Source organism: Strix uralensis, chromosome 5, assembly GCF_047716275.1.
Source record: "Strix uralensis isolate ZFMK-TIS-50842 chromosome 5, bStrUra1, whole genome shotgun sequence".
Taxonomy (NCBI): Eukaryota; Metazoa; Chordata; class Aves; order Strigiformes; family Strigidae; genus Strix; species Strix uralensis.
In genome coordinates, this window is record NC_133976.1 from 79,116,109 (window position 1) to 79,374,837 (window position 258,729).

General features: G+C 41.2%; 2 protein-coding genes across 4 annotated transcripts; one reads left to right on the forward strand and one right to left on the reverse strand.

Annotated features, from left to right (window-relative positions):
* The first annotated feature begins 124,412 nt into the window (after positions 1-124,412).
* STAB2 (stabilin 2) lies at positions 124,413-209,883 on the forward strand. The gene is made up of 69 exons (XM_074869483.1): positions 124,413-124,496; positions 128,865-128,998; positions 129,827-129,942; positions 133,864-133,949; positions 134,789-134,858; positions 137,245-137,340; positions 137,631-137,756; positions 139,755-139,951; positions 140,929-141,062; positions 145,966-146,099; positions 147,901-147,983; positions 148,631-148,780; positions 150,071-150,214; positions 151,001-151,063; positions 151,155-151,274; positions 151,927-151,980; positions 153,126-153,206; positions 154,153-154,305; positions 157,407-157,469; positions 158,256-158,339; positions 159,533-159,619; positions 160,145-160,256; positions 161,499-161,679; positions 162,678-162,771; positions 162,992-163,150; positions 163,544-163,639; positions 164,406-164,501; positions 165,495-165,542; positions 167,897-168,033; positions 168,389-168,503; positions 169,470-169,547; positions 169,726-169,818; positions 169,932-170,039; positions 172,768-172,899; positions 173,986-174,111; positions 175,457-175,513; positions 176,694-176,789; positions 177,301-177,496; positions 178,025-178,120; positions 179,145-179,190; positions 180,592-180,668; positions 182,188-182,313; positions 182,864-182,937; positions 184,737-184,808; positions 187,496-187,615; positions 188,080-188,127; positions 189,281-189,364; positions 189,465-189,611; positions 190,008-190,133; positions 190,477-190,536; positions 191,045-191,221; positions 191,304-191,393; positions 192,157-192,303; positions 193,519-193,575; positions 194,029-194,152; positions 195,173-195,322; positions 197,121-197,225; positions 197,590-197,697; positions 198,378-198,571; positions 199,621-199,762; positions 200,116-200,249; positions 201,407-201,572; positions 201,812-201,918; positions 202,546-202,665; positions 203,387-203,545; positions 205,720-205,827; positions 207,748-207,876; positions 208,948-209,067; positions 209,700-209,883. The coding sequence occupies exons 1-69, from the start codon at positions 124,413-124,415 to the stop codon at positions 209,748-209,750; spliced, it is 7,647 nt and encodes a 2,548-aa protein (XP_074725584.1). The 3' UTR covers positions 209,751-209,883.
* Positions 209,884-211,153: 1,270 nt separating this feature from the next.
* On the reverse strand, positions 211,154-234,446 carry NT5DC3 (5'-nucleotidase domain containing 3). 3 transcript variants are annotated; one of them, XM_074871869.1, is made up of 14 exons: positions 234,249-234,446; positions 230,635-230,819; positions 226,425-226,499; positions 225,868-225,923; positions 222,568-222,658; positions 220,742-220,879; positions 219,151-219,211; positions 218,813-218,915; positions 218,571-218,672; positions 217,491-217,572; positions 217,078-217,164; positions 215,747-215,887; positions 215,326-215,390; positions 211,154-214,235 (listed from the first exon to the last, which is right to left on the reverse strand). In XM_074871869.1, the coding sequence occupies exons 1-14, from the start codon at positions 234,424-234,426 to the stop codon at positions 213,974-213,976; spliced, it is 1,626 nt and encodes a 541-aa protein (XP_074727970.1). In that variant the 5' UTR covers positions 234,427-234,446; the 3' UTR covers positions 211,154-213,973. The 3 variants fall into 3 exon arrangements, with proteins under 3 accessions (XP_074727970.1, XP_074727972.1, XP_074727971.1); XM_074871871.1 differs by lacking the exon at positions 234,249-234,446 and adding an exon at positions 233,488-233,503; XM_074871870.1 differs by lacking the exon at positions 234,249-234,446 and adding an exon at positions 231,552-232,422.
* Positions 234,447-258,729: the final 24,283 nt, after the last annotated feature.

A 258,729-nucleotide genomic window follows, 5' to 3' on the forward strand; every position in this document is an offset into this window, starting at 1 on the left:
ATTGCATTATTTGAATAAGTATCTGATGTCTTGTTTTCTTTCAAGGAGGCAGGTGCAGGATGAAGCAGGAAGCCTGCCAAGAAAGATGATAAATTGCCACTCGGTGCTGGGGACCAGTGCTTAACATTAATGCAATGCTGCCAGGAATTAAAGCACTAGAGTAATAAGAAACTAGGAAGAAAATAACTTCTCAACCCCCATGAAACATACTGGCTCCATTTTCTTTATCCATTATAATTTCTAGTACATCTAAAATAAAACATTGTCATTGTCTCATTACAAGCAAAGTAAAATAGGTTTGGAAATCATCCTATGACTTACAAGCTATGGAACTATATAATAATGATACCAGTTGCTTTTCTGCTAGGGGAGTAATCTTGAAGCTAACAAGTTCAAATAAAATTATACAGAAAAAATAAATGCAAAGTATGGCCTAGATTTGTAAATCCTTACCCAGTTTTGCAAGTGTTACTCCCTGGGTGAAGTGGCTCATTCAGTAACTAGATGACAGTGTAGTTGGAAGTGACAGAGGGCCCAAAATGTCCCAAGTTTCCTTGTCCACTCTTTATCCCTTAACTGTAATGAATTTGGACTAATACGAGATAACTTTGAAAAGAATTCTGTGTGACTGATGTTAGTTTACTTGAGAAACAAAGATAAGCCTTGTAGAACGTTTGCAATTGGGTACCTACATGTGAGTTAAATACTGCACAAAATGCTGTTGGAGTGAGAAGTTTGGCATTCATATTGATTGAAAATAAAGAAAATGTTTCATGAAAAATGGGTTCTTAACACTTTGACATTAGGAATGAGATCATCCAGCCATCATATCAATATCAGTCTAAGGCCAAGTTTCACATGCACACACACACTTTCTACTTTTCTAAGCCAGCAAATAAAAACAAAACAAATACATATCTTATTTCTAATTTGTGCATACAATAGGCTGTGTGTGGAAAATGTAAATTTGCAAACTCTCCAGATCTTAAAAACTTTGACTTCTGAGGCAGCTAAGGCCAAGCTATAGCCAAAGGGACAGGCAGTGATGCTCTGCTGGCATTTTGCTTTCCAGGAACAAAACTCTGCCAGGAACAATGATGCTCCTTGCAGGCTGGAGCAGCCCATCTCTTTTGGTCTGTTCTTTCCTAGGTAGGCAGGTCATAGGTATTCTGGAAGATAACTGAAAGACTTGGCCTTGGAACAATCCCTGGTTTATTTGGTCTGAGAAGTGGTGCAGAACTGGGTCCATATGTATGACCAGAGATCCTCTTCTGATAGTGAAACAGGCTTCAACACACTGTAAACATGCTATGCTACATTGTCCCCCACCATTCGGGAACAAAACGAGTCATGCTCGTACAAAGTCAGTTCAAAAAGAATCTTTGTTCAAACCAGTTGTTTTAAAAATATTCTGCATTTTGCCAACTATGAAAAATATAGATCTTGGATTCATGTTCTCCCATGCATATAATTAATGTATAAATACAGATATCACTTTGGGCCATCCAACCTTGATCTTATTCAAATCAGTAGGTACTAGGGAAACCCACGTCAGTATTTTACTGGAACGGTCACACACAGCGGAATTAACTAGGGCTGTTTTCAATGGGCAAATTTCCTCTCTGCGGGTGTGACTATGTCATGATTAGTTCAGTTTCTCACACAGTGTACATAATAGGAAACCAAAGACAGCAAAAACTCTCAAAATATATGTCAAGCCAGTATGACACATTTTAGAGAAAGGAGAGAGTAAGGCTGTGGCAAATTCCTAGGAAAAATATGCCTGTGCCTGAAGTTAATGTAATGAACTGATGCCTGGGAACTGAATGTGATGGTACCATAAAGGTACTCATCACTACAGAGAGACACAAGTGCTAGTTAATAACCAAATTCCCTTCTCAGTTACACTCAAACATCTTCATGATGCCATTAGCATATACAAAACCAAGGAAAGCACTGGGCCTTGAGAACTGGAATTATGGGTTTGCTTTTCCTCATTTCTGAGAAAATAAGGAGTTCCCAGGCTCAGAATTTCCAATTTATGATCCTTACCATTAACATGTGATGATAGGTAGAATGAAAACAAACGTGTATTCCTAAATAGCATTAATGATTTTACATCCTCAACCTCAACCACTGAGGTGTTATCCTTGACCACAGGGACTATACAAGGGAATAACAAGGCAGCCTTTGGGACTGGCCTTGTAACACCTTCACTAAAAGGAAGACATCTAAGCTCAGTAAAAGCATCCTTGGCGTCTGTAGCTTGGTACAGCTGACACACATACCCTCACAGCCAAGAACTTGGGTTCTACTATCCTGCCTCTCTCCTCCCCCATTTCTGTAGCCTACCCACTGCATCCTTTCAGTCTCTATTCAGCTGTGTCTTCTATGTGTTTGGTAACCAGCATAACCTGTTTATGACATACTGGAACCAGTTTCAGCCCCAGAGCAACCTCACTGCTTGATCTGGGATTATCTCTCCATTTCTTTCCCCTCCTGATTTTTTTTTTTTTTTTTGGCTGAAGGAAAATCCTCAACAAGACTGACTGTCAGTTAGTTGGACTTAGCATATTTGCAGATATATATTATGTATATCTGCAAAATATATTATTTGCTGTCCAAGTGAAGATCAGAGTCACTCTGAACTAAAGCCCTGTTGATGTAAATGTCTTCCTACCATTTATGTTAGCCGGAGTAGTTCCAACAATATTTTGCCTCTTATATCCTGAAAGATCTTCAGAAACTTTGCTTTGTCCCCAAATCATTCTAATTATACTTTTCATGATGCATCTTTTCCTATTTCTGGTGCTCCAACAAAGAAAGCCTGATACCAGCCACTCATTCATTGTTGCATACATAACCAATGCTCAAAACTCAGTTCAAACTGGGAAAGCAATGCTATTAATTACACTGAAATTTTCTGGAAGGGTAAAAATGCATTTCAGTGATTTGCTGATTTCGCTGTGAATAGTTAAGAGAGTTTCTAAGAAATATTCCTTCCATCCTGGCTTCTTAAGAAAGAAGGAAGGAAAATATGCCACAGAATTAAATTCCAGCAAAACAAGGGTTAAAGAATGCATATAGTGTCCATATTCTCCAGTGCCTTTCTTCATTTATAGTCATATAGTCTATGCAAAGTAGGTGTATTGATCGTGCTTGGCTTCCACAACTGCTGTTGACTCAAAGGAGGTAACAGGGAAGAGACAGTGTCCAAGAATTGTTTACATTTCACAGGTAAGTTTTCGATATAAGGAGAAAGAAAAAGGGATCTTCAAATGACTTCATCTTTATTTTTCTAGGAAAATAATTGTAGTATTTCTTTTGCAACATAGTACCAAGATGCCTTTTGTGATCCTCTTCTCTACAGTCAACATCAGCAAATGTATTTCAGCTGAAATCATATTCCAGGATCAGGTGATCTGGCCTAGCATTCATTGAAATGAATGATACTATTAATATTAGTCTCAGTTAAATAGTAAGAATTTATATCCTTCAACTTACCTAGCAGTCACCCTACTAATGTTACTGGTCACACTCAAGGCTACAAACAGGAAGATTAAACTCTAGCCAAGCAATTGATTTCAATTCTCAGTCAAGCAAGACAATAAAGAAATCCTGAAACAGCAACCTATACATAAACTAAACTCAGTGGAACAAAGAGAAAGCAACAATTGCTTGTTTATTGGTTTTTCTATATCATGTTCAAGTCTGAGAAACCTGAAAAGAAAAACATACAGGAAAAGTGATGGTCAGCATCTATTTTACTTCTAACTTAAAATATGTTATGTTGATATTGCCCGTGGAAGCCAAATCAAAAAATTTTCTTGCAGAGATCCATACAATGATGGATTTTGTTTGATAATGTTGAAATATTATCAAATGTTTCACAGTGATATTTCATCCTTCCAATTTTTTTTTTACCTTGTATCATAACATAAATTATAAAATAATGATGAGCAAGAAAAGCTGAAGCAAAATAATTTGAACTTAAAAAGAAAAAAATCACTTGGAATTTTTGGTTAAAATAGTAATAAAATCAGTATCATTTTGGGGAACATACTGTTTTTCTAAAATCAACATTTTGTAAAAGTAAAATACAAGCAAACAGGAAATTTTCAATCATCTGAAATAAAGAGTGCAAATTCATTCAGAACCATTTTAGAAATCATTTAACTCCTACATAAAATATTTCAGTAGGATTCAAAGTAATTAGGATAACTTTGTTTGGCCTCTGTTCATCATTTCTGTCAGTTCATCCTTAAATTCTTACATGAGAAAAACCATCCATAAATGAAAAATCTTAATGATTGAACATCATTATGATGGAGAGATCAGAAGCAATTCATTCTTAGAATTTTCTTTACTGCATAGGCAATATAAGTAAATGCATAGATGAACTTTTTTATACTATGGAACAGAACATTGTAGTTATTTATTGTCACTATTAATTTACACATTTGATTTGATTAAATGTTTCAAATACAACAAATAAAACATTGCAGAGTACAAGATCTGAGACTAGCCTTACCTAGAAAAAGGAATTCACTTTTGACTAACTTGTTTGGATGCAAGGCTAGAAGGACATCTTAACAGTTTTACCATATATCAGCAGTATCAAATCAGTACTGAACTGAGATGATTGATAAGAGAATTTTATGTTGACCTACATAATAATGAAGATGACTATTATGGGTCAATCCTATTATTTTAATCTAGTCACATAGAAGTGTACTTTATTGGCAAAAAGCTCTACTAAATATAGTGGGTTTGGTTTTATAACTTTTTATGCCTTTTAATGGTAATTACATTATCACAATTAATTCTACAGCATGCTAACATCCTTTGAAACACAGTAGAAACTTGAATAAGTAAATCTGGACTTAGATAATTTTAAGTTTTTGTTAGTTGATTTTAAGCCTTGGTGAAGAATGCACTCATAAAGTGCTAGAGTGTCTGATAATATATCATGGTGGTTATGAGTTTCTGCAGGAAAATAAACCTAAGAGGTATGAATCTGTTTTATGAGATGAGTCATTGTGTGCTGGGACAAAGAGAAGCCTGTGTATTAATGAAACTCTCCAAATTTATTAAAGGCTTCTTGTGACCCACTAAATTTGGATGTTCAAGCTGCCATCTCACTCGTTGGATCTAAGAGTGAAAAAATATATGAAACATCCACATTAGGTTAAAGTTTGTGTTCAAACAAAAATACATTCAGGTGATGGTATTCAAAGTTTCATAAAGCAAAGAAATGTCAAAGGTTTTGACCAGAAAGAAGCTGTCAGTGATAGCACTAATGTTGTTACCTCTTGCTTAACTCAGTGCTCTAGAGCTGATCTGACAAATTACTCCTATCCATGGAAATGAATAGAATAGAATAGAATAGAATAGAATAGAATAGAATAGAATAGAATAGAATAGAATAGAATAGAATAGAATAGAATAGAATAGAATAGAATAGAATAGAATATTTTCAGTTGGAAGGGACCTACAACGATCATCTAGTCCAACTGCCTGACTCAGTAACAGTCCCGTTCCTGCCCTATGGGCCTGAAATGGTTCCTGAATACCAACCAGGGAAAAAAGTGGGATTTTTCATGTTCTGTCACTCTGAGAAAGCCTGCATCAATCTGGTATTATTCTGCCAGACAGGTGAAATGATTCTTGTGGGAGAGGATATGGCCAGCACGGCTTTCTTGCTAATGGTGGGATCCAAATTTTACCAAATTGGTGGAAAGATTGCCATTTGATTTTAAATGACTTTTCATCAGTGGGTTCCTTACAGATTATTCCACACTAAACACTTCTAGGGTAATGGGAAATGCTATCACGTGGCACGCACACCTTTTAGTGAGCACTTGGGGGTCAGATTGATCACCTGAGAGCAGGCACAGTCCTTGTCAATGGCAGGAACACACAGCTTGGCCTCAACCAGCCTTGGGGTGAGTGTCTCGTTCATACTGCGTTCGCTCACAGGATTAACATGGGAATTAGCACAGTCAGCTCCCTTATGAGCAGCATTATGTTCTCCAATTTGCATAGTCTCCCCATGCTCACAACATGATACCAATTCTGACAGTAGGAGCCTATGTGTTCGGAGCAGAAGGTACAGCGGTCTATCTCCAGTGACAACCATGACGTCTATATGGCAAGAGCAAGCAGAATACTTGACAACCATGAAGTCTGTATAGCCTGTGAATTGTTACAGTGGGCATATTTTGAGACATCAGCATCCTGTGAGAACTCTGCATATTTTCCTACTAGACCTGATCAAAAGAGCAACCACCTTCATTTTGTTGACAAGAACCCTATAGAAATTTCTGATACCGATCAAGTAATAAATAACCATCTCACTGATGACCATAACAAGGACTCTGCCATGCTTACACTGGACTCCTGTGAAAAAGGCGTGGGTTCCCCTTCAACCTATTCAGCTATGCAACGTTCTCAAACAGTGAAAGGGAAACCATAAAACTGAATGTGATGCACATCATCCCAAGAAATTCATGCCTTGTGAGTCCCTTGGCAAAATTCTCCCAGCTTCAGAAATACTCTTCTTTGCAAAAGAGTCTGAAGCAATTTAACATCAGATCCATTTGGTTCTTCCCTGAATGATGTCAGATCTCTTAAGATGAGAACTTTCCATGACACATTCCAATTAGAGATGGTGTCAGTAAATAGGCCTCTTGTTGAGACCATCCAGCAATCTTTGTAGAACCTGTTCTCAGCTCCTTACAACACATAACTACAAAAATCTGTCTGGAAATTTCCAGTGTTGCAAATATATTTTCTACTCTTATAAGGAGTTTCAACAAGTTATCAGTCAATATATGAATAAATCTACAACTAGAGACTAGTGGTAATAGGTGAGCATAGAACATGGAAGGCAAAAATACTGTGTTTTCAGCTCAGAAATACAGCTTCTAAAATGGAGAGATTTTGTATCTTGTTTGCATGACTGACTTGAAAAAGCAAGAGTTACAGTATAAACAGGAATTCCTTGAAAAAAAGTAACTGAAGAGACAGAAAATTTTGATTATTCCAGAGAAGTACTTTTACAATCAGGTATAACAATTATTAGGACCCTTCTATGGCAGCAGACAGCATTTCAGACAGTGCTTTAGCCATGTATTTCAGATCCATTGATCTCACATGCTTAAGTACTGCTGTAGAACACTTTGCAGCACTGAGGCATCTACTACTAAAGAAACAAATATAGCCATTCCCTGTTTGGGGTATCATAAGCACCAGTCAAAAGCTTCCCATAAATATTATTATTTTAGAAGAAGTAATTAGTGGTTTTGTTACTAAATATCATAATAACAGATACACTGTTTTAATTGCCCTGTAGGCTGAAACAATAGAGTAAGGTACTCTAAAACATTTCTCACAGCAGAGCAGATGAATGTGAAAAACAAAAGTTGATGGGTTCTTGCCCTTTTTGGAAATCAGGCCACCAAGTCACCCAACTATGGTTTACAGAGATTTAGCTGCTAGTCCCTGATATTCAAAAATCTTGGTACAAATATTTTAAACACGTATGCCATGAGCTATTAAATCAAGGTCTCAGGTGTTCTGGACAGATTTGTAAAGCAAAGTTTTCCAAGCCACCTCTCCTTGTTACACTAAATTATGTTATCCATTCCTTTATTTGATTGGCAGCCTTTAAATCTGTCTTCCCCATTCAGTTTATGCCATGTGAAGCAACTGCAAAAGATCTTGTTTTCAATTTTTCAGGGTCAGTTTGTCTTTCAGTACTATGGATGTCATTCATGACACAATGAATGAGAGTCATACCCAGGCCACCGAAAGAAGGGATGTTAACTCTGAAAATAAAAAGAAAACATCAGAAATGTCTGTTTAAGCCTGAAATGGGCAGGCAGGCAGAAGCAGGGACTGATACAGAAAGATAGTATCAGGCACAAATCCCAACATTTTCTCTGCATGACCAGTTTAACAGTACTGCTATTTACAATACAATAATTCGTAGCAGGACTAAAAACCTGCGGAGTTGACACTGCAAAAACATTGACCACAAAAGTAGAACATGCTCTGCACGCTCCAAATAAGTGAAGCTAACTGACTGAGAGGTACTCCCTGTGGTAACTTTAAGAGTATTAAGAAAGAAATAAAACATCCTTACTAAGAGTAAGATAAAACATATTTTAAGTTTTAAAACTTTAGCTTGGAGTTCTTCTTTTCCCCTGAAACCAGTTTTGATTATGTGATGGGACAGTGGTTTGTTTTCACCTAGGCCTGATCTGTAGATGAGCAAAGCTAAATCTTTCCTGCTCTGAAGTAACAGCCCTGAAAACATCTTTTTTATACGAGCATAGTTCATTTCAGCCAGAGATGAGATTATAACATGATTTTATTTGAGTTCATGCTTTTGTGTGTCTTTTCCACCTCTTTCTCTATTACCATTATAATTTTCCGAGTTATAACTGTCAGTTATCATGATCAAAAGGTTGGAGAGAGAGATTTAAGTCATGGTCAGTCTGCCTTCCCATCTGGGTTAGCTACATATATGCAAAGAGCCATTAAAAAAGTGAGAGAGGGAGAGAGAAAAGGAGGATGGAAGGCTTCACCACACTAAATGAAAAGCAAACAATATGCATATCAGCATCCTAAGGAGATGTACCACTCTGCTGGGAAAAACCAAGACAAAAGAATTATCTGACACAACAGTTCAAAGCATATTGCACCTGTCAAAATGTCTGTCATCTTCTATAGAAATGCACCATTCTAAAAGAAAAAAGGGAAACTCTAGCAAAGTCACTCAGAAACAACAGACCACTTTGTCTCCTTCCTTCCAGCCAACTCCTCCATCTGAAAGCCATTTAACTCAATGCTAAAGATTGCCTGGAAGGACCAGACAATAGGAAGGTCTCTTTCATTGTCAAGGACAGTTACACTTTGAAGATGATGCTCAAAAGGGGTTAAAATGGGTCAACAAGCAATTGTTGGGTCTATCCAAGGAAATGTGAACAGAACATTGTTAAAGTCACACACAAAAAAATCTAAAAGAACACATCTTTAAGCTGGGAAGTATGGGGGTGAGGGGGAGGTGGCGGGGGTGCAACACAAAATACTGATGTAATCTCATAGTGAAATGGAGATAAAAACCTAGCAGTACAAGTGGACAAACAGATAATTTCAGTTTAGATATGGCAGTTCTTAGCAAGACGCATCCAAAGCACAGAAAAGACTAGAGACATACTGGTTGACTAACAAATGGAAATACAACAGCAACCCTGAGAGAAATAGATGTAATTTTCCCATTACTTTTTCATTTCTCTGCTTCTAACATTCACAGCATTCCCTGGAAATCACTGTGTGTTGCACAGCTAGATGGAATGGGTGCATCTTAAGTACTGAGATGGACTTACTCATTTGTCAATATCAACTGTTTTAAAGGAAAAACATGGAAAATTGCAAAAATATTTTTGCTTACATGCAGATTATCTAGATCAATACTTATACAGCCTACAGAAACCTCTTTGTGTGTGCGTGTTCTCTTCACACTTACGTGAAAGATAGACATTACAATTTTAAAAAAGCTTCTAGACTTAATTTACACAAATTTAATTTCTAAGGTAAAGATTCCGTGAAAAAAAAAAAAAAGATTTATCTAAAGCCATTTATTTATCTAAACCCAATTCTTATTTTTACTATTAGAAGTCTAATTTCTCTATTAATCAAATTTTGCTTGGTTTTGATTCTTAAATGCAGCATTGCATAAGAATCTAGGCACAAAGCCTGAAAAAGCCTCAGTTCAGCAGAACGAGTCATGAAGTGTATTCTTTTGCATCTGCATTTGCAGCAAAGGAATATTCCATTACAAGCAACTTCAGACGGGAAAAATGGCTGAAATTTTCACTCTGCTGAAGTCAGTGGCAAAACTTCCAGTAATGTCACTGGGGGCAAGAAGTCAGCTCTGTTTCCACACACTTGTACTTCTGAACTAGGTCAGTGATGGTCTTGCATATGTTGTTTATTAGATAACATGTCCCTTTTTGCTCTTTCAAACCTTCAGGCAAGACAACAATGAGAACAGAAAATCATCTTTGCAACTGTGTAACCAAACTGATTAGGTCTTCAAATTTTGGAAAATCCTTGAATCTGGGGCTGGGCTTTCTTACAACTTCCTATATCAGCTAAGATGCAGAACTGGCCTCTGATGTGGTGTAACTTTTTATCTCCCCAAAATCAACAGACCAACATTCAGCTGCTGAGAACGTGGTCTGGGGTATTCTCTTTTAGTTACCAATGGTGTTGGACACTAAATGCATGAAGGCCATTTGAAATTATTTGAGACTTGAGAAAGTTCAAATTCACATCTAATTTCAAAATCAAGATTCACAAAGAGAGCCCATTTCTACAGGAGTAAGAAATAATGAATGTAACACACACTACTTACAATTATCCTCCCTCCCATTAAAAAAACAACTTCAATCACATAAAACTTCTATAAAATTTCTTTTTTTCCCCTTGTATTTTCTCTAAATCAAAGGCAGCTATTCCTAAAACTCTAATCAAAGCTCAACATTTTCAAGAGTTTGCAAAGTCATTTTTCAGGTATAGTCTTTTTCAACCATCTTTTTGACAAACTATTTAATCTCAGCCAACACTGGAAACTTTTCTTGTAGCAAGCCTTTGTCAGTTTTTATAGATATGATAAAATCCTTATTTTAACTGCTCAGTTTCTTTACTTCACACTCGTACACTGGATTCCAACAAAAAAAAAAAACAATATTAAGTACTCAAAAAAATCTTGATGTCTCAGTGTTTATCTGACATCAAATATTTCTATGAATGTAAACTGAGTTGAAAGCCCTGTAGACTAATCCTTGCTACTTCATGTCCTTTGCCTCTGAATTCAGAACTAGTTTTTCCATGAGTTTTTCATGGCCTTATGTGAGTGATTACTTGGTACTTAAAAGTAATGGGAGTCACAGTATTATTATTAGTGCATTTTTCAGAATTAACTATTTTCGACAGTATTTGTGATTTTTAGGCTTGTTGTAAAAGCAGTTTCAAACTAGACCATTCAAAACAGTGGTAAAAATTATCATTACACAATTGCTGGCCTCCTGTGCACTTGAGACATATGTGACTGACCCAGCTTCACAAGCAATGCCTTGACAGTGATCAAAGTAAAAAATTCCCCCCACCAGCAGTGTGGGGCAGCTCACACTATGTCATTATTCTGGTTTTCCTCCTCCATTCTCCATTCCCTCTCATAATCTTCCTCCCTCCCCCACAACACTGCGTTCCCCACATTTTGCATTTCCTTCAGGCGACTTTTTCCCCTCCATGGCTCATGAGTCTCAGCAGAGAGGGTGTCCAGAGGATAAGGGAACCATTGTTCCCTTCTTGGGTTCTGATGTTGAGGATGAGAGCGGGCTGCCACAGCCAGAGGCAAAAGAGGAGGAAAGCTATGTTCAGCCTTGGAGATCATGAAATGGGGATGCTACACACACAGTTGTCTCATCAGGATATGTGAAACCTGAGCATGCTGAGGGCCAGTGGCATCTCAAGAGAACTGAGATGCCAAAGTCAACACAACTACAGTGCTCATGTGCAAATCTTGCTTTCAGGATGTAAGACTTAACCTAAATTCACGATCTGTATAAGATTCCAGCTATAAATGCAGACACAATCTTTCTTCTCTTTTTCTATTTACTATCATGGTCATGTACATTTTTTTCACGTAAAGAAAAACATCTGCCTACATCTATTTCTATGGTCAGGCATTGATAAATAATACCTGCTGAAATTTTGCAAACAGTTTTATCCTAGCATTGACACCTGGCAGAAAAATTTCAGCTTTAATATTAGCTTGGCTAAGTGACACACATGAAAAAACATTTTGCGATTATAAACGTGTATAGACATCACTAACAGCACCATAAATTGAACAAACTGAAAATGCAGTACCAAGTACAAAGACCTTTCATGACAAATGTATGTTTGATTTTGTTATTTTTTTTTCTAATTAGAGTATAATTAGGATTTTAATTTCCCTGTGATTGATAGCACTCTGTAGATAACATGAAAATGCTGGGTCAGATTTTCTGCTGGTGTGTCTCTGTGAAAGGCAGAGTTGACAAGCAGCAAATTTGTCCTTTTTTTTTAACTTCCCCCCAGTGATGTGCTTTTCATATATGTCTGTAAATTGTTAAGGCAGACAAATTTTCCAATGTGCTCAATTCTTCTGTATTTATGTATGAACATGTGCCCAGGAATAACCTTTAATCACAGCTCATTACTCTTCTTTTTAGAAAGACCCAGTTATCAAATCAGGGGAAGGAGACAATGACACGTGACTTAGAAAAGCCATTATACGACATGAATAACAACTGGCTGTGGATCAGAAGGAACAGTTAACACAAAACACAGGTGAAAGTTCTCTGAGACAAACTTAAAATTGTTTCAAGTAGTAAATAACTTCAAAACTCCAAAGTCTTTTCATTGATGATGAGAGAACAAAAGTGCTAAATCCACCTGATAATATATTTGCAATGAATCATTTAGCCAGCTAGTGCACATGTGCGTTTCAGATACACTTCTGAGGATAACAAGTGGAAAAAAAAATAATTAAAATGTCACCTTCAGATAGCCATTTCCAGTGGTTTCATATGATTTTGGAGGTTTTCCTCTCTAAAAAAGCCTGTTTCCTCTGATCTCAGGAATGTACACCTGGCTGACACAATGCAATTCACTTTTGCCATTCGTAGAAAAAATATAGCTTTGTCCTCTTCCGTGTGTCACTATCAAATTTATTAGTTAAATTAATATTTCACAATTTTTTAGCAAAAGGTGGAGTTCTAACAGCAAAAAGACTGTGTCTTGATTTTCAAATTTCCATCAAACATGGAACTGGTGGTGATTAGTAAAACAGTTCTTTTTTTTAATATTTAAACTGTGCTGTGAGGACCCCAGACAAGACAGAGCTCTTGTAACTTTTCATGAGTAAACTTTGCTCTTTGCAAGGATGCCTACAAGAAACAGAGGTCTGAGAAAGCTGGGTTTGGAGGGTCACACATTCTCACTCATTGTAGCCCCTACTGTAAAAGCTGTGGTTGAGACTGCTTTGAGGTGTTTACTTGAACATGAAACAGGTGAGTGGATGGCACCATTTCAAGGAGCAGAAGGAATCTCCTACTCCCATTTAAGGCTCCAAGAAGCTTGTAAACATTTGATATTTGACCTGAAGCTGGATTCCTTCTTGGAAAATCCTGGTGGTGATCAGGAGGAGGCTATAGGTGGAAAGTCTCTATGGCTAAAATATATCCTTTTGGGGAATCCCAGTTATTTCATTCAATCCTCTATCAAACCCTTTGATATGCTAGGGAATTTCCCCCACTATCTTCATGAGAAATCTGTTTCAGTTCATTAATGAGAACAAGAAATCCCATACAGTCTTCTACTTGTCTTTCCAAACAGTTCTCCTCAAGAGCAAGGTCCAAAAGGCAGCAAGGCCAGGTGCACACTGCAAAGCTTTGCCAGTCAAGCCACAGCGGCGGGAGTATGAAGAGCACACAACCAAGAGCTGATGTGTAACACCAGCCAAACTCCTGGCTGAGTTTCACACCGCTTCCGTCCGGGTGTCAGAGGGGAGCTCCGGCCGCCTGCCCAGCCAGGCCAGGACAAGTGAACTCCATTGCAGGAGTCCCAACAGGCTGTGCCTCCACGGGGCTCTGCTGGCAAGCAGTGCTAATAGCCATCACAGCAAGGCAAAGGCTCTCAAAACCAGAACCGGAGAGGTCACTGGTAAGATAGTGTAAGGAGGAAAGAAATCAGCTGTGAACAGATGACAGTCATGTTGCTGAATGCAAGATTCAAATGTATTCATTCTACAGGGGTGAAGGGAGAAGTGAGGTGAGGTGAGGTGAGGTGAGGTGAGGTGAGGTGAGGTGAGGTGAGGTGAGGTGAGGCAAGAAGAGGTGAATTCTTGATTTCTTCTGAGAAGTTCTGCAGTCTCCAGAAAAAGAGAAAATACATATTGCAGGAATAGGCACAACAAAAGAAACAGCAAATATCAATCACCAAGAGCTCCCATCTACAAAAATCCTTATCTTTACATTCCCTCTCACAGTCAATTTAATATTAACTTTTTCATCTTCTCATCATCAGCAGTTACATTTTTTAAAAATTTTTGTCCTCTGGGTTTTATGCACTAATGAAACATAGTCTGAAAGAAAAAATATCTCACCAGAACCAGAGAAGGTTCCCCACAGGAATCACATTTCATATAAAGGTAAACTACCATGAAAGATATGATCTTGCCCTTGGATCTATAATATCATGTTTTCATCTGAAAGGCAGTGAGCCTCAGTTCAAATCAAATTTGTATAGTTTCAAACTGTGCGCTCACAGAGACGTATCAGTAGTCACAGCTGGATTTTTGGCATATGACGTTCAGGGCACCCACAGCACTGTCACTAGCTCAGCAATGCTCACAGCTGCTGCTTAGCACGCCTGATGCTGCCACACTCGTCATGCTGGAAGTTAATCAGGTTGCTGAAGTCTGTTGCTCTTCCACTTGTTGCCAAAGCCTGACAGCAACGAACAGATATTTTCCCTGCCCTCTGTGTGTCCTCTCACTTTTCCAGCCCACCACATATCCTTCATGTTTCTTCCAGCAATATAACAATTCCATCAATCATTTTGGAAAGGAAAAAAAAAAAAAGCTCCTATATATTCTAACTATCTAGGATCTAGGATGTCCAAGAGATCACTTTATTGTTTGGATCATCTAAATCAAACTATACAGTGTAACGCACGTGGGCAGCTGCCCTGTATAATAAAATACTAGTTATGCATCAGACAATCCACACCATGAAGGTCTTTGAATCTTTCCTAGGATTCTTAGATTACTTTCTCAAAAGACCACACATATTTTATTAAAGACAGCCTCAGTACAGACCATATCAACCTTCCTTTTTTTTCCTCCAGCTGTTATTAAAAAAAAAGATGAAACCTTGTCAAAATTCTCATACTGTGGAAAAAAAAGATGGAGATTTTCTAAGAAAAAAATAATCATTCAAACTCTGACCTTCTTGGCTACCTCTTACAGCAATTAAATGTGAACTCAGAAAACAACAGCTGTTACCAATGTAACTAAGAAAGCAGGCAGCAGAGACTTAAGATACCTTGGGGATTAATGACTATGCATATAGACACACTCATGTTAGAGTCAAGCTAACAACCTCAGATACCAATGAAACACCAATTTCAGCATGAGCTACCTGCCCAAAACACTTACCGGGGCCTGTTTGGCATCAGTGACACTGCATTTCTAAAGCTAACTACATTAAAACAAGCTCATACACACCATTCTTTTAGCCCCCAGGTGAATTGTGGTTAAATGTCTTCCTGTCCTTGAGAGCGGACACCTCACAGCAGGCTGCAGCTCCTGCACGCTGTGCAGTGAAGGCAGAGACGCTGTGTCAGGTCAGTTTGACATCAGGAGACTGGGGATCACCTCTTTCCCCTTGCCCAAGGCACTGGCAAGAACAATGGCCAGAAAATGTCTCAGCCTTGCATGGCTACAGGTAGTCTGTTTGAGGAAAAAAGGACAACGCCATTAGATGATTATTACCATTATTCAATTTCTCAATAACTGGAGCACACCCTGGCACTAGCTTGGATGAGAGACCCATTGCCTTAGTACTATTCAAATGACAGAAATTAGTCTTCCCCAGAGCACTAGCCACCAGGATGCAGGAGGAGAGGGAAGACCTTCCAAAGCTTTTCCAAAGACCACTTTTCCATGGACCATGCAGGTCCATGCCAGCCTGCCCCTTGGCAGGACCCTTCCAGGGTCCTGCACCTGGGTTGGGACAACCCCCAGTATCAGTACAGGCTGGGGGATGAAGGGATTGAGAGCAGTCCTTCAGAGAAGGACTTAGGGGTATTGGTGGATGAAAATTTGGACATGAGCTGACAATGTGTACTCGCAGCAGAGAAGCCAACTGTATCCTGGGCTGCATCAAAAGAAGCATGGGAAAGTGATTCTGCCCCTCTACTCCACCCTGGTGAGACCCACCTGGAGTACTGCATCCAGCTCTGGAGCCCTCAGCACAGGAAAAACATGGAGCTGTTGGAGTGGGTCCAGAGGAGGGCCACAGAAATGATCAGCGGGGTGGAACACCTCTCCTGTGAAAAAAGGCTGAGACAGTTGAGGTTGTTCAGCCTGGAGAAAAGAAGGCTCCAGGGAGACCTTATTGTGGCATTTCAGTACTTAAAGAGGGCTTATAAGAAAGATGGGGACAGACTTTTTAGCTGGGCCTGTTGCGATAGAATAAGGGGTAATAGTTTTAAAATAAAAAAGGGTAGATTTACACTAGATATAAGGAAGAAATTTTTTACAGTGAGGGTGGTGGAACACTGCAACAGGTTGACCAGAGAGGTGGTAGATGCCCCATCCCTGGAAACATTCAAGGTCAGGTTGGGTGGAGCTCTGAGCAACATGATCTGGTTGAAGATGTCCCTGCTCTTTGCAGGGGGGTTGGACTAGATGGCCTTTAAAGGTCCCTTCCAACTCAAACTTTTTTATGCTTCTACAACACAGCCAGGCATCCCCATGCCCTGCCAACAATTTACCCACAGCAACGCAGCCTCTGCCTGGCACCTACTTTTGGTGACAGAGAAGCCACCACATGTCATAGCTTGGCAGCCTCTGCTACCATCCTCCGAAGCCTCTAAAACAGTTACTTCCCCAGGGGTGTCCTACCTAACAACAGAGACAGGTTCCTGAGAAGAAAAGTCCTTAAGAAAAAAAGAGGCAATGGCAAGATGAGCAGTAAGTTTCACCCTCAGAACACAGAAGTCTCCTGCATTTTAAAAACAGTGGTTTTGTCCTCTGATACAGTGATTAATAATTGGTGTGTTTTAAGAAGCTGATTGCTATTCCACTATTTTTGTGTTATTAGTTTGATAAGTATATCTGACTGTAGACATATATAAAAGTGTTGAGAACGGTGATGTTCATAGCCTTTTTTATTTGGTTCTAACCTTTCTTCATTTATAGCAAAATTATTTTTCCAATTTATTACAGTAGAACAATGGCAGCATTTGTATCATGGTTTGGGGGGCTTTGCAGCAGTGTTTCAGTGTTGTTCAGCCTAACATAAAATGAAAACTGGGAGGTATTAGAATTATTGTTTTAGAGAAACTCAAAATAATTGTAAGCAAAGCCTAATCTCACTCTAAAACTCATTTAGATCCACCTAAGTTTACAAGAAAAGTAGAATCTCTCTCAGAGAGATATTTAAAATTACATTACGTTTTCAAATATTAGGAAAAAGTTCAACATAATTTTTTTCTTATGTTGTAACATAAAAGAAAAACAAAACTATACTTAAAAACTATTATTGCACCTACAGATCTGTTTTATCCAGTATTCCTCTTCATAATTTAAATAGTAAAATGAAATTCTTAATACTCCTTTTTAAACTTTCATGCAGCTTTTAAGGTGGTTTTTTGTTCTTTTCTTTTCTGGCAGACACTTTGATAATACTGTTATTTAAATTCTGACAGCAAACCATTATTACTGGCTAAAACCTTCTCCAGAGAGATCTTTTATTTTGGTTTGAGGTTACAAGTTAAATTTGGAAGACAGCAGTTAAAAAGAAATCTACAAAAATTCTATTACTAAAGTTTCTGCTTAAATTGATTATTCCCTGTATAGGTAACATGCATCTCTGTTTTCAGAGGGCTTCTTCAGGTGTTTTTTCCACACTGCAAAATTCATCCTCTTTTCCTACATCAACAGATGAAGTGAAAATATTCCAGGATTTATCTGGAATAAATCTGGAATAAATATCCCCCCCTCACTCTGAGGGGATATCATGTGCCATCCTGTACGCGGTGCCATGTCAGCTGCTACCAGCAGCATCCCCTGCTCCCTGGAGAAGTTCTCACTCCTGCCTTCAACTGCTGCACCATTGCTAGAACTTGGGGGTCAAGAATGCTGCATCCATGTGCAAGGACATTTCTTTTTTTAAAAAAAAAACATCATAGAATCATAGAATCGTTTAGGTTGGGAAAGACCTTTAAGATCATGAAGTCCAGCCATTAACCTAGCACTGCTAAGTCCACCACTAAACCATGTCCCTAAGCACCACATCTACACATCTTTTAAATACCTCCAGAGACCCAACCACTCCCCTGGGCAGCCTATTCCAATGCCTGATAACCCTTTTAGTAAATAAATTTTTCCTAATATCCAATCTAAACCTTCCCTGGTATAACTTGAGGCCATTTCTTCTCATCTTGTCACTTGTTACCTCAGAAAAGAAATCAACACCCACCTCACTACAATCTCCTTTCAGGTAGTTGTAGAGAGCGATAAGAGCTCTCAGGCTCTCTCCTGAGCCTCCTCTTCTCCAGACTAAACAACCCCAGTTCTCTCAGCTGCTCCTCATAAGACTTGTGCTCTAGACCCTTCACCAGCTTCATTGCCCTTCTCTGGACACACTGCAGTACCCCAATGTCTTTCTTGTAGTGAGGAGCCCAAAAGCAAACACAGTATTCGAGGTGCGACCTCACCAGTAGAGGGGGACGACCACTTCCCTGTCCCTGCTGGCCACGCTATTTGTGACACAAGTCAGGATGCTATTGGCCTTCTTGGCCACCTGGGCACTCTGCTGGCTCATAGTCAGCCAGCTGTCGACCAACACCCCCAGGTTCTTTTCCACCAGGCAGCTTTCCAGCCACTCTTCCCCAAGCCTGTGGCATTGCATGGGGTTGTTGTGACCCAAGTACAGGACCCAGCCTTGTTGAACCTCATACTGTCGGCCTCAGCCCATCAATCCTGCCTGTCCAGATCCCACTGTATAGCCTTCTTTTCCTCAAGCAGATCAAACACTCTCACCCAACTTGGTGTTGTCTGCAAACTTACTGAGGGTGTACTTAATCCCCTTGTCCAGAGCATTGATAGATATTAAACAGAACTGACACCAATACTGAGCCTAGGGAACATCACTTGTGACCGGCCACCAACTGGATTTAACTCCATTCACCACCACTCTTTGGGTGCAGCCATCCAACCAGTTTTTTACCCAGTAAAGAGTACACTCATTCAAGCCATGAGTAGCCAGTTTCTCCAGGAGAATGCTGTGGGAAACATTATCAAAGTCTTTACTAAAGTCTAGGTAGACAACATCCACAGTCTTTCCCTCATCCACTAAGCAGGTCACCTTGTCAAGCAGGACTTGCCTTTCATAATCCCATGTTGACTGGGCCTGATTGTCTGGTTGCCCTGTACATGCTGTGTAATGGCACTCAAGATGATCTCCTCCATAACCTTCCCTGGCATCGATGTCAGACTGACAGACCTGTAGTTCCCCAGATCCTCCTTCCGGTCCTTCTTGTAGATGGGTGTCACTTTTGCCAACTTCCAATCAATTAGAACCTCCCCGGTTAGCCAGGACTGCTGATAAATGATTGGAAGTGGCTTGGTGAGCACTTCTGCCAGCTCCCTCAGTACCCTTGGGTGGATCCCATCCATTACCATAGACCTGTGTGTGTCTAAATTCTGCTCCCTGTTTCTGTCTTCCCACTCAGGGGGCTGGGTACCCCAACAACTGGTCTTACTATTAAAGACTGAGGCAAAGAAGGCATTAAGTACCTCAGCCTTTTCAATGTGGATGTGATTGCCCCCACATCCAATAAAGGATGGAGATTCTCCTTAGCCCTGCTTTTGTTGCTAATGTATTTATAGAAACATTTTTATTGTCTTTTACGGCAGTAGCCAGATTAAGTTCTAGTTGGGCTTTGGCCCTTCTAATTTTCTCTCTGCGCAACCTCACAACATCTTTGTAGTCCTCCTGAGTTGCCTGCACCTTCTTCCAAAGATCATAAGCTCTCCTTTTTTCCCCTGAGTTCCAGCCAAAACTCTCTGTTCAGCCAGGCCAGTCTTCTTTCCCACGAGCTCATCTTTTGGCACATGGGGATGGCCTGCTCCTGAGCCTCTATTTTCTTCTTGAAGAATGTTCAGACTTTCTGGACTCCTTTGCCCTTCAGGACTGCCTCCCAAGTGACTCGGTCAACCAGGCTCCTAAACAGGCCAAAGTCTGCCCTCTGGAAGTCCAAGGTAGCAGTTCTGCTGACATCAACTGTAAAAGAAAGTGAACACAGACATAAGGCCACTGAACTACCATCCGGAGTATTAGAAGCTTGATTTATGAAGCCCCAAATGGAGTTTCATTCTCCATTACAACTGCAGTGAGCTGAAATTTGTTTTAGACCTTCCCACATAACACCACAAGTAAGCAGTTCCTACTGTAGATCTTCTAATATTTATTTCTACTGTAGCCAGAAAACAAGCTAAAATGTCTCTTTTAGCACTAAGCTGAAATAAGGTGACTGAATAAAACCCCACAGTATAAACAGTTGTTTAATACAGATAGCATCCAACAGCTTTGGTGCCACAGAGAAAATGAATGCACAGAAATGTGGGTTTTGACATTTTTCCCCAGAGTCCAATTAAAATAAGCAAAGTAAAATGCACAGAAATAAAATATGTCTAGCAAATATGTTTCATCCTAGTTGATTTGCTACACACCATTGCACTGCAGAAATGGGAATATTATCCACAAATTAAACTACAGATTAAGGACAGCTCAAATTCATCATTAATAGGTACTATATAAGGTATAATGAATTGCAGTGAGTCTTCAATTAGAGTTTTTTCCAGATTAGGTAGTCATTAAGGTCTAGATTAATAGATATTACAGCCAGAGGGGACTACTGTGATCATCTTGACCATTGTTGTCATTGTTTTTCAGTGCATAAAGTGATTGTTAAAACCTTGCTTTAGACTTAATTTAATTATGAGTTATGCAACAAAACACAAAGGAGGTTCACTGAAATAGTATATAATTAAGTTCAGCGATTTGTTTTCCTTCCCTTCATTCCATCATTATTAAGATTCGATTCTCCTGTAGTTTGTGAAATTTAGTAGCATTTACAGCGCTGAAGTTCCAAGTGATATTGTTATTCAAGAAAAAGTAACATTTATGCAAAGAAATAGGAATGCCTGCCCAGAAAAGAAGGGTTCGCATCTCAAAATAAATTTTTTTAAAAAAAGGCAAAGCGGCACGCGATACACCAGATTCCTATTGTGAGGCACAAATTCTTCACAACACTGGGAGACATCGCAGAACAAAAATACTATTAGAACTGTTTCAAAAGGAACATTTTTGGCTAGGATAGAGACTTTTGACATTATTTATTAGGTTCAAAAATGCTTAACAAAGGCCTAACAATAGTCCTGTGGAAACCACTACATCTGAGGCACTTTCTGTTGTTATGTGCAGGCATTGATTTGAAGATGGCCAGCATTAGTAGAACAATTCCCTCACAGCAGTCAATGCAAGTGAGCATTCATACACACACAAGAAAAAGCCTGTGAACAAACCATATGGAAACAGGAAAAAAAGTAAACATTTATTAACCTCTTTGTGGGGAGATGGGTGGAAGAACAGGCCAGCGGCGAAGGAGACGGTCATGCCAAATTTCTGCAAAAGAAGGTGTTTGCCCCAAGCATTTTTTTCACGGAATATGAAGAAGCCTGGAGAATGTCTCCAGTGCCATGGTAACTGGGGCTGCTGGGGCTGCCAGCGCCGACGCCACCCTCCGCCACCCAAATGCAGCCTGTATGTGGTGCAGGTTGGCAGGTTTGGATGCTGCTTCTGCCCCTTTCCACACCCATGGCTGAGGGGACCTTGGCAGGCATGGAAAAAGCTAAGTAGATTTCTGGAAAAAAAACATCAGTGAAGATTTTGCTCAGAAACTGAGCTGGTATACAGACATACACACAAAAAGACCCAGAAACACTTATATATTATTCCCACTGCATGCATACAGAGATACATAAAACCTCTGTGACTGGTGCAGGCAGGTTTGTCAATGATGGAGGAGGATGAAGCAGTGCCAGCAGACCACCCAACACACAGGTTGACTATCTTCCTACCATAGCGGGGCTAGAAAGTCACCTCTATCCTCATCTGAGGATGGATATACTGAGACAGTAACCAAAACATCATTTGACTCATGAGGTCATCAGGAACCCAAACATGTTACCTTGTTGAACAACCAGAGTAACATCACATGATCAGACTGTTTAGGTTTATAGCTCAGTTCCTCTTCTTTTGCATTAACCTCTATATAAGCTTATTTATGATAGAAATTTCTATTTTCCAATGTAATCAGTATTTAAATTGGTCTTGGAGGAAAGGGAGAGGAGCTCCAACCTCTGGAAAATAAACTCTAAAGTTCGGTTTTTCATTTGCGTTTTAAAATGCGATGAATGGTTTAACTGATTTCTGAAATATGCTACAGAGTATCAGCTGATATAAAGAAATCTCAGGCAGGCTTGGTTTGGTGCTGCTGAAGTCGAGATTGAAAGTAAAACAAAGCGAATGAGCCCATACACAGAAGGAGGAGGTAAAATGGAGGCAACACCTAACCTGGCCCATCAGCCGCTCTCTCGCAGCTGAGCGTTGCCTGGTTATCCTGGACATTGCCCTGCCGCAGCCCCAGGCAGCACCTCACCTCTGCTCTCACCAACAAGTAGCAGCCTCCTGAAGATTTACTAGCGCACCTAAAGCAGCATCTTTAGCCACACCCACGTTGGCCCACAAGATCTGAGGAGGTTTGGGTCCTTTCTTGCCCTCAGCCTGTTGGGGAAGCCCCCTTGGACAGGGGGGACATGGAAATATCATGTTTGCAGTGCACTGGAACTTGTGGTAGCACAACCCATTTGTCCTCTCCTCTAAAATGGACTGAAACAGATGGAGATAAAAATTAAAACACTAAGCAACAACCACCAAGTTATTAACTCACCATCTCTCTTTCCCTTTTACATGAAAATCCTGCCTTTCCAGTCTTTGTAGAATAAAAACAAAGATTCTGAATTTCTGAATGCTAAGTGAAGAGGTGGTTCAGTTAATGATTACTGAGTGCTGGGAGATAGACATGATGTCTGCTTAGATCTATCAGCTCAGTGTCTTTAAAATTAGCCCTTAGCTCCACACAGCTACCCTTACTTTGTAATCAGGTTGCGTGCACAAACCCTGAAGATCCACATACCTTGGATTGCTTTTAATTTTACAGAATTCAATGCTTCTGGCCTGATCAAAATAGCTTTTTATTTGGCTTATTTCCATTCATTTCTGCAAATCGGAAGATTTCTAGCAGTGGATGCTCCTGTTTCCTGTGCAGCAGACCTTGACAAGCAAGGGCTGAACATTTTCCCACACAACCTCAAGCCTGGTTGGGAGGGACATGCTTTTATATAAACTGTTTGTTATATTAAATATGCGTACATGAGATTATTAGGGGGGTAGGCTAAAACAATATTTTAAAAAAAAAGAGAGCAATGAACATGCAATCCATATTAATTAGTATGTATTCTTAGAACTGCAAAAAAAGTTCCTGGGTGCTAACAATAGTTCCATATTTTATAGGCATATCTCATTGCATTGTATTCAAATACAATGAAGCATGTGCTTAAGGATGTCCATTCCTATAGTAAGCAAGCTCTGAATTGGGAAAGTGTTGCCTCTGAGGGCAGTTCACACACATGCTTTTAATCCTGACAGTTCGTTTAAAGTCAAGTCCAAGATCAGATGTGATTTAAAATACACGTTCTTTCTGAATGATAGCTTACTTTAGGAGACCACTATTAAAATGTTGTTTCAGTGATTTTAGTTATAAGAAGAGACACTATTTTATGGATCTTGCTGTACATGACATCTGGAGGTGAATTTTAAAGTTTTTATAATCATCATAAATTGTTTACTGTCTGTACAAATTAGTTCCAGTTACTAAACATGATGATAGCTTTAAAAGTAATTCAAAATTTCAAGTTGCTTACTTTCAGTAGATCAAAAGGCTTTGGCCACAAGGTGTACACCAAAAATTTTGAAACCAGTAAATATTTATTATAATAACAGTAATCTAAATGTAGAGATACCAGAATTTGGAAATCAGTAGGACTATAGATTCAAAGAATCTGAGTTTTGGAAAGAGATTGAAGTCTTCAGTTTATGTCCAATTCAAGAGGAATTCACAGCATAAGTAGTTCCCTAAAGCTTCTACAGATAAGACTGTAGTAGAAGCACTACAGAAAAAAAATAATAGTAATAACAGGTCTTACACTGAACTTCTTATCCACACATTTCTTTAGAGATATATATGCAACTGATTTGACGTTAAAATTATGCCATTAGTTGCTCTGTCACTCACTATGTTCATGTCAGGTTTAAAATATGTTCTGGATGAGGTGTCAAATTTATTCCTAGCAGTACTTAAATATAAAATGAACTAAACCAAAAAGAAAATGAAGCATCATAGCCCAAGAAAGGCACAAACAGAAACATGGAAACACACAGGAAGTTTGGAAGCACATTAAAGGTTAGGAGAAGGCCAGGAACTCTCTTAAGGCTGTTATTTGAGGATTGCTCTGGAAATGTATGTTCAAACCCTGCTTTTGCCAGCAAGCACCTGGGAAGTGGTCAGCAAAATAAATGTGACAGCCCTATTCTTGTCCCAAAATGATGCAGTATGTAAAGAGTGAAAATAACCATCTATGCTTGATTAATTAGGTTTGTAAGTATTGTTCAAGAACTAAACAATATTTCTAAAGATTTCAATAGTTCAAAGTTTGCCCTATGGCCGTCTGGCCAATACATCTTCCAGCACACACAGTTTACAAGCATTTTTCTTCCCAATATGTTGTCTTCGTTTGGTGCGACATTGTTTGAGCGCAGGTCTATTTGGGTCAGCGTGGTTTTCTTCCCATCACAGCAGTGGTGCTGAGGACGGCACTCGGACCATACATCTTCCATGTCATTTCAGTCAAAGGCACATGATGCTTCCCGGTGCCCAATCAGGAAGGGTCCAGCGCTGAAACAGGGGGGCATATTGGCAACCTCAGCTTTCTTAATGACAGCCATTGTTCCAGACAAACAAAAGCACGGTTCTGAATATTAGCATGCGGCCTTGTGTAAAGGTCATCTGTATGGCACATTCATCATCGCCCCAAAACAGGGGGGCAAAACGCTTTAAAAATTCTGTCAAAACCTGTTATTGTCAGGATACGTCTTAACGCTGGCAACTGATGCAAACAACGATGACTTTGAACAATCCTCCTCCTCCTTAGCGGCAATTCTGCAAGGGACTGAATGCACAATGGCAGTGGAGAAAGAGAATGCAAGATAATAGATATATTCTTCCTAACTGCTCGTAGGGGGGCTACTTTAATTAGGCTACTCAATTAAAAAATTAATCTAATAATCTGTAATAATTAGGCTGAACAGCAGTTCTTCCTATAAGGTAGAGCTTCCACAACAGCTCTTGTATTGGCTAACTGGTAATGGGTAGTCAGCAATGATGCTCTGGTTTTGAGGCTCAATGATACACTGTTCACTTGTAAAAGCATTTGAAAATCAAAATAAAAAGGCTATAGCGCAGCAGGCTAAAATCTTTGATGGATCCTTCAGCAGTCATGAAAATAATGCCGGTGAGGGTACACCAATTAAATGCCAGTTGTATTACTTATATCGGCAACTATTTCTCAGTATATGACATTCACAGTCTGGCCCTTAGATGGCATGGAAGGGACAAAACCGTTACAATCATTTTAGAGGTCTCTTTAGTAAAATTAATAGATCGCAGGAAAATTCCATTATCAGTGTTCATTCATTTAGTTAAATTAAATAGTTTGACTCCTTTGTTCACTGAACAAATACTGGCTTCCCAATCATTTTCTGCCCCAGAAAGCCAGAAAGATAATATTATTTATTGGTCACTTTGGCTCTAACAGCTGTTCAATGTACAGCAGAATTGTACATATACATATTTAAAATGAAAATCTGAATGTGACACATTTCTGTAAAATCTCCTCTTTTTTTCTTCTTTAAATTTGGGAAAACTGTTTACTTAACAGCTCAACAATTAAGTGGGAGGAGAACACTTTGCTTCCAGATCAGCTTTACAGCCTTATACCAGGCAGCCCAGGAGGGATTCCTGGGCAGGTACCAAGAACAGCACGGACGGGTTTCCACCAGCCTCAGACTCAGCAAAGGACAAGGCTGTGCCGCTCACAGCTCAATGGAGAGGCTGAGGATTGGATGGAAGCTGCTTGTCTCCTCACCACAGAGAAGATTCAGCTCAAGCTTGTGGCTTCCCAGGCACCAGAGGACACGTACTTTCAATCAAGGCTCCTTCCGAGCAGCTCCAATCTGCTCTAAGAAATACTTCGTACATGCTCTGGGGGAAGGGTGCTCCCAAAAAAGGCAAACTCTAGCCCTAAGCAAAACATGACAAACATGAGATTTAAATTCAGGGGGAGCCAAGCTAAATTAATCCTTGTGTTCAGAGATCAATAGTTTATTAAGGCTGTTATAGCTCTAGCCTAACAATACCATAACTTAGGCAGCATATTCAGGAAGAATATGAACTAAGAAAAGTGTTAAATACCTTCAGTTCAGAGTCTGAAACACAGCTTAATCAGAATTCAAAGTCTGTGGTTTAGTAAAAGCAATGCCAAACTCAAATACAAACCTATATACTATTGATAATCATGTTCCAAGATATTTGGTTAATTTATTTTTTCAGCTAGTGTTAGTGAATTTTGTAACAACATTCAGAGAGCGTGTTAAGCACAACATTTGAAAGACAATTTTTTTCGATACCTGTAATGTGGAGGAAAGGAATCCACTGCATTCCATGGGAAAGCAAAATTGAATGGCAACAGCCACAGCAGAACAAAACGGGAAATAATTTCCTGAGACATTCTCAAGAAACACATCCCTTAGCAGTACAAGCAGCATTGCTCGGTGGGACTCAGCTGCTGAATCTCAAGGTCCACTCCACAAAACACAAGGAGGTCTCTGACTTGAGCTCGGCAGAACAATTCTGCACCTGTTTAGCTACATGCTCTGGCTCTGCAGACAGTCCAGCTCAGTCCCACTGTGTCTTCAGCCCCTGACTCGAGTACAAAAAGCTGCAACTATATTCCCATAGCCTCCACCCCGTATTGTATAATGCCTGGGGCTGACTCAGGGATAACATCAGGTACAGGTAATGTACATTTACTGCATCTAGATCTTAAATCTAATTCATCCAGTATGTTTCCGATAAGTGTCTGAAAGTATTTCTCCTGTATGACTGCTCACTGAAATTCAATTTTGCATCTCAGCACTAAATAGTAGTACATCTGATCACCATTTAAAAAGAAACAAACCAAAATTGGTCAACCCAAACCCACTTACAGGTTCTAATGATGATGCCTGTTTTGCATGGATAATTTTGGGACTCTCTAGAAGTGTGAGTTCAAAGCAAAACAGGAAGCAAGGTTAGCAGATACTGTGGTTTGCTCTCCAGGTAGATCCTGCTCTCTACCTCACAAGCATTTCATGAGAGCACAGCTGAACCTGGCTCACACCCTGAGCCCCTCCAGCAAGAGGGCTGCCGCAGGGTATGCAGGCACAGCCAGCACATCCCTCCTGGAGTCTCGCCCCACAGCACTGGCGTAGCCCAGCCTTTGCACGGCCATGCTGTGCAGAAGTGCCTAACACCTATGTCAAAGTGCCTGGATGCACAGCTGAGCTCCCTGAGCCCAGAAATGCTTCCCAGGGCCTTTTCTTGTGGTTGCCTGCTCCTGAAAACTCTCTCTCAAGCCTAAAACCCTGGAGCAGATACATTGCTCCTGATCATTGCTGGTCTTATCCCCCTGGGTGCCTGCCAGGAGCACAGGACAGGTTTGTTCACTAATGTCTCTATCCACCATTGGCAACAGCTTGTCCTACACTCCAAGGCTGTGAGCAGACGTCAGTGGGCACCAGCACTACCCCGCTGCAGGGGCCCAGAAGAAGGGCTGGTGCGTGGGAAGCAACCCCACTGCCACACAACAGCAGCAGCTGGGCCAATATGTGTCACTGACACTGCCACAGGGAAGGGACCTGGGCTTCGGATCTCCCATTAACCCTCAAGCACTTCAGCACTGAAGACCAGCATTGTCTTACAAGCAGCAGCCCCTGAGAGCTCCCTGGGCTGGAGGTGCATCCTCACACCCAATGGACATCAGGTGGGGACGAGCTGACAGCAAGCAGGCAGTCCCTGCCACCCCTACCGAGGCTGCACAGACCTCCCACCTGCATTTCAGGCAGACACCTGCCTGACAGTCAAATCACACTCACACAACCGTGCTCAAGGATTTGGCTTTCGCTCAGGTCATACTAATGAAAACCCAGATGCAAACCCAAACATCCCACACAACAAATATTTTCATTATTATTAGAACGACAGGGTCAGCTTCTGCATTGACTGCAAAACTGTACTTGTTCAAAGACCGAGGGAGCAGCCAAACAGACAAATGTGCATGGAAATTACATTTAGGCATAAGGTACATTCCTATTTGAGCCACAGAACCAACTGCATATCCACATCTGGAATGTGCTTTGGCAGTGGGTCCTTGTTTGCTGAATTAGTCAGTGCCTGGGTTTGTGTAATGTTCTCAGGACAAAAATTAGATAGCTACAGAAAAGAGCCACCACACTGACACATCCCAGCTGTCAAGACACATATCTCCTTTTAATAATGTTTTCAATTTCTTCCCCTCCCAACAAATCCTGTCTTTTGGGGGAAAAAAAAAAAAAAAAAAAGGCCAATCAAAAACATGGACTTAGTAAAGTTTTCATTATTAGGATAGGGAGAAAATGTTTCCTCCCTCCAAAACCATTGTTTGTCTTTAAGCTTCTGCTTTTTTTTTCCACAATACAGTTCATGAGGATTTCCTTAGCAGATGACAGATGCCAGAATCAACTTTTGGGTTTTGGAAAACTGTCATCTGCACTAAGCAACCAGAGAAAATAAAATTCCTATCTTGCAGCTACAGCCATATCACACAGCTATATCAATAAGCTCAGAGTTATTGAGTCTAGTAGTGTCTATATGCTTGCTTGTGTTCATACATGTACGTTTACAGGACTGTTATAAATTTGCATGAGACCAAAGCTACATGGAAAAAAAATACGCTTCTTGGCTAAATTGTAATGGACTAAAATTGAGTCTTTTTATGTGCAGAATCTGCAGACCACAAATACTTGTATTCTCATTCTGCTGTGCAATAAGGGTACCACTATCACTTAAGCCACTAGTAAACTATCACCCCTTCATACATCTTTGGTTTTGTCATTGTTATCACTTTTGTCATTTTTGTCAATCCCAGTGTCTACCACATCATGTGTTTGGCAAGTTTACCAACACAATAAATAAAATCAACCTACTACACACACCTATTTAATTGTGTGAATATGTGTAGTCCCGCAGTATATACAAGTGTCTGATATCTTTTCTGACATCCCTCACTCTTATCGTAAAGCAGCCTGCTCACCAGCCACTTTGCTTGTGTTTTTGCCAACTTTCAGCAACATAGAAGCACATAGCCAAAAAGAGTCAGTGCAAGTTGGTCTCATATCCATAGATAATTCATTGTACAGTTTCTATAAAATGCAGAGAACATTATCATAAATGGAATAACATTACACACTCTCTGGCATATAGAAGAAAACCACAAGACATTTTTATCATTGATCTTTTTTAGGTACACTTAACAGGCAATACAAAAAAATGACACAGACATCAAATGGAATATGTGTAAAGGTGGCCAGATCAAATAACAAGCAAGGCATTTTGTGGCATTAGGATGAGCCCAGGTTTATGAGGCCACAGAAATATTGACAGCGCGGTAATGGGATTAACCTCACTTGTCTCAAAAAAAATACCCATATGTGCCAAGCCATTTGCAGCTAGTCTGAAGCAACCTGCTTTAACCTCCAATCACCAGGCACAACCCAAAAGTCTTCCAGGGCAAATGAGTCAGCAGCAGCACAACTATAGTTGATCTTTGCCTCAACAGGGACTTCCAGACACCCTGAGTTCCCCTCTGATCATTAAGTTCTGTGGTTAGTACTAGCTTTGTGATAAATTTTTTTTCTGAGAAGGGGTTTGTTCTCCACCCTAATCTGACTAAAATCAAATTCAGGTTGAATTGCTTCCTGGGAAATGGACACTAAAGTTTTGGCTGAGATTTCCCCAAAAAGGGGTTGTACAGTCCTTGTTTAATCTCCCAGTTAAACCATCTGTTTGAACTCAGCTGATTGAGGATGAAAACATATAGTGTAAATAAAATACAGGCAAATACAGAAAAAAATATCCCAACTTGCTTCCTCTTTGTTTCTTTTTTCAATGTTTATGGCCCTGAAACTGCTAATGTGTAACAGGAGAATGACAGTGGAGTATTTCCCAAACTATAGTGAGTTAACGGCCTGCTTCAGCTCAGTGGGATGGTAGCAAAGCCAAAACATCCAGTAAAAATTTGTGATGATTCAGTAAATAAGGCTGACAAAGCTGAAACAAAGCTAACTCAAGAAGTATATAAGATGTTCTTCCTGGAAAAAATCCATATACACTGATTGGGAATTTTTTATTACTCTCTATGTGAATGGACTTAGAAAAAATATACACAGCAAAGTTTTAAATATCCAACCTAACACTTAGAGGCACATATAATCACCACACATCCCTCACTTAATCTCCCATTTAAACCAATTTGGTTCATATAATCTACATAAGATGTGTATTAAACAAGGATGAGAGCAACACAGTTCAGCTGTTCTTAAAGTAAGAGGCATGTTAGCCTAGCAACAGAATAAACAGCAAATCCTGTCCAAATGGGTGAGTCCATCAGCTCAGCAAAGGACAGTGCTATGATTTAAGAGGACTGGATAAAGGAGCAAACTCTGGGCTTCAGATCTTAGACAGAAAAGGCTGCATTGCTCTGTACCCATAATTTATGGCAATTTATAGAGATTTTTTGCCAGGCAAGCTGTCACCTGTGCCCTAGATGAAGGTCATGGCAGAGCTTGTGTCTCAACACAAAAAGAAAGCTTTTCGTTATATCTGGGCTTCAAAGCACTTCCTTCGGAAAGCAGGAGCATTCCTCCCTTTAACACAGATAGAGAAACCACTGAGGGAAGGTAGGGTAAACACTGGCTGAGCAAAAGAGCCATCACAAACCAAAGAGATCACAAGAGCCCAGAAATGCAGGTTATGCAGGAGAGGGCGAAAGGGATGCGGTGTATCCCCACGTTGCACTTGCTTAGATCAATGCAGGGGAAAAAAAGCTGATGAGGAAGTTCATCAAGTGAAATGCACTGGTTTACTCCTTCTCCAGAAGAAATACTCAGTGCCAGCAGCATTATGGTCTAGTGAACTTCCGCTTCACAGAGGAGATAGAGCTGGTAAAATGTGTTCCTCTGATCACCTATGAGAAAGTACCATCCCTAATGAAAACTAGTGCTATTTACCCCTGGCCTGTTGTAAATAGTGACAGGAGAATCCAAGATAAACACACATTATTTTTTTTTCGCTCAATCTCTCCTGTGTACTTACATCAATGCAGCCTGCGAAGAGACTCCTCCTGACCACCACCACAAGAGCAGCAGATCCCACTTCCAAAACCAACAGGCCAGATTTTGATATGGAAGAATGGAAAATGGGGTTTGCATGAGGGCTGATGTGAGGACCCTGAAAGCCACGTGGTGTTCACCCAACAGCCTGCTCAGTGTCACCATGCTGTCTTGCAGCACACAGCTCCAGAAATGACAGTGTCGCTTGTGAACAGCCAAGAGTGTAATGCCACAATGATAAGCCACACGTGCCTATTTGCTTATAAAGAGAAATCTCAAAAACAGTGAATTGTAAAATATTGAAGTTTGCTATGTAAGAGGTTTTAATTTTTTTCCGCTTTTTTTCAAGGAAGTCCTGTATATGTTTAGATAAAATATGACAGTAAGAGATATTTACAGAATGTGAATCCCGAACCAAGATCTCAGATAGCACATTTCATGTAAGAAACTTTGTCTTTTGTTCCTTACAAGATGGACCCAAATCCCAAACAGTTGTGACTGATTCACCTGCAAACCTTCCCTCATGCAGGGCAACTTCACATGCAGTCCTGCTCTCACTTCACCTTTCCTTTCCCATCCTACGTCTGCTACAACCAGTCTGACCAGCACCCGTCTGGGCTGACTGTGCACCTTCAGAACGGATCTGGCAATACCTTTCCTCCCAAATCTTGTGAAAGGAGACATGAGAAAATTCTCAACTGTCACAATTAAAATTTAATTTGCAGATAGTTCAAACTCACCCCATTTAATTTTGAATGGCTCTGCAAGCCTCTGCATGGAAAGTTTCAGTGCCTTCCCCATTCAGGCACTGTCGGGACAATATGAAATCCAGAAAGCATACAAGTTGCAAAGGCAGCATGCTCAAATTAATCTTACCCTCCCTTACTAAGCTCCTCTGGAAAAAACACTAACTCATTTCAGGTTTGAGTATTCTGAATCTAAAACAGCTCTTATCTTAACTTGCCTATGTGAGATTTACAAATGAGAAAAGAACAAATAAAGAGTAATTTAAATTTTAATTTAAAACCCCTCCATTTTCTTATCCCTTATCAAACTGCCAGCATTTTTCCTACTAACAATGAGCTGAGTGTCATGGGCACAGCACAGCCCCCTACCACAAACCAAGTAATCTCTTTCATCTAAACCCCTGATCCCTTTAATAAACAAAATACGAAAAGGCAGTCAAAATTACGCTCTGGCTTTATGAAAGAAGCAGGGAAATCCTCAGAGCACAATCCCCTACTTGTTATTTTCACAGCCCACGTGACCCAAAGTCATTCTGAAGGATAAAAAGACAGAGGCTGCCACCAGATCTCTGCCATGATTTTTCCACAGTTCCCAGCCTTAGCCCATCTGTTATGCAGCGGCCACATGAATGGCATGTGTCAAGAGAGTCATCACTGTGCAAACTGCCCAAAGAAATCAACCAGCCAACTTCCTTTTGCTTCCATGGCTTCAGCAATTGTTGCTGAGCCGGCCACCATATGGTGAATAATTAGTTTTTCGACCCCACTCTAGAAAAATGTTCGCTCCATTGCCAGGCATTAGCAATATGTGTGTTAATGAACAGCAGATGATGAATGCCTATACATCAACAAAAGTTGAGATTTTCTGGCAGCAAGCTGCTCTCACCACAAGAATCCTGATGACTCTTAAGGCACTGAGTGATGGATGGTGGCAAGTCATGGCTGAAAAGTACAATTCAACAAAATTTCTCCATTTCTCAGACACTAAAGCAACTTTGCAATAAACCATCCTGCTCCTCTCATCTTGCCACCCCCTTTCTTCAAATGATGAATTCGACCCACGTAAAGGATTGGCAATGTAGAGCTCTCAAACAGACGTCTTCTGTTCTTGGGCAATTGAGGTGCATTGTGTAAATAGCTGGGACGCAGGTTCCTCCACACTTCTCTTTGTCTGAGTGCTCGATCCATATGAATTTATACTGAATACCTGCAGTGTGCAAACCCCTTGAAGAGTCAGTCCCAGACCTCTGAGCAAACACTCACTTCCAAGGACCAAGGCTGGTAAATATGTCTGATGGTTCCATCAAATGGAATTAAAAGCTCAGCTAAGACCTCTAAGCACATTTCACTCCCTGAAGTGATCTTTTTTTTTCTAGCTCTCTAATTAAAAAGAGATCTTACCTACATTTCTCTATAGGATGAAATATCCCCATATCGTATGGACATTCTGAACTGGTGATCACATTCAGGAAAGCTGATGATTCCAGCTATTGCCTGTCATTAATAAAGTCCCAAATGCACCCCAAAGCAACCATTCACAAACAGACCTGTAAGTAATTAACTACTGCTGTTGAGAACAACTACAACTCTGGCATATACATTTTGTGTAGTATAGAAATGAGCATTTTAATAGGCACCACAATTCTAAAATAGCAGGCAAAAGCTCCTCTTCAGAATATAGGATATAGAACAGGCAGCCAAGACACCTCAGTTTCCTTCACGTAGATTCAGTGGTGAAAGGCACAGAGCAAACCCAGGCATGCCGCCTGTTCCTCGTTCAGACTCTGTTGCTGTCACTGCCAAACCTCAGGCAAGTCGTTCAACCTTTCTGCATCACATGACCCAGCAGGATCATGGTACCAATGGTGCCCACCTCCCTCCCCAAAGCATCTTCTTGGCCATATGAATAACCCACGAGCAAGCAGAAGTCAATCAGATTGCAAAGGCTAGTTGTGCACAGGTCTGAGCTCACTTTCCAGATCTGACTAGCAGGCAGGTCTTAAAATCTGTATCTGCACTTGTTATTGTATCATGTGTTAAGCCTGTCCACTAGGCAGACAGTTTTTTCCCAGGGCTATCCTAAATTTTGGACACAGCTAACATGCATGGGCAGTGCCGGTGGCTTTGGTTTTTCTTACATTTTTATGAACAGATAGCGGTTGCAGATTTAGTTCCTTTTGGTGCAGTCCCAGGCACCGATTGTCCCATTCAACTTGTGTGAGAGTGTCAAATGGAGAAATTATCATCTGACAGCTGAATGCTCCACTAAATCTTGTTGATAACAGTTGTTAGCACAAGCAGGAGTTCATCCTGTTTAGTTTAAATAGTGGTAGTGCCTATAGAAAAGTGGATTTCATCTGCATAGATGAAGGCACCTGTTTCCTTTCTAGTATTATTTTTATTCTCTTTTCTTCACTACCTGCAGGAGTTTAAAGAATTACAAAGGTGATTTAACTGATGTCATAAGTTCCTTGATAGCACCTCACTATCGCAAACATTCACATGTTTGAGATATGGTCAGCTTCTTTCAGTGGACATTTTTGAGTGTTTTGGACCTTGTTTAGTGACCTGGACTTTCTGGAGACAGTATTTTAATTTTGATTAACAGGTAGCAATGACATAAAGAGAACACAGAGTAGAATTATGTCAACACAGCAAGAGGTGGAATGCCAGGACTCAGGTATGAAGCTCTGGTCCAGTTTCCAGGCCAAGATTGAGATCAGGGTTGGTAACTCTAACATGCAGTTTCATGACTCAGAAACTTGCAGGCAAAGCTGTTTAAGACATTCCTGTCTTGTGCTTATCTGTGCTGCTGACTTCAAACTGCTTGTACCACGCCCTCAGCTGTGCATGATCAAGGGCATGTTCTGTGTTTAAAAAAAAAAAAAAAAAAAACCAAACACCAAAAAAAACCCCTTCAAAAATAACAAAATACCTTGGATTTTCACCCCAATCAGTAACTAGCTGGGACACAAGTTGTGTTATGGAAATTAGCAGCATTCAAAATAAAGGTGAGTTGTGCCAATAGGCATGCCTAATAACATAGAAATCTTTCTAAAAATTTAACCACCTAAAGCATCCAGTCAGGAGACCAGCTACAGCAACTACAAAAGCATTAGGCAGTTATTCAATTCTTTACATTAGTAGCTTCTTTACATAAACAAAATACATTGACAATATACATCAACACCTGTCTTTCAGTATTCCAAGGTCTGAGAATTTTGTATTTTATTTAAATGAAATTCTGATTCTTTGTGATCAAATTGACACTATTTATACCCTGTAAAATTACTTACCAGGTAAATAAACATCCATTTTAAAATACAGGTTATTATTAAAAGAATCTTCAAGAAGTTTGTGATCCACCAGCTTTGATTGTGGCTGAGATAGTATTTCTAAGCAAATTCTTCCCTTCCTGAGCCAAAAGTATGCTTCTCAGAGTTACAAGATTTTAAATAACAAAAGAAAAGTTTTTACCTTTTTTAAATTGTTCAAGGAGAGACATCCGTCATCTTGTGGATGTCACATTCGCTGGCTGTGACTCGTCACAATGGGTATTTCCATGTCCCTAACAATCTGGCATGTTTATCTCTTTACTTCGTGACACGGCCAGTTTTCCACCACAAATAAAACAATAGACTACACTATCTGCCCAGTGTCATAGAAATCTTTCTAAAAATTTAACTACCTAAAGCATCCAGCCAGGAGACCAGCTACAGCAACTACATAAGCTAACAATATTTTACTGAACAATAAACCATGTTTTCCTGCATTACTCTCAAAGTTTCAATCCATTCCTGAAGAATGAATATCTATATAATTTTTTTAACACCCTGGAAAATCACAAAGCAGACCAGGTGCCTTCACCCCTCTGTGGTGAGAGGGCTCTCCACGGCTGACAAGGTACTGTGTGAAATTACAGGGGCCTCGAGAAGGCCACAGAAAAGCTCTTAAATAGAAACTGCAATGATTGGCACAGTTTATCTTAGAGAGGAGATAACAGCAGATATGATATAAGTGCATACAACAATAGACGGCCTAAAAATTAGGAGCTTTTGTGAATGCTAGCTCAATAACTACAGGAATAAGGGGACAGTCGGTTGCAAAGTGCCTCCAGTTGTTATGGTGCAAATATAGTGACATTTTTCTAAATACCCGCCTTGGAAAACACTTTAGATGCTACAAACAGCCTAAGATATTATCACCTTGCATGTCAACACTAATACAAAAGAGAAAAGTCAGCCAATTCAGTGACAAGCAGTGCCTTAAAATGGTGGTTTCAGTAATACCTGTGGAACTCCACTGTGCTTTAGAGGGTTTGTAGACATGAGGATATCAGGTAAAAATAACATGTTTACACAAATGGAACTGCGGCTCAAATTTTCTCCTGCAGGATTTTCTATTGATAAACCTTACAGGACGCACATATCTTGATTCTAAGAGGCCAAGAAATTATATGGCAGCAATATCTGGAAAAGATAAATCTTATTTGCTAACTAATTACATTCAAAATCAGTGTGACACCATGAACATGCTATCTTATTGTCACTGTTCAGGTAGAACTAGAATTTAAATAATGGGTGCCTGGGAAATCTATGAATGTGATGCTTGTGAAAACGAAAGAAGGAGGAAGAATTAAGTACTTTTATTATCTTTATAGAAAAAAAAATCTGACTTAAAAAGAATAACATATACCCAGAATTAAAAAAAAAATAAAACAACAGCTAGAGAGTATCTATAATGATGTAAAAGTTAAAAATATTCCCAGCATAATTATATGAACCACAAAAACACAAAATCATTGTGCAATCTAAAAAGTTTAACTGTTTCCAAAAATCAGAAAGATGGAATTAAGATATCTTTAAAACCTGCATTGAAAATCAGTGGAATATCTTTTTCAGCTAGTCTGTGAAAAAAAGTCCTTCCATTTCAAAATGAATGTCTTTAAAAGTCATTATGTAGTTGAATGATCTTAAAAGGCCACATAGAGGTAGCCAAGGAAAATTCCTGACATGTATTTTAATGGCACTGGTGCAGTGGCATTCATAGAAATATTCAAGATAAGCCACAAGAATGTATACCATTATTTTATTTTTGCTTTATTGATCTATGTTTAGGGCTATTCTAGTAGTTAAAGAGCGCATCTGTCTAAAAGATACAAATTTTCTGAAGTATGTGTCTTTAAAATACTGAAATGTTTGCCTAAATAAAGGCCTTTGAAGCAAAAGGGCTAATACCTTTGACCAGATGAATCCAAATTTTGCCAAAGAGGGCTATGCTGGCAACCTGCCAGGAGCTTTAAGGCTGAAGCTAATTTGCATGAAATGGAGGAAATTGCAGCTGCCCTCAGAATTAATATGGAGACACAGACAGACCCAATTGAGACAGAACATTGCACAACGGGATTTGTGAATACAAACATGTCACACTTCCTTATTTAAGATGAAAGTAGCTATAGGCAACAGAGTAAGTCTCCATGAAAGCTACTTAGATACCTTTACCCCCACCTTTCAGGTCCAATGACCTCATTTCAAATCCAGGTGGGGGCTGTCACTAGACCACAAATGGAAATGAAAGTTGATTCCAGAAGACAACCACTTTCAGAAAAAGTGCTTGAGCACAGGATTAAATCCCATTCAAATACTCGCCTGGAAAAGAATACAACTCAACATGTCCCTAAAAGCACTTAAAAATTCCTTAATCAGGGCCTCAAAAAACTCCTCCTAGTCATTCCTTGTTGTCACCATCAACATGTGATGATATAGCTTAGGACCACTTGAATCACTGAAACTGGACACAGTATGCTTGCACATCTGCTCTGAACAACTCTTGAAAAATTGCACTAGGTTATTATTAGTTTGATCATACTGACAGTATTTCATGCTCTTCATGTTATTTTCAAGATTTTTGCAAGCTAACCCCTGTGTTTGTTTAATTTCTCAACTTAATAACTTAAGTACTATTGTTATAACTTGCAATGGAGGAAAGACATGTTGCATGAAGTTTTCATCATACTCATCCTACGCAATGCTGTGTTGACTCTCAGAAATACAAAAGCCTGTTTACTGACTGTTGCTGGAAGATGCACACAGACAAGTACATCACGAGAAATGCACAGATAATCTCAAATGCTGTCACTGAAACAATCACTGTATTTCAGTATTGCACTGAAAACAATCACTGCTCCAGTAAGAGAATACATTTACAGTACGGTCAGTTGTTCACTTTTCGGTGTGTATTAAGAGGGTGTGGGGCTTCTCCTTTATTAAAGGAACACTCATCTTACCTGTGACTTAGATTAAGGCTCTTTCCATAAATATTAAATAGCCTTAATCCAGCCCTAACCAGATACCCAAATCTTGCTTTAACTTGCAAGAAGAATTGCTACTTTTCTGTAATTTCAGGACTCATCCAGTGATGAAGGAAAAGGCAGCCATGTAGGGTCACTGGGCAGAGGCAGGCACTCCTGCTTCTAAGCTAGATACATATCTAAAGCAGAGAGTGGGAATCACCTGAGAAGATACTTATCTTTCTCTCCTGTCTGTAAAAAGACTTTGGACAAATGGTTTAGATTAGTTGCCTAAACTCTAGATAGCTAAAGTCCAGGGAGAAAATGTAACACATTCATCTAGAGAAATTAATGAAACAAGACAGAGCAACTACTGATTTCTGCTATCCTGTTTTCTTGTGGGACTCCTCTAGGAATAGGCACATAACCATACTGGTGTCCTGCAGCTGTTGGATATATCTCTACAGATACGCAGCTTCTTGGTTTTTTTCTCCCCTTGCTGGACTGGTGTTTCTGGTGTGTCCTCTGCCAAGTGGAGTTGCGTGCCAGAGCTGCTGCAGTGTACACAGGGTATCTCCCTATGCTGACCCACCAAGTTCCCCGTGCTCTGGAGCAGTTCTCTCTCTGCTACAAAACACTGCACAAATCCTCCACAGCCCCTCCCTCTAAGCAGATTTTTCTCTATCCTTTCCTTTCTTACTTTTCCTGTCACTTTGGCCCTCTTCATTCTACCATGAGGGGCTCCTTACAGGAATTTTACTCAAGCCTTTCTTTCATAACCAGGGCACTTGGGATCTCTCCAGACCCACTACATGGTCAGTGGTCTACCTGTCATCCTATTCTTTCCTTCCTGCTTGTAGAATATATTTGTGCTTCACCCCAAATCTTACCCAATTAGCTGAAGACAGGGGACACAGCAGTTCTTCCAAAAACTTTTGCTGGCATGACCAAAATCACCACATATCAGACCTGTGGTTGAACGATGAGAACAGCCTTGTAAGGTATATCTACTCCTCCCATCTCAGCTCCTCCTCCTGGGCCCAGCTGGTATGCAGTCTTTAAACCACTGTTTTATCCATCCCATATACTAGAAATGATGTGTTATGCTCCCAAGATTTATGCAGAAGGCTAAAAGCAACTGACATTAAGCAAACAGTCCTAATAATAAAAAGTTGGGGGCTGGTTTCCTGTTTGAGCTTTCAATTTGCATTTGGACTACATATTCAAGTTTAGTTCTGCTAGCCAGTCACTTTCTAGCAGAAGTTTTCTAGAGGCTGATCCTTTTTAAAACCTGTATATATGAAAAGAAAGCCATGTTTCTCCCACAACCATACACTTCCAAATATATGCCAGAAATCTGTCCATAGTTCTTTTAACCAGAGTGAAAAGCATGTATTATGCTATCCTTTCATTTACAAGCAATCAGGATAGAGTAAACCTGGATTCTAATCATTATGTACAAAATCTGCAGACTGTCCAGCATACATACACTAAAAATGCACAAATAACCCCCAGGTTAACTGCCCTGGACCAGCAGACAAAAGCCCTGCAGTACACAAAAAACAAACCTAAAATTCAGAAGGTAATAGGTCTGAGACAGAGGAAATCATTTGGAAGTCTGTAAAGCCAGCTTAAACTGACTGTCTTTTCAATTTTGGGAGATGAGACTGACCTAAAGCTGGCTTATGTTGTTCCTTCTGTGCTTAAGCACATTAACATTTAACTTCAGACAACAAGAACAAAGAAAAACACTGCAAGAACACACTGGGCAATGATTTTACTATTGCCCCTTTCAGTTACATTGATGTGTCAAATTAGTATTTAAAAAATTGAAAAAAATTTATCACACCACTCCCCTGCCAGCCCTCCCAGAAAAGTCTTTGATATCTTAGAATAAAACCTTTATGTTTTCTTTATATGAACTAACTTGCTAACTGGTAAACACTCAGCAATTTTGAAACATGTCTCTAGTCAGATACTGAAATACAGATTTAGAACCTAACCCAAGGCAACCAGTTAAGAAAATAACTTTATTTTGACCGCAGTCTCAAAAAAAGCTCTAGTTCTCCAAAACATTAAACCTTGAGTTTATGAGGCTTCAGCCTGATGAGAGGGAGGATGTCCACTCCATTACTGGTGGGAAATGTGACAACAGTATCTAGAGAAACACTTCTAAATGCATCTGCACAGGATCACAGGACGTCAGGTGTCATTTATTCTATCCCCTGCTCCAAGGCAGGATCAGCTTTATCTGTCCTAGTCCTGACAAATTTCTATCAAAGGTGTTCTGAGAAATCATGAGCACTCAAAATATATATCCTTGCCATTAAAAAAAACAAACAAAAAGAAAAAAAGTCCAGACTAAATTCTGAGGCTGCAGTTTAAAAGTACTATGTCTTGCCCTATCAGTCACGGACAGGGAGAAAAAAATTAGTCCTTTTTTGTTTGCAAGAGCCTTTCATATTCTTGAAGACTCTTCCCTGATTTGCCAAGACTCTTACCATCCCTTCTGCTCCAAAATGGGTACTACATCTTTCCTCTGGTCTGCTACCCAAGTTGACAAAATAGTCCGCCAATCAGGGCTGAGTAGAATAGACAGGCTCTGCCCTGTGTCTGCCAGGGTATGCTACATTTCTAAAGTCATCGTCTTCACCACTGAAGATTGTAGCCGTTCACCTGGCTGAATAGCCATGTAGGCAGTTTTGTACCCAGTCTATTCTAGAGTAATGTAGACTGTAGTTCTCCAGTTGCTTAGGAGAATGTTAAGTCAGGTGCTCTCTAAAGCCTTAGTAAGTTCAAAACGTATGAATTCTAACACTTCTCATCTAGCAGTAGAAAGGAATATACTCATTTCATTTATCCTGCAAACACTTGGGAGAAGGAAGTGTTTTCTTTTGTCTTAGTGGATGAGAAATACCTTTGAACAAGGAAATATTACAGGAAAACAGACAGGTGTTTGCAGTACCTAGCAGTCATTGCTCCCACTTTGGACAACTGTAACTGTACAGCTGTTGCTCATGTTAAACATATTCAGAGATCATACATGATTCCCTTGAAACATATCACATTTGTCAGTAGCCTTACCATATTACCAGGGACATTGCTTCTTCTTTCACCACAGGACTTTGGTCAGCACCTAAGAGATGAAAGGAAGACGTAAGAAGCTTTACAGTGGTTGCATACATGACACCAGCCTGTACAGGAAAATGTTTCTACATTCATCATCAATGAATGGCACTTACCACAGAGTGAAGGATTTTATACCCCATATGTTTAAAATTCTGTTTACTGAGCAATTCTTCCCATGCCATTACCCTTTTTGCTTTCAGAATTTCTATGGAAAATTATGCTGCACAACCCTGGAATCACTTATCGCCAACAGATAATAGTCCCAAACAATATTTTAACACTTTTGGCTACAAAACACAATAACAGAAGAAGATGTTCAGCACAATAAAACCACAGAACAAAGTGCCACAATTTCTGCAACACATGGTAGAAAAATGAATATTATGTAGTATGAATCAATTGTACAACATGATTCACAGGAGAATTTCTAAAACTCAAAGAATAAAGCTGGCTGTAAAAAAGGGAATCCTAGGCAAATCAGACATACTGTGAAAGTAAAGGAGGAGCTCACTGCAGGACGTCCTGCTGCTTGAAATTGGCCTTATCAGTCTAAAAGACATTCATTTTCAAAGCGGCATATGAAAAGAAAAAGTCAGGTCACTGGTGGTGTAATGCTACAGTCAATCAAGTACCAGCCTCTGGCAGAGGGGAGGAAAGTTGGTCTGAGCAAAAGTAAATGGAGGCGCAGAGAGAAAAGGAGTCTGAAGAGCTGTATCCCATGAAGGTCAGGGGACGTTGGAAGACTGAAATCTGTGGGGCTGGACTCTGGAGCATTCTGTAAGTGGTGAGTGCAACATGACAGTCATCCAGCATTGTAGCAATGCGTGAGTAAATGGGATGCTGCAGTAGTGTGCCAGGACAGAGGCGTGAGTAGGAAGGTAGGAACGGAAAGAATTTAAGAAGCCTGAGAAAAAATGAGGAATATAATGAGAAAGATGTTCCCCTGGCCACGTGAGAAAATGTCCATCTCCATAAGAATACAGAAACACATTGTTTGAGAAAATTACTATGTTGGATTTATTTGTTATGGCACCTACATCCTTTATAACTGATCTTCATCCATAGAGTAGATAACTTAGTGTCCAGAAGGCCTAGGGTAGAGGATATCAGTTCATACACATGCTATGTTACTATAAGAGACCATGACACTGACATTTGTTAGATTCAGTGTAACCCAGGTGTCCTGAAAGGTGGAATGGCTGTGAGACTGAATTAACAGATAAAGTCCAGAATCTCAAATTACAGTGGATAAATAATAAACACAGGAACACTTATTGGGTCTCATTGTATGTATATAAAACCTGGGTATGCAAAATCATGAGCAGAATATTTAAAAGCTGTCAAGTTATTTTTGATTAGGACTCTTATTACTGTGTACCCAACCCTATGAGTGATAAACACAAACACATCAAAACAACTTCAAGTATATTATACTGATGAAAAAGAAGCGATTTTGCATCTTTGAAACTAACGCCATTAGGGTCATGCAGAGACCCTCATGTGTCCTGTTTGCAAAGTTTAAAGCTTCAATTTTAGCTCTGCTAAACCCTGATATTTCAGGTCTTTAACCTCCTATAACATAAAATGGATTACTACTCATCCTATATCCTGGACTGATGAAAAGAATTGGGGGCCTACAGCAGAGGAAGGGATCAGCCTCACATTTAGGAGGCAGAAAAAGATGCTGTTTGGAAAGCAGATGTTGGAAAAAGTACAGAGAGCTGGAATCAGCTGGGAACAGAGAGGGAGTTGAACAATCAGGTGCTGGATGCTGGCAGCTTATCACATGGCTTCACAAAAGCTAACATTAGCATATATCTTCATGTGTGAGTATATATTAGTGAAAAGTGTGAGTCTGTACCTCACGAGTCACGCCTGCATGTGAATGTTGTTAGAGTTTCTCTGAAGTTGGTCCCTGCACACCAGCCCCACTCTCCAGCCAGTGGCTGAAATGATACACAAAAGTGTTTGCCACACAAAAGCAGCTAACTGAGAGCATTCCACATGTGCTGCCTGCCACACTATTTGCAGAACTAAATAGAAACACAATAAAAGAAAAAAGTATGGGTTTTAAACTCAGTGTATTTCGGGCAGATAGGAACACTAGCACAGAGCTTAGTACACAGACAAATCTGCAGTGCATGATCCATAGGGAAAAACTCAAGAAGCATACCTTATAGAGGGAGAGGTTTATAGAATTCCCAGTGCCTATAGTACTCTTATAAATGCTCCGTCTTTTGTTCCTGCAGGGCTCCAAAGAATAATAAAAGAAAATACAAAGCAGAGGAGGCACCACTGAGTGAGTGCAACAGTGGTTTATTAATCCATGTGATTAATCCAGCATGCTGAGGAAGATTCTTTACAGAATCAAAACGTTCGTGTTTTTGATCCACATGGATTAAGGGAACACTGTGGCATTCGCTCAGTGGTGCCGCCTCTGCTTTGTGTTTTGGTTTTATTCTTTGGAGTCCAGCAGCAACAAAAGATGGAGCATTTATATGAGTACAGCAGCATGGGGACTTGGATAACCTCCCCTCCCTTCCTGAAGGATGCTGCGTGAATGTTTCTGAGGGCTACGTCTCTTGTTTGTGTCTACAGCCTGCCCTCCAGAAACCAAACCACTTCCAAAGAATAGAAGGCTGTTTCTGCCAAATCCTGAATGACAGTCGTGTTTCTGAGCGAGCTTTCTGTAAATCAGGCACATACCTGTGTAAAGTAACCAGACAATAATTGAAAAACACTGGCTACATTCAAAATTTATGTTGGAGGGGAGGAAAAAAACCACAACATAATTCAGCAGATTTCTTTTTGGCAAAGCAAAGGATTCAAGCATTGTACATGGGACCTGACAAAATACTTAAGTCTATGCTTAGGGTTAAAGCCAAACCCAAACTTAACTGATTTGCATTTAACTTTTTATGTGGTCAAATGCTTTGCTGTACAGAGCCTGAATTTCCCCTTGTTTGAACTGAGAGTGTGACTACAACAGCAAGTTTCCCTGTAACTAAACCATATTTAAAAGCCAGAGGACAACCTTTAAGCCTATCTGACAAAAAATTCAACATCTGACTTTCAGTGAAGCATCCCACTCACATTCAGAGGACCACTTATTTGTTAAACATCTAAGCAGAAGCATGCAAGAGTTTATAAACTCTATCCAGTACTGTGGCAGCTCATTTCCAATAGCAGTGTCTAAATTTTTCCTTGCCATCTACAAAAGTCATCAATAGTCTCTATCTCTATTTCTGAATTTTACTCACAGACTTCCTTATACCCTCTTCTTTCTCTTGTGATTTGCTTCTCTCCTACCACTTGGATTTAGCTTCTCCCTACTACCCTCTAATCTTGTTAGTTTTAATCAAGGTGAACTTTTTATTGGGAAATTAGCCAACTTTCCTCCTTCCTATGCTCAGAACAAGGGAAAGAAACACATGTTTTCAAAGACAAAGGCTAACTTGACCAGCCCAAACTGAGAGGAGCAATTCTGTTAATTCTCTAAATAATAATGCATAAATGCCAGGCACACATGACTACAAGAAATGCTGTGCCTTTGGGTGGTTTGTGGTGAAAGGGAGGAAGGCAACTTTGGCCAAGGAGTGACCAGGTCTCAGCTAGTGTAGAGGAGCAGCAACTGATCCAAAGCTCTGTAACTGTCCTACACTGTGGGTGTGCAGCATCTTCAGCCTCCTCTGTGCTTCTCAGCTGTAATAAGAGACTACCTGAACATGTCCCCAGTTGTCTCCCTGGCACTCGTTTTAGAAGTAGCATCACTGTTGCAGCTGAAACTGTTGAAAAGATTCTGCCTGAGGCTGACAGCAAATATGGAAAAATTAAACCTGAATAGTAAAAATTTGGCAATGTGTTCTTGTTGCCTTCAGTCACTGATAATAGCATGCAACTTTAAGAGTAGGATGTCCATACTTTATAGTAATGAATAAAGATTAAAAATTGCAGCAACAATATCTGACAATCAATACATCAATAAAATATTTTCCTTCTTTTTCTAGGAACTACAATTTATTCACACACTCACATAGGGTGAAGTTAATCCAAGTAAAAATTTGAAAAACACTCCAAATGCTCCAACATGTCTATTTTCCCAATATTCTTTTTGATGCCCATGAATCAACTATTCTTCATATCTGTTTATGTCAGTCCTCTATGTCAGACATTCAACTAGCAACCTATACACAGATGCGGTCTGAGAACATTTAAATACATTATGAATTAGTGCCAAACAATCTTGCAACCTAACACAAAGACATATTTTGATTTTGCCCCATATATTGCTGGAAATTACATGCCTAGGTCACACTTCCTCCATCACTTTCAAAATACATTTCAGAAAATTCTCACCTCTCTAAGTCTAGAAGACAAAAATCCAGAGAAATCCCCTCTCCTCTATTCTCAGCATATCTTTCCAAACACCTACTGCTAAGGGTTTGAAGCAGTTCCTAAATTTGAGCTTCTTATCAAGACTCCCTGTGATGAATCTCCACCCTCTCTTAGCAATAATTTGAGATAAATTGTAGCCCTTAGTCTATTGGGAGATATTTCCAAAGCACTTGGCATTTGGCCTCACACCAATTCTCCTTTGAAGCTGGAGACTATACAGAAAATGTCTTGCTCCCCACTGAGCAAACATTTGACCCTAGACTACTGGGAAGGAACAAACTGGACCTTCTGCTTTTCAGGGTAAGCTAAAAGGTTACATAGTCCCTCCTGCTGAGTCCTAACAACTCAAGGCAATATTCTTAAGTAGGTTCTGCATGCCGAGGTGTCGTCATGGCTCTTTCCAAGACACAGAATATGGTATTCATGGAAATCAGTATGACATGTTTCTGGTGCACTTCCAGTTCATCTTGAAAAAAGTGGAATTTTGTGTTGTATGGAAACAAGAAACCACATTGAAAGCTTTCTCACCTATAGACTGCAACACGTCAGGAGAGAAAGGCCAAAATTCCTATCTGCAAAAATTATCTTGAAAATGGATCAATAAATGCACAGTATTACCCAAAAGTGGAAAGGTGGACATAGAAAAATATAAAGTGCTGAGGATGACGTAGCTGTTGGGACAGTTGGCCTGGGGGAAATACAGCAGCCTCTCCACTCTTGAAAACTCTTTAAAAGGAAATTGGATTGCTCTGCTCCAATGCTACTGCCATCCACCAGGTAATCTGTTCTGGACTATGGGCAAGATTAAGCCAGATACTTGAAATAGTTCTTCTTAGCATGAAATAATGTACTGGTATGCTTAAGCAAATTAAAACAATCATTGTTGAAAAAGACAAGGGTAGCAAGAAAATAATTCAATAAGCAACACGTGATGCATTTATGCTGCTAATAATAAGCAAGAAAGAAGAATTCATTGCCATATGATTTTTTTATCCATTCACAATTGTTGAAATTTAAAATTTTAGCATAAAAAGGGCATGTAGTCTCATTCTACTGTAGGTCTATGTCACAAGATGATACTACCACATGCAATGCAAGAATAATTTTATTGTACAAGTGTAGTTATAGCAAATGACTCCTCTTCACTTTGAGTTCTATTAGACACTAAACACTGAATGTTTTTGAGTAGAATTTGCATTTGTGTACCCACATTACCAGCACACATATGAACTTCTCTTTGGTATTCTATTTTCTTCTTAAAAACAGACAAACAGCAAAGCACCACAATTATAACATAGCCTAAGTCTCGCTTGACTGAAAACACGAATTTACTACCTGGATGTTTGCACATATTCTTCTGAGAATGGGAACACCACACCCCCCCACATCCCCCCTCGGTTTCATTCCCCTGTTTAGGTGGAAGGCCCTGCAGCTTGGTGCTGAGCCCAGGACCACACAACAACCTCAAAGGTGCCGCAAGTCTGGGGCCAGACAGCGAAGGCTCCTCCTCTGTCAGAACTGTGTAAGTGAGACATGGGTGACATTCAACACATCTCTGAGCAAGTTGTATGAGACACCGTCCTGCTACCCCAGAGCAAGAGCACTGAAGCGGAGGTGTAGGAAGTATTTTCCAGCATAATCTGTCTTTTTTAATTCCAGGCATATGAAGATGAAGAGTTTGTAAAGAGAAGGAAGATATATATATATATATTGCTTTGATACAGTTTGAAACTTAGACAGGTTTTTTTCATTCATCTTCACTTCTCGGTTTCTCACATTCATTTTCAATCAGTGACTTCATTTTCATTTTTTAAGGTGGGCTTTTTAAGGCTAAGCAGCAGAAACTGGGCAAGATAGGGCCCAGAGACTCCCAGGAACTACACAAAGATGAACTAAACATCACAGCATGATGACTACTGGAGAATATGTTTTGGTTTATGCAGAACTAATGTTTGTCTGATGCACAGTAACAGTGCATTTAACTTGGCATGTCTGTCCTCCTGTGCCTGCCACAGCTCTCACCGAGTCCTTTCCCCACAGCTTCAGGACCCAGGTGAGCATTTGTGAGCCCAGCCAGTCCCCTGGGCACACCAGCCTGGCACTCCACCTCCCCTTGCATCACTCCATGCTGCTCAACCCACCAGCTGTCAAGAGAGCCATCAATGACTGAAATCAATTTCTTATCTATATTATACATGGCAGCTCTACAGTATTCACCCTGGGCACTTGCGAACCCCATGAAAAGCCAAGGGAAGAGGTTGAGGCAGCATCAGGGGGTGAGGCTCATGGGATGTTAGCAGGAAGAAGTAGCTCAGTGGGAGACATCCCCCCACCAGCCCCCAAAGCCAAGTCCTGGTCTTTAAGCCAGGCTCAGGACTTGGGGTAACACAGCTTCCAAGCTCCTGGGAGACTGAACATGGTCCTTTAGCATCCTTCTCCTCAGGCTCTCATTCTCTCTGTGCGTAACAAGTTCAAAAATATTTCCACACTTTAGTTGTACACTGACTCCCTCTTCCCTTCTGGATTCCCAAATCCTGCAATCCTGGTAAAGAAGACAAAACTGAGTGCAGTGAGAAACAACAAGGGGGCTGACTTAGGAACTCTTACTACACTCTGACACTCCATTTTTTCATGAAAGTATAAGCAGCACTCATAGTTTCTGACACATTTGAGAGCCTTCCACATGATCAAGAGTTTTACAAAGTAGACTGAACTGAAACCCATAAACAGAAGTTAGTGTGGCATCATAAACAGCATCTGCCTAATAAACTGTGGAAGAAGAGAGAGAAGAGCAAAGCTGAACAGTGAAATGAACAATAATTTCCATTCCCTAAGTACCTTTCTATTTCACCAAATTGGCCTGCAAACTTCATAGCTTCTCTGTAGCCATCTCTAGCATCTGTTTTCCTTGTTTATACTCCCCCACTATGGGTTAAACAATCACGCATGAAAGGCTCAGTGCAGGAAAAGGTAGCATGAGAATTTATCACAATGGATTAAACTCTCTTTTCATAAGGTAGAGTGAAAAGAGCAGGGGGGAAATAAATGCAAAACAGAGATCTGAGTCTTTCCAGTAAAATGTAATCTCAAAAAGTAAACCATTATTACTGGGAAACTGTTTCTGAGATTTCATAATTGTATTATTCATTGCAAATGTTTCCTTGAGGGCAAAAGTTTATTTCCCCAAGTAGTGCATAGACCTGTATTTCAGCACTTCTCCGTACCGCAGGTTTGATGCATCCTCCGCCAGCCCCTGCTGCAATTCTTGCCAGGAGAACCGCGCTCTCGCAAACTGTGATGAGGCAGCGGTCTGGGGGTCTCTGCTGGGGGCTGGGGACTCACCCTGCTAGTCAACAAGTATTGTTTTTACCATTGTTATTAAGCATATTTATTATGTCCCAACAAATACTTTTAAAAGAAGAGAATGACTGCAAGTACCTCTCAGATCTAACCATTCAGCTGATTTTGCTTTGATTTTTTTTTGCATAATAAATTAACAGACTGGGACTATAGGACATGGAGGGTTAAGTGTGACTCATTGTAGAGAACGTGCCCTTTTCAATAATATCCCTCTTTTGATTAACTAAAGGCAAGGCCTTATATATTATACACAATCCTCCTTTTAAACAAGGCAAACTCACACACCACAGAGATACTAGAACAGTAAATATTGATTTTCTTGGCTGATGGTACACCTCATGCCACACAGCCCACTCAAGCATCTGCTTGTTACCACAAGCTATTCCCTTTGTCAAGGAAGAAAGAAAAGTGGCGTTATGTGCTATCGGTTGTGGATTGCAAATATTTAAAAGAAATAAATTTCTCAGAATGAAAGGTACTTTCTTTTGATAAAAAAAAAAAACCTAACTATTTACTTTAGGCCTATACCCACTCCTAGCACCTGTACTTTTCAATTGTTGGCTTGCCAAGAACACTGCGGTTTTCTTCCTGGCTTTTCTCTTAAATAACTATTTATTATGCACAAAATATCTATTGAAGATGTACAGTATTTTACTAGAAAAGAAAGATAGCTTGAAACCGCTGCAGAAAACTCCAGCTATTGATATAAGATTTGTATGTATGCTGGTACATTAACAAGTGCTACATATATATATATGCTATGCAAAAAAAGCATGTACTAAACAAATTATTTATGTACTCTTCTGGTTTTGGTAGATTCAAAGTTACATTTTGCTGAAGTTACGTTTTACCACAACGGTAACTATGGAAGCAGATTTGCAATTATATCAGAGTGGAGTAAGAGATCAGGTAGCATAAAATAACCTTTCTGGTGTTCTATAGAGAATAAAAGTTATCACTGCAAATTAAAAGATTTTATTTAGTGGTGAAAAAGGGGCTTCCAACCCTCTAACCACATAAAAAGAACTAAATACAATTATTTCCCCAGCTACATAAAAAATGAAAAAGTTTTTACTGTGTCAAGTGTTCAGAAACAAGGAGCCAGTAAATACAAAGGGTTAGGAAAAAGACAAATCGGAATCTCAAATGTATGGAAAGACAGAAACAGGCATTCGCCAAATGCATCTTATAAAAAAGTCTTACATACAAAGAGAAAGGGTAGAGAACAATGTGTCATTGCTTGCCCTAGACTATGGTATAGGGCTTCCTAGGGGTCTCCTTTTCTGCTTTATTAATTGGATAAAAGAATCATAATTCAATTACTTAACGATTTATTACAAAATACTTTGCCCACACAAGATTTTTCAGCATGTAAACACCATACTATTAGACTATCTACTATTACAGGCCTAGCATTTCAGATTTCATTAGTAAATAAAGCCAGGTTTATTTGTAATAAAGTTAAGCCCTTCCAACCACTGACCATGGAAACCAGATTTTGAAATAATTCAGATTTGTGTTTCTGTTCTTTCTAATTAAGGGTAATATCGGGAAGGACAGACAGTGGGTAGCATTGTTCAAGCACCATGGATTTAAGCAAGAAAATCTGATTATCAGCTCATGTCAGAAGCCAAGCGATAATGCAGCTTAGCATTCGTTTGGGCTTTTTCTTTAGCCAAAAGATAATTACTGTTCGTTAAGTCTTACGTAAGTGTATCTAATATCTATGGTCCTAAAAATTATGAATAGTAAAAGCACACAACAGGCAAAGAAGAGTTATTGTATTTATTATTTACTTGGGCTGCTCCATCATGATAATTTCATTAGCCAGGAAAGTTAAACTTAATGTCAAACTATAATTTCTTAAAGGCCAAAAAGTTAAACATCAACTCTCATGCAACTCACACCAGAAGTTACATTTTTTTATGAAGACACAAAAGCCATATTAAAACGACATCAAGCCCATTGCTGCAGGATCTGGTCTTTGGGCTGAGTGTCTGCAGGGTGCCCAAAGCCCTCTGCTCCCACTGAAGTCAGCCTGGTTAACTTTTAAGTGTTGGAGCCCTCTGACAAAACAGTAATACTTCATCACAAAAGCTGGTGTTTTTCTGGGTATCACAATACTGACATGATGTGCCAAATGAGCTCTGCACCCTGATAACTTCTTATTGTACAACATAGCGGAGGTCATCTGAAGGAAGGGGCTGAACTTATACTCACTGTCTTCAGCAGGCTGGAAGGTACTGGGGGGAAGGAAAAGCCCCTTGGCCGGGAGTAGCAGGCAGCACAGCAGGCACAGGCAGTGCTCGCACTGCAGGCAGCAGGACACCCTAGGGAGGAAGCTGGAAGCCACGTCATCACTGCTGGGGTCCCACAACACACGTGTCTTTGACAGAAACCTCAGGAGATTAAGAAGCAGGGTGCATATTTAGCTGCCTAAATAAGGAGGCTCCCTAAACTCCCTATGATATAAACCAAAAGAGAGAGACAACTCTGGCAGAGGATTCAGAACAGGGACCTGATTTGGATGCTCGAAATTGCAGCAGCCTCTCCCCTAAAACGACCATCTGGTGAGCACCTCCTGGACATGTGCCCCAGGAACTTTCAGGGGTGATGTCTGTGCCCAAGCATCAGCAAGTGCCTACCTACCCCACTGAGAAATAACAGGCTGGCTACCAATGCTGAGGTCTGCAGGAATAGGCTCTTAAGTCTTCAAATTGCCATGAAAAATAGAAGGCAATTCAGCAAAATGTTAGCACAGATCTGCCAAGCCCCAAGCACCAGCCACCTGGTGAGACAGGGGGTAGGTCCTTTGGGCAAAGTCATTGCTGACCACCTGTATTTATCCCCAAACCCCTTCTTTAACTCAAATACAGCCTTTACAGGAGTGGACATTTACACAGCCATCTCTGCATGCAAATTCTGTATAGTGCTTTTGGGTAGCTGAAAGGCTTGTTTTAGGCACAATGTATGTTAGAGGGGAAAAGCAAGCCAACCACAGGTGCAGAGCTAAGAAGTTCCCCAATGAAAGCATTTGATACCCATATTAACAAGGAAAAGTCCTTAACAGCTAGGGAACATTTATAGAATGCAGATAGCCTACACATATATTTACTTCATTTTACTTCTGTCAGGGGCAGACCAGGGGGAGACCCTAACCCAAAGAATATTACAGCCTTACAGCCTCACCCTTAGGGGATTCACACTGAACTCATTGAAAGCTAAAGAGACTGACTGCTAAGCAGAATAACACATTGCTCAGGTTGTCTGTCATGCTAAAAGGTAGGCAAGGTGAGTCTGCAAGACAAACAGTAAGAGCTGACACAGGGTCTCTGAACTGGCTCTGCCCAGGGCCTGATTCAGTATATACAGTCACACCTGCTCAAAGTTGTGATATGGTTCACCATAAGCATTACCCTTGAAATAAAAAATAAATTTGCCTAGTAAAAGCAAAGCACAAGCAAGATGGAAGATTTCCATACCTGTCAAGCATGCTGAGAACTAATCTGAACAAGATGATCAATGAGAAATGAAAGAAAAAAGTCAGCAGGTGCAATAATTCTAGCCTCCCTGTTAATGACATGTAACAGCAATTAGCAGACAGGGTAAATAGAGAAAAATAAATACTAAGGTTGCCCATAAAGTAAGTAATTTTAAAAAGTCACCATTTTCTTAAATAACAGAATATCGTGCAAGGAAAACAAAATTATCAGGCAAAGAGAAACACAGGTGTAATCTCAAAACACCATCTTATGTTTATTTTTTATATGTGCATTTTATGGCTGACAGGGATCATTAGGATCATGTACAATTACTTTCACCATAAGGTAGGGCATAGATTTGACACCTTTAAAGCAAGTCATAATGTCAATAGCACAATTGCTAATGCAAAAATCCTTCTGCCTCTCAGAAGGGCAGTCATTGGGTTTGTGTTTCTTTCATGCAGAGATGGTTCTTCAGAAACAGAGCAAGTGAAGCACCACAAAACCAGATGAATATTAATTGGAGAGTGATAAAAAAGAGATATGAAATCACCAGAGTAGCAGCAGGACTGGGAGACATGGCTGAACATGCCTCTCTGGAGGCACCTACCTCTCCTCCATCAATAGGCAGGAAAGTCTCCCCTAGAAGAACTCTCAGCCTGCAGCATTAACACCATACTCACCCAGAATGTTGAAACTGATCTTTCACAATAAAGCAGAGCAAAAAACTAAGTATAGGTGTCCTGAATCACCTTGTAAGACTTCAGTCTGTCTGCCACAAAGACGAAACAGCCACATGTGCTACATTGCTGTTCAAAGGAAGCTCAGTGCTGGCACTGCTGCATTATGGAATTGTTTCAAACAGCCTACTCTGGCTACACAAGTGCCTGCGAGACCTCCATAGAAAAACTGCTGGTTCAGAAGGCAAAATAGTTAATTTTGGCTTATTTTGGACACTAGATAAAAATCTGCTGAGAGAAAATAAAAAAGCACATATTTTTAACCCAAATAAAGATTATTTTCAAAGGCTCTGTTAACCTATATTAATTAAAACTTTTCAGCAAAATAATAATAAATATGAGAAGACAGACTGCAATGGCCAGGGAGACTACTGCTACTGCTAAGGGTTAGCTCATAACCATGGCGGTTTTCAAGCACTTCTTCCCAGAAACATTACCTGGAGGTAAATGGGAGTTTTCTCATTCAAGGAGGTGGTTGGGCACAGTACTCTTTGGTCCTGAAGGTTCCAACTTCTGACACATAAAGCTCTGAAGAGGTGACTCTTTCCCTTGGTGTCCTCCAGCAGGGATACTGACTCCCTCAGAGGCAATGGACACAGATAAGCCTGGCGTGGGGCATGCAGGGCAGGCATCACCCTTGGGGCCACGCTGGCCCTTCTTGTGGCTCTGGTAGCCACCTCCTGTCAGTGGCACCCTCCAGTGTGTAGACTTCAAAAATCATACTTGGCTTTTCAGGACCAAGCTGTACTTTTCATTACCCTGATACCCAGAAACATTTTATGGGTCCGAAGCCCATCTAAGAATACCAATTTCTTCCTCATTACCTTCACTATCTTTATGAAATGTTGTACTACCATTAAAAACTTCACCCTTACTAATTAAAAAATACTTGCTCCAAAAATTGACTAAACATCTTTTTTCTTTCTCTTGCAAACACTCATGACTATATAGTGCCTCATTGTTTTCCCTCCTTGAATGAATGTCTTTAAAAAGCGCAAATAAAGAGAATTAAATGCTGTGTCAAACTACTGGTACCGCATGTTTAAACACCTGCTTCCCTTCATCAGTCCTTCATAACATTGTTAAACGATAATTATACATACTGATGAGTAACGAATCAAAATACTGTAATCTATCTTGAAAGGGTTTTGCTAATATTACACATAAGGCATTAATGGGATATTTAGACTGTTCTTGTGAGAGAAAACATACCTTTGTACACAGAGAAAGAAAAACACCAGGAGAACTTAATGCATTTTTCTCTCTACAGCTGGCATCATACAAAACACGGTTTACTAATCCTTTAGGATTTTATATACAAAAAGATATATTTGCGGCTATTTTTGTGTCTTGGTCTGAATCATATATTGCAGTTAGTTTCACAATTTTTGCTACAGTAACTGTGGCGTGCTAAGCGCTGCCTCCCCCGTGTCCTTGCCTCCTGGCACTGTCTTCCCACGCTTGGTCCTGCACCATGAGCTCCCCAAGGCAGCAACCACGGCCCAGCCCCAGCATGTCTCTGGAGAGGGATGGGGAGACCAGGACAATGCACTGCCCACAGGAGAGGGATGGTCCCACATTTCTGCCCATCCGTTTAGCTCATGGCCACAACTGCTCTGCCCCAGAACACAGGGATTCAGGGCAAACAACATAGCTGCTCCAGTAAAAGCTGAATGGCCCTTCCTCTTCTACTCACCATTTTATTTCCTAATAGCTTTTAAAAATAAAAAATAAAAAAATCACTGCAGATTAATTTCTTCATACTTTGTCTGAGCTTGACAAATTCTAGGGGAAAAAGGAGTCCCTTACAAAATGGCAAATGAAAATAGACAAATGTCTTACTGCTATTTGCCAATGTCCTTTAGTTTCAAGGATCTGGGGTTTGTCCTGTAGTTCTTAATAAAAATAACACAAAACCAAACTCCAGAAATCTGTGATAAAACCATGTGAACCGCTAGCAGGCTGGTACCTTGCAGGCTGGCTGTCTTTCAGATCACAGCCAAAATAACTCCCTCCAGAGAACAACCGTGAATGAGAGTGCCTCAGAGGACCTGCCTGGTAGGTGAATTAAGTTGCTTATACCTGGAGGGAAGATTACGCAGTTCTGCCACCGTGCCTCTTGTTCCCCACCGTTTATCCCCCTCACACCTTATAATATATAATAGCCTCACACAATCCTAAACTGCAATTTCCTATCATTTTATCTTTAGAGGTGTGATTTTCCCTTGAAGAGAAGCTTTCCACAGAGAGTAAACAAGCCATCCACGAGCTCCTCACTCCAGAGCCACTCCAGCAATGTGCTGTTGTGTCATTCAGCAGCGTCTTAATCAATACATCTTAACCTGACATAGCTACTTCACTGTTCAGAAAGTAACCTTGGCTCCTGGTTTTATGTTACATACACACAAATTTAAGATGCTGTACCTAGTGTGTCAATGCACTTATGCATAATTAATCATGTTGGCTTCAGCAATCAGACAGCGCTGATGGGATTTTCAAAATTTCCACTTAATTTCAAAGGAAGCAGCGTTAAGCCAACATTAAGCATTTTCTTTAAATGCCACCTTATCTGAGCTTGACTAAAACCCTAGGAAGCAATTTAAAAAGTTGAGCCCATAGGAATTTAAGCAGGCAACACAACAGGCCTAATCAAACTTGTCGTTTACAGAGGTGTAAATCTAGAGCCACTCCTCAGAAGTCAGCAAAATTACACCAGGTCCCAACTGAATCCTGGGTACTTCAACCTTGGAAAGCAAACTTCTAGACCACTGAACTATCTTAGGGTGTGGACAACCAGATTGTACTTTATATCCTTTCCAGTTGTGTGCAAAACAAAATGATACAAACAGAAGTAAATGTTGGTCTTTGCATACAAAAACCTTCCAAAATCCAGAGTCATGGAAACCTTTCTCTCTTAACTGGGTAATCAGATCTAAAGGCTAATTACAGTGTAAGCATTGATATGTTAAGTATTGATACTAAAGGATCAGCATTGCTCTTCTATTATTTTTGATTCTGCAATACCTACAGCAGTTTGATTTCCATTTTAAAAAAAAAACAATGTAATCGCTGGGCTAATTGATGTTAAAATGCTTCCCTATTGCAACACTGATAATCTTGTAAAATAATATCAAAATTATGTCTATTGCATTATTAAATAAATGATTTCTCACATAGCTTTTGTGAGTGAAAGATAACTTGCAAAATTGCTCAAGAAGCAAAATAACATAGATCTCCCACATATTTTCTTCCTCTAACATAACATATTCCAATCTGAAGTAATATCCTTTACTTAAGTGATAAATTATTCAAGGCAGAGACTAGAGATTTTTTGGTTCATGTATACTGGCCCTTTCTTGAGGCTCCTCCATGCCACTAATACTATCTCATAACAAAAGAGAGACATCATAGAAGAGAAACATGTCTTAGTTCTGTTCCTACTAAAATCAATATGGTTTATAACAGAGTTAGAAGATTTGCCAGAGTAATAATTACTGGAAAATATCCAATCATCCCAGTATAACATTGCTATAAATCTTGGTGAAATACCATGCAACTTTCCACATGCAAATGACTTAGAAAAGGAAAGTTTTGGTGTTGTTCACTTATTTACTTTATTTATTCAGCTGAATTCCCATATATCTCTTTCTATTTCACCAGCAGAAATTTCAGCATTCCCATGGAGTTTGCAGAGAAGCAGAGTAATATCAGCAAGAAATAGCACACAACAAATTCTCACCTCTGCTACCTGCAGTCATCAGGAAAACACAAGTTTAAAAAAAAAAAAAGGTGCTAACAGCCTCTATATTGTGCAGTTATGCAATACAGAGTGCAAATTACTTAAATGCTTTAGCCTCATGTAAATGTATAACACTAAGAACGATGTAGCAAAATATTGGTCTACCCTACACAGCTCTCCTGCCTCATAACAGTGGCTAGGAGTCTCAGAAATATGTTCCATTCTCTCACAAGTGCAAATGTACTAGTAAAATCTTTCCCATACACAACCCTACAGCAGCCATACAGTTACTTGATAAAGCTGTCCCGAAGCTGTTCAAGTTGGCCGTTAAATTTGCCTGCAACCCCCCGTCTCGCTGACAGACCATGTGCCTCCACTAGGGGGTATTACCAGTATATCTATATCGCCATAGGCACACGCGCACCGCCTGACTCCCCTCTTCCCTTTCCAGGGTCAGAACTTGCACCAAAACCCGCAGGTTTTGCCCATCGGGGACCAGCAACTTCCCTGCAGCTCTGCAGACAGTCGGAGTGATGTTCCCGTGCTGCTGCGTTATGGAGAAGTACACCAAGAGTCTGCAAGCTCCCATGTACCTTGAGCAGAGAGAAGTTACTGTGTACTGCTGTTAGAGAGCCAGGACTTGAATTATTGAGGGTAGCCCTGCAGACCTCTGTACACACCCACTGCTGACTCCAGTAGCAAAAATCATAGAATCTAGCATTCACTGAATCACAGAATGGGATGGGTTGAGTTGGAAGGGACCTTAAAGATCATTTAGTTCCAACCCCTCTGCCATGGGCAGGGACACCTTCCACTAGACCAGGTTGCTCAAAGCCCCGTCCAACCTGGCCTTGAACACTTCCAGGGAGGGGGCAGCCACAACTCCTCTGGGCAACCTGTGCCAGTGCGTCACCACCCTCACAGTAAATAATTTCTTCCCTACATCTAATCTAAATCTACTCTCTTTCAGTTGAAAACCATTACTCCTTGTCCTATCACTACACGTCTGTGTAAAAAGTCCCTCTGGCTTTCTGGTAGGCCTCCTTTAGTACTAGAAGGCTGCTATAAAGTCTCTCCAGAGCTTTCTCTTCTCTAGGCTGAACAACCCCAATTCAGTCTGTCTTCATAGAAGTTCTCCAGACCCCTGATCATCTTTGTGGCCTCCTCTGAACTTGCTCCAACAGGTCTATGTCTTCCTTATGTTGGGGATCCCAGAGCTGAACACAGTACTCCAGGTGGGGTCTCACCAGAGCAGAGGGGGAAAAATCACTTCCCTCAACCTACTGGTCATGCTTCTTTTGATGCAGCCCAGGATATGGCTGACTTTCCGGGCTGTGAGCGCACATTGTCAGCTCATATTCAGTTTTCCATTCACTAATACCCCCAAGTCCATCTCCACAGGGCTGCTCTCAATCCCTTCATCACCCAACCTGTATTTGTGCTTGGGATTGCCCCAGCCCTTGTGCAGGACTTTGCACTTGGCCTTACTGAACTTCACACCTTATTGAACATTGAACACTTCAATGCTGCAAGACTGTGTACTTTACTTTTGTGTGCCCTGACATCTGGAAGAGAAGAGAAGAGAAAAACGATGTGTTTTGCTTTAAGAGCCATTTATATCAGAAGAAAATGCAGTGTGAAGAAGCTGCCACAAACACTTGGATTATTTGTATTGCAGAGGAAAGAAACATATGCCGACAGAAAGACAAGTGGGGAATCTTCCATACGTTGGCCACATAAAAGCATGAGCCCACTAGAATAGTGATTTAGATTCATATAGGCAAATGTTGACTATGTTGACTAGATAATTCCTTAGGCTAAACTTGATCAGTCCACCTCCTTTCTTCTCCCTCTCAGACAAGATTGTCATCTTTGTGACTATGATTTTTATAACTGTACAGATTGAGGGTCAAGAAGAACTGAGATCTACCATGCGCAGCATTGCACAGAAAACAAGTGACAAGTTCCTGCCCCCAAAACATCACAGCTTAAATAGACTACACAGGCAGGGAGGAAGGTCTGTGGCCAAACTGAAGGAACACCAAAACCAAGAGGCCAGGAGCAACTACTGCCTCTGCACCATCAAAAATAATATTAAGATTAATGTTTGCAAAAGGTAGTAGAATAGCATCTTTTGTGATGTTTCATCAGCTGCTCCACCAGCTTTATTTTCTGGCAGTCTCTGACCCAAAAACCTCATGGCTGAAGAAATGCAGAATGTGACTACAGTTTGGAACTGTCATGAGAAAAGAGGAAGAAAATGGGGTAACTGTAGGTCTAATCCTGTCTTTTCCTTTTACAGTGTTGGGACCACTTTCTGTGGCTAACCTGAGTCTTTTGGGTTACACGCAGCTTAAAAAGTTTAGATGCTGTCATTGAGTGAGCTGCGTGTTACAGCTGAACAAAAGAAAGGAGAAAGAGATTGCGTCCCACTTCCCAGTTCACACAGACTTGAATAAATAAATGCCAGCCAATAAATTGGCTTTTATTATTAGCACTGTTATTAATTATATCATTATGTGTAGTCAGTGGATAATAATTATCAACCTTATCTCGGGACCATTACTAAATACTGCTTCTAAGTGTAACAACTTTAAACATCTCCAGCCAAAGCAAAGTTGCAATACTCATACTCAGGGTAAAATACTGCTCTCAAATTTAGAAACAAGCTGGATTCATCTCTATTAAAGCAAATACACCCACTTCATGAGTAAAAAAGGATTTTAAAGTAAAAGTAAACTGGGTGTACATCGCTCAAAATCACCTTAAATTTTCTTCATTTAGTAGGGTAAAAAGGACTTTAACTGCAATGAACACAAGGTCTGGCAGCTCTTCTGATACACAGTAATTCTCTGTTCAGACAGGAGAAGGTCTGTAGAAAGAGATGGGAAACACTTCTGCACAGGCGTAGCTGACTTGGACACAGAGGAAATACACAGAGATAACACATGTCCTGTGGTGGAGGTGGAGTTCAGCAGCAGACTACATACCAAAAATGGGATTCTTCAGACCCTTGCAGAATTTCACACATTTTCCATCTTTCACTGCAGACCCCACAGGAAGGCCATGCTGGGGGACATGTTCAGACACAGACGTTTTATTACTGTTTGTACAAGGCCAGATGCCCACTGACACTTTGTCACCACATCTGTCCCCGACACTGGCACAACAGCAGCAGTTGCAGCACAAGCAGGTACCCATTGCTGTTCTCAGAGTAGGTCACTGGTCTTCCTTCATACACAGCAACCTGTGTGCAGCATAAACCTGGTCTCAATACAAACAGCAATGGAAAATATTAAAGGGTGTATTTCTCTATTTAAAACACTGGTGAATTCAAGTGCGTGCCCCGGTTGACCAAATCAGAGAGCATGGAGTAATTGAGCACTATTTTCTAAAACTAATGCTCAAAGTGCTGTCAGTTCTCACACACTATTTTACAGGTGATGAGTCTATATGTACAGCATGTTGTCTCCCACAGGCAGACAGAGGCAGGCTAAATCCTTTCCATGCCAGAACAGCACAGGGAAAAAAACATGGACAGAGTGTGTGGCCTGAGTTTGAAGAGTGCAGTGGTCACCACTGAAGGCTTACTCCACTAACCATTCATCGTAAATAGGAAGGAAATTAGGACAATTAGAACAGTTAAAATGTAAATGACAGAAATAGCTGAAAACCTTTTTTTTTTTCCCCAGTTCCTACTTGTTTAAACAAAGCCCTAACAAGCTACAATCAGAGAGCTCTGCAATGGATCCATGGCAACGGAAAGCCCTGGCCTATGGCTACCATCTTCCCCAGCACACTGACATTAATTTACCAGATATACATGTACACATTGCAGGAAAAATCACCAGGCTCAAGCTTCATTCACTGAAAAAGAGGATCATTAGCAAATGAAAGAAAAAATATAACAGGTCAGCAATTTCCTTGATGAACTCATCTATTTATTTTTATTTGAAAGAGAAAGATGAAATTATTCTTGTAATTTTTGTGCTTTGTACCTCTAGTGAAGAGAAAATTGCACCTATAAAGCTGATTTTGATTCTTACACAGCAGATGAATAATAAAATCAATGCTTCAACATCTATGTATTCCTAAAATATTCTTCACAGTCATCTGAATAGCACAATAACTGCAAAAGGTGATAGTACTAGAAATAGTACTAAAGATTACACCAAGCGAGGTTTTATTTGTTGTTGTTTCATGTTGCTTTATAATCCTTGTGTGTGGAAAAGGGATTATTTAATCAGTCAGAAGATCAAGAGCTATCCAACAGCACAAGAACACTTGCTCCAAGCCTGTTCAGAACAGAAATTTCTAAAAACTACACAAGAAATTAAGTATACACAAAAAATAAGCAAAAACATCTCTCACAGTTATGATGAGAATTTTGGATATGCTGTACACTACTGATGTGGCTATAGCACTTATTAAAAAGAGCTAAAAATTAGTTAACTTTATGGGTGGAAAAGAGACGTCTAGGATGGTGTTTTCTGTTGGATGTTTGCTTGCTGTCAGCTTGTAGGTCTGGCTCATCTAGCAGAGATGAGCTGTGCTATTCCCTGTGCTACGTGTCCAGCTCTGTCCCTCAGTGCAGGACTTCCAGGTTCCCTGGTATCTCACCTTTACCTGCCCCCACCAGCTGCCATCAATGATACTGGTTTTCCAAGCATGTCTGATGACTACAGTCTGCAGGTTACACTTTTTGCTGCTGGGGGTCTTTCTCCTCCTTGCAGCAGAATGAGAGGGTCAAAAATATAAGCCATCCTTATTTGTGTGCAGGATGGTTGTCAGTGAAGAGCACCAAAGAGCCAGACAACCCTCTATGAACGGAGTGCTGGTGCTAATAGAGCAAAGCACACAAAGCGTTACTGAATGCAACACAGCAGTTGTGAAACTGTACGTACAACACAGCAGTAAACACCTCCAACCCAAGATACTCCGCTCACATGGGCTGTGTAATAAGGGACAGCCTGCAATGTATTTAAAAAGTAGTTTAGTTCATTTTTATTCTGTTTTCTGCAGACTGAGCACACTGCTTCTAGAAGAGATTTCAAAGGTATAACAGATCTAAGGAGACTCTCAGGTGGCACAACAGAAATTTTAGCTCACATTTTAGTCTTGCCTCATGTGCAGCATGTCAGGGTGATCTGTCATTATCAGATTTCCTTGGTTGGCTTCTCAGCTCTGTACATGTCACACCAGTAAACAGTTTCTGAAATCAAATACTCAACTGATAATTTACTAGAAATTAAATCATCGAGGGCTAGACACCATTTAAAACCAGACTGCCTGAATGGCCATTTCCACTCCCCAAGTCCAATGGAAAAATAAAGCATGAGATTTCTCCATCATATATTGGCTGACATTGCTGACTCGCTCAAAATAATCATAAATAAGTAAAATCAGATACCTGGAACTTAACTCACTATTATTCTCATAGTAGGTTAAAACTCAGTATTAATATGTCAATATTAATTGCTTACCTTTCCCTTTCCAGGCCAAACCCAGGAACCCACCATACATGTGTGTTCTAAAGCCACCCACAAAAGACTTGCCTGGAGGTACCGTAACGCTCTTCCATACTGTGTCTAGCAGCCATTTCAGCTGTCTTTGCCTAATGAGCAACCCCAGCACATGCCTACATTTTGACACTTTCATTAAAGCTCAGTCATGCAAAGTGCTGAGCAGACAGAGACGGGGCTGATGAAGTCTGGGATGTCAGTAGAAATGATTCAGAAAAATCCCACAGCACATATTCGACTTTCAACGTATGACTTATACCCTTGAGAATCATTCTGACCATAAGCACTGTTAATTACTCATGCTAGAGATCAAACAGTATACATAACACACACTTAGCTGTTATGCTGATATAGGACCCTAATCCTGATCATGGTTAGTACCAAGCTACCAACATTAACTGAGAGCAGATAATGTTCTCTGATGCAGCACTGACACTTAAATACTTTCATTAAGTAATAAATACAATTTATTGTCTTTCATTGTATAAATTCTCTCTTCTTATTTCACATTGTAATCTGTTTGACAGGAACATTATAAGGAGTCAATTACATTTTAAATGTATTGTGCTTCTTTTTTAAAAAAAAAAATTATCTGCAATGTCTAACAAACAGCAGTCTACACACTCACTTTGGGGACTCTTTTTCACACCATTTATAATTAGGGCAAATGTGTTTTTTCAAGGTTTAGCTACCAATAAGGAGTAATTTCTTTATAACTGTAAAGAACCATTGTGCTTGGGGTGTCCAGCAGGACCATGTTCATCACCATTATTGTTCAATATATTTGGTAAGTCCCTTAAAGGTCTAATAAGGCAAAACAGGAAGGCTGTTGATGGATATCAATGCAAACAATAGAAGATATTTTGTTTCCTGAGCCCTCAGAAGAGCTATAGCTCCAGCTCAATGCTCCTAGGATCTCCAGGCCTTCATGTTACCATGGCAGAAGCGATAGCAAACAAAGATGAGCCAACACTTTATGAAACAAAATATGAAATATAGCCTAGTTATTCTAGACATAAAACTTCAAATAGCCAAATCTTTTTGGCAGGCAGAGCCTTACAAAGCAAGGCAAGAGATATTATTCAATGTTACTTATCTCTAAATATCTGCGAAAAGACAATACACACGCATGCACATATACACATTTGCATTTGGATAATCTAGCACAGTCAGGATTACTGAACTCTTGTAAGTCAAAATACAATATTTTAAAACATTTCACTGCAGCCAACATCTAGGAATTGCTTTATCCATCAAAGTGAAGCCACAACTGGGATGGGAGATTCCAACCATGTTAATGAATTAACATAACATGCAACAGTTATAGAGAATAACAGTTAAAATGCAGTACCTCTGGTACAGAAAAAAGAATGTTGTTAGCTAGAAAGCAATTTGGTCAGGGCAGAGTCTCATATACACTGTGGGATAAGCTTAAGTGAAATGTGAACTGCAGAAAAAGTCAGGACCCAGTTTTACCTCTGATTCAAAGAAGGTCTTTCCCAAAGCACATTTTCTGAAGGTCTCAGGTCCTATTGGACATTCATTGCAGAACTGTATTTCCATGCCCAAAACTACCTTGAAGCAGATCACTTCCAAGAAAACCTCCACACAGCATCAGCAGGGGTTGCAGCCATACAGATATATTCTTCCAATGCTACTTTAGAAGTTCATAGGGGCAGATCATTCTCATGGGGTGAGACAGTATACAGCAGCTGGAGATCTGAGGTCTAAATAACGTAAAACCTGCTCATTCCCATTCATCTGTAACAGCTCATGGATATATAGATGTATGTGAAATAGTACTACCTTGTCAAAGTTTAGCTAGTATAAAACTTATCACTGCTTTCAGTTTGCCTGCTCACCTGTCTTGAACCTTAATGGCTTGCAAAATTAAGTGGAACCATTAGAGTTTGCACCACATACTCCCACAATGAGAAATATGCTACTCATTAGAATTACTATATGTCTCAGTATGTGCCAGCTACAGATATTAATCCTGCACAATCAAATCTCTTATGACTGTAGAAAGGCATCTAGGAATGATCTTTGTCACCTTGACTAGCCTGAAATGGTTTTAAGACCATGAGTAGTCCCCCTAAGTAGATTAATCACAAACTGAGGATAAACTATCGTTTACAGGTTGTCTTTGTCAAATATCTTCAGCATTCCACCTAAACAGAAAGCACCTGCGATATAGGAATGGCTGTGGGCTTTTGCAAAGGTTTAACCTCATCATGTTTCAGTTAGTCTAACACACAGGTATGATTTCTTTGTAGATTAAAGTATTGTAATCAACAAGGGAAAAAAAACATACTTGAAAGTAACAACTAGCTCAGATATTCATTACTAGCCATTAACCTGATTTTCTAATGAATACGACATTAGGCATTCATTAACAATCATTTGTGTTTATGTGGAACAGTGGCTGTATAATGAAGGTTGATAAATGAATAGAAATGAAACGAGGGAATTTTGGACACTTGTAAAGCAATTAACTTGTTTGGCATTAATTACATATTGAAAAGCTAAATCAAGTACATTTGGAAAGCCACTAGGACAGAGACACAGACCAAGGGTAGATATAAAGACTAGATATAAAAGAAAAGCTTTATTTCTTTTAAATAAAGAAATACAGCCAGAAGTATGGTATTAATGACAAACAAAGTCCATTTCTAGCAAAAAGAAATCGGATTGCAGCCTGCATGTTAATAAAGAAAAAAGTTAATGAAAAGTGAAACAATGAAGCCAATAAAATAACCCCTCACAGTTGACAATGAAGTGCAAACAGGTGGTGTACTAGAGGGTTAATGTTTTTGTTTCTTAAAGAAAGAGCCATACAAGTGCCCACACACTTGAACGTATGCTAATAAACGAAACCACCTAGCAAATCAGATGCTAGAAATGAGGGAATATGGAAGCTCATTTTACAGTTACCAGGACACATTCCCTCTAATGAGTTAGTAACCTGATCTTTCCAGGCAATTTTGTCTGCATCATTTCAGCTCCGTGCAGCCCCAGCCCTGAAAACAGATGCTTTCTGTACCCTTTGCCTGAAGAGAGACATATTAACTCTGAGGAAGGCGACGCAGCCTCAGCAAGCATCGTCCACATATCTCTCTTGCAAGATTAAGACATACAGTATCAAAGATCAGGGGCAAAGGGAGGAAAGAGAAGACTGAAGAGCAAATAATGGGAAAATTTTTGCTTAGCTGGGAATTGCTAAGGCAGGTCTCTCTTTAGCAAAGCAGAAGGGGTCTCCTCTGGCATACTGTATTCCTTTCCCCAATCTCTTCCCACACCCCGTCCCACTGCTCTCAGTGAAGCAACACCACTTCACCTCCCACGGCAACACCCAGGAACACCCACAAGTGCAGGAGCTGCTCCCCTGCTCCTGTCTGCCCTAAGAGGTCACAGGGAGCTCCTGTCCCAGTGAGAAAGGATTGCCAGCAGAGCAGGACCTCAGCTGTTAGAGAAGACATACCGTTTGACCCAGGAAACAAAGTGAGACACTGCAAATTGAGAGCCCCTTGTGCTATGGCAGCAGGTAGCAGCTGATGAGAGCTGCTCCTCCGTCAGGACATCAATCCTCCTGGCAGAGAGCTGGACCTTCTTTCCTGCCCAGGACATCAATCCTCCTGGCAGAGAGCTGGACCTTCTTTCCTGTCCACACCAGGGACCTAGGTGCTTCCAACTCCCAGCCCTGCTGCTGAGAAAAGGAAAGGTTTTCCCTCTACCTGTTGCTAGTACAGTAAAGCTAAGATTTTAAGTTTGCCTCCATCAGAGACTCATAGAGATGCTCACACATTCTGAATTAGACCAACGCACCTGTCAGTAATGTTTCCTGTTTCAAAGAGCTTCAAGCAAGCACCACATACAGAACCCAGCTCCATTTCCAAGAGTCATTAACAGGCTTTCTCTCCAGTCAAACATTCTGCTACTGATTCCCCTTACAAAATGCCAATATTCAAATTAAGAAAAAGCATACAGAAGATGACTTATATCAAGATATTTCTGCAATTAAAAGAGCTTTACACACTTCACCTGGCAGGTGCTCTCTAAATTCAATCAGTGTTCTGAATTTATATCCTATACCATACTTATTCTCTCCTGTGTTGCAAGCACATTTTCACAACAGAAGAACTGAAGAAATCTCGTCTTGCCTCAGGCTCACAGTCAAGCTTTGGTGGATACCTGTTCCATACTGCATGGTTCATTATCAAAGACATGGACTACCAGAGGTACACCACCAACTTCGCAGGGAGAATAAAATTTTATTTACCTTGGACCAAACTACACATTGCCCTCAATAAGTAGGAATAGTCTCATTTAAAGCGTGTTTTAAAGTTGCTCAGTGTGCTTTTCCTCCACTGCTGTGGTGCTTCAGTGCTAGCTGAGAACCCCGGTGAATCTTCAGAAAGACCCAGCACCACTATAGGAAACCACAAATCCTTAACTAACATATGCTAACTTTTCTCCTCGGAACAAAAGCAGCATCTCTGTTGTCCCCTCAGCAGAAAACACCAATCAAAGACGACTCTTTTCAGGAACAAATGTTAGCCAGGAACTTCAGTTGTGTTTAATTAAGTTCTTCCGAAAGAAACTGCATGCTGTGGCACTGAAAAGGTTATCAGAGGTCAGCTGCCTGCCATGACTTTGTGACCCCCAAAAGGCAAAATAAAAGATAGTGGTATCCCTGCTGGTAAGATTGGCTTCCGCATTTGTTTCCCCCCCTTTCTGCTTTAATTTAATAGCAATCAGCACAATATGGCTGCTTTTCTTCAAACAATAGGATGGGCAGAAGTTAGATTTACAGCACTGCAAGGGGGAAAGCAGGAGAGAGGGGAAGCACACTATGGCTCTTGATCTACAATAGGAACATCACTTTGATACCCATAAATAACTTGCAAACCTACTTAAGATTCATCGCTGTCAAGAGCTGACAGATGTGCATTTTTTTTAAATTTAGTATTACCTTATGGAGCCTGCCAAACACACCACTGTTAAGTCAAACAACTGACTCTAAAAATGGAAGATAATTCAGGCTACAGATCCATGTTGAATATATAATGTACTCTCAATATTTCTCCAAGCCACTATATAGAAGAGCTATCATCATAGATGTACAAATCCATACTTAAACCACCAACACAGCGAGCAAAACTACTGAGGAGGTTAAGACAACACTCTCAGGATCCTCCTCCAGGTTACTTTGGTCACAGTAAATGTGTGCTACAGTCCCTGAGATTACCCAAGTGCACAGAAGAGACAGAATTTGACCTGAAGTGCCCAAGGGAATAGCCTGTGTAATTCCAAAGATTTCAGAACATCTATTATTACACTGCCACCCTCATAATATGTTTAAAGCACTTCCATTAATATTAATGAGATTGCCTCCCAAATTTAGTTATCCTTTTAGTGATGATAAGGTAAAATGGAGTTGTCCAACCTTCAGATTTTGTTTAATCATTTTACAGTGCAAGAACTTTAGACACTAGGAGCCAGCATTTCTGTAATTGTCCAAGAAGATGCAAGTTGGACGGTGGGTTGGTTTTTTTTAAAACTATCTCCAATCTCTTCAGCTGCAGTCCCCCATGACTTTGAGTATTTGTCTGTCTCATTCCAGCCCAGCAAATTGCCTTGTGTTGAATGTTTCCATCATAGGAAACTGTTCAGCAGCTTCCTCCAGTATGGGATGGCATCCATGGCCTTGCTGATAGATCCCCCATCATACAAAATCCTGACCCTATCCAAGTCCATGGCAAAACTCTCACTGGCTTCAGTGGAGCCAGGACTGCTCCCAGCAATTTGCTCAAAATCAGTCTCAGCCTCTCTCCTTCTCCAAGCCCACTAATCTGCTTTCTAAAGCGTGAAAGACTCAGCTCTGCTTCTAAAGCCGGGACAGAGGTGGAGGGGCTTGGAGCAGGGCACTCTCAGCCCAGAGAGGGAGCCTGAGACCACAGTCACCACAAACACCATCCTAGCTGCTAAATCCTCTTTGTTCTTAGCAGTTGAGCCATTCACCAAAAGAAAGAGAGATGATTCTACCCCCTTTTAGGTCACATTCATTTTGGTTTGAGGAGAGGTCAGGAGACAGAAGGATAATTTGCTGTAATACTGCAAAATCTCCCACTGAAATCAGAACAATTCTAGGTACATTAGGAATACAGTGTATTCATACCATGAATATTGCCTTCATTTCTAACCTCATTAAATACAGAAAATACCTTTTATATTTTCTAGATGTCTGTAGTAGTGAATCTCAGGTCATTACCATGCTAAACAACACAGAGCAGAAAGTTAGATATGTTACGACAGGGCCCTGGGTTTTTTTCTCAGTAATCCCTTTAGTGGCAAAGTATTGGCACTTTTGTTTGCCAGGTGAATTACTCTCTAGAAAATGCAGTTGGTCTTCCAAGAAGGCATATCTCTGTACTATACTGATGTGCAAAATTATTACCAATGACTTTATCAATTCCAGAAGCAAGCCAACCTTTGCAGTTCAGAAGCATACATTTTAAAGTGAATCACAATTAGAAAACCAGTTCCAAGATTAAAGTTACCAGAGATGAAAAGACACAAACTACTGTTAGTATTCTGTAGCAGCAATCAATCCTGTTCTTCCCTCTGCTTGAATTTTCTCCTCTGTTGAAATACTGTATTCATGAGGCTTTAATCAATACATAAAGCAATTGCTTTCTAAAGTAAAGCAATCTTAGGTCAACTAAAGATAATGGAAATCATACAGGCAGTTATTCATGTCTAAATGCCAAGCTTCTGGTTTCACTTCCAGACAAATCCAAATGACAAGGAGTACAATATTTGTTTTCCCTAGTAACGCACTGGGATACCACAGCATATACTTTAACTGAGTATGGTCTCCTGTGCTTGTCCTCAGTTTGTTCCACATAATTCAGTAAAATACACAGGCAAGTGCCACATTTGGATTTGTTACCTAGGCAGAAAATAAACTTCGTCTGAAATCTCATAGCAAAACATGCAGTTCAAAATTTAAACTGGTGTGGCAAGCACCTCATTTATCAAACCTGCAAGAAGAAAAACAAAATACAAGTGATCAGAAGCATCTCAGTTAAAATGAAGTTGCATTGGGGATTTTCAACTTTAATTACTTTAATTTTCTATCTCTTAGTTTCATAAAACAACTGAATATTGGAGGGAGCACTGGTATCTAAAACACACCAACGTGACAACAGACTCCTGGCCCTGTTCAGAGAACAAGCTAAAACCATCATCAAGACAGCAATTATTTTACATTAACAGCACAAAATGCAAATGGGAGTACTTGTGGTTCTACCTGCAGTATCAGGTGTTTTTAATAAAAAACACATTTCGGAAAAAAAATTAAAAAAACAAGCACAGCTCATCTAAGTCAGAAAAAAATATTTAAGGGAAAGCCTTCAGGAGACTTTGAGCCAGTGAGTAAGATCTTCAAGCTCACACTCACCTCATTTAAAGTTGAGTTCTTTAATATGAATTGCTTCAAAATATTTTTCTGAAACAAGTGACCAAGCTGCCATATTGAGCAGCTGTTCAGTTTAAGATTTTTCTTGTCCCTCTGAAAATAACGCATCTTTCGTCTTCCCTGCAATAGGAAGTAATTTATACCTTGCATAGTAGATTACTTGGTCTTATTTCTTTAAGAAAGTGAAACAAGTGTTTTTGCTGGCACTTCAAAGGATTTCATAAATGTATCCTAACCTTCTGTGCTGCAGCTCAAGGCATAGCATTCAAAATCTTCAGGAAGAGGCATGGTAGAGTGGGAAAAATAAATAAATACGCACCTGAATATTATCCACACGGTGCCAATGGCAGCCAAGTGGTTTTCCTTAGGGATTTTCAGCAAGGGGATGAGCTCATCTTGTAAATTATAAACTAAAGGAGGAATGTACACTCTTGAGGCCTGACAAAAGCAAATAATTGTGATTACAGGCATAAAGGCTAGTTGCTTAAAGGATAAATAACAATAAGAAGAAACTAATATTTTGTGGAAGATCAAAATTGTCCAGTATATGAAAGTTCAAGATACCATTACTGTTTGTGGTTAATAAAGAAAGAGGAACACTTGGAAAATAGACTGTGTACTGACATTAGTCAGAGGTGCTGGCAGTAAATCATAATTTCTTACCACCGTCAGGCCTTTACACTATCTTTCCAAGAAGAGTAAAGCAACCAGATCTCTTTGCTGAGATTATCTAGGATGAACTCAGTCATCCTTGGAGCAGAATTCAAGAGAGTATGGGGGAAAAGGGAGGGTTACGTCTTGTTAATAAAGCAGCTTACATCACCTCAGGTCATTTTGCCAAGTGGCAAATTCAACTGTGTAAGGAAGAGATGAAATTACGGACCCAGCAGCTTTGGATTTGAACTTGCAAAGGATATGTGCACCCACCATGTCATTTTTCCACTAAGTTTCACCCAAATTACAAGCTCTTTTTTCAAACTCTGTTGCTTTTGAATGTTTGACCCTGAAAACCATGCCTCAGCAGAACTTCTCCCCATCTGCCAAGTGCAGGGTTAGAGAAAACTGACTACATTACTTACCACAGCATTTAAAATTCAAGTGCACTGGAGCAATATATTTCAGAATAAAAACTTTGGAAAGGTGCCTAAATAGTATAAAAATAAGTCAGAAGTGTCTCAGTAGGTCATGAAAAGAAGATTATAAGATTCCACAAAGTATTTATTTCTTACAATTACAATATAGTGATACTTCATGTTCAGTCCCTAATAAACAAATATGCAACTTTTTGCATATCAAAACTTGGAACATATATTGTGAAGTCCTGGGATGAGAGACCATTGTTACCTGCAGAAGAAGAAACAATAATGACTGATTTAAGTCAGCACATCTCTATCGACCTCAGCAAGGCTGTCCTTCTGTGAGAATCTGGTAGAAAACTTCTGTTTGAATATTAACACAAGTGAATCTTGGGAAAAGAGCAGCCCCTGGGCTGTTTCAACAATGCTGTACAATTTGCTAGCTGTGGTCTACACTGTGGGCTTCAAATCCCTCCTCCATCAAACAGGAGCTTGAACTGCACTGCCTCAGCTCCCTGCTTGAGAGAGAAAGCCTCTTCTCCCTGAAGGAAGAAAGGTGAATTTTGTATGCTTTTTACTTACTATATTCAAGATGTAATCACGTTTAATTATAATGTTAAATAATGTCAAGTTAAAGTATTCTCTAGTAAAACAAATCTTATAATTAGCATACATCCACCTTCTTTTACAGCATGTTCATATTACAATTTCGTTCAAATTATGGGTCTCTTCTGTCATATTTTGTCAAAACTTTTTAATCAGAAATAATTATAATTATGGAATTGCTATTGTTACATTAAATAAAAATTCACAAAGTCTGTTCAGAATGACTTCTGCAGAACAAAACAAAATACAAGCACCAACTGAGCAAGATGGCACGGAAACCACAAGTGTATACTTACAAAACTTGTGTACACTTGCAATGTTAATCACAGGCCATTGGAGGTGGGGTTTTCTGAAATGCTCTCCATTGCCCCAGTTCCCAGTAGGCCAGCACAGGGTGCTCTGTAAGACATGATCAGAGGTCATTAAAAGTTATGGAAAAACATTGCCATCACTGGCTGATCGTTTCTCCTGACCATAAGAGAAGCAAGAATTGAACAGATGAGTGCAGCAAGATCAAGCCATATACCTTCAACTTCACTTATTAGTTCCTAAAATAAATCCTTGTCTTTCTGTGTAGAAGTAACATGGTTGTTTCTTATGAACACTGTCAGTTATAGCCAGAAAGACTAGTTGGGATCAGTTCAATCCTTCCCACGGATGGTTAATGAGAAGAAAGATGCTTCTCTTCTCATTCCTTCTTACTAACACCTCCATCCCTGTTACCATGATGGTTTGGCATCTGTTTAACACAAGTTTTGCTATTGAGGATTCTGATCTTCTCAGCCTAGCCACAAACAACAGCAAAAATCTTGAATTTTCTTTCACTGAAATATTTTTATCTGTTTTTCTCTTTATTATTGATCAGTCTTTTGAACTAGCAGGTCCTCCCTCATAACCTCCAGCCACCTTCCTTGGCTTTCCTCAGAGTGACTGCAGGGTGTGGGACACCGGGAGCATGGCAAGAAGACTCTGTCCCAAAAAAAACAGTCAAGAACTGCACGCCCTGTGGAGACTCTGAAATGATGGTTGTGCCTTGCTCCCTCAGGTAGGATTACAGTCTGTCTATAAGAACAAGGAGCCTCACCGCAAAAACATGTGTTTCACCAAAACCTAGAGTCACAAGACTTAACAAGTGCCAGGTGAAATTTGTGCTAAAAAACAAGAGAGCCTAAAGCTCAAATAGGTTTTAAGCCTAAAGCTAAAATATACCTCATGGTGACAGCAATAACCAAGTATAAATCACATCCAAATTCTAACTCTGAAGCCAACTGAACAGGATTCAGCCTTGTATTACACAGATTACAACATGACTATCCTAACTGGTGGCACCCACTCTTCCAGGATTGTTCTCAATTTTATTTTTTTAGGAACTTCACAATTTCATCCTGATAAGTGAAAAAAAAAAATTGACATTTTTGATAGCATCAGCTGTTCATTCCCCCTTTTTGTTTTTCTTTTCCAAATAGTTTTATATAGCAGCCATTCCTGGGCAGTATTTGCGCAGCTTTTATTCACTGCCTGAAAGTGGAGAGGATGCTTTGGGCTTCTGGTTTTGCTCATAATTTCACATTGGCAAAGTGTGCTCAAATCCCTTTAAAACCTCTAAACCTATCTGCAAGCCAAAAAGGTACAGCTTCAGAAGGCAAAAGAAATAAATCTCTTTGAAATGCTAATGGTGTGGAACATTTTCTGCTATTTCAAGAAATAATCTAGCCTTTTGGAAAATTTGTAAAGAGTTTGCTCTAATGAAGATATTTTAATTTATGACATGCAATTATAGTTCAGTGAAAACAATATTGCACTGCCACAGCCTTGTTCCTTGTGCTGGGAAAATAGAAACGCCATTATGAGAGAGAAACTGCTGCTTTTAGGAACACACAATGTTTCACTAGCTTTGTCGAAGACGAACAAAGCACTGAGCTCTGTGTGGATATCTGAAAGGTACAGTTTTTACAGTGACACTTCAGTTACTTTTCTTTAAGCATTTTTGAAGAGAAAAAAAAAGAGTCTAGCATGAGTCTGCCGGAAGCCTTGAGGAACTGGAATAAAAATACATAAAGACAGTACAACGCTCGGTATTGTACCAGCCATCATGTGCGTGACTAAAAGCCTACCTAGGGCATCAGGCTAAGTCTGGTGACAGAGAAAAGACACTATGCCCAAATATTGCTCGTCAAACTGAATTATGGATCTGAGAACATGAAAAAAAGAAAAAAAAAAGTCTTCAAAATAAAAATAAAACAATGCTGCTAAAATAGGCCTGATTATGTGGGTCACTAAGTACTGTGTATTTCCCCTGTAGCATTTCATAGTCGTTACTGTTGCCAGGGGAGGCTTGATCCTCTCATTATGTATGTTTGTCTTTCACATCAGAGCTCCTCTCTTTCTTTCCATGCCCCAGCACTGTAACAGAAATAAAAATAAGGAATGAACCCCCATTATTACCCAAATACCTACAAAGCAGAGGGAGTGACCCCGGCAGGTCGGCGGGTCAGCCCCCTCACCATTGATGCACTTGCTCCAGCGGACCCCTGCCTTTTGTCGCGGGGTCAAAGCCAAGACCTCTGCTGAGTGTCCTCAGTGAAGAATTAACAAGTGTGACAATTTGCGGTCCCTCCCCCCCCGGCCCCCAGTCCTGCCTGTGTGAATGCTGTAAATAGAGACATCTGGATGGAGGCCTTTCACTGCAGTAATTGAAAATGAACATGGATCAAGTTCTGGCCTGTTGTATTCATAAATCTTCAGGCTTAATTACATTAAAGGGAAATCTAGGGCCCGGCTCTATGGAAACGGCAGATCCTATCGGGCTCTCAGATCATGAATCTTTACGATAAGTGTTTTTCCCCTCTTCGGGACAGTCGGATGAGAAATTTCGATTGTGTCTTTCCAGCATCAGAAACCCGGCAAAGATCTATAATTGTTCTTTGTGTTTTCCTTTTCCTTCGTACGTGACACATTTCCACCAGCGGGGAGCTGGGGGACTTGGACATGGGAGGCATCAGGCTGCCATCATACTGGACATTTAGGCAATTGATCCTGGAGGGCCACGCACACCCTCCATGTGGAAATTTAAGAGAGGGAAAATGTGTAGCTAGCTCAGTGTCACGGTTTTCACACGTACAGAGTCCTAGGTCCTTCTTCCCAGCAAAAGCTGGGGCACGATAAGCAAATAGAGTCTGCAATTCTGCTTGCTCATCTCCACATTTTCTGAAAAGAAAAGAGATTTTGAACTCAGTGGAAACTTCCTTCATGTCTGCCTTTTAAAACCTTAGCTGTTGTTGAAGGAACAAACTGATACTCTGAAAAATCAATAAACAAAGGGTTTTGCTAAACCCTACGCAGAAAAAGTGCTAGTGTAGACAGACTCCTTTAATTAAATTCTGCAGGAACTAATCTGATAGCATATAAGTTGACTCCTGTCTCCACAGCCACCAGACAATGCCAGTGAGCCACAATATGGCCAAGTAAAACTGAGCCCTCCTGTTCATTGAAAGACCATTGGAAGAACATGGTACAGCAAATAAGGAAATCTTGTATCTTGGTCTTTATACACATTCTGAATGGTGCCATGTGGTGATTTTTTATAATTTTATTTTTGAGCATTTTAAAGCTAAAGAAATATTAAAATCCACCAGTAAAAAATATCTTAACCAGCTCAGAAACAGCACAAAAGCTCAAGACTTTTTGCAAAAAAAAAAAAAGGAAAAAAAACCACAAAACCAGATTACTTCCTAATTGCAACTTTGCTTCCATGAAATTTCAGTCTGAATGAAATTCAATATTGTGACTACAAATTTTCAATTAATAATAGCAGGGTGAGTTCCACGCAGAAACCAAAATTCAGTCCTCAGTCCCCACAGCTACAGTTTCCCCTAACCACACAGGTTTCTCCACCCCACTTCTTGCAGACCAGGGAAGCTCTGCAGCAATAAGTGGCAGTAGCTATCAAGTAGGTCCTCCAAAATAACAGCCTGTCCTGCCTCTCAACTTAGGGGCATATTGCAAGAAATAAAAGGTCCTAAAAATTATCTCCTGAACTGGAAACCCACCCTCTTTAGCAAACCTTGATTTTGTTCCAGAACTTGTACAAATTGCTGTGGCAGAAAACTATCAATAATGTTTGCTCTGCAAGAGAAGAGTGGGGTTACTTTTAGCCTTCAAAGAACCAGTGCTCCAGTAACAAGTGCTGTCAGCATTTATCATCGTATTGACAGAAAGGTCTGGGTAATGACTTGAGGACTATTTATATGAAACCCAGAGCTAGTGGGACTGTAAGTTATGGAAAGAGGACAAGCTCACAAAGCAGTGGCTGTGTGCCTGAATGAGCAGGGACATGCTTCCTGTCAGCAGGGCTCAGGGGCTGTGATGAAGATCCAGAACTACAGGCTTGCACCTGAGTTCATATATACATTTCCCAACAGGGCAAAGGGGTGACAACACCGCCAAATAATTCATGTTGCAGTGAGGCCAGTCCCTCCTCTCTGCAAGGCTTTCTTATCTGACAGGTTTACTCACGTACCTTTTGTGTACCCTCCAGCCTTTCTGCTCTGGCATTCTAAATTTCGTCTGTATCTTAATTGTAGGTTTAATTGTTGAACCGTTTAGGTGCCATCCATTTTATAGAGGTCTTTCTGTCATATATTTGAAAGGAACTCCAGATCCTAGGCCCTCTTTCTGCTGCTTTTATTACCATGCAAGAGGGACTACTCTGACAGTAAAATTAGCAAAGGCAACAGAAGCGAGTCCTTGGGGGTTTAACCACCCACATTGTTAATAGCATTTGGGAGATGCCAAAGTTGTTTTCAAGTGAGATACATCTTTTCCAAATCTGAAACTTTCAAACCGTGCTGGTGATCAGGGCTAATTCCTACTACACAGGCTTATTCCTATTCTTACACCCCTCCTTCCTCTCCCTCACCAGTACCCGGGCTAGCATCCCCTCCTGTGCCCCCTTTCTCACTGAGTGGGTCAGAATTCAGCCCCTGCACCACACAGTGACTCCTCTGATATGGGCTGAGGCAAGCCTGGACGGTGCTACCAAAATATACTGTGGGATGTCCTGCTCCTCCAACTGTTTTGAAAGGAAAGGAAATCAGCAATTTTACATTCCTCTTCTTCCTGGCAAGGAGTATGCAAAAATAGTAAATTAGTAAAAATAATTCATTAATTAAATTAATGTTGTGGATTTAGTCCTGCTCATAACTAACCAGTGTCTGCCTGCAGTTTTCCAGAGCTAGTTGGCCTCTATCAGTGTATTCTATTGGCCTTAAATTATTAAACATACCATAGAAAGCAGCCGTTGTGCATGTGTACTGCAGCATGTTGTACTCTTCCTTGCTGCCTTCATTGATGCTGGCTGTGAGTTCATTAAAGAAGGTAAATTGATGTCTGCTTGGTTGTTTTTATTGTACTATGTGGCAATATACTTATATGAACCAGGAGACATCCTTTCTGCAGAATTTTATTGAAGTGGGGACTGGGTGCGTAACTCCCAGTGATATCTTTGACAGTACCACTTTGTCTTATCTGTTTCTGCAAACACAAAAACAACGCCTCTAAAATGTAAAATAGGATGGATTCTCCAGAAATAACCAGTGGCAATACTTTATAAAGTCCATTAAAAACAGTTAACTTTACAACAGGCAACCTGTAAAGAAAGTAGAATTATAACAGTAACATTTGATACAACTTTTGTTTACTTCCATTCTTTACCAATCCTAAATGTACAGCTGTTGATGAACCCCACCATGTATAATTCAGGTTATTATTCAGGATATGTATTATTCAGGATACTAAGGAAAAGCATCTGTTCAATCACATTGTACAGATCCAGCCAGCCAAAAGTCACCCTGGGGAAGTGAGGATAGGACCTCTCTAAGGAGCCCAATTTCCTTACACTCTCAGACATCCCATATATTTGCTTACATCCCAGTTGCCGCATATATCTAGTCTTTCCTTTTACCCCCATAGTAAACTACTTTGAAAGGGACAATTATTAGGGCTCTAAGGTCACAGCAGTAACTCCTTCACTCAAGCTTAAGCCAGTGCTTTGCCCAGAACAGTTTCTGTACAGCTTTTTCATGCAGGAACTGTGTCATTTGAGACACTAAAATATTTGGGATGAAAATGCCATCCCTTGTGCAGTGGGCCAGCACCAGGCCCTACTAGCAAAAGTCTTCACAGGGAACATGAAACTACGCCCTAATTTCAAGGAGAGCCTCTGTAAAGACCTCTGTGAATGCTGATGCATAAAGCCATATAGCATAAAATATAGGTACTGGGGCATTTTCCTTTCCCAAGGTAAGACGTCTACCTGAGCTAGTTATTCCAGAAATACCTGAAGTCATTTGTGTCCTGCATTGTCCCATTCCTGGGATGCCTGAACGTGCCCCGTGGGAAGGAGACATCAGGAAGAAGGTATTGCAATAGCTGCTGAGAGACAGGCAGGGGAGTCTCCATTTTGAACAAATTAAAAAGCTCCCAAACACCATAAAATTTACAGAGAGTTTCCAGTATTTTGCCAGCTGTATGAGTTGGGAAGTGATTACAGGCATCTTCATATTTGACACTGTTTCTTATTTATGTTACTTCTCCTTTTGATTCTACGACTCCACAGTCTGGCATACCAGGCATAAAAGTAAAGATTCCTTACAATGCAGTTGTGTTGTGCCTTTACTGTCGAACAAGTTGAATGTATCTGTTGCAAGCCCAGAAACCTTGGAAAACAAATCTTAGGGCAGCAACATATTTAATTTCTCCATGACTGCACCGCCTGAATTGTTATATATATGTAAATTATTTTTTAGTCTATAGGTATATATATAGTCCATGTACATTTGAAGTTTCAGTAAAACTTACTATGGCCAAAAACCAGAGCCCTCTTCTATCACATGGAGGCCTCACAGTGTCTCTGCATATGCTGAAAAGATCCAGTGACAGCTGGCGAGGTCGTTGTAAATGAGGGAAAAAGAGAGTCTTGTCTCCATTACCAAACAGCAGCAACTAATCACTGTCACATCATGATGTGGTTCTGGACTGTCCACAGGTTTATTGTGGCCATTAACCTATTCAAATATTCTACTTGAGGAGAAAAAAAAAAAGTCTGGGGCCCAGTCTGGATCCTTAGGTCTTCTCCAGTCATTTCAGCCACTACAAAGTTACTGTAAAACATCACAAATCAGATCACATCTCTACAAAAGAAATACAGCGAGGCAAATTAGGGCTCAAATATATATAGCGTATTACTGTCTACAGCACTCACACATGATCTTTTACCCTGCAAGCGATGCAAAGTAGCTTTTGCAGATTGCACTGAAAGCCAAGCCCTCTGGTATTTACTGCAAGCTCACACACCACTTTGCCCCACAGCAATGTGTTCATGCCACCGCGCTTTCAGGATGATAGCACTTTACGGCCACCTCGCTATAGTGCAAATAATTACACTGGAGCAGAGAAAGGATAAAACAGACTGCAGGAAGGAGGGACAGGAATTGCCTTTTTACTCCTGTTTTGGAGTTAATTCTCCTTGTCTGTATTTACATTATCTTAACAATAGGGAATTGATTCCCACACTGATTTTCTTATGGGCTGTCAACATTGTTGAGAATTATACATAAGCAATGAATAGTTTCTCTAGCCACCACAGATTATTTTAAGTGAGTCTCATGAATTCAAAAATGTGTTAACTTCAAGTCATCTGTTCTTTGGCTGGTATTTTTTTTGCCTCAAGGAAATGAACCGCATGAATGTGAGACAAAACAATATTATATTGGGCATATGCCTACACTGCATGAGACTGATGCTCTTCACACACTGCATGCAGCCACTACCATACCTAGAATAAAATCACATCTAGTAACCAAATAGACAGCAGGACATCCCATGAGTGAACATTACAGAAACCTTTATACTCAGGAAAGTTTCTAACACTGTGTAATCAACACTCTGTGGTGGTCAGACACAGTGGGAAGGCCCTGCATCTTTGCAGTTCATGGCAAAACCTGGTTTATCCTCAACAATAACTCAGGAAAGGAGGGAGGTTAAGACACAAGTTTCAGAAACTGTGGATTAAAATTGCCATGGGCAGGGAACTCTGTGTGACCTTTGGCAATGACATCAGGTTTGTCTGATAACATGGCTGTAGTCTGTGGGGATGACCCCCAAGCTAGTGCCAACCACTGAGCTCAGGTACTCTGAGGGGGGGCAGGAGGGGCAGCCTGGAAATCAACACATGGTAACCTCCTAAGGAGTTTTTCAGCCTCCCTAGCTCTCTGTACTGCCACAGCAACACCACTAGCAGCACCTAAACTACCTAATATATATCCAGGCGATATAAGTTCGCATGAACTTCACAGGGACTTTCATCTCTTGGAGAGGCACCAAGACCATCTACCCAAGGAACCTAACCTGAGTGCCTCAGTTTGCCCTCCCAGCATATCCACAGCTGAAGAAGCCATGCTCCTGACTCTAGACCTCAGACCTGTATCTGACCTGTCTAAAACTGGCTTTGTGATGCACCACCCACTGGAAAACAAGGGAAAAAAAATACTGCTTTAGGTGCTTGCCTAGTTTATAAACACTTTATAGCATAAAACCACTCAGCATCACTGTGTGGTTTTATGGTATCTAATTCTGTAAAGACGTGGTCTCAGATGAGCTTCCTAGGTGGTGCTCTAGCAATTGTTAAAATAATGATCTTTTGTAATAATCAAAGTAGTTATCTCATGGACAAATGCGGCCCCTTGTGCTCTTCTTAAATTGATGTCATAGAACAGTATTCAGCACAAAAGAAATTGCCAGGAAAATATCAATGAAAATCTGAGCAATACTCTTTTTCTTCTAAACTGAGCAAGTCAAAGAAATAGATGATAATAATTTATCAGTGTATGAACCCAAACTCTCATGTATGATATGCAGTGTATTGCGGACACTTAATGCATCTGCCACTCTATAGCTGCATTTTATTTAGCGCTCTGGAAGTACAAATGCTTCCCCACTAGTGGAACCACATAGTTTCCAAAAGCTGTCTTCCATTGAGAGGACAATTGTTTTCTATAGAGATGAGAAACAAATACCCATGACCCACGTCACCTTGCCCCAGCAGGCTTTTGCTGCGGCTTCCTCTGTGCAAATACAACAAAGTCTAGCAGCAGTCAATCCTGCCAGCCCACACTGAGCCACCACAGAGTGCGTGGCTATTTACCCTTCCTATTAATCTGTCAGTGTTCTAGTCAAACACGTAAAACAATATGGTGTGTGCATATCTTGACTGGTCATTGCTAAGTTACTGAGGAGCAACATGAATGAGTGGAAAACCATGCAACAAACTATAACACTAGATTTTTAAGGTATGGAATATTGGAGTTTTCAATTGTCAGCGCGAAGGAAGCAGCCATGGTGTTCGTAGCATGGTGACAATAATGCGAAAGCCAGAATCTATAGCCAGTCTGCCTCTTTCAGCGTACAATAAACGGGTCCTGTTTGTTTTACTCAGATGCATATTTAATCCCAACTCTTTTATAGGCTCCCTGCTCCGTGCAGTCAGGAAACAATTAGGAAACTTGGGATCCTGTCCCTCAGTTTACTTCACACAACCAGTCTGCTGCCACAGTGCAGAAACCAATGACTGCAGTTACCAGGGATGTGGCAGGGCTATATTTTCAAGCATTTGGAAGTTGAAACCCTGTTTACTTACAAACCCTGTTAGAGAAACCTGCTTGAATCCAAAAGCCATGTAGTGGATAAGTCCGTAGCATCCACTCCAGCACTCCTTACTCACATAAATTCAGCTCAGTGGTAGCAATTCTTGCCCAGGAGAGCACCTTTAAGAACAAGTCAGTACATGCTGTCAGGCTGCTGAGCCAAGCACACTGCTTGCCCTTCTCAAAGTAATAATCTTATTTGATGATGCTTCAAGGCTCTGTCAGAGCTGAAAATTCACACTGCCTGCTATCTCTTTAATCCGTTTCCTTGCCATGAACAAAAGGAAGAGGGTGCATATGAGAAAGCAGAAATAGAGGATATAGGTCAAAGGGTATATTCTGAGTGTCAGGAAGACTTTATCTCAAACAGAATAGTCTTTCCACAGTCAGCAAACTCCCCAGAGCCAATGAGAACTGCAAAAAAGCATGACTATAGAAATTATAAAACTAAATTACAAAGTACGAATAATAGTATTTAGCCATTTTCAAAAACCTTGACTCATTCTTTGCTTTATGGTCAAGAAAGTTCTACTTTGGCACTGCTGGAAGAGAAGATAAACTTTGCTTATGTGCACAAGCACGTATATAAATATACATGTCTGAAGCCAAACAATTCATAATGAACAAAGGGAAATTAGGAGTTCACTGCTGCAACCACTTCCATGCATAGCTTTATACTTCTAACTAGTCCCATCGACTTCAGTAATTCTATTTATACATGAAAGTATACAGATGGATAATCCTGAAAAGTTTTGGCCTCATGATCTCACACTTGATTGGTATTAACAGAACTACACAGGGCTGTAAAGCATTCCTGGATCATGTTGCAAACTAGTGATTTACAAAGTGATAAATTGCAATAATTAATGATGTTGTAATTGTCCTAGCCCATACCCATTTGAATATGAGGTTCATTGTCTGATCAACTTCAAGTTGACCAAAATAGGCCATAGTATACATCTCTTTGGACTTCTGAAAGATGAATGATCCAGGGATGTCCAAAAAAGTGTCTGGAACAGATCCAAAGGCAAAGAAAATATCTTAATCTGAGTCCATGCTCAAGTGACAACTAGCAAAGCATACAGAAAGCAGATCTACCCCACACAATCAAGCTATCAGTCTCAAGTACTTACAGGCAAAATATCACCCTTCTAGTAAATCACTGCTGGTCATGATGAACTTATTTAACCTCGTGATCACAAAGGACAGGTAAGCACATCAGCATTTCAAGAGGAATCAGAGAACCACAGTTTCACTGGTTACATAATTAAGGTGCTAAAATTCCTGACTGCACATGGCACTGCAGTTTCTTTAAACTTGCAAGTAAATATCATTTATTTACAACCCTGTTCTGGAAAACTCCACACAGACTGGGAACAGCAATAGCTCCCCTTCCCCATTCTGATGCTGAGTGCTGAGGTATAGGAGTGACAGTGTTATCACCAGTACACCCAGTCAGAATCAAGTTTTCACAAAATATCCCAAAGCTTGTCCCAAACAAAAAAAATTTGGTTATCCTTAACCTAAGATAACAGATTGCTGTTTAGCTCTGGGTACTTAATGCAGTTGCCAATTCTAAGATAAACATATCTAACTCATAACAGGAGAAGAGCACATGCACGAACATTTGATTTGAAACTCCTAGATGCAATACACGTACTGTGGTGATTAGACTTGCTGAAAGGGGTAAAAACTCAGAGAATCAGAGTAGCATGTCCCTGCACAACGATTTCACTGAAGTTTTAAGTGAGCCAAAGCCCAGCAAGGTCAACAGAAAGATTTGTTGTTCTTGGTTTCAACTCTATAGTTAAGGTCTATGGAGTTAAAAAACATTTATTCCAGTCATCTTAATACAAGAGAGAAGTACTTATAAAAGCAAGAGTTTTGCACTAGGAACCAATGTTTTGAATGACAGTGCTTTGAACTTAGGTTAAATAGGACAAGCCAGAAATCTACAAGGTTAAATTGCAGCAGTAGAGTTTTCGTACTAAATTCTTCTTGTGCAAGCATCTTCAGAGTGCTTAGATAAAACTGAAAAGCTTCAACCTATCTTAAAAAAAAAAAATAAAGAGCTCCCTTTTTAATAAAACATATTCAAATTGTTTGGGGAACAGAGAAGATTATTTCATTTATTAAGAACAAAGTAGATCATATTGTTCAGTTCCTCCTTTATCATAGCAGCTCCCAACTCATTCCAATTCACAGGGAAGTTGTACAGAGGAGCTGCAGATCTGCGGCTAGCGATCTTAAACTACCAAGCATCACTTTACTTTTGTAGATCCCTCAGAAATGCAACTCTATTTCAAGTGATCCGAAAGCCTGCTTGCTTTATTTATTTGTGTACCAGTTTAAAAAGTCATGCTTGAGTCTGGAGACTCCCAAATGAATCAAGACATGATGGTTCCAAGCACTGAATGTCATACAAGAAATGGGTGACCGCACTCTGATTTCCATGTGTTTGGTTAATGCCCTAGCCACAATATCAGATCATTTTCCAAGTGACACATGCAACAATCTTCTCTGGTTCAAATACATAATATTTCAATAAATCAACAAAGCTGTATGCGTAATTATACTGATAATTGAAAAGAGGTAGGAAGAGATAGGATGAAGTCTGGGAGTAACTGGGGCATCTCTTTTTTTTATTTTAAAACAAAGTTCTTAGCAGCAGAACTAATCAAGACAAGGAATGTTGCCTTTTTATGATTTACCAAAGTAAACTAGGTTTTGGTAAATTTAAGACTCCAGAGTAAAAAAGAACCAAACAAAACATACAGAGAGAAATGTGAAATCTTAAGGAATTGCATCTAAAAGGAAAAATTGGGAACAGAAAAGGGGAATGGCCCAAGGATCTAGAGCATCAAATTATATTAATTTTTTTCAAATGGCAGGGAAGTCTGCTTCATACAACATTTTAATTTTATGAAATAATGAGCAACTTTAGTTGTTCTGGGGGGAGAAGAAGTTTCTCCCTGGGCAAAGCTCTTCTGGATGTTAATGAGCACCTTTGTTACAGGTTTTGAAAGAAAATAGCTGCCTATTCTGAAATGAATGGGGGTGTTTACCCCAAGAAGTTTTTGGGACCTGACTCACAATACACTTAATAGAATGAGAAATCTTGGGGTGCAGAGATGTTTACTTCATCAACATGAAGTCAGTGAAGCCAAGGAGTATTTTTATAGGTTCTCTTTATTATTCCAACAATAAAGAGGAAGAGAAAAGTTTTTTTAACAGTCTAATCATATTTAACTTGTTTCTAGTACCTAGGCAAGGAAGTCTAGCCTGTAATACTGGGCCCCCTTGGACTGGGTGGTATAAGGATGCTCCTTGGACTTCAGCACAGGCCCTTGCTTCGCAGAGCGTGGGGATTTGGTGGCCTTTTTAGAGACACGCTTCAGAAGGAATAATAGAGTCTTAGCTCCTGCCACATCGTTGCAGAGCAGTACTGATACCCTGCCAGATTACTAGGCTGATCTTTCCATTTCTCTTTTCATCTAATTTCTCCATTTCCCAAGCTCAGCATCCTCTAAATGCTGGCATTTGTATTCAGTAATATTTCTGGGGCTTTTCTAAACTCCATAGTCTCAGATGAGTTAAAAAAACCACCATTGTGCACAACTGTGGCATGCAGTGTAACTCGAAAACAATGTCTCGCCCCTCTATTTATATATATTTTTTGTGTGTGTCCTTTACAGCTCCCTCTTTGCAAACCACAGGTGTTTGCAGGCATAATGCTCCTGATGCTGTAGAAAAGAGTTTATTGTGAGGAGCCTTTTCTTTGCCACTTGTCCTAAACCTGTTCGCAAAGTGCTACATGCGTTCTACCGATCACCATAAAAATCAAGGAACAAGAAGTCCTCTGTAAGCCTGCCCAGCAGCGCCACTATGACATTGGTTGCGACAGCTTTGTGACCCTGCATTGTTTTGCATTCATTCACAAGCCTTTTTCTTTGCTTTTTTTTTTCCTCCACTCCCTCAGAAAAAAAAAGGGAGGGGTGAAGCCTTTATAGGCATTTTTATCTACTGTAAAAAAAAAAAAAAAAAGTGTGTGTGTGCGCCAGGGCAATAGATTTAAAAAAAAAAAACCAAAAAACACCACAACGTGACAGCTACTTTAGAGAACACTGTGTGGAGTTACAGTAGTTAAAGTTTCAAAAACCACCTGCAAACAAGTGCAGATACCATAGCAAACTGCCCTTGGGATTTCTTTTTTCTTTTTCCTTACATGATCCTTCTTTTTCTTTTTTTTAAGTTCCCTCTTGCCATTCTAAGCCTGAAGTCGGTAATGAATTTATGTGACAGCTATGAAGCTAGTATTAAAATTGTGAATAGTGGCTAACAGTGCTCAAGCCCTTGGTGTTAGCATCTTCACACAGCAGTGAATACAGGGCTGAGGCTGGTGACTTGGGACGGGAGTGAGGGGGGCAGGCAGGCTGATGGCCCAGGTTTTCTCTCTTATTTATCTGTACATCAGCATCTGAGGGGGAGCCAGGGTGGACACATGATGGAAAGAGCAAAACGCAAACACCAGAGATCCTTCTTGGGCTTCTGCCAGTGCATGCTTAGACAGAAGGGGTGAGAAATGAGCGCAGGGAGAGATTTGGAACATTTTTGGCTGCTTGTCTGTTGGAGAAGGGAGTTCAGACAGGAGAGGAAGTGACATGGACAGGGACTGAAAGGCATCAGCTTTTGCTTTCATTTAAATGTGTTTGAGCAGACTGAAGGAGTTGTGGCCACAGGCAGATATAGGAGAGGACAGACAGGACAGCAAATGGAGAGGGGGTGTCTGAAGCTCTCCCCCCAGGGCAGGTGGGAGCAAATTTGTCATCTCCTCGATCTATTTTCTACACACATGCACACAAACAAGGTTAAGGGTTCAGGACGAAGAGGAAGGGAGAGGTGCACAATGAGGTGGCAAAGGGTGCCGTGCCTCAGTGGGTCGGGTGGGAGCTGCAGGCAGAAGGGTACTGGCAGTCTCGTCACCCTCATGCTGAATAGGAAAGAGGGCAGGAGGGAAAGGGGTGCAGGCGGGCAGGGTTAACGGGTCTTGGGGGTAAAGGGAGGTGGCTGCATCTAGAGGAGGGAAATTTTGGGCACCCTTTGATTTCCCCTGCTTGCAGAGGGCTTTTCAGCTGGGGAGGAAATAGAGCTGGATCTGGGTGGGCAGGGTGACGGCTAGGACCCCTCTTTCCCGAGAAGTGCTGCTAGGCTGTGATGAAGGGAGGGCAAGGGGGAGGGAGGATGTTATTAGCGGCAAAACCTCAAGACTGAAGTTGAAGCCGAAGAAGAGAAAAGGAGCAATATGATCAATATGGTTTCATTGTTGAGCCCCGCTTACCTCGGCGGGAGACCATCTGCTCCCTGTCAATGCATCACCTGCTTGTCTGGGCTGTTGGCTGGGCAACGCACGGGCGGGGGGATTAAGGGGGCAGGGGGGGGCGGGGGCCCAGCCAGGGGCTGTCCCCCCACCGCAGGAGCAGGGGGAGGCTCGCCCAAGCTAGGTGGGAAGCCAGGCGATGCTCCTTGGGCTTCAGCTATTTCCAGTGAAGGGCATAAAACAAATGCGGTGTTTCTAGCCAGCGGGGTGGTTGAAGGAAGGGCCTTCCTGCCCCTGGAAGTCGGCGTTTTGCTGCACGCGTTGAATTTAGGGATGCATGAATGAGCCTGCTACAATGGACACCCGGGGAAGAAAGGGCAGCAGAGGGGTCCCCGCAAAGCCAGGCGCATCACCGCCAGAGTCACCGAAGGAAAACAAGGCACAGTGCTCTCACATTCCCCCAGAAAGAAAATTCAGTGTGGAAGAAGACATTGAAATAATGATAATATTGCTAAGTCATTTTAATGCCACCACAAAATCAGTGCATTTCCATAAACCGAATGCAAGGGGAAAAAAAGCAGAAACTCTCAGATGTTGTATAGCAATGAATGCAAATAAGTTGCTGAGTCTGTGCATGTGATCCAAAATTATTTGCTTTTTGGATAATTTTGAATATGTTTGATATTAAATAACATCCACTTAATAAGCAGATAAATTACAGCTCCCCAGATCCCAGACTGGGCAGTACCAAAGCATTTAACCAATCCCACAGAAACTGTCAGGGGAGACAAAATGTTGCCTGTTTGAGCACCCTCAGTTTTGGCATGTGCACAAGGATGGGGCTAGCTCCTGCTCGTCCCTGCAGCCAGCTGCACCCCTGCACCAGCCACGGGAGCTCCCCCGCACCAGCTGTATGAGCACACTGTTCTGTGCAATATACAGTTTCTCTGATTTGGAGGGGGGAGGTTATATATCTGTACATAGAGTTTTATGTACATGTTTGCACATACACACTCCCAGAGACCTTGCATCTGCCTTATCTCACATCCCGTTACTGAAGCAGGGCCTGCTGTCCTCTGTGTTTTACAGCTGCAGTACAGCCAGGCCAAATGCTCTCAGACATCATGTTTGGGCATTTGGTTACAAACATCACCTGTGAAGCAGATTCTCCCAAGAGCAGGCTGAAGTTCTTCACCCTTTGGAGTCAATGAGGAGCTACACTTCTAAGTCAACAACACCAGGATCTTGGGACAATGTCACACCCTCCTGCCTAATAAACAAATGAACAAAACCCCTTGGCAAACCTTGCTGGTCTGTTGAGTTCCTCATTAGCAAATTTTTTGAACTTTTCTAACCCCAAACAGAAGTTCCAGGCAAGGGCAAGAGGTGTAAAAACAGGAGTGCATGAGAAGCCAAGATAAACTCACCCTTACAATTTTTCTCTTTACACATCACTCATCAGGGAGCAGATTCCTCAGATGGAAAGCTATCATCAACGTTCATTGCAAACAACTGTATTTGGGTGTTGTTGTACATTGCAAAGCTATAATTGAGCAGAACCAAGTAACTATTTCCAGTTTTAGAAATATCTCCTCTTTCACTAAGCAAGCACAGTCCGGTCGTGTACGCACAGAGAGGCTGCGATGACAGATGACATGGCCTCCAGCAAATCTCATGTTACCACTGTTCCAGTATCACAAGTCAAACAGGGTAGTGCTTAAATCATCCTTCTAAGGTGAAATAAGGGCTACTAACCTAATGCTTGTAAAGCTGTAAAGCTATGATATGTTTTATTAAATAATCTGTGTGAAAATGGCAATTTACTGTACCTACAAATGGAGCCTGTTAAAGTGCCACAGAATTTTTTTCCAAGCAGTTGAATCAAAACACCCAGTGCATACGACCCATCAGGATGAAGAAAGGTGCTTTCTTGTTAGTTTGTATCACTGTTGAAGCACTTTTTCACATGATGCTACATTTGCATCTCAAAAATGTTAATAGAGTTTTCTACTGACATGCTGAACACAAGCAGTACATGCTTTTAGGTGTCACAGCCAATAGTCCTCACTGCTTGCATGAATCAATAAGAAGAAACCAGACTATTAAAGATGGGTATTTTTTTTTCCCAGAATATTATTATTCCTTTACCTATCATACAGCTCAGAGCATTCCACACAGAAAGAATATGGAATATTTGAATTCTGGATTTATCTTGCATTTTAAAGAGCATATTTCTAAGCAAACAAAAGATTACTGCATCGATGATAAAGTAAATGTGGAAGAAACAGCAAGAATCACTTCCAGAAAAACTGAAATCAATAGGTGGATAACTAATACTGAGAAACAAAGCTAAAGCACATATCTCAAGACAATGTGTAAATTACAGCTTCTGCAATCTCTTTTACCAACTTGTTGAGGAAGTGTTTTCTATCTCCAGTAGCTTGTTTTCCTGTTTTTTCCAGAAATAATATTTCAATTAATTCATTGCCTGCAATTCAAGATGCAAAGCATCAGGACAAGAAAGCTAAAGAAACATCCTGGTTTATACAAAGGGCTTCTGTTATTTCTTCACTCCCTTATGCACAGATTCACAGAGGCATTTAGAAGACTCCATCCACTAGGACATGATATCAAGTATGCTTTTTCCAGTCTGAACCTTGGAAGTCTAAACATCAAGACCTACCTGCACAAGGGGAGCAAAGTGAACCTTTCTGTGCACTTGAGAAAATAAGCCATTCAGGTTGATGAGTATCTCTACAGGATATGTTGTTAGCTACAGTTCCTCACAGTTTTTTACTGCACAGGTTGTGTTGATGTCACGTCATACAAGACATCTAACTTAGCAAACTGTGGCACCTTGAGAAAAACTGGCATTTTATGGAATGAACATGACATGAATTAAATAACATAAACACCGATTCATAGGTTTATTTCTCAAACTGGAGTTGTTAGTGATGAGGTGTTTTGTCAAAGCAATGAAAGAGAGACTTCCTGAGGGAACTGTGCAATTTGGAAAGGTTTGGACCAATTATGAAAGGACTGGGTGCTGGAGACAGGACTGGGAATTTTCTTACACTCACCTTCCAGTCAGAGGCTGCGCACAAGTGCAGAGTTTCTTGCATGGATAAAGCTTGTGAAGAGCTATGTATTTTAACCAATAGGAGCACTCTATCCTATTTGAGAATTTCCATATATTGTAGATATTCTTTAGTCATTCAGCCACCTCTTGTCTAGGCTGTTATTTCCAGCTGGAAACAAAGGGGAACACTACCAACATCTAGCCAGCTAGTCCCTGCAAGACCCCCAGCAATTCACTGCAAAACTGTGTCATTATTCCTACCTAAGTAAACCTATCTAAGGAAAATAACATCATCCTGGGTGACCATGCTTCTATATTTATGTGAATTAACTATGAGGTTGAGAACTACAGATCCAGAGCAATGGATACAGAAAAGTATTCTTGGAAATCGTGTTCTCTGTAACAGCAGTGAAGATTAAAGTCCTGCTCAGGTCTGTATTGTACATTAAAATTTTCAAGTATGGGAATGAGGAGCACTACAGAATGGCTCTGTATACTCCAGTCTCCTGTGTGAAGCATGGAGAGACTGAATCTCAAAAGGACAACTAGGAGAGAGCACCTAAATCAAGCTCTGCTAGAGGGTGATGCAAAATAAGAGCGTATCTTTCCACATTACCTAGAACGGTAGCCCAAGGACAATAATCTCCAGTACTAACAGAATTTAAGTATACCCAAAGTATTTTAAAAAGCCCGTGACGATATTGCTGACCTGACATTTTGGCTCCCAGGCAGCCATATATAGCAGCAAATACAGTGAATAAGACCCATACTGATGCTGGCAACTGACTGGTGTTGAAAAAGAACTTTTAATGCATTAGACAAGGAACTCTGATACTACATTCAAATAGTTTTGATACAGTATGTCATGATCTTTAAGCCTCCCTGCTTAGTGTATGTATCTTGTACTTGGAAAGGCTTCTTTTCCTCTTAGCCAGTACTAAGCATGTTTCTGGCAGTAATAGTAATTTCCAGGCTCTCTGTACCAAACCGGAAATGCAGGCAGCTTTCTGCAAGTCATGCAAGTCTCTTGCTATGTCAAAACACACCTGAAACACCAGCACCACTTTTACCCTAGGAATGACCCATGCAAATGCAACTGAAGTTTTGTCTGCACCTTGAAGCAAGAATTAGACTTGCTCCATGACATAGTAGCTAGAAAATAACAACAGTGATATTTAAAATAAAAGTCTAGCAACACAGATATCAAAAAAGCATTCAGACTTGTGGTTTCAAAATAGCAAACCTGCTTCCTTGTGTGGCTGAGATGTTAATGACAACCAACAGGTACTGCAAGAATGGGAACAGAGAGGCTTACATTTAGCCAAGAGGTTGATTCTGGAGAAGAGGTTTTTTTGGAATGCAAAGCTACACCTCTGTCCCTTGTAAACCACACTATTTCTCCTAAGCTTTGAACACAAAAGCAAGTCTGGATCCAGCCAGAGTGGCCAGGCATATCCCAAGGAAGCCCCAGAGCTGCCTGGTAGGGGATGGGCGAGGCTGTCTGTGCAGGCTGAAATGGTATCTCCTTTATGATACTGTACCCAGAGCCTGCAGAGTTCTACTTTCCTTAAACATACTTAAAATTTGGCATGGACATTAGCTCCAAAATCCAGAGAACATTTTTTTGATTAAACCATTTAAAGTGAAATAATCCCTTTACATTTTTTTGTCTCAAAATTGAACAATTTTAATAAATGCAAAATTTTTGCTCTGGATAACTTGGTTTGTAGAACCTGACTATTTGCTTGGGAAACCATCTTGACAGAAAGTTCTCCATTGGTCTTATAATCACTAATTCACTGCTTCAACCACAAGTCATCACAGAATTCCCAAATCAAAGCTGGAAGGGATGTTTTGAGACCACCTGGTCCAACCTCCTGCTCGGGCAGGGTCCATGGAAGCAGGTTGCCCAGGATTGTGTCCAGATGGGTTTTGGGTATCCCTACAGACAGACTCCACAGCCTCTCTAGGCAGCCCCCACAACAGAAAAAAAAAAAAAAAAAAAAAAAAAAAAGTGTTTTCTTGTGTTCAGACGGAATTTCACTTGTTTCATTTTGTACCCGTTGCCTCTTGTCCTGTCACCATCAGCAGCAGGACATCCTGCTGATAGCACCACCTATCAAGCAGGAATTATCCCATATTTCCTCCCAGAAATGTATAGGCTTGCTCACATTTATCAGGAGTTTTACTGTTTATACTAAATTCATACTCAGGGCCCCATCTAACACCAAGTCTCCCTTAGGTATTATTGTCACAGAATCACAGAATCACCTAGGTTGGAAAGGACCTTGAAGATCATCTAGTCCAACTGTTAACCTAACACTGACAGTTCCCAACTACACCATATCCCTCAGCGCTATGTCGACTCTACTCTTAAACCCCTCCAGGGATGGGGACTCCACCACCTCCCTGGGCAGCCCATTCCAATGCTTAACAACCCGTTCTGTAAACAAATGCTTCCTAATATCTAGTCTAATAGTCAGGGAGTCTCTGAAAAGAAGGACAACTTCTGGTCCCAACCAGTTTGCATTACTTAAGCCAGTATACCTTAAAAAAGAACAAATACTGAAAGGATAAACAGAAACAGATGCAGGTAACATCAGTAAGATTTCTTAGTTGCACAGGACAACTGTATGCAGGCTGTCATGCATATGAATTATTTTAATGATCATTTGCTCTCGGCTAGCATTTCAGCAAAGAAGAGGTAGGGGGTAGACCTGGAAAAAGAAGCAGCAGCAGAAAAATTGTAGCTGAGGACAGACAAAACTTTTGTCACAACCAACATCACTGAATAAAATGAAGGGGACATAGGGGTTTTTTTAAACGGAGCCTAGACACAAGGAATAGGGATGCTGCAGAGGACAAAGTGAAAACAAGAAGCAAAATCAGGATCTTGAACTATGAGGAAAGTTGCAGAAATTACTCCAAGATGATGATTCTCTCCACACAATGCAAAAGACCTAGGTAAGTACAGTGGATGGGACAGGTGCTCAGGAATCTACAGAAGTTAAATTAATCTGCAGGTGAAGGCCTGGGTGAAAGTTTCCATAGTGTGGACTGGAAAGAGCAGCCTACCTTCCTGAGCCATAACAGGGGAGCTCCAGATGGATTTAGACATAATGCCAAGGTGAAGGATAAATGAAAACCAGTTAAAGCCTGATGAAAGGTTTTGGCAGGATGTTTTGTTAAACCACTCTAGTCATGGTGGGTAAGACTCTTCCTCATAAGAAGACATGTTTAGCTCTGGGTCTCAGCAGAGGCAATCTGGTTGCGATAAAACCACGCACAGGGTAGAAAGTTTCCCTTGAATTTTGGTTTCCTTTTCACTAGAGGAGAAGAAAGCCTCTCTTATTTTGGTCATGTTACATGGGTTGGGCAGTTACATGGGTTTAGAGGAATCTCTTCCAGTTGGGATCCACTGATCTATAAATATTACCATTTTTTACACTATCTTAATTTTTTTCTGACCCACATCATTCAAAAGCTATACTCTGTGCATGCAATGCAGGGTGGCAAATTTTACTGAGGTCTCTAGAGATAAACAGGGAGTAGTAACAGCACATCCTTCATACCTCTATTCATTGGAGCCTGGATGAGCAGAGACTTCAAAACTCCATTTTAGAATACATCAGAATAAAAAAATAACTTTATACTATGTTGTGGTGACTGGTCTCCAGATAGGATAAACTTTCCCCTATCCATCTTCAATACTTCCCAATCTTCTGCTACCTGAGATGTTATTTAGAGTTCCCAAGAAAACCCACTGAACAACATATTTCAGGGATGTATTTGGCCGTTTTACATTTTCACCTATTTTCCAACCAATATCCATGATGTTTAGGTTACACCCTTTGTTCTACTGCTGAATTGACCTAGCACTGTCCAGTGTGTTCACATGTAGGTGAAAGTCAAGCAATATTCAAAAGCCAAAATATGCCAGGACTATGCTGTCAGCAGTTCTGAAACTACAGAGATTTATTTTTTTTCTTTAATTCCAGGGATCACAGGTATAGTACTGTGAAACTCATGCTGTATGGAGTAGGTTATCCTTATTCTCAAATCTGTTTCCATCCCTTCCACTATTATCTCTTGGAAGTTTATTGTTCATAAGTTTTGTACAAATATCTATAAAATCAGTAGTAAATCCATGAAACAACAAAATTTCACTTTACCCAACCACCACAACACACAAACATTGTGATATATCCTCATCTGCACTCAGAGGATCCATCTGTAAGTAATAGATAAAGTATGTAATACCAAAGGGCTTCTTTTAACAGTTTAATTTCTAATAAATTAACCACTGGGAAGATATCAGCCTGTCCATTTAGAAGTCCATTTAGAAGCTACCTACAGTTCCCTGTGATAGATCTGTGCTGTGACCCAAGATTCACTCTAATTAATTTTAGGGAAAACCAGAAATTATTGTGTATGTGATGCTTTAAATTGTACTAGGACAGAGAAGCCCAGTATTTACTATCCTTTTTGCAAAACTACCTGCGGTTGGCAAGCAGAAAGCAGAGCTCCCTGGTGTCCCTGAATAACACAGATCTAATACCTTGGTGCACCCCCTGCTCAGACCGGAGCCATGAGCATGTAAAGACAGGATGACATGAAACTCTTTCAAATATAAAAATCTGTCAGCACAGGTAAATATAAATATTTGGACAGAGCTTAGTGATGAGGAAAAATGACTTTGAAAGATGTTGAGCTGGATAATTAGGTGGTAATGAATGCGGAGCTGCACTTGGTATTCCACTCCAGCACACTGGGGGCGAGTGTAGGCGGGATGCGGAGCTGGGTCTCTGCCGCCCCTGCCATGCATCACTGAGGCTGTATGCAGCGTGGCCTCAAGTTGATTATCACTGCTTTCCAAGAGGTTGTCAAAACATGTAAACTGCCAGCAGGAGACACACTTTTAATAAAACTGCCTAGTCTCTAGTGATATTTTTCAGTTATGAAAACAGCATCCTTTCATATAACATGTGCATGTGAGCAAGAGAGCATGTAAAACACTGCAGCAGCATTCACAGAGAACAGCATTTTCATTACAAGTAGGCAAATTGGATGTTTATGTACACTAATGTTATCCATGCTGTCTGTTACATGACAACGAGATGATTTATTTTGAACCCACAAATACACTGTATTTACAATGTGAGTAACCTGAAGCTTCAGACTGTCAATCAGACCCTCGATTTTTTGAATTCATCTCTTAGCTTATCATTTAGGTGAGAACAGACAAGACCAATTCAGTATTGCTTGTTCATGTGTGTGCGTCCATGCACATGTGCGTGTGTCCATGCATGTGTGTGTGCGTGAGAATGGATGAGGACTGCAACACTAAGGTTTTTAGAAACATCAAAACACCCTGAGCACTCGGTATGTCCCAGAACTCTGTCCATTCATTCGATACTGCCTCCTGTCTTTCTCTAAGAGAAGAGAGGTGGAGATGGAGCCCAGCTGGTCCACAATGCCTGCAAAAGTAATCTCTGGAGTTGTAGGGGCAGATTTGATACAAGCATGTCTTGTATGTCCTATGTCCCATTTCAAAACCAAACAAACCATTTTTAAAAATGCTCATTTCAGTAATGTCTCTGAGATTTAGGACTGTACATTTCTAAGCTGCTTTAAAAATCTTACCCACTGAGGGGAGGAGGGGAACAAGAACTAAAGAGATGCTATGCATGCATAGACATGAGAGGAGGATGAGGGCTGCCTCCTCCTAAGCAAGCATCAAGTACCACCTTCCCTCCATTTGCAGAGAAAGAATATAAATGCAGGTGAGCACGCATGTGAAATTACAATTAGAGGTCTAAATTTTGAGACAAATTCTGAAGGGCTGGATCAGGGCATGGCTGTGGAGGAAACAAGGAGCTCTTTTTCAAAGCATCTTGAATCACAGCTCTTGAATAAAGAGCTTGGCGCAGGGAGCGAGGGTTGTAATGACGTAGTACATACACTCATTTCATCGTGAGGGAAGAGCAAAACCGGGATAGCAAACACTGACTTTTACCAATAAACAGCTTTTTTTCCCTTTATGATACATTTTTTTAAAAGTGTCTTCTAGACAGCTAAATACATAGGTGTTATCTTGTTACTGCAGTCTATTAGCATAGTTGGGGGTTTTTTTATGTTCTTCTGCCTCCCACGGTCACAGACTCAATAACTGTGTCAATGCTTCATTAACTAACCTTTATTTTTTTCAGTTCTCTAATAAATGATCTTATTTGAAAACAGGCTTTCCATTGCATTGATCAGTACTAGTGAGAAAAATAACAGTAGCTTTTTCAAGAAAGACAAAATAAAAATGGAAAACATGACTCCACACAGCATATCTTCCATAAACAGAAATCAATTAATCAATTTGCATTCAATTGATTCAGAAATCAATTAATCAATTTTCATTCCCTCCTTGACCCCTGCAAATCGATGGGCCCTGACGTTATCCACCCGAGGGTGATAACAGAGCTGGCTGATGTTATTGCGAGGCCGCTCTCCATAATCTTTGAGAAGTCGTGGAGATTGAGGGACATCCCAGAAGACTGGAGGAAGGCTAATGTCACCCCCATCTACAAGAAGGGCTTAAAGGAGGATACAGGATATTACAGGCCCATCTGTTTTACTTCAATCCCTGGGAAAGTTATGGAACGAATCCTCCTGGGGGCTATCACAAGTCAGATGAAGCATGTGACTGGGAAAAGCCAGCCCATATTCACCAAGGGCAAATCATGCTTGACAAACCTGATCACCTTCTATGACAAAGTAACATGCTTGGTTGATGTGGGGTGAGCGGTCGACATTGTCTACATGGATTTCTCCAAGGCTTTCCATACAGTTCCCCACAGCCTCCTCCTACAGAAATGGTTGTGTTACGGTCTAGACAAGTGGTCTGTGTGGTGGGTGGGGAAGTGTCTGACGGGCCACACCCAGAGGGTGCTGGTAAGTAGCTCTTTTTCAAACTAGCAACCTGTCACAAGTGGGGTCCTCCAGGGATGGATATTGAGCCCAATGCTGTTTAATATCTGCAAAAGTGATCTGGGTGATTGGATCAAGTGTTCCCTGATGAAGTTTGCTGATGATACCAAACCGAGTTGGGAGGTGGACACTTCGGAAGGGAGAACCACCCTGCGGGAAGACCTGGATAGGCTGGAAGAGTGGACTAACAAGAACCTTATAAAGCTCAACAAGGACAAATATAAGGTCTGTACCTGGGAAAACGTACTCCAGGAGTGCAGCACAGGCTGGGATCTACCTGGCTGGGGAGCAGCTCTGTGGAAAGGGACCTGGGGGTCCTGGTGGACACAAGCTCGATATGAGTGAACAGGGTGCTGCTGCTGCGGCAAAGAAAGCCAATGGGATGCTGGGTTGCATCAACAAGTGCGTCACCAGCAGAGATAAAAAATTCCTTACCCCATCACCAGTAAAGATAAAGAAGTCCTTACTCCACTCTACCCAGCGCTTGTCAGGCCACACCTGGAATATCATATTCAGTTTTGGTCCCTGTTATACAAAAAAGATGTGGACAGGCTGGAGAGGGTCCAGAGAAGAACCCCTCCCTCAATATGATCAAGGGACTGGGAAGTCTGACACATGAGGAAAAGCTGAGAGAATTGGGTTTGTTCAGCCTTGAGAAGAGAAAGCTTAGGGGAGACCTTATCACCATGTTCCAGTATTTAAAGGGTAGCTACAAAGAACATGGAGACTCCCTTTTTACAAGAAGTTACATGGAAAAGATGAGGGGTAGTGGGTACAAGTTACTCCTGGGGAGATTCCGACTGGACATAAGAGGAAAATTTTTCACAATGGGAATAATTAGCCACTGGAATAATCTCCCCAGGGAAGTGGTGGATTCCCCAACATTGGACACTTTTAAGATTCAGCTGTGCTGACAGGTGTGACAAGCACTGGGCCATCTTGTCTAGACCGTGCTTTTGCCAAGAAAGGTTGGGCCAGATGATCCTTGAGGTCCCTTCCAACTTGATATTCTATGATTCTATGAATTTTCCACACCTTCTCTTTTGTTCTTACTACCAGAAATAAACTTTCCCAATCTCTGTTGCCAAAGAAGGCAAGGACTACTTTCTCTTTGCATCTCGGAATCAAAGATCAAAACAAAGCTGGCAATAGGTATGCCTACACTAGTATTTGTCTTTGTAAACAGTGGCTTTGTATTTAAAATCATAATTTTCTAAGCATTGTAGGTTTCTTTTCCTTTTTTTTCCTGCCCACGACAATGCCTTGAGCAACTTTCTGTCAGGGTACCCCATGATTAATAACACATCACAAGCAGACTAAGCTAAGTACTGTGCTTGATTCGTCTGCTGATGGAAAGGTTTGTAAACATGGCAGAGAAAAAAAAATCACATTATGTGGTTACAAGTAGTTAAAGAGCAGGAAAGTCAAACACAGAAGCACCCAGGAGCCAGGCAAGCACCCATGGCAACAGTTTCTTCTCTCTGCTCAGCCAGTTGACAGAAGGAAAAAAGGATTCAAGCTATTTTTCAGTGTTTTCCTTCATGGAGAAATATGAATGTTAATCAGGAGGCTGATAGACAAATCAATAGACAATGTCTATCAGAGCCCTAATTACCATACATAACCCAGTAATTCTCTCATCATAAGAGATGCTGCTTACCACATTGTTTTGGGAATCATGCAGCAAGGAGCCTCCACAGGTATTTTCAATCTTCTTTCAAACAGAAGGAGCTCTGATTTAACCTTTATCTGTTCTAATGGCTTTAGTTTTATCAGCCAGGGTCCTGCCTCTGGCAACACAATGGTTTTGCAGCAAGGTGCTTCTGCTCACCAGTGAGAGCAGTGTGGTACCCACTGGGAGAGCATCCACAGGAGCAGTGGCAGTTGGTATCCACACTGCCCTCACCTCCCCTGCCTGCAGAGTTCTGCTGCTCACAGGCTGACCCCATCTATTCCAACTTCTGTACCTTTCCACCCATATTGGACCTTGTCCTGCTTTTTGCTTCCTTTGACAACTGTGCAGGTTTTATCCTCTTCGGGCTCTGACACTGAGATGTCTCTTTCTGTCTCAGCCTGTTTGGGATTATTTCTGAACGGCTCGACAATGTGAGGCATGCAACTCCAGGCTGCAGTCAGGATCTGACCCTCAGGAAATTAGTTGCCTCCCACAAAGATGAGAGATTTAACCTCAGCTCACTCAAAAATGCTTCATCTTTCGTTTTGGTTTCTGTTATAGTTTTAGTGCAACACTCCTCAGTGCAAGTTCACACCTAGCTCACTCTGCCAGATTTAACTGAAACAACTAAAACAGGCCAGAATATGGAGCTAACTGCTGCTTATAGAAATAATAAGACTTTTTCTACAGTCCTGTTTTACAGTCACACACTGCTTGCAAATACAAAATGGTGTACCGTTTAAGGCTTCCCATATTTCTGGAGAATTTCACCACTGACAGAGCATTTAATTGCTGTTTTCTTAATCATTTTTATTCCTGGTACACTGCAGTGTTTGAGCAAGTCACTGTGCCTGCAGGAGTCCTGTTTTAGTCAGTCTGCCTCCTAACATTCAAGCACACAATCTTTGTAACACCTATTTTCCAACAAACTGCATCCTCAAAGGACTCCAAAATACCAGAACATTCATATGTTATCCTCTTACTGTAGCAGGCACTCTGAGCTAGAGGCCATCCTTCACTACATACAATTCTTAAACCAGAGAGGAGATCATCTCTAGGAAACTTCATTATCAACATCAAATTCAGGTTCAGTGGTTGACAGTGAGGTTGTCTCTACCCTGTAGTCAATGGTTGCAGGTCACCATGCAGTTTGCTGATGGCTTGCTACTTCAGGCATTAAAACCACCTGGGCTTCAGCAGCGCAAAATGCAATGCAAGCTCCAAAATCCACACAGAAATTGGATAAATTATTGTTTCTTCTCCCATGCTGAGACCACACTGCTACAGCTAGGTGCTTGCTATAGCTACACGGCAATAGTAACCACTGTGGTTAGCTGAGAGGTAGCTCAGTTGTGTGTCAGGAGGAGCATTCATACCGTTTCTCATCACATTAAACACATACATCCACACTAAACATCATATAAGCAAGGCTTCTAGTCCACCTATTTATTAAATCTCTAGTTCTAGTCTTTTAGAAAAAAAAATCTTAAAAGGGTTCTTTAAAAAGCTTTTTTAAATGCCCTGCTCACTTTTCAGTGGGATTCTGTTGCAAACCAGAGTGTCATTTTTCAATTAAAAGATGATGATAATACATATACTGCAGGAGATGGCTGAAGGTGATTCAGTTTTAGTGTTTCTTGACTCTTAGAGATCTTTTTCACAATGTTAATGTTCTCACCATAATTTGATGTAGCATTTTAGAAAAAGCTTACAGGAAATTAGGAACAGAAGTATAAATCCCAGAGGCAGAGGCACAATTATCTGGGGAGCCATATCTTTGAGACAGTATCATATACAATTTCTCCAATAAAATTTTATGGGCAAAATGCTGAATGTGAGATAGCACAAAGCAGAAAACTTCCTTTCCTCACTGTCTCACGTCAGTCTGAGAGCAGGATTCCACAAAGCTTTGTTGACAGGGAGCGCTTCACGAGTTGGAGGTCACAAAATCTAGCCCCAAGCCAATACATACAGTTCCTCTTCCCCATTTCCCTCCTTAGCTCTCTCCAGCCCTTCCACCTTCCCCAGTTGGTGTCCTGCCCTGTCTCTTCTCACCTCTCTGTGTCCCTGGGGCTGAGGACAGGTATCAGACTGGCCTGACCCAGCATCACAGCACCTTGGGAAAAGACCTTGCAGAAATGTCACTTAGCAGGAGATGTAGAGGCAGCAAGAAAGCAAAGGAGGCGACTTCTGATCTGGAAGTTCTCAGCCCCATTTTGGTCCCACTAAAGTTAGTCAGGGTTAAACCAGAGGACATCAGTGGCTACCACATCAGGCTCCATCATGTTCAATTAACAGAAATAATTCCATGATATGGAAAGCTATTTATCTACCCCTATTTGCCTTTTAAACAGGACTCTTCTCTGCCAGCTTCATGCCAGTTTTCACGTTCCAACACGTTAGTGACATGCTACCAATGCTGTATTTGATGTTCCCGGGGCTCTTCATGTTACCTAGAGTCACATAGATCTAAGTGTTCTCAGTTCCCTGTTGCTGGTACACCTAGTTTCATCAGCTCAGGTTATGAATACAAATGTCATATATATTACTCATGTTGCTTTCTAATTTTAAGCCACATTAGACTTTACAGTAAGGACCATATTCTACACTCTGCAGGCTCTACCCAGTCCCAGTGTCCATAGGATGGCACGCAAGTGAGTACGGAAATGAAGACACAAATTTTCCCTAACTACATTAAATCTCAAAAAATCAGCCAAGCTAAGGCAGCCTTATTTTACATACAGCTTACAAGAAATAAATTATTCCTTTTTCAAAATGTTGCTCTTCACAAGAATAAGCATAGTCAGGTGGACTTTAGTAGCAGTGCAATGTTCTGGTAAGTTAGGTACACATGAAAAGGCATATAACACTTTTTAAATCATTTTTCAGTGAATTGGGTCCAACTCATCAGAAGTGTAATCACAGGGTTTGCAGATGATAAGATTTGTAGTTCACTTACAAAATTCATTTTTTCATGTATGTTAATTACTGAAATATTGAGAATAGAAGTATGTCTAACAATGCTTTGTTAATGAGCTAGAACTCTGGTCTTTTTCTTTAATGTTTCAACCTCTAATTCTAAATCCTGCATGAAATGGGCATGTAGACGGTTCTATACACCTTTTTTTAAAAAAAAAAATTAAGGTATTTGAAATAACTTAGGTCTAGACAACTTCTCTGGATAAGAGTATGGAAAACTAAAATGTTTCTTCTAAACAATGGACTACCACACTTATATCTAATCCCACTCTTGTCTGCACTAACATAAATCAGGACAATAACTAAAGCCAATAGGATGACATGGGGTCAAACCAGTTTGAAATCTGAATGAAGACCACACACTTTTCATCCTTTAGAAACACTCGTACCGTTTTGCTGTTGCTTCTCCTAACTAAGTTTCACTTTCTGGTTTTCGCATACCAGCATTAGTCTAACACATATACATGGATTTAAATTGAAATGAAACAAAAATAAATTCAATTAAATGGTGCTCCCCAAGGGTAAGTCAGATAATTTATAAGTGCTCTGAACCCATTTCTTTTAATGATATGCAGGATTATTAAAATAATAGTTTTGAGATAAATTTCAAATTTAAAATTGCCGTTATAAAAAATCCAGATCTGGTTCATTTTTTCACTGCACGGCAAGCCTCGAAAGCTTTCTCAGCTTGACCAAGGCATCAGGGGAACAGCTCCTTCAGTCTCTGACAGCAAAACAAGATTGTCATTGACTTAACAGAAGGGACACCATCCAAAAGCTCACAGAATTCAGTGAATCAATGGTGACTGGACCTGGTGCAGGCAGAAGAGGAAAATATGATTCCAGTGATAGTTCACCATCCAGAAAAGCAACAGATTCGCAAGTCAGGGAAGGCAGCTCTCCATCCTGCACTCATTGATATTGAAAAATCACTGGATAATAATTTATTTTGGTGTCACAAGGCGATGCATTAGTACTATATAATTAAATGTATTTCATGTGTTTTAACATCTATTTTGCTGCAGTGGCATTTTCTTCCTTTTTTTTTTTTCTGTATACTTTTCCCTTTGATGTCTAAATTAGGTGAAAAATGCTAATGGAAAACATTCAGTTGTGGTACAATGTGTTTCCCTGTTTCATTCAAAGTGCCATGAAGAACTTCATTTAGATTTTTTCCTTGTTACATTTTCTGAGTTTTTTCTATTAGTTTTTTGCTTTCTTTCAAATTTTCTTCCCTTTTGTTTTAAATATTGGAGGCTCATATCTTACTCAGTTTGTGGCACACAGATTCCTTCTAAAGCCTCAGATGGGAGTTTATCATGCCCTTCAACTGCTCATAGTTCATTTTAAACAGTAGCTTTGTCCTCTTCAGTTTGAGATAAAAATCCTTAAAATCAAAGGCTACTAGTTAGAAGAGCCTACATTTGAAGTGCCTTGAAGTCTTTGGTTTTCCTTTCATTTCTGTGGGCCTCGGATCAGCCTGTACAGTCCTCTTTGTTCATTTATAACCACAAAGAGGAGATTCTCTTTTATTTATCAGAACTGTAGCCACTCGGATGAAAAAGACATTTTTTTATAAGTGATGTTACAGAGTTACAGTAATTTAATGATCTTATAAGCTAAAGGCTCATTACGTGTCTCCTTTTAGACTCCTGCCAACGATCTGAGCAGGACTAGCCTATGCACAGAGACCAGGCTGATCTAACTAAGCTGAACCCATGTCTGCAGAAGACCCAGACTTGTTGGAGCGTGTCACCAGAGTGAAGCCAAGCACGAGCCTGAGGTGGCTTGCCAAAGCCGGTGGGGTAAATCAGGAGCCAGGCTTGGCCCCACGCGCCTGTGCTGGAATCTGAGCTGTCACCGCCACATGGAGCCAGGATTGACTTATTAAGAGTTTGATGAGAGGCACTTGGTATTCTGGGAGGAAGGCGGCCTTTGCGTGTGCATTGGGAATGAAGGAGTTATGGCGTTTCTATGGGTCCTGCAAGCCTTTTATTTCATTCAGCTCTCTGCTGCTGCACAGCGTGAACTGACTGAGCCCCAGAAGAGGTTAACGAGCACAACAGCCATCATTTGTGAGGAGTGGGAAAGAGCCATGTGCTGCACCAGCTTCTTTTCAAGGCTCCTGATTTTTTTTTGTCTTCACACTGGCACAAGGGCAAGCACCCAGCATAGCTTGTCTTGAGGAGCTTGGCAGCACTCTCCTCTCCTGGCAAACCTGACGAAGCCAAATAAAGTAATCTGTGCATTGTCTATTCCTTCGCTTGGGTGACTTTTAAGATGGGAAAAAAAGAACTGGGGGGGATAAGACTTTTGGATTTGGGACCCTGTTACCATTCATACCCTAAGCATCTTGCTTTGGACAAACTAACTGAAACTGTCTATTGAAATCCCACCTATTAAGTAGAAATTATTTTTTGAGATAGTTCCCTCTCCCCCCATCCTCCTCCCTTCTTTTCTGAAGCCATCATTGCATAGATTTATTCTATTCAGCCCTCACATTAGCAGATGTGAATGAGGGAATCTGACTGAGCCTGTCAAGGCAAAGAAAGCCATGAAAGAAGAGAGAGAAGAAACATTACACAACTATAATGGCAGCCACAATGGAAATATGCTGGCGTGAAAACAATTAATGCAATCGGTGCTCTAAGTTCACGGCTTACCCTGAAACCAAGCAGCCCCTGGAAGCACGAAGCTTGTCGCAATGTAGGGACAAACCCTGAGCCACCGAGGAAAACGCAAGTAAAAAGGCTTTGCTGTGCATACAAAGCTGGTCCAGGAAGGGACTTTAGCAAGTCACTTCTTTGCCATAAGCTTCTGCAGCAGCTGCCACATACTGGAGCCTTGCTCAGAGACCGAAAGGTGGCCAAGGTAACATACCACAAGGCTTCGCCTCACTGATGTGCATGAACCCTTGTGACCACCCACTGGGTGTGAAGGCCGGTCTAAGCAGCCTTCCTCTCCTCTGCCCATCTGAGGATCCAAACTCTTCCTCTTCCCAATGGAACAAAAAGCTAAAATCCTGAAAAGGTTTGCAAATCAATAGCCCGGGGAAGAGAAGGGGGAAGGTCATCTGAAAGGTTTTCTTTTGATCATCTCAAGTGCTCCAAACCAGAATAATAAAAATTTTCATCTAGAAAATATTGAAATACACAGAATTTGTTCTTTTCTGAAAACAGGCTTTGTTGTAACTAAATACCATCTCACAAGAAAGAAGAAAGAACATTTTCTGGAGGTATCTAACTAGTTCTGTTACAAGTACACCCATCTACAACTGACTTCAGACGTCCCTCATAGCACTTAGTCACACAGAACTAGTAGTAGAGTACAACATTTGCACAGCAGAGGTGCCAGCTTCCCAAAGCTCATGCCACTAATGACCCATGGTAACAGAAGCAATAATTGGACAAAAAAAGTGAAGTATTACAGAGCATGTAACTCCTTACCAGCCTACATGGCAGCAGGTCTAAAACAGGATTAAAATTCATAACCTGATTTGGATATTTTTACCTTCTAGGATTAATATAAACAATACAAAGGAAGACAAGGGAGGGAAGTGGAACTTTTTCCCTCTGAGGTCTTATGATGTAGGAGGAGATACAAAGAGAGACCTTCTGCTGATGACATGGATCAGATGCGTGACCATCTAAATCACTAATCATCTCCTGGGCCTCAAGGGCAGAGATCAGGCATGCCTGGGAAGGAGTTGCTAAGGGTCCCTCTGAGCACTACCAAAGATTTCACCCACCCATCTCCTCCATTTCCAGGAGCACCCTGAGAGGGCAATGAATTTTACCCTTTGAGGCAACCTGATTTAGTATCTTCTTCACAGCCTCAACTTTAGGGGCTTTCTTCAACCTGCTGCACAGCTACAGCAGCACTTTGACACAACTGTCACTAGATCTCCCATCTGGTATGTACACATGTATAACTGTTCAAGAGGGCATCCAGTGAACTTAGCCAGTTTTTATTCCCTCTGCTCATGTCAGAATTTACCTTTAAAATACCTTAGCAATCTGAATTACAGACTGAATAGATTAAAAATATGTTTTAAAAAAATATTTATTTGGTTATTTACAAAGAAACTCTTTTTCTTTTCTAAAATTATATGTGCATATATTATGTGACAGGTTTCTAGCTGTCTCCCCACATTGTACCATTTCATTTGCATCTTGTTTCCTTTTAATGCAGCAATAAAAGAATGGTATACATACTGTGGTTCTATTTATAACCTACCTCCTTGTATAAATAGAAATGATCCCTCAAAATGCAAAGGAGATTCATCAGGGTCTTTTTCCTTTCTTTCTTTCTTTTTAAAATCACAATTTTCCTTTGTAGTTATAAATAAGGCTTCTTTTCTTCCCTTTTGTGAAAGTCTAGGGTAGCTATCAGTCACTGCTGTAGGTCACAAACCTGTTACACACTACAGCGATAAATCACTGTCAGGAAGCAGCTACTGTAGAGTTAAACAGGGCTCTGTCCCACATAAATGCAGCAACACATGCAAGTGGACCTGCAGTATCCCACTTCACCTGAAAATCCTACAACTCACAGTTATTTTCCAGAAGAGTCCCCAGCAAGTTTTTTCTCCTTTCCATTTTCCAAGGGAGATGCATGTTTCCCGTTGAGCTCTGTAGGAGCCCGGGTGCCCCAGGGCAGCCACTGTCAGAGCACTGAGTTTGGAGATCTTGGGGGACTTTGCTGCTTTGCTATTCCAGGTCTAGTCCAAGAAGCAGTCAATGAACCAGAGGGAAAGGGAGGGAGGAAGGGGGAGATGGTAGGTGACACAGAAAATCTGGCCCTAAAGAAGAAGGGCTGAACAATAGTTTTACTGTTACAGAAAATAAATGAGTTTAGAGTCAGTGCAAACATACGGCGCTATCAAAAAACTCAGCTTGTTAGGAGAAGGTTTGCTGAGTGCCAAAAAATAAACTGGGTATCGAGTGTCGTACATCAACTTTCAAATTAAAGTCTGAGCCTCAGACTTGGTACATAATGGAATTAGTTCACATCTCAAGTTTTAATTTCAAAATGACAAAACTGTATATACATCACCCGGTTATCTTATTGCTCCACTTCATATGTAGTCCCTAAGGCAGTACTTAAGCTATCCAAAGGAGTATATTTTCTCCACCTCTTTTTGTTCAAAAAAGAGTAGACAACATAAACAAGATGTTATAAGCCCTCTATGCTAATTAGATTATTATTAGAACGATCAACTTCTAACTATTTGACAAAAAAGCAGAGAAAATGAGGAGAGCAGCAGCAAGCAGCGGTGTTTGCCAGCTCCCTATTATGACAGGGTGTAAATAGAGGTTAGGCTCATGCCTCCGTCTGCGAGGAGGTCACATCAAACTGCTTTCACCCCACAGGCAAGGTGAAAACAAGACCACACAAACAAAGAGGAATTGAGCTTCAGCTGGCATGACTGGAACCAATGCCAGTCAAAGAGTTCATTGAACAGTTCAATCATTTATCTTGACAGGATATGATTCTTTTCAGGCTCCTTCTAGCACTTGGGCACAGCCAGCTCCTTAAAAACTGACACAGTATTTAATACCTCTAATGATCCAAATGAATATTTAGCCTAGAAAATTAACTTTTGATAACAGTGGCTGATATACCCTCTTATGGCATACTGTGTTTATCAAATGTTACGGTAATTTATCACTGGGGAAAACAGAATGTTAGCTTTTATGGACAGACTCCAGTGCTTCTTTTTAAATGAAAGTTCAGAGAGGGATTTACAGTGGTCCGTACCACACAGGTTGCCAGAGTATGAATTTGACATCTTTAATGCCAAAACACATACCTCTGTCACTCAAAAGGAAGCAATAGGGCTGCTGGACCTCCCATTCAGCAGAGTGTAAATCGTGCTTCGCACGTTCATCCTGCTTAGTCTGACTTCCAAACCTGTAATTATCAGAGAATTTTCACATTCTCAAGAATTATATTATTGATGTGTTTTAATATCTCTGGATAGGAAAACCAGAATTTTAATAAAAAAGATTTAGCCAAGGCTGAAATTAGACAGTAGCAGGTCCCAGTTTTCTTGTAGCTTTGGTCCAGCTGAGGGATTTCCAGGTTTCACAGAAGTCTTGCTGCAAGAGTGACCATACAGGGATAAAAACTTGTGAGTGTGCAATAAGATTTCTTCCCAGATCCATTCTGTGCTACATCACAGCACTGTGCAGCTTTCTGTGTTTTATCATTGATTATACGGGGAATGGATCCAACACTATTTATTTTTGTAGTCCCACCTACGACATCTCTAGGCCAACTGAACACAAAGCCAACAGCCTACTCTCCCTTTTTAACCAACTTTGGATAACCCTCCCCTTTTCTTACAACTATCTGGCTCTTTTTCTAGCTGCTCTTGAATGGATTTTGGAAATACCTCCTTAAGTCACAAATCACAGTTTTTCTCCCCTTGTTCTGAAAATATTTAAATTACATTCAGGGGCAATTTCCCTACTCTCTGCTGCCACAAAACCACTTTTCGGGCTGCAACAAATACAGTATTCAACCTACCTGATAAATTCAACTTTGACATCATCAACATATCTCTGATAACAACCCAAAATCAGATGATCTAAGTGAAATGTGTCATACTTCAAACATGCACCTAAACCCAAATCTGCAGAAGGGCTAAAGCCCCAAAGTGCAACTTGAGCAGAAGTTAAGAACCAGTCCTCACAATCCACACTAAACCCGTTGGCACAGCATATAAGTCCCCCTCATAACTACTAGCATAACTACAGCATCTACTTTTAAAACATACTTAAAATCCTCAATCAATGTGGAGAATCCATCTCGGCCCAGGAGGTTGCTATATGGATTTAACTGCCCCAACTATAAAAAAATACGCATTACTTTTCTCTTTTGAAATTCTCTAGCTATGCTTTCCTCCTACATTACTGCCTTTACTATAGAGGTACTATAGCTAGCATTTTTGCCATTAGTTACCTCTTCACTTTGTGTAATTAAAAAGAATTAGCCTCTTCAATCTCTTACAGAAAACCAGATTTTCCAAGACCTTCATTTTAATACTAACACATTGATATTAGGGCATTGTGGCAATTAATGTTTAGTATCTGTAAGAGTTAAACTTATGTTATTGTCTGTGTGTTCACGTCAGAATTCGTAATTGCCAGTGCTCATAATAGAAACAGGCAAAATATCTGAACTTATATTTTTGGACCAATGGCATCAATATGAAAGTTTTCATTCAAAATCTTAATTATGCTTTATATTCCTAAAAGAAAATAATATCATTAAAAATGTTCTGGTTTCCATAAATTTTACATGGGGTTTAGAGAAAGAAGTGCCTTCCACTGAGCAATTACAGAGATGCCCTTTTAGGAACACAGTTTTCCAGCACGATAACATGCCCTGTCCCAGGGCTGGTGACACATTTTTGCAGTGAAGAGACAATGGAAAAATAACCAAAGAGAGATCAAATCCCCCATTTCCTGAATGACTGCTCTAACAACTAGGCCGCTCAACAGAAGTCAAGTGGTACCAGCAATGCCCCTAGCACATGCAAATGAAAATACATATATGGCATCCAAGAACCATGTACATCCTGAATTTGTCGCAGACGCCATTGCCCGCCCTACTTTTCACTACAGTTGGGGAAGAGCTGTTTACTCTTTGATGGCAGGCAAGGACTACAATATCATTAGAACCACAAATTAATAACACAATGCATACACTAATACAGGCCTGGCAAGCTTTTATGATGGACAGAGAGATGTCTTCACCTCTCTGTCAGGCTACTCAAGCTAGTTAAGTGCAACAGGCTTATAAAAGGATGTTTCACCCCTCTTCAGGCTTTGTTCCGCTCCCACCAGGCTGGCAGTGTTTCCAGGCACCCGTAGACTGAGAGAGCAAAGGGCTCTTCAGACCATGGGACAAAAGGTGGGTACACACAGGAACAGAGGTGCCCAGGCTTGCATGGTGCTTCTGGGGCTCTCGCTATTTCTACTGCACAGAGAGACTGGGGCAAAAAGGCACCCAAATGCTTTGTGATCCCAGGCATCCACATCTTCAGCTGCACTCAGCTGAGTTTTTAATTGATATGGCCATACGTCCAAGCACTTCCTAAGCATTAACTCAGTAAAGAGAACAAAACCCAAACGCCTTCTGAAGTCATCAATAACCAGAATGAGAGAGATTTCTGAATACTTCTGTAAAGGACTCTGCATGACCACAAGTCTACGAGACAAAACATCTCAGTGCATCTATCACATGGAAAGCAATTACAGAAAAGCAATCTGTAGCACTTGCTGACAAATAATAATTTAGGAAATAGAGAATAAAATACACCCTACCTGGTATCATAAACTGTAGTTTCACCAAGGGATTTTCATGCTGTTATTAAGTTTGAGAGACAAGCTCAAGTGGTTTAAATAATAGAAAGAAGAAAATACAACTTCTACAACATTATGTCTCAAATCACACTTCTTGTATATAATATATAGGGCAGCCTCACTCCAAACACATTTGAGATTTTCTGTTTAATGTTCTGCAGATGATGTTTGTGCTCTGTGCAGGTATCTAATTTCCAACCAATCTAAGACATTACACCGGGGGCAGCATGAGGTTATAGCAACAAGCCAGTCAAAAAACAATTATTCAAAGACTGCTCAAAATAATACTGTAATTCTATCTATTGTGCAACCTTTGCTTTCAAAGGATAGAGCAATATGCTGATCACTGGACAGGCTTTTCATAAAAACCAACAAAATATAGTTTAGATATTCTTCCTCAATTTTAAGCAAAAATAATAAATATTTCACTTTATGATATCACTATCATATTTTTTTAGTTCTGCATGAGTGCCAAGTGACCAAACACTTTTAATTTCTCTGCCTCAAAGGGTAAAATAAGTGAGAGTATAAGTTTGCACCAACATCTTGTTTTTGGATAAAGAAATGATAGATGAAATACAAAGTTTTTATGGCAAGATGATGACACATCTAAGGCATCTTGGCCAAGAAACTGAGATAACAGATTTTCTTATGCAGCACGTGCAAGAATAGAAATAAATGATTAAAGATTTGTGAATCCTTCAAGACAGACAGTCTGCTCTTCCAAGGAGTGTAGATCCCCAACTCCATCAGAGCTATACCCATTTATATGACCCAGCCATTTAGACTCCAAAGTGTAATAACGCTTTACAAAAGCCTCTGAAAGAAAAGAAGTGGTTATGGAATAAAGTTCCTCAAGTGGATTATTAACTGACTGAAACATAGGAAATAAAGGAGAGGAATAGTTTGCCAATTTTTCACATTAGAGAGAAAATATTGACCAGGAAGTCAGACGCATGACTAGGCTGAAAGAGTAGGTGAAAATGGAGTTAATAATGAGGCAACAAAATATATCACATTACAAAAATATTTGGGGAGATCAATTGTAAGGCCAATTGAGTGAAGAGATGCAAAAGGATTTCACAGCAAGTCAGGAGAGACAAGCAGCAAATGAAATCCTGTATTAATACACACACACACAGAAAAAAATAACCATGACCCAAGGATGGTCTTCAAACCAGTATTTGCACTCTATAAAAAGATCTGGGAGCTTTGTGGCTCCCTGTCTGAAACATCAGCTCAATGTTCAAGAATAAGCAGAGAAGTATATACAATGCTAAGAATTTTAAAGAGAATTGAGAACAAAATAGAATACGGTTATATAGCAACAGAAATCTATGAGGCACAAATATCTTGAATGCTGTAGACAGCTTGGCCTATCCTGTTTCTAAAGCAACAGAGGTGAACTAGAAAAGGTTCTAGCTCAGAGAAGAGCACAACTCAGGTCAGAGGTCCAGAAAGACCCCCGTATGAGGAGAAACTGGATAAACTGTAACTCTTGTAACTGGGAAAGAAATAATAGGGGCAGAAGGTGGAGGGATATAGTACAATTCCACAGAGTCACAAAGAGCGTATTAGCTATTTCTCACACCCCAACACATAGGGACACACAACCACAGTGTATGACAGAATGTTTGAAATGAAAGAGATGGGGTTTTTCACACAGAAGTACTTTTAAAACATTGTTCTACACTTGACCTGTTTCTTATACTATTTTGCTAGACATCCCATACTGGACACTGTCAGGAAGAGGATGCCAGACTAAATGGGCCTTTGATTTTACATGGTGTGGTTATCCCTATGCTCTTGCATTTTCATATATGTTAAGGGTTAAATTCAGAAGAATGTCTTCACTCAGGAGTTTTGCCAAGAATACAAATTTGGGCATTTTGCCTGTTAAGCACTGTGACAGGAGTTAGTTAAATCCAACTTTGTAATGGACACAGTACTTAAAACCTCCACTGCTGTCCTCAGTGCTGCCATCCTTGACTGTCATCAGCACATTCTCTTTTCCCCTTAGTCTTTGGTCTTGAGGTATAACACCAACTGAAGAATTCACCCTCACTCTTCTACCATATCTCCTATTGTTACTTATCAACAAATCTGGAAACTTTGCTCGATAATAGCATTCAGGTTTTAACATGATAGATCCATCAATGGAAAAAGGCAGCTTTGCACTGATCCTGAATTAACAATAGTACTCCCAAGTGCAACCTATAGCTGCTCTACTATTCTATTTTTGTGGAAATTGTATTTAAAACAGCTCAAATTATGAGAACATATAAAGGCAAATCACATACATGGAACATGAAAATTTAAGGTTGATAACATACATTGCTTTGTGGTAATAATTTCCAGAAAGAGTCAGCTTTTACAACCAGACTCAGATGCTATTTACTCACCTAAATAATTATTAGGAGGTTTTCAAAGGAGCTCAGCACTCAGTGTGCTGAAATCTTTTGAAAACCTGGTTATAATAGTCACAATGGGAACTGAGCTCTTTTGAAAAACTAGTCACAGCTGAGAGTGCCAAGCCAGCAAGAGCTGGATCTCAGACAGAAAACTTGCATCATAACATCTCTTGAAATACTCAGTGGTGGTTGATGGGAACAGATGAGTATCTACTCTACCCTCTGACTGCAGCCTGCATCAGATGAACAACCAGTTGTGATTTTTCCATTATATTGATTTCCCAAAAGGAAACCTGGGTTCCAAAAACCCTTTTCTGAGGGAAGTTATTGATTTTGAGGCATCAGTTCGATATTCCCTCAGAACTTCATTTCCATGCTCTGCAGCTCCCAGCACCTCCAGGCAGCCTATGCTTCCCAATGTGTGGATCCACAGAAGCCAAACTAGCGAGTAAGAAGGAAATCTACATCTTAAAAATTGTGGTTTGGTAGAATTTTGCCTAATGGGGACTTGGAAAGGAGATATCTGCGGCCGTCCTGGGCCCAGGCCTCTGTAGTCCCATAAACTCTGCAGCTCTTCATTTCAGGTTTCTTATTCGTTGGAGTCCTTATGCCCCTAGGGTGTGTTTTAGTGCCTTGGACGGTTTCAGGTGCCTCATGGTATCCCACATGGCTGCCAGGTACTAGCTACTCCAGAAGGCCACAGCACTCACTAGTCCTGAACACCCAAAGGCATCCAAAGAGGCACTAGATGACTGTTTAGACACCTAAATTGCTCCAAGCCTTTCTGCTCCTCAGCAGAATTTGAGACAAGCTACTACATCTCTGAGGAGTCCGGTGTGCCAGGTAGATGCTTTAACCAGCAGGCAAGGTAGAAAAAGGTGAACATTCTCATTTTATCTGAAGTAAAATTTCTTCAACTCAGCCTGTGAATACTTACATTCTGAGTTGTAACAAAACAAACTTGTTCAAAATCAAAATACTTTCTACAAGAAGTAAGTTTGCTTCTTACAGATTCTAGCTATATGCTGCATAGGAAGTCTGTGAAACAGTTTTCTGCGTGGTTCCTCAACCACAAATTCTAAGAGATATGAAGACTTACCTACCTACAATTAGACAAGAAAATAAGAAGTAGCACTAGCAGAAAAGATTAAAAGTTTTTTAAGCTCTTATTTACAGAGAAATAACTTTTTTAAAGGCAATTCTTTCAAACATTCTCTTACTGTAGAATTAAAATAAAAGAAAATTTAATAATTTCCCGTTTACCTGCTCTACACACTTCTACTCATTTTATCTCTTTTTAGCCTTCTATCTACTCCACAGACATTTATCACTTCATATTTTTCTGATCATTGCCATTTTCATTCTCCAGATCCTTCCAAATCCTTCTATATTCTTCATGGGATGGGATGATCATAACTGGACACCACAGTCAGAAGAAGGCTGAAGAGAATTTCTGTCATTAAAATATTCAGGCCACATCTTTAATTATCTATTTGGTGTTCTCCTAGGAAGCAGAGGTCTTTCCCCCCAGAATATCAAACCAGAAGCTAACATTTAGTTCATCTTAGCATATTAAAGCTATTGAACAAGGTGAGGTTCATGAGGTTTTGCCACAGTGTTCTGCAATAATGTTTTTTCCGCAACTGATACCTGAAGTTTTTATGTAATTCCACATCTGCAGGTCAAAATTTAAAAACAAATTTTAAAAGTTGAAGTTTGAATTGCATTGTCCTACAGTGCTATTCCTTATCCGTAAATAACTATGCACAGTCGGTCAGCATTTGTCGTGTATGTACATTCACATGATACAACTCACTGGGGCTGCAGGGACTTTGGGATTCTGGCTGGTCTAATGTCACTGATGATGCACAAGAAGAGGATGCAAAAGAGGGTGTCAATGTGTAAGAGTCTGTCTTTACACTGCTCGAATCATAGAATCATTCAGGTTGGAAAATAGCCTTGGGATCATCGAGTCCAACCATCAACCCTACTCTACAAAGTTCTCCCCTACACCATATCCCCCAACATCTCATCTAAATGACCCTTAAACACACCCAGGGATGGTGACTCCACCCCCTCCCTGGGCAGCCTATTCCACTGTCTGACCACTCTTTCTCTGAAAATTTTTTCCCTAATGTCCAGTCTGAACCTCCCCTGTTGCAGTTTAAAGCCGTTCCCCCTTGTTCTGTCACTAATCACCTGTGAGAAGAGACCAGCACCAACCTCTCTACAATGTCCTTTCAGGTAGCTGTAGAGAGCGATGAGGTCTCCCCTCAGCCTTCTTTTCCTCAAACTGAACAGTCCCAGCTCCCTCAATCTCTCCTCACAGGATTTGTTCTCCAGGCCCTTCACCAGCTTCGTTGCCCTCCTCTGCACTCGCTCCAGCGCCTCAATATCCTTCTCGTATTGAGGTGCCCAAAACTGGACACAATACTCCAGGTGTGGCCTCACCAGTGCAGAGTACAGGGGGACTATCACCTCCCTACTTCTGCTGGTCACACTATTTCTAATACAAGCCAGGATGCCGTTGGCTTTCTTGGCCACCTGGGCACACTGCTGGTTCATGTTCAGTTGTTTGTCAATTAGAACCCCCAGATCCTTCATTTCCACACAGCTCTCCAGTCACACCTCCCCAAGCCTGTAGCGATGCATGGGGTTGTTGTGGCCCAAGTGCAGGACCTGACACTTGGCCTTGTTGAAGCTCATCCCGTTAACGTTGGCCCACCAATCCAACCTATCCAAGTCCCTCTGTAGTGCCTCCCTATCTTCATGCAGATCAACACTCCTGCTTAACTTGATGTCATCTGTGAAGTTACTGATAATATACTCTATGTCCTTATCAAGATCATCAATAAAAATGTTGAACAGAAATGGTCCCAACACCGAGCCCTGAGGAACACCACTTGTGACCGGCCGCCAGCTGGATTTAGCTCCATTGACCACCACTCTCTGGGACCAGCCAGACAGCCAGTGCTTGACCCAGCAGACCGTTCGCTCATCCAGCCCATGAGCAGCCAGTTTTTCTATGAGAATTCTATCGGGAACTGTGTTGAATGCTTTTTGAAAATCCAGGTAGATAATATCAACAGATTTTCCCTCATCCAATAGTCGGGTCATTTTGTTATAGAAGGAGATCAGGTTTGTCAGGCAGGACCTTCCTTTCATAAACCCGTGCTGACTAGGCCTGATCCCCTGGTTGTCCATTATATGACTTTTAATGGCACTTGATGCTCGATGAATGTTGCTCTATGCTAATTGATATTAAAATACATTCTGCAATCACAGAGGCAGATATGGTGCTGGGTGAGTCTTGGAAGACTGTCTGGCAGAGACATGAAAAGATACATCTGCAAAGACAAGTGATGTTAGTGGGGCTGAAGAGTTAAGATTGCTCCTGCTTAGAGTTTCACATCGTCAGAGCTTGTTTTTGTTGCTTATAACCTCAATTGAAAAAAAAAAGATTAAAGCTCTAGTTTACGGGTGGGTTAGGTTTTGGGTTTTTTTTTAAGATAGATGATTACATTTCCAAAAGCTTAAAAAAAATCAATTTTTAAGTCAAGCACTCAAAAACTAGATAGTTTCTGATTTATAACAATCCCCACACAACCTAGTTTTTCTCTCTTTGAGTGAATACTTCATATTACTGTCTCTAATTGCTGAACTGAATACTACTCTTGGGGAGGGCATTCAATTTTGGACTCCATACTTCTAAATATGTGACTTCTCCATCAAAACTTTCAAACCTGTAGCTTTTTTTTAATATATATTGGACATTCAAAATTCATCTACATTTGTGGATGAGGACTTTGTACAGTTCTTCACAAGTGTCTTCCTACTTCTGTGCAGAGCCTTGCTACACATATGTGAGCCCCTGGAGAGGTTTTTCTGCATATGCGTGCTCAGCCTAATCTCACTGCCAGTTACAATAACTTTACATTTTTATGCTTATTTAGACTTTCCAGTGTGTTTAACACAAAGTACAGTCTTTTTACCATATCTTTTGTATAATTGGAAAGAATCCTTGTATGTTTATTTCATCACAGTAAGAAAACAGATAACTTTCTAATGAGGTTTAGTCTTCAACATACAAGGTACGAAGTAGATTTTTTACATAGAACTTCAGTAGATGCTCCTGTGTATATGAAATTTTTTATTCATAGTGCATATACAACTCAGTGGCAGTCAGAGGAGAGGGGATAGTTCCCTGCATGCTCAGTTTTTGAGGTGCAGCGTATGTTCATGTAGGTGTCTGCATGTATCCTCTTCCCTCTACCTCATGTCCTATGTACTCTCTGCAACAAGATGAATGCTTCCAAACTCCTCCGTCATATAGAAACCACACACCACTTTAATATTGCGATAATTGCATTTCTTATATTTAGTTTTTATATTTATTTTATACATTTTAATATTTTTTTATATTTTATATAATTTTTAATATTTTTTTTTTTATTTATACCTACATGTTTTCAGACTATTTTAAGGAAATCGGTACACCTCAGTAAACTTGTTCACACTTTCACCCTCCGGCGTGTCTCCTCTGGGTTGCAGTGGGGTTAACCCACGCAGGGAGCCGCCTCCCGCACGGTTCTCGCAGGGGTCGTGGTGACCGAGAAGCCCCCTTCCAGGTGCTGCTGCCTGCGGGTTTAGGATGGGGGGTTGAGCCGTGGCTTGGGCTCTGCTGCCCTCCGGTGGTTCCGCGGAGAGGGTCCGGGGGTCGAAGGCAGGGCGGGGAGGGCTGCAAAACCTCCCCAAAACAGGGCAAGCCAGACCCCGGGGATGCCAGGTAGAAAGCCCACACTTGTCTCTGCCCTCCCCAATAGGCTGCAGCAGGTAAGATTTAAGGAAAAAAAAAAATGTATGCACTGAACTGAAGAAGGATGAAGGATGCTGGTGGAGAAACTGCATTCTTCAGCATTAACTTGCACTGGAGTTATCCTCACCCAGGGTGTCACTTTTGGAGACACTGACACACACCCATAGTGAAAAGCAAAGTACAGAAAGGAGAGAAAATGTAGCCAAGGCAGAAGGGAGAGCATCTTTAAACAGTGGAGCCAAAAACGGCAGCCTGAGCTTCCTTATCCCAAGTCCAGCTCTATTTCTTAGGGCAGTGGTTTGCAACCTTTGCTGGCCTGCAGCCAGCTAACACACGCCAGGCAGCACCACGCTTGGCTCTTCCCAGCAATATCAGATGTCCCTGTGGGCAACTTGTTGCCCTTGGGTCATAGTTTAGGGATTACTATGCTTCATACCCACACTGTGTTACCCCATCTAGCACAGCACACAACTGATCCCCTTTAGCCTGATGTAAATCACAGCAAGTTTATATATCACAAGGAGGAAGACAATGAAAGATAACATTGTGTTATTCTATTTGTGGAAATTATGCCAGCTTGTCTTCTGCATGATTTTCTTTCTCAAATGAATTTTGAGATGGCTTTTCCTAGACAAGATAATTGGCTGAAATCAATTCACTATAGCCATAAACACACACATTTGGATAATGTTATAAAGGCTGCATTAAAAAGGCAGAAAAAGAAAAGTGAGCAAAGGTTGATTGCTCCACATCATTATCTGCAATTCAGTTCTATTACTAGTAAATTATTAACTATATTAGGCTAACTTTGTTTAAGTCTGACTAGTCAAAACAAAAGCATTACTATGAAAGCATAGAAGCTCTACATAGGCCAAAATTACAGCAAACTCTCTGCATTGTCTAGAACAAGGAAGGAAGTCAGCAGGTAATAACACCACAGTAATAACACTGCTTCCCTGGCTCCACAAGCTCCCTTACCTTATGGTGCCTGGGGTTCCAAACGTCCCCAGTCCTACCATGGCCAACTGCTAAGATCTGAAACATGTGCCCTGCTTATCTACCAGGGGGGCAAAGAAATCAATGTAACATTTACAGCAGCAGAAATCCATGCTCTACATCCCTCTGTCCATCCCAAATCCTGGAATCTCAGGGGTTTCCTGGTATTTTGGCCTTACACACTGCAACCTTAGCAGAACTGCAGAAGTACAAGACAGACATACCAACAACTAGAGTCTCCTTCCTGCCTGCATGTTTATAAACTGCAAAATAGGTTTGCTTAAGCATTGCTGTCAACACCCATTTGAGCCACCTTCTCATCTTGTTCCCAATTATTTGTTCCTAATTTCTGATATCCTTCTACAGCATGTTAAAGCTGAAGCTTCTCACACGCTGACGTTACACAAACAGGCAGATGTTAATTCAAACTACAAGTTTATTTTGGTGTATTTATCCAGCAGCTCATAACTGTGATTCATTTGATTCCAAATCTGTGCAAGGAATATGTGCGGTATTTATACTCTGTTAAATATGAGATTTAATGGTTTTGAAGAGTGTTATGTCACCAGGAAGAGACACAGTGTTCAAAAAAGTCAAATTTTGTACCAGGGCAGTACCTTCTGCGTTTATCATGCCATTAGCTGGCAGCAACATGGGACCAGTATCTATGCATTGTCCATCAAGAGCTACAATGCGGGAGATGCAGAGGAGAGACAGGGACACAGTATTCCTTTATGCCACCTGCACCTTCCAGATCTGGGTTCCTAAATCCTACCCTTCACCCCCATGGCACTGCCACTCAGGAGCCCTGTAGCTTCACCCCCCTGTACATCTTGGCCTGAATGTCTCACAGCTGAACACGGGGAATGCTTCCCACAAATCAGGGACTTATTTATAAGTCCTATATCCTGCTGGATCTACAGGACATGGGGCCTTACCTATGGCTTGAGCATGACTTTCATTTTTTTAAGCAAAATATTATTGCATGAAATAGTAGCAGAGGTACTTGTGAGCAGCCCCTGATTTTGTGGTCGTTCCCTTTAGAACATGGTGCTGATGATAAGCTCAGCCTTACAGCTCCCCCACCTAACACCCCCTTAAAATTTGTAGTAAATAACATTGTCCAAGTTAGTGCCACGTACGCTACTCTCCTCATGTCTCCCTAGCAAAGCCCTCTTTGCCACGGCCTCAGCTAGAATGCCTTTTGTTTACAATTTCACCAGCTGAAAGACTCTTTTGAGAACAACAAAAAAAGAGGGGAAAGAAAGAAAGCTGAAGAGGCCACTATGAGGATCTAATCTATGGCTAAGACCACCCCTTGACTGGCAGTCTGCATTGCCATCAGCTGTATGCATCATGAACGCATTCGGGTTTAGATCAGCTGTCTGTGCCTTCTCCCTCATTAACATTGATAAAAGAGATGGCCTCTGCCGGGCGCACGGCATTCCTCAGCATACCAGCTGCAGCTCTATCTTAATGCATCCTATGGGCTTGGAGAATTAATTAGTTCTGATAGTCACCATGTTTCAAAATGATGGCTGTCATAACCCTGCGGATAAAATTACACACCCCTAGAATTTTCCACATTGCCCATTCAGACTCTCCATAGGCCACCGTTGGCTTCCTCAGATGTATGGCACTGGAAAGATTTAACTTGCCAAACCCTTTTTTTTAATCTCTTTGTTACATTCCAATTAAGTCTGTGTTAATCAAAGGCAGTATTTCCCAAATATCTCCCCCCTCCCCAAGCCTCCTCCTAGGCAACTTGATGGTTTGTGCCCCCCTTCCTCCCACCTACAATTAGCATTCAGACTTTTCTCTTGGCAGAGCCAAAGCCTCCCTCCCCCTAGGAAGCTTTCTTCTTCTGAGCACATTTTATCTTTTCCTACCCCTCTGCAAGGTGCTTTAGCCAGTTTCCAAACAAAGAGCAAAGTGACTTTCCTCAGACACACAGAGCCTCAAACTGTGTTCAAACACCCCCGGGACAGTTTTCCTGCTGTGACTGTCTCTAAAACAGGAGCTACATACAGTAAATACCAATAATTCATTTATTCTCTACTACCTACTTTCAAATTACTAAGTAAGAATATTAAGTTTAGCTCAAGACTGCCCTCACTCCTGACACTCTCTAAGACCTCAGTAACAAGGCTGTTCCCTTGGGAGAGGAGCTGAGCTGGAGGTAGGGTGGGACGTACCAGAAAAGCAGTACTAGCTTTTATTACACAGAGCTCATGATTGTTCAGGCTGCAAGGGCTGTTCTGCTTCAAAATGGTCATATTTCTTTTTTATTTCTTCCTCTAAAATGGTGCTTATGTCATGATTGTTGCTGAAATGGCTGAGCTTTGTATGAGTCTCTGAGAGCTCATCATATGCTGTTCAGCCATCTCTGAGAGCATTTCACGTTCAGAAAATTCAGGGGAACTATATACCATGCAAGTCATGTAGTCAATAATCAATTAAAAAATTTTTAAAATGCAAGAAATTATGTCAAAACTATGTAGAGGAAGGTGAGTGCTGCAACCATCATGTCTGTATCTCCACTGGTTTTTATTCTTTAAAATTGGCCTCATGCGCCAGATGTCTGGCTCTGAGAAAGAACAACTAGCTCACTGTAATGCTGAAATAAGTTGCAGCACAAAACATTGTTTTCAAAAACACCTACATAAATGAACCATCGCATTTTCAGTGGTTGGTTGACATTTTCAGCACAGAAATAGAAGGAGCAACTTGGAGAGAGGCAGTAGGTGGATGAAGAAAGTAGAAAGGCAACCAACTCACATTTACTGAAAGCAGGAGCACCCAGTCCAGGAATGCAATAGCAGAGCAGAGGAAGGCTGTGACACACACGACTGTATGCCACAGCACATGGTATTTGCATGGTATTTGCAGTATTACAGCACACACAGTGACTCATGGTAATCTTTTTCACCAGGCTGCTTGCAACCTGAAAGTTTTCAAGGGTACAAGGGTGACTAGCAGCTGAGACAAGGAGCATCCAAGTGGCCAGGCTATCCCCAGTAAGGCTTGGCTGGGCTCGTCCATGTCAAATTTATCCCAGCTTTCAGGTGTATCCATGCCCACAGCCACTGTCACCCCCACATTTCTTGCTCTCACTTCCTTAATCTGTATCAACATTATTTTGAAAAAGCCAAGGGGACCAACTTCACAGACACATTTGTATTTTGATATTTGTCACCTAAGGCTTTCAAAACTTTCACCTTCTTGTACGAACCAAAGATATCCAAGACCTCTCCACCACTCCAGCTGGACACAGAGAGAGGCACTGCACAAAGTTAAAATAAAATATTCTGCTAAAGCCAGGAAAAAAGTAAGAGTAAGAAATGCAAGAGCACGAAGGTCTCAGCTGAGCTGTATAAGCAGCAAGTTAACAAGAATGTGGTAGCTTGCCACCATGACCCTGGAGGAGGACAGCCCCAGAAATACACAGGCTGAACAGCCAGGACAGGACACAAACACATCAAGAGCAGGAGCTGGAGGATGGCAAGACAGAAGTCAACACAGGCACGGCAATGCGCAGGGGAGCACAGTGGCAGGTGAACCCCCCACTGGGGATCCCAGCGGTGCGCAGCCCCTTGGCACCCTGTGGCCTGGGCACCAGCAGGGAGGAAGGAAGGATGCAGGTCCCAGCCTGCAGAGACCACGAAGGAAGGACGCAGATCCCAGCCTGCAGAGACCACCACCATCACGTTTCTAAAGGCAAAGGGCGAAACCTGGCAGACAGGGCTTCCTGCCCATGCCAACAGCACGCCAGCTCCCCACACCAGCACGGACAACAACGTTGGAGACAGCGGCTGCCTGGTACCTCAGGCACTGGCCAGGCCACCACGGCAGCTTCCTCCTGAGCAAGGTGGCATGCCAGCTCCCTGCCTGGCTGGCGGGAATGCTGCCACACTGCCCAGGCTGCTTCAAGTGCCAGGTGCTGCCTTCCCACCCCCCGAGTCCCCAAGGAGCCCTGTCCTCTGTGCCAGGTAACATATTAGCCTGTATTTCTGCCCAGAGAGGGGCAGGAGCTGGCCAGGCAGAGTTATTGTTAGAGCCTGGCACAGTCTGTACTTAACCTCTGCAAACAGGGAAAATCCCCATCACTAACATGGGGAAAGGGTGGCCAGTCCCTCCGGAGCAGGGAAAGCAGTCATCACAGTGGTTAGCAGGGAGCCTGCGCTCTGACACGAAGGGAGAGGAAGGAAAGGGAAAAAGAGTTTACTTCACACAAATGCCTATATGGGAGGTAAGAGCAGATAACAAGAGAGCTGATGTGTGTTGTTTTTTATCTAGACCTACAGGACAGGAAAGGGACATGCTTGATTTACAGCTCCTTTCATCACTACGCTGTCTGAAGTGGCAACAGGCAAGAAACACAGCTGACCTCAAGCTGCAGCAGAAGCTGTCAGCTCCTGCCATCACACACACAGGGACCAGGAAGACATGTTTTGCCCAGGTAGTGCAGGCCCTACCCAGGCAGCCACCCTGCCCACCCTCCAACAAGTCACAGCAGCAGAAGAGGAGAACAGGATGCAGCCATGGGCTAACATCGTATGGGAGAGGAGAGGAGATCTGCCAGGATTCTGCTCTTTTGGAGAAAAACCTAAGCTATTCCTTCCGCCAGGCCAGATTGTTCATTGTATGCAAAACCAAAGTAACATGAAAGGCCTTGACCTCAGAAAAGAGAAACGGCACTTCTCAGGGCCATACATACCGTCAGTGTGTACACTGCAACGCCTGGCTGCTATCTTGTCTGGATAAACAAGAAATGATTTACTTTCCTCATCGTATAGCAGAAAGGAGCAGGAAACATCTTGCCCTGCCATGTCCTACCAGCAATTTTGCAGTATTCAGATAGTATAACAAAAGTAGATAAATTTTTGTGTTATATGTGTATCACCACTGAGTTCTTCAGGAAAACAATACCGAGTTCAAGATAACAGGTTACAACTGCATCAAATGTTACAATTGTGGTCTAAAGGTGAATGCAGCATCTAGCCATGATTACAAATAGAAATTTGGGAGAAAGCACTACATTTACAACCACTGTGAACTCTTCAAAAACTTAACCCAGCTTCAGAGCACAACTTTGTATTAAGGCACCCTTATGGAGTGCCTTCAAATGATTGAAAAATGATAATGTCAGGGGCACAAAGCAAAGCTGGCATACTGGAGGCAGCCAAATTTTTCATTGTTTAAGACATGAGAAAGGCTGTCCTTACAAGACTGACCAGAGCAGCAGCAAAGAGCAGCACCAGAAAATTGCTGAACAACTCAGAAGAAAGAGAAACAGTCTTGCTTTCGACAAACGAAAATGTCTGCCTACTCATCCCTCCTAATCATATGGAAGTAACATAGCTGAGTTAATTTTCCTCTGCTTAGTTCCAGGAAACCAGTCAAAATGATTTCACAAAAATAGCAAAAAGAAAAACAAAATCCCCCTTTTTATCTGGCTAACTAAAGCTGTAAAATGTTCTTTTGGCCTCCTGAGATAAAGTCAGTAGTATTTCTCCCAGGATCACATTCAGAGGACCCACCCTTACGTTATTAGGGCTGATAAGCCAACTTCCAGAGACCCTTTGCTTTGCCTTAGATCAGTTGAACAAATGTTAATGATAACAAGCACAGCAGTTACCTCAGTCTCCTATCCATGCCCATCTAAAAGAAGAAAACATCTTCTGTCATAACAGTCCAGTGTCCTTGGTTTTGTACTGTCAACAGCTTCAGAGAGAGGGATAAATGAACAGAGCCCCATCAGGATATCCTGTCATTCAGTTAGGAAGGGTTTATTCAGCTTTGCAGCAAAAACTTTCAGCAAATACCCTGCTTTTTCAAATTTTTCCTGCCTGCAGGCAAGCTCCTCATGCTGTATCCTTCACTCATTTTCCTTCAGAAAGACAAGAGTCCTGTTAAACTATTTCCCTAAGGATGCAGAAGAAATAGCACGTCTAACAAACAATCACTTTATGTCAGAATTTTAGTTCTCATGTCTGAAGGTCTCTGAAGGAAAAAAATCAAATTCTTCACAATGGAAAAAAATGCAGTTGTATTATTCTTTTTGGCTTTTCTGTCTGCAGTGAAACTGTGTTTGACATCACAAGTCCCAGATGAGGTAAGAAGCAGCTTTTTACTAAAGTAATGAATTATTATATGTCTGTATTACACTATAGGGGTGGGAGTTGTTTCACTGTTATAGAGAGAATTGTTACCAGATACTGTATCTTATAGAAGAAAAACCCACTTTAACAGTCACTGATGCATATGACATTGAATTGTAGACTAAGAGATCTGTAATTCAGTCCTCTGAAATAACAGAAATGCATCTGTTCATTCCACATGAGAATTTGGCTCAAAGGATATGTCATGAGTACACTGAAAAAGTCTCTAAAAAATGGCAAATGTGGCAAAACACTGTAGCTGACATTCATTAAAAACCACAAAAGAAAACCGTTAGAATTTCTGACAAGTCAGAAGATGAAAGCAGAATTTTTTTCACAGTGAAAACTATTCACTCTACTAAGCACCAGGAGGAAAAGCTATTTCAGATAGGTGGGAAAAAAAATTCTAAGGAATTGAGCTATTGGAAGTAATTATACAAAGTTATAAATTTATAAGTAAAAGATTTGTAGACTTTTGGGGAAGTGGTGGATTTGTCATATACAAATCCTGTGGATCTGTGGAATTTCACAAAATCTGTTTTCACCACCTTTGTAGAGAGGCAGAAAGTGTTGGGTTACAAATCTGAGCCAGGAGTTCAACAGGGAGACATTCACTCGTCTAAACTGTCTCACAACATGAGACTTTAAATTACTGCATTCTGGAGAAAAAACACTGGTAGAAGAGGAAACAAAAGGACGGGGAGAAATTGGGAGGGAGGGGGAGGGGGGAGGAAAGCCACTCAGGTTATTTTTTTGTTGTTGTTTGCTTGTTTGGATTTTTTACATGGAAAAATACTTTGCAAAGTACAAACAAGTACTGGGAAATGTGTTAAACTTATTCTGTCTCTAAAAAAAGAGCCACTAACAAATCAACTTTCTTCCATTTTCCCTGACAGCAAAAAGGGAAAATGAGGAAATGTGAGAAAGTGGAAATAACCCCACCATTCCAAAACAAATCCTGTTTTACAGCTGGTAGTAGGGAAAGGGTATACCTTATTTTTATTTAGATTTTGCCTTTTCAAAATCTCTTTGAATTTTCTTGTTTCAAAAATGAAATTTTGTGGGGTGCCTTTTCAATAACAACTTCTGCAATTAGATAATTTTGGCCCCTCCTACCAACAGCATTTTTACTTCTGAACCTGAATATCCTACAAGTCCAGCAGTTTATCCAGGCTCAGACTCTTAATGGCTTACACCAAGCACCTGCGAGGAGCAGGACTTTGGTAGCATACATAGTTAAAGACTCATAAAAATCAGCCAACACTCTAAGTTTATGATTCTTCAACACTAACAGTACTGATTTGACTCCCTGGAAATGCTCACTGGAGTTACGGTGCTCAGACTGCACGTTTGTGCTGTGCTGGTTCTTGCTCTGTTGCTATGAGTCGTGTCTCGTTAAGGATGGGCTGTTAAGGTGGCTGCACTGGTGCTAAGCACCAGGGTTTTGAAAGGCTTGAAGTGTTCAAGCCCCCTCATGTTGGTGCCTCATGAGGTGACTTTGGGTGGGAAGGAAGGTGCAGAGATGCTCTGGTTTGAGTTTGTGGGAGTCACCTTAGACCAGAAGCCCAAAGAGCCGTGTCAGTCCAGTGCCTCACCAGCACCGGGCTCTGTCAAGAGGAGAGGGAGGCTGCTCGGTCCTCCCAGCATGGCACTGCTCGACACTGCTGTGCCAAGTGTCTCATCAAGCTGCATCCACTTTATACCCACACCTGGAAAAAGGTTTCATTTTTATTTCAAAGATGCCTGAAATGCATCTCTGCAACAGTAAGAGATTTTGCTATCCATATACTTGAACGCTACCCAAATCAGATTTCAACAGTACATTTATAAAGACTAAAATTTGACAAGTAAATAGATGTTGAAATATACTTATAACTGGGTGATGACTATCAAATGGGGTCCCTCGGAGCTGATGAAACTTAATCTCCTTATCAGTGTCTGTGATACATCCACACAATCTTCACTACCGAAACGTGCTGCTATGACATTGAAGGAAGGATAACTAACAAGGGGAGAAACTGCTGGGGTGAGAACTTCATCCAGGACCACCAGGCTGTGGCACATGTAGAAACCCTGCCTAAGGTGCCAATGTACCTGCCCAGGCCAACCGTGACCTTCTGCAAAGAGGCTGCAGCATCTCACATGTGCTCAGAAGGTCTGGTACTACCTGGACAGCACAGGGTTGCATTTGCACATATGCTGTTTGGGAATCCCTGGAGAGAAATACTGGGGGATATCCATTGAGCAACACATGACAGCACTGCAATGGGCTCCCTTTGCATAGCAAATGACCTGAAGCTCCTGCTGTGATGCTGCTGCACAAAGGGTTAATGGTCGATTTGCCAAGGCAGGGTCAGAGAAGACCTTGCAGGGGGATCGCACAGGTCTCATTCATGCACACAGGAGCTGCCCAGACAGGCTGGGTCTGACACTGCCTGTCAGTGTGGGCTACTGGCAACCGGACAGGCTCTGGAGGAGAGCTGGGGGATGACTCAAGAATTGGCAAACGGGAATCATAGCAGGGAATTCAAGAAATTTTATTTATTTAGGTGCATAAAGAAAATGTACTTTGATCTCAGACTATAAGTGTTCATAGGAAGGAAGTAGTAAACACTGTAACAGAACAGATTCCTAACTGCCATGCAAGCTACAGAACAATGGCTGGAGACTGAAGCAAAACCATCACAAATTACAACAGAAGCAACATACCATGGTTTGTTTCTCCACAACTGACCATTTCCAAATCAAATTAATGCTTTGTAAAAGATCTTGTTCAAACTAAGTTTCATTCAAGAAACTCCATTATCCTGTATTATGCTCCTCTGTTATAATTGTCCTCCTGGCTTTATAATCTGGGAAACTACTTAAAAAGTCCACAGACAACTACTGACACATATAGATAATTTTAAATAGATGATGCTGCTACAACTGGCCCCTACACACATGCACACGTGCATGCATGCACATACAGAGGGGGCAGGTACAGTTTTTCAAGACAAACATTAAGCATTTCCTCACATTGGTCTGGTCATGATTCAGAGGTTGCCTTAATTGACTGCTTAATTGAAATCCCATTCAGAGAGTTAATTTCAATTCTATTGTGTCAGATAGGAAGTCTCTCATGGTCAATATTGCTTGAGTGAGTTAAGACCACCTAAATGGGTCCATACTTAGAGAACAGTGGATAAATGTTTATCTTGGAATAGAAAATGGAGCACTTCACAGTACTTCCTCTCCAAGAATGATGATTTCATTTATTACTTTTTGTTGTTTTTTAAAGATCATATTTTGCATTAGATCATTTCTCACTGTTTGTGAATTATGAACTTGCTTTTACAAATACTCACCAGGAAAAAAGGGTTCAGCAAAGACTTTCTGCTTTAAAATAGGTTGAGTGCTTTAGCAGTAGGAAACAGAGAGTTTTGGGTATATAGACGTTTTCAAATCTATGATTTCTACAACCACAACATACAACACCACCTCTGTGACAATACACTAAGCCTTTTCTCCTTTTGGCCACCTTCTCAAGTCATTTGTCAGATTTGTGTTCTTGAAACTGGGACCTCCACAGCAAGGGGCATTAGCCCTTGGCATTTGGGCTAGAGGACTATGCCATGTTTCCCAAGCTGGGCTGGTTCCTTCTGTGGCTCAGTCTAAGTAAAAAAAGAGGAGGCTGCTCTTCTCAGTGTGCTCTGGTGGAGTCAGGCCCATAACTTCTACCAGATTTGAATGCACAGCTAGACATCATTCATGTACTCCAATTTGAAAATACCAGCCACAGTCCTTTAGTTCAATACGGTGGCACTGATAGTATGAAACCCGCTTTTGAGAGGAAGAAAGGCTTGTGCTGTGCTCTATGTGCACAGAGCCATGAGCAACTTCCCCCACACCTTACGTTTAGTTTTGCCATTGAATGGAGAAGGCACTCGATGGCACTTGTCTTTCTCCATCCTGCTTTGGGTTTGCGAGGCAACTTCAGAACTAATGCTTCGTAGGCTGATGCTGTCTCGGTAACCCAGCTTTTATGTCTGCTGGACTTAGCATTTGTTGACAAAGTATTCTTAGGAGAAATATGACACTTAGAAAGGTCTATCCTGCAGAGGTTGGACATATTTTGTGCAGACTACTGCAAAGCCCTAATACGTGGCCTACTACCTAGTTTAGCTCCAGTCCAGGGAGCTCCTTCTGAACAGGACAGCGCTTGTGGCTGTGAGAACAAAACCGAGTTAAATTTGTCATTTTTCAGCAATGCCGCTGGGGGCAGAGTTAAATCAACTCAGAGAACTTTTTCCGTCTTTTTAATTAATCTTCTCCTATTACAGGTGAAGAAGCAATGTGATCAAAAGCTGCTCATTCGAATGAAAACTGAATGTGTACCTTGCTCTTTAAACCTTGAAACCCAGTGCCCTGCTGGTTACACCAAAATTACCAATGGCACTGGAATACCAGACTGCAGGTATCTCTTCTGTCAGAGCTTTTCTCTGTGAATATTGTTCTCCATGAATTAGAAAATGTTAATTCGTATTACAAATGCTCTAGCCTGTGCAATTTTCTTAAGAAACATTTACCATTGGCTGCACTCCAAGAACTCAAGCTTCACTCAGAGTACTTCAAGCCTAAAGTTAATCAGCAAATGGTCTAAGAGGAAAATAAACATTGCTATCAATAGCTTATCAGATTTTCTTTTGAGTGATATCATAAAATCACTTCCTTGTTTATTCTGCGTACTTTATATAAATTATATATAAATATTATATTATTATCATACAAACAATATTTATATATCATTCATATCATATATTATCATATAAATAACAGAATTTTCAAACTGCCAGATTGGGGAGGTGTGGGGGGTGAAGGGTAGGAAGAAATATCTCAAAACAAATTTGAAATCTTGCCTTTCAGATAGAAAAAAAAAAGAAAAGCAGTATTTTAGGGAAAATGTAAATATTTTAATCTTACTTAGCATTTAAAGAACCTTGGTATTAGATAATTTTTAAAATACTTCTTCAAATCAAAACTTAACGAAAACTGCTGTGGTTTAGGTTAAAGAAATGAAAAACAAAAAAAAAAAGATAGATATACCTTGCAAAAGAAACAGCTCCAAGGATCTTTTCAGACCTTGATGTGCAATGTATGTTTTAATGAAGAAAAAAGGCAGATCAATACAACTAAGCTTAAAGTGCTCGTCTGACACTGAAAGGAGAAGAGGAGGTTAAGAATTTCATTTTTCCCATAGGAGGCTTTTGAGTACTTTAAAGCAGCTTTAACTTCTTTTCCTCAGATATTATCTAGAAATTAAAACACACATACTGTCTTTTCCGGGATGTCGACATCACTGTATGAAGGAATTTGAACAACCTGAGTGCTGCCAGGGACACTGGGGCCCAGACTGCATGGGTAAGCTCTTTTTTTTTTATAGAATTTGAGTAGAAGTAAAACAGTGATTTTTCTTATTTTCAGAAACTATTGCCATGAGAAGTTTGCTCCTCAGAGCTTACTACTATAGGAGTAGAAATAAACAACAGTTTTCAGGCAAAACTTAGAAGATTTGGAGAAAAACACATATTCAAAGCTTCATTTAAAAAAAAATATCATAGAAAAAGCTCAGGGAACCCCCTTGGGTTTGAGATTTTCAAAAAAATAATTTCAGTCAATACCTGCAAAATGACTTTTCACTTGGGAGGATCTCCACAACAGATTTTAAAAATTAAAATTTTCAAACCGCAAGTTTAAGTTTCAGTTTAGGTCAAAAATACCCTCATATGAATCTGTCATATTTCCAAATCTCTTTAATTCTTTACTTTTTGATGCAAGGAGCATCTTTCCTTTCAGCTCAATTTGAAACAGTTTTTCTCTCCAAGTTTTTTGAACCTCCAATGAATGCTAAAGGCCTCTCCTACTGTTGCCCCTTCCGCAGGAAAAGCCTTTCAGCATCTCCACAAATGTATCAAATCTCAGGCGACGGAGGTGGGCATCAAGACCCGTAGAGGAAGTTTCCCTGCCCAGACAGAGCATTTCCTTCTTTAGTTAAGGGGATCAAGGTCTCGTTCAATGTCTGTGAAGCCCTTTTCTCCACAAAATAGATTAAAAAGTTATTTTAGCATGGTCCAGCTATGATTTAAATACTAGTCATTTATCTACTCAAGCAAAATAGTCAAATCCAACTTACAGCTACTTCTATAGAAAAGATAGGCAAATAGCATTCAGTCCTGTCTTCTTCTGAAGATAACCACTTGTGTGGTGATTTACTATTTTTCCACCAAATGCAGCCTAAGTGCCTGGTAGGAGGAAGACAACACTACATATGATTGTCATCCCAGACTTCAGGGTGCTCTGGGAGGCAACACAAGGGGCATGGGTGTTTCTAGAGAGGGGCAGAGCTCACTGCCCCCAAGCCTGCATGCACCACTGCGGGCAGGAGGCTGCAGAGGCAAGGAAGCCCTCTCTTCCTTTGGACAAACTTCCTGGCCCCAAAAAGCAAAGAATCAAGGTCTCAGCATTGTTTCTGCTGTCATTTGGAGGAAGAAAATATCCCTTTGCATTATCTCAATCTCTAAGAGCATACAGCATGCCTTGAAATATTCAGAGGAAAGCTGGTCTTTCCTGAGGCCAGAGAAAAATCCCTGACTGGGGGTTTTACTTCACATTTAACATCTGATGGCAATGACAAAATTAGGTCTTAAATAGCACTCTGACTTCCTTAAATGATAGCACACACTGAAACACACAGTGTGAATGAAAGATGTTTTGTTGCCTTCCCTCGACACAAAGTGCCCCAAGCCAACCAGCTGCACACTCATCCCTCTGTAAAAAAGGTGTCAAGGAAAAAGGGAAAAGTACTGAGGAGGAAAGGTCCAGGAGAAAAAAGCACAGTCTTTTAACACTGTCAGTATCATCTAGCCAGAGATACCACATGGGCTTCAGCAGGAGATACTCCCTACCCCAGCTCAGGTTCCCACTGTGGGCAAATATTTGCATGGCTCCAAAGAAAAGCCTGGGTACCAACCGAAAGGTGCATGGTATGAGCAACTGAGTAGAAAGCACTGTAAGAATAAAAAAAAAAAAAAAAATTAAAAAAGTGAGAAGGAAAAAGAAAAAGTCCAAGAGGAAAGATAATAAACCTAATGGTATCAAATTATATGGTCAAAAATATACCTTTACAAGTTCTACCCACTGCTTCAGCCCGCAGGGAGACAGGTGAAGAGAAGTAATCCAAGAAGTTGCATTGGAAAACACTTGAGAAATGTTGAATTAAACTCTATGAGGCAAAAAAGTGAATAGATTTAAGCTCTTTTGGCCTAGATACAAAGATTTGGCCTTCATACTCTGACAGCTGTAAAAGCTAATCAGAAGCATCTCTTTCTTATTACTTTTCGAAAAACATTCTCAACAAAAGCAAAGGTCTCACTTCCCAGCACTGGGCTGGCGGCAGGTGACTGTGCCAGCACTGCTCCAGTGCCCTGGAGCTGCCACCTGCAGCCCCGCCAGCTGGGGCAAGCACGTCATCTGCCTGACCAAACCCATACAACAATATGGCAATTCGCTAAACTTCTGATAAAGCTGTCCCTTGGTGGTGGTATCAAAACAAGAGACAAGAGGTAGTGAAGACAAGGGAAAATTTAATGAATACCAACTGCAAAAAACCTGTTTTGTCAGCAATTTTAGAGTATCCTTTCCTAGAAATTATACTATAAACTTTGAGTTTTCTCCATCTTTGTACATTCAATAAAAGCATCAGCACAGGTAAAATTGTTTCTATTCTGAGCAAACATTAAATAGTTTGCACCTGTGTCAGTCCTAAAGATGAGATTTGGCTATCACATTGTAGCCAGAAAACAAAATTCACTAAAAGTCACTTTAAAGATTAGAGTATATATATTTATTACTTTACCTCATTTCTGGTTATTTCATCTCAATTCTTAATAAATCTTTTTATTTCAGCACACATGAGATAAACTGCACTAAACTTTTCATCTTTAAATTTATTGGTTTTTCACAAGAAGCTTGCTCAGATCCAACAGACCTCACATTAAGGAATAAATTAAGAAATATTAATGGATTGGTATAAAGCCAAAGCCTTCACTAATATTAGGTGTACACATATACACATTCACTTATTTGCTCATCACTCTGTCCAAATCAAATTCATTTTCATGAAAACTTCCGCATCACTTAAACACTCTAAATCAGGATTAAGTTACTCAATGGGAGCATAAATCCAGTGCTGCCCATCTCCACCCACACAGAAAAAACTGAGACTCCTTATAAGCAATAAATCTACCCATAAGGTAAAGCAGAGAACTTGTGAGGGCAGTAGGAGTTTGATACATGTAGATCCCACCTGCATCAGGATTATGCAACCTAGTGGGAATTATGGAAAGGAAGGGATTATGGAAGGGAGTTAATAAATCATTTCCATGGAGAGACTGCACAACTATAAAAAATAAAGATATCCCTACAGGGGGAAAAAACCTGACAGAATATTCTGACTAAAAATTAATGTAATACGCATGTCTTACAGGCAGCCTTTCAGTAAAAATTTGAATATTGAAAAATTTCAGTCAAAAATTAAACTGCTTTGATTTGGAAATACAGTCATTGTTCCTTACCCTCTCCTGCTGGCTGGGATTTTTGGTCAGACTCTGTCTCACCTGATATACCACTGCCTGTAATCATGGTATTAACGCCAGAGGGTCTGAAGATCATAGCACATCTGTGGCACACAAGTTTTACTAGTAACCACAGCACATTGGACAGAAGTGGGTTATGTGATACTCAAACCTCCTTTCCAAGATCATTTGAATCAAATATCACAGTTTTATGGGAGGTAGCGGGGAAAAGGAAAAACTTTTCACATAAAGAAAATGCAGTTTATAGGGAAAAGAAAAAGGCTTATTTAAACTCAACTATAATTCTGACAGCAAATTTTCAATCAATCAGAGTTGTATTAACATACAGAAGAAGTGGTCGGGCAAACTCCACTAGTATCAAAAAAGGTAACAGTTTACAATGTCTGCGGATAGAGGTGGATCAGCAGGAACAAAATCACTACGGTACTTTAGAATAAGAAAACTATTTTTTGTGCAATCCTTTGATTACAGTCACTAGCTTAAAGTTCCCAGACTAGAGAGGGTGATGGTCTCTACTGAAGCTGAGATTCTAGTGAAGAGATTCAGGCAGCTGCAGAACAGCAGCCATTACTTGAGGTCCCTGTCTGGCCCAAAACCCTACAGCTTCCAAGGTTGTCACCCCTAATGTGCAAGGGGAGCATAAGGGTTAGAGCAACCCAACTGATGGTTTAAACGCTGTCATTTCTAGCATGTCCGGGAGGAGCTGCATCACCATGCAACAGGAGAGGACACTGCTCCCAGGGTATAACTGGGGATGGAGTGTGCACTTGTCAGGTACGTCCCTTCTTTTAAATAAAAAATATAACAACAGCACATAAGCTCTCCTAAGAAACAATGCATGTTACATTGTGTAAATACATTAAAGGCAAATATTTCAGAAACAGCAGAGGTTATCTGCTTGAAGTTCGGTTTTTGCTTGGATTGCACTAATCTTCACACTATTATTTCTACAGACTTGAGCATGTTCTGGTGAAATTATTAAAAAGTTCTTCCGTTTGCCTTCCTGAAACAGGTGGTTTGAGTTCCTCTATTTTTTTAGAGTGTGATTTTTTGGAGTGTGATTTATGACTTTTTGCCTGAATTAGAAAGTACTTCTACTTGGGACTACACTCTCAATATAATGTTCCTTTGTTGAGAGTGCAATGTGCAGTGCTTAATAACTTCAGCCAAAAAGATTTTTCAAAAAAAAAACCTCGAATCTTTTCTACCTCCCCCTCTACTGGTTACTCTTCCCATTACATCAAAAGCACATCTGGGGACGTGTAAAAAAGACAGAGTGAGAAGCAGTCGGAAAATACAGCCTAACAATTGTAAGAATGATTTCAGCATTAGGCCTGATTTCTGTTTTTTATTGTTAACTTGATATTCAGAACAACTGATTTGAAGTGTAAATCTAAAAATTATTTTTTAAAAAAGGCAGAAAGAGAGGAAAAAATAATTCAAAAGACAATGTTTTCTAGATTACAGTAGTCATTTCTGACTTGCTGATTGAACCTTTTGTGTTGTTTTCTTTTGGTAGCTAAAGATGCTGTTTACAGGCTGCTAAACATGTATCTATCTGTATAGAGATAGATGAGAAACTTAAGTTTTGATTTCCATTCTGTAATTCACAGAAAGGGTTTGGTGGGACAGCCTGTGAAAAATGTGCTGAAGAGAATTTATTTGGTCCTCGCTGCACATCAGGTAAGTTTCTTTACTGAAGTGGGGAAAAGAAGGTGAGTGAAAGCTGTATTCAGACACTAAGAAATTATAGAGAAATAGGTAGAGGGTCTAAGTGTTTCCCATCAAGAGCTGCTGTCTGCTTCAGGGAAGACAATTGGAAAAGAAAATAGGCAGTTACTCAATTCCTCATTCACAGTGGGGCTGGATTCACCTCAGGACTGTACAGACAACACTCGCAGTGTAGTGCTACAAAAATATCTTAACCTTGTCTTGAATATCTTTGTTACAGCAAACAGTCAAATAAATTAGGGATTAGAACCATCTGTGTGTTCCTGCAGGATTGCCTCCCTGTTAACCAGTTATTGTGTTATCTACTTTTCACCCTAAATTATGGATTTGCATTTAATTGATCTAACTACAGGAGGTTGTTATGGTACTTAAAATATTGGGTGGGAACATATCAAATGCATAATTTATAGTGGTTTACAGTGTTTTGGTATGGTTTTTAAATACATCCACAAACTGGGCCATCTGTATTAAGGCATGAAATACTTATGTGGTATTTAAATCAGTATATCTGACTCAAAAAAAGGTGATTCTGAATCAAGCCAGAAGTCTTCTAGCCGAGTATCCATATTGGAGGCCAATAGTTGATATCTACGGAAAGAGTAGAAGGAGCCAGAGATTGCATTCAAATTGTAGTGTTTAAAGGCTCCTCCTGGCTCCAGCCTCCATAAATTATCTACCTTGTCTCTGAGTCGAATTTGCTTTTGCTCTCCACAGTATTCTGTGCCAGAGAGGTCCATAATTCAGTTAAAAGTGTGTAAAAGGATGGGTTTGTTTTAGTTTTGGTTTTTGGCTGGTAGATGGTTTCATTGGTTGGCCATACTTCTATTAGGAGAAGCAGGACACTGAGGGAGGGATCAGAGCTATGTGCACTTTTTAAAAAGTATATGTATATATACATTTATATATGTATATATATAAATGTATATTATTTTCCAGGTTTGCCTGTTTCTTAACGATTTGTAGTATTTTATTTACCTTCCTGATCCCTGCTAAGCATTAAACCGACAAACCAGAAAACTGCCTGAAAAATAATATTAAGAAATGTCTCTTTCTTAAGTGGTAATAGTTATTTATCTCCAAGTAAAACTATTTTTGTTCATTCGAGATCCCTCTAGTTATTTCTAGAAAGAGTCACAAATGGTCTCAATTTAAATAATCTGCGTCCGCCTTTCTACACTAATCCTACACCACTGCTGACTCAAAGGCCCTTTTTCCACCAGCTGTCCACTGGATGCCAGTGTTGATACACAGAAATGTGACTCAGCCAACATTTTCATGAAAATAGGATACTTGAATGAATTCAATATTGTAAATGTAATTATTTTTCAAGGAGCTAATGGAGGATTCAACTGCATATTAATTTAAGCAACATTTTACACTTCAGCTTTCAGATATTTGAGCTCCTCCAAGTTTTCTAAGCACCTATAAATACTATACATTTGTGACTAACTGCTTTTCAGCAGTACCTTAGCCACTTCTGTTTTCTATATTAGGACTACTAACGTAGGTAGAATGTTACTAATTATTTAGTGCAGGTGATTTGCATGAACATGGGATATGTTTGTAAAGGGAAGAGGGTTATGCTACATCACTGCAGCTTGAACATGAAGTCACCAATATAACTCTACATCTTAGAGGTTTTTCCAAGTGTAACTGTAAAGGGCCTTTTTAAAAAGCATCATTAACCATAACTGAAACAATTATAACTATGAAGTTTTTTAAGTACACTTAAGGCTTCAAAACCCACTTATAAAAGGGTCCCATAGTTGCCTGGACTCTGAATACAGCATCTTGTGCTCATATTGTCACAAGGTTTATAATGAGAAATGACAGAATATAGAAACAGGTCCAGAAAAAAGCCTGAGACCTACACAGTGATTAATTACTCTCCTAACTAAATATATTCTGGTTAGGGGGAAAAAAAGTCACAAAATTCATCTATTCTAGAGGTGCTTGAGAAACATAACTGAAGCAAAAATGAGCAATCTGTTAACAGTTATAAAAATAGTCTATATTACACATTATATTCAACATTGGCTCAAGACTGTATGTCAAATTTTACCAGTTTTATGGTATTAGCAACAAGCCAGTTTGGGTGTTTATAGTGTGCACCCTGAAGATTTTCAGGCCACAGGCTATTAATAGCCAGCAAAAATCACTATGATATTTACTGATGTATGCAACCATGGGTATTGATCTTCTCATTAATGGAAGCCTATAAATTCAGGAACTCGGGTCAAAGCTGTTGGCCAGGACGCTACTTGCTATGGGTAACCACTAACGATGTCTTTCTGAACACCATTATCATTCAGTAAAGCCAATCCATCTCTCCATATAGTTTGCAACTGCGTTCATGGAGTATGCAACAGTGGAATTACAGGGGATGGAAGATGTACTTGCTTGTCTGGATACAGAGGGCTCAGCTGTGATCAGCGTAAGTAGACTGTTTTCTATATAAGATATATTCAACAGCTCTGATACAGTTAGAATTAGTAAGGACAAATAGAAAATTAGTCTCAGGTTAGTCACTCTAGAGCAACCAAATAGACACCTGTGTGTGACCTCCCATAACCATCGTCACCACTTCAGTTGCTAGAAAAATTATGATAGCGATGGGATTGGTGGTCCCTAGATCAGGCATACTTTTAACCAGTATACTGCAGAACACACTGCCTCCTGTGCAGCATGCAGACACAGCTTAACCTGTCGCACTCTGTCCCTCAGCGATAGCTGAATGCGAAGCCTTGCGGTGCCCTCCAAACTCCAGATGCACTGCCTCAGGCGAGGATGGAAGACAACTGCAATGCACATGTCTGCCCAACTACCGTGGGGCTGGTACACAATGTGAACGTGAGTAATTTTCATGTCTATCAAGTTCTTTGTATACAGCATCATTAGTGTTATATTTCAGATATTGAGTACGCTTTCAAACCACGTCTCGCCATCTAATTGTTTTTGGGTTCATACCCCAAAGCAGTCTCATGTGCACAATCTAGATTCCTTCAGGATGAAATTAAACCTTAAAAATGTGCTTCAGAAGCACATCAGTCCAATTGCTAACAATATTCAGTCGGTGCAACCAGACTAAAGCTAGTACACCCCCTTGAAGTGTGGATACTGGGTCAATCAGTGCTTACAAATCCATTCCTATCATGTCCCTCTACTTACTAAAGTTCAACCTCATTGTTTGCTTCCCTAAAAATCAACAACAGCAGCCAAGGGCTTATATTTATTGAATATCCATCACGCGGCGGCTCAGTTTCATCACTAAGCACAAACTCTACAGACAAGTAAAGCTCATTTTATCTTTCCTATTTTTCATGAAACAAAACTAATAGTATCTCAGCTAGAGGTAAATGTCTACCTTAACGTTGTCTTTATAGACTCCTCAACTTGCCACTGAATTCTCAAATGAGCTATATTGCAAGAGTCCAGATATTCTTTCTTCTACTTACAGTATGTCTTACAGCACTAGTTCTTCCTTTTAGAGAAATTTCACTGAAAAAGATGATTGTATCTGGTGCTGGAAGCACTATTTGGTAAATGTTGGCTTGGGTCAGGCCACAGGTACGATACTTCTTATCCTGTCTGGAAATACCTACATTCAATCCTCTTGGTCCTAACTACGGTGTCATCCTCTCTGAATAGGCTTGAACACCATCCAAGAGCAAGACATCAGTAAGTCATTCCTCAAGGAATGTGACATTCTTCTAGTAAGCAGTGTAAACAAGCAAGAGACAAAGAAATTGCAGCAACCAGGAGAGAAGGAGGATGCTAGTATCCCTACCCTCTCTTGGGTTTTATATTGGTGCAGTCTGTGTGGATGTTGCTCCTCTGTTCCAGTGCCTTTAGCTGCTGGGCTCATCTGTGGCTTAAGCCAGTGTCTTTTACATTTGGCTGGCTGGGAAGCAGATGACAAACAGCTCGAGCACAGCTAAGTAGGTAAGTGAGGACAGCAGCAACTGCCCCAGACTCTGCTTGGAGGTGGCATTGCTTACAGTCAATTTGAGCATGTGAATACGTGCGTACATGCATGATTTCACACCAGAAGAGAAGGCTTGGAAGAGTGAAGCTGAGCACTGCCAACTCTCTCAGTCCAAGCTGAGGGGGAAGAAAGGGAGAAGAAGAGGGGAAGACAGTCAGCAGCACCACCTTTTAGGTGAGTCCAGAGCCTGCCACGTTCCAGCTACAATATGTTCTTGACCATATACTAAACTGGACACAAAGGTGTTAGAGGGCGTTCTCCAAGCACCGCTGGACTATGAACAAGGACAAACAGTGACATTGCCTTGAAAAAAGAGCTCATGGAAATAACTGGTGAGCTTCCAGTCCAGTCCTGAAACTACAGCAGTGTGGAAGACTCAACTAAAGCACTTGCTGGCCACTTTTCCATATAGCTGAATGGATGACATTATACTGTTTAATTACCGGAAAGAAAACAGCAAAGGCCTATTGTATTGAGAAATATTTTCCAACTGATCTAACATGTGCTTAAAGCTTGTACAGACCTTGTATCACCTACCTGACGTTCTCTGGTTAAAGTCCACCAGAGAACAGGGAAATAGTTGTGATATTTTAATGAGCACATTACACATTTTAAACTGTTTATAACTCAATTTGCCAAGTTAAGAGATCATTTCTGTTCAAAAGCAAACAGTTGGTTGCCATGTTAGTATAAACACATTCCTCCCTTCTGTCTTCATGCCGCCATGATACTTTAGACTTGGCTGTTATGAGAAGTTTAGTCTACCCAGGCTTTGTTTGGCATGGAGGTGCTCTGGCAAATCTTCATCTTCAATTTTAGAACTGTGGGCAATAATTCGTTTACTTCACTTCTTTTTTCACAAGCTATCAACCCATGCTCTGAAAAGATCTGCGATCCTAACGCCGACTGCATTTACCTCGGACCAAATCAGCACAAATGTACCTGTCAAGAAGGTTACAGAGGGGATGGTCAAGTCTGCTTACCCATAGACCCCTGCCAAGCAACATATGGAAATTGCCCTGCACAGTCTACCATTTGCATATATGACGGTCCAGGAAAGGTTAGTGTCAAACAGGTGCCCCAGACATTTCTTATGTCAACTGCCTAGGAAAGAATAATGCTTTCCCTCTGAAAAGAAGCCATGAGGGTACAGGAGCAGGCCTCAGGGAGACCAAGCTCTACTCCTAGCTTTGGCATAAGCCCTGCCAGTGACCCTTTACCTTCCTCTCTATGCATCTATGTGGTGCTTTCCCCTCTGAAAATGGGAATGGTAATAGTGTTCTTTTTCCTAGAATATTTGGGCTCAGATTTGCCTCCCCAAAATTTAGGCACTGAAATTAAGCTTCTCCCAGTTATATTTTCTCTCTCTGACCACAGGGGGCTTGTAGGACCGGTAAGCTCCTTACACAGGTACCACAGATCAATGCCTAGTGAATGTATTTAGGAAAGAAGTAATCCGGGCTTTGAGGACTAACAATGAAAGGCACCATATAAAGGCTGCATATTATTCATGCTGTCAGGAACTGGCTCAGGTTTCCATGTGTAAAACTCCTGCCACCAAGAAAGAGAGGCTTAAGAAGACCATGCTTCTTTTGCCTGCACACCCTGAAGAGTCAAAAAGGGAGTCAGTCATCCAGGGTCACCCTGCAGTTCATGTTCATATAAGTGCTGATGCACCTCGTTTATTAATAATATGCATTGGCATTCATTTAGGGAAGCAGAGGACTGTGGGAACAGAGGTAAAAAATCTGACCTACCCACACAGGTTTTAAATGTTCTCTGGTCACAGAAGTGAATCTAAAGGGCTTTAGTTGAAGGAAATTTATCTGAGAGTCAGCAGTTTTCTGGAGTGGACAAAACCTAGAAGGGAATTGTATAAATATGGATAAGCTTTATACTTGCATCTGAACTCATCAGGTGATTACCTAAGGCTTTGGAAGCTCACTGTCTTTAGACTCAGGTTCCAGAAAGTATGCTGAAATCCACAATTTGTCCGTGTCTAATTTTTCTCTCCCCTCTCCTATCCTTCTGATTTAGTCCCACTGTGAATGTAAGGAGCATTACACCAACTTTGTACCCGGAAAAGGATGCAGCATGACAGACATCTGTGAAACAAACAATACCTGCCATAAAAAAGCTAAATGCTCAATGATTGCACCAGGACAGATTACGTGAGTCTTTTTGCTTATTAAAGCTTTCACCCAGTTTCTCCCTCCTCCCCCTAGTAAACAGGCTGCTAAAACAAATCCAGTGGATGAACACGTCCTGAAGTTATCATTAATAGTTTCTTTATCAAGGACAAATTACAAGATTTAATGGGGTTAAGGTCAACCAATTAGCAAAGTGTTTGATTTCATCAGTCCAATTGCTAATACCTACTAAGTTTTATTTTTATAGCACCCAGAGGTCATTTCTACACTAGTAAATAAAAAGGACCAAGACTTCTTTTCTGTTCCTCAGGGCAAGCAGCATGGTCTGGCTCACAGCTAAAGTCTCTTCTTCCAAAACAGAGTAACTGCCTCTTGGCAGAGGTCCCTGGCACACACTATCCCTTCAACTGTGCCTGGGCACTGCCTGGGAAAATGCTACTTGGTGTGGGCCAGAAACATGCCAGGCACCATGCTAAAAATTAATCGGCATTAATTATCATGGGACAGCGCTGGAGCCCTGGCTCTTTTTGATATACTAATATTAGGGAATCTGCCCCCCATGCTGTGAAAGCCACACCAACCTCGGCAAATTCCTCAAAGCCTCGAGACAAGCATGTGGGAAACTGCAAAACCTCTGGCAGAGTTTGTTTTCCTGTACAGAAATTTGCTACACAAGTTAGGAGGAAAGTCAGTTTTAACACTTAACAAAGCTATCTTAAGCCAAACAATTTGTATTACACGTTTCTATAGCCCAGCGATGGCTACTACTAGGTTTAAAGAGGTGTCCCTGAAATGTTGGCTTTCAGGAGCTGAGAGTTTGAGTGTGAAAGACAAGACAGGCCGTTAGTTGTAAATTGGGAACAAATTGTTTATCATATAGATCTATATAGACAGAAAGCATTCACTTAGGAGAGTATTCTTATTGACAGTTCTTGCTTCATCATGCAGCTTTCTCTTACAGTGTAATATCAACATCATTTTAGTGTAAGCTGTTATGCATTTCAAACAAGTTTATCTAGAATATCCCCTAGTTCATTTCTAGAGCATAGTATACTACTCAAACTGCACTTAATATATACCTATACTATACTTCGTATAGTATACTACTATACTGCACAACATAAGTTGAAAGTTAAAATAAAATTCCATATCACATAAATCAAGACCTTTCTTTCCTAATTTGTCACTGTTTCACTGTTGCAACTCAATTTTCAACAGCTGAGGAAGTTTTGAGAATTGTAGAATGGGAAAATTAAAAATTTATGATGGGGGGGTAGGAGCAATCCAAATGCTTTGCTCATCATTCATTCTGTGACCTTTAATGGCAAAAAGCAATACAGAAGGAAGGAATGGAAATCAAATCAAACTAAAACTATCTATTTGGCAAAAGAAATGAAACTATTATGAACAGTTTCCAACTCAAGAAAATCCATTTATGAAAGAGGAACTTTGCAAAGAAAAACATTGATTGGTAAATGTGGGCACAGTAAATGTAAGTGACAGACACTGTATTTTGGCTGCATCCCAGATTTGAAATGTATTTGGGAGGGCTTGTTTGAGTGAAGTTTTTTTTTAATTCTTCTAAAACACAAAACTGCAACAGAGGCCACAAACCTGCATTTCTTTTGGTTTTAGTTTTATCAAAGACAGAGTTGTGCTGTTAGCTTCCCCCGTATAGAGTCACCTCCACTTTCTCCAGAATCAAATTATTTGTACAGGAGTAAATCTCTTAGACAAAGATGTAGAAAAGACAAGCATTTAGTTTATGAACATAACAACCTCCTGGAAAATCAAAATCGTCTCTGTTTTCTGTTCCCACATAGATCTTTCCTGAGTGATTGCTGACACTTTCTATGGCATTGCTTCAGCACAGTAATTATGTTCAGCCTTGCCCAGAAGCTACAAAGCTTCAACTGGTGCAGAATTACACTGCACGTTAGACCATAACCTCTCTGGTTTCTGAGCAGAACTAGATTTCCCTTAGCTAAACTCAGTTATTTTCTTTCTTAATCTCACTCTTATTTTTACTCTGACTGTCTCTTCAGTGTAGGAATTAGTAGCTTCATAAAACAAAACTCCATTATACAAGTTTCAGGTAAAATGAAGACAGAAAGCTGAGCTCCCCTTTTCCAGCGATATACAATTCTCTTCCCCCTCCTGGGTAAACTGAAGCAGTGACAGTTTACGTCTTTTTCAGACCTGCTTATACTGTCCATGCAGCGTATCATGAAAACATCAAACAACTAAGTTTAAATAGTCTAGCAGGGTTTGTTGTAAAGCTGTTCCTTTTTAGAGGTACCCAGCCTGTACAGTACACAGTGCATTCAAAGCAAAACCTATAAAGCCATATGCAGTATTGAGTTGCAAACCAGACCCTGCAGACAAAGCTAAGACAAAACTGATCTAGTCAGTCACCCAGCTGGTCCTTCCTGAGCCTGGGCACACAGAGTAAATTACTGCATCAGAAGGGCTAAGGGGACAGACAGGTTGAAGGGTTCAATCCCATGCAATAGGTGTTAATCTGCAATTGCTAAATGCTTTCCTTTGGTAGTCAAATCCAAACTGTTACTGGACACCCACTCAGTTATAAGCAATATTGTCCTCATAAAAGAAGTTTCAGACTACATAGGTATTTCTGCAGTTCGCTGTGCCCCTGGAAATGGTAACCAAAAAAATAACTATGTTTAACCACCTGCTTCTTTAGGACCATTTGCTGAAAAAGAGAGAAGGGGTTTATTTTGAAACCTTGATCTGACATGCAATATTTCAAGGGTAGTTTCTTTTTTCAACTAAACTATTCCTCAGCTCCTTTGAAGCCTCTGTTTTTTTCTTCTCTGCTCTGAAGTGAAGGGGGCTATGTACATCAATACAGCAATATTTACCCCATCAGAAGAAAGGGGTCAGCTCCCAACCCTAAACCCTTCATCCTGGCTCCAGTCATACCCTCTGCCCAAGAGATCCCCTTAAAAAGAAGAAGGCTCGCCATCCGAATCACATCCTAAAAAACCAAGATGCTTTTTGACTACTATTTTTACCCAAGATCAGAAGGAGTCAAAGCATGAGCCTCAGACAAAATCCCAGCACCCCTCTGATTCTATATGTAGCCCTCCAGACTGCAGGGACTGTGGGGATTCTCAAATATTGCTACCACCAGAGAAACAGCTAAGGTAGAGACCATACGTGGGAAACAGGAGATGATTTGGCATCAGGTTGATACTACTGTGGGGTGTGAGTGGCAGATGTGTGTTTGCAACCACCAGCACATGCAAACGATTAGGTCATTAGTTATATAAGGAACATCTTTTGCTAGCATGGAGTAATGTTCCTTCTCTAATGATGCCTTTAGAAAAATATCCTTAGAGATGAATCACTATGGATAGTGCTTATACAAATACTGAACATGCTGGAGACTTAATTAGGAAAGGCACTATTAAAAGCCAATGTTTGGTAACACATACCATATTGTTGTTCAGTCTCCTAATACAGTTAGGGTTTCTTTCTGTGCACGCTACATGTTGACAAGCACCTGTTCTAATTTTAGCACTGAAGATGAGTAAAGAACTGAGCTGACACCATCAGCCAGTCTCCCAGGAGCAGCCAAGCAGGGACTGATTTTCTGAAGACTGCAACAGAAAGAGCTAAGATTGGCAAAACCAACAGGCATTGACAGTCCCTCGCATTGATGCAGGCTTAAAGAGTCCAGATTTTTTAGAAAGTACTAACCACCTCTCCCTGTAAACAGTCAGGCTGACACAAGGTCAAGGCACATGCAGGTCCTAGTTGCTCTTTGAAACTCATACCATTTGTACCTGTCAGCACCTAATAGCAAGCATGTGTCAATCACGTCAACAACCAACAATATTTTCCCCATGTCTCTTGCAATGCTGAGGTCTTTCACAGCCATAAGACTCAGTTTTCATGAAGTGTGTTCCCTCCTCCATAGGATAGAAAGTGTCAGAGTGACACTTGGGGTTGTTCTTCCATAAACTTCCTTTAGATTTTGCCTTGGCTGCAACACGCTACTTCAAATGCAGCTCATCCCAAGGCAGCGAGGACATTGAGCCTATCTCAAGGCATTGCCCGTCACTCTCATGGGTACCACGACCTGAGCCTGCCTTGGACATACATAGGACTGGGTCAACTGTACCTCACTGGCACCTCTCACAGTCTGGAGTCCCCAGGGGACAGCCAGGGTGTTACAGATGGGATGCTATTTCCAGTGCAGAGACAGCAGCAGCATAAAGCATACATCTGAAAAAAAGTGAGATTTCATGCTTCAGCAGCTTCAGAAAAAAAGATGAAGTACCATTACCCAAAATGGTTGTATTACTTGAAGGGCAGGGTAACAAATAGCCACTTTACTTTGTTGAAAGGACTGACATCCCTGCCTGTCTTTTCCTACCAGTCCCATAGAGCTATCACAAGGATTGGTGAGATGCCATTGCCCCCTTCGTACATAACTACCATTAATCCTGCTAGGTACCACGTAGTAAGTGGTGGCTTCATAAACTGCCTCCCCGACGCAAGGGTGGTACCCCACACATTTACGCCCTAGCCTCTTGTTGCCCACAGAAAGGCAAGCTCAGTGGCTTTCTGGGCTCCACAAACCACATTTGGGGACCAGAGTCTGCACCGCAGCCAGGGGTGCCATGTAGCCCCCATTCAAATTGCTCCTGCAAGACAGATACCACTGCCTCCTAGCCCAGCTGGCAGAAGGACATCACATCAGGCAAGCAGCCACCAGGCTGCCCTACACAATGACATACATCACAGCATGCAGAAGCAAAGATTAAACTAAAATGCATTGGTGCTACCTGAAAATGCCTTCAGAGAAGCAATAGGTAACACCTGGCACAGGTTTAGCAAGAGCCTTGATGACACCATGAAGCATCAGCCCACAGCTAAAATGACAATTCCTTTACAGGTGTATGTGCCAGGGGGGCTCCGTGGGGAATGGGTTTGTGTGCTACGGAAACATTATGGAGCGTCTTCAAGACCTGAATGCAGAAGTGGGAGGACGGTGGCAAGGCAAGCTGACATCTGCCTTATCACTCATGGGTAAGTGACCACATGCAAGCAGAGTCAACTCCTGCTGGGGGGATTGATCTTGCTCTGTGTTGCCTCAATGCTCCCCACTGCAGGAAGGTGCCACTAACAGCATGACACAGCACACACGCTACTCACCACAGACTCCCTCTGATCACCTAAAGCTGCCTTTGCTCACCATGCCATGCAATCTGCAAGAATTTCCAAGCAGAAATGCTTTTCTGCAACCCCTCACACATCATTTGGTATCACCAGTGGGTTTTGTCCCTTGGTGGGATAAGTGGGATCATTCCACTTCCTCTCCCTCCCTGCCCCCATTGATTTGGATAATTGAAATTTGACCTAGAACAACACACAGAAGTCCAAAAGATTCTCAGCTGGGTCCTTCTTCCCCCATCCCCAGCCATCAGCAGTGGCATTGCTCTCACCAGGAAAGAGGAGAGAGGCAAGGTGAAGAGACTAATCCCATTCATGGTCTCCATCACCCTCAGGATCCAGAGCATCTTGGCCACAGCTGTGGGGACTCCATGTTTCCAAGTTGCCCGCAGAGATGAGGTGGAGACCCTGTCAGGGCTCACAGCTTCCAGCCTTTCACAGTTATTGTAGCCACCTCACAAAGAGAACAACATAACTGTCTTCATCATTTTCTGTTGCATGGCCACAAATGTGAGCTACGAACAAACACTGCCAGAATCAAGCTGGATCTTCAAGTTAAATTTGTAAATATGAAAAATTTCCTTCTGTTTAATATAATTACCTCAGTCCTCTGCACTGAGCCCAGCAACTAAAATAAAGATGCTGAATTCCTGACCAGAACAGAATAAGAATCCCTCATAGCTGGCCAAGGCCAAAGCCTGGCAGTGACCTTCACATTCAGCACTGAAGACCAAAATCTATTGCCTCAGCACTGAAAGCTCAGTTGCAGTTTCTCTGTGCTTTTCCTTACGTGTCTGAAAAGTGCCTGACATGCTGGGTGCCACCATTTGTTAACAACAATACAGATTTTGTGTTCTTTGGTTAAGTTTTGGACATAAATGTGCCATTTGATTTACTACCCAGAAGCTACAAAGACACATTAACCGCACAGGTTATTTTACAGTACATTCACTCCATATAAACGTCTTTCAAAACCTAAGAATATACAGCAGAATAGCCCACACTGTTTTGTAAAACAGCATATTAATTTTGAAATATATTTTCTGGTATGACATACCTGTATAACGACTGTAGTTTTAGCTCTGATTTTAAATCTCCAGAAAAAGAGCTGAATATTAGAATTATTTAATGCCTTCAGCTACAGAATCAGTGGTCTCCTACTGATGTTTTGGAAACAGAAATACCATCTGGGTAGCAAATGAACTTTAATTAACTTTCAGTGCATCAGCTTTTATTACCAGCTATGTGTTTGCTGATATTTGTACTACCAGCCGGTTATCAGCAGCATATCCCTCACCCCACGAAGAATTGATTTAAAGCAGGAGGCCATCTTCCTGTAAAGACACATTTCCAAAGAAATGCTGGTTTCATGTCCACAACCCTGGTTTGCATGCCACAGAATCTAGGGTGCCAGAAGCATTCTGAATATTTTGCCTCATCCTGTGTCAAATATACAGCAGCACCTGGATTTCACATCCCATCTGCCTCTCATCTTTCAATAACTTGGATTGTAGAATCTTAAATTAACATTTAGTAATCACAGATAGTGTTCTTTCTTATTCTGCCCTTGCATACCTGGCACAGCTTACATAGTCCCTTCTGCCAATGAGCTTTTCAATACACAATTAAACTTTTTTTCCCCCTCTCTCCTTATAAGAAAATGTCTATGAATGGCCGCTGAGTACTCTGGGACCATTTACCGTGCTTGTACCGACAAACAAGGGGCTCAAAGGTACAAATGTAAGTAAACAACAGACAGGGTTTTAAACTGGGGGTATTTAGCTTCTTCAGAAATCTCATCTGTGTCAAAAGTGTTTTGATGCAACAGATTCAGAAGAACTTTTTGCTCTGGTACACTTCTGGATACATTTAAATCTAGGGGCCAGAGATTGTCTTTTTCCTACTTGAAAGAAAAACAGAATAATTTGGCAAGTCAGGATAGAATGCAGTCATGCTTCAAGTAAGTTTTGGATTGTCTTATGTGGCTGTGCTCAAGGTTTTTTCTCTTGGTTGAGGCAGGGCCTGAATTAAGATCTGAATTTTCAGCAGGGAGGCCTATGGGTCCACCTTTTATGTAAGGGCAATTAAAAAAAAAATGGATTTAAAAAAAGAAAAAAGAAAATGACCTGATACGCAAGTGGTCAACATCCAGTACCTTCCCCTGAACTCAGGACAACTCTGAAGACACTTACTGCTCATGCAGGGACATAACAGTGTACTCTGACCTGAGCTGAAAGAGAGGCCTCCATTTGGTTGACCCTACAACCTCACTTCAGAAGAAAACCTATCATTTCAGAATGTAACAGCTGGAGGAAAAAAAGCATTTACCCCGAGATTATTTTTAGATTAAACCTTCATTGAAATAAATCTCTGTTCTGCTCTTCTAGATAAAGGATCTTCTGAATAATAAACAAAAAGCACAGTACTTCGTGAAACTCCATATAATTGCTGGTCAGTTGAATACCAGTAGCTTGAATAATACTAATATAATATATACTCTGACTGGCAAATCAGGAGAGATATCACAGGGAGAAAAGGTAAGTGGCCTTCCAGCCTACCTCAGCAAGAATACTACTCTCTGTTCACTCATCAAGGAGTATAAAAGATCTTTCTGCAGTGAGACATGAGGTTGCAGATAGCTGCCAGATTATGAAAACCCACAGCTGTGGTCACACATTACAAGGAGTTCAAGTGAAACTTGAAACCTCACCAGCATCAAAGTTCCCACTAAAATCAGTGAAAACAAAAATTACCTTTAGAGATGCATCACCACTGAGTGACATAGCGGTCTAACACAGACCGCTTTAAAAATATTTGCTAAAATTAAATCATCTTAAATCTGCAGGATGACCAACAAAGGGGGGAGGTGCATTACAAGGGCCTAGGTGAAGTAAAAAGGGGCAGGGGGGAAACCCAGAGTTTATGCTGGAAACCTCTGTGTACTGCTCACACAGAGCAAGCACCAGCTGCACTGCAGATTCCACCTGCCACTGAGCATCAGCATCCTTTGCATGATGCAGCAAATAGAAGTCTTCAGCATAAATAAAACGTACATGGCAATTTTTCATGAAAAATATGGAGTAAAGTGCATCACTAGTCCAACTTATTTGATGTCAGTAAACTTCAGGGCAGTCTGATCCCACAGTTTAAAAAATTTGTTTTCTACAGCTGATAAACCAGATTTTATAACCTAACATGATTGTTCTTGGTCCATTAAATGTCTCTTAATGACTCAGGCCTATATGAAAGCTGAAATCAAGTACTTCTCATGTTTTGCAGTAGATCAGTGGCATCTGAGAAGAGAGATCTATTTTATTTCTTTAATGAGTGTGCACTCCATTTGTAACAGGAAAATATCATTGCTGTCTGAGGCCTGTTAGTTTCCTACAGGCTTTAGTACAGTGCAGAATCAGCAACATTTTGTTGTTTTAAATATACATATAATATAAGGAAATGGGTTGTAGTCCCTGAAGATTATGGGAGTTGACCCTTTCAGTACAATCACATTTTAAATCATTTCCTGGCAGACATTTATTACTAGCAGTCATCAGAACCCTTTTAGGTACACTGTTCTCCCCACAGGGTCTGTCCCCGCCTCTCTTCTGAACTTTGCTGTCCTGGAACAAAATAACACAGTACTGATCCAAAGTCAAAGACAGTTTTTCCATTTCCTTGATAAGCATTGGAAGCAACCTTTAGCCTTCCCACATTTAACTGGCCCAGGTGTTGGCAATGGAAGGGGGTGTTAGACATTACTCAGTATGCATACTCACTCTGTTGTCATTCCATAATAAAGAGCTCACTATCCATTGCCTGGCTTCTTTCAGGATAATCAATTAAGAATTAGAATCCAAGGAGGAAGGAGGAAAGGAAAACTTTTGCAGGGAAATATTATTGCTTCCAATGGGATTTTGCACATTATTGACAAAGCCATGGACAATGTGGAGCCAACATTTGAAAGCAGCAAAGAGGTGAGTCTTAGGCTATATACATGCAATGTCAGACTTTCTTTTAAAATAGTTTCACATTAATTAAATGCAAAGGAGGATGACTGATGGCAGCTAGACAAACTCTACTGAGCCATTGTGTGTCAACTCAGAGAAGCAACATTTAAAGTGAAAGGTAATGACACAGTTTCAACAGCAAACAAACATTTGCTCTTATGTCAAGCTGGTCCACGGAGGATTTGGTTGTACTTTCTGCATTTGAGTGGTTCCTTGTGAAACTGGCAGTCACGATCAGTGCATCTCACAGAACAACATACTAAAAGGAGGGACATCTGGACAGATATCAGGAAAGACTCGTATTCAAAGCAGCAATCCTCCCCCCAAATGGCTAGCGTTATAAAAACTGATAATTTTGGATGCTTTGTGCTTTTTGGTGCCCTGCTTAGCATACTCCCTTGAGAGTTCACTTATTTATATGGTGTTTTTGCAAATATTTTATTTCTCTACCCCTTCTTACTGGGGATGAAGGGATAACACTTTCCCCATACACACAGTTTGTATGTTCTGTGACGACACAGGATTTCAGGACAATGACAAACTCTAACTATAAGCCAGTATAGCACCAGGACAAGGGTGCTTAACATCTCAGCCATTTCTAGACACCACCAGCTATCCAAACAATAAAGAAACCCAAATATATTCTATCTGTAATAACCAAGACTCATACAGTAATTCAAAAAGTGTCTTATAAGAATTCATATTTATTCTGTGTTCTCAGCTAAAATAAATCTTACTTTCATCTTATTTCAGGAAACCATAATGTCAGTACTTCAAGATAATGGAAGATACAGCCAATTTACATCTTTGATAGAGGTAAGGATCCAGAAAGCAATTCCGTAAAGATGTTTTCAGATGTTCTTCAATATTAATATGTAATTTCACTTTTATTTTTAAACCAAAACAGAAAACTGGTCTGGGAATGGATTTACAGCAGGACAACAGGCCTTACACAGTTTTTGTTCCAAGTAATGAGGCTTTGAGTAACATGAAAGCTGAGGCTCTGGATTACCTTCTTTCTGCAGAGGTATAGTCTTTCTATAATGCAAATCTTTCTCAGATAGCAAATATTTATATAGGTATATAGCAGATGCATATATACATTCTCCAGTGTTCATCTAAGCTGAGTTCCTATGACAAAGGATTAAGCCATCTCTAACAATTAAAGATCAAGACAACACCTAGAGAGGAACAGGATTTAGGGTCTCCCATCGTATAAAGTGATGACGATCCCCCACACCTGACCCCCACTCCCCTGCTCTTGCCCAGACGGCACAGCCCAGCCAGCCACGTGGCAAATCCCCCAAACCCTGTCCTGGAAAGTGTCACCCTTGCTGGGAACAGTCAAGGGGAGCAGATGCCACAAGGGCCCCATTGGCTGGGAGACACTGCTGGTGGGGTCCCAGGAAGTGGATACTGGCATCCTGTCCCCTGGATGCCTGCTGCCTCTCCCAACACACATGCAAGTTGTGAAAGGCCCGTGCCAAAATAAAAGGTGATGTAGGGTTGAGGGAACGGAGCGTCAGGGCGCATGTCGTGAGCCGAGCACCACCACTCACCCAGAGGTTTCTGGTGCATCAGCCGATGACACTGTTCTCATCCCCATGTCCTCTCAGCAGGCCAGGTTGGGTTTGTGTGGCTCATTTTGGGCTAAAACAGCCTCTTTTCTGCTTTGGCAGGGTTCATGGAAGTTGCTGGAGCTGGTCCGATACCACATTGTCTCCAACACTGAGGTGAGTGCAGCTGCTTTACTGACCCGGACTGTAAGAGCATTTTCAAGCCCTTCACTGCTCAGAAGGCAGAGGTTTTCCAAGAACAATCTCCACTCAATGCTGCACAGCAAGGCTGCAAAGCACAGCTGTGCCTCTGCCTTCACTAAGGGTAGTCACATAAAGGTCACTAACAGAAAACACAAACCTTTCACCTCAGTGCCACTAATCAAAACAAAACCCTGCTAAGAGGCACGAGCTAGTCCTCAAATCGTGGCAAATTAAAACTGTGTTGTATCACACTAGTGTGTTACATGCAAGTAACTATTTCCACTTTAAAATATACCTTTTGGTGGTTGGGACTTAGCCCAAGCAGGGAAAAAAAAAAATTATATATATGTATATATAATCATCCTGAACCTGAGCCTGCTACCTTAGTCCACTGTGGAGCAAGAATCACTGTCAGGGGATACTATCAGCTTGGCAGGGCTGCAGGAATGAGTAGCAGAAAACGTACTTGTTGCTAGTGACATCAAGCTCTCTCTGAGCCTATTTTGCTAAGATTCATCTTCTGTTTAACAAAGAGAGGTGCTTTTGTCATCCTCTAATTAAGCCCTGTTTTCCCCACCTTTTTTGGCTGGAAACAAAGAGCAGAACCACCACCAGCAACTAAGGCTAGAGGGGACTGAAGTTCACCCACATCTCAGCCCCTGCTGTGGGGAAGGAAGGAAGTGCTCGTATCCTTAGCGAAAGGCCCCACTTGCGGCATCCAAGGCCAAGGTCACTCCCGGCATAGAGCCTGATCACAGGGAGCAGAGGCATAAGATCCACGTGTCCCTTCACATGGATCACAATGGTCTAAGGATGCAAACAGAGCTATTTTTAGGGAGAGGTGATAACTTTACTTAGACTGATTGCTAAAATTAGGAGAAAAATTAATATCCTTTTGGGCAACAAGCTCTTCACATGCAGTGACCAGCAAGCTCAGTCAAAATTTAATCACTGTAACCTTGTTACACAAGCAGATTAGTCAACGCAAGGCTGCCCACATAGCTAATAGGGTCATTTGCTCACCCTAAAGAGAAAGGTGGTCTTTCTTGTTAAATCCATCTGGATTTGAAAAGAATAATGATATTACATTTCTTTCATTCAATTTATATTCATTTCAGCTAGAGGTTGCCAGCCTCATCTCCATAGAGCACATCAGAAGCATGGCGAAGCAGTTCATTTACTTTAACAGGACCAGCACTGTAAGTCAAAGGCAGCTTTCACCTGTGAGCAGCTCACTGTAATCTAGACAACCTGTTTGCATGCAGGGGGAATAAAAAAGGGAGGAGGGAAGACAGTAGCAGAGGAATTTCTTGCTATAATAATGCAGAAATTTTCAACTTGCCATTCCCACCTACTGTTAGAAATCAGTATTATAAAGGATGCAGAGCAAATGATTGGTATATAAGGACAGTCTGCAGTTTCTTTGTTTTTATGATTAGCCCCAGTCCAGGAATGATCCTCATTTATGCTCTGCCTAGTTTGGTTTTTTTTTTAAATCTATTTAAAATATTTTAAATCATTGTTACATATTTTTGTTATTTTAAATACTTCTCAGTGTATGCATAGATATTCTTTTATTATCTTTAATACTATAGTCTCTGATCCTGATGAACCTAGTGAACACATTTTTAAAGGTGTTAATTTGTCAGTACTTTTGCGAAACCAAAATTATCTGTTACATTAACTCCCTTTTTTTCTGGACAAGAGATGCACCTATGAACATTCTTGTGAAGGCAGAGCAGTTGCCTGAGTAAATGCAGAAATAATATTCTTTTTTCTTTTTTTTTTTCCTTCTGTGAATTTGGATAGATCCCAGATTCTTACTTTTTCCCCACTTTGTCAAAGAGAGGACCAAAACATGTCCTTGCCCACTTAAATCAGTGCCTGAAGTCACCATTAGTCTTCTCATTCTTTTAGTCACCAGTTCCACAGACTAACACTGCAGATTAAGAGGAAAACTTTAGATACTGCTATAGACCAATATTCAAGAAAATGTTCAAGATATGCATGCTTCTTGCATTAAACAAGCATAATAAAAAATAGATAGCAAATTAAGAAGTATGACTAGAAATTCTTGAAATTAAATTATCAGAGTTTGAGAAGCTATGGAAATTTTATTAATAATAATAATGTATTGTTTCATAGGGACAAGTATTGGTGAGTGGAGAAGAAATGGAAGAAACAGATATTGTTGCAAAAAATGGACGCATTTATACTCTTGCAGGAGTTCTTATCCCACCCACAATTGTTCCAATTCTACCACATCGGTGTGACGAGACAAGAAGTCAAGTTGCAATGGTAAGAGAATCATGACAAATCAATAGCTCGTAACTGCTCCATACAAGGCACTCTAGCTTTCTCTTTACTACTTTCTCTGATATTGTCCATAAAAAAATCAGGCATTTTTGTAAATCAATATATTGATGATATACAGTCACCTGGCTAGCAGTACTGCACAGATACAAATAATTTGCAAACAGGGAACTCATATGAGCACATCCTATACCACTTTAATGCATCTCCAAGTCAAACTTTTTCCTCCAGTTCCTGAATCCCATCTGTGCATACAAGTACATGGTAAGCAGTGTCAAGTTCCCAGGCAAACTACTCCAAATCAGTATTTTCATTTCTACTAAACATGCAGGGAAAGGAGCCAGCAAGTTAAAACATTAACATAAAAATTAATTGTATATTAATACCTTAGAAATATGTTATTTTCAGAAGCCACAATTTCCCTTGGCCCTGCTTTCTTAGTTTTCTTCAAATTAGGAATTACAAAACTGTTTCATATTTCAAAGGGTGAATTTCAACATACCTTGTTCAGTTTGGTAACACAGTACAGGCCTTTACACTTGGTACAATTCAGATACTATTTCTGGTAAGAAGACCGAGTAACAGACTGAGCTTTTAGTTTGCAGTAAGTGTGGCTCCAACATGCTGTTTCTGGACCATTTTCAAGCACATATCTGGGCCAGTTCTGGTGCAGTAATGCAAGACATTTACTATCTTAACTTACAACAGTCCAGAACCAGAGCCTTGAAAGAGGTGCCCAGCAGAGCTGGACAGCATCAAAATTTAATGAAGAAAAACACAAGAGCTGGCAGTAAAGAACTATTACCTCTGGCAATAACTACAAAGTGCCGTATGTGCAATATAATCATAAACCAGTCAGAGTACTGAGCAACAATCTCCGATAAAAAAGCAATCAACACCCAGAACACTTCAGTAATCTGAATTCTTTACCAGGAACCTACCTAAAATCCATGTCTGCCATTGATCAAGCCTAAAGCAACACTGAAAAAAATTATTTTAAGACAAAACAAAGCGCGTCTGTCACAAAAATTATTCCCCAAACTGAAATTAGGCACTTTTGTCAGCTTTGAAAGCTTCATACGTAGTTTAAAATATAGTTTAATATCCAAGGCTGTAAGCAGAGCACTGCTACCAAGGGGAACACCAGAAGGGAGCAAGGCTTTGCTGTTCTTACTTTTCACTGTGCGTCTTCATCACTCTCAGAAAACAACAATAATGCCACCTTGTAAATATTACTTGTGGTACCAGTTAAAAGAGACAAACCTTGTAGGAACTGGCAGGTGTCCACACCTACAAGATCTTTACATCTGTAAAGATGAAAACCACTATGCTAACACATACGTATCCATGTAACCATACCCACATGCTGAAAGCTGTACCTGAGCCTAACTGAACAACAGCAGTGCTTATTCATAGCATCACAAAGACCACAGGAGGGACAACAGGTCCTCAGTACCTATCTGATATGTGGACTATGGCCAGTTTTGATGCCCTCTGACAAGAGGTGCTCTGAACACTGAAGTAGTAGCTGTCCCCAGCTGTCTGCTCCACCTCCTCCCAGAGGTCATTGCTCCCAGGCAGACCTGACATATAGGAATATATATACACCTATACCTCAGTCACTTCAGTGCAAAGACAGTATCTTAATCTACTGCTGAAAATGGGCAAATCTGACCTTACATGGAAGTGCAAATGCTTTTCTCTGTCCCCTCCCTGCAGCATGGCAGAGGGGAGAGACCGGACTCCTATCCTTAGGAAAAGGAGGGAGCAGGTACACATCAATGGCTGAGCCCATCTCAGGTGGAGAAAGCAAGTGAGTAGGTGACACTGAGTGGCAGTGAGCAGCAGTGAGAGCCATGCCAACAGAGGGATACATTTTCCACAGCAAACAGCCAGATTTTTAAGTTCTAAAGGAGCAAAGAGGCACTTGCAGAGATTTTCAGAAACAGAACAGAAAGTAAGAGCCTAAGTCAGCTTCAGCCATGACTGTGTAGCTTATCAAAGAGCTTTTATAACTCTCAAATGTATTTGTTAAAATATGACTGGCCCACAGACCTTTAAAATACAGTAGTGGCATTGATACCTCAACTATTTGATGCCCAAATGCTTTTGTAAGTCTGGTCCTTTATTCCTTTAAGTGCTGTACAACATGAGGGCTTACTAAATACAAATCAGTACCTGATTCTTTCCCTACAGCTCCAGTGACATCTGTGGGGAAAACGCCATAATTCAGGTTCATGATCACTTGTCCAATGACTATGAAACACAGTGAAGTGACAGATCAGATACCAGCTCTAAGATTTATTCTAACTTGATTGAAACACAAGACATTAGCAGTCACAACCAGCATGCCTTTGACAAACTCCATATCCATGCTCTGAAAGGCTCAACCTCTCTGAAGTTATTGCATGTCAAGCTTGTCAGAAGACTCACCTTTAAAACTGCCCCTGGAGTTTATATCTCCTCAGTGTTGTAATTGCCAGTCTGTCACCACCACATGGTGATAAATTAGCTAGTGGGGAAAGGCAACCAAAAGGTGAAGACGTAAAAATAGCTATATACCACTGCATCATAGTGCAGTACAAGATCTATGACATGGGAGCAAAGAATATTTTTCTCTTCACCGCCTATACACAAGACAAATTTCTGTTCACACTGCCTGTATATGAGACTCAACTAATCTGTGGTCTTCCTAGGAAGAAATAAAAAATTCTCATTGAATTTAAGTGTGCAGACTGCAGTAGACCCTCACAGTTAATATACTGGGTTGAGCAAAGAATGTCAGTGCATTCATGTCCATGTTTATCTTCTGCTAAGGAAGCTTCCAGTTCTTTAAAAGAAGGGAGTGGGGGAAGGACAAACGAAGATAAAAAGGGGAAGGTGGAAATGAACAACCACTCAGAAAAAATCAGAGCCAGCAGATATAGCCCTGGTGTTGCTGTTTGGTTCCAGATCCATGCTGTAACAGTTAAAAGTCATAGGACAAATGTACTTAAAATTTACAGGGTATACCATCCATAAGTACGCATCTCAGTAGTTGTTGTATAATGCATTTTCAAGTGACTATCCTTACTGTTTTCATCTAGGGTAACTGTGCAACTTGTTCATCACATGCATTGGCTACCTGTCCACAGGATTCAAAGCCCATTGTAAGTGACATTTCCTGACAGATCCCCCAGTTGTACAAAATGCATAGGGGGAAAGGGTTGATTACTGTTGATTACTGCCCTTCCAATACAGTGAGCGAAAGAATCAGATATGAATACAAGAAACTGCATAAACATACAAATATAGGCAGTACTTTAGTCTCTTTCTAGCAATGATTGAAGCATCAGGTAAATCCAGCATTATTTTGTTTGCTGTTGCAAGATCCCTCATAGACTTCATAGAAGCTCTGACTCTTTTCTCAGGTAAAGTAAGATCTATTTCGGATAGGCTGTGTCAGAAGAGAGAAGTGAGGAATGAGAACTGCTACAATTATGCTTTGAGAGTTAGTAAACAAAAAATAGAGGAGAGATACACTTAAAGTGGACCTCACATCTGTTAAAAATTTCCTTTTGATTAAGCATCCTCCCAGAAGCAACTGTCTGCAGAAGCAGCTTCAGAAAGCATTGAAAATCTTCCATCTGCTTTGCATCTAAGAGATGCAAATCTGTCTGCATGCTTCTCCACATACAAACTCAAGTCCAACTACCACAGGAATTTTATTCCCCATGTTATAAAAATTCACCGGTAGTTAGTCCTATATGCCATTATTCAGTAATAATGAAAAGAAAGTTCCTATTATGAAAAAATATATAATTTAGTATTTTTTTAAATGCAAGGTGCTTTCTGTTCTTCTGTTCTTCAGTTAAATTATGTTATGATATTAAGACTGTATCACAGAACTGTATGTTGCTTAGAATACTAATGCTTTCATTTTGTGCATGTTCCAGCCTTTCTCAAAACGCAGATGCATTATTGAAGGCCCAGCCTTTCAAAGAACTGGCTGTACTAGAGCCTGCAATATAACAATAAAGGTATAGAGTTACGGTTCCTTAAGGTAAAACATATATAAAAGTTTTCCAAATTATTGTCTTTTGCATTGTGACCTTTCCTTTTGGAGCTGAGAGATGTGTGGAGATGTCCATGTAGTTTCCATACCCTCTACAGGGGGCTGAGAGGAGCTACTGTAAATCTTACAGCAAAATAGCAGGCAAATTCCAGTGAGTTTTTTTAGCTGCCATATGTCATTGGCAACAATGTTCTCATACTCTGTAACACAGAAGTTTTCACATAAGGCTCCAAGCCCAGATGTTGTCATTGCCCCATACAGCTTCAACCATGAAGAACAGGTCAGCATGGTCCCCCCTGGTCCCAGCCCCTCCTGTCCCAGGACTTCACATGATGTTGGGTAACAATAAATGGGAAACACTCCCAAGAACCATGCTCCACTTGATCTGTTTGGCAAGTCTAGTCCTTGCAGAAGTCGTTAGTCCCTGAGAAGTACTTACATCTTTCTGGCTCCCGGGGCTCCTAAATAGGCTTCTGCATTTCATGACCACCATTAAGCAACAAGCAGAGAAGTCCACAGATCCATAAGCTTTGAGAGCCTTTTGCTAATTCCTATTTCCCTTGAATCACAAATGTAAATGAGTATCTTTTTCTAATACACTTTCTGTGCTCTTGATAAATAAATGGATCAAGGAGCCAATTCATGAATAAAACAAAAGATGCAGCCAAAAAAAACATTTAAGGCTGCGTAGCAGCTAAATCCCACACTGGTGCAGAGGGGAAGGAGGAAGATCAAAGCAGCGTGTCTAGCTTTCACAACATCTCCCTGGGGTAAAACATATCTTCGAGTTCCTGTTCTCAGATGCAAAGGAGACTGCCTGCCTCTGAATTGCACTGCACTCCTACTGGCAAATACGAGAGCGCTCACAATATGAGCAGGCACACACAAGCACCATCATAACTGGTGACAGAATGAGGATTTCTAATGCTGATGAATCTGATAAGAACCAGAGAAGGATCTGGTGGTCTGTGCATCCCCTTCTTGGGCTGCCAACACCCCTCCTGGTTTTAACGTGGCCATTGTGGAGGTGATTCTGGTTCAACACAAGCCTTTTAAGTCAGCTAGCCCTACAGGGCCAAAACACCATGGAGAGCTGTCTTTTGTGCACTGCCTCCGCACTAAGGCACTAGAAAAGAGGATATTTGCTTTACTTCACAGGAACCAAAGTGTTGCAAAGGCTTCTTTGGCCCTGACTGCAGTCCATGTCCAGGAGGTTTCTCCAAACCTTGCTCAGGAAACGGGCAGGTAAGCAGAGCATCCAGCAGCACCCTGCAGTCCCATGGGGGAACGACAGGCTGCGTCCCAAAAGTCACTGAAGCACTTCTGCACAACAGGAATGTTAGGCTCCTCAAGAGCTGCACCTTCCATTTATGTCCAGTGATGGCCATGAATTTCAAGCTCAGTTATACAGAGGAGGGAAAATGAATCAGTCTCCTCTCAGATGTCCAAATTGCAGGTTTCTGTGGTTCCAACACCAGCACACAGACAAGGCTGGGGTGACCCTCTCTGATACTTTTACTTTGCACAGAACAGGGTAATGACTCAGCTCACTATTCTCACTTTAAAATTGCAAAGAAAAGTAGAATACACAACAGCAAAGTACAAGCACAAGGAAAGCTTTTGTTTTGAAATACTTTTTTCAAACCTGAGGTTCTTCCTGGTAGCCTGTCAGAATCATAATATGGGAAGGTGTATAGTCTCTTTCTCTGGGGAAAGGATAAAGAGTTATTTCAATTCATACATAGAAATCACCTCTCTTCCATATCACAGTGCATGGATGGCCTGGATGGAAATGGGACCTGCGTTTGTGCTAAGGCATTTCAAGGCTCACACTGTCAGTTCTGCTCTGACCCCAGCAAATACGGACCTCAGTGTGACAAAGGTAAGTACAGCCATACGTCCTCAGCTCAAGAGCGTGGGATATTTCTTTTGGACTCTAGTAACATTAAGGTAGGAATTAACTGCTCACTAAACAGTCTCTATAGAGGATGAGCAAGATCTCTCTGGGGTACTTTCATTTCTTATTTCAAAGGGATACATCATAAGACCAGAGTCAGTGAAAGTCTTCTAACCGACTTAATTGGGTTTTTTGCAGGGGCCATAGCCTCCTTTATATTAATTTATTGTTCTTTTCATTTCTGTCTCCCTCACATAAGTAATTGAAAAGAAAATCTTTGCTATTCCATTCCCATCTGGTATTGCCTACAACAGACCAGATTCTTCCTGAAATGACAAATATACGTAATCTAAGAACAACCAGAGATATAAACAGATTGTGTTTAGGGCCACTTCATAACCATCTTTACTGAATAATTTCTGATCTATTGAATAGCTTATAGTTCTAGCAGTCATCTTCTATATACTGACAGATTTAATCCCGCTACGTCAAACCATACTACATTTGAGAGTCTACAGAATATACAACATCAAATATAGATGTATTCCCCATCTACAAAACCATTTTTAGTCTTTTTTGCTATGAAACAGCCTGTCATTCATGAAGCACATCTCACTCAAAGATTCAGAGGTACATGAACAAAAACCAAAAGACAAATTCCATAAGAAAGGGTGGTATTGCCTAAGCTCCGGTCCTGCCAAAGCAGTACATGTTGGCTTAACTTGTCACCACTAGCACTTCTTGGGACTGCAGAAGGCTTACCTGCTATGTCCTTTGGGCACACTGCTGTGCCTCCCAGCAGTACTAATCAGCCCAGCCCCAGCAAAGTGCTGGCAGGTTTGTGCGGCTGCTCTGTGTACTAGTCCAGCACTGTGCAATTTATAGGATTGTGGACTAAGTATTAAAAGTCTTCCCATATCACTGAAAGTATGCCAAAAGTTGTAACTTTAGCCTTAAGAGCCTAGGACATAGTATTTTGCTCCTCCTTCTCTGAAGTACTTTGAAATCCATGGATAGAAAGAGCACTATAAAGACACAATAGATTTTAAATAGTTACCCATGAAACACACCTGAAAAGACAAGGCTATGAAAAATAAACATTAAGTCCCCCAACAAAAATGCAAAGTTTAGATTCTAGAAAAAATGGATGACCCGATTCATAAGAAATGTTAAGGATAGATGTCTTTTATCACTATGGAATTGCACACTGTAATTTATCTTTGGTAGAGTGCCTCTGCATTTACGGGAAGTGCGATAACCGAATAGACAGCAACGGGATCTGTCTTCCTGGATCATGCAGAAGTGGATACACAGGGAAACTCTGTGATAAGCAGGTAGTTCCCTGTGAGCCCTCCCTATGGCTCTGCCATGCACATGCAGACTGTCAGCTTAGCGATGGTGCAGTGAGGTAAGTCAGTAACTTGCATCTAATTAATATTAACTATGCTGCAGCTCTTCCCCATTTACTTGATCAAAATAGTGCCTAGTAGCAGTACACAAACATCAGCCACTGAAATACTGCTATGCAGCAAATAAGCTTAAACTTGCACTGCATCAAAATTGAGTTGCAAGGTAGTAATTAAGAGTTCTCAATGCCCTATCCTGTACCTATTTAACACTGGTAAGATAGATGCATACAGATCTGACCCTTGTTCAAAAGGCTGCCTTCCTACCAACATCTACAAAGGCTCTTGGGAACCTCTTATTTCTAACCATCCCTTAGTGAATTAGGAGTTTGAACCTTGCTGAAAAACAAACTCTCAAGTAGTTTGGGGATAGATAGCTCACTCTGGTCAGCTCAGGTAAGATTTTCATGCCACAACACCACAGACTTCAGCACAGGCTCTCCAATCCTGGCAGGAGTGGTCACAAACCCCTGTTTAACTGCTACAGCTGCCTTACACTTGCCTCACGCTCATCCTCACATGCAGCAAGTCTGCCTCTTGCCGCAGTGTATTCATAATGAGTCACCACAGAAAGCTGAATGGGGGATGCTGAGTGCTTAAGAAATTCCCTCCAATATGGGTTAATCTTGGGGGGGGGGGGGGGGGGGCACGGACAACCCAGTGGAACAGGGGGGCTCATTCTCATGCATTTCAGGGAGAGAGCTATCTTCTGAGTTGCTGAGAGAAAGAGCAACGCCAGCTCACCTTGGCAAATATGACATCAGCATGGAATTAATTTCATTCTCCGTCTCATACACAGACAATGGATCCCTGATTTGACTTAATTAGCCCAGTCAATATTTTGGAAAAAAACCATAATGTATGCACTTAAGCTATTTGCATCATGAATCCAGGGTTAGCAATTTTAAGCTGCCTATAAATAGCAGGTTACAGTGGAAAACAATGGCTTCACTTTACAGCTGTCCTATCACATTTAACACCTCTCTTCTCATCTCTATAGCTGTGTTTGCAAACCTGGCTATGAGGGAGATGGCATGAGCTGCAGCAAAATTGATCCTTGTGCTGCTTTAAACCCAGGTGGCTGCAATATCAATGTAAGTATGTGCTTTTCCCACAGAGCCTGACACCACAGAAAAGTAGGCAAAAGTAAGAAAGGTTTGGGCAGAAACTTTTGCAGAAGGAAGAATCACAATTTGCACTGCAGTTTCAAGCTCTTTCCCCAGACAGTGGCATCGCTGTTGCTTAGACAAGCCTTGCACCTAAAGCTAGGTGCCACCTAACTGTCCTGAACAGATGCGTCTGCATGTCCCCCAGGCTGAGTGCATTCAGACGGGCCCAGGAGAGCACACATGCGTTTGCCAGGCAGGATGGACAGGCAATGGAAGGGACTGCTCAGCCATCAACAACTGCCTGCTGCCCGCCGCAGCAGGGTGCCACGATAATGCCACCTGCATATACATTGGGCCAGGTCAGGTACGTCCACTCACATTCATTGTCACCTTCAGTAATGGTCCTCACCCATTTTGCTCTGTCAGTTCTCCCTACACTGTTTTCTTCCCCAAACTCTCCTCTCCATCCCAGCCACAAGGTTATTTACACACGGCACACTCTACCCAAATCAGTCTCCTTCAGTTCCTATCCCAGTGCTCCCTCCCTCCTATGTGGTGGTGTTCTGGCAGCAAATACTTTTTAGTAAGTACATTAGTAGATGTCAGGTATAAAGGTCTTCCGGAGATATTAATCGGTGTCATTCCACTGAAGTCAATGGAGCTACGCAGAAACACAGAGAGAATAATTCACCACGTCTAGAATATGCACACTATTTTAATCACTTTAATGAATTGCTATGTTTTGTTGAAACGACAGAATGACTGCAAGTGTAAGGATGGATTTCGGGGGAATGGAATTGAATGCACACCCATAAACTCATGCCTGGAACAAAATGGAAAATGCCATCATCTGGTGAGTAATTAATCATTCCCTGAACAAAGTGTTCAGATACATATCACACCTCACCTCCTGCACACTCCATAGAATTTCCTTGCCATTACGAGCCTGCAATTTCTGTTTGAGTTGGAACAAAGCTTTCCAAGCAGTGCTACAAGCACCAAAAATGCTATGCAAACCACGTCAGTATGGTACATGCGCTGATGTCAGACTGCAAGGGCTGCTCCCAATTCTGCCTGTACAGAAGGACTATCTCAAGCCTGGAATAAATAAATGCTGCTTCTCTACCAGCGATTACCATTTGGATGCACTAGCCTGTTGGGATGTTTACCCACATCGCATCTCTACGCAGGCATCTATCAGCTTTATCAGTAGCTGCATGTGTTCAGCAGATCTGCAGGCTCTGCTGTGCTCTGTAGTGCCTGCAAGAGCCACGCTAGCCTCAGGCAGGGACAGAGCTAAAGCAAAGCGCATTGGGGAGCAGAGGATGGATCTGCCATAGTTGGGAGAAGGAACAGGGCCCAGTTTATATAGGGAGCAAATAAGAAAGGGTGGAGCAAGGGCTTAGATTGCTGTAGGCTTAGTGCACAGTGGGCAGGTGAGGGAGTTAGTGCCCTCAGCTCATGGGGTTTGTCCTGCAGGAGGGTGAGGACATCCGTGAAAGATAGTACAAAGATCCTTTGTTAAGTTTATGTTTGTATACAAATGGCTTTACAGGTTATCCTTGCTCTTGAGTGGTCTCCTGAGTATTTGACAAATTTTCTTTTTTTCTGGTTCAAAGGCAACTTGTCAGTTTGAGTCTTCTCATGGCTGGCAGTGTGTGTGCCCAAAGGGCTACGAAGGAGATGGTAGAATATGCTATGGAAATGCTGCAGCTGTAAGTAAGATGGTCATCTTCTCTGAGCACAGGATCTACTGCACAGTTCTCACACTGGATATTAACCAGAGACATAGCAAAGCCATTATAAACAGTTAGAAAAATATGATGCCCACCAGTGTTATCTGCAGCATTCCTGCTGGAGACTCTTGCCCGATTCAAAAATCATCTGTTGTGTTTAAAAACACAGCTTGGAAAGGGGCCTAAGGGATCTGAGCATATTTCTTTAAGACAAATTGAAAAATGCCAGCCCTAGAGGCCTAATTGCAGAAGTGCTAAGCACTCACCTCCCAGCTGGCAGCAGCGAGCACCCAGTTCTTCTGAAGTTCTGCCTTGAGGTCTATCTCAGTGGAAATGGTCAATTTATCATGTTAAAACAAACCATGCTAACTGGCAGGCAAATAAAATAAAAACAAGTAAATTGGTGAAATAAATACACATTTAACAGCGTAGGAAAAATGAAAGTGTCAGCTGCCCCAGCCATTGGCAACAATCTTACATGGCTCTTAGCACTATCTGCCATCCCTGCTCATACGATCATCTATCTCTGTTCAAAGTACTGTGGCAGGATAAAGGCTCTCCACTTGCAGGATGATGTGTAAGATGCTGTACAAAGGCCAAACAAAACAACATACCTTTTTTCCAATTAATTTTGCATTGAAAAGGTTTAGGTTTACATTCCCAGAAAATTAATGCTCAGCCCGAGCTCAGTACACCTTACGTCCCAAGGTCAGGTACACCTTATACACCTAAGCAATAGATGGCCTGCTTTTCAAAAGAGTTGGTAATTCACCATATTCCCATTACCAGCACATATCAGTACTACAAAAACACAAATGTCCTCACTTTTCACACACACTGAGAACCTCCTCTTTCACATCACATCAGCCAGGCCAGACACAGCAGGTTACACCACAGGCTACAGCAAGAGTAGTTTGGTAGAGCTAAGTATAGCTTACATATTCATTGCTGTCTCTTTCTGTTTCTAATCAGGAGTTATCTACTCTATCAGAAGCAGCAACTTTTAACCAATGGGTTAATGTAAGTACACTTTTTTTTTTAGTGTGTTTAAGTTTGCAGAAAAACATGAGCCTTTTAGCCTTTAGAAATGGGAAACTCACAGCAATACTCCCATCACACAGCAGAGGCCCAAGCTCTGGAGAGGCATCAGGGTGCCTCTCCTGCCAGTCATGGCGGGGCTGATCATCTGGTTCCTTATTTCTGCCCGATCCCAAATTCAGGCAAGTAAGGAAGCTCCACAAGCAAAACAGCAAGTTACAAGCCCCTCTCTGAGGCAGGGGGCTACATAAACCATGACTAGCTCTGTATATAAATGGACTTTAGTCCAGACAACAAGTAGTGGGGTTCAAGCAGAGCCTGAATATGCCAAGTGGCTCCTTCCAACTTCTCTCATGCGATAAAACTACAAGCAAGTGGAGAGGGAAGGCAATGCCTTACCCTTCCCATTTTCACTGAGCCCCATCCCAGGAAAATGCAACCATATGGCTGGTCAGCCTGCTGCTGCTTCAGCAAACGAGGATAAAAACAGTCTGTGCTGGCTTGACTGAGATGCAGGACATGAAGAAACAGATTAGCTTGTTTGGCTTCAGATTAGGGAAGAAACACCAATTTAGATGGAAAAAAACCCCAATGTTCTAGATTGATTGCCACTGTCTACTTTTTATTTTCACGTGCTATCATTTATTACTAGGGCAGCAGTAACATTAGAGGTCCTACCCCACTGTGGTTGGCACTGTATGAATAAAGATCAAAAACAGTTTCTCCCACAAAGAGCTTAAAACCTAAATATGAGAAGTATATAGCAAATACATGGCAAACAGAAAAGAACAGGGATATGTTAATGAATAGCATCAGACGTCACAGTGTATTAACTGCTTTCATGTTTTCCAAAGTTAGATGGCTCAGGGATCATTAAAGCACGCAATTGCAACAGGGACCTCAGGGACCTGCTGAAAAGAGAGGCCAGTGTGGCTAATTTAAATCAGTTATCTGCCTGGCCCAGGGCTCAGGCTGCAGCACTGGACACTGTACAGAGAAATGAAGTTAAAGAAATGAGCACAATAGGAAAGGCTGTTCATCTGCTAATGTGCTCTTTAGATGATGAAAGGGGCGGGCAGGGGGGGCAGAAATCAGGGAGCAGTTTCTGTATAATCTGTTGAAACAGGGACCTGGAAATTTCTGTGACACTTCAGAGAAATGATATCCCTTAAATAGTGATAGCTACAAACATGAACAAAATAGGGAGGTATATCCATCTGTGGAGTTTTTAACTTCATAATTGAGCAGGAATGTGATGTTTACCACTTTTCATAACCAAGTATTTTTCTTGCTGGTCAGGAAGGATGAGAAAGGGAAGTCTGTTTCTATTTCTATATTTAAATATTTGGAAGGTGACAGTGATGATGGCTAAAAAGAAAGATGATCTTAACAGAGACAAAATTCCCAGCTATTTAAGGGAACCAATTCCCTTGTTGACTTAAAACCCAGTATGGATATTGAAGGAGTATCGAAAGCAAGCCAGCTTTCAGGCAGCATACCAGCTGCAAAAAGGTAGAACCCAAGATCATATTGCTCCCTCAAGTTTTGCAGTACCAAAAACGGCAAGTTGTGGAGCCTGTGAAAAGTTTGGAGAATATTTTCAGCAAGAACACATTCAAATCTTTAGCTCTCCTTTTTCTACGCCACAAAAAAATCCACAAAACTGGAAAAAACTTCTCTAGTGGAGGCTCTCTCCATTCTTAAGGCAGTTACAAACATATGGAAGATGAAGCAGTCCATGTACACTACAGAGCTCATATCCCCCATCTAAAATTAGAGCTGTCAGCAGAAAGCTTCACTGCAGTACTAGTGGCACAGATATCCCTTGGAGATCTTGAAAAATCCCAGCCATGTTAAATAGTCTTAGTCCAAATGGGAACATTGTGTTATGTGTCTTTCTTATTTCATGGTTCATAAGCCTTCTATCTATTAAATAGCGTGGAGTGCTCTGTAAGAGCAGGTTACTTGAAGTTGTCGGTAACCACTAGTGTTTATCACCATGATTATTCTTTTTTAACATTCAAATGCATAAAATAGAATCCATGAGACAGACTAACTTCTGTGGGAGGCAACTTAGGTGTTTCATACTAAAAAACAATTCTGACCTAAACGTTGCTCCTGCTCTTTAAATGCTGGCAATCTATCCTGTAAAAAATAGACACCATTTTTGTATAGCTCTAAGTACTTTTGTTCAAGTCATTGCTCAGTATAATAGTTTTTCCTCTCCATGCTGGTCACAAAGCACGTCATATACTCCACCTTGCTAAAAAGTCACCAGCTGCTATTTATACATCGTCCTTAGGATGAATTATTTTACCCTCTTTACTTTCATGCAGGAGGCTGAGATAAACTCGGTACTGTCAACCACCTCAAACCTAACTGTCCTCGTGCCTTCTCTCCAAGCAATTGAAAACATGGATGAAGATGAGAAAGCCTTTTGGATGTCAAAGAGTAACATCCCAACTCTACTGAAGTATGCTAATGGTTTGGGGGTTTGGTTTTTTTAATGAATTGCTTTTTATGCCAAACAAGCCTTTGTTTGAAGCCACTAGAGCAAGACAATTATTATAATTTTAAGGGAGGGACATAAGATTCCACTTCTAGTTACAGTGGTATAAATCTCTGTAGCAACTCCACTGAAAACAAAGTCATTAATTGCATTATGTCAGAAATGTTTAAAGGCCTAGCTAAGATCAGAACATAGCTGAACTAGGTATTGTGCAAACAATTCTTGCTTTACACCGGTTTTAGAGACACTAAGCATATTTATCTGAACAAAAAAAAAAAGGGAAAATAAAAAACCTTCAAATCCAGTTAATTTCCTTTAGGTATCATGTATTGACAGGAGCTTACAGCTTTGCCGATTTCCAGAATTTATCATCATCTGACATGCTGGCAACATCTCTACAGAGCAACTTTCTACACTTGTCTAAAGAAAACGGGGTGAGATGACCTGCAAACCACTGTGGTATCATATACCAAACCCTAACCATCACTCCCACTTTCTCATATTATGAATCCACACAGACATGTACCTGTATTTTAAAAAAAGAAGAAAATTTCATAAAATTAAAGGAATGGATCGATTATATTGGGCCCTCTGGGAGAAACATTAACTTGAGTTTCTCCACCACTTTACCTAGCTGAAATTTGTCCACAATATTATTTATTCCTAATGTCCTAGTAGCTGCTAAAAATGCTAGACAGTCTCGTAGTCAAGCAGAAGCACAGTCCCTGCCTGGAGCAGCCTGTGTGAACTAATTTAAGACAAAAAGTATCAAGGAAACCCAATAATTTATTTTAGGGAACTGGGAAGGTAGGAGGAAACAGCGATGCCGTGCATGTGTCCACATGTGCAACCTAATTGTCCCAAACCACCTAAAGGTATTTTTAATGGTTAATAACTACAACTGACAGCCCTTCCCCCTCAGCCTTGTTATTTAGTACTCCATGTTCTAAGAAGGATTTTCTGGAAATAGGTATGGCACATTTAAGCAATTCATCTCCATTAAGGGAGGGAAAAGTTCCCCCTACCTCCATGCCCCAAGGGAAAAATCATGAATGGTGTCCTTCAAAACTGCATAGAAATGGGAGGGCGTGAATCAGCACAGGAATTCATCCTGTATGGGGTAGGGGTGAACACACCTACCCCCGAGTAGCCACCCCAGGGCAAGCAACCCCATGACTTTGCCAGTCTGTGTGTGAGGGACAGCACAGAGTCCCAAAGACACCTCTCCTGCACATGGTTCCCTGAGGGTAACCCAGCCTCCGGTGTGGACTGGCGTGAGGAGAGCTGTGGTGGGCCCCAGGCAAGCGTTTGGGAAGGTGTGGAAATTCACAGCATGAACCGAAGGGAAAACACCACCACTGTGATGTGAAAGCAGACCCTCTCTCCTCTCCCTCTTTCAGAACGTCACCCTTGAGGGCGCTCATATCGTGGCTGGCGACATCGCATCCACAAATGGGATCATACACGTTATTGATAAGGTATACAGCCACACAGGGAGGATTTGTTCCTCTGCACAACAAGCAGTGGAAAATAATTAACACCTTTTGGAAAAAAAAGTATTTGCACAGAACAGCATTTTGTCCTGCATCTGATCCTTGCAGGTGCAACCACAGCGTGTGCACATGCGCTGACGTGGGATATCTGCTCCCTTTTCAGGTTCTGACCCCACTCCGCAGCACCGCCATGCCAAGGCTGCTGGCCCGCCTGGAGCAAATGCCCGATTACTCCATTTTCCGGGGCTACGTTATTGTAAGCTTTCACATCATTTTAAGATTAGAAGCGGTTCTCTGCTTTGTTTGCGTTTGGACTGGTATCAGACTATCAATGGTTATTCTGATTTGGTTTTATGTGTTTCACAACAGCAATACAGCCTGGCAAATGAAATAGAAGCTGCAAATACATACACAGTCTTTGCCCCAAATAATGATGCCATAGAAAATTACCTAAGGGATAAGAAGTCTGCTACTCTGGTACGTATTACTCACAAGACTTGTCTTAACAACTCAGTATCTCACCTCAGTTTCAAGTGGATGGATTAAGAGGACACAGAAATAGGAAGAGAGATTTGTTTTTAACACCAGAGGTAGTGAGGAGGGATGGATCCACCTGGCTTGCTGGAAGAGCCTAGCTATTTGTTCTGGGGTTTGTCCTTCTCTAGATTAAAACCATGCTGATAATATCAAAGACATTTCATCAGCAGACATTTTTTTGGTTGGTTTTTTTTGTAAATAAGATCCAGTACAGGAATGACTAGGAATAACACTGAAATGAGTTTCCTAGGTGAACATGTCCAGACCCCTGTCATCACTGGCAACCCCATCATTAATTACACCACAAAATATTCTGACTCTTAAAACTATCCAGATGCTTGCCCTGTCACTCCTGCAGGAACACTATTGCCCAGCCACTTTCTGCAGACCATTTCTAATCCCAGTTTACAAGCACTGTTGGTCAGTCCCATGACTCAGAAAAATTTCCAAAATTTTCCTGGCTAGAAAAGTTTCCTTGGTTAAACCCCATTGCTGCTGCCCACTCCCAGAAGACCCACACCAGGCTCCTGCCTGACCTGGACACCAGCTCCTCCCACTACTGCAGACGAGTCCAATCCACCTCCCCTGCCAACATCAGTCCTCATGCCCAGAGCTAGTTTATATTATTTTGACAACACACCTCCGGCCAGTTTATATCCCTTGATTCTTATGCCAGGAATATGCTTTAGCTGAAACAACTTTCTCTCTCTGGCATTTGTGCCCTGACATATTTACAAGGCCAAACAGCCTTCTCAATCCTGTGGGTCTCCTCCCAAGATAAGCTATCCATTTCCTGCGTCATCCCAGTGCCTTTCTTTGTATTTGCTCCAGTTTGAAACAGCTTTATCGAACACACGTATCAAGAGCCACACCTTGCAGAGGAAGCTTCGCCCATGACTTGCTCAATGACATTAATACTCTCCTGCCTCTTCCATAAATATTTACCCTGACGCGCTCTGTCCCTACTTTCATGGTCTCCATTTACAGCCAGGAAGCTGAGGAGCACAGGGTTCAAATAACTCATCCCAAAACATTTACCACCAACTGACAGACCCATGGCAAAAGTCCGGCTTGCTGCCTCACCAGAAGAATTCACACGTGATCAAGCTACACCTGCTCAAATTACTTTTGATGGCTATTTTAGTTTTCATGACACGACATCATTTCTGCATCACTGTAAGAAGCATTTATAGCAAAATTTGAGACACACACAGGATATCAATCCCATTGGATTTGGATTACACACACACAGAAATCCTTTTCATTTCCACTACTTACCAATGTTTCTTCTGTCTTTCTTCTATCCTCCCAACCTTGCCTGGTATGGCAATCTGACAAAGAAAGTCAGAAAACAACCATAAGGTTAAGCCTGCCGAAGCCTTATCCTCTTCATGAAACACCTTGGGAGAAACTGCTGCAAAAGGAAGAGCTTGGCACAGGGAAGAGACCCCATTTCTTGGCCTTGATGAAGCAAGGTTTTGTTCTCACTTTGCTAGTGATTAAAGACAGAAACTAAGATGGAGGAGAGTTAACTTTCCTCCAAATCATCCAAGTCAGGAGGATTAAATAGGGTTGGACACTGAACAAGATTATCTCTATCTTAATTCCCACCTTCTTGCCTGCAAATATTTCTTTGTCAAATATGCAGAAGTCAAAATAGAATAGGTCTCACCCTAAGGGATGTAAAAACCGCTATTTTACCCCATGGTCAAAGCCAGGCAACATCACAAATCTTGCAACCTGGTGTTGGTTCATGCTTTCACACACTTTTGAAGGAGCAGAAGAGCAAGGAGCAGTACGAACGTTCAGAACAAGGGGACAGTAGGCAACAGGATTTCCCACAAGCACCTTTTATTGCAAAGACACAGAGCTGCGGCAGCACTTTATCTGTTGGCTAGACAGCTCCTAAACCCTCCACATGCCCCAGCTTCTCTCACATCTACAAATCTCTCACAAACACATCCTATTTCTGCTTCCTCCTCCAAGTCAGGGAGAGCTCTGGGAGTCCCTTGCTTTGGAACAAGATGCAGAGGCCTTGGGAAGCCCTCACAAAATTCTGATGTACAATGGAAAATTTCACCACATCAGTGAAAAATTCATACACTCTAGCAATGAGGCATAGAAAACTTTGCATTTAACAGGTATGGCTCTAAGACTTTATTGACAGAAGATGACCATAAAGATTTAAAAAAAAAAAAAAAAAAAAAAAGAAAACCAAACACTATAAATTACTGTAAACATTCATATATAGGTGATTCAGGGATTCCCAAAGGAAGAAAGAATGTGTATGGGGAAGATTATAAAAGCACTCATGAATATGCAACTTTCAATGTCAAATGAACTCCTGAAGTTCAGAGTCCTAAAAAAGTCATCTGACTAATTTTTCCCTGAATCTGTCAGCCAGCCTTATACAAAGAGACACTGCCAGGCTCAAGCAAACCGTGGTCTCACCAGTTCAACAGCCTTTCATCCCCCATGGTCAATAATGTTTCTTTATGACAGGAATGCAGGCTCTCCACAGCAGGAAATATGAAATAACATGTCTGCTGGCAAAGCTTCTCCTTAAACCCAGGCAATCTAAGTTTGGCTTATACCCTTTGGGAAAAGCTATCCCTAATAACTTTCCTTGCATTGTTATGTAACTCTGAATTTAATTGTGTGTTTGCAGGATGAAGGCCAAATCCGCTATCATGTTGTGCTGGATGAGAAGCTGCTGAAGAACAGCCTGCACAACGGCATGCACAGGGAGACCATGCTAGGGTTCTCCTACCAGGTTGGGTTCTTCCTCCACAATGGCCAGGTACTGCTGTCTGCACTTGCTTGGAGAAACACGTTTCTTGCTTTTTACGAATCTAGCTTCAACTTTAAATTATGATGTAGTCAGAAGGAACTGTGCAGCCCCCATTAGCTTCTGGGATGTAATAGCACAAAAGTTGTCACTCAAATGCACTGTCTCTCTCAGACCTGCTTAATTCAGAGTCACCCTTGAAGAGATCTTTGACTGAATTGGATTTCGGTTGTGCTGTTCACATTTAGCATTGCATTTTAGAAGCTACTATGGTGGACGCTTGTCTCTAGCAGCTACGAGTCTGCAATGCAAAGCAGTCATTAATCTGACTTCCAAGAGCTATTAGAAACCCACCTTCAATTATAAAACATTAATTCTATTTTCTGTGGATTTATTCCACTTCCAACCCTAAGAGCTCAAAGCATTGAGCAACAAATATGAATTGCCTTTCCACACCACTCATGGGAAAATCAGACACAGCCAGATTAAGCGACACACCCAATTTTGTGGCCCAGACAGGAAGGGAACTTGGTCCTCTTTCTTCTCTGTCCCAGAGCTCCTTCTGGGCATAGGCAAAGGAGGACAGCAAGTTTCTGACTACAGCAGTTTCAGCCCTGCTGTTTGCTCTGCCCATGGCAGAGCCTTTGAAAAGTATGTGCTCATGGAGCTGTTGGTGGTGAGGGCACAATGGGAGTGTGGAGTAGCAGTGAGATGATGAAAGCCTTCCTTGAAGGAGCAGCTGGGAGAGCTTCCCTGAAGTCCCTCATCCCCCACAGACAGCAAACCCAGCTCTTGGCTTGCTTTAGGTTCCTTCTTCAAACCCTTTACCTTTACACCCCATGGTGGAAAAATCTGCTCTGCCAAATCCTGTTGCTAAGAAACTTCGGCAGGCTGCAAGTCATCTCATGCCCTCAAGTCCAGCGAAGCTCTTAAATGCAGCAACTGGGATGTGAACAAATGCCTGAAGTTAACTACATTCATTGGTTTTCCTGAAGTGAGACTTGCACATTGCTCCTCCTTTCACCTCCTACTGCTCTAGTTACCATATAGCTACCAAACAGCTCTGCTGCTTTCTAACTGATTGCATTTCTTTTGCAGCTATTCATAAATGATGCACCTATAAGCTATACAAATGTTGCAACAGACAAAGGAATTATTCATGGATTAGGAAAGGTCCTGGAAATCCAGAAGAACAGATGTGACATCAATGATACCGTGATCATCGTAAGTGGTTCTATTCGTATAGAGACTTAAAGCCCATGGGAGGGGTCTATAGCCAAACACAGCTCAAATGTACAGGATAAGTGACACTATTTCCCAGTAAGGAATACACGCCTTTTTCACAAGGGATATTCCTACCAGAGTTTTAGCATATATTAAGACATATTTGATCCTGCAATTGGTGTACTGACAGACTGGATAAAATGTAATCAGAGTAGCACAGGAATAAGCAATTCCTGAGCTTTAATTTTCAGAAAATAATTGTAAGGCACTATTCTAATACATCTTCTTAGGCAGACCACTTGTTTATAAAGTAAACAAGTGGAAAAAAATAAAATATTTTTAGTAAGGAAAAATTTTTCTTTTCATTCCAAGTGTAGATTACAACTGCACATGCACATGAATTTCTTATACCCTTTGAGTAAAGGATTCTCCCTCTTTTGTTTCTTTTACATATGAAATATAAACAGGTTTACATTCCTCTAAAGAACAGGATGTGATTTCCTCAAACTGGCAGAGAAAGGTTTCCTTTCCTGAGTGAGTCAAATAAGACAGCAACCAGGCAACTTACCTCCCTTTTTATGAGGGATGCAACAAACTAGACAAGGAAGAAAAAGTGAGACTTGTGCTTCAGTTACAACATATTTAACAGGCATGAATTTTTGCAGCTTAATGCTTTTCCTTGGGATACAGTCCCATATTTGAGTATATTTCACTCAAGGTTTTTCCCCAGCTTTGCTCTCTCAGGTCCTTTGCACATAGTCCTTTGTTTTCACATGGAAATTTATTTTCCCTGCTATGTTCAAATGCAGCAACATACTTGAACATTCATTTAAGCCTTACTAAAAGTAAGAACATAGTTAGCTAAACAGGAATAATATTAAACATGGTCTACTAGGTACAACATATATCTAAGCATTTTGCAGAAGCTGACCTTACATGTGCAAATGATTCACACGCACATGTAGCGTAGGACATACACATGGTATGAGTTTTCCATTTCTAAGCTCTCCTTGCCCTTGTGCCACAGGCAAAGCGTGTCCAAGGTCAGGATTTACCTCTTGCTGTGCTTTCAATGGGGAGGCCTTTGAGAAGCATTGCTTTAGAAAAGCAAAGAGAAATATCCAACAGACCTTTCCTTCTCCTTTCCCTTGGGAGAAGGCTTCCCATGGGGCATCCCTACAGACCCGCTGGTAAGGATGTTCTTCCTTGCCGAGCAGTCCAGCTTACCCTCACCACCTTTACCAAAGGAGTCATCCTGACTGTACCCTGAGGGCTAGGTTTAAAAATACAGCTGGAAATTATGCATTTACAGTCTGTTAACTACCTCCCATCTGTGTTGCTTAAGGAAAAGTGTAGAAGTTGTTCATACCCATCAAGGTGTCCCCCAGGAACAAAAGAAATAGTAAGTATTTTATCATTAATGCTAATTATTTTTTTTATCAAAACTGAGCAGAGATGCAGTTAACCCTGTCTTTAATATAATTGCCTCAGTTTCAACAAAAGTTATCGTAGTTACTTCAACCTGCTACATATATTACTTATAGTCAATAGATTCAATCCACCCTGAGAGCAAGGGAGCAGAATCAAGAGCAGCTTAAAGACAGCCTTATCCTGAAAGACCAGTTTCTAGCGTGCATTGGGACAACTGAAGCCTCCTCTAACTGCAAAGGTGACTTCTACCATGCAAAACTGAGGGAGTTGAGCATGGTCTGGAGTATGCTTGCTACCAGGGGAATTACAGAAGCAGCTTTTAGTCCTTCAAATCAGAACGGAAGGGCAAACTCAGTGAGTTATGTTCACAAGGAGACTTGGAGACTATAGAGACTTTGGATGCCCAGGACCAGTACATGAGAACTGCAGATATTTTGCAGGTTCCTGCCAACCAGAATAAGACCTAGAGTTTCTTGGCATCTAAATTTCTCTGGGAAAGCCCCTCTGCTGGGATTATAGAAGCATATTTTCCTTTATACCTTTTCCTATTTTTTAATTAATTATGTCACTAAACATGAATCCAAAGCAGGTCAAGTCCCATCCACCCCAATAAAGTAATTGACTGACAAAGCCCAGCTGAAGTGCATGGGTAAAACTCAAAAACATTAACATTTCCTTGACAATGAGTAGCAGGATGCTCATCTCAAATCTAACAAGTGTACAAAGAGAATGGCAAGTCTTCAGCAAGCATTCTTTCACAACTGTGTCCAGACCTGGAAGATAACACTTCAACAGCTGTTTTGGCAGAACTTTGGCTCTCAGTTTTCCAAGAATTAAGAAAAACAGGAAATGTGTCAAAAAAAAAAAAAAATTGTCAAACTTCAGAAAAAATTTCTATTCAATTCTGAGCAATTGTGTTGGACACATCTTTAAAATGCCATAGGGCACCGAGTTAAATTGATCATATGTTCACTAGCAAAAATCACTTAGCTAATGCATTTTTATTTGTAAAAGTATTTACTTCATTTTCATTGTGAATGTGTGAGGCAGTGCACAGCATACATAATGTTAATGTCCCTTTTTTTTAAATATTTGAAACTAATTGATCAATATTACTCAGAAGTGCAGCTGTTTCTCCAATTTTTGTTCAGGCAGGGGCGAAGAAATACTGTGTTCTCTCGGAAAACAACATGAGAATGTACACCATCCAGATCGGGTGCCAGACAAAGTGTGCTAAAACCATCGTTGTGAGTACACCATTTCTGTCGCAGTAAAAGCCAGACACTCCCATTCCTGAACTTCACCCTCTTCGTAATCCCCACTAAACATATGCAGCACATCAAGGCAGTCCCTGACAATATATTTATAGGCCTTTTATTCTGGATGCAGCAGAGGTTGGAAGGTTAAAGGCTGATGACGGCTGCAGCATAGGAAAGGTTGGGAGCCAACGTGGTGCAGAGGGAGCACAGGTTTGGGAAAGGTAATCCCATGCCTGTCCTTCACAATCTTGTCCACCTTTCCCTGGGGGTGGTGGAGGACACCTGGGTCCCACCAAGGACTTGGGGTGGCAGCCTGAGCCCCAACACAGTAAGGAGTGTGGCCAGAGACCAGCAGAGATGAAGCACTGTGAAAAATCCAGCTCTATAGTTCACCTCCACCCAGCAGTAGTCCCAAGAGATGATACCTGTCAGCCACATGCTTGCTGCCATGCTTGCTACCCTGACCCTGACCCTCAGCACTGCATTTCTGGGTTTCCAGATGAGGGAGTGCTGCGCAGGTTTCTTCGGACAGCAGTGCCAGTCCTGCCCGGGAAAAGCGGGGAACGCCTGCTTCGGAAATGGTGTCTGCCTGGATGGCATCAACGGTACGGGTGCCTGCGAGTGTGGAGCGGGGTTTGTTGGTACGGCCTGCGAAAGCTGCATCGAAGGCAAATACGGCCGCAGCTGTGATCAAGGTACTGAGCATCCCCAAACCACACAGGCACCTTTGCTACTCTTGTGAGATGTCAAAACCTTCCCCTTAGTTCTTCTAACCACGTCCATTCTAGATCCTGGAAAGGTACATCATTTTCAGGGTAATAGACCAGTCTTAAAAACATCATTAACCCCTTTTCTTTCCCCATTATGGTATTTTCTCTGTACTCCCTTGTTTGGATTTGGTGCCTCCTTCAAGCACGCTACAAGCTTAGAACAGCATCTAGTGAGAATAACCCTCTTTAGCACTGCTTCTTCAGCAATGCTTTCCCCTTAAAATGCAGTTTCAGTCCCTGTATTTGGGAATAGAGGAAAGATAAGCATTTTTTGAAATTAGATTTATTCTGTAGGTAGAAGCCAATAGGCACAAGCCAAAGCATTTCTTGAAATAGCCTAGAGCAGAAGGTGCCATCAGCAGAAGGTGTCTGGGCCATCCCTCCTGCCTTTCCTTCCCCTCCCTGCCTTGCTGCACACACTGCCCGGGGGTTCCCTCCCATCTCTCCCCACAGCCTGCGCTTGTGTCCACGGGAAATGCAGCAGTGGGATCAACGGGGACGGCTCCTGTGAATGTGATGTTGGCTGGAGAGGGGTGACATGCGAGACCGGTAAGTGTTCCATTGTTGTTTTTTTTCTGGAGTGAGAAGTGAGCATTTCAGGAAATGCCAGAACTACAGCTGTGATCAGATCCCAGTGCACTACCAGACAGCCAGCAGCTTCCCACATGCAGGGAAATGGGTGACACTCCATGCTATGGCAGTTAATTACCTTATTAATAGAGAGCTGGTTGAGATACTGCTCATGAGACTTAAAGGCCTTACTTAGCTAATTCTCTACCTGTGTCACCCTGTATCTGTCCCAAAAGAATATCCCGTTTGTTAAGTCTATATATTTTGCAGAGCAGAGTTACCTAGCACAGAGAAGGTCAAACAGTTGTCTAATCTGCCTGGCAGTCAAACCACCACACTAGCACGTTTTGATCCCCAGATCAAAAGCCTCTCAAGTGCTTCAATAAGTTGATTTAGCTACAAAACACTGGATATTTAAATTATGTTCTTGCTAATAAAAATTAATTATCAAATAAATCATTTTGTGTTTAATAGAGCTCCTATAGCCAGTAAAATTATATTTTAGTTAGACATAATTAAAATGTATTAAATAACTATTTCAGAACTCTACATATAATAGCATAAAATAAAAAATGGTATAAGCACATTAATAATATCATTCAATATCAGTTTTAAATTTGCCCAGGGAAAAAATAGTAATTAAATTAACTTTATAGTTGGAGTTGCTATAGTTACTATATCTGAGCAAATTTCAGTTCCTTTAGAAAACCTACACTTCTATAATTAAACTAATAATGTGCAAAATTCACCAGACTAAATACAGATAAATGGCAATAGGTGAAATATTTTCCTGGTAATACGTTGACAAGCCTCTTCCTCACAACTGAGTCAAAGTGGTACCCACTGATGGAGTCTCTATACAGACCGAACGCAGTTGTCTGGTGCAGAACTCGTAACAGACTCCAGCTCTGCATGGTGGGAACAAAATACTGGGAAACTAGAAGAATTTTGACTCAAAATGTTCTGATCCCTGTTTCTTTTTTTTTTTTTCTTCCTCTTGCAGAAATCAAAGAGGATGCATGTAATGCCTCCTGCCATACCAGTGCTAAGTATGTGTGAAATCCACTTATATGGAGGAGAGGGGAAGAGCAGTGTTAATGTAACATATTCAGTGATAACACTGAAAAGTTCAAACCACGCATGTTAAATGGGGAAACAAATGGGACTGGGGGGGAACAGGGGGGAAGAAAAAGGAGAGGAAAAAAAAAGAAGTGAGACATCCTACCATGCAGTACACAAAGAAACGGAGCCTGCAGCACTAAAAAGAACAGGAGACCAGGGCAAGATTGATCACAAAGGCAGGTTTCTGAGTGGGCTTTTTCTGCTCCTCCTATTTGTCCCATCCACCACCACACACAACTGAGAAATGCCATCGGCACTAGTGACTTCACCGACGAGAAGTCACTTGCATTTGACAAGAAACAGCTCTCCTCTTCACATCAAAATATATTTAAAAAAAAAAAAAAACCAACTCTCAGCAGTCCAGCACCAATACTAGGACACTAACTAGTTTTCAAAGGAGCAAGTCACCCGCTTTGAGCCATGTACTGAAGTGCACCTGAACCCCATCATTGACCAGACAGCAAGATTTACATTACCAAAGACATTTAAAAACCAAGGAAAGGTCACTGGCAAGACTCATTTTCAGCCACAGCTCTTCTGTAAGAGCAGAGAAACCAGAAGGACAACCCTCCTGTTTCACAGACGTAGATCATTCTCTCCCCCGCTGCAGTTCACAGCAGTGATATTGTACCAGGCTTTTTTGTCAAAACTCCACTCTCAAATTTGCTCTGGGGGATCCCACACATACTGGCATCAAAACAGTGTTTCTGACAGGAGAAGCAGACTGTTTTTCTCTTGAGCCTTATTCATCCACTGCCGTACCCCTGTAGGTACAAGGATAGCTATAGGCATAGCAGGAGTGGCGGGAAAGGATGGGATTGTGCTGCCTGCGTTGACACCACGGAGCAATCCCTGTATTATACAGGGTTCAGGGGGCAGTAAACTCATGTTTGCCTACAGAAGGCCAAACTGTTCAAAAAAACCAAACTTGAACACAGAGGACTCAAATACCTGGCTCCTGCCCTTGCACAGCAGTTCTGCTGCATCCCTCAATAAATTGTGTGCACACAAAATAAAAATTTGTGCACAGTTTTTGGGTGAGCAGGCATGCAACTTCTGAAGTTCTGCATGAGAAAAGAGGACACTGGATGACCAAAGCATGTATTTTTAATACTTAAAATAATACATAAAAAATGCATTTGGAAAGCCTGGTCCAAGTAGGTTCATTTTTATGGTCGTAACTATAGCATACTGTATGGTTAAATGCTTTGCTATTTCTAAGTGACATTACCTTTGAAACAATGCACAAAAACAAGGGCTGTTCAGAAGACCTGACTCCATTTCTTTTTCTTTTTTTAAATGTTGTCTTTCTCTTATTACTTTTTTAGTTGCCTTCTCCTATCAAATGGCACTGCCTACTGCAAGTGTGCAGCTGGGTTTGAGGGGAACGGGACTTTCTGCACAGGCAAGTGTACTTTATTTCTTCCCTTTTGAAAAAAATGTTCTTGGAGCACTCTGGTCACAGTGGAGCTGGTGAGAGATGAGCACTTCCCTATGCACCAGTTAAAAAACAAGAATCGCTGCCAATTTGCTCAAAACAACTAAGAGCCCAACAGGTGCAGATTCATAGCAAACAAAGGGCTCAATATCTCCCAAGTTGCGAGGCATTGTGCTAAGGGAGACCAGAGAAAAGGGAACATGCTGTGCACAACCCAGGCCCCATTGTTTTCAGAGTAATGAAACCTGGATTATGACTTTTACTCCTTTTCCCAACAAAGCCCAGCAAAGAGAGGCCAATTCAGGGTACAATAGCACTTCCAGCAATTGGAAGCGGTATAGCCCTACTGTTTCCTCAGCTTTCTGAACTTGCACAGATTTCTGGGGTGGTAAAATCAGCTTCTTTAGACCAGAAGGATCTGAGAGACCCTCAGAAAGGGGCAATAGCAGTTTATCCTAGGTGTCCCTCCAAGAGTGTGGCATATCCAGATTTACAAAATAGACTGCTTCCAGCTACAGTGATTGCAATTAATTTTACAGTTGTTTTACTTCATCCTTAACTGATTAAAATACTAATGCTTTTACTTAATCCTTAACTGATTAAAATACTAATGCTTTTGGGAACAGAAGCATATTTGTCTACTCACAATGGCTGGCAGGGTCTTAATCCAAGATTTTAGCAGTTTCACTACTTTCATTTTCTCTTCCGGCACAAAACAACCAAATCCATTTTGATCTACAGGTGGGAAGTTCCCCATGCACAGGAAGAGGTGGGTGACACAGGTCACCCAATAGTAGCTCTGCACTCACCCTTATTCCCCTGTACAAGATTCCTGGGCAAAACCAGTTACAGGACAAGTCATCTCCCCACTCTGGCTGTTACAGCTGCTGAAACAGCAATTTGGGATCATTTGAGGCAAAAAATGAAAGCAACATTTGAAGATCAGAAAATGCTCCCTCCTTGCTCTCAGGGTAACCCAAGCAAACTGAATTTGCGAGCCTCTGACTCATCTGGAGTTGGAGAGACATCACGAGTATCCATATGAATAACCAGGACTTTTTGTCACAGGAGGGCTGGGTGGTATTACACTCTAGACCTCCTGCAAGAGAAGGTATATGATCTGTGTGCAGAAAAAGGCAAGCTAAGGGAAAGCTTCAAATGGCCATTTAATCTAGAGAAGAACGTGAAGGTCCCTTTTTTGGTACTTGGTTGGAATGGGCAGAATCAGAAGATGAGAAGTGACTGAAAGTCAGTCCAGGATGAATTCTTACCTTCCAGACTAGAAGCACCTTCTCAGGTTTCCCTCTTGTAATCAGTAAAATGTATTAAATTTCTGGCACTAATGAAATTATGTCCTCTTAAATCAGAAAAATTCTGTGTTCAGAAAATGTTAGCAAATCCCTTTAAAACACAGACACAACTTAATCTGAAAAGCAAAAAGTCGTTTAATCACATTGGTTTAATCTGGGTTGTTGTCACTGTTCAGCTATTGATGCTTGCAAGACTAGCAACGGTGGCTGTTCTGCCAAGGCAGAGTGCAGAAGAACAACGCCTGGCAATAGAGTGTGCATCTGCAACGCTGGGTACACTGGAGATGGAATAGTCTGCATGGGTAAGCATTTGCAATGTCTCATATATCACACGGAAGGAAATTACAGGAGCAGGTTTTCCTGTAGATGGAAGATCCTTCTTCCACTATGACCCAGAAGTCATTTCCTGATACTGTAGACCCTGATGCCAAAGGCATCTCTACCTGCCACATGATTGATAGTACTTGGCAAACCATGCAACTATAGCAGTGTGGTGTGACACCAAAGCTTATTAAAAAAAAAAAAATCTACCTCTCAACAAGGATAGGCCCATCTTCAGCAGCTTGATACGCCCATGCTCCTCTGACCACTGCAAACTTAAAGACTTTTAGACACTGTTGATTCATACCTCCCCAGGTATGGTTTTAGAAATGCTGATGGCAGGGTTTTAGCCTTCACCAAGACAACTGCAAGACCTAGACTGAAGTATTAAGTAGTTAAGAGAATTAATTTCATTGATTCACAGTTGTCATAAACCTGCATTCGTAGTATGCTTTACTTAAAATTCTTCCTTCTTGAGTTTTCAGAGGTCACTCTTTTTTTTTTTTATTTTATGGTTTCTGTCTTATAAAGAAATCAACCCTTGCCTGGAGAGCCATGGTGGATGCGATAGAAATGCAGAATGCACACAGACTGGACCCAATCAAGTGAGTACTTTGTCAGTGCAGATAAATAAAACTGGCCAACTGTTTACAGTTGGGTAAAGAAAGGTTTCCCCATCTCAACTTTGTTTTTAAATGGAAAAGTGGATTTCATAACAAAAATTCTGAAAAGTATGTGCTTCCCTCAAAAAGGTATTTGATGGGGAGCATGGACAAACATGAAAAAATGAATTTCAGTAAAAGAAACCCAAAATTGCAGAAGAAAGCAGTGTCTTGCTCTTTCAAGCAGTTATTTTTCTTCTTTGGGAGGTTTTGATGTGAAAACCTGTCAGTTCGAAAGTACTGCCAGATAATGTTTCTTTTATTGTTATAGAAACTGTCCATGGGAAAACTCCATTTCAGACTAGCCCTTCTCCCAGCACAGCTCAAACATCTTCACAAGGAAACAAAACATCCTGAATCACAGTTGTCGTATAGGGGTTACAGTGTACCAGCATCCACTCACTCCTCCACTGTTCTGTGTCTCCCATGCAGAAGTACCACATACTCTTCAAAGAAAAATTAGCTATAAAAGGACAGTGGGGGAAAGGAGAAACAAATTGGCCCAGGCAATTAAGTGACACAGATTAGTGTTTCTATTTTTATAACAATTTCAGAAGAAGCTGAACACCCTGATTGCAACACTTCTTATCATCCCCCTGTAGTTTCACACTGGCTGTTGGCAGGACTGTAATCCTCCTGTGAGCACTGCACAACAGTATTTCTTCAAAAGCAATGCAGGAAACAGAGACCAGAAGTCAGAGGCCACCTCCAGCCTTTCAGGTGTCCAGGGACAGGAGGGGCAATAACCCCATCAACCCTTGTTGCCAGTACCGATCAGTTAACTCTTTGCCTTGCCTGTCATTTGCAAATCAATACATTTCTGATGGGAGCACAGAGCCACTTAACTCCTTCCCCATCCCTCTAGACAAGACAGGTGATGGCTATTTTCTTCCATACACCCTTCACTGAGGATGGTAGTAGTAGCTAGAACATGATTATTTATACTTCCTTACCCATGGGAATATAGTTAACATCGGAGCAATAATAACCTCCACTACAAAATCCCAGCACTGCAGAGTCAAACTTATATGACAGAAACACGTCTGCTTTCTGTAGGGCTTTCAGTCATCCAGGTACATAAAACACTGCTATTACACTGCCTAGCAGTTTTGTCTATGCTGCAGAAATCTCCCTGAATTTTCAATCTCCTACACATTAAATGTGAATTCTAAATTGAGAACCATTAAGCACTGAATTGGAGAGGAATGAAGTAATTTCATTGCAACCATGTTAATTTTTCATCTTTGTGATAACTGCAAGTGCAAAACAGTCATCACGACACAAGTGTCAAATGAATTACCAGCTGCCAGTAACATCAGGACACAGTTCCAACTGTGTTTCAAAGATTTGTTTCATCACTTAAAAAAAACAGGGAAAGGGAAGAGAAGAGAGGGGAATGCCAACCTATGCAAATAAAATGAGGGAAACAAATTAGGGGTTTAGCCTATTTTGCCAGCAAGTTGGCCATGTGCAGATGTCAAAGAGATCATTTCAAATAAGCAGGACAGCAGAGGATAGACAAGAGATGGATAGGCAGAGAAAGGGCAGATGGAGCCTCCTGGAAATTGTTATTCCTCAATCTCAGTTTATGGTTGCTCATGCTGGCTAAGACACTGCTGCAGAAGAGATGATGTACACCATATCACTATGACATAATCAGGCAAAAATTAATTAAATATAAGCATGCTGAAAAAGATCAAACATCTTTCCATTTATGCATGTCTTCTGGTTTTGCTTTGTAGGCAGTATGTAACTGCTTGAAGGGATACTCTGGAGACGGTAAAAGATGTACATATATCAGTCTGTGTTCACAAGTAAGTATCCGTTTAAGGAGAGTATTTAAGATCTTGTTATCATCATTGCACTTTTGGGTTTTGCATGCCTTCAAAACTAAGCCAGATATGCCCAGAATCAGCTTATGCTAACTTAGCTAATTTTTAAATGTGCTTGGTTCAGTACATGCTTTAGAGCTGTCAGTATTTTAGAAACCAAGTATGCAGTAAGGGCTTTTCCTGGACCACAGCCTGGATGTAGTACAAGTGAGGGCCCAGACTCATCACCAACTCTTAAAAAACCACTTCAGATCAGACCTAGAGAAACAAACCCTCATCTGTAGTGGTAAAATGTAAGTCATATCTTCTCAGCAAATTTTTTGTCATTGCTAGAGTTCATATTAAAAAACACTATCTAAATTTGTGTTTGGGGGACAAACGGCTTATGAACATTTCAGTTAATATTAAAAAAACAAGTGCAGTTTCTAGGCAAGACAATTAAAGAGCTTGGTTCAAATGATAAGAAAAAGAAGTGTGATCTACTACATGTTACCTGCAATGAGGAAAAAAAAAAAAAAAATCTAGTTCAGGTTGTTGATGCTCAGGGACCAGTTCTAGCTGTTCTAGGAGCCAGGTGATTGGGAACCAAAGAGAGTAGTCTATGGTAGATCAAAACACCTATTTGTTTTCAATGTTCTCCTGTCAATAAGTCCTCTAGGGTGATTTGGGAGTGTATCTGTGCATCCTGAACAAGAGAAATTATCAGCTGTCAACATACACATCCCCTTCTCAGTCTGAAATTTTTCCAGCCTAATCAGAGTATCAAATCCTCACATTGCTGCATCATTACCAATGAAATCCATGTTGGGGCAAAGAGGTGCTCAAGGGCCTGGGCTCCCTGGAGTAGATGTTTCCAGTGGAAATTCCAGCAGGAATTTCAGCCTGCAGGCTCACCTAGGGCAGAGCTCCCATGAGGCAAGTCAAAGAACAGAGCCCCACAGTCCCTATGGCCATGCATAGGCTGCATCCCGAACGCATCCCTGGGATGCGGAACACAGGGTATCAACACTGCAAGCTGCAGCAGAGGTGGCTTAGTGAACAGTGAAACGGAGGAGGTGAGATGATGGATGGCAGAACGGAAGTCTCTCCTGATGAGGAGGTTAAAAGAAAAAAAGAATTCTCTACACCAACCATTTCCCTTCTTTCCCTCCACAACACACAGTGCAGTGCTTCCCATGGCATTCCTCATTTTGTCCCTCACTTACCACTGCAGGCTGAGAATTGGCCACATTTGCTTCGCATGAGCTAGCTCACACACTGCAAACTACGTACTTGCACCAGCCGCATTGCTCTGCTTGGCAAGCTGCAGCAGGGACATATCCACTCTCCCGGGCATATTAATCCTTTGTGCTCCGAGCGCAGTGACAATAATTCTCACCCTCCCAGCCTGGCCTGTCAGCAGAGTTTCTCTAACCTTGAAAGGTTGCAGAGATGAAAGAGCAAGGGCAAAAACATAAGCCAGAGGAAGGGGAGCTCAAAGTTATGATCTACTACTTCCTATGATTCTGTATGCTTTTGCCTTTTCCTATGCCTTGTTCCAGCAACTTTGCTTCCAATTGGTTAATTACGCTAGGCTAATTATACATATATTTTTTCAAAAATATAGTTTTGAGAAGTGTTACTGTCAGACCAAAGGCTAATCTGGCTTCACTTTGGCAAACCTCTGTGCAGCAAAGCTTTATGGGAAGCTATGATAAACCCAAGATTGCCAGAAGTCCACCTAGAGCTAGCCAAATAAACAACAAGTGCACCCAAGCCCACTAATTACAGTCAGTACTTACTGTCAAGTCAGGCCCCACTGGTAGCTCCCAAGAGAGCTTCCACTGCCAGTCATGGCCCATGGGAAAGGATCACCAAGATGACCAGCAACAGAAAAGACACCATGAAACAAGCACCAGGAAAGAAAACAAGATGGCTTCTCAATTTCTGCTGATTTGCTCTCAAGTCCAGGATAGAAATTTATCTGCAGACTGAGGTTCTAGCTGGGGAGCACTCACCTGTGACTGGACAGAGCTCTGAACCCCAACACATTGCTTCTGGTTGAGGAACATCTCCTCTTCGCACAGAAAGCCTCCTGGAGGCAGGGGGCCGAGTGAGGTGCATCATTGCTGCTCCAAGCCTTACGTCGCACTGGTGGTGCATCCAGGGGTGAACAGATGTTTTAGAGGAGAGCGCATGTGGTGGGTCCCCATTCCAGCTGGCCTGGGCCATCAGACAGCTGAAGAACAATAGGCAGTCCTATGCTAATGCTCTTCTAGAAATCCAGTCTCCTAGCACCACAGAAGTGATGTACAGCTGTAAATAGTTCCCTTCAGCGCAAGTCAATGGTGCCTCAGCAGAGCAGCTAAAACTCATCCACAGGGTCCAGAATGAAACCTGCCTGGAAATCTTTTGGATCCTTATTAACACCATGAACTGAAGATATAAGGAGGGAATCAAAACTACATCTTCTTCATAAAAGGAGAGTTATTTCTTATGAACCTTAAATGCTCTTTATTGTTTTCAAGAAAGCATATACTGTCAGAAGTTCCAGTAAGATCTAGTTTCAAAAAATTGTTGGGATTAAGTCTTTCTAAGCTATATACATGGGGGAAAAAAGTGGTGAACTAGAATTATTCTGTACACCTGGCAATGAAGGAATTAAATATTTTAAATTTTCATCTTACAAGAATAATGGAGGCTGCAGTGAATTTGCCATCTGTAATGACACCAAGCTGACAGAAAGGACCTGCACCTGCAAACATAACTACATTGGGGATGGATTTAAGTGCCGAAGCAATATCTTCCAGGTACAGTGCTGTACATGTTTTCTGTCCCTCATTTTTCTTCAGGTAGTTATTTAATACAATGGTTGTCTCTTGAAACATGCCATTTTTTTTCTTGAACAAATTGGTAAATCTATCCTAGAATTTGAAACAATCCCAATCCAAGAAATCAGGAATAGAAACAGGATGCTGCAAGGTAACCTTACCTGCCTCGGGGGGGGAAAAAAAAAAAGAAAAAAAAAAAACAAAACCAAACAACTGATGGACAATCCTTATGACTGCAGTACTAGGCAGTTAATACTGGTACTTTTAGGTGTCAAAGAAGCCTGTTCGTTGATAGAGCAAGGTAAGAAAAGAACAGGAGCAATGCAGATGGGCAGCATTTGTTCTAAGCCAGAAGTTCTCTTTCAAGTGCTGCATTTATTTGTACTCCACAGATGTTGTTCCATGTTTGCAGCACTGTTACAAAGCCTTGTTCTTGATTGCAGGAACTTCTTAGAGACTCCAACACATCTAGGTTTTATTTCCACTTAGAGGTAAGAAAAGGTCAAGTTTTCTTTTTTTTTTTTTTTTTTTAGGGGGGGGGTGGGGGGGGAGTCCCTCTCTTCATTTTTTGCCCCAAGGACGGGGCAGGGAGCAGGCATGAATCTGGCATGTACCAACATCCTTCAACTTAATTAGAACTAGATTTGGATCACTAGCCACTAATATTAGAGATGCTCTAATTTAAACTATTAACTGTCATTAAAACCTCTAGAGAATTAATAGTAAAGACTAATATCCCAGGGAAACGTAGGGCCCCCAGACCAGGCATAAAACTGAAGCTTTCACCCCTTCACAGTCTGAGATCTTCCAGCACATCTCTCATGAATTCTGATGTGAGCAAATAGCATCCCTCTTCTACCCCTGCTGCATTTCCAAACTGCGATGCTGTTTTCAGTTGCCCCTCAGAAATGCCGCAGGATGCTGCTGCGTTGGTGGACAGCCAATGTGCGCTGCCAGTTCTCACTGCTTCTTGGAGACTGGCAGTAGTAATCATTTAGCCTGAGCCTCAGGGCAGCACGAATCTGTATACTGGCCTGCTAGTCCAAAGACTCATACTTTAGCTTTAATTATGCTACCATGGTAAACAGATTTCTTCCTATCACTTTAGCACAGCTCTCTTCTTTAGTTTGTCAGTGGTCATTGCAAAGTGCCTGCAATACCCCAGGTCCATTTGTCCCTCTAACAGTAATTAATCTACTCCTGGGTACAAGCAACCACATATGAGCTAAATGCATGTACAAATACATGTATACATCCACTCTTGACTAAGTCAAGATGAAAGAGTTTATTCATCTTCCCTTGCCCAGAAGGGAGTAGCCCTCCTCCACCCTCCCTACACTTAGTGTTGGTTGAGAGCTTTCCCTCTTCTTCTCCTGTTCGTTATTGCAGAGGAAATGGCAACTTGGCCATAAACCAAAATCTTCCATTTGATACCCATGGGCAGTGGTGACAGACAGGGCTGGGAACGAAAGTGCACAGTGTCCAAGAGTTTCTCTCACCCTTGCATTGCAGGGAAGGGAACCCAACTTGCAACAGCAACAGGGCTGCGGGCACCACTTCCCACTGAGCAGGGCTGTCCCCATCGCTGCATGATGTTACGTGCATTAATGACTCATTACTGCTTTGTCCTCTTAAATTTGACAGGCCTTGTCTATCAGAGATATTGCAGGCCCTGGCCCTTTCACTCTGTTTGTACCTCACACAGATGTACTAAACAGCGACTCACGAGTAAGTAAGGCAGCCAGAAGCTTTTGGTGAGCTGGCCATGAGCTTTTGGATTCAGATGCCTTGCTCAACTGCTTCTCAACTCCTCCACTTTCTGCTGTAGGTCAAGGATTGGATTGCCAAAGGAGTGATGGCTCAAGTCCTCCGGTACCATATGGTGAGTTGTGCCAGTCTGCTGTACAGCGACCTGACAACAATCACCAACATCACCTCTCTCCAAGGGGACCCGATACACATCAGCTACTCTCAGGTAACAACAGAGCATGAAAAGGCAGGGGACAGAACAATAAAACAGTCTGTTCTCATTCAGCTTTTTTTAAAACCTGAATGGTTCCCTTTACTCCTCAGTGCACAAAAATAAATAGCATTAAAAGAAGGTTGTCCATTTAGCTGAAGTGTTCAACACTCATCTGCTATTCAGAGTGGAGTTGTACAACCCTTGCTTTGACATGAGTTATTCTAGGTTCAGACTCTGGCTTTATGAGCATGATGAGAGTCTGAAAAACCAAAGGGCAATTTATTAAAACTGAAGCTACTGTTTGCTGCAAAGAAAGGATGGTCTGGGCTCATTGTACCAAAGAAATTTGGCATCAGCCTCACCCTCCCACAAGGTTCCACAGAAAACGTGTTTTTGTTGCCTTTCCAGAACTCGCTGGTTTTGAACAACAAAGCTGAAATTATACTCAGCGATGCCGTGGGCACAAATGGTGTGATCCATGTTATAAACCAAATTCTGGTGCCATCACATATGCAGGATTTCCCCCTTAAGAAGGTATGTGCAGCTCATTGCCATTCTCAACGCAGGGGCTTTTCCACAGTTACTGTTAGATATATAAATCATGTAAGTCACAAAAAAACTCCAGTGATACTGAAAAGACCTTATACAAACATTGTTTGACACTGCTGAATAAGTTAAATGTTATATTTAAAATTCATTCAGGAGTTACAGTTATACTAAGAACAGTATAAGAGGACTTCTGCACAGGGCTTTTACAGTGGCATTGATTTCGTAACAAAAAATGACTTACAGGGAAAAGCAAGCTAATATCTGCTTTTTAAAAAAACCCCATGTAACATATTTATTAGATAAATTACTGAAATTCCTTTCTTTGTAGGAAAGCCTTAAAATTGTTGCAGCCAAACATGGATACATCCTATTCAGTAGTCTGCTAGAGGTAAGGACACAAGAGACAGCAGCCATTGGGCAAAGGTTTTAAACACTCTTTTTAAAAAAGGCAAAAGCACAGACATGGCACGTGGCATTACTAGCAGGACAGTGTTCAGTCGAGCCAAAGGGTTCACACCGTACATGACAACCCTGGTCACCACATGGTTCCTCTCCCACAGAGGCAGGGGGAATGTCAAGCAGACCCACATCCACCTTTTCTCTCCACATTCAGCTCTGTCCTACCATATGTCAAATCACGTGGCCAAGGTTTGACCCAGGTATGACTTGGTGAGCCATCAGCCTGGTTTTCAGTGGGCAGCCCTGGGTGCTGAAACACTTCTGAGAATTCAGTCATGTAACTCAACTTGGGCAACTCAACTCAGGGTGTTTGCAGGCTGGTAACCAGGCAGCCCACAGGCCACTGCATCCCAGTTATACTAGACATTGATCCCATAGGGTCAATGTTGATTTAGATGGAGCATTAATCCTCTGCCCAAATTTTTGGTATGTTGCAGAAAAACAACCTGCTTGGGCTGATCAACGATCCTATCCACAAACCCGTCACGCTCTTCTGGCCCACAGACACAGCTATCCGTGGGCTGCCACAGGAGCAGCAGGACTTCCTCTTCAAGAAGTCCAACACTGACAAGCTGGTGCAGTACCTCAAATTCCACATTGTCCGTGATGCTGCGGTAAGCCCTTGCTTTTTAGGAGCATTGCCAAGGCCAAGACATGCAAACCCAGACATGTGCATTTCCACCATTTCTTCCCCAGGTGTTGGCCTACCAGCTTCCCCGCTCCACCTCATTGAAGACCCTGCAGGGCTCCAACCTCAGCATTAGCTGTGGGGATAATGGGCATATTGTAAGTGTTCACTCTGCCAGCACACTTACCCCTTGTCCCTGCTGCAGGATCCACTCATGCAGACCCCACTGTGCCTGCACATAACCCCCAGAAAGGGTCAGTGGCACCAAAACTCAGTTGGTCTTCACCAGTCCATGCCAAGAGCCACAAAACCAGAGCAGCCACCCCAACAAATTCAGCAAACTAGACAGTTTGCAAGACTCTCTGGAGCTGTCATTTTCTGTGTTGTAAGATGCTATTTGTTCAAAACAGCTCTCAGTGACCTCAAAACTGAAATATTAGCACATTTTAACTTCTCCTACAATGAAATACACAATGGAAAACTATTCGGTGAACCTGGCTTTGGCAGAAGCCCCATGAATGTAGCATCTGCATGCAAACTGGTTTGTAAACACTTACAAGCTAAGATTGCAGGCATGCATGCAGCCTGTTAAGCCAGAACCACAGCATGTTTTTCTTTGCAAATGTATTGGATCATACCTGGCAAGCATCTGCCTCTGAAAATGTGACTGACCCTAAATGTGCATAAGGTAAATCTGTAGACACAGGGCTGGCATACTCTGTCCCCTTCAGGAAAGGCAAAAGATCTGCCCATCTGTCATGTTATAGCATTCAGCTGTAGGTCCCCAGGTTGGAGGGGAATCTTTAAAAGACCAGAGGGAGGGTTACCTCTAACACCCATGCAGGACCTGGATTCAGCCTGGCCCCAAGGAAGACTGTCTCATGACTTGTCGTGCCCCCCTCTCCCCATCCCATCTCTCAGGGCACCCTTTTCCTGAATGACAGACAGTGTAAGATAGTGCAGCGGCAGCTGGAGTTTGATGGGGGCATCGCGTACGGCATTGACTGCCTGCTGACAGACCCCAGCCTAGGAGGACGTTGCGACAGCTTCTTCACCATGGATTTCATGGTGAGTCCCCTTTTTTGGTCCCTCACCCTGACAAAGGCACAGCCCCAAAGGTCAAACTCCATCCTCACAGAGACCGGGGAAACACTCACAGCAGCTTTGGCACTACTGAGATTAAGTCCTGCACTTCAGGCTGGCTTCAGCTGCCGCACTGGTTAGAGCTAAGATTGAGAAGCGCAGCACAACGCCTGAAAGGTACACAACAGAAACCCTGTATCCACACTAAGCACCACACAGGACAAGCAGTTTCAGTTAAGACCACCTTAGTGAGCCCTAACAGTACCTTACAAATGCAAGTATAAATTTGAGCAAGGCAGATCTTCTTATCATGCTTTTAAATTAATACAAGTCCACACTATGAATTTGGCCATAGAAACTGCATTTACAAAGCTCCCGATTACAAAAGAACAGTGTTGCTGTCCCAGCTGCACAGGATATTAAGGACACAAGGTAGAGAACTGCTTAGTCTGTTAGCCAGGCTCTTGGTTTCTCACCTTTCTTGCTTTCACAGAAATATCCTTTAGCACACCTGAACAGCCACTATTAGCGTGGACGAAGTTTCCTCTGTGAACCTTGATGCATCCCACAAGCAGGAAGTTTTGAAACGCATTTTGAAATGGTTTCAAGACCAAATTTACTTCAGTTTAATTTGAATGTATGAAAAAATTACCTAGAATTAAAAAAAATTCCATGTAATCAGTCTTAAAAAAGTTTATTGGCATTTATATTTCACTTATAAAACCAACACTTGTGTGTATCCCATCTGCTCAAATTACCTTTTGTTTCATGATTTTGTTAAATGAAACAGATATCATTTCCTCAGATCAGTTTAGCGCTTCCTGAGGAGTAGCCATTTACCTCTACTCCAAATTAGACATCCAGACCTGATGCAGCCCATGTCAATATTTGCTTGGAGAATATCAACTATTTATTTTCCCCCGCTTGTTTAAATCCAGAGCAAAGTTTCTTCTTCTAGAACTTATCAAAACTAATTTCTTGCATTTCATGGCACTAAATCAATGTGACTATTTTGATGTCATTCTCCTCTCTTCTTTCTCCAGAGTTCCTATAATTTGTTTCAAGCATAGTAAGCCTACACTCTTCTCTGCTCATTATTTGCTGCTCTCGTAAAACAGACTTTTTGTCCATATCAAATAGCCTTTTGTTGCCATTATTTTAATATACTTCTTTTTTTTTATTTTCCATTTTGTACAACAGGGGCATTGTGTTAGCTGTTTCAGCAATTCTAAATGCCCTCCAGGAACAAAACCAAAGGTAATACATTAAAATCTTGCATTTAAGCAGTGTAACCGGCTCTTCTCTGTACTTCACACAAGCAAACTAGAGTAAGTTGCTTTGAAAAAATAAAAAGAGAACCCTCAACAGTGAAACCACACTGTTAAGTGATGCCATAAAGCCTCCGGGACAAAGCTGTCCCTGGGCAAACACCCAGACACTGATGATGGGGCACGCTTGTCGGTCTCACACAGCATCCACTGTAGCAAGTACTTCAGTTGAGTTCTAAGCACCATTAATGAGGATGGGGGTCTGCTCTGCAAGTTAGGAATCAAAGAGGAGGTGGGGGCCTCGCACCTGCACTCTTCACACATCACATTTTAATTCAGTGCACATCAGAAACTGTGATTTAAAGAAGAACCCCAAACCTCCGCGTACCACTCATCTTCCTGTGGTTCTCCCCCTCTCTGCGCTGGCACGCGCGATGCTCAGGAAGGGATCCAGTGGTGCACGTACGAGTCTTACGGGCTGCGGAGGGACGGCTGCCGTAGGAACTGCTCCATGGTCATCCAGACGGCCAAGTGCTGCAAGGGCTACTTCGGGCCAGACTGCCAAGGTAGGACCCCCCCTCCCCAAACCCAGATGCGTAGCACCCAGCAGGCTGAACTGTGAGAGCCAGGATGGGGACATGACAAGAGACCAGCCACAACGTGGGGGAACTCTATTGCAAGAGCTGAAGTAAACAGAAATTATTATTGCTTTGCCACTCCAAATAATCTCTTTTTTTGTGTTTACAGCAAGTTTTAAACTCCATGCTAGTAGCAAACTAAGTGAATGCTACGGAGAGTAAAGACTGCTCTGCTGTAACCAAACCGAGCAAGTTTTAATCAGTGACCAGCTGAAAGTCCTTTCAACACAAAAACACACATCAGCTTGGTGGTAGCGATACAGGACACACCAGACACATGGTGTATGAGTCCTCAGCCACCTGCAAGCACACACACCACCAGTGTAAACTCAGAAATTGTAGCTTTAACCAGGTGTGAGACAGTTTTAGAAGCTTTAGCTCCAGCTGTTTGTTAGCAGACACTAATGAACTGTGTGATCCTTCACCTGTCAGCCCCACAGGGAACAGCACCAAGGCACCCAGATCTGGGTTAAGATATCTGCTGGAAGACAGGTCCAGGGACATGTAGCCCTGCTAGCTCACTCTGTCCAGATTTCACACACAGACACGTAGGGGTCCCAAGCAATTTTGACTAACCCAGCCTGAGCTGCCCTTTGGGCTCACCCCAGCAGCACCAGGCACATGGAGGTGCACAAGCAAGGCTGGATTGGGGCAGGGGCTGGGCAGTGTCGTTCACTACTGGGTCTGAAGGAGCAAGCACCCAGACCCAGGGCTGGAAGAGTCTACAACACCTTTCTGACAGATGTTGTAAAAGTGTGTCAAGGAATTTAGAGCATGAGGCTTGCACTCACAAGTGTCACAGCTGCTTTTACACGCCCCAACAGAGATGCATTTACAGGCCTTTCCCTGTTCAAGGATTTTTACAGAACAATAAACAACAAACAGTGACAGTGAATAAACACACTTGAGCTAAACAGCCACTTTTTTTTTTTTTTTTAAACCTTTCAGCTTGCCCAGGGGGACCAGAGACCCCATGCAATAACCACGGGGCCTGTGATGATGGATACAGTGGGACAGGAGAGTGTCACTGCAACAGCGGCTTCAACGGGACTTCATGTGAGCTGTGCTTGCCAGGCAGATACGGCTCCAACTGCAGGCGTACGTTTACATTTCCTTTCCATGCTGTTGCCCATATCACACCTAAACTATTTTGTCAGTGATGGGTTAAGTAAACAAAGAAATGCTTTCCCCTTTCAACACCAACATTTTTCCTGAGTGCCTTCTCACATGGAGGGATAGCACAAAGTCGCAGAAGGGAGGAGGAGAAGGCAGGGGGCAGAAGCTTACTTAGCTTTCTCTGCAAGGCTCCTCCTATTCTTATATGGTACATAAGTAACAGGGAATGGAGACAGAGTCTCTGTCAAGAAGCATTTTCAACTACAGCACAGCCTTCTCCCCCATCCCCATATGCAAGACAGTATTCTAGCAGTGTGGTTCTTCAAGAATTGCAGGAGACCAAGGCCATGCACCACTACTGCAGAAGAGAAGAAAAAGGACACCGAGATGAAGGCAGTTTGTGAAGAGGGACAGCAGCCAAGAAACTGCTCACATAATCCAGTTTGTTGGGTTTTAAATGTAAGCTAGGTGGAACCAGGATCAATATCACCTTTTAAACTTAAATGTTTTCCCAACATAAAGCCTTCAGATGGGAAGCTACAACATTAACCCTTCCGTCCTAACCATGTGCAACTGTAGTACTCATGATGCACATACGGTGGGGTTTATAAGCTAGATATCCTCGGGGTGGAGACAAGACACTAGGCTTAGATACCAGTGCTCAAGATATGCTTACCTGTAATTTATTAGTTTTATAACACAACATAGCATAAACTGTGTGAGTTGGTAGTCTGACCCAGATTGTGGTATTGAACAGGAAAAATGTTTTATAGCCCCTCTTCAATGTATATTTATGTCAGCCAAAAATTAGACAACCAGTGAAACTCCTTTTCAGCAGGACCAGGTCTTCACAGAATCAGTTTCTCCAATTCCACATTATTTTCCTCTCTAAACAATGATATTTCAGGAAGAGGAATAAGCCAAGAAAGGATGTTTCTTCATTACATTATAAAGCAGAGAGCCACCAATAATTCCTTAAGAAGGTCTCAGCATGGACAGAAGGACAAGTTATTGCAGGGCCCAAAGAGTGGGGAAAAAAACACCGACAGATTAAATCAGTGCCTCATGCTTAAGTTTGCAGGCTATAAGGGGTAACACCCCATGTATAAAAGGAATTCAGAAGCCTTTAGTCATAAAAATATGTAAAACCTTAAAAAGAAATTTTTACAGCTATTTTGCCCATGTTTTACAGCAAAGGTCACTAACCTCATATTTGGTTTTCTTATCCAGACGGGGCTTCTCCAAACTCTCTCTCCCTGCATATCTTACTTCTCTCTGGCTAAAAGGCTTCCCCACAAGCAGCAGCTGCTGCACATTAGGACAGCATCAGGCTGGGTCTTCAGCTCAGCCATTAACTCCTTCCTGACACAGTTCTTTGTGAAGTTTGCTACTCTACCACAATGCAGATCAATACTCATTTTCAGAGGCACATTGAATGAATGCCAGTTATAAAATCATAGGATGACAGGAGAATTCAGGTTGGAAGGGACCTCAGGAGGTCTCTAGTCCAACGCCCTGCTCAAAACAGGGTCAGCTCTGAGCTCAAACCAGGCTGTTCAGGGCTTGCAATCCAAGGATGGAAAGTACCCAACCACTCTGAACAGTCTGGCCCACTGCTTGGCTGGCCTCATGGTGAAAAACCATGAGGTTAAATTTATCTAAATAATTGCTAAATAATACTGTATCTAAACCAACGGTCTAGATGATGTTTCTCTAGGGAAAGATTTTCCCCTTTCCCAAAGGCAGCTCTCTAAGTGATCCCTCTGCGTTCCTTTTGCAGCCTGCGAATGCAAGACCAATGGGCAGTGTGACGAAGGATATTTGGGAACAGGACGCTGCTTCTGTGAAACAGGATGGACTGGCCGGCTATGTGAAACCAAGCTAGGTCTCTGCCTCCTCTCGTTACACTCCATCACATGAAGCCACGGGTGGATAGCACTTGAAATTTAACAGAGAGAGAAAGGGTTAATAATGTCAGAAGCCCTCACTGGAGGCTAAGGGACTCTGAGCATGTCCCTTCACTTCCTTGTCTCCTCCTTTGTGAAAAGGGAATATAAGTGTTTACCTCCCTGTGGAGGGGCTTTGGGCTACCTGAGGGAAGATATCACCTGAGAGATAAGCAGTCAGGAAAAAATTCTTACAGGTTTTCCAGTTAGCAAGACTAGTACAAGGGCTTTTCTTTCTGCATGAAACAAGGGCATTGCAATATAAACAGCATCTTCACCCCAGCTCTTCTGCCTTCCCCACAGCTCTGCAGCCAGTGTGTTCCCCGAGCTGCTCTGCCAACGCTGTCTGCATGGAGAACAACACATGTCAGTGCAAGCCATTTTACAACGGGGATGGGATCACATGCACAGGTGAGCTCCCTCTTGCACAGCCTGCTGCAAGAAAGCAGGTTGTCCCCCTTTGCACATGCACTTGCATGCAGTTACCATCCAGTATGATATGTTGGCTAGCAAACCTAAAACCTTCCACAGTGCAGCAAGCGGAACAAATTTAGGATATATACAGATCAGTCTTTTTCTGATGCAAGTGGCTGGTTTCACCAGGCTTTACCAAGCAGGAGTATGAGCAAGAAGCACACTTCAGTCAGATCTTGGAGACAGCAGGGTTTTCAGCAGTGTATAACTTATGGATTTTTCCTTGATGACCTTAGGCAAGGAAGTTCCCCAGTAACATCACTGCAGAAACAGTCCTTCTTTCTGAGCCAGGCGTCTCATCTCCTCCAAAGTCACCCTGGCCAGAGCAGAGTCCCCAAAAAGCAGCTCTCTTGGGCTGCCAAAAGGTGAAGCAGAATCTCTGGGGAGTGGTGCCATGTCTCTTAAATCGAGGACATCCCGACCAGAGCTTCAGAGCCATAAAGGATAGCCTTTGCACAAGTTCGGGAACGCCTCAGAAAACTCAAACAATTTTTTTCCCCAAACAATTGTTCTATTATTTTTAGTGTGCTTTAAAATTCTGGAGGTGGTTTGTCTTTGTGAAGAACATCCTCTTTAAAAGCAGACTTTACTCACCTGTTTTCTTTTCCCCCATGCAGCTGCAGACCTTTGCAAACAAAACAACGGCGGGTGCCACAAGGCAGCGGAATGCACACAGCTCGGGCTAAAGGTCTTCTGCAGCTGCCAGAAAGGATACAAAGGCGACGGCTTTACATGCCTTCCAATAAATCCTTGCGCTGATGGGTTCAACGGAGGCTGCCATGAGCATGCCATTTGCACTGTCATAGGACCTGTAAGTTGAATGATTTCAGTCACCAGCAGGGAAGTCTGAGGCATTTCTTCCTGGTGCCAGCAGAAGTCTTTTCTCTGGCTGGATCACACTCCATACCTCGCAAAGTCCCTCTTTTCCAGAACAGCCTTTACATACCTCCAGCCTACTTTCCACATCAGTTCAGGTTCCTTTCAGCTGTGGGGTGAGAAGCAGTTTGATATCTTTGCTCTAGGGAAAGAGGTACCACAGCAGATGGGATATTTTGCATGTGTAATTTTTCTGTCCCCTTCTTAGCTCTCCCTAACTGGATATCCCTATTTGCAATAGGACTTTGTTGGATTGAAACTGAATATATTTTGGTAGCTAAACCTAGGGACAGCTGGGAGAATAATGTCACTTGTTGGTTGGCCAGTCTCAGCTTAAAAAGCTCTGCAGCCACATGATACAAATTCCTTGGCCCACACGGTCCACATTCCTCAATGTTGTTGAGGAAAACTTGTGCTGGTGACTTGATCCAGCATTTGTCTTGGTGCTTTCAGGATGACCTGTCTGTTCCATTTTGGTGGCTTGCCTGATGTGTCTTCCAGAAGCTATCTAGAAAAGCCTTGCCACTAATCCGTTCCAGCTGCCAACCATTACAATCCCTGGATGTCACCAACTCCTGCTTGGTTTATAGTTCTCTATTTATTACTATCAGTGGGCTACTAAATTCCTTTCATGTTCCCATGGCCGGTCATTTAAATATAATTTTGATGGGTTTGCCATCCGTTTTTGTTAATTATGTGTCATATAATTCTCCAATGTGTGTTATTAGCTTTGTGGATGGGATTATGCTTTGGTATTAATTCAACAAAGCACCCAAGTGCAATATGTAAATGTTTTGCTTAGAAGAATGTCAGCATCAGAGTTTGTGGTCTGTTGAACCACAGTTGTTAGTAGCAACTTTCCTGTTTGTCCATTCCTGGGTATATCAAGTGAAATTTTTCCAACAGTTCAGAATGTTGCTTGAAATACCACTTTTATGTCAGCTAAGTACTTGGCTTGGCCTTTTTTATTCTCTCTCTGACCAGGACAAACGCAAGTGCGAATGTAAAAATAACTACATTGGTGATGGGCTGAACTGCTCAGTGATGCAACTTCCTCTTGACCGCTGCTTGCAAGACAACGGGCAGTGCCACCCTGATGCTGACTGTGCCGATCTCCACTTCCAAGGTGAGGAAGGCACGGTGTACACACCACAGGGCAGGGTGCCAACATCCTCATCCCTGTGCCACTGCACTGCGGCCAGTGGCCAGGATCCTTGTGTCTGTAAGCTCACTCAGTCCTCTACCTATGTCCCCTTGAAACAATGAGAAGATTAAAGTTATAACGTGTGCTTACAAACTTTGATGCCAGATTTATGAAGCAACAGATGAGGGCATTCCAGGTAGAAATGCTACCCTTAAAGGTTCAATCTGTCCTAACTACATGTCACAAAATTCACGGTTATTTGTATGGCACAGCTGTCTCTGCATCCAGACATGGAAACTCCTTCAGGAAGAGCTGGTTCTTCTCTCTCTTTGCAGATACCACGGTTGGGGTTTTCCACTTACGGTCCCCACAAGGGCAGTACAAAATGACTTACGAGAAGGCAAAGGAGGCCTGTGCCAACGAGTCAGCCACCATCGCTACGTATAACCAGCTGCTGTATGCGCAGAAGGTGAGGTAGCCTCACTGCTGGAGGAGATCCCCAGAGCAGACTCAGCCACAGCACGTAAATGGGGAGGGAGGAGACACGGGGCTCCTCTCTGCTAATATGCTTCATTTTCCCTCCTTTCCTAACCCCATGCCCCAGGGTATGTTTGGCTGAGAGCAGTTTTCAGACTGTGTATTGGTTTCATGCCTGCTCATACAGCACTGAAACCAGTTGCCAAGTTCTTGTTTCCAGTGATACTGAGGTGAAATGGTAGAGTCAGACTTACAGAGTGTTTTCACGGGGGTTTTAATTATTAGCACTTCTTAAAGAAATGTACACTTCAGAATTATGCCTAGATTAATTTATTTTTTTTTAATGTACAGCTCCAGGAATCTTATCCCCAAATGTTAATTTAGCAGACCCATTGCCATATTCTTTTCTCTGAGTATGTTACAGACCATGCATGACTGACATCAGTAGGATGAGCATCACACCTTGGGTTTGTAAAACTTGTTTTAGCAGAGTGGGTCAGACTGACTGCCTTTCTGACTCCTTCCCATCTGCAGAAGGAAGAAAGATGGTCACCATTTAGAGACACCGTTAGCAAAATGTGAGGCTGGGCCACAGCCAGCACATAAACCTCCTTCTGCTGCCTGAGGAGAGTCAGACTGCAGCCAGAGCTGCAGCTCTCCTGTGGCCCATAGTCTAAATATTTTCCTCAAAGCTGCAGTCGGCAGTGGGGCTGGCTCCAGCGCTTCTGGGGACTTATTTTCTGTGTTGAGCTGGTTTGTCAACCCTTCTCATGCTGACAAAAGATGGGCTGGCACACAATGGGATTGCACATCCCCCTTGGCTTTCACACCCGCCTCTGCTCCTGCTGGCTTTGGGCTCGGGGAAGATTTTCCCAGGAAAGGCTCCTTTGGTCTGTACAGGGAGCCACTGACTTTCAGAGGAGCCCCTGTCCCTGCATCCCCTTGGCACAGAGCTCAGCACAGGGCAGGCTGCAGGATATGCAGGACAGATGGATGGACAGAGCTCCCTCAGCCCCTCAGACAGAGTGCCAGCAGGTCAGGTGCTGCCTGAGCACCCTGGGGAGATTGTTCATTTCATCCACAGTGCCCCAGCCCCACCACTCAGCTCTTCCCCCTGTGTTTTTTCCCTTATGGCTGTGACGGCTGCAGGCGAGGTACCACCTGTGCGCTGCTGGCTGGCTAGACAGTGAAAGAGTGGGCTACCCAACTGCCTTCTCCTCCCCAAACTGTGGCTCCGGGTACGTCGGCATTGTGGACTATGGGAGAAGAGTCAACCTGAGTGAAACTTGGGATGTCTTCTGCTATAGGGAGAAAGGTAAGAGGGTCCTTTGCTGCATCCCTCTGTGCAAAGGGAAGCAGCAGCCCAGATTTCAGTTCCTTTGGTCAGCCACAGGCTGCTAGGTAACACTTCAAGAGACTCTACCTCTTTTTAACTTTAAAAAAACAAAAAAAAAAAATTCATTGCCTGCAAGTTGTTTTTCAGGCACAGGACAGCCTAAAGCCTTCTACCAACGGGTGTTTGCCCACGCAGCTATCTGTGTTTGTACCTTCCAGAGGTGAACTGCACCTGCAAGCCAGGCTACGTGGGGGACGGCTTCTCCTGCAGCGGGAACTTGCTGCAAGTGCTGATGTCCTTCCCAACGCTGACAAACTTCTTGTCGGTATGGCCCACAGCTGGCACGCTGCTCGGTTGGGTGAGCAGAGGGAAGCAGGCTCTGCCACCAGGTTTGCTTTACTAGCAGGTAACAACACCACACCAGCAAAGCAAGGTGGAGTGGTCTAAATTCTGCACCATCAAAATCAGAACTTAGTTGCTATTTTTTTAATTACTTGCTGCAAAGAGGTTTTGGGGTTTTTAAAACTCATTTGGAAATTAAATTCTACTGCAGCTTTAGCTTAAAGAGGATTCTGTGCACAACTGCTGTGAGGCTTTCTAAGCATCACAGGGAGCATGGTGCTTTTTGGTAATTTTATTGAATTGCTGCTGGGGAATAAGGCAAAGCATTAAAAGGGTCCCTTTCTTGCCACTACTCAAAAAGACATTATATGTGTTAGGAGCCTCACAGGCAGCAAGGGCCCAACTCCTGCAAGTCAGTTTAAGATGTGCTCACCAAATCAGCAGCTAAAACTGGGTTTTGAGTAGAAGCTTCTGTAATTTCACTCCAGAGTTACTTCGTGGCTACTAATAGAAAACTTCTTTGTCGTTATTTATACAGTCTCATCAAATCAGCTCCCCACACAGGAGTGCACAATTGCTCTTTAGTAAAGCTAGATTTGTTTCTGCCTAGGACATCATGGCTTACTCCAACAGCTCTAGGAAGGGGAGAGAGTTCCTGCGGTACCTCACGGACCTGTCAGTGCGCGCCACTCTCTTTGCTCCAAACGATAACGGGTTAAGCGAAAATGAGGTCAGAGTTTTTTTGGTTTTTCCTTCTTGTTTTAATAACACTTTTTAAACAGTCACTATGGGTTTCTGTATCCCAGTGAAAGTTTAAAAAACCCTAATAATCTTACTATGACTTGACTTCTGTGTAACCCCACATAGTTTAAACTGTGCTTCTGAAAGAGGTGAGTTCATCATTTCCATTTCTTTTCCATAGTTAGGAGTGTAAGGTTATTGAGTGTTCGAGTCACTACAGAGACTTTTCCATCATGGATTTTAGTTACCCAGTTATAAAGGAGTCTGCCTGAAGTGAAGCTTTCTCTGGCTTATTAACATCAAGCACAGTTATCTGAAGAAAGCAGTGCACAGCTTTGGTACTTCCCACAAATACATTCAAGACCTTCCTTCCTTTCCTTCCTCTCAAACAATTCAAATGGGTTTATGTCCTGGCTTGCATCTTCAAGCTGTTTCGAATATCTCTGGGGTTCATCACTTTGGGTCATCAAAGAAAAGAGTAAAACCCTTTGTCCCACCAGAATCAAGGTGCTGCCTGCTGCAGGCAGCCATCAGAGGCCAGCAGATCCCACTCTTCGCATCCAAATTTCCCAAAAGCCTCTACCCCATGTTGCACATGCTGCAGCATTAATAGCAGAGAGGGAAAAAAGTCACAGGCATTTAGCCTACTAGTTAATCTAGAGGATTAATGAGATCAGATAACGTGCCTTGTATTTTGCTCTCATTTGCAGACACTTTCTGGGCGAGACATTGAATATCATTTATCTAATGCCAGCATAATGTTTTATGAGGACTTGACCAACGGAACCACTCTTCTAACTCGTCTAGGGGAAAAACTTCTCATTACAAACCCCAAGGGCCAGGAACATCACGCCCCCACTGCTGAACAGGTACCTTTATAATAAATCTCCCATCTTCGTGCTTTTTCCCCCCTTATGCCATACCCTGTAAGAAGCGACACATGGATGCAGAGAGCAATTCGGTGGGGTTATAGTGGGCAGCAATAAGAGGCTGGCTTCAGGAGGGTCTTTCCTGCCCAGAGACTGCACGATAGCAGCTGGTGAGCCACAAATTTACAAGTTTGCAAATGGCCAAACTCTGACGTGCAAAACTCAAAGGAAGCTGTTCAGGTGGCCTGCAGGAATAGCAGGATGGGGATATGGGCTTGATTCAACTCTCCTCTGAGCCTGGCAGGATTATGGCAGATGGCAGTGCAATAGGAGGAGAGATGAGAGCAGCAGCTTATCATTAAAGAAAGATGTTGGCATTTGTAAAGTTTCTTGGTAACTTTCTGAGAGAGACAGGAGATGCCAGCACAGCCTTGCTCAGAGCAAAAGCAGACAAAACAGTGGTTTGCATTTTTTTTATTATTTCAATAGGTTTTAAATGCAAAAATTGATATCCTTTTTGCAAATGGAAAGTACCCTTTGAAAACACACCCAACTTCTCATTTTTTATTAAGAAAATACTTACTGCCCAGGCTTTTCAAATGACCTCTGTGACAGCAACCCCTTAAGACTGAGGTTGGGACTCTACTGCAGGTATAACTGTATAACTGAATATGAAAATAAGGAACGCTGTGTCCATGAGCTTGCAGTTTAAATGTGCTCTAGAGAATGGTACTAGACCCAAGGAAAGTTGAGTGCCCAAGATGGTGTTGTGGGGGATTTTTACAGACACCAACAAGAAGAAAACAGATGCTGCAGGAAACGGTGCACAAATTGCTCGTCTGTTGCCTTTGCTCCCTTCCTCCTTCCCCTTTCAGGAGAAACTCCTTTGGTATGAGAATTACCATTTATATTTTTAAAACCTATACTGCAAACCCAGTAATCCCATTAATAAAGTATACCCTCATGAGCACCAGCACAAGGCTAACCTGTATCACTCATTAGCATGCCAGGAGCTCTTCTGGATCACTTTGATCTGATATTTGAGTTAGAAGACATTCTCGTTTAAAAAAATCCTCCTTGCTTCAAAAGCTGCCCAGGGGAAGCTCTGAGCCTATTAACACAAATCATGCTCCTGCCCTTCAAAGCTGGTTGGAAATTTGTAGCTTTTCTTCCTCCCTGGAGGACCTGAGCAAGCCCTCAGGTTCCCCCGATGCAGTAAAGCTCAGCTGGGTACCAGGAGGGGAAGGAGAGGTGGCAGCCTCTTTCCACACATGCTCCAGGCAGGCAAGCACCCCCCTGTCCCAGCACACCAGGCCAGAAACCACCAGCTTTCTCCAGAACCCTGGCGGGGCAGCGCAGGGGTGAGGGAGGACACGGCCTGACTCCCACATGGCTCTGCAGTGCCACCCCAACTGAGCCCCTTCCTCCCTGGGCACAGAAAGCCAGCCGTGTGCTCCAGCAGCAGCGTGTCGCCTTGTGCCAGGGATAAGAGCAGGTAGCAGCTCCTGGTTCTGCTCACTGAAGAGAAACCCATTTGCTAGGATGCTATTTAAAGCAGAGTTTGCAATGGCGCAGACGCCCGTGAATACACCCTCCCAAACCACAGACACAGGCTGGGGAGACTCAGAACCAGCCCAAAGCAGTCAAGGACTCCCATTATCAACAGAGTTTAGAGAAGTGTTGGGGTGGCAATGACTGATCCCATCTCTATCCCTTCCTAATAAGCTGCCAGATGGACCCACCTTCCAGTTCACAGATGCTAGGCCACCAAATAAACTGTGGGCAGCAGCAACCTGTCAGTGCTGACCCAGCTCTCTCGAGCCAGCAAATTCAGTGCAAATTCAGCACAGCAAGCAGCTGTAACAGAGGCACGCTGGAGGCTGCCTGGCCATCAGGAGTAACAGCACTCCTAGGCAGAGCTTGGCAATTGCCCAAACATCACAAAAAAAAGACAAAGAAATGCCTGAAGATAATATACAGGTAATAACAGCACAGGAAAGCCATGACTAGCCTGGGGCCATCCCAGGCTGATGTCCAGGGAGGCAGTATGTAAACCTCCATGTGATTTTTCTCTGTGTGCCAGTAACTGATGTGGGGAAATAGTCTCAGGGTTTATTTCAGTCCCAAAGGGAGCAGGGTCAAAGCTCCGCTCTCACTGCTCTTCCTCCTGTCAGGGCGAGATCAGATACGTAGATGGAAGTGCTATTGTTGAGTGGGATATAATCGCTTCCAACGGGATAATCCACGTTATTTCAGAGCCTTTAAAGGCTCCACCAGCACATGTAAGTACATAGTGATTTTTTTTTTTTTTTTTTTTTTTTTTGAGTGGTGCTGGGAGGTGGCTGTGGCTTATATCATCTCATTGCTGACATTCATATATTCCCAGTGTCTCCCCCATGTATGCAGGTTTGGTTTAAAAGGTTATTTTGAAAGAAAATTAAAAGTTGAGAACAAGGAGCCAGTGAAGCTTGTTAAAAATGTTTCTGTCTAAACAAGTTCTTCCCACATTTATTTTATATAAATAAAAGCTCCATTTTATAATAGAGCTCATCTTTGTAAGGGAGGTTTTATAAAGCTCCATTTCAATTCTTCCAAAAAGATCTTTCAAGCTTCTAAGGAAATTTTTTTTACTCTGGGCTTTGCATTCATTCCTATCCAAAACAAGGTGTTTTGAAAATAGATATATGTTGTCTCCATGAATTCCTGCAATGGTCCGTCCCAGTTCCAGTTCTCTCTTCCATTAGAAAGGCCAAACCAAACTGCATGGCAGTATTGCACAGTTCAGAAAGGGGTGCTGTCCTTTCCATGGAGGAAAGTCGAGTTAGCAGCTACACCGCTTCAAGCTGGAATCAAAAGGGTACAGAGCCCAGCAGCAGACAGGCAGGAACATTGTTCTGTTTATTTCCCACCAGCAAAGTTTACTGCTTTGTATGAAGGCCAGGAAAACCATTTTGTTCACCTGCAGTGCAACTGGGATGTTTCACAAAAGTGATCGCTGCTCCCCCGGGAGAGGTGCGCAGCAAGCACCATTTTTTCCAGTACGAAACGTTTTCCTTAATGAAGTAAGTGTTGGGATGTGCAGCATTGGTGCTTCCCAGCTCCGTTCCATGCACGATACTCTATGACAGCCCAACACAGGCTCAAGCTGACCTTGCAAGACCCACCACTTATTTAATCTGAAAAAAACTTCCCATCGGGGTAAACGCATTCTGATCTTTCTCTCTGTGGCCAGAGGCAGCTCACTCATGTTCACAGCCCATCCATCCCAGCTCTGATTTCAGAAGCGGCTAACCAGCTGCCTCCTTGGTCCACAAGATTAATCCTATTGATACCCTATTTCTCACCTTCATTTTGTTCAGAGCAACCCTTTTCTCCTTTACAAACCAGTCTTCTTGTTTCTAGAAGCTCAATAAGATGCCTGCACAGTTCACAAAAATCCCTTGCAGCCTACAACCCTCAGAAATAGGAGGCAATTACACACTTGGGTAAAGGCATAAACTACTGCCTGAAAATTATTCAAGATAATAGGCAATTTTTGTCAGTCTACAGCAGTATGGTATCACAGTCTTTGTAATACCTTTCACATGCTAGCAGGCAACTAAATGTTTTCCAATATTTAGATGTCCAACTGCACCATGTAAATTAGTTTGTTTTCTAGAAAACTAAATGAAGAAAGCACATCTATTAAGACAACAATGTGAATATTTTTGCCAGGGTAAGTTTAATAATTAGTTTTCTAAGCAGGAGGCCACAGAAATAAGACATCACATGCAAAAACAAAAGTAACAGCATGAGTCTTCTATCCATTTCCAGACCCCTCCTAACCTCCTGGATTGCCAAAGAGCACAGCGTTTTGGGGAGAGACTGCAGCCTGAGTCACTGCATGCCCTGGGATCCCTCAAACTCATTGTTACCCCAAAACTGCTGGTCACCTTCATGATACCAGTCTATCAGGCCACAGAGCTGCAGAAGGCAAACCAAAGTCAGAGCGTGGAGGCTTTTCTCCCCTTTAGATTAAATCCTGTAATCACTTTCAAAAGGCCATGTTTAACTGTCTCTAGGGAACATGCACCAGGAAACCCAAGCACAAAAGCAGATCAGGACTAGGGCATATCTCAAAGGGACACTGTGTGCGCTCGGGTGCTGGAAGGTGGGTGACCAGCACCCACCCGTATCTTGCTCACCCTCTCTCTTGCTTGCAGGCTCCTCTCCATGCTGGTACCGGGACAGGAATATTCTTTGGCATCTGCCTCGTTACTGGAGTTGTGGCTTTTATTGGATATTCTTACCTCAGGTTCAGGAAGAGAAACACGGGCTTCCAACACTTCAAGGTAGGCAGCAGACAGGAACATGAGCAGGGGGGCAGCACTTTCCCAGACCCACCGCCACCTCCCAAACTCGACCTCCAGTTTCTCCTTGTACTTTATTAAATGCGAAACATCCCTGATCGCTTCCCACTTGAACTGTTCAGACTAAAACACAAAGCTTGGGCATGAGCTTACATTTGCCTACTGCTCCCCCAGACCTCTCCCACTCAGGTGCCCAACAGGCTTCTGCTCTTGCAGACACTTCCAACACCAAGGGCTGGCCAAGAGATTATTTAGCTACACAGCACCAGTGCAGAAGCCTTTGCCTCACCAAAAAGCTCACCTTTAGGGAAGCAGGTAATTACAACCACTGAAAGGGCACCTGCTCTCTTCCCCCTCCTCCACGGCATTGCTAATAATTTTGCTGCTGTGGAAGTTGAAATATTTGAGTGGAAAAAGGTTAGATTCAAAAGACAAGCAAATTGAAATGATTGCAGGATTGAAAAGTGCAAATTTTTAAACTGATGCACTCTCATGCTTGCTTTCTCTTAACTAACTTTGCTAGCCTCACATAGTATTATGATGCGAAACCAGCCAGCAACAGCCAAGCTACTCAGAAATGAGGCATGACAAGAAAAATGTTGCAAAATACAAAAGAATCAGTCCAAACGAGTCTACCTTGAAGTAACCAGAAATCCCTTCCTATTCTAGCCCCTGCACATAACGTGAATTGTCATCTAGAAACAAAAAACAGGAGCCATAAGCTAGGGGAAACTCTTGTATTTTTCTATAGTTGCAACGAGAGCGCTCAGGAGTAGGTACCTTTTACCCCAGGCACAATATCAGGGCAACACTTCCTCTCCTGATCTTTGCTGAGACTTAAAAATAGTAGAGGAGAGAAAAAAAAAAAAAGAACATGTTAAGTGACCTGAGATGATACAACAGCCCAGAACACAGACGTGCCCAGAGACACTGGCTTAGATGACAGTCAGTTCAGTCACAACACTGCACCAGTTGGTAGTGAAGCGTAAATGCCCCGCTTAATGTGCTGTAGGAGAGGATGGATTTTAAGGAAGTTTGTGTGATTTTGTGTAGTCAAAAGATGACACTGACGTAACGCCACTGGACAAGTCACGGCCTTCAAATATCAGCAACCCCTCATATGAAAGTTCTTCTGCAGTGACTCCACCAGAACCTACTTATGATCTTTTCTCAGTAAGTGTTCATTTTGATCGGAGACACAGCTAAAATAACGGTTAGAGGGAATGACTTTATGAAAGGAAAATGTCTAGTTGGAAAAAAAGAAACATTAATTTGGGAAAACCCCATTCCTGGCTTTCCTGTCTCACCACTGCTAGAAATTGGATAGCCTCACTTGTAGCAAAATCAAGGCTGTGGTCTACAGCTGTATCTCAAGTCTACCTTCAAAGAGTGATGAATTAAATTGGACTTCAAATGCTACTGGATGCTAGTGACATGTCTATACAAACATAAAAAGCCTTCTGATTTTGTCTTCCCTTCCTCCTTGCTGCAAATGTAGCCGAGTGCCATGGCAGCACTCCAAAGAATCTGAAACGCAACAGGAAGAGGGCTGGGAATCAAGGGAAGAAAAGATTGAGTAAAGCCAGGGTATCCGAATAGCTTCAGTGGTCTAATTTAGCAAGACCCTCATGTACATGCAGAGTCCAAAATCAAAATAAGCCTTTTTGCATCCAGTAAAAGGCCTTGTTTGGTGCAAAAGTGTGAGGTGCAAACTCTGCCATCTGTATGGACAAATTTGCCAAAAAGTGACTTTCATTTCTTAACACAATATTCAAGTCTCATTTTCTCTTTCTTCTATTTTATAGGATTCAGATGACCAGCAGCTTGTGATGAGTGGTCCTTATGATCAGAATTAAAGATTGAATTTGGCATTAGTCAATTATGAAACACATTTCAATTTACACTTACTGTGAAAAAAACAGCACCTACACATTTCAGGGAATAAAGTCTCATTACAAATTAAGAACCAAAAAAGCACAGCTTCGTTTAAGATGCAGTCTATGCAGTTCAGAGAGTTACCAACCTCAGAAGTGTTGGCTGTATCTGAGCAATACCAACTGTGAGTGCCAAATGCAAAACTGAGTCTCAACCAACCTTCAGAGAGGTGTCTGCCTGCTTCTGGGTAAAGTAGAGTTTCACTAGCCTGCTCTTTAACTGCTTTTACTGTTCTTCACAGACTTTAAAATGCCTCAAATACACAAGGCCGCTAACTTGGCAAATATCCTAAATCTGCTAGCACTCCAGCTCTACACTTTTCATTTTGGCTCAGTTACAACTACAACTGGCAAGTGTGAAACCGAACATGTGTTAAACCTGTATTTTTAAAAACTGAGGGGATTTTTTGATAGTATACTTTCTCGTAAGGATTTCAGCAGCAGGAAACGCAACTATCCTCTCTGCGCCGCTTGCCTCCTCCAGCTTTTCTCTTTCCTCCAAACTGACACCATTTTGTTTACATCTCACCTCCCTGTACAAAGGGAAATAGTAATTGTAGCAGCTTTAGCAAGGAATGCAGGTGATACGAGAGCATTCAAATAGCAATCAAGATTTACTTGAGCCATTTTTGTGAAAAGTGGACAACGAAGATGGATATAACCTCGCCATGTCATGTCCACATTCAGTTTTTTAGGTCTGAGAGGTGCAGAAGCTACCTGCTTATTCACACACCCTATTTTCACCAAGCACGTTAACATTGCCTTTCAACCAATGCACAGCAGAAACAGCTGCAAATTTCACAGTACTATTAGAAGTGAATCAAACTTCACTTTGATTTGCTGTTGTTTCCTTCCCTCAAAACATTAATATCATTGCAAATTGTGAGAACACTACAGAAACCACAAAACAGCAAGAAAAGGAAAATTTCCTGGCTGGCAGCAGTAACATTCCCTTACAATATGCTTCCTGGTGTCCACCACACATGGGGGGCAGGAGGGAAGGTGTCACTCCAGGGAAGTGGTAGTAACCTCTGAGAGCAACCCCAGGGTGCCTCCCATCAGAACAAGGCATACAGGCAAATCCAGGGCTGACACAGCTATCAGGCACAACCAAGGGAATCTAATGTGCAAATATGTCTGGGTGAAAGAAACAGGCTAAAGTAATCCCCACATGCCCACTTGGTTTTACCTGTAAGATATCAAAAAAGTTTAGAACACACACACAATTATGGGTTTTCCCCACATTAATAGTTGCATTAATACACCTCACGCTCTTACCTTTTCCCCAGTCACCCAAAATACTAAGGCTCATAGGGACCAGGAGATAAAGTCCAAGCATTTATTTTTGTAATAATCATTAAATATTTTTATCACAAAAAGAAATTCCACAGTTCATTAAACTCTTCTTTTACTGACAGACTATTCTCCTCTGTATTTTTGATAGAACAGAATGAAAACTTCTTCTTATTTTGGTGTTCAAATGAACTATACTCCCAATACAAAGAGACACGGCCCTTTAAACATGCCCCAAAATTTCTTTGAAGTCAGTAACAAGGTTATAATAACTAATGCAGAGTGCGCCAAGGTGAAATCATTACAAAAATGCAAGACTTTTTTAAAAGTTAAAGAAGAGCATTCTAGCACTGAAAAATAAATAATACCCTTTAAAATTCTCACTTAAATTCATATTATATATGTTGGGTTGTTTTAAAGGAACATAACCCTCCCATAATTATTTTTTTTCATGCAATGTTGTTTATTTCAAGAAGTCATGCAATATAAACAAGATTCTACTTCAGCTGGCTGTTGTAACATAGTTTTGTACAGAAGTTTGATTTGTAAGTTAAGAGAAAGGAAAGGGGAGAGGAGAAAACCATCTTGAAACAAAATGCATATTATGTGAATAACAGCATCCAATCCAATTAAACTGTTCCTGCTTAACACAGGAAAAATAGGCAAACTGACTCCTAGCCAGCTTTAAAAGAATAAATATCACCAAGCTATAACCAACAAAACGTTGCCAAATTCAATAATGCGGAAGTGAGTAACACAATATTATTATCTGCTGATAGTAAGATGGAGAATGTACAGTGGTTTGGGGTTTTGGTTTTTTTAAACAGTGCATTGAAATCTCTGGAGCACGAGAGGCGCTACACACGTGTAACACCAAGTTCAGTTCTAGCTGAGCATTAGGATAAGGAACCAAAGGCAAATTGGGGATATTTCTATCCCCACATTTCATTATCAAGTTATGCTAAATATTTCTCACACAGCCCCACCAACAAGTCTCCTGGTAAGGCCAAACTAACTTCCTGCAAAACTTTATCTTTCTTCCAGCAAAACAGCAGGACTGTCAGATGAACTTACTCATTTCAAGTATATTCATCTGTTTAAATACACACACAGTCTTCAGGGGTGTTGCACATCAAGTTTGAAACAGGAGTACAAGAAAACCACGAACATAAAATCTATAACGACCTCTGAGGACTTCAGACTGATTTCAAGCATACAGGAAAACTACTTTGTGCAGGCTAGATTAGAATACATTCTTTACTTTGCAAACATGCTTTTAAAAACATGAAATATACTGCATATGAAATTCAACATGGGTACTTGCACATAATACAGACAGGTTTAAAAATAAAAACAAGAAAACTTTTGGTCACCAAAAGTTTGTTTACCTGACAATCATGGTGGTAAGCAAGTGATATCCCAAAATGAAGAATACCAAATGCTATACATTTTATGAATTATATGCTTTTAAAAACAGAGCCTTTAACTAAAATTTGAAAAACGTTAATCATATTATGCCTTCTAAAATGGCTGGGGTGGGAAGCACCAGTTAAAAAAACCACCATGTTTCCATTGGATGCAGAGAAAGGAAGGCATCCTTATTTAAAACCAACTATATAACAGTTCTATAAAGTGCCTGTTTGAGGAAACACATCAACAGATGTTCTCCTTGTGCAAAATAAGACATTTTTCAGCTCAAATCTTTGGAACATACCCAGATTTTGCGTTCATGCGTTACCTGCAATGTCAGTAATTCAGTAAAACTTCTCATCTGCACCACCAAAATTATTTTGCTTGATGCAAAACTGTCCACCACCCCCAATTCAGCTTTCTGGGCTTGAGCTAAAAAAATGTCATCAGAAAACTCTGGTTTTCATTTTCTCATTTCTTAAGTTTTCTTTTAACTCATTTGCCCATTGTGCGTGTTTGACTGTAAAAGTCCATTACTGAAGGCTATATGAAATACATTCTCCCCTAGGCAACAGAAAAGCCACATTGCATACCACCGTAAGACACTGTTAAAATTTTAAAAAGCAGCATTTAGGATCAATCTAAAGATTGACAGAGATCTGTCTCCACTTTGAAATGCAAAATGCAAGACCTCTTGCAATGGCTTTATTATTGGAGAGTGTCTATTTAAAGTGTTTTGAGACTTAAAAAGAAAGATGCCTAAAAGTTAACAAAAGGAAGATGAAGCAGCCCAAGTTACTGCCACTTTCAGTTTTACACTTAGGCCCACCTGAAGACAAGCGCAGACATTGCAAGAACAGCAACTGCACAGACAGGAGAAAGCCCACCAGCCTGAGCCTGTCAGTACTGTAATCACTGCAACACAGCAGAGCCACACCAACACTAGAGCAGTTAGTTCAGTTACAGGTAAGGCTCTAGCTATGGCAGCAAGGAAAGGTAAAATGTGTACACCATCACTCTCAGTCTCACCATAAACTGGCTACTAACTGCGTATCACTGGATTAGTAATACTGGATTTAAGCTTTTCAGTGCCAAGATCCATTACAGGCTCTGGCTGGAGTGCTAAACAGGGCCAGAACAGAGAGTAAACCACAAGGCTGCAGATAGAAATTTCAAATGAACAAAAAACAATCACCCCAGAACACCACCAATCCTTCCCCTCAAACGTGCCCCCCCTCCTCACTACTATTTTGGCAGTCCGTCATCTCTTCTGTGTGTAAGAGTTTTCACATCTCCAAGCAGGAGAGGATAAAACAGGTACAACACTTACGAGAACACGTATGAATTACATCTAAATCAAGATAACATATTTAAGTGACTTAAATAAAATACATGTACATTAAAAAAAAAATTGCCCATTTTAGAGAGAAGCTGCCAAGTGTTTATTTGATCTGAACTGTCTCTTGTAGGAAAGGTATTCTGAATGTACCAGTGCACAGCTGGTCTGACCAGCCAGGAAGTTCATGCTGCAAAGGAGTCCTTCTTGGATAAAATGTGTAATCAGGCTCATAGTTCAAGAGACAACTCAACGATGCCATGTAGATATCCGCAAATCTAGAGAGACGTCTTAGGAAGTAAGTTGGATTCTCATCAGTTCTGAATAAGCTTCCGAACTGTGCGTTGAAGAAATTCCTGTTCATCTCCCTGTCCCCCAAAAAAAGAAAACAAAGGGAATGAAGTGAACATACCTGCACACATCACTTTACCAGCTAGCATCCAGAACCTGAAGCAAGCAGTTCCTATAATCTGTTCTACGCATTATCCTCTTGACATTGCTCTTCAAAACACTTAAATGCACCACATAAAATTTTTGCACCTCTTGTACATATGCAGCCCAGATCTAGCAATCACAGTAGCGAACAGAAGAGTGTCACATTTTTGCCACTAAAACCAGTGGTAAGTTGCTTCTGACCTCAGAAACATGATATCTCAAACTCTCCTTTCTAGAGATTGTGAAAGATGAGTTTTGCCTTCATCTAAATCCTAATGACATCCACCTATCCCAAAGATAAAAGACTTTTTTAAAAAAAACATTAATATTTGGCTTAATGTACACAAAAAACTTGAACACATCTTGGAATTAACTTCTGTTATTAGGCACTGCTAAGTATCATTCCCATTTCATTTACTGAATTAGCTGGGAAGGCTGCTGGTGGTACAGCTGCTGGCCTGGTCAACTGTGTGCTTCACACACCCCACATTTAGGAATTGCTTCTTCAGGATAGTAGATTTTTAGGGGTTTTAGCCCTATTACCAGTGATGAGTCCACTGATAAATCCAGTCTCATGCAGACCCCAGTTTCTGCATATTCTAGAACGTATTTTATGTAATCTGAAGAAATTATCTAAAAAAACTGAAGTGACTTAAGTCCTTATAGAGAAACACACTTTTAAATCATGCAGAAGTAAAGCTGTGTAATCAACAGCAACAGTGACAGCTGAACACAGAGAGACAGGAGAACTGAGACGAGAAGGAAAAGTAAGCAGAAAACTAATGTCTGTCCCAAAGAAGGAGAACAGGGAACAGGGCCAGAAGGGAGAAGAGCTGTACAAGAGACAGGTAAAATATTGTTTTACACTGGACAGTTTTAGAAGGTCTGTAACTACCAGGGAATATACATCAGATATGTATATACATCATGGATGGAAATTCTGAAGAGACCTGTAGAAGACATCCCATAGAACACTTGGCTATAATGGAGCATATTATAAATTCTTCATCTGCCATGTTTTACCTCATTTCCTTTCTTTCCTTCTTCCATTCTTCTAAAATCATTTGTGAATCAGGATCACGGTGAACCTGGAATGTAAAGTATGGATAACAGGTAACTAAGGATGCCCTCATAAATGAGTCTTTCCATTAATAAACCCTTTTGAACTAACAGGACAAGAGCAATGCTTCAGAGATCAGTACACAGAAGTTATCCACAACCAAAAGCAGAAATCAAGTCAGGCTGACCCGTGGAGGAAGGGGACAAGATTTTGAGAAAATTCGTACTAACTAGCCACACAACTAACTGCATTTATTTATCTACAGTCAAACTGGTGAACTTTAATGAGACAGAAAGCACTTGCAACATGAATGTCCAGCATTTAGAAACTTGACTGGATCGCTTCTGCTATACGGAGCCGATTACACACACGCACAGAACAAACCTGCATGTGTTCCAGTAATCCTGTCAAGGTTTGCAGCCAGGTCATGGTTTGAATGTACTTCTCTGTGTTCATGATTTTAATCTCTGATCGTAACTCTGGAATAATTGCACCAGTGCGCCAGCCATGCTTCAGGGTCAAATCCTATTTACCAAGAATTACAAAATACAAGTATTAGCCTTAAAAAGAACTACTTAAAAGAACTGAATAATTTGACCATTGTTTATCCCAAAGGAGCACTAATTTAATTGCTTCTTATGTATAAGCAGAAATATTAAAGTGGGGCTTACTGGAGCCAACAGGCAAGAGAATTTCATTTCAGAGTAAGCTTCAAATCCCACATTTTTAAAGACAGAGAGATAAACAACACATAAGCACTTGCAAATAAGCACCAATTCATTAGGTTTAAAAACAAACAGTAGGAAATTCCTCTTGTAGACGAGGCCTCTGCTGCTGTCAGAAGTATTGGGAGGAAACTGTGTTTTGCGTTTGTGGTATTTACCCACATGCTCTCTGCTGAGAGAAGGGTCCTCTTGGGACCCCCCAGGTATCCATTCAAGCTCCTCCTGACAAGTACAGGACAAGGCAGCTGCCACCTGTGCTCTCCCCTCCATTGTGCCAGAGAAGAACAGAGCTGTGTCCTCCTTCCTTTGGCCTTCAGCCTCCTGAAGCACCCAGACTTACTTTTCTTTTTAAAAGCAGATAGGGACAAAAATGTTAACTTCTGCTGCTGCAACATGTTACCTCAGCTTGCCAGTGGAAAGTCATATCCAGGCATTCATACGCAACCAATTACAAACGAGTTAAGTGGTGGTCTTGCTCTAAAGTAACAGTTAACAGTACATTTGTTTGTAAGGCAGTAAGAAAATGCCTGGATAGTGGGGCTACAAACCACAGCGAGATCTCGGGAAGAAAGTTTACCATTAGTGACAGGCAGATTGCCTCCTGCATTCAAAACAGAAGTTCATTCAGCTCTTATTACACTTGGTAGTAAATGTCATCCAAATCAGCCACATCCTGTACGTTTGGGTATCTGTGTTTACTCTCTGTTACATCTGACACAATCAGTATCTGGATCAGGAATACAAACTCACATTCCTGAGCACAGTTTGTAAACAAGTTAAATGCTACAAGTCATGTGGAAAATATGGTCAGCCTTTTACAGCACCAATTTTCTTGCAAGAAAAGCAATATGGCTTAACTATCAACTTGAATTGTGTTGTATTTAGAAATCTCAAATGAAAGTGTGTTATATTGAATAACTGGGAAGGAAAAGAGGAAAACTAACAGAAAGCCTCATCTTTTATCCTATTTTGTGAAAGTAAACTACTTACTGCCAAGTCACTGTAAATGTGATCACCAAAGTAGAGAACCTTAGAGCCTCTCCAGCCAGTAAGCTTCAGAAATTCGTACAAGTTACCCTGCAGAAACAGTGATACATACATTGTAGCAGCATGCAATTTGCACCTTACAGGCAGGAAAAAGGAATTTAGTACACCCCTAAAAATATACTCATATCAAGAATCTTGTCCTCAGTTTATATATTGTGAATCCCAAATTTTACAGGCAATTTCAGTAATGCTATCACTTCACGAGGCAAGTAAATTGCAGACACACAATACCAATAATGAATTTGTACCACTTCAATCATATCTACTTTTTAGAAGCCTTTATGATATCTAAAGAAGCTTGGGATTCCAGGAAATAGGTATTAAATTTGAACTGAAAGAGTTTATTGAAAGCATACCTGTTTGTAAATCTGACCTTTCTGCAGCTTGTGAATTTTGTCCCAAAGCAACACTCCCCTTTCATTCACCTTCCGAAATGGTCTAGAACAGAATTATATACAATTGTTATACTGCTGTAGTTATTCTGTCACTTTTTAGGAGATTAAAATTTTAATATTAAAAATACTTGTCTTTCAAAATGAAAATATGCTCTCTAGGATCTGAACATTTTGTAATGGACAGAAAAAGCAAAGTTCCAAAAGTTCCTCTTTAGCCAGTGAAATGCAACGTATCTATCCAGCCTACTTATGATGTTTATAACAGAGTTTGAGAACAACTGTTGAGAACTAAAGCAGGGATGCCAGACAGAGAGGAAGAAACAGTGTGAATTGTCTGCCATTAAGGAGAGAACACAAAAAAAAAAAAAAAAAAAAAGAGCGAAGATGTGCAAAACTCTTGCCCAATACCTCATTTTGTACAACTGAACAAGAAAGGGGCAGAGGACTGGGGGCAGGACATACAGCAAAGTTCTTTTTAAAATTAAATTTAGAAAAAAGGGGAAAAAAATCCCACCTCCCTCTATCTCACTTGCAAATCGTAAGTACACATAAAGGAATAGGTCTTTTTCAAGTGTAAGAGCAGTGCATACGAATCACAAACGTGTTTACTTAACTGAACAACTAGTCCAAATACTCCAGTCTGTCAGCCAGTCTGCCCTTTAAATGTGTGACTAAAAAAACCCACATGCAATGAAGGACATTTCCAGTAAAGGGGCTGATTCTGAAAGGCACCAAAATTTCTCAGCTTTATTAGGAAAGGAACACACTTCACCAACGTACAAGGTAAGATGATAAAGACAGCTTCTGTGACCCTAACTCAGTCCAGCAGACCTGTAATAGCTACTGAAACTTTCTTAGATAAGAAATGGTAAATATTCAGACTTCAGAATTGGGTGTTGCTGCATTCTATAATGACCTTAAACAGGATTTCAAATATTATCTCATTTTACATTACATCCAAATTAAAACATTTCATAACATGCTCTGTAGCCTTCTATGGAATAAGCTGCTTGAATCATTCTTTACTGACTAAATACCCACCTTCGCTTATCATTGAAAAAGTTTGGCTTATCAGCCTGTACAATGACCACATCAAAGAGATCCCTCCAGTCCTTGCCAACTATGAACTTCATGCCTTTGTCTCTAAAAAGGACAGAGGGATATTAACAGTGAAGCATAACAGAAGTGCAGCTATCTTTGCAATATAATGACTTACATCTGAGAACCTCATCCTCCCCATCCCTTAAAAATTTATAGTAGAACAGCAAGCAACTGTCACTTACACAAAGCTGCTGGGACTGTTTGTGATGAGAAACATCTTCTTGCCATGATCAGCCAGCTTTGCTAACACTGCACGAGTTTGTTCAGCATAGCAGATGTATTTCTCTGTGAGGATTGGGGAAAATACAGAATTAATTGAAAAAGTTTTTCAGGGGAATTTTCTCTGCATTCAACCAGGAGTTCGAAACATAAGGTTATACTTTACAAAGGCACCTTAGACAAGTGGAAATAACTCTCTTAAGCTTTAAAATTTAGAATTTGTAATCTTAAATAAGGAAGCCAGAAAGATCATTATACTATCAGTGAAAAAGCTTTGACAGATGATCTCATTAAAACTTACCAATATCTGCTTCAATTGCTCTGTACATTATTCCTTTGATGTGGACATCCCTGATTGAATCCTGTCAGGAGAGCAACAGAGCACTAAAGAACTGAAAAATCTTTTCAAGTATAAAAACCATGCCCGCTGCATAGCAGTAGTAACTTGGTTTTAAAGCAATTCCTTTCTCTGAATTACTTTCAACTTACAGAAATACCACGTGATGTTCATTTTGCATATACGTCACCATTAGACAAAGAATAAGCCAAGAAACTAACTTCATACTTTTGTGAAGTACAAAACTGTATAGCACAGGGGCTGTTTTACTTAACAACTGTGAAAGGGTGCTCAGAAGGGTGAAGTGGGGTGAAAGCCCTCTGCAGAAGCAGAGTTATCACAGATTTCCGATGACCTCTGGAGCAGAACACACTCCTTTCCTCTTGAGAAAAAAGAAAAAAAGAAAAAAAAAATCAAAAATCCCAAAAAATCACCACCCAAAAAACCCCAAAAGCTTTAAGTCAGACAGATCTTAGATTATGATCACTCACAAATGCCCTGGTTATTTAAAAGACATTTATGCTTAAGCATTTAGCTTCTTTCATCTGTTCAGAGTACTCATAAGGCATTCTGAAGGCATCTGGCAGCTCTCCTGAGCCAGCTCTGCACCAGACAGCTTTGTTTAGGACAGTGGTACTGCCATTGTGGTACTTACATGGAGTATGTCCTAAAAATCCTCAAAAAATGCCACTATAGGGGTTCCAAAATGTTGGTAATGCTGAGCAATACAGAAGTTTCTACAAACACTTCAGCAGAAACCACAGAACTAGCCTTCTGACTACATAGGCAGAAGGGAAAATTACTCTGGAGGTCAAAAGTTTCCTAAAACCCATCTGATCTACTTGGGAAAGTGATAAATTTAACATTCAGGTGCATCACACATACTGAACAACTACATAAGTTTCATACATGTCAACAAGGGGTCAGGAAAAGGTTTTGGATGGAGAGCCTGTGCAGACAAATGTCATCAACTTGGACATGACCTCTTCTGTTCTTAAACAACCATGACATAAAATTATCTCCTCTGCAGGATACATCCTGAGGAATCAAGAGGGTTAAATTACTCTAGTCATTATTAGTAGATTTTTTTGGAGGAGGAGGAGAGGAAAACAAGCAAAATAGATATACCAAAACCAAATGATTGTATACTAGCAAAGATACAGAGGCAGTACAACTGAAAGCTCCAAACTGGAATTCCCTATAGCCTCATACAATTCCTGCTAGTGAAACGTATACGTGTAGTAACAATCAAAAGAAACTTTATCGACATACAAGACCTTCTTTACTTTCCCCCATCCACCTCTCAAACCTACAAGAAGAGCAACAGCCCTAGAACGTCACATTTAAAACAAACTTCGAATTATTCTGTGTTTCCTTTCCAAGGTCTACCTTCATTTTACTTATGTTTTTATGGTTGTATAGCAAGAATTACTCTATACAAAGCCTAAAGGTGAGGCATTTCACTGGAGCTGACACAACAGGTTGAAGCTTCCTGAAGCCCTCAGAGAGAAGATGCACAAATGTAGAGGTTTACCTAAATCTTCAAAGCTAGTACCTTGACATCTTTGTACAGATGAACAGGCTCATAGTCTATGTTGTTTTTCAGAAAATATTCATTCACACAAGAAAGGAGTGTCATTTCCGGCAAGGAAAATATATCCATGAATTGCTTCATTGTATTTCCGTGTGAGCTCTACAGGAGTGGGAAGGAAAAAGAATTAAAAAACCGTCAGGCATTTCTCAGATTAGAACACTTTAATTCATTCAGTATAAACACTTCAGCTTAGTTGCAGATATTCAGCTTTTGCCATCACTGTTCACGTTGGGTTAGATTCTTTTAGAACTAACAGACTTACAATTAAATAACTCCACAAAAGTGTTGGCTTTACTTTAAGGATTAATCATGACACATTACTCAAGAGTGGTATTTTAATTCATAAACACATAAAAGACAGCGCTCAGCTAAAAGTCAAGAGAAGGACTTAGAAGCCTTCACTGGCAGACTGCACTTCTATAAATAAGAGGCACTGAGTATTGAGATGGGGGGTGAAGGTTTTGTTACTTGGTTTAGGCTTTTTTTTTTTTCAATACTGATTAGGACTGCAAAACAATTTACCTCCTTGGAAAGAGAAAAAAGTTGTAAGAATCTACAATAACTAATGCAGCAACAGAGGAAAAGATTTCTAGTCTGCAAACGCTCTAACTATAGTTAAGTTTCACAAAAGTAGAGAATCTCATTATACCTGAGCAAATACAAACTAAATACTTCTCAAGAAGAGGAGAGGTAAAGCAACCACCTCAAGACAGAAACTCTGGTCAAAATCATAGAAACACAGAATGGTTGAGGTTGCAAGGGACCTCTGGAGGCCACCTTGTCCAACCCCCTGCTCAAGCATGGCCACCTAGAGCCAGTTGCAGAGGACCTTTCCAGATGGCTACTGAATCTCCAAGTATGGAGATTCCACAACCTCCCTGGGCAGCCATCCCATGCCAGTGCTCGGTCACCCTCACAGTAAAGGAAGCGTTTCTTGATGTTCAGAGGAGACCTTCTGTGTTTCAGTTTGCATCCACGGTCTCTTGTCCTGTCACTGTCCTTTCCAAGATCAGAGAAAGCACAGACTTGCAGAGATGAAGGCATCCCACAGGGAATGCCAGGGCAATATTCAGAACTGCTGCAGAGACCAGATTTAGGAATTCTAAACTCAACTTCTTATTTTAAGAAGTGTGAGAACAACAAAATGCTCCACAGCACAAAGAAGGGCCTTTCATGTCAACATGGAATTAACATCCATAAGTAAAAGGGGTAAAAAAATTGGTTTTGACTAAAAAGACAGTACCATTCTTCATTTGGGAAAGAGGAAGGAACCTACCAGCAAGAAGATCAACTTGCCCCACAAAGTCAAATCGCAAACTTAAAATCTTTATTTTTTATCATTCATGTTTTGTCAAATCCTCTTACTGCCACTCTGCCAGCTTGTACGCTTCCATACATTTACTTGCTGCTACCTCAGCTAAGTCATTAGACCACCAGGAAGAAGTACATAGCCGGGGTAAGGCACTAGATATGGTTCATTTCACAATGTTTATCAGATTTGCTGTGCAACACTGAGCAAGTCACTTGATTTTTCTATGTTCCAGTCCTCTGTATGACTGGGCAAGGGAACAGTGAAAGAAGAAACTACAGCCAGTGAAAGAAGAAACTACAGCGAGTAGGAGAAAGAAAATATTTGTCACTTTAGATGGTAAACTTCACATCTAGCACTGTTAAATCAGTCATGTATTGAGAAAATATAGTTGCTAGTAAGAACAGAATTAAAACACCACTACCTCCCACCCCCCCCCAAAAAAATATCTTTTTTAAAGAGCAGTTTGTGGTTTTACCTTTCCATAAAAGTCACTCATTTGTTCTAAAGGGACATGGGAACCATCATACATTGCAATGACTTCTTCATCTGGGACAACACTGAGGCCTCTGGAAAATGTTAGGTTTAGTTCAAAAGTCAGATTAAAATTTTTGAGTAATTAGCAAATGAAAGTCTGACAGATTAACACTTAGATTTGAAGCTTATTAAAGTACTCATAATGTCATAGGAGCACTTTAGTCTGCAAGCTAAAAGAGCATCTTTCCTTTCAGAACAAGTAACATTTTAACAGGCTGACGCACACAGAACACATTCCAATTTTAAGTCCTTTTTACTTTCTTATGGGAAAAGAACTAATTAGTCTCCGCTGAAATTATGCCTCAAGGGTTTGTAAGAAGTAGTTAGAGCTTCCAGTTTCTTAACATAAAGTAATTCCTCACTCTGCCTTTGTTTTATACAGCACTGATGCTGTGATAGTGTTTAAACCAGATTATTTTCTGCAACATAACCTTGAAGATTCAAGGGAAAGAAAAATACAACCTTTAACTAAATAAGAATTTCTTTTAAACTGTATCAACAGTTCAGTTTCCCAAAATTTCAGATTATTTGAAGGATTGTTGACAATTAAAATATAAAAAAATAACAACAAATGGGAAAGAAGGAGACATCATCTTTCCCCAGAGCTTCTTTACCAACTACTAAGAGATTATGGGCTTTGTTTTGGTTTGGTTTTGAAAGTTTACAGTATCAAGCATCTTACACTAAAACATCTAGAACACTGCAGGCATGCAAACATCCTGGTAGGGCTCCAGTATTCAATCTGTATTGTGCACAAACAAAGCAGATACTACTTTGGTTTTGTAACATAGAAAGTTCAGCATCACCCACTCCACAGCAGTAAACACAAAGAAATGCAACCAAAACATTAAACATACACCAAGTAATACAATCAGAATCGAGGACTGACTCATCTAGTCTGCAGACAGCTATGCCAAGTGGTATTCGAATACAGCTAAAGAAAAGGCTTGTGGATTAGGAGCTACTTAAGCACAAATCAAGATAGGACAATAGACATATGCAAAATCCAGAGAGGAGAGATGACTGTGTAGGCAGGGCTGTAGATTAGTTTTACCAGAAGACTAATAGTCTTGACACAGTTCACAGTTCAGCTCTGTAACTACAAAGCTTATTTTATTCCACCAACAGCACGGACAGACAGCGCTAAAAGCATCACAGTTCACCTACAGCAGCACTCCCGCTGCTGCTCCTGGAGATGTGTGTTAGGGGCTACCAGAACTGCTTACACCTCTGAGTGCAAATGAGGCTGTAGGCTTGGGCAAGCCCTGCTACCTTCAGCTGTGTAACTGACCTACACATGTACAGAACACCTGGAAGGCTGAAACAAAGAACTACAGATATGCAGCAACTGACATCAAAGCTCAGTGTTGGTATAGAAGAGAAAGATAACCTTATTTTAAACAAAATTAAGAGAAAGCATTGAGTGAAATGGTAGCTTTCACTCTTGAAGAGATGTGTGGCCTAGCAATCTGCCCAGAATTACTTTGGGTGACGCAGAGAACAAGGGACACGAGCTCTTCAACAAATCTCAACACCTCTCTAGAGTTTTCCTGACCAGCCATCATGTTCTGGCTTTGGATGTGCGTTCTGTACTAGGACTTGACAGCAACTGTGATCTCCTGCCTCTTTCTGCCCCACTCTGAGTCATAAGGCAACACTGCTAATGGACTCACCACCCATTCATCTTCTCGTCTAGATCACTATACAGTTCCAGTCATACCACTGTTCTTCCTGACATCATCTCCCAAAGCCTTCAGCCTAATTTTTTGATCCCCCATCCCCATACAGGTGTTTGGAGAAACAGCGTGCAGATGTGATAATCTCCTGATGACCAACTGATCCAGGCACCCCCTCACATGCCATCCTTTTGTCCCTTCTATCAACGTTTTTTCTGGTGCTCCCATATGTACACATCTCCATTCACATCAATCTTACTATTTCTACTACATACCTCTACAAACAAATGTAGCTTTGATTACTTCACCTATCCTTTAATCTAGCAAACTAGCATTTTTCACAGTGAAAAATGTAAAAAATGGGACAGCCTCTTAAAATGAATCTTACAATCAGTGACCTTCACACTGGTTCCCTCCTAACCCTGCATAAACAATTCCTCCAAAAACCAAAGGAACAGATTTTGTTGGCTGAAACATACAACAGTTATTCTACATCAGCATAAAACACACAAATAAATGGTATAAAGTTTCACTCGGGGTTTTGATGATACATATAGAACACATTGCTTTGGCAGCTTTAGATAGCTACTATGTTGACAGCATGAGCCTAATGCTGGACCATGCCATCTTGCTTCCTCTTTCATTTTCCTTCCCTTCCTCTCCCCTCTCCCAAAGGGCATCTCAGACCAACTCTTAAAAGAACAGACCAATGACTACAGCTGAATCATCTACCTATCTGCCTGTCTGGCAAACAAAAAGAAGTAATGAGCACATTATCATAATTTCATACTACCATATACAGTCCCTACAGCAAATCACTTCAAGGTTGCATTATCTTTTGGCCCCAAAAGAAGACTTTTTGTCCAATGACCTTAAAGGTACTCAGGCACAAGTGTAATGTTCACGTCAGCCAAACATGTACGGCTTCATTATAGCAAACTGAGCCATACTAAAAACCCTCCTGTCAAAGATCACATACAATAGGTCTGTATGATGTGACAAAGCACAGCACAGAGATTGCCAATTTTACATCAATTCTGTAAATTCAAAAAGTGTCAGGATGTGCAGACACAAAGCAGTTGTGCTCCATTCTGCAAGTATGATGTGGTTGATGTGTCCATGCTTAAAAGCTCTGTACAAACACAGCAAGGCCTCTCAAGTGTCTCTACAACCACACCAAAGTCATGCTAACAGGCACTCTGTGACAATTATTTACATAGAAAGCAACAGCGGAGAAGTCATCAGCGTATTTTTAGATGTCTTTCAGCACAATTTAACAGCCGGAAACAAAGTGAGTCAGCACTATGTGACCAACCAGCTTGCCAACTTCCCCAGCTCTGGACTGGGGAATCAGCTGTACTGTATCAGTCAGTAAACGTGTGCACGCGTCTGTGTACACACAGAGGTGCAAAGAAACCCCTTTTCAGTAAGACTGCAATGTTCATTCATGTCTGTGCTTGTCAGAGCACTGTTCCTGATATGAACCTAAGATATAATAAATGCAACTAAGATTCAAAAAATAAGAGTATACATTTTTATTATCAATAGGAAATAATTTTACTCACCTGTAAACTGTTCCCAGCTGAATATAATGAAAAGCATCAATCTTCATTAATAATGCCTTGCAGGGGAAGAAAAAAAAAAAAATCAGTTTTTATCACATCAACTATTTGATATGAAATTATAAAAATCAAAGCAATTTTATCTGTAACCTTTCTGTCTCAAGAATGCCTGAGCACCTTCATTTCAACTTCCTTCATAGCTTCCAAAATGCTTTTATCAATGGTTCTTACCTAGGGCTTGCCAAATCACCAAGGAAACACTGTCCAGTGACCTGAGCTAAGCCACAAAGAAATAACTTTTCCTACTAGTAGATGCCTGCTTAAGTTTACTCTGTTGCACTCTAAGCTGTCCTCCCTCACCCACTATGAGACCAAAACACCCAAAACATTTTATACTTAAGAGCTACTAAAAAAACCAAAATCAAGCTTGCTACGAAAGAGGAAAATATGAAACAAAATCCTTACACATCCACACAAGTGAAAAGTTGGAAGACTTAAAAGGCCTATTTATTTTCTTTGGCTAGGTTCTCAGCTCTCATCACGAAGTTATTTATACATACCCGGTGCACATCATAGTGGAGTCCTCTGATTGCAAAATTTGGATCATAATCATATTTTCTTATTTCTGCAGGATACTAAAAAAAGAGAGCGATGGTCTGATTTTAAATCCATAACAAAAACAAATGAAAAATTGTTTCTGCCGAATTTTAAAAGCCTATGTTTTCTATGTTTTTCATTTTCACTAGTCATTAAGAGTTTTTTTGATAGGTTGGTGAGATTTGCATGAACATAGGTACAGTGCAAGAAAAGTCAAACATTTTTCCAAAATTCAAGGTCATTATTTTAAATCTAAGAAAAGCATGGTACCTAAACCTGGACATCCAGGTACTCTGTAGTGATCACCTTTGAACATTAGCCTTTTGTTCAAGAAGTTATTTTAACATATGCACCTTTGAAAACAAACTAAATTTTACTACCTTCCTAAAATTTAATAGCTGTATTACCTTGCATTGCAAAGTCTCCCCATGAGACTATATAAACACAGTTCCCAACTCAACCTTCTAGCTAGAAACCCAAGAACATGCCCTAATTTACAGAGATACCTGAACTTTATTGCATACTTCTATTGAAAGGAAAAGCAATGAAGCACCATCAATATTAACAGGAGCAAAAAAAATCTTTGGCATTTTCAAGAAATAAAAGCAGCATAGCTATCTGTTTTGACTCCCTCAGTGCGGATCATACTCCTGATCTTAGATTGCAGAGTTTGAAATGTAGACCCCAGGGGTGTTTAAAGATATGGTGCACTGCAAATAAACACAGATGGGGAAGCAGGAAGAAGAGAATTCACAACAGCTAATGTTACCTGGAGAAACCAGGCTCCCCTAACAGGGGCCTTCCCCAAGGTACAGTATGTCACAAAGATCAGATCCTGAAAGCAAGTCCAGCATTAAATGCCATCAGGGTGAGTCACTTCAGGACAACACCACAGTGACCCAACTACATTTACCCGGGACAGCATTTGTAACACCATTGTTTAGAGATGCACATGAACTGAATGTCTGTGTCGTGTACTCTTTCCTCAGGTTCTTCATAGACAACATAGGTAGCTCACACCACCTATTAGAGTTTTCTAACATTTTCCAGTACAGGCCCATTTTCAGTCAATTGTAATTTTGCCCTGCTTTAAGCATAAGTTAGTGTCACATCCCACTCAAACAAGAGAGACAAGTGACTTAGATTCGTAATGTGACAGCCATGGAAAAAAAATACGTTAGGTGTGTGCCTTGGGCTAAGGTTTTGTTCATTTGTTTTTAAAAGGTAAAATGCTTCAGTCATTTTTTTACAAGACCTGAGAAAATTATCATTTCTTTGATTAACCACCTGAAAGGCAATCTTTCATTTCCCTCCCACAGGCTACAAGTCTTAGAACTTGACAAATGCATCTCAGGCACATTCTCCACCTTCTCTACAACAGTCTCCATAAATATGTGGCTAATTTACAAGCCTTCAGGGAAAAAAAAGTAGATTATACAGCTTCAACAAAGTCTCTAGCTACTTCTACAAAAAAAAATAAATAAATCGCCATTTTGCCACAGTTTTTATCTATGATAAAAGAGACTTGCTCTGCAACTGCTGTAGATTGTGCTTGCACTGAGCACAGACATCTACAGTTAAAGAAAATAGTCCTTTTTCCTAACTTCTGAACTATCATCCCTACTACCACTTCCAGAAAACATGGGGGAGGCTGCTGATCTGAATGAAGAACAGCATCAAAAGCCTACAGACAGGTTGGGAATATGTGTAGATTTGGCCAGGGAACACGAAGAAGAAACAAGGGAAAACATCAGGGGAGATATAGGATGTGATCAATTAAAAACTATCATGTACTGCACATGCCCCAAAGCATTCTGACTTTTACAAATTTCTGTGTACTTCGCCTTCCTGCTTTAATTTGTTCTACTAGAAGGCTGCGTTTTTGCATGCATACATGCCAGTACTTATGTGAAAAAGATTGAGCCTACCTTAGCACACAAATCAAAGCTTCCTTACAAGCCAAACAACAACAAAAGAAAATTATAAAAATTGCACTGATTGCTTACCCCACTCTTGGTAGGGATAATGTCCTGGTTTTGGCTAGAGGCTGGTATAGTGCTGTGTTTTGGATTTAGGATGAGAATAACATTGCTAACACGCTGATGTTTTAGTTGTTGCTGAGCAGTGCTTACACTAAATCAAGGACTTTCCAGCTTCTCAAACTGCCCTGCCAGCAAGGAGGCTGGGGGTGCACAAGAAGCTGGGAGGGGACACAGCCAGGAGAGCTGACCAAAGGGATATCCCATACCATATGACACCACGCTGAACAATAAAACTGGGGGGAGTTGGCTGGGGGGTGGCAGCCCACTGCTCAGGGACTGGCTGGGCATCAGTCAGCAGGTGGCGAGCAACTGCATTGTGCGTCACTTGTTTTATATATTCCCTTATCATCATTATAATCTTCCCTTCCTCTTCTGTCCTATTATTATATAATTAACTGTCTTTATCTTGACCCACGAGTTTTATCTTTTTTCCCAACTCTCTCCCCCATCCCACTGCTGGGGAGTAAGCAAATGGCTGTGTGGTGCTTAGCTGCCTGCTGGGTTAAACCACAGCAGATACATGTATCTGGACTGAAACAGCAGCCCAGGTAAGGTGGCATAGGGCCCGTACATTGAGAAAGAAATAAGCCCCAGAGCAAGAGTTTACATTCAACACCTGCTGCCGCCTCTGAGATTAGCATTAAATTGATGTTTATTCTCTTGGACATACTTCAAAATTCCTTGCTTCCTACACTGCATTTTGCAATTTCTGATGAATTACCTTACACTGCCATGACCAAAATTGGTCATCTTTTAGGTTGACTGTGACAGTCATAATGGGCAATACTATCGAGAAGCATTTTCTAATGTTAGAGGCAAGAAAAACATTAACAGTATAAGCAGCTACACAGACGGCATTAATAAAACTGTTGTCCCTCAAATTCCAACAGGAAATGATATATTTCAATAAGTTGTCTCAAAAAGTAATTACAGCTTCATTTACTGGAACTCAAGAGATTTTAGTTGAGACAAATCAGAAAGTGATTACTACCTGAATTCATTCAAATAGTAAAAACAGCACCATTTGAATTTTTGTCTACAAGAACTAATCTTGACTCCTACAATAACATTGGTTTTTGCAAGAACCACGTAGCTTTAAAAAAGTGCATTGAGACATTCCACAGAAATTGCTAGTAAGGCATGCGAAATCTTAGGGGGATCAAGTTGTGTATGCTTGTAGCGCCCATGAAGTTTTGTTTGTTCTTCCAGGGATATTTATAGATGTTTATATATAGCTCCTAACCTTTAGATTCAAATACGAAAGTAGAATAACGCCACCCATTCAGATTTAGGTTGTATAAAATACACAAGCAGTTTCATTAATCAAGTTACTCTGTGGACTTGTCTTTCATTTTCCTGTGAGTCCTACAGTTCAATAAACTGTCTCTTTCAGTCCACATTTTCTGCCATCTTTTTGCCTGCAATACCTTCAGTTTCCCAAGTCACCCACCTCCCCCCCACTTCCTGACACACAGTAACTTCTCCCATCCCCAAATTACACAACAACCAGCTCCAAACTGCTTGGATGTCAACTGGTCACCGATGCAAACATACTGCTTGGTGAGGCAACAGGGCAGAGCTCCCTCTTAGGGGACTACTGAGCTAACACTTATTTGGGTCTCTCTTGTACCCAGCCTCTAATTACAGCGTCACCACACATGCTGCCCCTTTGGCTACCACAGCTGAAACGTCAGGTACATACAGAGCACCTCACAAGCACACAGTGCAGTCAAAGACCTCCTAAGAAGCCACACTAAAAATATTTTGTATGGAAATTAATCACTGTACTCACAGCAACACATAGAACAAAGTGACGGTAACTTTTAAGCTTCTCATTTATTAGGGTGACTCCAATAACTGACAATCAGGAAAAAAAAAAACCCACACCACCACCAAATTAACAAATAAAACTCTATTCCTTAACATTTGTCAGATTGCATTCTGCTCAAAACTGCAGCTGAGAATAAACGAGAACTTCTGTGGTTCCTATGTAGCTGTTGTAGAAGATGTGTTATAAGGGAGCCAAGCTAGGACTGAGGCATGAAAAGATGAGTTATGCCCCTCTCAGTTAGAAATTATTTATTATACTCTTTATTCATAAGTTTATTGTTATTCCATTAATTTTACTTACCCGATGCTCATTGATAAGCAGATCTCGAGCAGCATTGAAGATCAGCGTGTGCAGATGTTTAGAATAAAAGACCAATGTGTAGTCATAATCAAAACCATAAATTTCAATGTCTGACAGGCTCATTTCATTGTTTGAAAAAATAGCATCCGGATTCAGCATGTTACTCATAATTGAAGGAACCAACTCTGGGAACGGAGGAGAAAAAAAAAAGTTATACCAGTCTTGTAGTTTTATTCAAATAAATACCTAGAAATCAATTAGCAATTTCTAAATATAGATAAATGATGATGGAAGCTATCAAACTAATTCACACTAACCAGCTAATCCTTAACAATACGATGCTATTAAAAATGCTGTCCCCAACTTGTCTTGGTGACCCATAGTTTTGATCTGAAGCACACTTTTGTCTGTACGGTTCAAGTAAGAGAAAAGATGCATTTTGGCATCTTGCTTATCAGAGAGCCCCAGGCTCCAGATACATAATTTTTTGCTAACTCCATTAACACATTTATTACTGCTTTTGAAAGTGAACTTTGGAGCTGGAGGAGAATATTATTATTATTATAGGAGCCTTGTCTTCTCCTCCCATTATTTGATCCAGCTTCTGTCCCAGAAGCAGAACTGACATTGTTTTAATTTGACATTGCTTTAATTTCTTTTGCTTCACCATTTCAAGGTTACCACATTACTCAATTTCAACTCAAATAAGTAAACTTTATGCAATTGCCTTACTTTCCAACCATCAGCTACATACACATTGCTATGCTTATTAACCTTCTGGCAAACCAGGAAACCAAAAATATTCTGCTTATTCTTTACACACATGTACCTAGTGTGTGTAAATCACTTCCATTTTTAAGGGTATGTTTCTTTTGACACTTGTTTGAAAAGTATACCGAGAAGTTAAGACCACTTACATAGAACCATACGTAACTTCAAGACCAACACCAATGTCAGTATTAAGGATGTCTGTATTTCTTGTTTAGAAAACTTCAAAGAGCAACATTAGGAGGCTAAATTCTACCCTCCTGGAAGCACAAAATATGCGCATGTTTTCCTTCCTTCCCTTCTCATACACTATCTTTATAATCCAGCCTTCCCTACTAGTGGAAAAAAGGGCAACTTTCATCTAAAATCCGTGCTTGGAAGGGTGAGTTTAAAGGGAATATGCTTTGTCTGGTTACTTTCTACAGATAAGCCTAGAAGGAATTGGTCAAGCTTATCTCAACACCTTCAGCTCTAAGAACAGATACAGTACATTATCCACCATGGGAGGAAACCATCTCAACAAGGCATGGGGACTCCAAATCTGTTAGAAAGACAGTGATCCATTTTGAAAACTCTGGCCAACTTGTAGAAAGGGAAATAACATTTCTTTTGTAAAAGCAATGCCTTCAGCTGCTGCACAGTCCAAGGGCAGATACAATAAGAAACTTATACAGATGCTCAATAACAGAGTAATCTGAAACCATACAACTCTGTCAGATGCAGATATCTAAGTCTTTGCATTTTTAAGAGAGAGGAAGAACAGCAATTTCACCGAGTTCAAGTCCAAGTTTCAAATAAAGTCCAGCATCTCTTTCATTGAAAAAGATCCCAGGAGCTCCCTACACTTAAACTGATGTGAAAAGCTAAATCCCTTAAAATGAAAGATACAACAAAAGAAGCTGCAATCAAAATATGAGCTCCTACTATCTCCAGTCACTGCTTATAGTAGCACAGGACATAAATGTTATGCTCAGTTGAGGAACAAAATAATCAAATGCAATTTGACACGCTACTATTAAGGCAAATACTCTATAAAAAGGGCCATGAGTCATTTAATTAACTTTAAGTCATAACCATAGTTTTGAGTGAATTTCCAAAATCACGTTACAACACTCATTTCTGTATTATAGGTATTTTTTCCAGCATCAATTGTGCAGCCTTGTGAGTCAACATTTGTTTTAAAGATGTTTATATATCTATATAGAGATAAAGATATTTCAGATAAAAAAAAGCTTGACTAGTGCCTGTCTGAAAATAGACAGGATAAACACTTTGTAGCTATTAGACATTCTGGCTGGTAGACAGCATCCCAAGTGCTATAAACCTCGGGTCAAAAATCAGGACAGCTTTGTCATCTTAACACTGTAACTAAGTGAAACATCACATACTTGAAGCCATTGGGTGACTTAGGCTGTAATAAAAGATTCTGAATTATTCTGCACTTAGACATACTTGCCTCATCTTTCATCAATCCACACCCACTAATTTATTTTCTCTTAACATCACCCTACTCTCTAACCCCAGCTCTGAAGTACTATTTGGGTGTGGTTTAGAATAAGAAAAAGTTCATTCCAAAAACAGGAAAAGGAAAAAAGATTCAAAATAAAAGGCATTTACCCTCATGTTCCTATTCCTTATTCCACCCGCTGAAGTCCACAGCATTCTTCTGAGGTCTCTAACGCAGCTTATTTCACTTGTGAAATGCTACCACTGTTTTACATGTGCAAATGCTGTTTGCACCCAGCACACCCAAGCCCCAGTTCATGCTCGAGACTCTTAAGTGCAGGATAATACAGTAATTTTACTTTCTTTTTCTAAGGGCAAAACACGCAAGGCTAAAGCATTATCCATTGCCACTAACAGGACAAGCTTTCCCACTTGACATTGCTGAACACACCGCCGCCTCTTTCTCTTTCAGCTCTCTAAAAAGATCACATATTCAAGCACCCTGGTAATACTCTCTTCCCATCAGAGCAAAGGCAGAAGCAAGCAAGCTTCAAGCAAGTGTTTGGCCCTTAACTTTTTGCCTAGCTGGGCTGAAGACCAGGGCTTCCCAGCATCATGCACATATCATCAGCATTTTACCCTAGCTTCAAGGCTTCACAGAATTTTAATGGAACCACAGGCAAAATGAAGAAAGTCATCCAAAACTTCACAGCATTTTAACTTTTTGGAAGAGCAGCCTATTGCAGAAAGCCCTTCCGAGAGACGACCAACTTCCTGATTTTCTTTTCACATTTGCTTTTCTCCACACGCCGCATCTCCAACGCCGGTCACTTCGCCCAGCCCGAGCTACGCTGTCCGAAGGCTCCTTTCTTCCCCGAGGCACCTCCGAACAGCTACAGCCCCGGGGGGTCGGACCACGGGCGGGGCTCCGACGGGCTCACCCCTTCCTCGGAAAACGGGGAGAAAAAGAGGGAGAAGAAGGGGCAGCCGCCGCCGGCCGCGCGTGCCCAGCAGGCGCCCGGCCCTCGGCACCGGCCGAGGTGATGGTCTCACCCGCGCTCCCAGTCTGACACCGGGCGAGCGCTGGGGCGCGCTTTGACACCGGAGCCGCGATGACCCCAGGACCGGGAGGACGGCGGCGGCCCCGGGCGCTGCGGGACTGACCCACAGCGACCCACGAGGAGAAACCCCCCGGGTGGAGGCGCGCCGCGCCTCGCCCCCCACGGACCCTTCACGCTGCCACAACGTCCCTCTCAGGGCTCGCCGTTCCTCCCCTCCGACGTGTATTTATTGATTTGCTTTCCGAGCCGCCGCAGGAGGCGGGCGGGCACGGCGGGGGAGCCGACCCGTCACCGCCGCCCGCGGCCCCCCCCGCTTCCCGCCCGCGGGGCGCCGCTCACCCTTGGTGACCCTCTTGGCCTCCTTGTAGCGCGACCACAGGTAGCTCTTCATGTCGGGCGGCGGCTGCCGCCGCTGCTGCTGCGGGGCCACGGTGCAGTAGGGAGCGGCCCCCGCGGCGGGCAGGGCCCGGCCCCGCCGCCCCGCCACCAGCAGGGACCGCGCCGCGGCCGCTGCCATGCTCCGCTCAGCCCCGCCGTGCCGCTCCGCCGCCGCCGCCGCCGGCTGAAGTCACTTCCTCGGGCCCCGCCCCGGGGCCGCGCTGAGGCGGGAGGCGGGGCCCGGCCCGGCCCGGCGGCGGCAGGTATCGCCGGGAGTCGCCCGTGCCGCCCGCCGCGCTCTTCCCGCGCCTCGCCTCGCCTCACAGCGCGGGGCTGGGGGGGGCGGCTCGGGGGTTTGGCTTCACCGGGAAGCGGCTTCCCCAGGAGCTGAGCCCGAGGGGGGCTAACGCAGGGGCGGCCGGGGCCCGCGCCCGGGCCCTCACGGCTGCCGTCCCGACCGGGGAAAGCAACTTTCCCCCACGCGGCAGCGTTTAGACTGCTGAAGGTTTCTGCCTCAGTTCGAGGTCAGGCGGAGCTGTGTGGGGAGCACACCCCAGCGTCACACCGCGGCCGCGCCTCGGGTCTCTCGCTGTGCCAGGAGCTGCCGGGGGTTCTTCCACCACAAACACCGCACCAGCAGCGAATAGTGACCCACCTGCTCGCGCCCCTGAACAAAACAAGCTCAAAACATAAACGGGATGTAAAATGCGTAATACAGAGAATATCATGAAACCCACAGAAGTCCTAGTGGTGTTTTGAGGCCCCCATCTCCTTGTGAAACACTTGCCACTGATAGCTGTAGACCCTGGCAGCCTGAGAACTTGAACTGTATCTATTAATACTTGAACAAAAAAAAAAAATTAGATGATGCGTGGATGAAGAACGACAAAGACCAGATCGCTTCCACAGGGGAAAGATTACAGCTCCACATGCAGAATTCCTGATGTGCTCACAAACTTTCTTTACAACAAAACGAACGTATTCTTTTTCCAATACAATAAACATCACTTGTTCTTATACCAAGGAGATCCACGTAACCCATTGCCACTTATGTCTGGAAGTTGCTCAGCCATTCCTCCCCATAGATCTCTAAAGCAGCAATCCTCTACAAATCTGAAGGATTTCAGACTAAATGCTACTCTGAGCATTCTCTTTTTTACAGAGAATGATGCCCACCTTAATTTTCCAGGCAAAATCACAACAAACTGAAAAAACCACAATCAACCTCGGATTTCAAACTGTCTGCCAGTGGGTATCCTCCCCACCAAGGCTGACCTCTTGGTGGGAAGTTCTTGACATTACAACTGTGATTGCCAAAAGTCTGATACCCTGTGGACTTCCCAGACTTGGTTACTTGTGGAGACCAGATACAGCTTTCGTCAGAGTTCCTATATTATAATTTATGTTACATTTTCATTTTGTTGTTGCAGTATGTGATTCTGGTATACATTACTAAGAATTCGTCATGATAAATTCTGGAGAACGAGATGGTCAATATTTAGAAAACAGACAAGGCAAGGGAGAAGACAATTTCATAGACAATTTCTAATCTGGTACTTGCTTTCTCTGATCTTTCTAGTCAGAAAAGATTTTTACAGAACTCTTTCACTACAACACCCTGGGGCACAGAAAATGAAAATTCCCATTTACCTCTCAGCATCAGACTTGCCATGTACAGCTAGGAAAAAAAAAATATTAAGTCATCTATGAAATTAGGAAACTCAGTGAAAGTCATTCTGAGTTCATGACATAGTTCTAGGGTATTGTAGGTTTTCTTGTCACCCCAACTCCTAATTAATCAATCACTTTCAACAAAGCAAAAATGCATTAGAACTGGACAGCTCTTTCACTCCAGCCTATGGCATGATTAATCCCACATGCAATTCAATTGAAATTCATAGAAAAAGGCACATTGTTCTTCTCCTGAACACAGCCTAGCCTGGTCTCCAAGTCCCAAGACTATAAATATTGTGAACAATAACCACATTGGTAGGTGAGGCACTCTCAAGGAAGAGTTACAAGAACTGCTCTGCACAATACGAGAAGGAGCAGTAACGGAGAAGCCATTTCCAGCAGTCAGTGGAGGTGTTCCTGTTCTGGCATAAGCAGTAAGAGAATTCTGCAGAGCCAGGGATTTATGTTCCCTTGCTGTGACACCAGCATTAAGGTTAGAAAACTTATCTCTAATAGAAGTCTGGAAAAAGACAATACAGTGCTCTATAGCACTATCATTCACCCCTTGAAATCTGAAGGCTTTGAACTTTCACATTCATTTATTTTTTTATACTATCAAACTAGAACAATAGTACTTCTATTTCTTCTGCAAGCATGTCCAATACAGGGCCCTGAATATCAAAACCACTATTGTGGGTAGAAACCCCCATTTTTGCTGCAGTCTGTGGTTAGCTCCCCAGATAGCTGGGACTAACCTATAAAAAAAAAAAAAAAAAATGTGTGCTTGAGTGTCTAGTACCAGTGCTTTCAAAGATCATTCTTCCCGCATGTCAGACAACGTGCTTTTGTAATGCTAGTATATGCCTGATGTATGCAATATGAATAAAAAGAAAATTTGTTTCCTTTATGTAATTCTGTTATCTAGAGCAACTTTCATGGGGTGTTTACTTCTGTATGATGACCTGTTAGGCCAGTGGGTTATTCACACAAATCAAAGTAATCCCTAAGTGTTAGGAGTGAGACTAGAGACAAAACTAAAACATGAGGTACTGGTGTTTAAAAATAAGTTGTTAACTTCAGACAACTTCCTTTCCCTGTGTGCTGGTCTCTGAGTAATGGCTCAAATACTGGAAAATATGTGGTAATGTAAACTGGCATGAAGGAGCACGCATGGAAATTCATTTGTCTTTATCTGGGGTCCATAGAAGATAGATGAAGATACATTCCTTCTTCCAAAATTTATATCAGTTTTTATTTAAACAGAATGGGATATATGAGAGTAGAGGAAGTCAACCTACAACATTTTTCCTAAAATTGCGCTTAACATGACATATAATCCTACAGGCTAATGTAACTTTACATGTCCCTTCTTAATCAGATCAGTCCAAGTGATCCTAGCTGCAAGATGACTTAAAGATGTATCCAATTCTTTACACAATGCACAAAAGAACCCAGACTTTCCCTCATGTTATTGTCAGAACTGACCACACCTATGACACTTATCTGGTACAAATTGAAACCGAAAGGTGTTTAGGTATGGTTGGCAAATAAAAAAAAAAAAAAAAGAAAAAAGAAAACTCACACCCAAAATAAAGAGCTCTTCAAAGAAGAATCTCAGAGGGCTGTCTTACCGCATGGATAGAGCAAAAGATAGCATGGACCTAAAACCAAAAAGGCATGTAGTTCTCTTAATATGTACCACGTACCCCGATTTATATCTGTCATCCTTCTACTATTCAGGCCCTGTGGGATTAACTAGGGTCTGAATGGGGATGATACACACAATTTCTTTCAAGATAAACAGAATGCTTATGAACTACATGTTTGCTTTTGACAGAATTTTACGACCAGGAGTAATTCAGAGAGAGGCTGCATACTATCCTCAGTTCACAAACACCAGCTCTGTTAATACCCTTGAAGGTTCAGGACATGGATGTCATGTGATCTCCATATGCACATACACAAAACACCTTTGAGAACCTGTTAAGCATTTCACATATAGTATATATGACAAATGAGACCTGTAATTACATCACTATCTAATTTCTTTGCTTCTCATAGTTTTATTCACGCAGGGGAAACATGCAAATCTCCCTGCAGCCCTGTCAGCTCCTTCTCCTGTCTATAATTACCGACAGCACTCAACACCTCAAAAACCACTTGGCTAATAAAGACGCTCCTGCACTTCAGTGACTGCGGGATGGACTTATAATCAGCTAGTACAGCCTTCAAGTAAAGCCTAAGATTGGGCTAACAGATACTACAATTCATTAAAGTTCCACGGAATGAAATTAAAATACAACACTAGGAAAGCTGACAGTGTCTTACTGCAGCTTCTGCGGTACAATGTTCCAAACACAACAGCTTTGTAAGCAATAAAACCATTTGACAGATTGTATCAGACAGTTGTTTATTACAGAGGTGAATGACCTTGGACTGACAGAGAGTGGGCAAAAGCAACACAGAAACACTCTCTTGTGAAAGAATCAGAAGTCTTTCTTACTGCCTTAAAAGATTCTGAGGAATGTTATTTTCTTCATCTTTAATATATTGCCTGCTTATATAAATCTTCCTAACCGTGTTTGTAAAAACTATTTTGCTTTAAAGGCCACAGAACCATCGGATGCTGGTAACAGTTTTCAGATGTTATTGACCCAAGTCCTCTTTGAAACTGTACCCTGTTACAGTCCCTGTTACTGTTCCCAGTACCCCTCCCACTAACAAATGTTTCCATGTGGAAAATTCTTGCATATATTAAATTCTTATGCATTTTTCATTTTTCTATCGGTATGTAAAATTAAGCGGAACTGTGTTTACGTGCAACTATTGAGGAAAAGCTTCTTTAACTATTTCGAGAAAAACCTTTTTCCCAAGCTACTTATTTACTTACTTTGCTTCTGTTGCGGTAATACTAACACCATTTGAAATTGATTTGCTACATCCAATGTGGGAAAGCGAGAATATAAGCACACACTAGCTACGCATATTAATATATGGTTAAAACGAGAGTAGAGAAAGCAAGCAATTGAAATCAGAAACATTAGTCTCTGTACCGTTCCTCACAAACTCCAATATAAACTAGAGCTGAATACTTTAAATGTTACACTTCCATAGTGGAGCTGGGTAGAGAATTCTGACTCTTTTGTTCTGCCTGGTGAGCATTTGTCAGCTGTCCCTCCTCCCAAAAAGAGAATGTTTAATCTAAAAAAGTTATGAGATTTCCTGGTAACCCAAGTGGCACAGTTTTACCATCCAGGCACCTTGCCATGTGAATTATGGTACATCATTCCAGCTATTACATTAGACATCTAAAAACTTACCACAACTCTAAACATGTTTTAATACAATTCAAAATGGCACAGGAAATTTGTGCTTATGGGTACAGCCTTAAAACCCTAAAACAAACCAACCAAAAAAACCAGATCCAGTAACATCAAGCAAAGCAAAATAGAGATGCAAGTTCTGCAACTGCTTTTGCCCAACTTCCTAGCTTTGCAGACTAATCTTGTATTGAAGAGAGGATTAAATGGCAATTTTTAAAAAAATGAACCTTGCTTTTTACATGAAATACATTTTGAACTATATATCCACTTAGGAGCAAACTTACCAGTGGAGTTAGAAGCCCATCATTCTTCTCTGTTGATGCCATCCAGTATAGTACACGCTACCTGTTATGTGACAGATGAGCACTTAACCAGCACCTGGTCCAAAGGGAAGTTTGAGTCTGCAAGGTAAAAAATAAGCAACCTTGAATTATTTTATACCAGATCTCAAAATAATAATGCTGGCAAAGCAGACACAGCCAAATGTGTGTCTGCCTAAATTCACAGTGGACAGGAAATGCAAAGAAACGCAGAGTACAGAGACAGCCAAGCTGTCAGGAAGATGGGTCACATCCTAGATATCTCTGCCTAGCACTGCACTCAACCACTCCCAATAGCTCTTACACAAGCTTGTTTAACCCTCATAAAAAATATCCAGAACTAAGACAAGTCCAGCAGGCTCTGTTCTACCCCATGAAACTACATCTAATTCAATTTTGCATTGTTAAACATGTCATAAACACCTGGCCAAAGAAGTGTAGATATATCCTTGATCTGGCCAGGGCAGTCCCAAAATGCAGCTCCTATAAGAGTCAGGAGACGATTTCATCGTGCCTTATACTAGGACAGAGAATTTCCTATCCCCACTTTAAGTATGTGCCTGACTGTTCATCCCCAACATGGCAGAAGGGAAAAAACCCTATCTAGTTCAGCACTTGCACCAGGTCACAACTTAATGCAGGCATTTTTCCCCCTCCAGCAGGAGTTGCTAGAGGGAGATCTTTCTGGCTCTGTCACATAATAATGCCAGGGAGCAAGCTCCGGTCAAATGACATTCCAGAAGCAGGACCCACATATATCTAGTAAAAAAATTGGTTGCCCTGGTCTCTAGTGCATGGACTGCTTCAGAGTCATCTGAAAACTAATCCAGCTACAGCAGCCCAGAGCTCCCATGGGCTAATTCATTCTGCTCCTAGCTAATAATTCTGGGCAACGTAATTAGCCTATACAGAACCTGGTGCTGTCACACCAAACTGCTGCTGGTCCTGGCAGAAATACTGGAAAGGTAGCTCAGGCATCTCTATATTACACCAATCTGAATTAGAATAGCTCAAAGAGCAAAGAATATTTCTGGACTGCACAGACAAGCAGGCATGGGCCAGAGTGTCCTCCAACTTACACCAGCTGATGCTTCCCTTTCACTCTCGAGAACTGACCACCAAGGAGTTCCAAGCACAGAAGACAGGAAATTCATTCCCCAAGGCATGCCTCACCTTAGGGCTACAGAAAGAGAAGAGGTCATAGCGTTTGATATCTTGGCTCTCCATCACTAGAAGCCTTCCCTCTACATGACTGACTCCATTACCAACAAAACATGTCACATCATGCCATGAGACTAAGCAGGACTGGGGTTTTTGTCCCCCATTACACCCAACTAGAGGTCAGTAAATACTCATCCTGTGATCTTATTTTCAATGAGTTTATGAGCAGGCAAGATCCCCCCTACACCTGGAGAATTGGGTTATTTTCACCCAGCTAGGCAGAGATAACACTGACAATAAATTTGAAGAGCTTGGGGAAAATGGTGAACAGCTGTCAATTCTTAAAGAGAGTAATGAAACCTGAATAAGGTTTCAAATTCTTAACATACCATAAAACATGATTTCCTTTTACAGACAAATTTAGGTAAGATGATCATGTAATTATATGTCACTTGCTGCTCAGCACTTTATATATAGCTCTGACTTTTTACTACTCTTGAGATGACTTGAAAAATCTGCCAGCTGCGCTTGACCTCCAACTAAAAGATTAATCTTGCTGTGCAAAGTGTAACTTGCATGGAAGAAAAAAGGGAAATATCCTTCACCCCAAAAAACCTCGAGTCAAAAAGCCTAGTAATAAAAATAATAACAACCCACGCCACAAGAACTGAATTATTAAAACCACTTTTTTTCCCCTGAACACAAGCAAAAGGAAATTTTGGCTCTAAAAGAAAGCATTATTTTTGATGGACAGTTTGTCTGCCTGAACAAACTTAACTGATCAAATAAAGTTACATTGAAACATGATATGAATATAAGATTTGTATGAATGTCATACCGTAGCCCACTGGGCTCACTGTGGCTTCACACAGTGGCACCCTCAGGGAGGTTTAGCTAAGTCCCTGTTGAACACATGCAAACTGGAATTCTGCAGAGACTTGCAACTTAGCCACAGTCAAGCAGATTTTCAGAGGGATATTTGTAGCACATAAGACACAGCCTCTCATTTCCAGTCCCTGTTCTAAACCTGAATAGTTTAATTAACAATTTATATTTTTTCCTAGACAATCTCTACTTGAAGTTTCAAAACAAACAAACAAAAAAAAAGCCTGTTCTAACAACCTTCAAGTCCACATACTGAAACTTCACCAAAGTCAAAACCAGCTGAAAACAGTCTTACTAAGATTGTGTGACATTTCCTGTTAGTAGAGGCAGAGCCTATAAATCAAAAAAGCCTTTAAAAATAGGTGGGTTTACCTTCTTTTAAACCACACCAACATCTCAAAGCAAAAAGACAATGTAACAGTGTACAGTATTGCTTCAAACTGAATATATCACACATATACTGTACAAATGCAACCTCTCTTCATAGAGTTTTCCTTGAAAACAGATACTTTATTCAGAGAAAGTAAATAGTAAAATTACTCTCTAATGCCAGACGTATTGGATTTGTCTCCAACCATGCAGTCCTATTACTTTGTCTGGTCTTGCGCATCTCCAAAGTTTTGATTGATAACAGAAAAGACTGGTCAATGTTTCTATCTCCGTTGCCCTTTCAGGAATGAAAGGAAGAAAGCGAAACAAACAGACCTAAGCACCTTTTAACATATTTTACCACAAATTAAGTCAGAAGCCTCAGTCCTGCAACCAGACCAAATGGCAAATCCTTTTCTCCTCACAAAACATCACTAACATGAGTTATGCTTTATGCTGGTAAAGAAGTCTGTTCACTGAGCATGGGGCTGTGGCAGACCCAGACACCCACATCATCATTTAACTGTCAGGTTTATCGCAGAAGTAAATACTCCTGACCTGCATCCATCTCTAGGTTAATATATATTCCTTCTCAGTAAAGCTAATGAGTTCATCAACAGCATGCTGACAGGTGTATGTCTGTTTTGAAGATACACAACTAAAAGAGAAATAGATACTTATATACATATAGAGATATTTTCTTCTTGCTTCTGGAGGCTTTGGAAAACGATGATATAGATCAGTAACATTTTTTTCCCCCTCCAGTTTCTGGCAGCCTCCTCCAGCATACATTGATCTTGCTTTGGAAAATCCATAACTTATCATCCAAATACACAACCATTTGCCTGAAAAGCATGACTACTCTCACACTGTAATGCTAACTAGTCAGGAAGGAAAGTTATTAGCATAAACAAGATTTAAATAATAAAAAATAAAGATGAGAACTTCTGCAAGGAAAACCAATGACGTTTTATACCATTGGATTAGAATAAATGGGCTTTAAAGCAAGCATAAATTATACTTTACACATTTCAATTTACACCCTGTTAGAGAAATGTGCAGGTGATCTCAGGCCTCATTTACTTGGAAAAATTGCACTGGTTTAACTTCATCCAGTTTTCAGCTGCTGTCATTAAAGCTGTATAAAATTACTATGTTGATTTAAGAATGTTTGATTGCAATTTATCCGGTATCAAGAGGATATCTTTTCTGTCCTAAAGCAAAACATGAACGCATATCAAAATAAGTGTCCACACCAATTAGTTGCACTTGTACAACCTTTTCATAGCCTTAGCACAAATGCAAATGAGAATATACTCATCATACTGCTGACTCTTCTCTGATCCTTATAACACACACCTCATTTGATTACAATAACTAGATTTTGCTCTATCCAAATCAAATTAACTGTTTGTAATACCTTCTGCATAGAAAACTTTTGCCCTAATTTATTCTAACTTGACTGTGTCTGAAAGAAATAACCTTCCACACAATTAGGGAAAAAGAGGCATTTTAAAAAAAAAAAAACACCACCACCATCAAAAAAACCAGCTCAGTGCTTTGTACTTGATAGTGTGGTATGGCTGCATTCTTTTTATAGTTGCTTTAAGTTTGATCTAGTAACATGACAGTAAAGCGGGTTTTTTTTTAAAAAAGTGGTCTATTAATTTTGCCCAAAATCAAATCATTAACAAATAATGACAGCTGTGTCAACACATATTACTTTAAATATATGGCCTAAGATAGAAATCTCCATTTTAATTAAATTAGTTTAAACCCCATGCATTTTGGCATAAAATCTTATGTTGATACAAATGAAAAATATGCCTGTACCAATGGGGGGGGGGAGAAAAAACACATTCCTCAATACTCAGAAGGTTGTATTACAGTTATGATCCCACCATTAAAATAGGCAAGTCTTGGGGTACTTACAGCTAAAATAATATCTGCAGAGCTGAAGATGTATGATGCATGCTCACTGAAGACAACAGAAGTCAAGAGCAGCCATGCCTGTTCTGCATCCTCTCAAGATCTTTGAATAATTGAATCAAACAGATCTGACCCTCCGTATCTTAGCTACATGAGACTAGCTCCTAAGAGCTAATCAATTGATCATATTTTTTTCTGAAACGTAGCACATAAATCTTTCACTTAGCCTCTATTTTCCAGAGAACAATCTTGTGTGCGTGAACATTTTAATTTATCTTCCTCCTAAAAATCAGAATCACCTCCCTTCAACACACCACCTTCTTTTCTTTCTGGAGATTCTGCCCATCTCCTGTAGTCTTCCAAGGATTCCATCCTCACAACATTTTAGAGCACTAAGACTTGGCAAAACCAGGATGCTAGTATTCAGCAGTTGAAAGACATTTTTTTTTTCCTCTTTTGGGCCTGGATTTGAGAGTATGTGCATGTTATTAAACTCTTCATTTCTATTCTAATTTTCTGTTGATAAACAGATACTTTTGATAATGTTACCATCTATAATCATAAGAATACATGAGCACAAATACTAAGTGAGGTGAAGATACATGCAACATAGTCTTAATGTTTCTTAAATGTGATTATTATCTGTCTCCTCCTGCACGGCTCTCCTTTTTATGGGGCAAGCCTGTGCATCCTCTCCACAAAATCCATTACATTACACTGCACTGCAGTTATGCTGCACTTGTAACTAACTTTAGCATAACTACACTGTGTCTGGAACCTGTGAAGATTTATGGATGCACTTGACTTAGCAGTCTCCTTGAAGCTTTAACTACTTCTTGCACAAAGTTATTCACTGAGGTAAGTCTTCACAGGCACAAGTTCAAGGAACACAGGATGCAGGAATTGTGTCTTGCCAGGACATAATGCTAAAATAATGATATGCAAGTAGTGAATGACATTCAAACAGAAGAGGCAGTGAAAGTATACGTTAAAAAATATGACTCCTTCCTCATAACTTTGTCCATAATGTTACTAAGCAACATGAATTTGCAGGCATTCTATTGCTGCAATTACAGTGATCTCAGATAAAATTGGTACAGCTTCAGTCTGCAATCTAAGTAATTTCTGAACCCTATAATCAGTTTTACTGAAAGAAGGGATCAGACTATTTCATTTCACAAAGAGTAAATAGACTGTTCATTTATAGTGTTTTTCATATTCTCTGCATTTTCTAATATGAAATTAAATATGTGTTTGCCTTTGTCCTCTGTTTTCTGATATATTAAGCAGCAGATGGCCAGCCAAGAAATCTCAATAGCCTAAGGAACTGAACCATATGTTACAGAACTTACTGCACAATTGCTGGGTTAATGACAACAGTCTCATAGAAGCACAGCATAAATACCATCAGTGATGGAACCACTGGCAGGTCATTCTGTAGTCTGCCAAACAGTATGATGTCCAAATGAATCTGCTGACCAAACATGGCAAGGTGAATTATATATGGTAATCAGCATAAAGCAAGAGCACCATAAAGCCAATCAGCCTGTTTATTCTGGGAACTTCTTACTGATAAAAATTGTACACAGAAGAAATACGGCATTACAGCCACCCAGTGTGTCACTGCACCATCTGGCAAGCTCGTGTTGTATATCTTGCATGAATTAGAGACTACAAACATTTTTTGACCAGCCTGCCAGGAAACACCATCACTCTAAATCAATGATTATTCACCCCACCTGAAGGACCTTACATTTCTAGTCTACCCTTAGTTTCCAGTGTGTACAATTGAAGAATTTCTCACAGAAATCCATTTTTGGCAACTAACTGAAGGTACCTTCATGCCTCCTCTAGATCAAATTTACAAAAATTGAAACAGCTACAAAACTTCTTGTGCATTTCAGGAGAATTCAGAATCAGCATGATAACACTTACAGAATAGTACATCAAACTATGACAGATCTCTATCATTGCAGTGTAACATACATCTTTGAGTGACAAAATTATAAAATAAGACCTTAGAGACTTGATCATGCACATCTGAAGTCAACAGGAGTTTTGCCTCTATTTCAGTGGGAAGGAGTCAAGAGTTAACTACTATAGGCAATGTTTCCAGAACTGTTAAAAGCTTAGCAGTTCTCACTTAATAACAACAATAATGAGGAATTGCTGGGTGCAGATTGAATTTGAAGTCTCACTTAAGATTTGCTTTTCATGTCCTACTGAGCACCAATATCTTTTGAAAATCTGGATGCCTATTGGTAGATCTAAATTCAGGTAATAGGTCCCTTTGAAATTCTGCTCCAAGATGTACACTAAAACGTATTACGGTTTATTTACACACCATTCTTAAAACACAAGCTACTCAGAAAAATCTAAAGCCATAGAGACACATTCGCTCTTAAAAATCTACTGCCAAATCTTAAAGAGTTCATTATTTTCATGATTGATAATTTCAGCACATCATCCACTGCATTCTGCTGCTTCTTTAAAACAGTGGTATATTTAGCATTGCTATTAATAAAAACTCACAGCAAGAAGCGTTCACCTCTTTAAAAGAGTGTAGGTCTTGTAGCTGGAGAACTTCTGAATCATTTGGTACAAAACAAGTTTCAACATATCGCTTTTGACTGTTCCTGTCTTTTGGGAGAATGCAGAAGGTTCACTCCCCCCTCTCTCCCCTGTAGCTTTAATGAGCCTAACTCAGGCATGACAGCATTTTATCTTACACAGCATCTTGTCAGATCTAAAGTCTATTTTTTTATCCTGAATTTTATTATTTTGTTACATAATCATTCCTACAGGTATTTTCACAACCTGTTACCTGTTGGATACAAGCAGAATGAAGGGGGGGGGGGGGGGGGGGGGGCGGGAATATCACAATTATATAAAATTCTCAAAACTACTTCTTTATATACAACCCTCCAAATACATATCATAGCTCTGGATAAATAACATAGAGGTATAACAGCTTAATTGTAGCATCCATCAGTATCAGATTGTTGACAATTACTTGTGACTCAAAGAAAAACTGCAGTCTGTCCATCTGTCATAGTAGTTCTCATACACTCTAAAAGTCATTTTGTTTTCAGAAGTACCGAGTTACAAGTGCATGCTGACTTGCTACCTCTCTGCTACGACTAAAAGATACCTTACAAAAACAACCCTCTCATAAACCTTTTTTACAACTTTCATTCAACACATAGCTATAGTCTAAGCAGTATCATACCCTATAGCTAAGTTTGTGCAGCCGACTCATCACCTAGCTAGAATACGGTCATCCTACCAACAGCATTTATCTTAGGAGATGCACCCTTTCTCCTATTAAATATACCATCCTACTTCACACAGAACGCTCAAGAGGTGGACTAGATTAGATCTGGATAGACTAGATTAGACTACAGAAGGATTCATATGCTGACAAGGAAACAATTTTCAACACTCTTGTCACCAAATAAACCACACACTTTTCACAAAGGCTGAGAAAAAGCTCCTAAGACGTAAGGACAGCGAGGCAGCTATGGATGCAAACAAGAGACACCAAGAGACTGAACAAGGAGCCAAATGAGTTAGCACTTACAATGATTGAGAAATGCCAGGCTAAAAGCACATCAGAAAAGTAGCTGGGTATGTAATCCTGAGTGTTCAAACACCAGATGTTCTCACTCACCCCTGTTAAACCTGTTACCCTTTGCATGCAATAATTAAATCATTTGCCCCAGAAACAGAAAGGATGGTCTAACATCGTAGAAAAGTTTTGTGACTAGTGCACTCTAGAATCAAGAAACCAAGTCCAGTGTAGAAAAGTAACACCCTAGAGAAAAAGAGCTTTGTCCTGATCAATACTTCATTTCTTTTTCATTATATTATCCTGTAGCTCATTTACCAAGCTGCTCATGCTATCTGGCACTTTTACATTGATGAAAGTACAAGGGGTCACTAGAGTTTTCTGAATTCACACCATAGTAGCAGTAAGAAGAGAAAGATTTCATACTTGTTTGCACAGCTAGAACATCTAAAAGCTAGGATGTGTCACTACCCCCTAACTCAAAGCATGAAATACTGTTTCAGAGTCAAAACCCTAAGCACACAAAGAAACTCTAACTACCTTGAGCAGCCTGCAACCTTTCTTCTCTAGAAAATCTTTGTTATCATCATCATCCATCCCCCAGACTTCAGCTGCCAGTGTTCAAGCTATACTCTGATATGGCACAGCTGTATAACCTGGGTCAGGGTCCTGTGAGACCAGCTGTGAGAAGCCTTATCTGTGCCTCCACCCACACACCTTTCACCCTTTGGCTCCCGAGCTGCATTTAACCTCAGGCCTGTCCCCTAGTCCTCATATGGTCTGTGCTCTAAGTATACCTAGCTTGGCCAAGGTGACTGCCTAGCTAGAGTCAGATCCACCTGGTCAATGTGGACTATCATCATTCAAAATCTAGCAAGGAAAAAATTGTGGTTTCATCCTTAAAATACATTTCACAGTCCCAATAAAAGGAACTTCTTTTAAAATTTATTTAGACATACAGGTTTTACATTGATATAAACCTGGACTTCACAAACCAATTACACAAGAAAATATTCTGCCTTACCCCAAGAAAGCTCAAAGACTTTTTTTCTAATTAACATTCTTCTGTATCTCTTTTCCAGGTATGTTCAGTTTGACCTAACATATAAGAAACAAAAGCCAGAGATAACAAATCAATTACAACTCCAGCTATTCACTGAGATCCTAGCACTCGTTTCTGTACAGTCAACAGGTCTAGAGTTCACAGGCTACTGCAGGTTACTTATGATGTCTCTGAATGGAGGAATAAGGGCCGTTTCTCCTGACACAAACAAAAGTTGCTGAAAGATTGTCTATTAACCTTCTCTGGCAGTACTGCAAAAAGCCTCTTTCTGAGAGACGAGAGAAGTCATGACACATTTGCAAGAGGGTGGCAATTTGCATAACTACCGAAAAAAAAAAAAAAATCCCTATGAAAAAGAGAAATACTTATTTTAAATACATGCATGCACACATATATATGTGCAAAGAATAGTTGAAATATTTGAGAAATGGCTCTTTCCAGTCTTAATGTCTCTTTATGGGGATGAACATGTAAAGGTAATGCAAAAAGGAGGATAGGATGATAAAACTTTTCTTAAACGTAGCCAGAACAACAAATGTAACCCAGCCTCTTGCACGTAAAGACCTGGCCGGGGTGATCTCCTGAAAGGACAAGCTCCCTACAGGCCGCCAGGGCGAGCTCTCGCCCAGCAAATCCAGCCCCAGCCCTGCAGCTCCGCCGCTTCGGTCCTTCCCTCCTCCCGTGCTTTCAAGCAGAGGAGGGAAAAAAAGCCCCACGTTATTTAAAGCTTAATGCCTTTCCTTCCGAGCTTTTTGTACCTTCCTGCCTCGGTTCTTGAGCAAAACATGAGTGCCAGTGCGCAGAAATGGTGTTTCCCAAGGGTATGTTCAGATCTGTCAGTCAACTTTGTGGACCCAGACTCGACTCTGAAAACTTTTAGCATCCACTTGAGTGATAAGAAAGCTGGCTAAACACTCAGGAACAAGCTGGAAGCTAAACCGACACGTCTGGGTGATGCTATGCAAATACTCACGCTGCCACAGCTGCTCTGCACCCTGAGTCTGGCTTAGCAGTGGTGACCTGCACCAGCTGAAGGTCTGACACCTCCTTACCAGCAGTGCTTCTGCTGCCAGGGCTTCCCAGTTGCCATCTTCGGTGGGGGGGAAGCAGAAGTGATACTCTTTACACCACGGGTTTGCTGGGCCCATTTTGCTGCAGGTGTCGGCAAGCTCCTCTTCAGTTAACAAAGATGAGCCCTCTTCCACAAGTAGAGTATTTGAACATTTTAGCTTTTCTCTCCTTCTCTATACTAACACTTCAGCCCAGCATAGCATGGGAGCATGTGCTTAACTTCAGCGATGTGAATAGCTTCCTTGATTTTTAATTGAAACGTGCCCTGCCGGAGTTGACCCCCTAAATCAAAGCATGCACCACAAGGCAGAAGCTGCTGTGAAACCAAAGGGAGCTCATAGTGGATGTTACCGCTTGTGCACTTGCTGTGACCAGCCATTTCAAGCTATGACTTTCTTCAGCCTTGGAGAATAGTTACTAGAGATCAGAATAAGGCTTAGCTATTTGGAGAAGAGTGATATTCCCTGTGATATGTTTTTTATTCTTAGCCACAGAAATATGTTGCTGTAGGTGCAGATTTGCAGTGATACTGAAACTTACAGTGGTTTTAGTATTTTAAGAGTCTGGGAGGTTTTTACAATGATCAAAACATGGTTATTTTAGCTGTGCAAAACTTCATCTAGTTACAATTCTTCACCTTAACAGATTTTGCCCTTTATGCTAGGCTCCTTAAAATCCATTCCCTCCTGTCAATTCCTCTATTCTGGGAATACAGAGCATTAAACTTCAAGGGACACCTTGCAGACTTCAAAAATACTTGACAGGGGTGGGGGGGAAACCCCTCAGATTACTGCCTTTTCGTTAACAGTGCCAGCAGCAGTGCAATCACCAGTCTCAGGAGGAATGGGATAAAGCTGACTAAAGGTCAAATAGTACCTGAAGAACAAACCTTTTCTTCCAAACTTAGAGCGGAGCAGAAATTAAAAGTACTAGAAGTATGACACTGATGTTTAAGTCACTATTTAACATTTTTTTAAATGGTTGCTAGAAATATAAAATGGCAAAAGACACAGATGAAGGGGTTTTCCTAATGTGATTTTGATGGTGGTGTGAACAGTCGTAATGCTGAAAGAAACATTTATACCAAAAGTGCTTGCTGAAGGAACAGTTTAGACCCCGGTCCTTTAGATGTTTAAACACCAGCTCTGACCATGTGTAGCATGCTGTTGTGGTTTGAATCCAGCCAGCAGCCAAACACCACACAGCTGCTCGCTCACCCTCCCAACGCCCAGGGGATGGGGAAAGCAATTGGACCAGTAAAGGAAGACTCACAGGTTGAGATAAAAAGTTTAATAATTGCTATAAAATAAAACAATAATAGAAAGTACAAATGAGTAATGCACGATGCGACTGCTCACCATCCGCCAACGGATACCCAGCCCGCTCCTGGCTAGCAATCCCAAAATACCAAAATCCTGCACTCGCAATTCCGGAAGGGAGAGCGAACCCCCTCCTTACTGGCTGCCCCTCCTTTATATACGGAGCATGATGTTACATGATAGGGAATATTCCCTTGGCCAATTTGGGTCCAGTGCTCTGGTTGTTCCCCCTCCCAGCTTCTTGTACACCTGCGCATGGACAGGACATGGGGAGTTGGAGAGTCCTTGGTCTCTTAGCAACAACCGTAAACATCAGTGTATTATCTACATTCTTCTCATGCCAAATCCCTACTGAATCCAAAACACAGCACTATTCTAACTACTAAGAAGAAAAATTAACTCTATCACAGCTGAAACCAGGACACATACCTAAGACCAGTGAATCTTTCATCAGACTCATAGGACTTGCATATCAGTACAAGTACTATGTCTCCCGCAAGTGTAATGTCTGCAAAATTTGGCATTTCAGTTCCTACAAGATGCTTTGGACCTCCTGCAAATTCCTGAACCTGAAATTCACAGAACATTATCACTCACCTCTAGTTCCCTCTTCAGATATATGGGTCCAAAATTGCTGTCTCCAAAATGCTTCTCCATCAGTTACCTAGCCTTGAAACCACCTGTCAACATCTCAGTTTTCATTCTGAAGTTTCCCAAGCACTGAAAGTCTCTTTTCTGGTACTGCAAACACTTATTGTGTCAAGTAGTGACAAACCTAGCTCATTCCTGACCTTCACAGAACAAACTTCCCTCCATCTTCCATGCCAGAGTTATTTTGGTCCAGAAAAGAAGCCCAGAGCATACCTAGATCAAGTTTCAAAAAAAGGTGAAGACTGACGCCTCCCTTCAAAAACCAGCTGGTATTCATATTATTTCTATCCAATGACTCAGTGATTAAAATATTAATCCAAGCTGAGAGAAACTTCCATTCAATTCATTCTCTACTTTAGGATATTCACCCTCATATCTCTCACCACCCTGAATGGAGATCTAAAACTGGTGGCAAAAAGGAAGAAAATGTTGAAAACGTACTGATAACTTGCAACATGTTTCACTGCACTTGTTCCACTTTTTGTGATGAATGATGAAGGACTGATTTCACTGAACGTTATAGTGCCCAAGGCTCCCTGTGGATCTGGTTCTGACTATGTTCTACAGCCACTGCAGTCAGGCCCCTAGGGATCCCAATTATTCAAGCTGATGAAGCTCACATAAAACATATGTAGTTCCTAAGAATGGCCATCTCGGATCAGCCCAGTATCTTGTCTCCGGCAGTAGCCAACCATAGATGCCCTGGAAAGAACAGAGGACAAGAAAAGAATAAATCAATAAAAGCCCAGACTGTTCCTGCTCATGTTCCTTAGCTCACTATTCATCTGCTTGACTTAATTGGCTTTTTCATAAGTAAACAAAGAGGATTTGTCTCCATATTAAGACCAACAAAATTTTAAAAATTAAAATAAAGCAAAGGATTTCTCAAGTCTTTATATAAAATGAATGATGCTCTGTCATACTAGAACTTCTCAGGATCTGGTCAGTGGGGGTACCAATGCTGTTTCATATGCTTCATTATTTTTTCTCCCTTCTGTTTCTCAGGAAACTAGAAGTAAAATAGGTAAAGTGAGAGCACTGATAGTACTGTAACAATTGAAAAGCAATGTTCCAATTTAGTGTCATTGTTAAGAGTGATCTGTGCATTGATAAGCAAGTTTTGGTAGTTGCAGAATACTTTGTCATGCTCAGAGGTTACCAAAGTCTGGTGTGTGTGTATGGATATATATATATGGTTGGATCGGTCTTTGAGCAACCTGTCTAGTGAGAGGTGTCCCTGCCCATGGCAGGGGGGTTGGGACTAGATGACCTTCAGGGTCTCTTCCAACCCAAACCATTCTATGATTCTATGATTCTAAATACATCCTGTATCCACTACCTACATACTTAGTCTCAGAACTATTAATCTCCACCAAAGAGAGATTCCAGCTGTATTCTAGTTTTAAGAGCTGAGAATCCTAATAAAAGGATTAACTTTTTCATTCCTGTACTGTGAAAGGCTATGCAGCCAAATATTCTACAGCTTCATATACAAACATCTTTAGACCTGTTTCTTTGAATCTTTTATTCTTTTCAAAGAAACTATAAACACCTTCCACTAGCCCAGGTTGCTCAAAGCCCCGTCCAACCTGGCCTTGAGCACTGCCAGGGAGGGGGCAGCCACAGCTTCTCTGGGCAACCTGTGCCAGTGCCTCACCACCCTCACAGTAAAGAATTTCTTTGTTAGATCTAATCTGAATCCACCCTCTTTCAGCTGAAAACCCTTATCCCTTGTCCTATCCCTACACCCCCTGACAGAGTCCCTCCCCATCTTTCCTATAGCCTGTTTAAGTACTAGAAGGCTGCTATAAGGTCTCCCCGGAGCCTTCTCTTCTCCAGGCTGAACAACCCCAACTCTTTCAGCCTGTCCTCACAGCAGAGGTGCTCCAGCCCCTGATCATCTTTGTGGCCTCCTCTGGACCCACTCCAACAGATCTATGTCTTTCTTATACTGGAGGCCCCAGAACTGGACACAGTACTGCAGGTGGGCTTTCATAAGAGCAAAGGAGAGGGAGAGAATCACCTCCCTCAACCTGCTGGTCATACTGCTCTTGATGCAGCCAGGATATAGTTGGCTTTCTGGGCTGTAAGCGCACATGGATGGCTCACAGTCAGTTTTCTAACCGCTACTACTCCCAAGCTCTTCTCCGCAGGGCGGCTCTCAATCTGCTCACCACCCAGCCTGCATTTGTGCTTGGGATTGCCCTGACCCACGTGCAGAACCTTGCATTTGGCCTTGTTGAACTTCATCAGGTTTGCACGGTCCCACCTCTCAAGCCTGTCCAGGTCCCTCTGGATGGCACATTCCTTCCCTCCAGCATGTTGACCACATCACACAGCTTGGTGTCATTGGCAAACTTGCTGAGGGTGCACTCGATCCCACTGTCCATGTCTCCAACAAAGATGTTAAACAGCACTCATCCCAGCACCAACCCCTGAGGAACGCCACTTGTCACTGCTCTCCACTTGGACATTGAGCCATTGACCGCAACTCTGAGTGCGACCATCCAGCCAATTCCTTACCCACCGAGTGGTCCATCCATCAAATCCACGTCTCTCCAATTTAGAGACAAGGATGTCTGTGGGAGACATTGGCCTGTCAGCCTTGCACAGCCTCTGAGAAATAGCTAGGCTTTGATGAAAAACAGGCCTTGGAAGAAAGGTAAGAAACTGCTGAGTTGTGCCAAGGTGGCAGGGAAAAACAACGGACAGCTGCAACACTGAACTGTGGAAAAGCACTAAACTGTGAGAAGTTACTGCCACGAGAAGAGCGCGTGAATAAGAAGGTGATTGGTCTGCACAGCGCGTGTTAGAGTGGTCTTATGCTGATAGGAGAAAAGGTTGACAGCTGTCTAATTGCTGATTTGTTAACTATGAAGTAAGAGCTTTACCGACAGCATCCGAGAGCATAAGTATGTACCATTGTAACAATAAACTCTCTTTTTCCTTCTGGACTTCATGGAGAGTCCGTGCCTCAGTTGCCACAGATGTCATGCGAGACAGTTGTCAAAAGCTTTGCACAAATCCAGGTAGATGACCTCAGTTGCTCTTCCCTTATCCACCAACGCTGTAACTCTGTTGTAGAAGGCCATCAAATTTGTCAGGCATGATTTGCTGTTAGAGAAGCCATGTTGGCTGTCACCAATCACCTCCTTATTTTCCATGTGCCCTAGCATAGTTTCCAGGAGGATCCGCTCCATGATCTTACCAGGCACAGAGGTGAGACTGATGGGACTGTAGTTCCCTGCATCCTCTTTATTTCCCTTTTTCTCCTAACCAGAAAAAGGTTGAAGTCAAAACATGGTATTTTGGTCAACAGAAATTCTTGATAAAAAGAGAGCAGGTAAGCATAATTCATAGCATTGTCTTTTAGTAAAGCTGTCTGTACTGTTTACAAACAATAGTATTTTAATCTTGCTTGTATGTAGTCACTGTTAAAATTTTCTAATATTTGGATAATCAGCTTGAAAAGCCAGCTAATGGCAGCATTTTTTTTGTTTCACATTCACACTCAGTCCCAAATATTGTAGAATGTCTTAAATAAGCAGATATGTCTTCAATTTGTGCTGTACGTACAATATTTAGTCCCTGAAGCAGACACTGCAGAAGAAGGGAATATTAACTCCCAATGTATTGTTTTATAAATATACAAATGAAGCTCAAATTACAGAGAATGCAGTTGAGTAGTTCTTCATATTTCCAATGCATTATCACGTAAGAAAGATGGGACTCAATTTGGTGGTACAAACTTTAGACTGCATTAATTATTCTCAAATAAAACCACTTACACTTCTTTACCAAAACCAGGATGACAGTAAATGGCTAATTAGCAGTGACACAGATTACAGCATTTTTATTATCCATGAACAAAAATGAAACTTGCATCAGTTACAGATTTCAATGACTATGTATTAAAAGAGGTAATATTCTGACAATGCAAACTCATTGTTTAGTTTTATGGCTTCCTTTCATTTGCACCTAAGTACAAGGTCTTTGTCCTGTGCAATTTACATCCCAGGCTCAGTCCACCACCATTAAAACCAGGATATCACCTTCTCCAAGCCATAAACTCCTGCTCTTTACCATGCTCTAGTCTGGTGCATCCTGGACCTGATATAAGCTGATTTAACTACAGAATGTATTGCTGGGCTAGAGAGTTAAATCAGCTCAGGAAAGAGTGAAAGGAGGACTGTCTCTCTATTACAGATGGAGTCTAGGCAAATTAGCTGGCTAATTTAGCTGGTTAAGTCAAATACCCACAGTCGAGTCATATGAACTCCTCACAGTTTATCTCTACAGCTATTTCTGGCGAGGTAATACTTCTTGCTAGTTACAACTTACAGTTGGAATCATGCGGCATGCTTCAGTGGGTTGACTCCCCCGCCGACACATGGATGAGCTGATAAAGTTGCGTTCAGAGGACTGGAGAGGGGCTTGCTCTGCTGTTTGCATGGAACACGCTACCTGTATTCTGTTTCTCTTATCACCACATGCCGCTGAATTTTTAGGTAACAGAGGAAATACAGCACTTAAATACACAATTTCAATCATTATTCGTACAATCCTCAAAGTGTATCTAATTGCTTCACAGAACCCTTTAATGTAGCTAAATTGCTGAAGAACTATTACCTTGTAATGGTTACACCTTTCCTTTGGTATTAAATCCTGAAGGTGATACTCAGACTTCTTTTGAATGGCAGTCATAGTGCAACTAAGATCTTAAAAACTCCCTTAAGTTTTTTAAGCAGAAATGAAGCTGAAATTAATACATTTTTAGTGGAAATTCTGCTTAGATTTGCTTAAAACATTGACAGTGGTATTTGACAATATGTTCATAGTTTTAACATAGATAAAAGGAAGTATTTTTAGAAGTTTAATATTCAAAGAAGATATTTTCTTCAATTGCCAACCTCCTCGTAAACAGATCAGACTTTCTTTGTGAGAGCATAAGTGCTCAGCTGCCTCATTCTTGCCTATCAATTTTGTCCTGAGTAATCCATCTGGGCTTTCATGAGAGCAAACAGTACAATCTACATAAAGCAAGCAGTGCTGCTAACAACATTACACTTCTTACTAGTCTGACCTCTAAATTCAAAGCACAAAACACAGGTTTATCAGGTTTCATATCTCCTTCAAAAGCAACATTCTACTTTGTATAATCATAAGAGCAAAGTAACCAGTAAAATTTGGATCCCACCAAACAATCTAAACTCTCTGTTGGTTTAGCATCGCTGATAACAGAATTGGTTTGCATTCCTACTATTCCAGTTACTGAAGAAAAAAAGATTGTCATGAAACATTACATTTTCCCACTGCCAGCAAAACGACTGCTAAACCAGAACTGCCATAAAAACCTGTTAATGAAAGAATTCTACAAGATGGAGACAAATTTGTTCAGTGAATCAATGTCCCTCAAATACCTGTTCACAGTCATAGAGCAACATATCTCACTCTGGGAATCATACAGACATAATTAGGAAATCAAATCCTGAAACCGCTTGTGAGTTTTAGGAGCAAACAAATTTTCTCTGCTTAGACACCTGAATAACTAAAATGTATTTTCAATTAAGTAAGACTACTCTTTGGAAAATGATTCTCCAAGTTCAAACAGGTCTCCACAAATACCTCACACATTTTTTTAGTTACAACCCTGACACTGATCTCTCATAACTTATTTTTTACAGTCATTGTCACATATGTTTTGGAAGAGTAACTGTCCTTCTTATTTCTCTTATTTTTGTGATCAGTGAAGCAGCAACTTCTGAAGAACAGCTATTGAAACTGCAAATCATACAAAAAAGCTTCATGATTATTTTTAAATAAGTCACAATCAAATCTTGGCTTCATTAAGAAGATCCCAAAGATAACCATTATCTACTGTAATACAGAGGCTTCTTCCCAATTCTATAAACTTTAATTATCAGTAGGACGGGTACAACACTGGGTTTTGAGGCCAAAAGAAAAAAAATTTATCTGGCCCATTGTATAACTGAAGATGACAAGCCTATTTTTGCCAAGACTTTTAGCTACTGATAGGCTAACTTCAGTGTTTGTGAAGTCATAAACACAGTGAGGGTTTTTCTTTTTTTTCATACTGAACATCTCAGATCAATAGCTTTCACGTACATTCCTCTCCAAGAACAGAGTTCATTAAATCATTGCTTGCCAGGTATTTTTCTTCCCAATCTAATGTTGAACACTATAAGACAAAACAGGTGACTGGCACATGAAAGCCAGGGCAGACTTTTTCAGGAAAGCGAGGGGAGCCGTAAGATATTTTAAGTGGCTTATTAACATATAAAATAAGTGTATTATATTTAATCACTTGTCAGCTTTCAGGACTTTCAGGACAGTGATGCACTGCAGAATTTGCACACAGCATGTTTCATTTTACAAACTGCAATCCCTGAAAGTGACATCAGGATGGGAACTTCCCATCTCCTGAGCATCGGGCCCTACCTTTTACTGTTCCACAAACACTAGTTCCTTTCCACACTGACCTTCCCTGACAGGGGCACTGGAGGAGCAGTTTGCGAGCGCATTCCCTGGTGCCCTCACACCAGCAGGCGCATGGAGGCAGCTGCTGGAGCCCCCACTCCACAGGGGGTAGGAAGGACCGCTGAGGATAAACAAGAACCCCAAGGGGGCGCTAATAAGCTCACTGGAGGATGATCGCCCTGATGAGGCCTGGATAGCTGGAAGACATAGAGACCTGCTAAGCACACAGCTTGCTCTTTCTTCCATCACCACTGACAGGCCCCACAGATGAGGCCGCGGGGAGGCTCGGCTGAAGCCAGCCGGCCTCTCTCACGGCCGTGTGAGGCACTAGACATAGTGGGAAGAGAGAGCCAAGCGATGGGCAACAAGAACAACGAAGGGGCCACCTCGGGCCCTGAACACCTGGCGCAGGGGGAGGTCCCTGTCATGGCGCCCGCACCGCGGCGGCAGGGGGCGCCGCGTGCCCCGCCGGGCCGGACTGCAGATCCCAGCATGCAACGCGGAGCGGCGGCACATGCGCCTACCGCCGGCCTGGCGCCCGCTGCGCGCCGGGGGAGGCGGTGGAGGGAGCCCCAGCCGCCGGGGCGGAGGGGGCGGACCCGCCAGCGACC

Excerpts from the sequence above, each read along its gene's own strand:
- NT5DC3 (XM_074871869.1), bottom strand. The coding sequence starts at position 234,426 with ATGGCAGCGGCCGCGGCGCGGTCCCTGCTGGTGGCGGGGCGGCGGGGC. Across the intron at positions 218,916-219,150 it reads AGCAATTGAAGCAGATATTG|AGAAATACATCTGCTATGCT; the intron begins GTAAGTTTTAAT and ends CAATCCTCACAG. Across the intron at positions 215,888-217,077 it reads ACATTTACAGTGACTTGGCA|GATTTGACCCTGAAGCATGG; the intron begins GTAAGTAGTTTA and ends CTTGGTAAATAG.
- STAB2 (XM_074869483.1), top strand. The coding sequence starts at position 124,413 with ATGGAAAAAAATGCAGTTGTATTATTCTTTTTGGCTTTTCTGTCTGCA. Across the intron at positions 133,950-134,788 it reads ATGGAGTGTGCACTTGTCAG|AAAGGGTTTGGTGGGACAGC; the intron begins GTACGTCCCTTC and ends TGTAATTCACAG. Across the intron at positions 153,207-154,152 it reads ACTTTAACAGGACCAGCACT|GGACAAGTATTGGTGAGTGG; the intron begins GTAAGTCAAAGG and ends ATTGTTTCATAG.